This window comes from Mustelus asterias, chromosome 21 (genome assembly GCF_964213995.1).
Source record: "Mustelus asterias chromosome 21, sMusAst1.hap1.1, whole genome shotgun sequence".
NCBI lineage: Eukaryota > Metazoa > Chordata > Chondrichthyes > Carcharhiniformes > Triakidae > Mustelus > Mustelus asterias.
Genome location: NC_135821.1, coordinates 40,283,562 through 40,571,919, shown reverse-complemented (window position 1 = coordinate 40,571,919; position 288,358 = coordinate 40,283,562). Strand labels below are relative to the sequence as shown.

Here is a 288,358-nt window from a genome sequence, read left to right as displayed (position 1 = left end):
ATCTGTGCAGAGAGAAACAGAGTTAATGTGTCGAGTCCAATATGATTCTTCTTCGAAACTCAGAAAACAACGCTCCCATTTTTTTAAAGCCTTAACTGCGTTTGTATATTTTCATACCAGGAACTATTCCAGTGAATCCCTGGAGCATGCTTTCTATTTCCTTAGAGTCCAGGAGTGGAATTTTCTTGTTCTGTCCGCCACAGGAATCGTAACAGGTGGGACACGGACCATTGTGGGACCTCAGGTGGGATTTTCCGGTCTTCGGGTGAGCACGGCTGGAAAATCCCATCCCATGTCTCAAGCCCAAAATGACTTACAAACCTCCAGTTGTATTCTTATTGAAGTTTGTCATCCCTCGCCCTTCCATCCCCAAATTTGATCTTCTAAAGGTATGCCATAAAAGCCAGTATTCTGTAACTGTTGGCTTTTCCATTTCAGGGACTGCATTTACAGTTTCCTAAATCCAAACTTACTAATCCCATTTATCTTGCACATCACCCACTGTTCCCCACCACCACCATGCCATCCCACTTAAAATACTGTAACCTCGCCAGTCTGGATCGCTTGTGAACAAGTCAGGTGGGGTTCTACCAAAAAAATTCTAAGTGTCAAATTCAAAAATTGGGAGGAAATCCTGCTGTTTTTTTTCAGCGGGATTTTCAAAATGAATCTCCCACACTCTGCTCACTACAGAGTGCACGGGTGTGAATTTCATTAAAAATCAGGGGGCGTGACCTATTCCCGCTGGAGAGGCCGGCAGCATAGTGCTGTGCAGGCCACTGCACATGCGCCAATCTGTCAGTGCAGGGATCAGCGCATGCTCAGAAGCCCCCCGCACTGCCAGCCTCCCGATCGCTGGCCAGCTCAATTACTAGCCAGCCCCGCAACTTCCCGCCGCTGGCTGTGCGACCCTCACAAGCCCCGTTCGCTGTCCTCCCTCCCTCTGTCACCACTGAGTGCAGAGTGGCAGTGGGACACTCCCACCCCCACTGATCTCCCTACAGAGGCCCCGCCCCCATAGGTCCCACCCTGTTGTGGCCACACCCTCTTGCCCGAAGCCTGGTGAGCAGTGCCAAGGTGACCCCGGGGCAGTGCCAGGGGGCCAGGCTGGCACTTCCAAGCTGGCAATGCCCAGGGGGCAACCCCCCTTACCCCAACCTCCTGGGGGGCTTCGATGGCTGCCTGCTTCACTCCAACGGGATCTGGCCACCAGCTTCCCGCTCATGGAGAGTTATTGTAAACCCTGCTGGAGTAAAACACGCTTGGAGGAGGGGGAGACACTGGCGAGATTTCAGTTCCAGGCCCATTAATTATATTTAAATCAACATTTAAATAACTTATGCAGCTCTGCGCCAATTTCTGGTGCCCAATGGGAAGCCTGCTACAGGGCCTCCACTTGAGTCTCCCGACTGACACTAGTATGCCTCAAACACAAGTGCATGAACCCAGAAAACACCCCCATAGATATAAACATTTATTTGAAACACGAAAGAGTGATAAAACGTAATTAAGCAGTAATAAAAATAACTTTACTTATCAAAATATTGTATCTTCCATGTTTACGCTCCCAAAGTACTCAACTAAAATGAATGTTTGGGTAGGCACAAAATACTTCTGGACGATTAGTGTTTTCGAACAATTGGCTTCTGGATTGGAAAGGTTGCAAAGTATTCATTATTCTCCTCACCTAAGTATAATACCTCACATTCCAGCCGGGATTTTCCGGCCCCACCAGTGCCAGTCTTGGGCAGAATTTTGGCTGATCTCCAAATTTTCCTCCCCATGACCATGTCCACCATTGGTGCAGTGGGAAAATCCTGACTTCCATAAATGGATGCCTGTAGATATTAAAAAGAAGAAAAGGTTGTCATTAACCTGTCGACACAGGTTCATGGGCAATGTGAGATGGATAGAGAAAGTATGAATCTGGAAATATTACCAGGAAATATTAGAGTCAACAAAGAGCATTGCAATGAGGCTACCCTAAACCTTGGTTCATCTATAGATGGAGTGCCATGTCTAGCTTTTACCTCAGCTGTAAGAATGAATCAGGAGGGCAGTTTTCACAAAGAGTTTAATCGAAAAGTGGACCTCCCTTCACCGAAAGGAAGCAAATGTTGGGTCAATTGAAATCTTCATGATTGCAATTGATACATTTTTGTCAGGGACACTAAGAAAAGTTTAGTAAAATGAAATTCCCCCATAGAAAGCATTCTTTCTGGTTGCATCACAGCTTGGTATGGCTCCTGCTCTGTCCAAGACTGCAAAAAACTACAAAAGGACATGAATATAGCCCAATCCATCACGCAAACCAGCCTCCCATCCATTGACTTTGTCAACACTTCCCGCTGCATTGGCAAAGCAGCCGGCATAATTAAGGACCCACGCACCCCGGACATTCTTTCTTCCGCTTTCTTTCATCGGGAAAAAAATACAATAGTCTGAGGTCACGTACCAACCAATTCAAGAACAACTTCTTCTCTGCTGCTGTCAGACTTTTGAATGGACCTACCTTGCATTAAATTGATCTTTCGTTACACCCTAGCAATGACTGTAACACTACGGGCCCAATTTTACCATTGCGCCGTGTCCGTTTTCGGGCGCGAAAACATGGTAAAGTTGGGCGTGAGGCCATTAACGCGATCTGCGCCCACGTCCACGCAGATGCCCACTTTGCATGCATTTAAATTGAATTAATGAACTGCCTGCCCAACTTTACCAGCATTTCCCCCTTTACCATCGTGTTCACGTGTCCAGATTCGGCGCGAAGCAGACATGCTCGGCAAAGGTCTGTTTTGGTCGTTCCAGCTGCTGAAGAGGTGAGTTCAGAGTTTCCAAAGGCCCTCTGACTCAGATCAGTGGTGGAAGTTGGGGGGGGGGGGGGGGGGCGGGGGTGCGTGGGGTGGGGAGGAGAGGGGGAGGGAAGCAGGCCAGATCATTCTCTGGTGGTGGGGGGGTGGGAGAAGGGAGGCCCGATCATTTTTGAGCAGGGGGGTAGGAGGAGGCGGGTCAGATGTATCTCTGGTGGATGGGGGGAAAGGAGGAGGGAGGGCAGACGGATCCCTGCTGGGGGGGGGGAGGGGGGGGGGGTTGTGGCAGGGGAGGCAGGCCCGATCATTCTCTAGTGGGGTGTGGAGGGAGGCCAGATGGATCTCTGGTGGGGGGGAGGGGGGGGGGGGAGGCGGGGAAGCGGGGAGGCCAGATGGATCTCTGGTGGAGAGGGGGAGGGAGGCCAGATGGATCTCTGGTGGGGGGGTGGTTGCTAAGCGCATATGGGGGCGCCTGAAAGCAGATTTCCAAGTCGGATCTGAATTGCGCCCCGATTCAGCACTTAGAATAAAAATGGTAAAATCAGGCCCTACATTCTACACTCTCTCCTTTCCTTCTCTATGAACGGTATGCTTTGTCTGTATAGCGCGCAAAAAACAATACTTTTCACTGTATACTAATACATGTGACAATAATAAATCAAATCAAATCAAACTGAGGAGCAGGCTAGCCAATGACAAAAACCTGGGAACATCACCACCTGGGGGTTCGCCTTCAAGTCACTCACCGCCCTGACTTGGAAATATATCCTGTTCTTTCACTTTTACTGGGTCAAAATCCTGGAATTCCCTCCCTAAGAGCACTGTGGGTGTATCTCCACCTCAGGGACTGCAGCAGTTCAAGAAGTCAGCTCACCACCACCATCTGAAGGGCAACAAATATAATGGATTACTCTCCCCCTGCCTGGATGAATGCAGCTCCAGCAACACTCAAGAAGCTCAACACCATTCAGGACAAAGTAGCCCACTTGATTGCTTCCCTTCCCACAAACATTCATTCCCTCCGCAACCGATGAGTGGCAGCCTTGTACACCATCTCCAAGATGAACTGCAGGAACTCACCAAGGTTTGTTCGGCAGCACTGTCCAAACCTCCAACCATTACCATCTAGGAGGACAAAAGCAAATGCCTGGGAGCACCGCCACCTGGAAATTCCCCTCCAAGTCACTCACCACTTGACTTGGAAACATATCGCTATTCTTTCACTGGGTCAAAATCCTGGAATTCTCTCCTTAATAGCACTGTGGGTGGTTGTAATAAGTCCTCGGAGGCAGAAGTCCCTTCACCAAAATCCCTTTATTTACAAGTCTGACACCAGCATACAGAGTGCTTTCAGTTTGCCGTCTCCACTCGGAGTCCCAGAGGAACCGACACTCCTGGTTAAACACAAAGCAAGAGGCTCCCTGATTGGCCCATCAATTTGGCCCTCAATCAGGGATTTCTTTTGTTTATGACAAATACGTTATTACAAAACAATTGCAAATATTCAAAGAACAAATATGAAAGATACATTAACAATGGCTAACACCATCCATTTATTTGGCCCTTAATCAGGGAGTTCATACTCTAACAGGCCCAGCTCAATTGCCTGATTAAAGTCATTACCGTGCGCCCGTGACGCATGGACTTAAGGGTTCAAGAAGGCAGCTCACCACCACCACCTTCCCAAGGGCAGCTAAGGATGGGCAATAAATGCTGGCCTAGCCAGTGACATCCCACAAATGGTTGAGGGACTAAATGGCCTACTCCCATTCTTTGGTCCCTGTAGGAAGACGTTTATGGATACAAGCATAGACAAATGATACCAAATTAAACCATTCGAGTTAACAGTTACATTGAGAATGGCAAAAAGCCTTCAAGCTACACAAATAAATCGTCACAGGAACTAACAGCGTAATTCTAACATGCAGAAATTTTACTTTCCTAAATCATCTCAGATGGTGAAGGTAATTGTCCTGCTTAATGAAATCTCTGCTTGTACAGCTTTCCACATGAGCTAGTGTATTTAATATTAAGCTCATGAGATGGGCTTTATAACTGAATTGTTTGCATTTAATACCCAACTGAAGGAACAATGAGAATGCAATATCTGTCTAAATATCTGTCTGTCTAAATATCGTGTTCTTGCCATCAAATGAATTTTGTATGAATAGGAATTAATGAATTTTCAAAACGATATACTCTGGATCGATTCAATTCAAACATATATACATATCTTAGTTCCAGAAAATTGCAGCAAAACAACACTTAAATCTAAGGTTTATGAAGTTGGAAAATTGTGCATCTAATGAGGTAAGCGTTATCTTCTCAAGGCTTTATTTAGTCTTATTTTAAATTTTGCTGTGCTAGTTTTCTAAATTAGTGACTTTTTTTCTTTATAAATTAATCTGCGACTTAATGGATTGAATAATATTTATTCAAATACAGTTTGCCGAGTTCCCCTGCCTCTTCCAAACTGAATCATCCATCATTTTAAATTTAAATATCATTACATGCTGAACACCATGTACCCTTCCAGCAAGGGAAGAGATCTTGTCAGTAAATAAAAATACAGGGAATCTCAGCAAAAAAAATAAAATCAATGTTTCCTCCTTTGCCTTCAATATAATCCCATCAGTGGCCCAATGTCTCTCCTCATCCAGCTCGATCTCTGGATTCTCCGTCAGTGACTCTCCTCTGTAGACCATCTCCGTGGCAACGTGGCCTCCTTTTTGCAGTCAGACCCATTTCATTGCTGTGGATGTAAATGAGGTAAATTATCTTCTTTGGGTAACCCAGGAAATTCTCAGATTGCAGGAACAGCAAAGAGGATATGGAAGTGTGGACCTGATCTGTCAGGTCTCTACCACACAGATGTGCAAGGTGGTACAATGGCTAACACTGCTGCCTCACAGCGCCAGGGACCTGGGTTTGATTCCAGCCTCAGGTGAATGTCTGTCTGGAGCTTGCACATTCTCCCCGTGTTTGCGTGGGTTTCCTCGGTTGTGCAGATAGATGGATTGGCCATGCTAGATTGCCCCTTGGTGTCCCAAGGTATATAGCAGTTAGGGGGGATTTGTGGGGTAAAATATGTGGGGTTACAGGGATAGGGCCTGGATAAGAGTCAGTGCAGTCTTGATGGGTCGAATGGACTCCTTCTGCACTGTAGCGATTCTATGGTTCGAATATGATGGGAGAACGTTCGGAACCTCCTATTTCACTTTCCCTTACCTGAAGGAGGACTTAAAAAAAGCTGAAACAGGAGCTGCTACTCAAACCATCTTCAGCTCAGCAGGACTGTGGGAATATGAGGTTTGGAAGATGCAAGTTAGTTGGATCTTCTCTCCCCATCCTGGGATTGATATTCAAGCCTCATGCTGTCTGGTCCCCACAAATGGCCAGAAACCTTCTGATGCCAGCAGCCAGGAGCACAGATTCAGGAACCTTTATCCCAGCACAAGGTGGCAGGAGTTCACCTGCAAAATGCACATTCTCTTGGTTCGGAAAAATCAAGCATACTCTTCTCCCACAGGTACACATTCTATGTTGAGCTTGTTGAGCCCTAAAGAGCCCTTACATGTCCTCCAGGAGCATCACCTCCTGACTAGAATGTGCTTAAAATTGAGTTTCTTTCACAAGTCCTTTACCAAAGCTGCTTTCTTTCTAGCCCTATATGTTTGCTCAAGTGATCTATTTGTCTCTTCCCCAGCGCTGTAGAAACTCAAATTAATGCCTCAATCACAGCAAAGCTTCATTTCCTCTGAAGCTCCTTGTCAGCTTTCATTCTTCACAAGGCACTCAGATCATCTCCAATTACCTCACTCGCATCAGTCCCATATTTGCCATGCTCCCTGAGCCCTAGAGAAATGGTTTCCGCCAAAGACCCTTCAGGACTTCAGATCACCCGAACAAAGTGAGCTTTGCACAAACCCAATCATTGTTTCGTTACAGCTTATTCTTTGTTCCTTTGATCATCAATAGCAGCCCCTCCGACCGATACAAACCACCTGCCAAAACATCTCCACCTCACCAGTTCCCTTCCTCTTTTCATGTCTTCAGAGCATTCCAAATGAAGAAATATGGTCGTTGTTGCAACGTAGGCAAATGTATCAATCAATCTAGTCATGCCAAGGTCCCACAAACATAGAATCCCTACAGTATAGAAGGAGGCCATTCAGCCCATTGAGTCTGCACCGACTCTCCGACAGAGTATCTTACCCATGACTGCCACCTACCCCACTCCCGTAATCCCATGTATTTACCACGCTAATCTCCCTAACCTACACATCTCGGGACACTAAGGGGCAATTTAGCATGACCAATCCACCTAACCTGCACATCTTTGGACTGTGGGAAGAACAGGGGGAGATGATGGCTTTGTGGTATAATTGCTAGACTATTAAATAAGAAACTCAGCTAATGTTCTGGGGAGCTGGATTCGAATCCTGCCATGGCAGATGGTGAAATTTGAATTCAATAAAAAAGAATCTGGAATTAAGAATCTACTGATGACCATGAAACCATTGTTGATTTTCAGAAAAACCCATCTGGCTCACTAATGCCCTTTAGGGCAGGAAATCTGCCGTCCTTACCTGGTCTGGCCGACATGTAACTCAAGGGCCACAGCAATGTGGTTGACTCTCAACTGCCCTCAGGCAACTAGGGATGGGCAATAAATGCTGGCCAGCCAGCGATGCCCATGTCCCAGGAATGAATAAAAAAAAATGGAGCACCCAGAGGAATCCATGCAGACATGGGGAGAATGTGCAAACTCCACACAGACAGTGGCCCAAGGCCGGAATCACACCCGGTTCCTAGCACTGTGAGATGGCAATGTGAACCAGTGTGCCTCTGTGACGCCCAAATGAGACTTAATTTGTGATCCAGTTGTGTCGCCTGGTTATACGTGTACCCCTTCTGTGCCACATGTACCACGAAAGGACACTACTGCCTTCAACATTCAAAGTAAGAAGTTTAACAACACCAGGTTAAAGTCCAACAGGTTTATTTGGTAGCAAAAGCCACACAAGCTTTCGAAGCTCTAAGCCCCTTCTTCAGGTGAGTGGGAATTCTGTTCACAAACAGAGTTTATAAAGACACAGACTCAATTTACATGAATAATGGTTGGAATGCGAATACTTACAACTAATCAAGTCTTTAAGAAACAAAACAGTGGGAGTGGAGAGAGCATCAAGACAGGCTAAAAAGATGTGTATTGTCTCCAGACAAGACAGCCAGTGAAACTCTGCAGGTCCACGCAACTGTGGGCGTTACAAATAGTGTGACATGAACCCAATATCCCGGTTGAGGCCGTCCGCGTGTGTGCGGAACTTGGCTATCAGTTTCTGCTCAGCGACTCTGCGCTGTCGTGTGTCGCGAAGGCCGCCTTGGAGAATGCTTACCCGAATATCAGAGGCCGAATGTCCGTGACCGCTGAAGTGCTCCCCAACAGGAAGAGAACAGTCTTGCCTGGTGATTGTCGAGCGGTGTTCATTCATCCGTTGTCGCAGCGTCTGCATAGTTTCCCCAATGTACCATGCCTCGGGACATCCTTTCTTGCAGCGTATCAGGTAGACAACGTTGGCCGAGTTGCAAGAGTATGTACCGTGTACCTGGTGGATGGTGTTCTCACGTGACATGATGGCATCTGTGTCGATGATCCGGCACGTCTTGCAGAGGTTGCTGTGGCAGGGTTGTGTGGTGTCTTGGTCACTGTTCTCCTGAAGGCTGGGTAGTTTGCTGCGGACAATGGTCTGTTTGAGGTTGTGCGGTTGTTTGAAGGCAAGAAGTGGGGGTGTGGGGATGGCCTTGGCGAGATGTTCGTCTTCATCAATGACATGTTGAAGGCTCCGGAGGAGATGCCGTAGCTTCTCCGCTCCGGGGAAGTACTGGACAACGAAGGGTACTCTGTCCACTGTGTCCCGTGTTTGTCTTCTGAGGAGGTCGGTGCGGTTTTTCGCTGTGACGCGTTGGAACTGTTGATCAATGAGTCTAGCGCCATATCCTATTCTTATGAGGGCATCTTTCAGCGTCTGGAGGTGTCTGTTGCGATCCTCCTCATCCGAGCAGATCCTGTGTATACGGAGGGCTTGTCCGTAGGGGATGGCTTCTTTAACGTGTTTAGGGTGGAAGCTGGAGAAGTGGAGCATCGTGAGGTTATCCGTGGGCTTGCGGTACAGTGAGGTCCAAGAATGCAACCGATTCCGGAGAGTAGTCTATGGTGAGCCTGATGGTGGGATGGAACTTGTTGATGTCATCATAGAGTTGTTTCAGTGATTGTTCACCATGAGTCCAAAGGAAGAAAATGTCATCGATGTATCTAGTGTATAGCATCGGTTGAAGGTCCCGTGCGGTGAAGAAGTCTTGTTCGAACCTGTGCATGAAGATGTTGGCATATTGAGGTGCAAATTTGGTCCCCATGGCTGTTCCGTGTGTCTGGATGAAGAACTGGTTGTTGAAGGTGAAGATATTGTGGTCCAGGATGAAGCGGATGAGATGTAAAGTTGCATCTGGAAACTGGCAGTTGTTGGCGCTGAGCACTGAGGGGCAGAGACCCAGACGCTCATGTGGAGCACCCTCAGACAGACTTCTATTCTACCCACAAGCTGGATTAATGTCTCTGCCCCGTGGGGTGGCACGGTAGCACATTGGTTAGCACTGCTGCTTCACAGCTCCAGGGACCTGGGTTCGATTCCCGGCTTGGGTCACTGTCTGTGTGGAGTTTGCACATTCTCCTCGTGTCTGCGTGGGTTTCCTCCGGGTGCTCCGGTTCCCTCCCACAGTCCAAAGATGTGTGGGTTAGGTTGATTGGCCATGCTAAAAATTGCCCCTTAGAATCCTGAGATGCGTAGATTAAAGGGATTCGCGGGTAAGTATGTAGGGATATGGGGGTAGGGCTTGGGTGGGATTGTGATCAGTGCAGACTTGATGGGCCAAATGGCCTCTTTCTGCACTGTAGGGTTTCCATGATTCTATGATTCACTGCTGCCTCACAGCGCCAGGACCTGGGTTCAATTCTGGCCTCGGATCACTGTCTGTGTGGAGTTTGCAAATTGTCCCTGTGTCTGCATGGATTTCCTCTGGGTGCTCCCGGTTTCCTCCCACACTCCAAAGATGTGCAGGTTAGGGTAACTGGCCATGCTAAATTGACCCTAGTGTCAGGGGGATTAGCAGGGTAAATGTGTGGAGTTATGGGAATAGGGCTTGGGTGGTCGGTGCAGACTCGATGGGCCGAATGGCCTCCTTCTGCACTGTAGGGATTCTATGATCTATGAAAGCCAAAAAGGGACATGTTGGTTACTTTTCCAAGATGCAGTTACACCTTACACCATAACAGCCATCATGTAATGATGCAAATCGGGTGAAAATAAATGTCCACAGCACTGTAATGGGGCAGCATTTTGACAAAGTGTCTTGTGGATCCGCTTTCCCTAAACAACAGGGTAGAAAGTTTGTCATACATAGTTTTCAGGGATCCTTTAATAACCCAACTCAAACAGGGAAAAGGGCTACAGGACATTTTTGAATTCCTATTTGCTTAAAACGGCAGATGCTTTCTATCAGTTATCGCTGTAAATGGTCAGTGAGCATTAGTCATGCTGAAAATTGGAAAGGCTAAATGGAATCGTGCCACCTTTGGCTGTGAAATCAAATGGATTAGGTATTGCAGGAAATTGAATTTCTTCTACTCTGCTCCTCCGTAATGTGTGGCGTGAGGCAGTGGGAAAGCTGTGAGATGAGTGGGGCAAGAGTTCTCACATTCCAATTGCCTTAAAGGAGCATTACTTCCAGAAAAGGTTACTTACAAAACTTTTTGTAGAACAGCGATAAAGAACCACGCAAAATCTTCAATCCCAACTAATGGTTATGATGTTGTGAAACAATAACTGGTTTTGATTGGCTGGAGAGTATACATTGCGATGTGTACAGTTACCATAAATGATTTTTCTTCATTCATTCATGGGACGTGGGTATCGCTGGCTGGGGCAATATTTGTTGCCCATCCTTAATTACCTTGAACTGAATAGCTCGCTAGGCCATCCCATAGGGCATTTAAGAGTCAACCACCTTTTTGTGGATCTGGAGTCAGAGGTAGGCCAGACCAGATAAGGACAGCAGATTTCCTTTCCTAAAGGACATTAGTGAACCAGATGGGTTTTGGCAACAATCAAGAAAAGTTTCATTGTCGTCATTAAACTTCTTTAATTCCAGGTTCGTATTGATTTCAAATTTCACCATCTTCTGTCGTGGGATTTGAACCCGGATCCCCAGAACATAACACTGAGGTCTATAAGTTTACCAATCCAGTGAGAATATCAGTATGCCACTGTCCCCGCCCCCCCCCCCCCCCCCCCCCCCAGAAGGGGAGACAAGTTGGGTGGACCAGAGTCTTTTCCTGTCAGTCATTTTTGTTGCTGAAAGACCACGGTGGCACAGTGGTTAGCACTGCTGCCTCACAGCTCCAGGGACCTGGGTTCGATTCCCAGCTTGGGTTCCTGTCTGCGCGGAGTTTGTACGTTCTCCCCGTGTCTGGGTTGGTTTCCTCCGGGTGCTCTGGTTTTCTCCCACAGTCAAAGGTGTGCAGGTTAGGTGGATTGGCCATGCTAAATTGCCCCTAGTGTCCCGAGATGTTTAAGTTAGAGGGATTAGCGGAGTAAATGCGTGGAGTTGTGAGGATAGGGCTTGGGGTGGGATTGTTGTTGGTGCAGACTCGATGGGCCGAATGGCCTCCTTCTGCATTGTAGGGCTTCTATGATTCTCTGACCAAAGTTTCACCAGTATTAGAGAGGTGTCTTTAAAGTGGACTTCATACAGAACAAAATCTCAAGGTAATGAAAAGAATGGCTATCAAAACAGAATAGCAAAACAAGCCAGTAGGTATAATTCACACAGATTTAATATTATCCACTGTTAAATTTCAAAACACTAAATTTAAAGACATATCACTGCGGGAAGGCAGCCTGAAGGCTAGCCTCTCCTCTAGCTGATCCAGCAATAGCCCAGGACCAAGCCAGCCAGTAGACAATTCATTGTGACTATCTTGCCTATTCTGCGAGTTCTGGAAAGCATGACTGGATATGAATCATGGAATCCCTACAGTGCAGAGGGAAGCCATTCGGACCATTGAGCCTGCACCGACAATGCCAACCAGGCCCTATCCCTGTAGACCCATGTATTTACCCTGCTAATCCAAATACTAAGGGGCAATTTACCATGGCCAATCCACCTAACCTGCACATCCTTGGGCTGTGGGAGCACCCGAGGAAAACCACACAGACATGAGGAGAACATGAATGCTCCACACAGATAGTCACCCAAGTTCGGAATTGAACCCGGAACCCTGGCACTGTAAAGCAGCAGTGCTAACCACTCTGCTATCCTCTGGTCAGAGTTAGGAGAGAAAATATTTCAAATTGTTCAAGATGCTGGAAATCTGAAGAAGTGCCATACGGACTCGAAATGTTAACTCTCTCCATAGATGCTGCCAGACCTGCTGAGTTTTTCCCAGCATTTTCTGTTTTTATTCCACACATCAGCCATTTTGGACATCTAGACCATGTCAGTGTTTATGTTCCGCTTGAGCCTTCTCCCCTGTCTTTTCTCATCTAAATCGACCATTGTAAACCTCTATTTTCTTCTCCCTCATGTTTATCTGACTCCCATTGAATACTTCTATTCACTAACACAGTGCTCTATTCAATTCAAACACTTGCTGTGCTATGAGTGCCTCAATCTTACGACTCTTTGGGTAAAGTTGTTTCTTCTGAATTTTCTATTGGATTTCTTGGTGACTATTTTATATTGATGGCCTCTAGTTATGCTCCTCCTCACAAGAGGAAACATTCTCTCTCTATTCACTCACCAAATCTTTCATGATCTTAAAGATCTCTGTCAGGTCACCCCCTCAGCATTGTGGCAGTATGGTAGCACAGTGGTTAGCGCTGCTGCCTCATAGCGCTAGGGACCTGTGTTCAATTCCAGCCTCGGGTCACTGGCTGCATGCAGTTTGCACGTTCTCCTCGTGCCTGCGTGGGTTGCCTCCAGTTTCCTCCCACAGTCAAAAGATGTGCGGGTTAGGTTTATTGGCCATGCGAAATTGACCCTAGAGTCAGGGGAGTTAGTGGGGTAAATATGCGGGGTTATGGGAATAGGGGATTGTGGTCAGTACAGACTGGATGGGCCAAATGGCCTCAGTCTCCACTGTAAGGATTCTATGATTAAGAAATGCAGTTAATCAATCCTTTCCTGATATGTACAGCCACGCATTTCTGGTTTCATCCTTAAAAATCTTCCCTGCACCCCATCCAGTGTCCCAGGATCATTGTTATAATATGGTGACCAGAACTGCCGACAATACTCGATGTGTGGTCGAACCAACATTTGACACAGTTTTAGCAAAACCTTCCTACTTTTCAATTCTATCCCTCTGGAATTTAAACCTATTGCTTGGCTTTCTATTCATATGGCCTTGCCAATGTGTGGCCCTAATTTTAATGAATGATGTAGTTATATCTGAGATTCCTTTGTTCCTCTGATTGGACCTGCGGCATGAGGAACTTGACTCTGTCTTTCCAGGATGGTGAATTTGAAGTTGGCCAATTAGGAGGCAGTATCCCGTGGGGTTGCTGAGTCATTTTGGCTGCAACAGACTTGGGATCCCCATTGGTCCCAAAACTATGGTTTTAATTTTGATTTATTATTGTCACATGTATTAGTATACAGTGTAAAGTATTGTTTCTTGCGTGCTATACAAACAAAGCACACCGTTCATAGAGAAGGAAAGGAGAGAGTGCAGAACGTAGTGTTACAGTCATAGCTAGGATGTAGAGAAAGATCAACTAAATGCAAGGTAAGTCTATTCAAAAGTCTGACGGCAGCAGGGAAGAAACCATTCTTGAGTCGGTTGGTACGTGATCTCAGACTTTTGTATCTTCTTCCCAACGGAAGAAGGTGGAAGAGAGAATGTCCGGGGTGCGTGGGGTCCTTAATTATGCTGGCTGCTTTGCCGAGGCAGCGGGAAGTGTAGACAGAGTCAATGGATGGGAGGCTGGTTTGTGTCATGGATTGGGCTACATTCATGACCTTTTGTAGTTCCTTGCGGTCTTGGGCAGAGCAGGAGCCATACCAAACTGTGATACAACCAGAAAGAATGCTTTCTATAGTGCATCTGTAAAAGATGGTGAGAGTCATAGCTGACATGCCAAATTTCCTTAGTCTTTCGCGGAAATAGAGGCGTTGGTGGGCTTTCTTAACTATATGACGGACCAGGACAGGTTGCTGGTGATCTGAACACCTAAAAACATGAAGCTTTCGACCCTTTCTACTTCAGAAGTCCATTGACAAATCCACTGCAAGATTACAATTGTGATGGAAGGAATTGTGCATATATAAGGGGCTGGATTTAGTGGGGGTGGTGGGGGTCTCGCCTGCCATATGGAAGGCTGGAGAAAGCCTTGCTGTCCTCTTTTACGGAAAGCCCACTGAATTAAGTGCCACTCAGGCACTTAACTGGACAATCAAGGACCTCAGGGGTGGGAGTCGCCCCTTGACAAGACCTGCTGGTCAAACAGAGGCTGGCGGTCTACTGAATATCAACACTATCAGGGTGGCAGTGGCTGCTGCCAGCATGCCGCCCACTTGAGGCCTCAGGTAATTGCTGGATCACTGGCCACAGGTGAGAGATGGCAGTGGGGGAGTGGGGGGAGGGTCACCGGATCAGGGGCCTCTCAAGGAAGTGGAAGGGAGGCTGGCTCTTGTCAGACTCTCCTCCCCGATGCCTAACTCATCAATCGGTTAATGAATGCATATGAAGAAGGGATTCCCAAGGGATCCAGCAAGCAACACTGACAGAGTTTGCTTGATGTGTTTCCCACATGACATGTCTTACCACCCACTGCTTGGTTCATGCCAATGGTGGCACGGTAAGGCCCTTAAGTGGGCATTAATTACATATTGAAGGTCCTCAATTTGCAGCAAGGTGGGAAGGCTGTCCCTGAGTCTTGCTGCCATGGATTTAGTTGGAGCAGAGGAGGAAGGTGATGAGGTCCCCACGTGCTACACTCCCGTCATTAAACTCACTATGGAGAAGGACATTAAATGCTGCCCAAGAGACGAGCAGCACTATATCCCTGTTGATGCTGTCATGTACTTAAATTGGATACTGAAGATACAGAGTGGTTATTTTTGAGGAAAAGATTAAAACAATCTCAAATTGCATTTTGTGCTAATAAAACAAAGCTGTTTAAAAGTCTGGATTTAGCCACAATTCTGGGCTAATTGCTATTTATCATGATTTAAATATACCTGACATTGCTAAAATGGAGACTTGCATGTTAAGCACTTAGGCACTGATTAGGAGCAATTTTTGTGGAGACTCTGCAGACACATTTTTACTGAGTGAAATGTTCTGGCTGGTGCCCAGTGGCACTTGTCAGTTTAACTCAGGAACTGAGAAGGAGAGTGCATACATTCCCAGAGATGGCACTGGAGATCCTGGTGAAGGAGCAGGGATGCCCTGCACCAACAGGAGGGAGGGGCCACAGCGACAGCTACCACTGTGGATATGGGTGAAGACTGCCAAGGAGGTCATAGTCAGAACCATTGCTCCTAAAACATGGCTCCATTGCCACATAAATTGCAATGACTTGACACAACTGGTGAAGGTAAGGTCCAATCTCACAGCACACTTCTTGATAATAGCACAGCCATCTGCATCACAACCTTAACACATTTCATTCACCATCTAACCAACCTTCCCACTTCCCCATCCATACACAGATGTGTGGTAAAATTCAGCCCCATCTTGATCAAACAGATTGTAATGTTCTGAAGGAAAGATCTTGCAACTACGTAGTGCCTTTCACAACACCAGGACATCCCAAATCACTATGTAGCCAATGAAGTATTTTTCATGTGTAGTCACTGCTTTAATGTGGGAAATGTGGCAACAAATTTGCACACACAGCAAGATCCCACAAACCACAATGGTAATGATCAGATTGTCTGTTTTTAGCAGTTGGTTGAGGGACAGGCATTGGACGGGGATCAGAGGGCTCTCCCCTTCTCTTCAAAATAGTGGCCCAGGATCTTTTACATTAACCCAGGAGGAAGCTAGGGCCTCAGTTTAATATCTCATTCAAAAAACCTTTATTGGTGTACACTTACTCAGTGCTGCACTGGGAGTAGACTATGTGCTTATATTGCTGGAGTGGGACTCGAACCCACAATATTCTGACTCAGAGGTGAAAGTGTTACCAACTGAGCCTCAACAAAGAGGGCTTTTTTTTCAAGCAGCAAAGTTATCCCAGAAGAATGAATCTCTGAAACCCAATAGTTCTTGGTCTGGCAAACCAGCAACGCTATTGGAGTTGGCCATCAGCTTTCTCCTTTTCAATCTATTTCCACATATTGTTTATTGCACACCATCCCAACAGACACATGTGCACGCATACACACACAAATATACATGTGCATACACACACACACATGTGTGCATATGCACAAAAACATACATACTCAGTTTGATTTGATTTATTGTCATATGCATTGGGATACAGTGAAAAGTATTGTTTCTTGCGCACTATATAGACAAAGCGCACCCCACATAAAGAAGGAAAGGAGGTGGTTCAGAATATAGTGTTAAAGTCATAGCTAGGGTGTAGAGAAAGATCAACTTAATATGAGATAGTTTGTTTCAAAAGTTTGATGGCAACAGGGAAGAAGTTGCTCTTGAGGCAGTTGGTACGTAACCTCAGACTCTTGTATCTTTTTTCTGACAGTAGAAGTTGGAAGAGAGAATGTCCGGGGTGCATGAAGTCCTTGATTATGCTGGCTGCTTTTCTGAGGCAGGAGGAAGTTTAGACAGAGTCAATGGATGGGAGGTTGGTTTGAGTGATGGACTGTGCTTCGTCCATGACCCTTTGTAGTTTCTTGCTGTCTTGGGCAGAGCAGGAGCCATACCAAGCTGTGATACAATCAGATAGAATGCTTTCTATGGCACATCAGTAAAAAATGACGAGAGTCATAGCGGACATGCCGAATTTCCTTAGTTTCCTCAGGAAGTAGTCATTGGTGGGCTTTCTTAACTATAGCGTTGGAGTGGAGGGACCAGGACAGTTAGTTGGTAATCTGGACACGAAACTTGGAGCTCTTGACCATTTCCACTTCATCTCCATTGACATAGACAGGGGCATGTCCTCCACTACCCTTCCTGAAGTCGATAACTATCAGTGCTCAATATCCTGCCTATTAATGAATAAAAGATATACACTGGGAGCCTGTTGGATGATAATTAATTGTTGGGCTTGATTGAACAACCCATGAATGACATGCTTAATTCTGGTGCTACTCACAACAAGGCCTGAGAAACATTTTCAACCTTCCTGCCTTTCATTCACAGCCCACATTCGATTTATATCTCCACATGTCTCCATGTCCATCATTGGCCCAACTGATTGTCATTGCTGTTTGATCAGCCAGGTCACCAATTCAGCTGTAAAACTCCTGACCACGTGTGAGCATTTTCACATCGAGCGACGGAGCTGTTTGAGAAAAGTAGAAACTCTCCTCATCAGTACACGATCGATTTAGTCTAATTCACACATACGTATAGGGATACTGTTTGAGTTTAGTCACCTAAAAGCAAACATCTTATGAAAACATTGTTAAACATCCTTCTGCTGAGCTACCTAGGACTAGCAGTGGCTTGTGATAATATTTGAGGTGGAATAAAAAGAATCAAAGTCGCCAATGACAGCTCCAACCGTAGTTGTGTAGGAGGTGTGTACTTAACTGCCTCTTTCAACAAAACTAATACTGTTAAGAGGCGAGGTTATCTTAGCTTCTACACAATGATTAAAAGATGTCTACTAAAATGCAGTTATTCAATGGATTCCCATCTACTGTTTTTTTAATCCTCTTCCTGTGAAGGTGTCTCCAGTTGGTAACTATACTCTGGGATATTTGAGATCAGAAGCTCTCTGTGAGAAGAATTACCAGCACAGTCTCTGTGCTGATGTTTTATGGTGAAGTGCGTTGCAGTATTCCTGAGTGGGCCCCCGAAATAATCCATTTATTAGTACTGTGACTAAAAGCTAGAGATGCTGCACTATTTGGTTGTGTGCCTTAGCAGATAAGAACGCTCTCCAAAAGGCTGACTTTTTACTGTGGCAAGTACAAATAGAGATAAAAACCGTTTTTTTTTCGTATTCATCCTTGAGTTGTGGGTATTGCTGGCAAGGCCAGCATTTAATGCCCAGCTATGGTACTGTTCAGAAGAGAGTTCCAAGCTATTGAAATTCTATGAACCAATATTAAAAAAATATATATATCTATATTGCATAAATCTTGCGACCAGTATCATTTCCTTGAACAAAAGTTACCATTTCAAAATATTTCAAAAATAGTTTGTGGAGTTTTTACTGTCTGCACTCTTCTGCAGTGCTTGGAAAAGGTGGGCAACTTATTTTCTGGGTCACCATATCCCACTGTACTTATATAAGCAATGGTTCCTAGGCTCCTGCCAATTCACTAGAATTGCAGGCAAGCCCACAAATCCCTTTGATATCTGATATGGTTCCTTTGAATCTCCTGTGTGGCTGCACCATACAGAATATTAATCAATCCCAGTCACGTTATGAATCTAAGCTCATTTATGTCTATAGCTAAGTATTTCTCTTATGGAAGGAAAGGGTTAACACCCACTTCAAATGGGCCTCAAATACATATACTGAGCATAAGAAATATAACCGTTTTTCAGGTGGCTATTTAGTCTATCTTTTAATAATTTAATAATGGGTGGCACGGCGGCATGATGGCACAGTGAGGCAGCATGATGGCACAGTGGGGCAGCATGATGGCACAGTGGTTAGCACTGCTGCCTCTCAGCGCCAGGGACCCGGGTTCAGTTCTGGTCTTGGGTCACTGCTTATGTGGAGTTTGCACATTCTCCCCGTGTCTGCGTGGGTTTCCTCTGGGTGCTCCGGTTTCCTCCCACAGTCCAAAGATGTGTGGGTTAGATTGATTGGCTGTGCTAAATTGACCCTAGTGTCAGGGGGATTAGCTGGATAAATATGTGGGATTATGGGAATAGGGCCTGGGTGGGATTGTGGTCCATACAGACTTGATGGGCCAAATGGCCTCCTTCTGCACTGTGGGGATTCTATGGTTCTATGATTCAATGAATTGAGCACTTACTGCCTGTACATGAAGGCTATGTTGTATTACCAGTGTTGAAAGTAATGGGTGCGATGACACAAGGAGCCTAGTCAAATAAGATGGTTTTATTTCCCACTGTTGTTTGGCAATTTAATCTTAAGACCTTTCCAGAAACATACGCAACCAAAAGGGGTCATCTGACTCACTGAGCTGTTATGTCCCTTTTAAGGACCATTAATTATGAGAGAGAAATCTGAATAACCAGTAATCAAATGACAGAACTACACCACATGAGTTCACACCTTTGAACAAAAACATTTGTACATAAGAACAATTAAACACAGCAAGCACTATTAACTTAACACTGTAGTTTAGAAACATTTATGCTATGGGCTTGCTTCTAATTTTTACTCTCCCCCAACTCTTTCTACAACACATGCACCTCAAACTATTCTATTCCACAGCTTCTTCCCTGCTGCTTTTGAATGGACCTATCATATATTAAGCTGATCTTTTTCTTCACCCTATCTGTAACTGCAGCATTATATTCTGCACCCTCTCCTTTCCTTCTCCCCTGTATACTCTATGAACTGTATGTTTTGGCTGTATAGTGCACATGAAACAGTACTTTTCATTGTAAGACAATAATAAATCAAATCAAATCAACATTCGTTCACTTATTTAGGGACCAACCCATAAGGTATGCCACAGCCCTCCGGAATTCACTTTGTTTCTTGTCAGTGATTCAGCTTTTTTCAGAGGTAATATTTCATGTTGAACCATCCATGAGCATATTGGTTAGGTAACTCTACAATTTTGATTTAATACCCTGCGATAGAGGATGCCTCAGCTCCTTGTTCATGTTACCAGGAGATACCCAACTTCCTTTTCAAAGCTAACTCTACTGACTGTTTTATGCCACAAGCCTCTGTGAAAAGCACTTTACATTCCTTCCTCTACCTGCAAATTAGGCAATTCTTCCAGCTGCTTTTTCGCTCACAACATCCAAATTGAATTTGAGCCCCAACCATATTCCTCATGGTAAACAATACATTTTATATTTTCTATGCCTTGAAGTGCAGGCCTGACTAACAATCTTCTTATTTTGGCTCTCTCAACCCAGTCAGGTATAGTCTGCATCAAAGCAAAACTACAACTGCCTGCCTTCTGTTCGTATAGCCAGATAACTTAAACAAAAGAACCTTTTAGTCCCACAGTGTGGCATATCTTAGGAGATCCTTGAACACAAATGTAAATTGATTATTTTACCTTCAAGACAACATTTTGCTTCTTCAATCCATGTGAATAGTTTATATTTCTAGTGGATGTAATTGCCCTCACTCTCCAGCCTCCCTGGTTGCACTAAAATGTTCATTGACCACTTTTTTTGTTTCCAAAGATGGCGCCGGAGTGAGGCAGCATTTTGCGAGCTGTCCCCAGCATACCCTCTAATTTCATCTTTTACTCCCACCCTGCACATTTAAAACTGAACTCTATCTCTTCTAAACTCACTCTATCCTTTCCTTCTCCCTATGTACTTTGTTAATGGTATATTTTTCCTGTATATCACGCAAGAAACAATACTTTTCACTGTATCCCAGTACATGTCAAGGATAGTAGTGGGAACTTGTGCATGGAGTCAGAAGAGATAGGAGAGGCGATGAATGAATACTTTTCTTCAGTGTTCACCAAGGAGAGGGGCCATGTTTTTGAGAATGAGAGTGTGATACAGACTGATAGGTTGGAGGAGGTAGATATTCTGAGGGAAGATGTGTTAGCAATTTTGAAAAACCTGAGGGTCGACAAGTCCCCTGGGCCAGATGAGATATATCCTAGGATTCTTTGGGAGGCAAGGGATGAGATTGTAGAGCCTTCGGCTTTGATCTTTGGGTCTCACTGTCCACGGGGATAGTGCCAGAGGACTGGAGAGTGGCGAATGTTGTTCCTCTGTTCAAAAAAGGAAATAGGAATGACCCTGGTAATTATAGGCCGGTTAGTCTTACTTCGGTGGTCGGTAAGTTAATGGAAAAGGTCCTGAGGGATAGGATTTATGACCATTTGGAAAGATGCAGCTTAATCCGGGATAGTCAACACGGGTTCATGAAGGATAAGTCTTGCCTCACAAATTTGATTGTATTCTTTGAGGAGGTAACTAAATGTGTAGATTAAGGTTGAGCAGTTGATGTCGCATACATGGATTTTAGTAAGGCGTTTGATAAGGTTCCCCATGGTCGGCTCATGAAGAAAGTAAGGAGGTGTGGGATAGAGGAAAATTTGGCCAATTGGATAAGTAACTGGCTATCTCATAGAAGACAGAGGGTGGTGGTGGATGGAAAATTTTCAGACTGGAGACCAGTTACCCGCAGTGTAACACAGGGATCAGTGCTGGGTCCTCTGCTATTTGTGATTTTTATCAATGACTTGGAGGAGGGGGCTGAAGGGTGGGTCAGTAAATTTGCTGATGACACCAAGATTGGTGGAGTAGTGGATGAGGTGGAGGGCTGTTGTAGGCTGCAAAGAGACATTGATAGGATGCAGAGCTGGGCCGAAAAATGGCAGATGGAGTTTAACCCTGATAAGTGCGAGGTGATTCATTTTGGTAGGACAAATTTGAATGCGGATTACAGGGTCAATGGCAGGGTTCTGAGAAATGTGGAGGAACAGAGAGATCTTGGGGTTCATATCCACAGATCTCTGAAAGTTGCCACTCAGGTGGATAGAGCCGTGAAGCAGGCCTATGGTGTGTTAGCGTTTATTAACATGGGGTTTGAGTTTAAGAGCCGTGGGGTTATGCTGCAACTGTACAGGACCTTGGTGAGACCACATTTGGAATATTGTGTGCAGTTCTGGTCACCTCACTATAAGAAGGATGTGGAAGCATTGGAGAGAGTCCAGAGGAGATTTACCAGGATGCTGCCTGGTTTGGAGGGTAGGTCTTATGAAGAAAGGTTGAGGGAGCTAGGGATTTTCTCTTTAGAGCGGAGGAGGATGAGAGGCGACTTAATAGAGGTTTATAAGATGATGAGGGGGATAGATAGAGTGGACCTTCAGAGACTATTTCCTCGGATGGATGCAGCTGTTACTACGGGGCATAACTACAAGGTTCATGGTGGGAGATATAGGAGGGATGTCTGAGGTAGGTTCTTTACTCAGAGAGGTTGGGGCGTGGAATGGACTGCCTGCAGTGATAGTGGAGTCGGACACTTTAGGAACTTTCAAGCGGTTATTGGATCGGCACATGGAGCACACCAGGATGATAGGAAGTGGGATAGCTTGATCTTGGTTTCGGACAAAGCTCGGCTCAACATCGAGGACCGAAGGGCCTGTACTGTGCTGTACTGTTCTATGTTCTCTGTGACAATAATAAATCAACTCAAATAAATCAAATCAAATAACATCATTTAAGTTTTTTATTTCAAAATCAACTCTGACCGTAAACATAAACATATGCTAGCTTTTAACTGTCATTAACTCCAAGTGTGTTTGAATTGCATTTACTTTAAGGTTGTTTATCAGATTTCCAATAAGATTTCCCATTTATCTATAGTCAAAACATTAAATGACAAAGCTAAAAGTGATATTCTAAAGTGGGGTTACGGGGATAGCACAGTACCTGGGTGGGACTGTTGTCGGTGACAGCTTGACGGGCCAAATGGCCTCCTTCTGTACTGTAGATTCTATGATTCTAAGATAAGAATTATGATCTAGATATCTGCAACAGAGTCATAACTCATGGAAAGTGCCATCCAATTAGTTGTACTCCCCGACAGTTCCTCACCCTGTAATTTTGTATCTTTTTAGAGTATTTATCCAAATCCTTTTTAAACTTATTAGTGAATCTGTTTCCATAGGCCTTTCAGCAGCATATTCTAAAATGAAACAAGGCACTGGGTGAAAAATTATTTTCCTTTTGCTTCTGGTTCTTTATTGATGGGGATGGCGATGGCCTTGTGGTATTATCGCTCGACTGTTAATCCAGAAACTCAGCTAATGTTCTGGAGACCCAGGTTCGAATCCCACCACAGCAGTTGATGGAATTTGAATTCAATAAGAAATATCTGGAATTAAGCATCTACTGATGACCATATAATCATTGTCAATTGTTGGAAAAACCCATCTGGTTCACTAATGTCCTTTAGGGAAGGAAATCTGCCATCCTTACCTGGTCTGGCCTACGTGTGACATCAGAGCCACAGCAATGTGGTTGACTCTCAGCTGCCCTCTGAACAAGGGCAACTAGGAACTATGTATGGGTAATAAATGCTGGCCAGCCAGCAATGCTCATGTCTCATGAATGAATAAAAAAATATCTTCAATTTGTGCCATTTGAGGATAAGCTATCTCGCCAGTGGAAACAATTTCCCCCTATCTACTCTATCTAAACTTTCCCAATTTTGAACACTGCTCTTAAATTTTCCCTTAACCCTATCTGTTCTTTGGTCCCACCTTTCAGCTTCTCTTCTCCTTTTAACGGCATTTCAAAAAAATATGTAGAAATGGCATTCTTATGTTTGTTTCGTAATTTCAGACAGTAAGCATACATTTTAAGATATAGAGGAAAGCTTGGTGTTAAAGAGTTCAAAATGTCATATCGCAGCCTGCTGTCTAAGGCAGGGGTATTTCTTAACTCTGCAGATCTTTGACGTTACACAAAAGACATCTTTCCTCTATCAAACCTGCGAGAGGAAATGTCCAGTAATAGCAATGCACCTCCTTCCAAATCATTTGAGATGGGTGAAACTGATGAAGAAAAACTCAGTCTGGGATCAATGATTAGAGATTTGCAGTTGATCATTCATTCAAACACTCTAATTTCACTTGGATATTACACAGAAACATCCACTATTGTTAAGCAAAAACAAAGTCTCTCATCGATACAATAAGCAGTATTGTCCCTTATGCATAGGTGAGGCTGCTGCATCAGTCACCCTCAATAGGGATTGTTACGGACAGGAGAGAAACAGGCAAATGATATCTATGTTATCTTACCACCTGTCCGTAAGCAGAAGGTGTTTGAATTACATTTTAGTTATGCAGTGCATGGCTTCTCAATCCCTCAATTTGCACAATCCAATTCACTAAACTCACAACTAAACAGCAAACTCACTTATGATGAACTCAGAAGGTTAATTTAATTTATGTTCAGAACCTGGAGGAACAATAACAATTTCTCATACCACACACACACACAGACACACTCACACACAGACACACACACACTCTCCCTCAGACACACACACACATACACACAGCCACACTCACACACACACACAGACATACACACACATTCACCCACACACACACACACATATACATACACACACTCACACACACACACACAGTATAGAAGGGATAGAGAAAATGAGTTTTTACAGTACAAGAGCCACAGAAATGGATGCTAGTTCACATAATTTCTAGACTGCAAAATCAGAGTCCAATGAGGAATTCTTTCATGTGGACATTCAAATTCAACGAAGACAGGAGTTATAGTGCAAGGGAATTTGCACGGTAACTTCATTGCAGTGTTAATATAAGCCTACTTATGACACTAATAAATAAACTTAAACTTATTTTATTCCTTTTCATAGAATAATCTAACACTGTTTATAAAGCCATGATTGAATCTGTCTCATACAGTGCATTCCAGATCCTAATCTGTCACTGCATCAAAAAGTTCATCCATGGTATCTGTAATCCATTGAACAACTCGAATACATCTCATCTGTACCTTCTCCAAAACCTTCAGAGTGAAGCTTGTGAAGGAGCAGAACACTCAGACAGGAGCCGGAATTCTCCCCCAAACAATCTGTCAAATTTGCGTGAAAATGGGAGTAAATCGCGCTGATTTTTTCAGTGTGTTTGCCGAAATGAATCTCCTACACTCTGTGATTATCATTAAAAAGCAGGGGGCAGGGTCTATTCCTGCTGAAGAGGCTGAAATCAGCGGGATGAGCGGGACCCCCTGCTAATCCACACATCTCTAAAAAGACCTTCCAGCATTAAGATCGCTGGCCTCAACCCCCCACAGACATTGCTGGCCTCATCACTGGCCTATCAACCCCCTACACCACCCCCACCCCGTGGACATCATTGGCCTCTCACCTTCCCCCCCCCCCCCCCCCCCCCACCCACCCCTGCCCACATACATCTCTGGACTCTCACCCCACCTCCCCACCTCCGCCCCGCCCCCACAGATATCGCTGGGCCCTCCATCCCCCAATGAGCTGGACATCGCTGGGCTCCCCATCCCTCCCCCCCAATTCACACATACAGGCCTCATCGTTGCCTTGCACACAAATAGCACTGTGCTGCCTTGCACACAAAAATTGCTGTGCTGCCCTGCACACCCCCTGCCTGCGAGCATTCCCTCTTGTTGAATATGAGCCTTGAGCATTGCAACCCCTGGATACAGTACCATGTTGAACGAGAGCCAATCAGCAGCTTGGGTGATGGCTCACCCTCTATTGAAACCAGGCTCCCTTTACATTTCTCACAAGGGACTTTTACTAACGGGCCCATGACTGACCCAACTGACTGCACCTGCACTCCCCTAACAACAGTAAGAAGTCTCACAACACCAGGTTAAAGTCCAACAGGTTTATTTGGCAGCACGAGCTTTCGGAGTCTCAGGACCCGTTTTTACCATTGCGTCGCGCCCGTTTTTGGGTGAGAAAACATGGTAAAGTCGGGTGTGAAACCATTAACGTGATCTGCGCCCGCGTCCGCGCAGATGGCCACTTTACCGAGGCCCAGGAATGGCTGCGATCCGATTCGTGCCCGAAACGGGCGCAACGGCGATTTAAGTGCATTTGCATGCAGTTAAATTGAATAAATGAACTGCCCGCCCAACTTTATCAGCATTTCCCCCTTTACCATCACGTTCACCAATCCTGAATCGCGCCAAAATGGACATGCTAAATAAAAGTCTGTTTCGGGCGCTCCAGCTGCTGAAGAGGTGAGTTCAGCACTTCCAATGGCTGAGATGCATGCAGATCGCATTAATGGTCTCACAGCCGACTTTACCATCTTTTCCCACCCGAAAACGGGCGCGACGCAATGGTAAAAATCAGGTCCTGAGACTCCGAAAGCTCGTGCTGCCAAATAAACCTGTTGGACTTTAACCTGGTGTTGTGAGACTTCTTACTGTGCTTATCCCAGTCCAACGCGGGCATCTTCACATCATGGCTCCCCTAACAAGCCAGAGCTGTATTTGAGCTGCAATAATGGACACACAGCCAGTCACACCAGGATGATGGTTGGAAAGAAATCTGCCCCGAGCTTCTGCCAGGCTGAGCAGGCCCACTTGATGGACGCAGTGGAGGAAGGGCGCCAGCTGCTGTTCCCCACTCAGGATCATCACCAAAGGGGTCACGCCGCAAAGGCATTGTGGGGGGAGGTGGCAGCTGCAGTTAATGGCAGGACCCTTTCACCTCGGTCCAGGGAACAGTATCAGAAGAAACTGCGCAGCAGGGTGGGTGAATCGCCCCAGGGGATTTCTTGATTTCCACATTTATCTGTGAAGTGCAGTCGATGGAAGTTGATGTCTGATCTACTCTTTAATAACAGTGAACACTGATAGGTGCACCACCACAATATTGGAGCCAACACATTTAAATAGTTGGTGATTTGAAATCAGGCAGTGAAAATTTACTGAGTGCTTTCCTCTATACATTATACTGGAACCAAGTCCCCTCACCAGTCTCTGATTCAAATCTCTTCAGATCAAACTCTTCCGTGGGCACCCGTGTCTTTAAATGATCAAAAAACTCAGGGCAGAAGAGTTAAAGCCCATTGTGTAGTGCACTATTAAAGTTAAGTGAATGCACGCCAAATGGGAGAAGAGGTGGTGCAGCGATAATTTTACTGAGACAAGTAATCCAAAGACACAGGGCAATGATCTGGATGGTTCAGGTTTCAATCCCACCTTGGCAGATAGTGAAAAGAAAATTTAAAATTAATGATGACCGTGAAATTTCACTTTGGGGAGGAAATCTGCCATCCTTACCTTGTCTGGACTGCACGTGGCTCCAAAGAAAATGTGGTTGACTCTTAACTGCCCTCTGAAATAGCCCAGAAAACCATTTAATTCAAGGACAATAGTTAGCGCTGATCACATGAATGATTTTTTAAAGAAATGGTGCATTTGGAGCTTAGAAGGAATACGAGGGGAGACAATGGTGTCAATAATGCAGAATATTCAAGATAGGTGCAAAAGAGGGAGGGAGGTAAGGAGGCTGGAAGGGAGGAATGATCATTATATATTCTGTTTATGGGAATTGCTCCAAGAGCATTCCTAGTTGGCATTAGCTCTTGAATCTTCGGTTTCGTCAAACATTAGGAGCTGCCGAAGGGAACTAATTATGGGAACGAGAAAGGAAACTGAAACCAGGATCCTCCAATCTCGTTCGCCATGCCACCGCTGCCAGCGAGGACAGCCAAACTCCATTCTCTCCGGCGGGACCGGAGAATCCCAGCCGCAGGCAAGGTCGGAGAATTCTAGCCTCTGAGTTCAGCAATGAGACTGGTGCAGATGTTCTGTTCGAGAGGGCAGAGTGTTGACAGAGATAAAAGAGAAAGATTATGGGTGGAGTCAGAAAAAGGTGAGAGGGTAGAATGGCTGCTGGATGTTTCAGAGCTCAGAGTTAGAGCGTTTCAGCAGCTTCACGTTTGGTTTGCAAACAGCTGCCAAAACCCACAGTTCAGCAGCGTCCTTGGCATTTACAAGATAAAAACAGTTTCAGTTTCAATTATGCTCCGACATTGTTTTACACGGCAATGATATGATAGAATTTTGATAAAATATTAGGAGCAGAGGGGGCACAGAGATAATGGGAGGAGAGAGAAAATGCAAAGGTTCAAGTGAGCAATCTTGCTGACTGAATAACAACACACATTAATTGTTAACAGTCTTCTATGGTTTAATTTCATAGCCATTTCATTGTGTCTTCAAGGTCTGATGATTATCAGGAATACAAAGAACAAAGAACAGTACAGCACAGGAACAAGGCCCTTCGGCCCACAAGCCTGCGCCGATCACATTGTCCTATCTAGCCCAACCGCCTGTTTCCCTCTATAGCCCGCCTGTTCATGTGTCTATCCGGATAAGTCTTAAATGTCGCTAACATGTCCGCCTCAACCACTTCACTTGGCAGTGCATTCCAGGCCCCCACCACCCTCCTGTGTACAAAACTTTCTCCGCACATCTCTGCTGAACTTTTCCCCCCTTACCTTGAACTTATGCTCCCTTGTAATTGTCATTTCTGCCCTGGGAAAAAGCTTCCAACTGTTCACCCTACCTATACGTCTCATAATTTTATAAACTTCTATCAAGTCACCCCCCTCAGCCTCCATCTTTCCAGGGAGAACAATCCCAATTTATTCAATCTCTCTTCAAAGCTAATACCCTCCATACCAGGCAAAAGAGTCTAAAATGTGCAGAAAGTAATATCCAGGATCCAACGTCACAAATTGTCACTAAATACAGATGAAATAGCAAAATGAAACCCTGAGGATGGAATTCTCTGACCCTTCGCCACCGGCAGGATCTTCCAGTCACATCAAAGTTCACCCCCCACCCCCCATCGCGGATTCCCCAGTGGCAGCACAGGTGAAGAGCTGAAATCGCTATTGACATTGGTGGGATTGGAAAATCCCATGGGGGCCAATGGCCCTCTGCCTCCACCATGTGGAAACCCGCCGCAGGGGACCTGGAAAATTCTGCCCTCAACTCTGACCCCGGAATTCTGCGCCGCTCCCTTGAATCCCTCATTACAAAACCTCATTGAACGAGAAACAAAACTTCTGGTTGAAGAGCCATTTATGCCACCCTTCTATGGGCCCTGCTCACACCCGGCTGGAGATACAGTGGAGCTCATGTAGGATTTAAGGCCATGTTGGATGTAAGATGAAAGGCAGGAATGTGGAGCTGAGGTTACAATCAGATCAGCCATGATCCTATTGAATGGCAGAGCAGGCTCGAGGGGCTGACTGACCTACTCCTGCTTCTGTTTCCTAATTTGTATGCTGTATTTTTCTGAATTATACATCTCGCATGAATCAACATGTTGCACTTATACTGCAGCTTTAAGATAGTCAAATGTCTCAAGGAGCTTTATAGGAATATTATCAAACAAATTTGACACTGAATCACATATGCAGATGTTAAAACATAAGCCCAAACCAAATCTTACTCCAAGTCAAAGTGGTCAGTTTAAAGGTTAAAGTGAGAGAGAAATGGAGTGGTTTTGGGGTGAGGTAGTGGCAGGGTGCTAGGGGCAGGGGGGGTGGCGGTGGTCAGGGGTGGGAGGGTGCGAGGTGATTTGGATCTAAGGAGCAACTAAGTAGCAACTATGGTTGCTAATGGTGCAGCAAAGAAAATTGGCAATGTTTAAGAGGCCAGAATTGGCGGAGCGCAGTGATCCCGGAGGGTTGTGGAGCCAAATTAAAAGTACCAAAATGAGTCAACAGCATATTTAAATTATGAATGTAGCTCTTTGGCCTAAGTCTTTGGGTCCCACGCTACAGGAATTGTTGTGGTCGGGATGGATGATTTGACAGACAAACAAAAGATCTGTTCACCATGGGTGAGATTTTCCAGTCTCACCCTGGAAAGGGAAAATCCCACCCTTTGAGATTTTGATACTTTGAGTGGACAAATGGTCAGGAAATATTCCTGATTTAAATGTTTATTATCATGGAAACATAGAAGCAGGAGTAGGCCATTCAGCCCTTCAAGCCTGCTCAGTCATTCATTTTGATCATGGCTGATCATCGAATTCAATATCCTGATTTCCCCTTCCCCCCTTATCCCTTGATCGCTTTAGCCCCAAAGGCTATATCTAATTTCTTCTTGAAATCAGACAATGTTTTGGCCTCAACTATATTTTGTGGTAGTGAACTCCACACAGTCACCACTCTCTGAGTGGAGAAATTTCTCCTCACCTCAATTCTAAAAGGTTTATCCCTTATCCTCAAACTATGACCCCCTGGTTCTGGACTCCCCCACCATTGGAACATTCTATCTGAATCTACCCTGTCTAACCCTGTTAGAATTAGTCTCTCCTCATACAACAGACCTGCCATCCCAGGAATCAGCCCAGTAAACCTTTGCTGTACTTCCTCTATAGCAGGACATCGTTCCTCAGATAAGGACATCAAAACTGCACACAATACTTCAGGTGTGGCCTTATCAACACCCCATACAATTGCAGCAAAACACCCCTATCCCTACACTCAAATCCTCTCGTTATGAAGGCCAACATACCATTTGCCTTCTTTATTACCTGCATGCTTACTTTCAGCGACTGATGCACGAGAACTCCAAGATCTCATTGAGTATTCACCTCTCTCAATTTATACCCATTTAAATAATAATCTTTCTTCCTATTATTGTTACCAATGTGGATAACCTCACATTTATCCACACTATACTGCATCTGCCATGCATATGCCCACACACTCAGCCTGTCCAAATCACGCTAAAGCATCCCTACATCCTCCTCACAGCTCACCCTCCCACCCAACTTTGTATCATCTGCAAATTTGAAGATAATACATCAGCTAACTCAAATGCATTTATGTGCCAGCAAAGCACATTGGGTCAGTGAATGTATCTGCTGATAACAAAGGATCGTATAGTTGATGAGCTCTGTCTAATACAATTAATGATATTTGAGTAGAGGTTTTTGGGTCTATAAAAGAATTGTCCAAGGCTAATCCAAAATTAGACCATGGGCCTGGAAAACACCTTTGACATGGGCATCCATTGCTTGTTCCATTTCCACCAGTGCTAGGAAAATGAATTTCAGGTAAGATCCATGAGGGAGACAGGAGTTGGTGTGGATAATGGGCGGGGGGCTCACGATTAGCAGGATGTTGGGGGTGGGGTGGGGTGGGGAGGGGAGGAATTGGTTTCTTCCAGCTCCACTGGGAATGTAATTCTTAAAAACAAACTTTAAATAATACATTTGATTGGCAACTGCAAGGCCTGTTAAATAATCTTTGACATGGCAAATGTTATCAAGAACATATTTTACATAGGGGTCCTTTAACAGGTGTTCAGCCTCTAATTTACATGTTCCATGGGTTGAACCTCTGTATTAGGTGCCCATCTTGGTTGCCTGATTCTCCACAAATATCAATGTGGTCAATGCCTGCACAGATTGGGGATAGATCTTCCCAAGGCTATGTAGACCTTGTACTTATGGATAGAATGTGTACCAATTTCCACATAATTATTATTAGATATGTATGATGCACTGACCTTTCATAAACCAATCACTACCTGACTGCAGCTACAATACTACCTGTTTGGTACTTGATCTACAGCAGGGTTTAAAATATATTTTAGACAAGTCTACAAAAGTGTTAAAATAATATTTTAAATATCATGAGATTAATGCCAAAAGCTTTTTATAAAGTTTATTTATTACTGTCACAAGTAGGCTGACATTAACACTGCAATGAAGTTACTGTGAAAATCTTCTAGTTGCCACACTCCAGCACCTATTCAGATGCTCTGAGGGAGAATTTAGCATGGCCAATTGACAAGGCTAAAAGGCACAGAAAGTGGGCATTGCAAACGTCAGCTCTTTTCTCTCCTTACAGCTACTGCCAGACCTGCTGAGATTTTCCAGCATTTTGTCTTTTGAATAAAGGAAGGTGATTATGGTTGTAGGTCCATCATCTGAAATCCAGGACATCACTTCAAGACATGGACAACTCAGTCTCGGACTGATTTGTGCCTTCCAGATGCCAGGCGATGGTCATCTCCAACAAGTGAGAAACCAACCATATCCACTTGACATTCATAACACCGACATCCAATTCCCCACATTGCTCAGAAACCTCAGTGGGCCAGCTACCTAAATACCGGGCTGTGAGAGTCACAGGTCGCTTCAGAAATTGGGTATCCTGCAGCAAGTGAGTCAACTCCTGATTCCATAAAGTTTTTCCACAATCCACATGGCACAAGTCATGAGTGCGAAGAAATACTTTCCCAATGTGAGGGCAGATCTAACAACAGTCCAGATGTTTGAAACATCCGGGGCAAAGCAACCTGTATGATCAGCAAGCCATCCACACCACATCAAGCATTCACGCTCTCCACCATCAGTCCACAACGGTTGCAGTGCTGACCATCTGCAGCAAGTTGCTTCCTCCATAACCCCTCTCAAAACCTCTATCATTAGGAGGACAAGGACAGCAGATGTATGGGAACACTTGAAAGCTCCCCTCCGAGTCACAAACCATCCTGACTCGGAAGCACGAGGGAATCTTACTGCAAAATGGCAGAGTGTTGGTTCCAGTGAGAAAAATGGTGGTGCTGGAATTCTACAGCCCTGCCCGCCATGGAATCGGAGCGGGTGAGGGGCGGACAATGGAAATGTCTGTTGACCTCGGGCAGAATTTTCCGGTCTCAGATCAATTGAGGCTGTGAAATCCCGCAGTGTATTTCTCTCTATACCTTACCATATGTTGCCACAAAAATAACAGGGCGTGGTTCATGCCGTCATATCGGGGGGAGCGGGTCATCAATGTACCAACAAAGCCCAGCTGCACTGAAACCGGGGCACATGTTTAAAGGAAACCCCGATCAAAGGAAAAAGTAAACTCTCCTCCACCCCACCACAGAGCTCTCAGGGTCTCCCCACATCTGATCAAGGTTGGCAGGTGCTGAATACTGGCTGATTGGGGTGGGGGGGGGGTGAATACTGGCTCCGATCGGGTGGGGGGGGGGGTGAATACTGGCTCCGAACCTGATCATTGCCAACATTCACCCCACCAACACCCTCCCCAATCCCACGCCACCCACCCACCCCTGTCATTTGAGCCAGTATTTATACCCCCCTCCCATTTGGAACCAGTAATTACTCCCCCGCCCTCCCCACCCCGATCAGAGCCATCTCGATCAGAGCCAGCATTCACCACCTCCCCACCCCACCCCCTTGAACTGAGTCTGCGTTCACCCCCTCCCCGATCCCGTTCAGTGCTCGCATTTCTCCCCCCACCATCCCCCAGCAGTCAGTGCTGGCACCTGGCTCTTTCCCCTGAACATCGGACCATTCCCCCCAACAGTCAGTGCCGGCTGTCCATTCTTCCCCCCTGAACATCAGAATCCTTCCCTTCCACCCACATAGTCAATGCCTGCATCCACAGCCCTCCGCTCCCCTGACCCCGTACGCCCATCATTGCATCCCCAGCCCCCATGCTCCCCCTCTCCCCCCGCCCCACCCCCCACCACAAATTAATGGATACACCTTCCTCATGAGGCTCCTGCTGGGGTGCGCCCCCACACTGCCCACTGGCACAGGTTGACACTGCCAGGTTGGCAGTGCCAGGGGGGCATTGCCAAGCCACTGCCTGACTATGTCTCTCTGCCCTGGGGGGCTACACTCACCTTTATGCCTCTGGAAGGATCCCCATGACACGTTCATGTCGAGGTGAACCTGTTGTAAACTGTGCCAAAGTGATGTCATGTTGGTGCAGTTTGGGTACACCCATTGTGGGCATGAACTAGTTATGTCACGAGGGTATTGAAAATTGGAATTCGTGGTCTCACCAGTGAGATCCGCGAACTCCGGGGCTTCACTGGATCTTGAGCCTTCTAGCCGCTATTCCCATGGACAGCGAGAGTGGGCTCAAAAATGCCCCTGTATCAGTGATCCTTCACTGGTGCTGGGTCAAAATCCTGGAACTCCTACTAACTATCATCATGGATGCGCCTACACCACATGGACCTCAGTGGTTGAAGAAGATGGCTTATTATCATCCCCTCATGGCAATAAATGCTGACCTTACAATGATACCCACATCCCATGGGTGAATTTAAAAAAAATACAGACAGCTTTAAGCCATAAGATTGTCAGGATTAGGTTAACATAAGAACATAAAAACTGGGAACAGGAGTAGGTCACCTGACCCCTCGAGCCTGCTCCGCCATTCAATAAGATCATGGCTGATCTTTTCGTGGACTCAGCTCCACTTACCCGCCCGCTCACCATAACCCTTAATTCCTTTACTGTTCAAAAATCTATCTATCCTTGCCTTAAAAACATTCAATGAGGTAGCCTCAGCTGCTTCACTGGGTAGGGAATTGCACAGATTCACAACCCTTTGTGTAAAGAAGTTCTTCCCCAACTCAGTCCTTAATCTGCTCCCCCTTATTTTGAGATCATGCCCTCAAGTTCTAGTTTCACTCACCAGTGGGGACAACCTCCCTGTTTCTATCTTATCTATTCCCTTCATAATTTTATATATTTCTATAAGACCTCCCCTTTGCAGCTACCAGGAAGACCTCTTTCCAGTCAATCTTCAATCAGCTGGCAGCTTTATGTTTTGGTCGCAAACAGCTGCCAAGAGCAATGCCTCAGACAGCCCTCTCAGCATGAGCTGAAATTTAAATTTCAAATTAAGAGTACCTTGAGTTTCAGTGATGAGATGAAGAGCTCCTCCGTAGCTGGTAGAATGGCAGAGACAAAGGGACAAAGAAAAAAGCACGAGGTAGAGTTCAAGCGAGCAAGCTTTTTGACTGAATAACAATACACATTTATTGTTAACAGCTTGTTATGATTTAATTTCAGAGTAACATCTGTGTGTTCAAGGTCTAGTGGCCTCCACTGATCATAAAGAACACGAGAGTCCAAAATGAATATTCATTATACCATTGCGTTAATTGTCATAAAATACAGGCACAATGGCTGAATGGAAATTCAGTGCTGACACAAACTAATCATTAATCATGTAGTCACGGAAATTCAGATAATAATCTTCAGAGGCTTTTAAAGAAAACAGATCTTCATTTTCATGTCAATGATATTTATTTATTAGTGTCACAAGTAGGCTTACATTAACACTGCAATGAAGTTACTGTGAAAATCCCCTAGTCGCCACACTCCGGCGCCTGTTTGGGTACACTGAGGGAGAATTTAGTTTCTCAATGCACCTAACCAGCATGTCTTTCGGGCTGTGGGAGGAAACCAGAGATGAGTGGCGCGGTGGCACAATGGGCGGAACGGTGGCACAGTGGTTAGCACTGCTGCCTCACAGTGCCAGGAACCCATGTTTGAATCCTCGCTTGGGTCACTGTCTGTGTGGAGTTTGCATGTTCTTCCCATGTCTGCTTGGGTTTCCTCCAGGCACTCCGGTTTCCTCCCATAGTCCAAAGATGTGTGGGTTAGGTGGATTGGCCATGCTAAATTGCCCCTTAGTGTCAGGGGAACTAGCTAAGGTAAATGCATTGGGTTATGGGGATAGGCCTGGGTAGGATTGTGGTCGGTGCAGACTTGATGGGCCGAATGGCCTCGTTTTGACTCTATGATTTAATGAGATTCTATGATTCTATGAGATACGACAGAAGGGAGCCCATGCAGACACGGGGAGGACGTGCAGACTCCACACAGACAGTGACCCAGGCCGGGAATCGAAACCGGATCCCTGGGCTGTGAGGCAGCAGTGCTAACCACTGTGATTCGATTCTACGGTTGGTTTATTTATCCCATATGACACTGTGGGAGCTTGGTGGGAGTGGGCTGGGGGACAGGGTTATTTTCTGGGAGCAGGTTTGAGGGCAGAATGATTGTTAGAGCCAGGTACTAGACACACCAGCAGTCATAGCCCAACATCGTGGGAAACCAGTACATGAAATGCATTAAAAATTGACACCATGAGTGATCCAACTTCAATGCTGAACCCCAAGGAAATAAGATGGTGCAGTCATTAGGTCAACTGTACAAGGCAAAACAAGTGCTGAGTACAGGAGCAGTGAAGTCTTGCTTCAATTGTGTGGGAGATTGGTTAGACCACACCTGGAGTACTGTGTGCAGTTTTGGTCCCCTTAACTCAGGAAGGATATAGACAGAGTGCAACGAAGGTTCACCAGACTTGTTCCACTGCAGCACAGTCTTTTGAAGAGAAATTGGGCAAACTGGACCTATATTCTCCAGAGTTTTGAAGAATGAAAGGTGACCTCATTGAAATCTGCAAAATATTTAAAGGAATGGACAGGGTAGATGCAGGTAGACTCCCTTGGTCGGGGAGTCTAGAACCAGGGGGCACAATTTCAAATGAAAGGCATGCCACTTAAGACCGAGATGAGGAGAAAATGTTTTACATGGAGAGTAGCAAATCTCTGGAATTCTCTACCTCAGAGAGCTGAGGAAACTCAGTCACTGAGTATGTTTAAAGCAGAGATTGATAGATTTCTGATTAACAAGAATGTTAATGGTGACCGGGATAGTGGGTGTAAAAGGCATTGAAATGTCCAATCAGCCATGATTGTATTAAATGGCGGAGCAGCCTAAATGGGCTGAATGGCCTACTCCTGGTCCTATATTCTTTATATATTCTTAATATCTGGTGGGCCTACATTCCACCATGCGGTAGATTAACAATTTGGAAGTAACTGAACCTGATGAGAGGTAGCAGCAGCACTGAGAGAGCCTTTGAAACAGCAGCAATGGATACTCAAATTACTCCCACCATCACAATTCAAAAGCTTCACCCTCAAGCTTAATTCCCTCCATACAGCCCAACCTCCAAGTTTCTCCCTAACGTCCCCGCACCCTCCAACCATCTTTGTCTTGGCATCCATTTTTCTTTATCGAATTGTGTTTCTGTGAGGCATCTCAGTCCATAAGTATGTTATATACATTCAAGTTGTTAAATAGACAGACACTGACATGTACCCCTAAGTAATTGCTACTTAATAATGCAGTGCAGAATAAGGCTGGTGAGTTGTCATTGCAGTGCTGGCTCGTTGTAGAGTTATCCAATTAATCCCTGTCCTTCCCCACATCACTGTAAGTTCCTTCAACTTAAAGTACTTATTGAATTCTCTTTTGAAAGCTATTATTGAATCAGCTTTCTGACAGTGCGCCCCAGATAGCAATAACTTATTATATTAAAATATTTTTCATCATGTTGCCTCTGGTTTTATTTTGTCAATCTCCTTCAGTCTGCACATTGGAAGTAGTGGGGGGAGATTCTCCCAGCTCGCTGCGCTGCTTTTGTAGTGCAACGGGCCAGGAGACTCTAGCAGAGGCCATTTTGCGGGCTCCCCGTTGGGCGCCACGGCCTCCGTGCATCTCCAGCAACCCGATTTCCAGCACTGTCAGCTGCATAACGTATGCACGGAACTGCATAATGTATGCAAATCCTAATTTACATTCAGTTTAAATAGTATTAGCAGGCCCGGGACTGAAATCTCTGGGCCCGCTAGCCTCTCCCCCACCGCCACCCAACACCCACCCACCACCCTCCCACCCGCCGGGAGTGGTTCACTCTAATGGGCTTTACTACAGCTTGGAGCAGGGAGCTAGCGGCCCGACCTCACTGGGGTGAAGGAAGGGGGGGCAATTGCGGCCCCCAAAGGGTCGGTTGCTGGGGGTACCCCCTGAGCATTGTCACCTTTGCAGGGCCAGCCTGGTCCCCCTGGCACTGTCCAAGGGGCAGAGTGCCAGTGCCCAGGGGGCATCTTGGCACTGTCCATCGGGCATCGGGCAGTGCCAAGGAGGCAGGGCTGAAAAGGAGTGGGGCCTGATGGAACAAGGCCATTGGGGCGGGGGGGGGGGGGGCGATCTGTGGGGGTGGGGAGGTTCCTGCTGTCACTCTGCACTTTGAGCTGAGGCCAGCAATCGGGGCTGGCCATTGGTGTGGGGGTGGGGAGGCGGGGGAGACGGGGTTCAGCCTGCTAGGGGTGGAGCAGGGTTGGGGGGGAGTCGAGGCTATGGCGGGGTGGTCGGGACAGCCATTAGGGTGGGGGGAGGGATTGGGAGGGATCAGGAGATCGGGGCTGCAGGGGGCGGGGGCAGCGAGGCTGTCCCAGGCATGTTGGGGAGGCCAGCGATGCGGGCTGGCCATCAGTGTGGAGGGGGGGCGGGGGTTCAGCCTGCTTGTGTTGGTGGAGGCAAGGGGGCGGGCATCAGGGCTACGGTGGGGGGGAGGGGGGCCAAGACAGCCAGTAGGATCGGGGGGAGGGATCGGAGGGGAATCAGGAGATCGGGGCTGCGTGGGGCAGGGGCGTCAAGGCCGTCCCGGGCATTTTGGGGGGCTAGCGATCGGGCCGTGTGGGGGTTGCGGGGCTGGCCAGCAATTGGGAGGCCGGCAGACAGGGGCCACTGAGAATGCGCTGATCTCAGCGCTGAGAGATTGGCACATGCGCAGTGGCCCACTCAGCGCTATGCTGCCAGCCTCTCCAACAGGAATAGGCCCCATCCCAGCTTTTTGGGCTGATTCATGCTGGTGCACTCAGCAGTGCACAGAGTGTGGGAGATTCATTTTGAAACTCCCACTGAAAAAACCAATAGGATTCACTCCAGTTTTTATGCAAATTCGACACTTCAGATTTTTTTCGGAGAATTCATCATGATTTTGAACACCTCCATTAAATCTCCTTTTAAGAAAGACAAGCCATCTCTTAACATAAGAGAAGTTCCTCATAGCTGGTTCCATTCCAGTAAGTCACCCTCATGAAAGTCTTGACATACTTCCTTAAGTATGGTGCACAGAATTGGAGAAAACCAAAGCACCGAATCATTAGAATCCCTACAGTGCAGAAGGAGGCCATTCAGCCCATCACGCCTGCACCGACAACAATCCCACCCAGGCCCCATCCCTGTAACCCCACATATTTATCCTGCCAGTCCCCCTGACAGTCAGGGGCAATTTAGCATGGCCAATCCACATAACCCACACATTTTTGGAGTGTAGGAGCAAACCCCGGCACCTGGAGGAAATCCATGCAGGCACAGGGAGGTGATGGCCTAGTGCTATTATCACTAGTCTATTAATCCAGAAACCCAGCTAACGCTCCCAGGTTTGAATCCTGCCACGGTGGATGGTGGAACTTAGGGGGCGATTCTCCCAAAAGTGCTGAATTGGTGGGAAAACGTTCTAGATCACGACTTTTTTCAGTGCAACTTCAGACCCGAATCTCCGCATTCTGTGCATTGCAGAGGTCACAATCGTGAATATCATTAAAACCCGGGGGGTCCTATGCACGCCAAAGAGCCTCAAATCAACGGGATGAGCAGGAACCCGCGCATGCGCACATCGCTGGGAGATTTCTGAAAAGACCTCCCAGCATCCAGATCACTGCCATCCAACCCCACACACATCGCTGGCCTCATCGCTGGCCCCCAAAACTCCCCCAACATACATTGCTGGCCTCATCGCTGGCCCCCCTCCCCCATACAGACATCGCTGGCCTCCCTCCCCCATACAGACATCGCTGGCCCCCCTCCCCCATACAGACATCACTGGCCCCCCCTCCCCCATACAGACATCGCTGGCCTCCCTCGTCTCCTCCCACACTCAGACATGGCTGCCCGCTCACCCCATGCCCCCATGGTTCTGAATAATGTGGGTATCCAATCTCTCCAACAATTGCGTTGTGCTGACATGCACAACCCCAGCTTGTGATCATTCCCTCTTGAATGGGAGCCTTGAGTATTGCCACTAGCTTTCGGAGCACTGCTCCTTCATCAGGTGAGTGGGATTTCAGTTCACAAACAGGGTATATAAAGACACAAACTCAATTTACAAAATAATGGTTGGAATGCGAGTCTTTACAGGGAATCAAGTCTTAAAAGTACAGACAATGTGAGTGGAGAGAGGGTTAATTACAGGTTAAAGAGATGTGTATTGTCTCCAGCCAGGACAGTTATTGAGATTTTGCAAGACCAGGCAAGTCGTGGGGGTTACAGATAATGTGACATGAACCCAAGATCCCAGTTGAGGCCGTCCTCATGTGTGCGAAACTTGGCTGTCAGTCTCTGCTCAGCGACTCTGCGCTGTCATGTGTCGTGAAGGCCGCCTTGGATAACGCTTGCCGAAGATCAGAGGCCGAATGCCCGTGACCGCTGAAGTGGTCACTGTTCTCCTTCAGGAGAACAGTGCCCACGACACCACACAACCCTGCCACAGCAACTTCTGCAAGACGAGCCGGATCATCGACACAGATGCCATCATCTCACGTGAGAACAGCATCTACCAGGTACACGGTACATTCACTTGCAACTCGGCCAATGTTGTCTACCTGATACGCTGCAGGAAAGAATGTCCCGAGGCATGGTACATTGGAGACCATGCATACGCTACGACAATGGATGAATGAACACCGCTCGACAATCACCAGGCAAGAATGTTCTCTTCCTGTTGGAGAACACTTCAGCGATCATGGGCATTCGGCCTCTGATCTTCGGGTAAGCGTTCTCCAAGGCGGCCTTCACAACACACGACGGCGCAGAGTCGCTGAGCAGAGACTGATAGCCAAGGTCCGCACACATGAGGACGGCCTCAACCGGGATCTTGGGTTCATATCACACTATCTGTACCCCCCACGACTTGCCTGCGCTTGCAAAATCTCACTAACTATCCTGGCTGGAGACAATACACATCTCTTTAACCTGTAATTAACCATCTCTCCACTCACATTGTCTGTACCTTTAAGACTTGATGACCTGTAAAGACTCGCATTCCAACCATTATTTTGTAAATTGAGTTTGTGTCTTTATATGCCCTGTTTGTGAACTGAAAACCCACTCAACTGATGAAGGAGCAGCAAGCGCTCCGAAAGCTAGTGGATTTTGCTACCAAATAAACCCTGTTGGACTTTAACCTGGTGTTGTGAGATTACTTACTCCCCTAATAAGCCAGGACTGTATATAAGCTGCAGGAATGGACACACAAGCCAGTCACTCCACAAAGATGTCTGCGCGCAAACATGCACCCAAATTTACAGAGGCCGACCAGGAGCACCTGTTTGATGCCGTGGAGAAGTGTGAGTGGATCTTCCCCGGCCAGGGCCCGCACCCAAGGTGTGCATCTGCCACGACATTGTGGGAGGAGGTGGCAGAAGCAGTGAATGCCAGGAGCCTGACACCGCACTCTGGCAGGCAGTGTCGCAAAAAAATATACGACCTTCTGCGAGCAGCAAGAGTGGGTGAACATCCCACTTGGAACCCCACACATGCTTGGCACGGATCTCCAACCCTGCTTCGACACCTGAAGGGCATGCAACAAGTTACCCTTCCCCCAGGGACAGAATCTAACCCCTTCCCCTCACCCCTCAACGAGCACCCTTCAGTGCTGACCGCTTTCCCTGAAACTGCCAGCACAACGTCCGAGACACAGACATGCATTGCGCACCATGCACTGCAATGTGTTAATGCTTGCTATCCGCCTTATGTTCCCACAGGAAAAGAACATTTACAATGTACATGAAACGACACAGACTGGTGACAGTGTGCCTGACCTGCGGCAGCTGACCAGCATTGAGGAGCATGGCACGGAGCTTTCAGGGGGTGATGGGGCATCCAGAATGGTCATCGACGGCCAGGTCGGCGTCCAGCCTGCAAGTGAGCAGAAGCGCACCCTCAACCTAGGTCCTCTTCGAAGTAAGTGCGATGTTGCATAGAATGTTTTGCCTCCCTTCCCCTAATGTGTGTTTTTTTTTACAACTCTGGACCCAGAGGAACCTGGCCCTTCCGGTGTTGGCGCCACCCCTGCAGCTCTGGAACAAACTGCCCACTACCCCCTGGATGACACCTCGGAGGGAAGCACTGGGGAATCCTCTGAGGGCAGCACCACTGAAGCGGCACCAGCATTTACCACACAACCCACCAACACAGAGACGAGCACCACGGTGGGTATCTTTAGTGTTGAGACTTCTGGGTCATAAACTGGTGAGCACATCACAGACACTAATGCACATCGGGTGGAGGCAGGCACATCCGAGGGCTCGGGCACACGGAGGTCTGCCGGAGGCCAGGATTCAGCTGTCCCCAAGCCAGCTGCTGGGCCTCTGGGTGTGTTCCTCCCAAGACTGGTGCAGATGCATCAGGAAACCTGGGGAGCTGTGGAAGGGTTGTCAGCAACCAAGCTGCGACTGCAAGGCTGTTTATGGGAGTCCAACAGAGTGCTGTTGCAGGAGGTGGTGCCGACATTGCGTGCGAACCAGGCCAACACTGCAAGGGTGGCGACCGCAGTGGAAAGTCTGGCTCAGGAGCCTGTCCTCATGGGTGACAGGGTCCAGGCCATCCTGGAGACACTATGGGCCACGGGTGAGTGTGTTTCCGGCATCCAGGAGGCACAGCGTTCGATGGCCATGGGTGTCGGGGGCATGTGGGACTCTCGCTGGCATTCTGGAGACACAGTAAGAAGTTTAACAGCACCAGGTTAAAGTCCAACAGGTTTATTTTACAGGTTTAACAGGTTGTTAAACTTCTTACTGTGTTTACCCCAGTCCAACACCGGCATCTCCACATCATTCTGGAGACACAGCAGGCCGTGGCTGTGAGCCTCGACAACTTAGCCCAGCCTCAGAGGGCTACAGTTGAGGGGCTCCAGAGCCTGGCTCGCTCACAGAGGGCCAGGGCTGAGGGATCACAGATCAAGGGGCAGGCGCATCTAGGCCTCCAGGACTGGCAGAGCCAGGTGACACCAGAGCATCTGGAGCTCAGTCCAGCTACCCTGGCATCCCTTGGAGTGTCCCCAGGGCCTCTGGGCCCCCCAGAGGAGGAGGAAGGACTTGAGCCCATGTGGGGCCTTCCACCCAGGAAATCTCGGACGTCTCAAGACTTTCTGATTCCCCCCTTCCTCACACGTCAGGGCCAGCGAGATGAACTGGGTGGCACCGAAACAGTGCCTTCCGCAAGTCAGCGGGAGCCCTCCAGGTCCTGGCCACCCAGAGAACGTCCACCAAGGGCATCACAGGCAACACGGCGTGCATTACAGCTGGACATCTCCACCTCCGATGTGCATCCTGGGGGAGAAGAAGCAGTAGAACGGACAAAGTTAGAAAGTTGCAGTTCACTAAGAGGGCACGGGTGAAGGTCACCAGTAATCAGGATTTATTGATCAATAATGTTAAGAACACAACAAACTGTTAATTGCACTTCACAGCTGTGACTAATGTGTCTCTGATCTCTCCGCCCCCCCCCCCCCCCAACCCCCACCACCCCCGAGCTGAGTGGTCCGCATTCCCATGCATAGAGGTGCTGTCTGTTGTCCTTGTGAGACTCAACCACATGTTACAGAGTGCCTGCCCTACCTTCCCCAACATCCACCAGACCCTTGGTGCAAGTGCCCCCATCCGCCGCCCCCCCCCCCCACCCATTGGCCAAAAAACATGTGTCCCCAGCCCTTACAGCTACGTGGGCCAGGGTGGCAGCGTGCATTTGGAGTGCAGGTAGGAGTCAGACTTGAGTGGCACCAGGGGCAGGATCCCAGTGCGCACAACAGCGAGTTGTCATCATCCTCCAGCCTTCAACCAAGACTCGCAACCATTGCCAGCCCAGGCACATTAACAGGTTTGGATGTTTCTGGGGGATAGGGTGGTGGGATGACAGGAGCAGGGGAAGGGTGATGTGATGGTTTGAGGGCCCAGGTCCGTTTGGAGGGGGAATAGCGGCTGCACTTTCTCCTGGGGTGTGGTGGATGTGTGTTGGTTGCACCACCGCCCCCCCCCCCCCCCCCCCCCCCCCCCCCCGCCTCACTGTACAGCACCAGCTGGGTGAAGCGAGCTGCAATCAAGGCGTCCCTCGCTGCCCTTCCCTGCCGGACACCTGCCATCGCCGCCCATCCGCTTTCCTCCGGCTCTTCATATAGCGGGACGTCCACCTCGCCCCCTCGCCACTCCTCATCCTCCTCCTGCTCCAGCTGGTCTCCTCGCTGCTGGACGATGTTGTGCAGAGTGCAGCAAACGATGACGATGATGTGTGAAGCACGCAGAGGGTCAGACTGGAGGGCCCCCCAGTGCGGTCCAAGCAGCAGAACCGCATCTTCAGCAGGCCGATGCACCGCTCTACGACGGACCGGGTGGCTGCATGGGCCTCGTTGTAGCGGGTCTCCGCCTCGGTCTCGAGCCTCCGCACAGGAGTCATCAGCCATGACCTTAGCGGGTAACTCTTGTCACCCAGTAGCCATCCCGGGAGCCTGGGCTGGTCTTCAAAGAGCCCAGGGATGTCCGACTCCTGAGCACAAAGCTGTCATGGACACTCCCTGGGTGGCGTGCATTGACCTGCATGATCTTCAGCCGATGGTCGCAGACAATTTGGACGTTCAAGGAGTTCACAAATTGCTGCGGTCCTACATGTGGGGCCCGCAAGGCGCTGGGTGTCTCGTCCACTGCTCCCTGGACATTGGGAATCACAGCAATGGAAGCAAAGCCGAGAGCCCCGGCCTCCTGCTGTGCACGGCCCACATCAAAATTTATGTAGTGTCCTGCCCGGGCATATGGGGCATCTGTAACCTGCTGCACACATCTGTGCACGGAGGCCCGGGAGATCCCAACTAGGTCGCCACTGGGTGCTTGAAATGAACTGGAGACATAAAAATTCAGGGCAGCCGGCTCCTTCATGTCCACAGGGAGCGGGTGGCTGCCCCTCCACTGAGGTGCCAGGTATACGAGTGCCTTACAAAAGTGTCACACCGTGTTCTTGGAGAGCCCCAGCCGACGATGGCACATCTCCTCCGAGAGGGCCTTGAATGAGTGGGGGGCCTGTATCCCCTTGCCCTCGGCACCCTCTGCCTTTTGTTCACCCTCTCGGGAGCCTCCTGGCCCTCAGCAGCAGCCCCCTGCCCTCCTCCCTGAGGGTCTGGTGGTGGCTGCTCCTGCGGTGGTCTCTCCATGCCCGCCACCTCCTGAGCTGCCGCCTCCTCCTCCTCCTCCGCCCCAGCTGCCACAAACATGGCCAGCTCCAGATCGAGCAAACCGAGATCCATTTGCACAGTGGGGTTTGGAAAGAGCATAGAATGATGGATTATTCTCGCTGGCTGCATAGACCCAGAACCACTCCAATCCCTCACTTGGGTCAGTACCCCCACTTGTGGGAGCTGGCAGCACCACACAATCCATGGTGCCATGCATGACCCAATTAGGGTTGTGTGAGATTCCCATCATGACAAATGCTGGCACAGATTATGCAGGTCGGTGTGCAGCTGTGGGCAATGCGCACCCTTGGGCCATTGCTATGTGTGCAACTGTAGCATCCGTTACAGGCATGTGTTGCTGGTCCGTGTCACAGGGCAGGGACAGACTGCAAAGCAGCACCAGATGTGTACCCAGTGACAGCAGATTCCATGCAGTCCATGTCTGAACCTCTGCACTCCGGCCTGGAGCAGCAGCGGCTTCATCTGGTTCAGCCTCAGTCAGCACATGGTGCACTCCTCCCCCACCCCGGAACACCAGCACTCAGTCGAGTCCCTGACTGCACCCCACGGCAAGATAATGCTACTACAAAGTGCCCTGGAGGGGAAGGCTGAGCAAAACTCCTTGATGGGGCCTCCCACACTGAGCTACAGTGCTGCCTTGGAGGGGAAGGGTGAGCGGGACTCTTTGATGGGGCCTCCCACACTGAGCGCTGTGAAAATAGAAGCCCCCCTAGCCTCCCACCCCAGATATCACTGGTCCAATGGGCCAGCACCTGAGGACAGCAGGAAGAAGCCCACCAAGCATCTCCAGGGCCTGCCTGTAACATCCCCCGTACTCCGCTAACAGCACTTACCTCCTCACGCCAGTTCAAGGGTGCCACGCCAGGTTGAGACTTTTATATACCTACTCTGATTCGCACCAAAGTTACATCACGCCAAAGAGGTGGGGAAGCAAACATGGGCGGAGATTGCCATGTCGATCCTGATAATGGCATGCTAAGGTATGGAAAATAATGCAAATCAGCGGCACGCCGGTTTTCTGCACAGTTCCAGTGGCACCAATTTTTTCCAGTTGGGAGATGCGCACGGATCATAAATGTTCACGGGAAACCCACAAAATGGCCGAAATGCGCATCTCCTGACCCGACCCGGCAGAGAATTTGCAGGTTGTGATGGGAGAATCACCCCCTACAATTCAATAAAAAATATCTGGAATTAAGAATCTATTGATGACCATGAAACCATTGGCATTTGTCGGAAAAACCCATCTGGTTCACTAATGTCCTTTCGGGAAGGAAATCTGTTGTCCTTAACTGGTGTGGCCTACATGTGACTCCAGAGCCACAGCCATGTGGTTGACTGTCAACTGCTCTCTGAGTAAGGGCAACTAGGGATAGTCAAGCCGGCGACATACATGTCCCATGAATGAATAAAAAAACAGGGAGAACATGCAACCACCTGAGGCCGGAATCGAACCCGGGTCCCTGGTGCTGTGAGGCAAAAGTGCTAACCACTGTGCCATTGTGCTGCCCAGCTGAAATATCCCAGCTGAAGTCCAACCAGCATTTTATAAAAGTTTAGTGCAACATTTCCCCATAGTCTGTTGGCCAATCATCACACCTTAAAATTACTTCATTGGCTGTAAAGCAATTGGAGCCAGCCATCCGTCATGAATAACATTATAAAATGCAAATCCTTCCCTTTGCAGCATCTTAAATTAGTTAACATTCTGAGCAATGGGCATTTCTGAAATTCTATTGCATAAACATTATTATGAATTCACAAAGTAGAATTAACATCTTCAATGAACAATATAATGGTTATTTTGAAATGTAGGTATTCAGAGCTCCCACTTTACCTTGACTTAATTCTAATTAACACATCACGCTTTTATTCTGTTGGTTAGCAATTATCATGAATTGAAATCTGAGTTTACATTCATTTCCCCCAAAAAATGATAGAAATTTTCATGAGAAACTCTGGAAACTCAAAAATTAGAGCTGGCACTGATGTCCTCTGAATGTTCAATCACCTATCCGGGCTCGTTTCCCAGAACCAGGTCGAAGGTAGCCCCTTCCCGAGTTGGACTATCGACATATTGCCTCAAGAAGCACCCTTGGACACACTGAACAACACTGCCCTGTCAAAGCCCCTGGCACGAAAGGAATCCCAGTCTATATTGGGGAAATTAATATCACCCAGCACAAGAACCTTGTTGTTTTTACATCTTCCCATAGTCTGCTGACACATCACTTCCTCCACTTCATGCTGACTGTTGGGAGGTCTGAAGTACAACCCCAGCAGTGTGATTGCACTGCTCCTGTTCCTTAGTTCTACCCATATGGCATCACTGCATGATCCCACCTCTTCTCAGCTCAGACAAGTAGCCCCTAAGGTCTCAGGTTCAAGGGCATGAAGAAAAAACATGCTGTATTCCCCTCCCTGATTACAAAAAAAAAATTAAAGCATATATATAGCATCTTTCATATCCTCAGGATAAGCCAAGTCCTTAACATCCAAAAAAAATCACTTTTGAAAAGCAAATGCAGAAGACATGACCTGCGTTTGATGGCTAGCTTTCCACTGGATGCACACTCACAGACTTTGACACAAAGGGTATTTATTAACAATGAAAAACTGGTAATTTTTAAACAGTTTTTTAACAGGGGCTTCCACCCCTGCCAGTTGCTCTGGGGCTGCCCACCCCAGTCCCTACATGTTTTCTACATGCCTTCTAGATGCCTTCTGCCTCAGAGTGGATTCCACCCTCTGGGGTGATTACCCACTCTCAGTCCCAATTGGTCGCTCAAGCTAGATGGGCCTCTTCTGCTGTGTTTCCCTTAAAGGGACAATCACCACATCCCTCCCCTTTTAGCCCCTTTATACAATCTTCAATAATCAAGCTAGTAAGTCCTAAATTCTAGCTAAACAATATAATTGCAAATAGGGCAATTATAAATTGAGTCTTCACAGCCAGCAGAACTAACTTGGAGAGTTGCACTCTGGAGTAAAGTTTAAGTTTATTTATTAGTGTCACAAGTAGGCTTACATTAACACGGCAATGAAGTTACTGTGAAAATCCCCAAGTTGCCACACTCCAGCGTCTGTTCGGGTACACTGAGGGAGAATTTAACATGGCCAATGCACATAACCAGACTGTGGGAGAAAACCAGAGCATTCAGAGGGGACCCATGTAGACACGGGGAGAACGTGCAGACTTACACAAACAGTGACCCAAGCTGGGAATTGAACCCGGTCCTTAGCGCTAAGAGGCAGCAGTGCTAACCATTGTGCCATTTCCCAGACAGCGGAACTAACTTGGAAAATTGTGCTCTGGAGTAGAAGTTCAAAAAGGGTCATACTGGCTTCATAAAATATTTGTGATACCGCACTTGGAGGACTGCGCACAGTTTTATTCCTCATACTGAAATATGAAGTGCTGGGGAAAGGCACTCCAGAATGAATGAGGCCCAGGCTGTAATTAATAAACATAGATCCACATGAATTTATAACCAAGGGTCAGGAAAAGCAATAGTTCAAGACTCAGTCGGTGAATGTGTTCATTTTTGCTCATCGAGGGAAACATAGCCGAGAGAAACCAGAGAAGGCACCAAGCCTGACACAAATTACGGAGCAGATACTTCAGAGGGAGATGATTATTTATGGAGTAAGGTGCCACCTGGCATACAAAATACTGCACTCTTTATAACATTCAGGACAGACATATGGGACTGGATTTTAAAGGCTCCCAGCCTCCTGTGTTTCCAGTGGGGGCTGGCATGTAGATTATATTGAGTGGCCAGCCCTGTTCATTCTGCCCACTTCTGATCCAGAATTCCCCATGATCAGGGGTAGGTAGGGGCACTGACTAGACCAATTATGGCCCACTAAAGGCCTTAGATCCCCCACCAATGTCAGAGGAGGTTGGGCAATGGCTGGTGAGCAGGGTTTTTTATTTACTCGGTTGAAAAGGTGGATAGGAAAATATCACCGCTGGCGATACTTCCTGCATGCATGCTGGTCCCAGGCACTAGAAATGTTCCCGGCTTCCAACATAGAGCAAGAAGAGCACACCACTAAAGGCCTTTGAATTACAAGGGCACCACCCGAAATGTTACCTACTTATACATACCAGTGATCCAAATATACCTCCACAAATACCATCCAGCTCCTCCACAAATACCAGCAACAATGCTGGCATCTAACCATAGTAGATGATCTCCTGGACTTCAACCACTTCCTGGTCATTCCTAAGCCAATGTGGGAAGAGATCGTTCATAAGCTCAATGGAGGACATCAGGGTATTGCAGGTATTGCAAAGTGTCAAATGCGCACACTGCAATCTGTGTAGTGGCCAGGCATCACACAAGCTCTCCAAGACTGTGCTTTCTACTGCCACACCTGCAAGACTAATAGCCAATCCCCCAAAGAGACGTTAGGAACACCCCTCTTCCCAGATAGATCTTAGCAGAAACTGGGGCTCAACCACTGTGATTTTCGAGGCAAAGCATTTCTTCTGGCTTTTCAGGTGATTGGAGGGTGCCAGGCTCCACACCAGACTCCCTCTTCACTCCATTAGTGAGCTTTGTGCACGAGCAGTGGGAGAGACCTCATCCTGAATGAGACACAAGCAGAGTGAGTGTGGATATCGAGAATCTAGAAAACGGGGAATTCGCTGCAAAAGGGAACAAGGTGCCTTGTGCTTTTTTTCTTTCTAACTTCTTAAATCTTCAGAGTGGCCAGTTGAGGCAACAAGGGAGAGAGCTGACTATAAGTAATGGATAAAGTCAGGTAAGTATTTACTACTTTTATCGCTTATAATTTGTAAGATCTTTTTGTGGGTAAGGGTATTCTGTAATAATGAGGACCAGGGAAGAAGAGCCCGAGAGTAATTGATATTATTTGATATTAAGCATCTTCCAAAGACATAAATTAAATGGGTAAGTCATGGAAGGAGAGCTCAAAGCTGTGGTGTGCTCTTCTTGCTCTATGTGGGAAGCCAGGAACATTTCCAGTGCCCGGGACCAGCATGTGCGCAGGAAGTATCACCAGTGTCAGCTCCTGGAAGCCTGGATTTCAGAGTTGGGATTGCGGGTGGGGACACTGTTGAGAATCCACAAGGCAAAGAGTATTGTGGATAGCACGTATAAAGAGGTGGCCACACCACAGACGAAGACTTCCCAGGCAGGAAGGGAATGGGTTGTCACCAGACAGAGTAAGCGGTCTAGGGAGGCAGTGCAGGAATCTCCAGGGGCCATTCCTTTGCAAAACAGATATACCACTTTGGATACTGTTGGGGAGAAGGGCCTCTCAGGGGAAAGCGGCAACAGTCACATTCATTGCACCACAGTTGGCTCTACTGCACAGGGGAGGAGTAAGAAGTGTGGGATGCAATGGTTATAGGGGATTCAATTGTAAGATGGATCGATAAGTGTTTCTGTGGCCACAAACAAAACTCCAGGATGGTAGGTTGCCTCCCTGGTGCTAAGGCCTGGAATGTCTTGGAGCAGGTGCAGGACATTCTGGTGGGGAGGGTGGGGTTATGGTAACATTGATACAAAAGACATAAGTTTAAAAAAAAGATGAGGTCCTAAAAGCAGAACATAAGGAGTTTAGAAGTAAGTTGAAAAGTTGGACCTGAAAGGTAGTGATCTCAGGAATGCTACCAGTGCCAAATGCTAGTGAAAGTAGAAATAGCAGGATAAATCAGATGAATAAGTGGTTGAAGAGATGGTGTAAGGGGGAAGGATTCCTGGGACATTGGGACCAGTTTTGGGGGAGGTGGGACCAGAGCAAATATCACCCCATCTCCATTGAAAGTTCTTAATGATTAGCGGGAAAATTTAGAATAGGTAGACAGCACCTTAAGATATCATTGCTGCAACAATAAATAAGCAAATAGAAAACCATCCAGGTTGTTGAGGTGATAAATAGGGTGGAAATAAATGAAGGTACATATTTGACACCCACATTCTCCTCTTCATGGTTGGATAATGGTGGGTTGGGTCAGCCAATTGGAGAAGGTGCCGGAAGGTCAACATGTATCTGGGGAAAGATCCGCTTCCATGAATGTGATTCCTGGCCTCGAGTCACTGTTTGTGTGGAGTTTGCACGTTCCCCCCATGTCTGTGTGGGTTTCCTCCGGGTGCTCCGGGTCCTCCCACAGTCTGAAAGATGTGCTGGTTAGGTGCATTGGTCTTGCTAAATTCTCCCACAGTGTTCCTGAATAGGCGTCGGAGTGCGGCGACTAGGGGTTTGATGCGCGATATAACTCACAAGGCTAGAGATGCTCAAGGAAATAAAGGCTTTTATTTACTATTACAATGAAGCTACCATATATAGTACACGATCCCAGACTGAGGGGTCCCAGACAGAGCAGTGACCTTTATACCTCTCCCAGGAGGCGGAGCCCAACTGGGATGGACCATAACAACTATAATACAGGTAGAACAGCCCAACCCTAACCTCCACAGTAACAAGTAGAACAACCCAACCCTAACCCCAACAGCAACATATATACAGACTCATAGTACTGGCCAGACCCTGGCTCAGTACTACCTGGTGGGAACCAGCGATGGTTCACCACATTCACCCCTCCTTTGAAGACAAAGGCCGGCGGGGTACAAAAGAAAACACAGAATAATTTGTCATCAGTCTATAAGTTCAGACGGTCAGGGGGACCGCACCGTCGTTGTGACCTCCTCAACACCGGTGATGACACTGGAGTAGGCACTCGCGGTGGCGTTCTCCCCAAGGCGATGTCCAACGGTTCCTCCACTGTCTCACGGGCCGGTTGACCCCGAGGTGATGACAATCCATTGAGTTCAGAAACGCCTTGAAGTGGCAACCATCTCCTGGACTGAGGCAAGCTGTACACGGGAGTAAAAGGGTTAAGTGATGGTCCCGATGCTGCCCGCACCGTGTCAGGGGGGGAAACAATAGTTGGGGGATCTCTAACAGGAGGTATGGGAGCGACAGGGGTTTCTAAGTCCCCTGCTGGCGCCAGGTCTCGAATCGAGACCGTGTCCTCTCGCCCGTCAGGGTATGCCACATAGGCATACTGAGGGTTGGCGTGGAGGAGATGGACCTGTTCAACCAAAGGGTCGGACTTGCGGGCCCTAACATGTCGCCGCAGGAGGACAGGTCCTGAGTACGTCAACCAAGACGGTAATGAGGTCCCAGAGGAAGACTTCCGAGGGAATGAAAACAGCCTCTCATGGGGAGTAGCGTTGGTTGCCGTACACAGGAGTGAGCGTATGGAGTGGAGCGCATCAGGGAGCACCTCTTGCCAACGGGAGACTGGAAGGCTTTTTGACTTCAACGCCAGTAAGACAGCCTTCCAGACTGTAGCATTCTCACCTGTCCGTTACCCCTAGGGTTGTAGCTCGTGGTTCTACTGGAGGCAATCCCGTATGAGAGCAGGTATTGCCTCAAGTCATCGCTCATGAATGACGAGCCCCTATCGCTGTGGATGTAGCAGGGGTACCTGGACAGGGTGAAAAGATCACGAAATGCCTTGATAACCGTGGCAGCGGTTGTATCAGAGCAGGGAATGACAAAAGGGAATCTCGAGTACTCATCAATGATGTTGAGGAAGTACACATTCCGATCTGTCGAGGGAAGGGGGCCCTTAAAGTCCACACTCAGTCTTTCGAAGGGACGAGTGGCCTTAACGAGTTGTGCCCGGTCAGGTCGGTAAAAGTGCGGTTTGCATTCCGCGCATACCCGACAGCTTCTAGTTATGGACCTGACATCCTCCACCAAGTAGGGTAGATTGCGGGCTTTTACAAAGTGGTAGAGCCGAGTGACCCCTGGATGGCAGAGGTCATTGTGGAGAGCCTGCAAACGGTCCTCCTGCATACTGGCGCATGTTCCACGCGACAGGGCATCCGAGGGCTCGTTGAGTTTCCCTGGACGATACATGATGTCGTAATTATAGGTGGAGAGTTCGATTCTCCACCTCAAGATCTTGTTGTTCTTGATCTTGCCCCGTAACGTGTTATTGAACATGAACGCCACGGACCGCTGGTCCGTGATCAGGGTGAACCGTTTTCCCGCCAAGTAATGGCGCCAATGCCGGACGGCCTCCACAATGGCCTGGGCCTCCTTTTCCACCGCTGAATGTCGAATTTCGGGGCCTTGGAGGGTGCGGGAAAAAAAGGCGACGGGCCTGCCCGCCTGGTTAAGTGTGGCGGCCAGTGCGAAATCAGATGCATCACTCTCCACCTGAAAGGGGATGGACTCATCGACAGCGTGCATCGTGGCTTTCGCGATGTCGGCTTTTAGTTTATCAAAGGCCAAACGAGCCTCTGGTGCTAGGGGAAAAGAGGTAGACTTGATGAGCGGACGGGCTTTGTCCGCGTAATTGGGAACCCACTGTGCATAGTAAGAGAAGAAGCCTAAGCATCTTCTCAGTGCTTTTACGCTAGTGGGCAGGGGAAGTTCAAGGAGGGGACGCATACGGTCTGGATCAGGGCCAATGACCCCGTTTTCCACCACGTATCCGAGGATGGCTAGGCGGCGCGTACGAAATACACACTTCTCCCTGTTGTAGGTCAGATTCAGGCGAGATGCAGTGCGTAGGAACTTAAGGAGATTGGTATCGTGGTCCTGCTTGTCATGGCCGCAGATGGTGACGTTATCCAGGTACGGGAAGGTAGCCCGCAGTCCGTTACGGTCCACCATTCGGTCCATAGCACGCTGGAAGACCGAGACCCTATTGGTGACACCAAAAGGAACCCTCAGAAAGTGGTACAAGCGACCATCCACCTCAAAAGCCATGTATTGCCGGTCCTCTGGGCGAATGGGGAGCTGGTGGTAGGCAGACTTTAGGTCGATGGTGGAGAACACCGGGTACTGCGCAATCTGATCGACCATGTCAGATATGTGCGGGAGGGGATACGCATCCAGCTGCGTGTATCTATTAATGGTCTGACTGTAGTCAATGACCATCCGGGGTTTGTTCCCACTCTTGACCACCACGACCTGCGCTCTCCAAGGACTAGTGCTAGATTGTATGATCCCTTCCTTGAGGAGCCGCTGAACCTCAGATCGAATGAAAATCCGATCCTCAGCGCTGTAACGCCTACTCTTAGTTGCGATGGGCTTGCAGCCTGGCACAAGATTCTGGAATAGGGAGGGTGTGGTAATCTTCAGCGTCGAGAGGCTACAGGCGGGGCGCGTTGGGCAAGTTGGAGACTGCTGTTCTCCCACTGAAAGTGGAGGGAGTGGCCCACCGTACTGTAGGGTTACACTCTTCAAGTGGACCATGAAATTTAGTCCGAGGAGTATTGGCGCGCAAAGGTGCGGTAACACCAGGAGCTTGAAGCTCTCGTAAACCATGCCCTTCACCGTTAAATTTACCACGCAACTCCCTAGCACGGTGGCAGACCGGGACCTTGATGCCATCGAAATCGTCTGCTTGACAGGTTGGATCTGGAGGCCACACCGCTTCACAGCGTCTGGGTGAATAAAACTCTCCTTGCTCCCGCTGTCAAACAGACAATAAATCAAGTGTTTGTTTACCTGTATGTCCATCATGGACTTGTCGAGTCTGTGAGGCTTTGCCTGGTCCAGGATGATCGATGCCACCGTTGGTTCGTGAGCGCCACTGCAGGCAGCTGAGATGGATGGAGATGACCCCTGCTGGTCGTTCGCGGTCGGTGCCAACCAAAATGGCTACTCCCATAGGTTGCATGTGGGCGATGGCGCCAAAATCAGCGACCCCTGGTGGTCGCGTGTCTCTTGTGACTCCGTCGTCTGTAATGGCGACGTCCTGGCCTCGCACGTGGAAGAAACCCTCGACGATGCCGACGACGAGGAACCCGGCTCCAGGGAGTCGCAGGCCGCACTGCTGTTCCTGGAAGTAAGTTTGGATCGACATACCTTCGAATAATGCCCCTTCTTGCCGCAGGCGGAGCACAACACCGCTTTAGCGGGGCATCGCTGCCGAGTGTGCTTCACTCCCCCACAGAAGTAACACCGTGGGCCGCCTGGAGCTGCTGCCGTCGTCAGGCCCGAGTGTGGGCATGCCATCACGCAGCTTTTCGGACCCGAGGGACGAGGTGGGATCTGCGACTGCTCCTGCCATGCTGTCTCCACGTGGTCTTCGGGATACAACGCTAGGCTTTTGGAGGCCGTCTCCAACGTATCCGCTAGTTCTATCGACTTAGTGAGATCAAGATTACCTTGCTCCAACAGTCTGAGTCGGATATAAGATGATCCGATTCCCGCCACAAAAGCATCTCGAGCGAGGTCATTCATGTTCTGGTCTGCCGACACTGCTTTGCAGTTACAGTCCCTGGCTAGCTGTAGAAGCTCGCACGTGTACTGTTCCGTTGTTTCGCCGGGCTGCCGTCGTCGAGTGGCTAAGAGATATCGAGCATGCAACTCGTTTGGCGGTTTAATGTAGCGCTTCTTAAGAAGCTCGAGGGCCCCTTTGTAGTCGGTGGCCGCACGGATTGCTAAATATACAGCGTCGCTTACCCTCGCGTGGAGGACCCGGAGTCTGTCGTCGTCCGTGGTGACCGCTGCGGAGGCTGCGAGGTAGTCCTGAAAGCATTTCAACCAGTGGTCGAAGGTGTTGGAGGTGCCCGCCGCACGTGGGTCCAGCGTAAGACGTTCGGGTTTTAACATTTGCTCCATACTCTCTATATCGTTTTCCTTTTTTTTGTTAACGACGAGAGTTCAATTAATAGTAAATAAAATTGATGCGCGATATAACTCACGAGGCTAGAGATGCTCAAGGAAATAAAGGCTTTTATTTACTATTACAATGAAGCTACCATATATAGTACACGATCCCAGACTGAGGGGTCCCAGACAGAGCAGTGACCTTTATACCTCTCCCAGGAGGCGGAGCCCGACTGGGATGTACCATAATAACTATAATACAGGTAGAACAGCCCAACCCTAACCCCCACAGTAACAAGAAGAACAACCCAACCCTAACCCCAACAGCAACATATATACAGACTCATAGTACTGGCCAGACCCTGGCTCAGTACTACCTGGTGGGAACCAGCGATGGTTCACCACAGGGTTTTCATAGTAACTTCATTGCGGTGTTAATGTAAGCCTACTTATGACACTGATAAAAATAAACTTTAAAAATGTGCTTCCGAGAAAGGAGATGAGAAAATGGGAAAGACGCAAATGTGGTTTGTTCAAACAAGATGCTTTTTAAAAATTCATTCATGGGATATGGGCATTGCTGGCTGGGTCAGCATTTATTGCCCATCCTTAATTACCCTTCAACTGAATGACTTGCTAGACCATTTCCGAGGACATTTCAGAGTCAACCACTTCACTGTGGATCTGGAGTCATGAGTAGGCCAGACCGCGTTAAGATGGAAGATTCCCTTCCCTAAGAGATATTAGCAGGCAGCACGGTGGCACAGTGGTTAGCACAGCTGCCTCACAGCACCAGGGGCCCAGGTTCAATTCCAGCCTTGGGTGACTATCTGTGCAGGGTTTGCACCTTCTCCCCGTGTCTGCGTGGGTTTCTTCCGGGTGCTCCGGTTTCCTCCCACACTCCAAAGCTGTGCGGGTTAGGTGGATTGGCCATCCTAAATCGCCCTTTAGTGTCAGGGGGATTTGCAAGGTTAAATGTGTGGGATTACGGGAATATGGCCTTGCTGCAGTTGTTGTCGGTGCAGGCTCAATGAGCCTCCTTCTGCACTGTAAGGATTCTACGATTCTAGTGAACCAGATGGGTTTTTACAACAATTGACACTGATCTCGTCATCACCATTAAACTCTTGAATTCAACTTTCACCACCTGCCATGGTGGGATTCGAACCCGGGTCCCCTGGGCATTAATAGATTACTCATCCAGTGACAATACGCCACCACCTCCCCACCCGCCGCCACCTCCTCCTTTATCCTAGGTAAGTGTTAACTCGCATAGTGGAGTTTATTGGCTTGATGTATTCTTTGTCTTGGCTCTTCTTTATAATTTGTGGTGTTGATTGGTAACTGGGCACAGCCCACTGCTTCCGATGAACACAGCTTCTCAAAAACCCTGCCTGCCATTCAGTTAATTTCTCCACAGACATTGGGCTCTGTGGAAACTGAATAATATAGGGAGTTCTATTTGTTTTGTGAATTTGACCATTTCCTTTCATTAACTTTCTATGCATAGCTGAGTGGCGCTGCTTTAACAAATCTCTCATAAAAATTGCAGTAAATAGTGTGAAAGGTAAACAGTTTATTTTATGAACACCGTACCCTTATTTCAAACAAAACATGCCTTTGGCACTGGCTTTTAATCTTTCTCCTCCAATGACTCAGTGCATTTTGTGACTGAACCTCTCCGGCATGGATCCCAATCCACATTGGCTCAGCTGGTTTCAACTGTGTTGGAGCTCCAGTTGGCTTCAGGAGGACACGGGAGAATGCTGGAGGAGACAGAAGTGAGCAAGAAGAAAGAAATGTGTCTACGCCTGATGTTACAAACAGTCCTATAATTCCTGATTAAAACCAGGAGGGTTGAATTTGGTTTTGTCCAACAATCCTCAGTTCAATTCAATTAATTGCAAATGTTTCACTTTTCAGCGAGGATAGAATTTTTGGCCATGAGAAAGGAAGGAAGAAGAGGCCATCAAAGAATCCCTACTATGCAGAAGGAGGTCACTCAGCCCATCTAGTCTGCACCAACAACAATCCCACTCAGGTCCCAATCTCCATAATCCCAGGCTCCCCTGAGCTCCCCTGACACTTAGGAGCAATTTTTCATGGCCAAACAACCTAACCCACATATCTTTGGAGCGTGGGAGAAAACTGGAACAGTGGTTAGCACAGCTGCCTCACAGCACCCGGGCCCTGGTTCAATTCCAGCCTTGGGTGACTGTCTGTGTGGAGTTTGCACATTCTCCCTGTGTCTGTGTTGGTTTCCCCCAGGTGCTCCGGTTTCCTCCCACGCTCCAAAGCTGTGCGGGTTAGGTGAATTGGCCATCCTATATTGCCCCTTAGTGTCAGGGGAATTTGCAAGGTAAATGCGTGGAACCCCACGCAGACACAGGGAAAACTTGCAATCTCCACCCGAAATTGGAGACCCGGGGCCGGAATTGAACCCTCATCCCAGGCACTGTGAGGCAGCAGTGCTAACTATCGTGCCACTGTGCCATCCATACTCAAGTCCAATCCTTATTCCGCCACTCATTCACTTACCAGGACGAGTCACTAGATTGTAGATCTGCTGAAAATGTGTGTAAGGAGCTATGTAACAATGATGTCACAAAGAAGGAAAAGAGGAAAATTTGAGACAAGCTGTGACTTTGCACTTGTGCTTTCCAATCCTGTACATTGTTAAGTATGTAAATGAAGGTTACTTTGAAAAAGTATCTTTGCCTCCAGCCTGATCTCTTGTTAAGAGAAGGAACACAACAACTTCCAAGATGACATAACAGTAACAGCTGGTACAAAGCTGAGAAGTGGCATAACTGGTATAATTGGTTACCAAGTCCATTTTGGGACCAGAAGAGAAGCCTAGCAAGGAACAGGTCAGTACCCTTCACTATGCAATAGGCTGTAATGCAGATGATATAACAATGCATAAATGAAGAAACAATGACATACAAGGATGATACATACTTCAGCCTTAGAAAGAAAACATTTTAAGGAAGGGTAAAGTTCAATCAACATACCCAAAGACCAGGAAAGAGCATGGGTTCCTTTATTAATGATTTGTATCAACTAGCTGAGAATTGCAAATGTGGAGCCCCGAAAAATGAATAATTTGGGATTGCATTGTCGTAGGAGTCTCAGAGGAGACTTTATCAGATATTTTATAGTTGAAGGAGGGTTTAAATCTATTGATGCGTCTGTGCAGTTAACAAAGCAGGCAGAAGTGAGAAAGAAAAAATTGTGTGTTTATTCAAAGCAACAGGGGATTTCATCGAGAAAACTGACTGACGCAGTGTAGTTTGTAAGAGACAGAAGTAGCAGTTCAACTATGAAAAACAGAGAAAGAGTAAAGAAGGTGAGGTAGCCACCATTAAACAGGTTCTTGCTGTGGTGGGGAAATGCTGCATTGGTGCAAGGAGTGTCTCACCAAAAATGAAGAGTGCTGTTACTGTAAGACAAGAGGATATTTTAAATCTGTATGCTACAGCAAATGCTCCCAACTCAGAAATAGAAACAAAATATCAATTAAGACATGTAGCATTCAAGTGGTTGAAGATGCAAAAGGCAAGGAAGTGATATTCTTGGGAGAAACTACAGGATCCAGTGGGAACCAGTGGAGCACAGATAAAATGGTCAACAGACATAAAGCAAAATTCAAAGTAGACACTGGAGCAGGAGTTTCAGTGCTTTCAGACACAGAATAGCAGTTAATGCAAAATCTCCTCCAGCTATCGACCATACAATCCCACGGTCTAGGAGGCAGTCAATTCAAGGTCAAGTGACGATTGATTACTATGCTTCAGTACAAAGAAAGAGAGATCACAGATACTTTGTATGCGATTCAAAATCAAGGGTTTTCGCTGTTAAGTTAAAAGATTGTGATGGTACTGTGCCTTAAAAAATGTATTTCAATCACACTTCTCTGCAGGATATTTTGTCGGCACCATGTTGTCTGCAGCCGGTGCCCTTTATTGTTCCTGAAGCAGTATAATTGATATCATGTTGATTTTGATCTGAACCAATACAGTGTTCTGTTTCAGTGTTCCTTTGGGATGGCAGAGTAGAGCTTGATTGGGGGTGTTTGACAGGCCATGCCATGTGACTGAGGACAGCTATTTTTTTGGAAGCAGCTTGAAGCTGAGAGAAACAATAATGTTTTCCCCTCTCTGGAGTCTGAAGACTGGAGATGAAGTTTACCTCTCTTAAGTTTGTCTGTTTTGAGGATATATTCTTCTCTGAAATTGCTGGCTTGGATTTCTGTCTGAAGTGGGGATTTTTCAAATGATGGCCTGATACCTTAGAAAAACTAAGTATTTTAAAAATTAAATCCCGCAAAATCCTTCAGTTTTAAAGCATGCCAAGATTTGTTAAAAATATATAGAACTTGCATAGACAGACAAGAGCATAAAACGATGGGTCGAAGGGAGATCCTCAGATTGGCAAGCAGCACCGAGTGCTACAAAGCCTTCCAAGGGTCTCAACTTTGTGCCAAAATTCAATACAATTACACCTTTTTCTTATCTAAGCCTTTCTCACTAATTAGCTTAATTTGATTCTATTGCATATTAAATTGTCAGACTATATCACGTCAAACGTCTCAGTCAATTGCAATACGCCACCTGAAATAGTGACAATTTTATTGGTCACCTCAATATCTGAAGATGCCATTCCTTTCTTGTATTATCTTTGGCAATTTACCAAAGCACATAAATGCATAAAACCTCAGGCCCACAGGTTTGACACTTTCTTATGCTTTGTCAACTAATTCTATTGTATTCTGTGTATAATGTTACATCATTTGTTCTTTACTTGAAACATTTGTGTTACTGCTGATCAAGTCAGGAACCTTTGGATCCATATTTTCAGCGTTTGCATTTCTGACTGAAATACAAATTCATTTAAAAATGTTTAAAACACATTACCACATTCTTTTTAACGTAAACATAAAACCTTCCACATTTAAAATCATGATTCATTAAAAAATATTAAGATAGAATCATAGAAACCCTACAATGCAGAATGAGGCCATTCAGCCCATCGAGTCTGCACTGACAATAATCCCACCTAGGTCCGTAACCCCATATATTTACCCACTAATCCTCTAACCTACGCATCCCAGGACATTAAGGGGCAATTTAGCATGGCCTGTGCACCTAACCTGCACCTCTCTGGACTGGGGGAGGAAACCCAAACAGACATGGGGAGAACGTGCAAACTTCACACAGTTACCCAAGCCGGGAATCGAACCCAGGCCCCTGGAGCTGTGAGGCAGCTGTGCTAACCACTGTGCCACCGTCCTGCCTATACATTATTACATTCCATAAATATTTTCATGAACAGTTAATAGCATCCATACATGATCAAACTGTTCAACATCTCTATAGTGAATAAAAATCATCTTAATCCTTTACTTACCATTCTAATTTCAAATCCCCCTCCACACTGTCCATAGATGTTACAAAGCTGAAAATACAGCATCACGTGAGCATACTTGCTTTTGTGCTAAGTCTGAGGAAGGGTATATGTCTGTGTGGGATATTTCTTTACCTTGAACAACAGAGATAGCTAGCTGTTGGGGGTTATACTGTGTCACATTTAAGTCTTGGGAGCCTTTATTGGTCCTAATTGAAGACAACTTAAGTGAAGACCCACAACAATGCAGATGTAGCGATGTTTTAAATTCCTTAGCCTGAGGAACTGAGGAGACCTATAGCGGCCCAAATGAAATCAAATAGTTCAGAACCAGTTGGGGATTGAAGCTAAAATCTTACCGGTTTGGACAGTGCGTTTAAGCACTTGACCACCATTGGCCCAAGTCTCTCATACAGGCTCGACAATACAAGGCATTCAACTTTTGATGACATTTATGTATCCAACTTCACCTCTGCTCTTAACTTCTGCAAATATATGGGTAAGATGGGTATAGAGGGATATGGGCCAAATGTGGGCAATTGAGATTAGCTTAGGGGTTTAAACAAAAAGGGTGGCATGGACAAGTTGGGCCAAAGGGTCTGTTTCCATGCTGTAAACCTCTATGACTCTATGACTAAGGCCATTTTTACAGCAGCTCGATGCTACATTCTTGAAATATCCTGTATGTAACTATTCAGTGCAGTCATTTGGTAAAGCTCTTGTATAAATTCCCCTCTTCCATCTTGATGATCTATGTCTCTTGAAGGAAAGCGAGCATTTTTGGCTCTCTTTCTCCTCCTATTGTAAATCCACTTGATAAAGATACCCCTGACTTTGTTCGATACTTTTTTATGGCTGGGATTAAACAATTTCACTGGAAGTTATATCAGATCCCCCATTCATCAGATCCCAGTGAGACATCTGATCCGATTTGTACGTTTAATTTGTCCTCAATGCTTTGCTATCACATCAATCTCTCTTGCTCCCATTTCAGATTCCCTTTACCGATATTTGATACTTTCTGTGTAAATCAGCTAAAGTTAATCCCTATAAGCAATCAGACTGCCATTCCTTTTTCCCCTTTCATCACAATATTGTTTACTTGGGGCAGCGCTGTGGCACAGTGGTTAGCACTGCTGCCTCACCTATAGCGCCAGGGACCCGGGTTCAACTCTGGCCTCGGGTCACTGTCTGTGTGGAGTTTGCACATTCTCCCCGTGTCTACGTGGGTTTCCTCCGGATGCTCCGGTTTCCTCCCACACTCCAAAGATGTGTGGGTTAGGTGCATTGGCCATGCTAAATTGCCCCTTCGTGTCAGGGGGATTAACAGGGTAAATATGTGGGGTTATGGAGGTAGGGCCTGGGTGGGATTGTTGTCATTGCAGACTTGATGGGCCGAATGACCTCTTTCTGTACTGTAGTGATTCTATTCTATGCAAAATTGCTGTTCCATTCTGCTTCCTTCACTCCCTCCTTGACTCAACTCCTGATCATTTGAGCTACTTGTTACAGTGCTCACTAACATTGTAAGCTACTGTCTAATAATTTTCTTCCTCTTTTCAAAGCTCCCCTAATGATGCTGTTTATTTAAAAAAAACTCTGTCCTTAATCCCTCTGTTCTTTTCAACACATTTCCAATGCTCCCTTTCCATTCAAACAGCTGGAAAGTAATTCCACTGGCTATCTCAACTCCTACTTAGTGGATAGTTTCTGTCTCACCCATAGCACTGGAACAATTAACAATGTCATTCAGTTTAATGGTGACTCCCTTCTCCTACGAAACCACCTTCACTTGACATTAAGTATGTTTAAGTCCCCCGCTATCAACATCTTGGGGGTTACCATTGCCTAGGAACCTGGCCTAACCACATAAATGCTGTAGCTACAAGAACAGGCTGGGAGTTCTGTGATGAGTGACTCATTTCATATCCTCCCCAAAGCCTGTCCTCCATCTGCAAGTCACTAATCAAAGAGAGTGAAGAAATTAGGTGGATTGGCTATGCTAAATTGCCCCTTAGTGTCCCAAGGTATGTAGGTTAGGGAGTTAGTGGGGTAAATGTGTGCAGTTACCAGGGATAGTGCGGGGGTGGGTCTGGGAGGGATGCTCTGTCAGAAGTTTGGTGCCTCCATCTGTCATGTAGGGATTCTATGGTTTTATAATACGATGAATATTCACCACTTACCCTGGATGAGTGCAGCTCCAATAACACTTAAGAAACTTGACACCATCCAGAGCAAAGTAGCTTACATTTATTTGCACTCCAGCTACACCTTCGAAATTCAACCCTTCTACCACCTGTGGGTTCATCTTCAATAACACCTTCCAAACTTACCAGCTCTACCACTTACAAGGGCAAGGGTTTGCCACCACATCCAAATTGCCTTCCAGTTGACACACCATTGTGACTTAGAAATATATTGCCAATCCTTCACTGTTGCTCGGTCAAAATCTTGGAGCACCCTTCCAAACAACACTGGGGGTCTACCTACATCACACAGACTCAAGGGTTGTGGCAGTTCATGAAGGCAGCCCATCAACACCTTTTCAAAGGTAATTATGGATGGGTAAAAATCCATGGGGGTGATTCTCCCAGCCCGCCACGCTGCTTTAGACTCAAGTGGAGGCCATTCAACAGGCTCCTCACTCGGCGCCACGGCCTCTGCGAGTCTCAGGCCGCCGGATTTCCGGCGCCGTCAGCTCCGCACCAGAAAGTGGCTCGGCGCTGTATAGTTTATGCTAATGAGAATTTCAATCTAATTAGAGGGCCCCGGACTGAAGTCTCTGGGCCTGTTCGCCTCTCCCCCACTGCCACGAGTGCTTTACTCTAGTGGGGTTTACAATAGCTCTCCACTTGCAGGGAGCTGGCGGCCTGACCCCACTGGAGTGAATGTGGGCCTTGGAGGCCCACCAAGGAGGTCATGGGTGAGAGGGGATTGCCCCTGTGCATTGGCAGCTTGGCAGTGCCAAGGGGCCAGGCTGGGCCCAAAGGACAAAGTGGGCATCATGCAGTGCCAAAGGGGTGGGGCTTAATGGGGGCAGGGCCCTATAAGGGCAGGGCTTTGGGGGGGGTGCGGTCGGTGGGGATGGGGACCCTGCTGCCACTCTGCACTGGGATCAGTGACAGAGGGAGATCGGGACTTCCAGAGATGGGGTGGAGGGGTGGGGGGAATGAGATCGAGGCGGGCCAAGGCAGGGGGGGGTGGGGTCGAGGCTGGCCCGGACACGTCTTGGGGACAGCGATTGGGGAGGTGGGGGGGGATTTGTGTCCCAGCGATGCGGGATCATGGGGCTGGCCAGTGATTGAACTGGCCAGTGATCGGGACACTGGCAGTGCGGGGCTACTGTGCTGATGTCCACTCTAACAGATCGGCGCATGTGCAGTGACCTGCTCAGTGCTATGCTGCCGGCCTCTCCAGCGGGAATAGGCCCCTCCCGTATATTTTAGCGTGATTCATGCTCGTGCTCTCTGCAGTGCACAGAGTGTGGGAGATTCATTTTGAAAGTCCCGCTTGAAAAACCAACAGGATTTACACGAATTCGACACTTTGAATTTTTTGGGAGAATCCCACCCCATAGCTTTTCCAGTAATGCTCACAGTCCCTGAATGAATAAAAAAAATTGCTAACCATCCTTATCCTCCTAAACATCTCTGCTCAGTCACACCATCCTCCACATCCACCTTTCAATGGCAATACATCACTACAGCACTGTCCTTTGATTTGGTTCTAACTTTCCTTGTCCTACTGTAGCCAGTGCATCTCCCACAATGACCTCTCCACCCATGTCTGTATTGTTATTTTGGCTGTTCCAATGTTACAGTTTTGTCTTCCTCCTGTTCCTCAGCCATGTGTCACTTCTTTCTGACACTGACCATAAGCGTGTGATCAGTTTTAGCTGGCATGCATTGCTCCTCACCATTACCTCCTTCCTACTGTCTTTGATTACATAGCTGTCAAGTGTGCACTTCAGCTTTGATGAAGGGTCATCCAGACTCGAAACGTTGGCTCTATTCTCTCTCCACAGATGCTGTCAGACCTGCTGAGGTTTTCCAGCATTTTCTGTTTTTGGTGCACTTGGACTAACTGTCCAGCAGAAAGTTGTGGACTATCCAGAGATTTACATAGCTTGTTGGAGTGCTTTCTTGTTTTGTTTGATCTTGTTACTTTAAACATCAGAGTAGAGACACACGAGGCTGTAAGAATGAAAGATCAGGTCTTGAATAAATAAGACATTGCGCTATCCAATCCCATATGTGCTCCCAGGTACATCACATTCCACAGTCCGATACGTGTACAGAATACAATGGCTCACCTCTATACTAATTCTGCCTTTGATCTCTATATTCCACGAGGATACCCAAGGGTGGCATCAGGATAACAACATGGAGATGGTTTAAACGCACTTAACTTTTGTCAATCTATAATCATTCTGTTACCATGTTTATATGGGCTTCTTAAGCTCTCCTGATCAATTGAATAACATAAACACACGTGACCTAGTATGCTTCATATCTGAAACACAAGTCAGCCTTCTGATCGGCGGAGAAATCCTTACACGATACACCCCATGAACTGTAGAAAGTTAATTTAACTCACTATGTGCTGATCCAACAAGCAAACCAGGCCTTCGAGATGCACAGAAAATATCGATATCTTTGCATTCGCTGAGCTAAACACTGGTGAGATTGAAGCTATCATGAGCAGCGTCCACTAGAAATTCTGTGTCATTGTCACAATTCAATTCCCCTTCCCAGATAATCACTTAGATTGTCCATGTCCACCTCATCTCTAAACCATTGCCCAGCCCTGATACTATCTTCTTCCAAATGGCACATACATCTTCATCTTTACATATGCTACCTTAAGTCCTTCTTCCTTAGCATCTGAACCACCTTAAATTGACCCCAATTCAAGCCAAGAAACAAACCTCCCCATTCCCTTACCAGCACCAACAACTCAAATTTCACTTTTAACCTTGCCAACTTATTATGGTTTCCTGTGTCTCGAATGTTCGTCTTCATCTTTAAATTGACCAGGACTTTCTAATTCCTGCGTTTCAATCTCTTCTACTCTTACCTTTTCCTCGCACTCTCCACTCTTCCAGTTCTTGTTACTGACTGGTGGCAGAGACTGCCTCCGCAGTCAGGAATTCCCCCAAACATGCCTCACTACGTTCCTGAAATTCCACATCTTTGTTAGCAACCCTTGGCCTTTTACCCCAGATTTCCTGAACATTGTCAGGCATAGAAGTTATGGGTGCGATTCTCCACTTTTTCTTTCCTGTGATCACATGGGGGCGATTTTACCATTTTGATTCTAAGTGCTGAATCTGGGTGTAATTCAGATCTGACTTGGAAATCTGTTCTCAGCCCCCATACGCACTCAGCCTGAAGAAACATCATGAGTCTGAATCGCGCTGTGGGTGGGGCTTATCGCGCCCGAATCGCTACAGTTCCGATTGGAGCTTTGAACTGCGCACGCGCAGTGAAAACAAATTTGAAAAACGCTCCCCTATCACATCGCTCCCGGGTCGCAAAAAGTGGATAAAGTGGCCCGGGAGCGACGGCCCCCACAGACATCGCCCCGTGCCCACAACATAGCTGTCCCCCTTATCCACCCAGCCCCTCACTATCCAGACCGATCACGATCCCCTGCCCCCTTCCTCCCCCACCGATCGCACGCAGAATGGCAGCAGACCCCCCTTCCCCCCCCCCACTGATCGCCCGCAGAGTGGCAGTGGACTCCCCCTTCTCCCCCACCGATCACCCGCAGATTGGCAGCGATCCAGCCTGCCCTTGCCCCTCTCCCACCAGAGAGCGACCTGGCCCTCCTCCTCCCTCCCCCAACCAGAGAATGATCGGGCCTCCCCCGCCCCCCTCCCCCCACCAGAGATACATCTGGCCCACCTCCCCCTCCCCCCACCAGAGAATGATCAGGCCTCCTTACTCCCCCCCCCACCAGAGAACCATCTGGCCTCTCCCCCCCGCCCCCCCCCACCAGAGAATGATCAGGCCTCCCCCTTCCCTCTCCCACCAGAGAACCATCTGGCCTGCCTCCTCCTCCTCCCCCCTGCCCCCACCAGAGAACCATCTGACCTCCCTCTCTTCCCCCCCCCAGCAGAGAGCGATCTGGCCCTCCTCCTCCCCTACCCCCCCCCTACCAGAGAGCCATCTGGACTCCATTCCCCCCCATCACTGGAGAGTGATCTGGCCTCCCCCCCCCCACCAGAGATACATCTGGCCCTTCTCTCCTCCCCCCCCCCACCAGAGAATGATCGGGCCTCCTTCCTCGCTGCCCCCCCCCCCCGCCACCAGAGAACCATCTGGCCTCCATTCCCCCCACCCCACCAGTGATACATCTGACCTGCCTCCTCCTCCCTCTCTCCACCAGAGAATGATCGGGCCTCCTTCCTCCCCCACCCCCCCACCACCGATCTGAGTCAGAGAGCCGTTGGAAGCTCTGAACTTACCTCTTCAGAAGCTAGAGCGCCCGAAACAGACCTTTGCCGAGCATATCTGTTTCGCGCCGAATCTGGACGCGCGAACACGATGCTAAGGGGATATGCCGGTAAGATTGGGTGTCCAGATCATTAAGTCAATTTAAATGCATGCAAATGCATTTAAATTGTTGTCGCACCATTTCAGGCGCTGTTCCGATCGCGGCCATTTTTGGGCCTTGGTAAAGTGGGAATCTATGAGTGCGGATCGCGCTATTCGCCTCACGCCCGACTTTCTCACATTTTCGCGCCCAAAAACGGGTGCAATGCAATGGTAAAATCGGGCCCGTAGGCTGGGATTCTCTGGCCGTACTCGCCCCAGGACCGGAAAATCCTGACCAAGGTCAACGGACATTTGCATGGTCCATGTCCTGCCCGCTACAATTCTCATGGCGCTTGGGATGGGAAAATTCCGGCCATAGCATAAGGGATTGATGTAAGGTATGTAAATAGACAGCCCACTTCATCAGTGATGTAAAGATCACGTGCCGACAGAGAATGCTGAGACATAGTTGTATGCGAAGCGCTATGCTAAACCTTATCCTGTTCATAGTGTTGTACTTCAGGTCAGAAACTCCAAAGTGTTTTATGGAGCACGCCTGGATCATCAGTTTCTTGAATTTGGCTAGGATAAGCATGATAGGTTTCACTTCAGGCATGATTCAAATGACCCACTAGGGAGCTTTTGCAAACAAAGTTTATTTAAGAATTTAGTTAACATGTATAGTGAGAAAATTAGCAAGAACTTTTATTAATTACAAACAGAAACAGAACAACCACTATAATTTATAACCCTTAACAAATATACCTAATGTGTTCCAATCAAAACAATCCCGTAAACGAAAGACCCTTTTCACAGGTTTAACACAGCAAAGACTAATGCTCATATGGATACTGGACCTGAGGCCTTTGGGTGAAGTCTGCAGTTCTCTGGATAGACTCAGAACAGTTTGAAGTCAGAACAGCTTCCCAAAACACCAGGGACTCTAGGCAAGCCACCCTTGAGAAAGGCAAGACCTTGCTTTCAGATGACCAGCAGAATTTCTAAAGCCAGGGAGAGAGAGACTTCTTTTCATCTTGATGTCCCTTCGAAAACTTAAATTTAAACTGCAACTCCAAACTGAAAATGAAAAAACTCCTATCACCTGACCTGCCAATCAGCTTTTATCCTAACAATGCAGAGCCACAAACATCCCAGTAAAAATAAACAAACCCCCATTTAAGCAGCAATAAAAGGACATCTCCAGTCAAACTGGTGCCTTAATGCCATAGCTAAGGCCATGGGCTGAGAAGCACTGACTGTGAGAGCTGCAGAGATTACGATTTAAAAAAAAATCTCTTAAAGGGGGTACACTAATGTCACAATAGTTAATAGAATGTTCAATAAAAGGTCATGTTTACCAATAGCATTGCCTCCAACAGTATCTATAAATCCTGACCATGGACAACCTCACCTGAGACCCACAATGATGATAACAGAAAAATGGCAATAATATTATCTCAAATTTCTTACAACAAATCACAGGATTTTATTAAAGTCAGGCTATTTATTTTGAGCTTGAGGTTTGACCAATGCTGGCACAGGTGTATTGATTGCACAAAAATGGTGGCACTGAAACAACTATTTTTACATTGGTTGGCTTTACCTAAGGCGGTAAGAGCCGAGTGTGAGACAAATCACAAACAGACTGAGTAAGAGTGGTAGGCTACTTCCCCTGAAGCACAAAATGACCGTAGCAGCTGATGTTGCTATATTTTCTGGCATTAGCCCACAAAATACCAAATATATTGATTAAATTTTCACAATTTACCTTGGCTAGGATTTTGAATTGTGATCTCTGGATTGCTATTCCAATATTGTACCCATGCAGTAACAGCAAAATGAACGCTGGTGCTATGATTTCTTTTGCAATCGTAGAGAAATTCCTTGTCTCTAGTCAACGGTAACTGACAGAGTGTGATTGAAACTGAGGGCTCACTGTTATAGGCACAGATTCACATTACACCCTGAATACACCAGTGTAGTTATTATGCTATTTGACAAATTACCCAGTTGGGCCTAAATAAATAATCCAGTAAGTGTGAGTCCAGATCACAGTAAGGGTTTTAACAACACCAGGTTAAAGTCCAACAGGTTTATTTGGTAGCAAATACCATTAAACCAAATTAAACTGTTGGACTTTAACCTGGTGTTGTTAAAACTCTTACTGTGTTTACCCCAGTCCAGATCACACCAGGGCACCTTGATCATTTGAATTCCACTTTTATTTTCAACCCATAGGAATGCCGGTTGGTTGTAAAAAAACAAATTGGTTCGATAGAAAGGAAAGCTGCCAGCCTTACATGGTCAGGCTTTAACTAACTCTAGTCCCATGCCATTGCGGTAGACTCTTAAACTCCCACTAAAGTGGCCTAGCAGGCAATACATGTTGGCTAATCACGCCCACATCCTATAAATTAAAAATAATTGCCTGCAGTGTAATTGCTAAGAGTGTCCCCAAGAACGATAATTGTCCTGATGGTGTCCCTTGGCATAACGTTGGTGAGTAATGCTTCTGTTTTGGCTTTTCAGTCAAATAATGACAAAGGATGGCATTTGCATTTTGAAATGTTACATAATCAACCCCTGCGCCTTTCACCTGGTAATACACACTGCAAATCCAGAACAATGCAAAAGCAATCACCAATTACAAACTCTTCATAAAAACTTTAATTAAGTTAATCACATCACGACAAAAAAGAATCAGTTCAAAGATAGGGCCGCCTGTCGGAGCATGGTTGGACAATCTCCAGAGCGATTCCACATTGTTTACAGGGAACACAATCGAGAGGGAGGGGGGGGGGGGGTTGTCCATTTAGCTTGTGTGTCAATTTTCTTAATTCAAACTCCTACAATGAGGAATGCTGGTAATTATTGTCTCACTGTGCCAGCCACAGGGCAAAATAATAACTCAAATTTAATTGCAAAAAAGTGTCAGAGGCCTTGCACCTGTTTAGCCTCACAGACCAATTGCAATCAATCAATGCAAAGTTAGGTCTGACCTGCTTCTGGATTAGTGGGTGTTATTCATGAAGGCCGATCATCCCAGGTACTTACATTTAGTTATGTTTTGTCAAATGGGCATCTCCAGTAGAGTTGCGAGCACTTCCCCTCCTGTTTTCCTTTAACAATGGCATCATTATTAGTGTTGTATCACACTGCAAATCTTATATGCAGGGGCGGCATGGTGGCACAGTGGTTAGCACTGCTGCCTCACAGCGCTAGGGAACTGGGTTTGATTCCCAGTTTGGGTCACTGTCTGTGCGGAGTTTGCACATTCTCCCCGTGTCTGCGTGGGTTTCCTCCCACATTCTGAAAGACGTGCTGGTTAGGTGCATTGACACGAACAGGCACCGGAGTGTGTCGACTCGGGGAATTTCACAGTAACTTCGTTGCAGCGTTAATGTAAGCCTTACTTATAAATAAGCTTTAACTTTACTTTGCTTTTATTTTTATCTTCAGACAGATTTGTTGCATCTATAACAAAAAATGAAGAACCTGGAAAATCCCAGCAGGTCTGGCAGCATTGGTAGAGAGAGAATAGAGCTAACATTTCGAGTCTGGAAGACCCTTTGTCAGATCTGAAGACAAAGAAAATAGGGCAAGATTCATATTACCCTTTGCTGGATCTATTTTCAGTCAATGCAAAACACCATCTGTGGTGTTGCAGTTGGGTTCCAATGAAATTAAAACATTAACTCTGATTCTCTCTCTGCAGATGTTGTGCTCTATTGTGTGATTCCACCATTTTCTGATATTATTTCAGAATTCTAGCGTGTTTTATTTTATTCATTCGTGGGACATGGGCATCGCTGCCTGGCCAGCATTTATTGCCCATCCCTAGTTGTCCACGGGCAGTTGAGAGTCATAGATCACCATAGAATCCTACAATGCAGAAGGAGGCCATTTGGCCCATCAAGTCTGCACCGATCACAATCCCATCCAAACCCTATTCCCATAACCCCATGCATTTATCCTAGCTAGCCCTCCTGACACTAAGGGGCAATTTAGCAGAGCCAATCCACCTAACCTGCACATCTTTGGACTGTGGGAGGAAACCGGAGCACCCGGATGAAACCCACAGAGACATGGGGAGAATGTGCAGACTCCACACAGACAGTGACCCAAGCCGGGAATCGAACCCGGGTCCCTGGCACTGTGAGGCAGCAGTGCTAACCACTGTGCCACCGTGCCACCTGTTAACCATATTGCTGTGGCTCTGGAGTCACATGTAGGCCAGACCAGATAAGGATGGCAAATTTCCCTCCCTAAAGGACGTTAGTGAAGCAGTTGGGCTTTTCCGACAATTGACAATGGTTTCATCGTCATCAGTAGATTCTTAATTCTAGATTTTTTTTATTGAATTCCAATTCCACCATCTGCTGTGGCGAGATTCGAACATGGATCCCCAGAACATTAGCTAAGTTTTTGGATTAATAGACGAGCAATAATACCACAAGGTCATCGTCTCCCCCATGCAGAACCATATGACAAGAACACGTCATTAGTGTGCAAGTTGGAAGATGTCAAGTTAGAACCACACAAAACTCAGATTGCACTGAAATCTATGCAGTGTTTCCACTTTTATTCACTGAGACAATGGGTGACTTTGATATCTGGAAGATATTGCAGTAAGAAAAAAATAACATCAAGATTCAGGGAATCTCACTCTGAATTGAAGGAGAATGACAGGAGACAGAGGCAAATAGCAAGAGAGAGAGAATGCACCATTGGCTTTCCTGATCCAACGGAACTAAATTAAAAATTTCTTCAGATCACTCCTTGCTCCTATTTTGCAATTGCCCCTGGCCCTCTTTCCCTGCTTAAAACTCTGAAGGCCACAGATGCCATATTTTTCATCACTTTAATCCTTTTGCTGAATGTTAATATGAGCAAAACAATGGAACAGTAAGGAAACGGAAAGATCTATGAATGAAAAACACCAAGATGTAGCAGTAATATATTGAACTATGCGAGTAAATTCATGATGTCAAGTGTATACCCCTGGAAGTGCATCAAGAAAATGTTGAACAGTTATACCGATATATAACACAGTATCATATTCTGAGGCAAAAGAAATAGAACAGAAATTGAGACTAGGAACCAGGAGGTTTTTTTTGTCTGTCTTCTCAGTTTGCAGAGGACATCTGGTAGCCATTGTAAAATTAGCAAAAATGTTTTAAACAAAATTAAGATGGTAGCACAGTGGTTAGCACTGCTGCTTCACAGCCCCAGGGACCTGGGTTCGATTCCCGGCTTGGGTCACTGTGTGGAGTTTGCACATTCTCCTCGTGTCTGCGTGGGTTTCCTCCGGGTGCTCCAGTTTCCTCCCACAGTCCAAAGATGTGCGGGTTAGGTTGATTGGCCATGCTAAAAATTGCCCCTTAGTGTCCTGAGATGCGTAAGTTAGAGGGATTTGCGGGTAAATATGTAGGGATATGGGGGTAGGGCCTGGGTGGGATTGTGGTCGGTGCAGACTCGATGGGCCGAATGGCCTCTTTCTGCACTGTAGGATTTCTATGAATCTATGATTCTATTACCTACACTACTGAGCGCACCATCTTTTCGCTTTCCCACCTGGACCTCATCCAGGGTGGCACGGTGGCGCATTGGTTAACACTGCTGCCTCATGGCACCAGGAACCCGGTTTCCATTCCAGCTTGGTGTCACTGTCTGTGTGGAGTTTGCACATTCTCCCCGTGTCTACATGGGTTTCCTCCAGGTGCTCCGGTTCCCACCTGCACTTGAAAGATGTGCAGATTAGGTTGATTGGCCATGCTAAATTGCCCCTTTGTGTCAATTGATTAGTAGGGTAAATATGTGGAGTTATGGGGATAGAGCTGGGGTGGAATAGTTGTCAGTGCAAGCTTAATGGGCTGAATGGCCTCCTTCTGCACTGTAGGGATTCTATGTTACTCTGCAGTTCACAGAATAGAATCATAGAATCCCTACAGTGCAGAAGGAGGCCATTCGGCCCATCAAGTCTGCACCGACCACAATCCCACCCAGGCCCTATCCCCACGACCACACATATTTACCCTAGCTAGTCCTCCTGACACTAAGGGGCAATTTAGCATGGCCAATCAACCTAACCCGCACATCTTTCAACTGTGGGAGGAAACCGCCACACCCAGAGGAAACCCACGCAGACACGGGAAGAAGACTCTGCACAGATAGAGACCCAAGCCGGGAATCAAACCGGGATCCATGGCACCTATGAAGCAGCAGTGCTAACCACTGTGCCACTGTGTTGCCCCAAGCAGGGGCGTTCTCTCCATCAATATCTCCAACTTGTCAGTTATTGAGTAATTTCCCATTACTTCCCTCGTGGGCAATTACCTTGCCTGATCTGATCCTTTCTCTCCTTTTCCCCCCTATTGCTCGAAACCTATTTGTTACCTATTGCCTTCTGAGACTACTTTCTGTATTAACAAGTCCAGCAGTGTTTGGTGAGGTAATCCTGGATTACTGCAGGTTCTTCAAGGACAAGAATAGTCTGACAGGCTGATGGTGACAAGGTGGCACAGTGGTTAGCACTGTTGCCTCACAGCTCCAGGAACCTGTTAGGTTTGTTAGAGAATATAAAGACTGACAAATCCCCAGGGCCTGATGGAATCTATCCAAGGCTGCTCAGGGAGACGAGAGGTGAAATCGTTGGGCCTCTGACGCAAATCTTTGTCTCGTCACTGGACGCAGGTGAGGTCCCAGAGGATTGGAGGATAGCCAATGTGGTCCCGTTATTTAAGAAGGGTAGGAAGGATAACCCGGGTAATTATAGGCCGGTGAGCTTGACGTCCGTGGTGGGGAAGTTGTTGGAGAAGATTCTTAGAGATAGGATGTATGCGCATTTAGAAAGGAATAAACTCATTAACGAAAGTCAGCATGGTTTTGTGAGAGGGAGGTCATGCCTCACTAACCTGGTGGTGTTTTTTGAAGAAGTGACCAGAATGGTTGACGAAGGAAGGGCCGTGGATGTTGTCTATATGGACTTTAGTAAAGCGTTTGACAAAGTCCCTCATGGTAGGCTAGTGAAAAAGGTTGGATCTCATGGGATAAAGGGGGAGGTGGCTAGATGGGTGGAGAACTGGCTTGGTCATAGAAGACAGAGGGTGGTAGTGGAAGGGTCTTTTTCCGGCTGGAGGCCTGTGACTAGTGGTGTACCGCAGGGCTCTGTATTGGGACCTCTGCTTTTTGTGATTTATATAAATGATCTGGAAGAAGGAGTAACTGGGGTGATCAGTAAGTTTGCGGACGACACAAAACTGGCAGGACTTGCAGATAGTGAGGAACATTGTCAGAGGCTACAGAAGGATATAGATAGGCTGGAAATTTGGGCAAAGAAATGGCAGATGGAGTTCAATCCTGATAAATGCGAAGTGATGCATTTTGGTGGGAATAATGTAGGGAGGAGCTACACGACAAATGGAAGAACCATAAAGGGTGTAGAGATGCAGAGGGACCTGGGGGTGCAAGTCCACAGATCTTTGAAGGTGACGTCACAGGTGGAGAAGGTGGTGAAGAAGGCATATGGCATGCTTGCCTTTATAGGACGGGACATAGAGTATAAAAGTTGGGGTCTGATGTTGCAGATGTATAGAACGTTGGTTCGGCCGCATTTGGAATACTGCGTCCAGTTCTGGTCGCCACACTACCAGAAGGACGTGGAGGCTTTGGAGAGAGTACAGAGGAGGTTTACCAGGATGTTGCCTGGTATGGAGGGGCTTGGTTATGAGGAGAGATTGGGGAAACTGGGGTTGTTCTCCTTGGAAAGACGGAGGATGAGGGGAGACTTAATAGAGGTGTATAAAATTATGAAAGGCATAGATAGGGTGAACGGTGGGAAGCTTTTCCCCGGGTCGGTGGTGACGTTCACGAGGGGTCATAGGTTCAAGGTGAAGGGGGGGAGGTTTAACACAGATATCAGAAGGACATATTTTACACAGAGGGTCGTGGGGGCCTGGAATGGGTTGCCGGGCAAGGTGGTGGAGGCAGACACACTGGGAACGTTTAAGACTTATCTAGACAGCTATATGAACGGAGTGGGAATGGAGGGATACAAAAGAGTGGTCTAGTTTGGACCAGGGAGCGGCGCGGGCTAATTGTTCTTTGTTTCTCGTTTCAAGGCTTCATTCTATGATCATCTTGCTGGTGCCAGTACAGAGCGAGACTGCGGATAGTTGGGAACCTGTCTCGGGGGCAGGGAATTCAGATGGTGTTCGTAAAGCAGAAGTGGAAATGAATAGGGTTGGGAAGCATTTTCTGATCAGGGCCAGTGTGATCTCCTGGACTCATTTCGATCGCCTCAGGGGGTCGGAGAGGAATTTCCCAGATTTTTTTTTCCCCATATTGGCCCTGGGGTTTTTTCACTCTGGGTTTTCGCCTCTCCCTGGAAATCACATGGTCTGGAATGGGGGGGTAGGGGTGAGTTAATAGGTTGTGATGAACAAAGCATCATAGCTGTGAGGGACAGCTCGGGGATAGGATATTAGTATGTAGATAGGCTGGAAAATTGGGCGGGGATCCTGGATTCAGGATTCAATCCTGGACCGGGGAGCGGCGCGGGCTTGGAGGGCCGAAGGGCCTGTTCCTGTGCTGTATTGTTCTTTGTTCTTTGTTCTTTGAACCTGGGTTCAATTCCCGGCTTGGGTCACTGACTGTGTCGAGTTTGCACATTGTCTGCGTGGGTTTCCTCCGGGTGCTCCGGGTTCTCTCCCATAGTCCAAAGATGTGCGGGTTAGGTTGATTGGCCATGCTAAATTGCCCCTTAGTGTCCCAGGTTGCATAGATTAGAGGGATTAGCGGGGTAAATGTGTGGGATTGCGGGGATAGTGCCTGGGTGGGATTGTTGTCGGTGCAGACCCGATGGGCCGAATGGCCTCTTTCTGCACTGTAGGGATTCTATGATTGAATTCTATGAAAGCAAAATCAGAATCATTCTCCACAACTCCCACAGTGCTGAAGTACCTCTGACTTGGACTCCTTCCATTTTCCTCCTCCTCTGCCCCAAGGTAAGCAGATAGAGCTCGGGTGTATTTCCTGGTTCCACGCTGAGTTCTTTCTGCTTCATTCTGGCTCAGTCAGCATTTCAACAACACTGTCCAACGCAGTCCCACACTCACCAACACATTATATCATGCATTTATCACCTCGAAGCTTCATTTTTCGGATGCTTTGAAATCCAGCCTCAAAACTCCACAAAGCACAACTCATTCAAAATGCTTCTGACCAACAATCCTCATCTGAAGTTTAAAGTTTATTTATTGGTGTCACAAGCAGGCTTACATTAACACTGCGATGAAGTAACTGTGAAAATCCTCTAGCCACCACACTTAGTTATTATCATGGCAGGCAAGCTGCCGATTTTGGTGCCTGCACGTCTACCGTCTGACTGTTAGCGGTGGGTGGGAAGGTGGTGGGCTAAGCACCCACCTGTTTTTGCATGTCCCCCCCCCCCCAACCGCCTCACCAAAAGCCCCCCCCCTCCCCCCCCTACCCCCACCCCCAACCGCCTCGCCAAAAGCCCCCCCCACCCCCACTCTCAACCGCCTCGCCAAAAGCATGCTCAGCAGCGGTACGTAAAATCCAGTTGCCTTCATCCTGGGACTTATTTGCAGCTCCAGCACTGATTACTAGTGCTTCTAGGGCAGGTGGCCAATCTGATTAGGCTGCTCTTGAGGGTAGGATGTCCACCTCCTGAGGGGACGGACGTCCACCCTCACCTCATTACGGCAGCCCGGAGCAGGCTATATTTGAGGGGTGGCATTCTTTAATGTCGGTTGTGTTGCACTGATATTTTTGGGGGGGAGGGGGGGCAAACAGTGTACCGCACTCCTTCCGTCAAATTTAGCCCAAAATCTTTAACTTGTATCATCTCCCTCTGGTAAGGTATCATTCAGTGCTCACCATCTACCATCCCTTGTGCATTACTTCTCTGATAAAGCCTCTTTTTGTTATCATTGCAGTCTTTCAACACAAGACCAGCTGAAGATAAACTACTTAAACTCTCCAAATAGCATTTGCTAAAGAGATTGGTGTCTCAAATCAAAAGCTTTGTAGATTAGTGATGAGGAGCTTGCTTGCATCAGGGATTTCCTGGTTTTACATGTCACCATTGCCATTACTGAAGCCTATTTAAGCAAAGGTTAGTTTATTTATGGGTTTCCAGGATTTTGCTGTTATAGAATCATAAAGCAAAGAAATGAGACCATTCAGCCCAATGAAACTGTACTGGCTCTTTGAAAAAAGAATCCAATTATTCCCACTCCTCCATTCTTCCCCAAAAGCCTTGCAATTTTTACCCCTTTAAGTATATATCCAATTTTCTCTGGAAAGCTCCTATTGGCTTCCACCACCACCTCAGGGTATGCCTTCCAGATCATGACAACAGGGTTCAGGATTTTCCTCAGATACGCACTGCTGCAGCTCCACCAGACATTCAGCAAAATTTTGGGAGAGCTTGCAAGAGAATTCCAGTTTTAATTACATAACTTTGTGAGCAACTGATAGCAAAACATTAAAAGTCCAAACTTGGGGTGGCACGGTGGCTAGCATTGCTGCCTTACAGCACCAGGGACCTGGGTTCAATTCCAGCCTTGTGTGAGTGTGTGGAGCTTGCATGTTCTCCCGATGTCTGCATGACTTTCCTCTGGGTGCTCCGATTTCTTCACATTCCAAAGATGTGCAGGTTAGGTAGATTGGCCATGCTAAATTTCCACTTTGTGTCCAAAGATGTGTAGGTTAAATGGATTATCCATGGGAAACGTATGGGTTTATGGGGATAATGCAGGAAGAGGGCCTGGTTAACTTACACTGTCAGAGAGTCAGTGCAGACCCGATGGGCCGAAATGGCTCTTCTGCAGTGTAGTGATTCTCTGATAATCTTGCAAATGCACAGTCCTGTCACAAACACTGTTGGAAGCATGTATCAAACAATTAAGGCGCACGCTCCATGATAAACATCTACCTAATGGATAGAAAAGACTCAAATCTTTAACACCATCCCTGTGGAAGGAGATTTCTAATCGGCTAATAAATTTATAGGCAGAATGCAGTCTTTCAGAGGACAAGAAATCAGTAAAGAGATAAATGATTATTGGGCAAGCTAACACAAACATCTTACATATATGTGGATGCAGCACGTGAATCAAAACACGTAATTATGATTTAAAAACATATATGCTGATATTTTAAATGTATTTCAATGTAAATATGTGCTTTAGTCAAAGATACCGAAAGGCATGGCGGTCAGAGTCAATAGTTTAAAGCCAAAAGGTCTAGGAACAGACTAGTCAGCAAATCTTATCGGGTGGCATTCCTAAGCATTATGCAACATTAAAAACAGTTCTATTCATTGCCCAGACATAGAATAGATATGAAACCTGGACGCAGGAATACATGTCTATTCAACTTGGCAGTGAGCTGGTGGAAACTTCCACTGTGGTAGTGTTGCCATTACCAAGCGACAGAATGTTAGTTAGTGCCCAAGGGGAAGCTACGTCTGGAATCAGTTGGACGAATAGCATTTCACTATGCTATTAAGTATCTTAGGATTGGCTGAGGTATCTGACAGAAATTTGTATTGATATGTAACTGTTAAACAGAATCGATTTTAAGCTAATGAAGGGTAGAATTATTGATTATGAAAAAGTATAATTGATCTTATTTGATTCTATAATTTAGTTCTTTCAGAGAGATTCTGTCGCTCTGTCCTTAGAGCTATCTAACCCTTCGTCAGACTCTGGTTGGCTGTACATTTGTATTGTATTGTCTTATATTCTATGTTTAATAAATTTGTTGCATCTTTAATACCAAGATATTTCCCTTAGTCTTAGTTTAAGGCACAATTGGCCACCTCTTGAAATTTCCCCACAACAATCGCTGATCTAAGAGTTAATAAAATGGGATAGAATCTAAACCTGTGTGGTGAACCATCGTTGGTTACCACTGTGGGGTTATTCCAATGTTACTGTTGGGTTAGGGTGTTGCCACTGTGGGGGTTGTTATAATGTTGTTGGGTTAGGGTGTTTACACTGTGGGATTAATATACCTGTGGTGGATGCTGTTATGGCACATCCCGGTCGGGCCCCGCCTCCTGGGGAGAGGTATAAGACCCTCTGCTCAGGCGGGACCCCTCCAGTCTGGATTGGTGTACTCGTGTTAGATAGTTCCATTGTTTGTCAATAAAAGCCTTCAATCGCTGAAGCCTTGTACCTCGTGCTTGATTGTCACGCATCAATTTTATTAGCAAACACAAAACTCTCGTCAGTAAAGAGAGTATGGAGCAAATGCTGAAACCAGAGCGTCTGACGCTGGACCCACGTGCGGTCGGTGCCTCTAACACCTTCGACCACTGGTTGAAGTGTTTCGAGGACTACCTGGCAGCCTCTGCAGCAGTTACTACGGACGACGACAAACTCCAGGTCCTCCACGCGAGGGTAAGCGACACGGTCTATCTTGCGATTCGTGCGGCCACCACTTACCCGAGGGCCATCGAGCTCTTGAAGAAATGATACACGAGACCACCCAACGAGATTCACGCTCGTTACCTCCTCGCTACACGACGTCGGCAGTCGGGCGAAACCATGGAGGACTACGCCAATGAGCTCTTGCAGCTTGCCAGGGGCTGCGACTGCAAAGATGTGTCGGCTGAGCAATATGTGTACGACCTCGCCCGAGATGCGTTCGTAGCAGAGGTAGGGTCCTCGTACATCCGGCTTAAGCTATTGGAGAAAGGGAACCTCAACTTGACCCAAGCGATGGAGATGGCTGAGATGCTGGAGGCAGCGTCGAAAAGCTTGGCTCTGTACCCCGAAGACCACGCGGAGACAACGTGGCAGGAGCAAGCACAAATCCCTCCTCGCCCCACGGGCTCACGCTCCCATATCGACCCGACGATGGCGGCAGCTCCAGGCGGCCAGCGATGCTATTTTTGCGGGGGAGCCAAGCATCCACGGCAACAGTGACCAGCAAAAACGGCGATCTGCAGTCAGTGCGGTAAAAAGGGGCACTATGCTAAAGTTTGCAGGTCGAAGCCCAAGAACGGCACTGCAGCCTGTGACCCTCCAGAGCGGAGACAATCTCCTTCGGCGTCGCAGTACCCGCGAGGCCCGACCACGTGCGAATCCAGGACGGCGCCATCGTGGCTGACGGAGGAGGAGGATGACCACCAGGAGTCGCTAAGCTTGGCGCCCTCACCCACGTGCGATTCATGGGGGCGGCCATCATGGTCGACGACGACCAAGAGCGACCAGCAGGGGTCCTCAGCATCAACCTCGGCTGCATGCAGTGACACCCGGGGGCCAACGGTGGCGTTGATCTCTCTGGACCAGACAAAGCATCACAGGCTTGACAGTTCGATGATGAACATCAAGGTAAATGGTCGTACTGTGTATTGTCTGTTTGACAGTGGGAGCACCGAGAGTTTTATTCACCCTGACACTGCAAAAAGGTGTGGACTCCGGGTTCTACCTGCCAAACAGACAATTTCTATGGCATCACGGTCCCGATCTGTACCGATCCAAGGACGTTGTATGGTAACCCTAGAGGTGCAGGGCACAATTTACGAGCGATACAGGCTCCTTGTGTTGCCGCACCTTTGCGCGCCAATTCTCCTCGGACTAAACTTTATGGTCCACATGAAGAGTGTGATCCTACAGTACGGTGGGCCACTCCCTTCACTGGCAGTAGGGAATCAGCCGCAGCCTCCAAATTGCCCAAAGCGCCCCGCATGCAATCTTTCCACACTGAAGATCACCACACCTTCTTTATTTAAGAATCTGGTACCAGGCTGCAAGCCCATCGCTACTAAAAGTAGGCGTTACAGCGCTGAAGACCGGATCTTTATCAGATCTGAGGTTCAGCGGCTCCTCAAAGAAGGGATCATACAGCCAAGTGCTAGTCCGTGGAGAGCGCAGGTCATGGTGGTTAAAAGCGGGAACAAACCCCGGATGGTCATCGACTACAGTCAGACCATTAACCGTTATACGCAGCTGGATGCGTATCCTCTCCCGCGCATATCTGATATGGTCAATCAGATTGCGCAGTACCGGGTGTTCTCCACCATAGACCTTAAGTCCGCCTACCATCAACTCCCCATCCGCCCAGAGGACCGACAATACACGGCTTTTGAGGCGGATGGTCGTCTATATCAGTTTCCTAGGGTTCCATTTGGTGCCACCAATGGGGTCTCGGTCTTCCAGCGTGCTATGGACCGAATGGTGGACCAGAACGGGTTGCGGGCTACCTTCCCGTACCTGGATAACGTCACCATCTGCGGCCATGACCAGCAGGACCATGACACGAATCTCCAAAACTTTCTGCGCACTGCATCTCGCCTGAATCTGACCTATAACAGGGAGAAGTGCGTATTCCGTACGCGCAGGTTAGCTATCCTTGGATACGTGGTGGAAAACGGGGTCATCGGCCCTGATCCAGACCGTATGCGCCCCCTTACTGAACTTCCCTTGCCCGCTAGCACAAAAGCACTGAGGAGATGCCTCGGCTTCTTTTCTTATTATGCGCAGTGGGTCCCCAACTACACGGACAAAGCCCGTCCGCTCATCAAGTCCACGACCTTCCCACTCACGCCGGAGGCCCAATTTGCCTTCAAGGCTTTGAAAAGCGACATTGCGAAAGCCACGATGCACGCGGTGGATGAATCCATCCCTTTTCAGATGGAAAGTGATGCATCGGATTTCGCCCTGGCCGCCACACTAAACCAGGCAGGCAGGCCCGTCGCGTTTTTTTCCCGCACCCTTCAAGGTCCTGAAATTCGGCATTCAGCAGTGGAGAAGGAGGCTCAGGCCATTGTGGAGGCCATCAGACACTGGCGCCATTACCTGGCGGGGAAGCGGTTCACCCTGATCACGGATCAACGATCCGTGGCGTTTATGTTCAGTAATACGCAGAGGGGCAAGATCAAGAATGATAAGATCTTGCGGTGGAGAATTGAGCTCTCCACCTATAATTACGATATTATGTATCGTCCAGGGAAGCTCAATGAGCCCTCGGATGCCCTCTCGCGCGGAACATGCGCTATCATGCAGGAGGACCGCTTGAAGGCCCTCCACAATGACCTGTGCCATCCTGGAGTCACTCGACTCTACCACTTCATAAAAGCCCGCAACCTGCCCTACTCAGTGGAGGATGTCAGGTCAGTAACGAGAAGCTGTCGGATTTGCGCGGAATGCAAACCGCACTTTTATCGACCGGACCGGGCACAATTGGTCAAGGCTACTCGCCCCTTCGAGAGGCTGAGTGTGGATTTTAAGGGCCCCCTTCCCTCAACGGACCGGAATGTCTATTTTCTCAATATCATAGATGAATACTCCTGGTTCCCGTTTGTTGTCCCCTGTGCGGACACATCGACTGCCACAGTGATTAAGGCATTCAGTGATCTTTTTACCCTGTTCGGGTACCCCTGCTACATACATAGCGACAGGGGCTCGTCGTTCATGAGTAACGACTTGAGGCAATTCCTGCTCTCATCCGGGATTGCCTCTAGTAGAACCACGAGCTACAACCCTAGGGGTAACGGACTGGTGGAGAGGGAGAATGCTACAGTCTGGAAGGCTGTCCTATTGGCGCTGAAGTCCAGGGGCCTTCCAGTCTCCCGTTGGCAGGAGGTCCTTCCAAATGCGCTTCATTCTATTCGCTCCCTCCTGTGTACGGCAACCAATGCTACTCCCCACGAGAGGATGTTCTCATTCCCTCGGAAGTCGTCCTCGGGGATCTCCTTACCAGCCTGGTTGACGTACCCAGGACCTGTCCTTCTGCGGCGACATGTGAGGGCCCGCAAGTCCGACCCCTTGGTCGAACCGGTCCAACTCCTCCACGCCAACCCTCAGTATGCCTATGTGGCATATCCTGACGGGCGAGAGGACACGGTCTCGATTCGAGACCTGGCGCCCGCAGGGGACGTAGCAACTCCTGTTGCTCCTATACCCCCTGTCACGAACCCCCTTTCACTTCTTTCTTCCCCAGACGTGGCGCGGTCAGCACCGGGACCAGTGCATAACAGTTATACTCCCATGTACAGCTTGCCTGAGACTCGGAGATCGGCGCCACCACAGAAGGTTCCAGGATCCCCTGCACCATCGCCTCACCAGGGTCAACCGGCCCGGGAGTCCTCGAGGGGACAGCCGGACGCTGTTTTGGAGAGAACGCCACTGCAAGCACCTGCTCCGGTGTCGCAACCGGTGTTGAGGAGATCACAGCGACGGTGCGGTCCTCCAGACCGTCTGGACTTGTGAATTTTGTATATATGTGACCTGTTTTCGCACCCCGCCGGCCTTTGTTTTTAAAGGAGGGGTGAATGTGGTGAACCATCATTGGTTACCACTGTGGGGTTATTCCAATGTTACTGTTGGGTTAGGGTGTTGCCACTGTGGGGGTTGTTATAATGTTGTTGGGTTAGGGTGTTTACACTGTGGGATTAATATACCTGTGGTGGATGTTGTTATGGCACATCCCGGTCGGGCCCCGCCTCCTGGGGAGAGGTATAAGACCCTCTGCTCAGGCGGGACCCCTCCAGTCTGGATTGGTGTACTTGTGTTAGATAGTTCCATTGTTTGTCAATAAAAGCCTTCAATCGCTGAAGCCTTGTACCTTGTGCTTGATTGTCGCGCATCAACCTGACAGTTTGATAGAAAGTGTGTTTGAATCAATCTGAAATTAGGGATTGGCAAGGGGGGTCTGATGCCCATTGTCCAAAATGTTGCTCACTGGATTTGATACAACAAAACATTTGCTTCTCTTATCTGCAATAATCCACAAATTTATCATAATTATGTTTCTTGTTACTTTCTTCTATGCGCACTGAAGAATTGATGCACAACTCTTTTCAGTTTTCCCTACTTTTACCAAACTATTACAATCTTATACAAGCCAAACAGATGGACAGAACAGTGACAAATGGAATTTAAACCCGAAAAGTGTGAGGTGATGCATTTTGAGGAGGTTTGCAAGGAGTATATGATGAACAGTAGAACGCTAGGAAGTGCTGTGGACTGGAGGGATATTTTGCTCAATGTCCATAGGTCCCTGAAGGCAGCAGGACAGGGAGATAAGGTGGTTAAAAAGACATATTGGGATATTTGCCTTTATTAGCCAAGACATAGAATATAAAAGCAGGGAAGTTATGATGGAGCTATATAAAACACTCGTTAGGCCACAGCGAGAGTACTATGTGCGGTTATGGTCATCACCCTATGGGAAGGATGTGATTGTGCTAGAGAGGGTGCAAAGGGGATTCACTGGGATGTTGCCTGGGCTGGAGCATTTTACCTTTGATGAGAGACTGGTTCGGCTGGGGGTTGGTATCTTTAGAGCAGAGTAGGCTGAGAAGACCTGAACAAAGTGTACAAAATTTTCAGGGATATAGATAGGGTAGATAGGAAAAAACTATTTCCCTTAGTGGAAGGGTCAATAACCAGATTAAATAGATTTAAGGTAAGGGGGCAGGTGATTTAGAGGGGATTTGAGGAAAAACCTTTCCACCCAGAGGTGATGGGAATCTGGAACTCGCTGCCTGAAAGGGTGGTGGAGGCTGGAACCCTCGCAACTTATAAGAAGCATTTAGACAAGCACTTGAAATCTCGTAGCAAGGCTACGGACCAATTGCTGGAAAGTGGAATTAGAATAATCGGTGTTTGACGGCCGGTACAAACACAATGGGCAAAACGGCTTATTTCTGTGTTTTAAAGCTTTAAGCCCATTATCTTCAAATATCTGATTGAGCAAATTAAATATGGGTGGGTGGTATTGAGACTGAAAGTGAGGACTCAAAACATCATCATTTCCAGTTTTCTGATCCTTCAATTTGATTTTATTCTCTCTGAGCAAATGTCCAAGTGCTTTCTGTGTGCGTGTGAGCGTGTGTATGTATATGAGAGTGTGTGTGTATGTGTGTGTGTGCGTGTATATGTGTGTGCGTACATGTCTGTGTGCATGTGCATGTGTGTATATATGTATGTTTGTGTGCATGCTTGTGTGTGTGTGTGTGTATATATATGTTTCTGTGTGTGTATATGTGCATGTGTGTATATATGTGTGTGTATGTATATGTGTGTGTGCACATGTGTGCGTGTGTGTGTAGATATATATATGTGTGTGAGTGTGTGTGTGTATATATATGTATGTGTGTGTATATATATATGTTTCTGTGTGTGTGTGTATGTGCATGTGTGTATATATGTGTGTGTCTGTATATGTGTATGTATATGTGTCTGTGCACATGTGTGTGTGTATATATATGTGTGTGTGAGTGTGTGTGTATATATATATGTATGTGTGTGTGTGTGTACGCTTGCGTGTGTGCTTATTTTTGTGCTCATTAAATGAAGGGCTATTAGATATTAAATGGAGGAAGTCATTTTGAGCTACCAAAGTCAGCATTCCCAGATTCAGTGTAGTATTGTTATAAGTAAAGCTCCCTGGAATCTGCCTCAGAAATATACCTAAGTTCTTTCTCAAAAGAAAGAATTGCTCCGGGCAGCACTTGCTGCACTCAAAAGAGAAGTCCTGAGGGGCGAGGCTTTGGAGAGAAGGGAAGTCCCCAGCCTGCTTAAAAGAAAAAGAAGTTTATAAGTTTTTAAAATAATATCTCCGAACGGCCAGTGCTGAATCTGTTAGTGAAGTTAACAAAGGAAGGAATGGACACATCAAAAGCAAAAGAAAATAACTGACTCTTCAGATAGCTAAGAGGAGAAAGGTTGCAGAGATCGCTGAGAGAGTTTTCTAGCTGTGAAATGGAGAGGTTATGGAGGTCTGGAAGAGAAGTTTAAAAGTTTTAAATAAGGTCCAAAGGAGGACCTGCCAGTTTTGGGCCAAAACTTCAAAAATGTGGGAAAAGCACAAAGGGAAAGCCGGCAGCTGCAGACAATTTTTAAAAAGTTGACAGTCTTAAAGACGTGATGCATTTAAAGAGATAATACATTTAATGCAGCAACTACAAGAGGGAACAGAGGAAAATGGACAGAAAAATTGGAGATGGCCCCCAAATAGAGGGCAACTCTCAAAAAAGTCCCATAAGCAATACAAGACCTCAGAGGAGAAAATTAAAACGTCAGGGAAGAGACAATGGAAGATGCCGGAAGGAAGGCACAGAAATACTCCAGGAGGGCAATAAAAGACCCCAAAAGGAGGACAAAGATGAAAGACTCCAGAAGGAGGGGAATGGAAGACAATAAATGAACAAATGAAGAGCAAGAGAGAAATGCAGAATGGAAACAAGTTGACACCTTCGTCAGAGACAGACCCAACCAACAGTGAAGCCTAAAGGATTTGACTGAAGTTAAGACAAGTAGAAGTGAAGTTTCCACTTAAGAAATGCATATGTCCAGCAAGAATGTGATGGATTTCCCTTGGAAAAAAATGCAGAAATTAAAGACTTCAAAAGAACCCAGGAACTAGTGAACATAACGAGGAATCAGCAAAAAGAATTAAAGCGCTAGAGAAGACATTAAAACAAGATGATAAGACTGAGAGCAAACTTGAAAAAAAATTTATGAAACGAAGTTAAGTGGAAGGAAAATTTAATGAGATAATGTAAAATAAACTGAAATCCATAAAAAGCAACTAGAAAATAAGAATAAGTCCAAGGAAGAATTGAATCAGCGGAATAAGAGTTTAAAGAAAGGAAGCTTGACAATGAGAAATTAACTGAAGAGATAAAAATGGTGAACTTGACAGCAGAAGCAACGATTTGGACAGGGAAAGAAACAGATCCAGAACAAGATTGCTGAAATGGCCACGAGTGGAAAAGCACAAGAACCAATATGATATAATGTTCGATGAAAAAGATGCTGAATTGAAATGCTGGAAAGAGAAGAAACATTGTCACATGGCCTAAATACTAGATGTGGAGATGCCGGCGTTGGACTGGGGTGAACACAGTAAGAAGTCTCACAACACCAGGTTAAAGTCCAACAGGTTTATTTATGTCTCATGTCTACCAAATAAACCTGTTGGACTTTAACCTGGTGTTGTGAGACTTCTTACTAAATACTAGAAACAGAGAACCATGACCATTCCTTCATACGTGACAGACCAAGATTGTGAAAGAAGTGCCAAAACATAAAAGTGTGCTGCATTGTGATGAAATGTGCCTTCATGCATTATAATGTGAGGTACTGGACAGAAAAAGAGTCAATGCATGGCTGGAGAGTGGCACCATCCACAGAGTGAAGTACATAGTCACATGGTTAGAGAACAGCCTAGGACGGAAGTCGAGAAGCAGCAAGCCAGTATGGAAGAGTTCCATCCAAGACCATTTTGTGGAACTGCACATAGTTAAAGCTTATCAATAAAAGTGTTTATGTTTGAACACACAAGCCTCAAGATCTCATCCATGAACAATCAAGAAATGTTTCGAACCTGTAAGCACCAAAATATCTGATCAAGCTCTTTTAGACGTAACTGATGTTTCCATGGAAGCAATTTGTAATGAATTGCCAGAAGGGGTACCCGTTATTGGAATTACTGTTAAGGTTGATCCTGTGGAAACATCCCAGAATAAACCCTCAAAGACTCCATTCATTATTGTTCAACTTGTATGTATAATGTTCAGTTCGAATTTGGGCTTGAGTAACTTAGTTTTGAAGATTGTATCAAAGAGTTAAAGAGGGAGAGATGTGGTGACTATGGGGATTGGTCCTTTAAGGGAAACATAGCAGAAGAGGGTCACCTGGCTTGAGGGATCAATTGGGACGGAGAGTGAGTAATCACCCCAGGGGATGGAGCCCTACCTTAGGCAGAAGACAGCTTGAAGACATGGAGAAGACATGTAGGGACTGGGGCAGCCAGTGGGTTGCTCCAGGGTGGCCAGTGTGGCTGTTGGCCTCTGTACAGGTTTTCCTTGTTAATAAAGGCTTTGTTTTCCTGACAAAGTCTGTAGTATATTTCATTACAGTCCTCTATAATCCCGGCAAGAATACTTTCTATCTCCCATATCAATCTTGCTGTGGCTCTCAGATAAAGTCAGTTATTGCTATTTTAGGACACGTCTATGCTCTGGGCATATGCTTTACCACAAATTGCTTTCATGTAACATTATTGCAGCCAGAATATCAAATTTTTAAACAATTACTGGCTTGAGTATTTCTTGTGGTAATCCAGCATCTGCTGCCTCTTTATCCTGGGGCCATTATGCTGTATACATTTTAAACAAATGTTATTCTTGACCTAACTCTTTAGAATAACTTGCATTCTCTTTTACACTCAAGCACCCTATCTCTCTCAAACAGACACAAATGCACACACTGTGGGCAGAATTTTGCTGGCATGTCCACCCGAGGTTCGTACAATCCCGCCCGAGGCCGACGGAAAATGCTGTTCTCTGAGCTTCACCCGCCCCTGGAATCGGGATAGGCGTGCCGGCAAAATCCCGGCCATTGTGTAAAAATGCACAGACTTCATTAATGACCACAATTCTCACGAAGGATCAGCAGCTACATGGCTGTAACTAGCCCCCTACATGTCTCCTGACAAAGAGGGCTCCACTCCTTGGGGTGATTACCCACTCTGATTCCCAATTGGTCCCCCAGGCCAGTTGACCCTTAATCTGCCGCGTTGCCCATCAAGGGACAATCACCACACATTGTCGGCATCAAATTGACTGAAAAAGCAGAAAAATAATTGAGACAAATGTTGGAATTTTGAAGCAAAGACAGAAAATGCAGCAAATACAGAGAATGTCAGTCAGGGCTTGAGATGGTGTCCTTTTATAGAACCTGCACTGATATACACACATATACCTGGGAAAACGTAAAACACTGCAGATGCTGGAATCTGAAACAAAAACAGAAAATGCTGGAATATCTCGACAGGTCTGACACAGTAAGAAGTCTCACAACACCAGTGTTCCTGGAACACTCCTTGTCACAATGGATGCCTTGGCACTGCACACCAGCATCCCCCACAATGACGGCATTGCTGCAATTACCTCAGTACTCAATGCCGACAACTGCCAATCTCCAGACGCAATTCTACAACTCATCCGCTTCATCCTGGACCACAACGTCTTCACCTTCAACAACCTGTTCTTCATCCAGACACACGGAACAGCCATGGGAACCAAATTCGCACGTCAATATGCCAACACCTTCATGCAAGGTTTGAACAAGACCTCTTCACCACACAAGACCTTCAACTGATGCTATACACTAGATACATCGATGACATTTTCTTCCTTTGGACTCATGGTGAACAATCACTGAAACAACTATATGATGACATCAACAAGTTCCATCCCACCATTAGATTCACCATGGACTACTCTCCAGAATCAGTTGCATTTTTGGGCACACGCATCTCCATCAAGGATGGTCACCTCAGCACCTCACTGTACCGCAAGCCCATGGATAACCTCACGATGCTCCATTTCTCCAGCTTCCACCCTAAACACGTTAAGAAGCCATCCCCTACGGCCAAGCCCTCCGTATACACAGGATCTGCTCAGATGAGAAGGATCGCTACAGACGCTGAAAGACGCCCTCATAAGAACAGGATATGGCGCTTGACTCATCGATCAACAGTTCCGACGCGCCACAGCGAAAAACCGCACTGACCTCCTCAAAAGACAAACACAGGACACGGCGGACAGAATACCCTTCATTGTCCAGTACTTCCCTGGAGTGGAGAAGCTACGACATCTTCTCCGGAGCCTTCAACATGTCATCGATGAAGACGAACATCTCGCTACTTGCCTTCAAACAACTGCGCAACCTCAAATAGATCATTGTCCGTAGCAAACTACCCAACATTCAGGAGAACAGTGATCACAACAACACACAACCCTGCCACAACAACCTCTGCAAGATGTGCCAGATCATCGACACAGATGCCATCATCTCACGTGAGAACACCATCCACCAGGTACACAGTACATATTCTTGGCCAACATTGCCTATCTGATACTTTGCAGGAAAGGATGTCCCAAGGCATGATACATTGGGGAGACCATGCAGACGCTATGACAACAGATGAATGAACACCATTCGACAATCACCAGGCAGGAGTGTTCCCTTCCCGTCAGGGAGCACTTCAGCAGTCATGGGCATTCAGCCTCTGATCTTCGGTAAGCATTCTCCAAGGTGGCCTTCAAGACACATGAATCGCCAAGCAGAAAGTGATAACCAAGTTCCGCACACGAGGATGGCCTCAACCAGGATCTTGGGTTCATGTCACACTATCTGTAACCCCCACGACTTGATTGGACTTGCAAAATCTCACTAACTGTCCTGGCTTGAAACAATTCACACCTCTTTAACCTGTACTTAACCCACTCTCCACTCGCATTGTCTGCATCTGTAAAAGACTAGATTAACTGTTAAGACTCACATTCCAACCATTATCTTGTAAATTAAGTCTGTGTGTATATATGCCCTGTTTGTGAACTCAATCCTGCACTCACCTGATGAAGGGGCAGCGCTCTGAAAGTTTGTGCTACCAAATAAACCTGTTGGACTTTAACCTGGTGTTGTGAGACTTCTTACTGTGCCTACCCTAGCCCAATGCCGGCATCTCCACATCAGGTCTGACAGCCTCTGTGGTGAGAGAATAGAACCAATGTTTTGTGTCAGGGTGACCCTTCATCATATCTATATACATGGATATGTAGATGAGTGGCTGGGTGGATTGGTATTTGGATGGATGGATGTCTTGATACTTGGATAGTCGGATATTTAGTTGGGTGAATATTTAATGGATGGATAGATATTTGGATGGATAGAGAGTTATTTGGACGCATTCACGATGGATAATTTGACGGCTATTTATATGTGTAGATATTTGGATGGATATTTGAATGGCGGATAGATTATTGAATGAATGTTTAGTTGGATGGATATTTGGATGAATGGCTTTTTGGATATATATATATGAATGGACTTTTAGATGGATGTTAAGGTCGATGAATATTGAAATGGATGGGTATTAACACATGAATAATTGAATAGATGGATTGATATTTGGAGGAATTAATATTTAGACGGACATTTAGATAGTTGAATATTCTGATTGATTGATATTTAAACAGACACATTCATGGGTGAATAAGTAGGTCAGTAGATACATTGAGAGATTCCTATATAATGGTGGAAAAGGTAATACAATTATTCAACAAATATGGCTACTCAACCATGCCTAAATATCTATCAGTAGAGAGAAACATCATGAAAATTAATCTAAAAGCAAATGCACATATATACTTCAACTTAAACTCCTTTTATGTTGCATTATTGCAGCCAGAGTAACCAGTCTCTTAAATAAATGCTGACTTCAGTATTTTTCTGACTTTCCAAAGCCTCAACATTTTGAATTCTTGTGCAGCTTTTGCCAGATTACAGTAAATCATGCGTATGAACATATGTAACAATTAAGAGCAGCAGTAGGCTATTTGTCCCCTCAGTTTGCTCTGGCATTTGATAAGATCATGGCGGATCTGTTTGTGGCCTTGTGATAAAGTGGCTCCTTTAAGGGGCAATCCTCTGAGGGCCACGTTATTGGGCCGGACCCTATGGAGTGCCCACACAGGAAGCCAGACCAATCGATAGGGAGAGCATGAATCTTGGAACGGGTAGCACCTCAGTTGGAGCCAGGGAAGCGAAGAGAGTAGACACGTGTATATGTTCTGTTAGACTCTTATCGTACATATGCTCATGTAATAAACCTTTTCTTGCTGGAAACATAATGAGTTCGCTCCAAATTTACTAAAGGCCTGAATTCCACCTTCCTGTCCACACCCTATATCCTTGTAAATTAAGAATGCACCTCACTCAGCCTTCTAAATATTCAGTGACCCACTCTCCATTGTTCTCTGGGAAGTGAATTCCACAGATTGACAACCCTCTGGAAGAAAATTTTGAGGGGATACAGCCTACAAAGACAAAAACAGAAAATGCTGGAGAATCTCAGCAGGTCTGACAGCATCTGTGGAGAGAGAATAGAGCCAACGTTTCAAGTTTGAATGACCCTTCGTCAGAGCATAGTCTACAATGAGATGGGTATGGTGAGTTGGCAAAATATTGTCAGATGGAGTGTAATGTGGAAAAATGTGAACTTGTCCACTTTGGCAGGGAGAATAGAAAAACAGCAGATTATTTAAATGGGGAAAGATTGCCAAACCCTGCGCTACAGAGGGAACTGGGTAGCCTGGTGCCTGAATTGCAATAAGTTAGTATGCAGGTTCAGCAAGCGATTCGGAAGGCAAATGGAATGTTGGTGTTGTTGAGGGATTTTCTTCTGCCTCAACCACCAAAGCCAGAGACTCCCTTAGTCCACCCTGGGCATCAAAATGTCAAGTTCAGAAACCTCAAAACCTCTTTCACAAGTGGCGACATGCTTCTTCATTCAGCGACCCTGTGCCTCCACCACAACTCTCCCTGACACCCGGGCAGGTCCATCACCTGCCAAGATTCCTTGCCAAAATAAAGTTGTCAACATTAAATGATCTGTCCTCTCTCTGAGATTCTTGGTTTTCCTTCTGAGAGGCCTGCCCAGCCTCCTCCCTCCCCGTCAAATTTGGGAACACTCAGTCTAAATGGATACGCAGGCGGTGTCCCACCATCAATTCTACAGTCATGACCCCAGTGGTGGTGTGAGGAATAATGTTGTAGGACAGCAAAAACGTGCCTATTGCATTGGCAACGACCTATGAGTCTGCTTCTTTATGGAGACCTTGAATGTCTGCATGTCTCCTTCTGCGAACCCATTTGAGGTAGAATAGTCATGGGCCATCCTGACATGATGAATGCCATTAGACTTGATAAAAGTCTGAAATTCGTCTGCCATAAACGTCGTTCCGCTGTCTGACACTGACACTTCAGGAAAACCATGGATCACAAAGATCTGCCTCAGTTTATCAGTAGTAGATGTAACGGTGGTGAATCACATGAGCTGAACATTCAGCCACTTGGAATGGACATCCACTAGGATTGGGAACATGTGCCCCAAAAAAGCCCAGCAAAAACTGCGAGCACAGATGGCCTGGCCTCTCCCAGGGATGCAGGTTCATTACTGCGGTAATGATGCTGAGTCTGGCAACTTTCACACTGCCCAACCATTTGTTCAATTTCTCTGTCAATGCCAGGCCACCTGATATATCTGCTGCCAGCACTTTCATTTTGCTCTGTAGAAGATGCAACTCTTGGAGCAGTGGTCGTTGCTGCGGGGGAGGAACAATTGCAAGGGCCCCCCACAATAGCACCATATCTTGGCAGGTTATCTCGTCCCTGTGTTACAAATACAACTTCATTTGCTCTACCTTGTTGAAGTTCCAACATATCAGCACCATTTTCTTGACACTTGGGTCCCCATCTGTCCGTGACATAATGTATGCGGCTGAGACAGGCAGGGTATTTAAAATATTATCTCCTGCAGAACCGGCAATGATGGTATGGTCTGTGACAGTGGGAAACGACTAAGGGCATCTGCATTCGAGATCTATGTTCCCAGCCTATGCTGGAAAGTTTAGCAATATACTGCCAGCAGCAAGGCCCATCTCCGCACCCTGGCGGAGGCAATCGGCGACACTGGCTTATCCTCCCGGAAAAGCCCCAGCAATGGCTTATTGTCAGGCACGGTGGTGAATGGCGTCCATCGATGTACTGGTGAAATTTCTTCACCGCGTAGGTGACTGTTAGGCTTTCTTTGTCGATTTGTGAGTATTTTTTCCCAGCATCTGACAAAGTCCTCGAAGCAAACGCAATTGGACATCTCCTCCCACCCCATCTGCCATTCTATGGGATAGAACTGCTCCAATTCTGTGTGGCAAGGTGTCACAAGTGACTACTAATGGCTTGCTCAGGTCTAATTGAATGAGCAATGTCAACAACTGTAAAGCTTGTTTCACATGGGCAAAAACCTCTCTTTACATATCCCCCCACTGCCCAAATGCTATCTTCCCAGCTCGCCAGGCCTATTGACCATGGAAGATTCCCAGTCTTTGGAAGTATCTGAGAGATAGCCACACTCATGTCCTAACAAGGACACAATGTAATATTGTCCATGGTCTTAATTTAACATAATTATTTTCAAAACTTACACACAAACTTTTTGATGTGCGTGTTTTAAAATTAGTCTCCTACTCATCCCAGCCCATAATTTCCCGTTCCACCTGCCATGGGAACTGTAGCCGATGAGGGGTGGACCATGGAAAGGTTCATTAACCTCGGGCAGGATTTTTCGGATTTGGGGTGATCCTGCCCTAAGAGTGGTATAACAGTTGGAATAACTTTCTTTTGAGTTCAGTTTTATAGACAATGCACTTTCTAAAGGTTAATAGATTATATTCACATCTTAGGAATTGCGAAATCATTCATTGTTTATTTAAAGCAAGCACATCAGCAAACATTGAGGTATCAAGTTAACCACCCTTCAACTTATATAAAGCGGGAGAAAGGACCTGGGGATTAAATTTTTGTTCAAACTACTCCATAATTTTAAACAACTAAATAATTAACGTCTGGAGAATTTTGAGATTTGTTTTAGACAAACAGGTTGTCAATCACTGTTTCCTTCTGACTCAAGAATTCCTGTGACAATATCAGCAGGGGACGTATCTGTGTCTAGTCAAGAATGAGTTCGCTGGAAGGAATTTGAGATGTTTAACACTGTGAATCGATACAAAGTGAAAAAAATAAGTGCGGAATGCCGAAAGCAAAGCAGGAAATTCTGGAAATACGTGGTGGATCAATCAACATTTCTAAACAGAAGCGTGGGTGCAAGGAAGATTTACTGGAAGGGTTGCGGCTGTGATGTGGACCTTGTGACCCGAAGGGGCTAGAGAAGAGGGGGTTGTTATTCTTAGAGCAGAGAAGATTAGGAAGAGAGTTTTTTAGAGGTGTTCAGAATCATCAATGGTTTTTATGGAATATGTACAAAGAAACTGAGCAGGATCTTGTGCAACTCACAGCATCCTTTCTGGATCTATCCTTGGTATGGCTCCTGCTCTGGCCAAGACCGCAACAAACTACAAAGGGTTGTGAATGTCGCCCAGTCCATTATGCAAACCAGCTTCCCATCCATTGACTCTGTCTACACTCCCCGCCACCTCAGAAAACCAACCAACATAATCAAAGGCCCCATGCACCCTGGACATACTCTCTTCCACCTTCTTCTGTTGGGAAAAAAATACAAAAGTCTGAGGACACGCACCAACCGACTCAAGAATAGCTTCTTCCCTGCTACCATCAGACTTTTGAATGGACCTGCCTATGCTAAGAGCTATGTTAAGCTGATCTTTCTCTACACCCTAGCTTTAAAGTAATACTATATTCTGCACTCTCTGCATTCCTTCTCCTCTATGTATCCTATGAACGGTATGCTTTGTCTGTATAGTGCGCAAGGAACAATACTTTTCCCAGTATACCAATACACATGACAATAATAAATTAAATCAAATCAACAAAAAGAATCAGGAGCATGAAGCAGAGGGGCTGATGGAACTTAATTGAGCAGGAGACTGAAAACCATCCTTCCCGGAGGTGAGGAATGAAATTATAGTTCAGGGAGGTTTGACCATAGCAAGCTTTGGAAAGTTTTTATACATGCATCTACCTGTCTTGCACGCACTTAAAAGGTAGTCCTGCCAGAATTAAATGCACCTTTCAAATTAAGTTATCAGAAGTACATGCCTTTAGATTCACAACTGCATATCAGTGGCACGTAGCAAGTGAGGTAATCAACTTGCTGGGATTGGCATGGATAGCAGCTGCTTTTTCCACTTTGGGAAGCGTTGATCCATGACAGGTGAGGATTAAGATCAGATGGCAGCAAACAAAAGACAACGGCTCGGCTGTCCGAGGCAGGCAGGCAGGGAGGGAGGGTGAGAAGAAGACTACCCAACGAAGGCAGAAAGGGAGATTGGGAGAGAATAAAGGAGAGGCGGCAGTATAAGGGGCTGGCTTGTCTGAGGAAAGGAGGGAAGCAGGCAGGAAGCGAGCCTTCAGGGATGTGCGGAGAAGGGAAGGACCTAGAATGATGAGTGTGATCATGTGGTAGCAGTGGGGTGGTGGTAGGGGGGTGGTGGTGGGTTGTGCTTTCTGAGCAGAGCTGGCCAAGGGCAGATGATCCTAGTGTTGCAACTCTGTAGCTCAGGAGAGCCACTGTTGTTCCATCAAGTACAGTATTGACAGTATCCCTCTGAACCATTCCCAGAAATGGACTATTTACCTCATAACCTGTAGAGTATCTTTACTGCTCCAAAATTTAGTAAGGTAGTGGTGTGACCTGGAGGTGGTTGTTGTATTTTTATAATGATATGAAAGCACCAAATACTCATAAGGGATTGAGTAAACATATTGTCGGTTTATTTATTAAGACTAGACGCATGAGAACAGCTATACAAAAGTATAAAGCTTGAGGACACCAGCAATAGAGTTAAATGTGTGTCTGCTCTGTTTTAGGCAAAAGTGAAACTAAAACTGGATTGCATGACACACTTACTTTCTGCTGATGTCAGACTGCTATCCCTTAAAGGTATATTACAAGAATGGTAACAATTAAAACCCCATGTTGTGTGAAATGGATGTGAGGCATTTTCCTTACCTACGGAAAGTTGACTGATAAGTGCTCTAGTTGAGACAAGGTCAATTATAGGCTGAGAGGTTTAGGATTATTTTAGATGGAATACATGATTGGGGAGAGCTCCAGCATCCAATTTTATCTATTTCCTGTTGCTCTTCGCAACATCAAAAATAATGAATTGTACAAAACGTTGCCTTTGATAAGGATTTATCCCACTTTACTGGTCAATATTGCTGATTGAGTAACACAAGTCAAAAGAGAGAAATCTTTGCCTCTCAAACTCAAGTATACAGTGATTGAGAAGGGATAAGTCAAAACCTGATTTTTTTTGTCCCAACCCTACCATACTTCTCAGTGTCAAAAGATTGACTCGTCAAGCTGACAAGACATTATAGGGTGGCATGGTGGCATAGTGGGTAGCACTGCTGCCTCATAACACCAGGGACCCAGGTTTCCTTGGGTGACTCTCTGTGTGGAATCTGCATGTTCTCCCCGTGTCTGCATGGGTTTCCTCTGGGTGCTCCAGTTTCCTTCCACAGTGCAAAGGTGTTGCAGGTGAGGTGGACTGGCCATGCTAAATTTCCCCTTAGTGTCCCAGGGTAGGGCATTAATGGAGTAAGTATGTGTGGGTATGGGGGTAAGGTAGAGGACGGTCCTGGGTAAGATGCTCTGTCAGAGGGCTGTTGCAGGCCCAATGGCCAGAATTTTACCGTCCCGTCTGCCACAGGAATTGGAGCGGGCAAGGGTTGGACCATGGAAAGGTCTGCTGACCTCGGGCGGGATTTTATGGTTTCAGGGTGAGAAAGGCTGTAAAATCCCACCCGATTGGTTGAATGGCCTCCTCCTGCACTGCAGGGATTCTATGATTACAAAATTACACAGAAACAGGACCCTTGGCCCAATAACTCATGCCTGTGCTTCTGGCCACATGAGCCTCCCTCAACACTGACAGATAGAACCCCTTGGTTCTGGTATTACCCAATAAAAAAAAGATTATACTTTCTTCAGTGTCTCTACATCATTTCTATAATATGGAATTAAGAAAGACTCACCAAGTGTCATTCAGCCAAGACATGGCTTCACTGTTTCTCAATTTTATCCCTGTGGAAATGGACCCCGGTACTTCATTTGCTTTTTATTAGTGGCCTCATTAAGCTGCGTCGCTACTTTTAGTGACTTTTGTCTCTGTGATGTCATGAAGTTGCATATATAAGGTTAAAAATGTGGTGTCGGACAAATGCAAATAATGAAAAGAAATGCTGAAATCAAAAGAAGAAATCATATAGCATTGTCTCTTTAAAAAGCTTGTGGCTTTCTGTGGATTTTAAACTGCAGCAGCAGGTTTGTAACATTTGTATCCAAAGCAGCAGTCAGTGTTCCAACATAGCCAAACAGGCTTTTGAATTGAACCAATGCGTTTAAAGCAAGGACACAGAGGCACAGGACCAATGGAATTCAAATGTGAGGTTTGTTGACAGCCTCAAGCCACTCAGATTGCAGGAATACTGTGAGGTAATTCCAGGTATTTAAACCCAGAGAAGAGGAAATAACTGTCAGCGTAAGCTTGCCATCTCTTTTTCGGAAGGAGGGAGAGGCAAGGCTGTCATATTGAATCCTGCAGTTATATATATTTATATATATATATATCTTCAGAAAATCACCGTCGAAGGAGAAAGAGATACCAACTCAAAAAGTGTTCCAGACGGAAGCATCAGAAGAAAGTTCATACTTCCAACAGATGCCTGGTATTATATTATTTGAGAGTGACTATATTCTAGAAGGATTTATTTCATTATTCCCGAATGAGTCTTGTAATATTCAAACAGCATTGTATTGGGGAGTTTATTCAGTTTGTTAATTGTTTTAATAAGGTTGTCACCAGTTTCTCCAGACCCTCACCAACTTTTACAGATACACCCTAGAAAGCATTCTTTCTAATTCTATCATAGAATCCCTACAGTGCAGAAGAAAGCCATTCAGCCCATCGAGTCTGCACCAACCACAATCCCACCCAAGCCCTATCTCCATAACCCCATGCATTTACCCTCGCTAGTCGCCCTGACACTAAGGAGCAATTTAGCATGGCCAATCCACCTAACCCGCACATCTTTGGACTGTGGGAGGAAACCGGAGCACCTGGAGGATACCCACGCAGACACGGGGAGAACATGCAAACGCCACACAGACAGTGATCAAACCCGGGTGTGTGGCACTGTGAGGCAGCTGTGCTGCCCCAAGTATCACAGCACGGTATGGCTCCTTCTCTGCCCAAGACCGCAAGAAACTACAAAAGATCGTGAAAATAGCCCAATCCATCACGCAAACCAGCCTCCCATCCATTGACTCTGTCTACACTTCCTGCTGCCTCGGAAAAGCAGCCAGCATAATCAAGGACCCCACGCACTCCGGATATTCTCTCTTCCACCTTCTTCTGTCGGCAAAAAGACACAAAGTTCTGAGGACATATACCAATCGATTCAAGAATAGCTTCTTCCCTGCTGCCATCAGACTTTTGAATGGACCTGCCTCGCATTAAGTTGATCTTTCTCTACACCCTAGCTATGACTATAACACTACATTCTGCACTCTCTCCTTCCTTCTCTATGTACGGTATGCTTTGTCTGTATAACATGCAAGAAACAATACCTTTCACTGTATTCTCATACATGTGACAATCGAAATCAAATCAAATCAAAAACAGTTTTAAAATAAAGACCTTTTAATTGTTCATGATAGAGAGTGTCAGATCCTGCTTTAATTTACCAAAACCGGTAGTGTCCGACTGCCTCAGACACATTCGTATAAGATTACAAGGCAAGGTACCCCTTTGGATGGTTCCAAAATCACGCAGAGGGAAAAACCACTTCCGCGTCATAACAGTAACTTGATCCTTTTGTTCCTCCACCCCATTTACATTATTTCCAAGGAGTATGTGGCCTTCTAAAATCCTGTTGCAAAAGCCTACAGCCTCATACTTACCAATATTGAAGTTCAATTGTCAATTATGTATCCATCTCCGTCACAAGAAAATAAATGGAGGAAAGTTTAAAGCCATTTGCATGTCATAACTGCTATTTTCACTTTTCCACAAGAGACCAGGTAAAGGAACGTCCAGCAAGTGGGAGGCCTTCAAATTACAACTGTAAAAGATATTGGTGAGCCCACATTTGGAGTACTGTGTACAATTCTGACCGCCCTGCTGTAGGAAGGGTGTTGTTAAACTGGAAAGAGTGCAAACAAGATTTATAAGGTTCTTACCGGAACTGGAAGATTTGAATTATAAGGAGAAGCTGGATAGGCTGGGATCTTTTTCCTTGGAGCGTCAGAGGATGAGGGGTGACCTTATGGAGGTCTATAAAATCATGAGGGGCAGAGATAAAGTGAATAACCAAGGTCTTTTCCACAGGATAGGGGAGTCCTAAACTAGAGGGTATAGGTTTAAGGCGAGAGGGGAAAGATTTGAAAAGGACAGATTTTCCGCACAGAAGATGGTGCGTATTTGGAATGAGCTGCCAGAGGAGGTGGTAGAGGCGGGTACAATTACAACATTTAAAATACATTTGGACAGGTACATGGATAGGGAAAGGTTTAGAGGGATATGGGCCAAACATCGGCAAATGGGACTAGTTCAGCTTAGGAAACCTGGTCGGCATGGACAAGTTGGGCCGAAGGGCCTGTTTTCGTGCTGTATATCTCTATGACTCTATATCAGGAGTAATAATTATGTGTGTCAAGTGGTAAACAATTCATGGAAAACCAGTAACAAGATCAGGATGACCAGTATCCAGAATCAGGACCTCGAGACACACACACAACCTCCCATGTTGTGTTGAGGCCTGTATAAATAGTAAAACAGGAGACAAGCAATGATTCTCTCATGAGATTCTCTAATCTCTTTCCTGTCAGCCAGTGTATCCCATGTCCCAACAGGTCACCCATAAAAACAATCTCATCTCCCCTCAGCTCTGTTACTGATTATCTTCAATCCCTATCCTCTGGGTTGCTGACCTTTCTGCCAATGGGCACTGTTTCTCCTGACTCACTAAATCAAAAATCAATACAAATAAAATGCTGTTCTATCCATAGCATCTACTTGATTTATTTTTGTGTGTGTTTTTTACAATAGAGAGCAGGCAATAATAAAACGCCAACTCAGTAACAATAATTAATGACCACTGATGCCGCATGATGCATTGGAGGATAACCCATTTTACCCTCTGTAACATACAATAGCACATCTATTGATTTGTGATGATTGAGTCCATCCCTGCTTACATTCCAGATTAGCCTGGTATCTGCGTGAATTTTCTGTTTAGAGTTTGTGTGCGTTCCTGTATATTTCCAGAAGTGCTCTAAATCTGTGATGTTAGTGCAATTAAATCTTTAACTATGCTGTTCATTTTGCCTGTTACTATTTTAAAGCCCATTCTAACTCAGAACAAGATGGCAGGAAAGGTTAGAGAGGTTATAGGTTACTGAGTGAAGCCTCCTGTGCAGTTAGCTAGTGTTGGGAAATCAGCTATTGCAGGAGGAGCACTAGGGAAGTGAGATCATAAAATTGAGGAACATGTGGCTTATTGAAACATTGGCCTGATGACAGAAGACAGAGGGTGGTTGTCGAGGGTTGTTTTTCAAACTGTAGATCTGTGACCAGCGGTGTGCCTCAGGATCGGTGCTGGGTCCACTGTTATTTGTCATTCATATTAATAATTTGGATGAGAATATAGGAGGCATGGTTAGTAAGTTTGCAGATGACACCAAGATTGGTGGCATAGTGGAAATGAAGAAGGTTATCTTGGATTGCAACGGGATCTTGATCAATTGGACCAGTGGAATGACGAATGGCAGATGGAGTTTAATTTTGATAAATGCGAGGTTATGCATTTTGGTAGACTGAACTAGGGCAGGACTTACTCAGTTAATGATTGGGCATTGGAGAGAGTTACAGAACAAAGAGATCTAGAGGTACAGGCTCCTAGCTCCTTGGAAATGGAGTCACAGGTGGACAGAGTGGTGAAGAAGGCATTCAGCATGCTTGGTTTCATTGGTCAGAACATTGAATACAGGAGTTGGGATGTCTTGTTGAAGTTGTATAAGATATTGGTAAGGCCGCACTTGGACTACTGTGTACAGTTCTGGTCACCCTATTATAGAAAGGATATTATTAAACTAGAAAGAGTGCAAAAAAGATTTACTGGGATGCTACTGGGACTTGATGGTTTGAGTTATAAGAGAGGCTGGATAGACTGGGACTTTTTTCTCTGGAGCGTAGAAGGCTGAGGGGTGATCTTATAGAGGTCTGTAAAATAATGAGGGGCATAGATCAGCTAGATAGTCAATATCTTTTCCCAAAGGTAGGGGAGTCTAAAACTAGAGGGCATAGGTTTAAGGTGAGAGGGAGAGATACAAAAGGGTCCAGAGGAGCAATTTTTTTACACAGAGGTGGTGAGTGTCTGGAACAAGCAGTAGAGGCGGGTACAATTTTGTCTTTTGAAAAGCATTTAGACAGTTACATGGGTAAAATGGGTATAGAGGGATATGGGCCAAATGTGGGCAATTGGGACTAGCTTAGGGGTTTAAAAAAAAGGGCGGCATGGACAAGTTGGACTGAAGGGCCTGTTTCCATGCTGTAAACGTCTATGACTCTATGGGCCTGATTTTACCACTTTGAGTCGAAGTGCCGAATCTGGGCGTCAAATAGATCTGAGCCTGGAATACTCTTTCCAGCGCGCCCATACACGTTTTGTCGGCTCCACTCCGAACCACGCAGTGGGCGGGGCTTAGCGCTGCCTGACCGATTGGAGCCCTGAACTGCGCATGCGCAGTTCGAAAAAAAATCTGAAACAGCGCGTCCGGGCGGGGAGGAAAAAGCAGAGAAAGCGGCTCTCTGACCCAGATATCTGGGAGGGTGGGGGGGGGGGTGGCGGTGGGGGGGTGGGAGGAGGAGAGGGGGGGTGATGGATCATCCTCTGGGGGGGCGGTGGGAGGATGGGGGGATGTATGGCAGTGTGTGACGAGAGACAGTGTTATTTTTCTTGATGAAGAGCTTCAATGAATACTTCTAACTTCTCTTGAATCTCACGAACCCTGTTGAGGTCCTCTGCCAGTTGAACTCGCCTTCCTGTCAACAGTTGAATTTTTTTAGCATTGTCATCAGCAAAACCCTCCAACACTTCTTTCACATTCTTTTCGAGGCGCCTCACTTCAGTATTTGTTAGCTGTTGTCAGATTGTGTTTGCTGTAATAGCTAGCATTCGCTGAATGCGCCAGAACAGGATAACGTTATTGCATTCAAGCTCAGAATCTACAAAATGCCGTTGGTAATAGTGGAAACCTCTTCTGCAAAGATTACAATGGTTCAACGATTCCATTAGAAAGTGTTTTCAGTAAACTTGGTGCCAAGTCTCTTTAATCAGAATGATGCCCACATCTACATCTTTGGCCTCCAGGTTTTTACGAACTGTTGTAACTTCATCGTTAGCAATCGTTACCCCCCCCCCCCCCCCGGCCCCCCCCCCCCCACAAAGGATAATGGCATTAGGGTTCTGCATGTAAGCCTTGCTTATGTTAAAAATTATATCCTTGGTGTCGGCAGCCATTCCTGATGTTACAGTACTGATAACACTAGGAAGATCGACCAGTACCATTTATTATCCTTTGTATCCAAGATGGTTCAGTAGATGCTTTACGCAGTATTGTAACTGACTTGGTGAGCCAGATGGACCTACAAGGCAGAAGGACCATCTTTGTGTTGACCAAAGTGGATCTAGCTGAGAAAAACCTGGCCAGTCCAAGTCGGATTCAACAGATTGTGGAAGGCAAGTTGTTTCCAATGAAGGCTTCGGGTTACTTGCCAGTTGTTACCGGTAGAGGCAACACCAATGAAGGTATTGATTCCATAAAAGATTATGAAGGAGAGTTCTTTCAGAATTCAAAATTGTTGAAGACAGGGATGCTGAAAGCACATCAAGTGACAACTAAGAACTTGAGCCTAGCAGTTTCAGACTGTTTCTGGAAGATGGTGCGCGAGTCTGTGGAACAACAGGCTGATGCATTTAAAGCTACTCGCTTCAACCTTGAAACTGAATGGAAGAACAACTATCCTCGGCTGAGGGAAGTCGACAGGAATGAACTATACGAGAAGGCAAAGAATGGAATTCTGGATGAAGTGATCAGCTTAGGTCAGGTTACTCCAAAACACTGGGAAGAGATTCTACAAAGGAAACTGTGGGAAAGAGTCTCTACACATGTGATAGAGAATATTGACCTTCCTGCTGCCCAGTCTGTGAATTCAGGCACATTCAATACCACAGTGGGCATCAAGCTCAAGCAGTGGACTGACAAACAATTGCCTCACAAAGCAGTCGAGGTTGCTTGGGGAACCTTGGAGGATGAATTTGCTCGATTTCTGTCAGAGCACAAAGGGAAGGACCATTTTGATATCTTTGACAAACTAAAACATGCTGTTAAAGATGAAAGTATAAAACGTCACAGATGGGATGAGCAGGCTGAAGACAGTCTGCAAGTCATCCAGCACAATGCTTTAGAAGATCGTTCCATATCTGAGAAACAGCAGTGGGATGCAGCTATCCATTTCCTGGAAGAAACCTTGCAAACCCGTCTTCAAGATACCGAATCTGTAATTCATGATATGGTGGGGACGGATTGGCAAGAAAGGTGGTTCTAATGGAAATCACGGTCTCCAGAACAGCATGTTCGAAGTGAAACCAAAACCGAACTGGAACGGCTGCTAAACATCACTGAGGAACATACAGCTTATCTCGCTAACAGAAGGATGGTGGAGGGAGACCAGCGATCGAGGTAGGTTGGGGGTGTGCTCTGGCGAGGGGGGCCTGCCTTGCAGAGGTGTCCGATCCCGGGGAGGGGGGCAGGGGGGTCTGCCGGGGGGGCCTGCCTCCCAGGGGAGTCTGATCCGGGGGGCGGGGCGGGGCGGGGGGGGGGGGGGAGGTCTGCTGGGGTGGTTAGTGGGGGGGTCTGCGAAGGATGGTCGAGGAGGATGGGCTTTGGAGGTTCCCCTGCAGAATACAAATCCGCTTCGGACTTTTATTCTGCAGGTCGCTAAAAGCGCGGATCCGGAACGGGCCAGAAGACGGTAAAGTGGGATTTGGCGGCAGGGTTGGGCGCGCGGTTTATTAAGTCAATTTAAATGCATGCTAATGCATTTAAATCGTCGGGCCGCCCAATTCGGGCACGGGCTGGACCCGCACCCAAATCGGGTGTCGGTAAAGCCGCGATCTGCTCGGAATCGGGTGCAGATCGCGGTATAGGCTCGACGCCCAACTTTACCGCGATTTCTCGCCCGAAAACGGGCACAAAGTTTTGGTAAAATCAAGCCCTATGTGTAGAGTGCAGGGATGCAGAATGGGGTGAGGGCAGCACAGTGGTTAGCATTGCTGCCTCACAACGCCAGGGAACCAACTACAGGAAGGATGTAAATAAGGTTGAAAGAGTGCAGAGAAGGTTCACAAGGATGTTGCCGGGACTTGCGAAGATGAGTTACAGACAGAAATTGAATAGGTTGGGACTTTATTCCCTGGAGCGTAGAAGAATGAAGGGAGATTTGATAGAGGTGTATAAGATTTTGATGGGTATAGATAGAGTGAATGCAAGCAGACTTTTTCCGCTGAGGCTAGGGGAGAAAAAAACCAGAGGGCATGGGTTAAGGGTGAAAGGAGAAAAGTTTAAAGGGAATATTAGGGGGGGCTTCTTCATGCAGAGAGTGGTGGGAGTGTGGAATGAGCTGCCGGCTAAAGTGGTAAATGCGGGGTCACTTTTAACATTTAAGAAAAACTTGGATGAGAGGGGTGTGGAGGATATGGTCCAAGTGCAGGTCAGTGGGACTAGGCAAAAAATGGTTCAGCACTGACAAGAAGGGCCAAATGGCCTGTTTCTGAGCTGTAATTTTCTATGGTTCTACGGAGTTTGCACGTTCTCCCCGTGTCTGCGTGGGTTTTCTCCGGGTGTTCCTGTTTCCTCCCATAGTCTGGAAGATATGCAGATTAGGTGGATTGGCCATGCTCAATTACTCCTTGGTGTCCATAGATGTGCAGGTGGATTAGCCATGGTAAGTTCATGGGTTACGGAGTTAGGGCAGAAAGATGTTTCGCAGAGTCGGTGCAAACTCGATCGGCCAAATGGCCTCTTTCTGCACTGTAGGCATACTATGAGATTTTATGGATTCTATGGGATGCCAGAATGTTGGATCATTCTTGGGGTGCTGACCTGGCTCCTGGTCTGGCTATATTTCCTTCTACACTGTAGGGTCCTATGGTTCAATGGTTCTGAAGTCAAGAGGAGGTTTGATAGCGGTGTTCAAAATCATGAGCTATCTTGGCAGAGTAGAAAGAGAAACATTATTCCCATCAGCAGAAAGATGAGGACCAGAGGTCACAGATTCAAGGTGATTGCCAAAAAGAACCAAAGGTGACATGTGGAAAAACCTTCTACACAGAGTGTCAGAATGGTTAGGACCTGGAATGCACTGCCTGAGAGTGTGGGAGCAGCAGATTTAGTTGTGGTGTTCTAAAGAGGGAGATTAGTGTAACAGCCTGTGACTGCTTGAGTAAAATAGAATCATTGAAAGGAAACCAAATGAAGATGAGCATCAGGCACAGCAAAATGACATAGAGACTAACATAGAAATTGGACTAAAAGCAACATATGCTGGGATTACCCCAGTCCAAAATAGTCTGCCTGGAGACAGGCCCTTTGCAGAATTCGTGTTCAGACAATTGAAAACCAAAGATGCACCAGGACACATTAGCAGGTGTAAAAGGACAGTTATACATTTCCTGAGAAACAAATCACCACTGTGATGCACCATCAATCGAGCAAAGACTAGTTTGTACGCAAGAACAAATAGGCTTTTATTAGCAAAAGACTTGGAGCACACCCATGCCGATGAACTGGTCCAGACTGAGGCAGGGGGGTGGGGAGAAGTCGCCTTTATACCTGGACCGGGTGGGGGAGGAGTCTCGGGTAGGGCCAGCAGGGATGTGTCCAGGCATGTCACATATACAGGTAATAAGCTAACAGTGGTTTACCACACACTGTATACATGGGACAGACACGCATCAGTGAAACAAGAGTTGATGCATATTAGAAGCTGAGAGTAGACATCTAGCACACAAACACAAAGGATCCACCCTTGAAACTCATTAACACCCCATTGAAACCTATCAACAATTATGTGAAACTAATCAGATCTAAGCACTGACAGGCCAAATCCTCGGAAGATTCCAGAAGGTAGCCAGACAGGTATAAGAAAGCTATGCTAGCAGTGTTTGAGAGAACCCACCTCTCCAGCTTCCCACAAAAGCACATCAGGACACGGCAGTGACAAGAGCAGCTCCCTTCCAGACCAGAGAGAGAGAGAGAGAGGCAGACTTGAGTGTTCAACGTACTGACAGAATCACAAAGATCCGGGATAGTATACAAATTTCAAAATGATCAATTAGTTAGAGAGAGAGAGAGAACGTTGTGAAACTTAAGTCTTTTACTGTTTGGAATAAAGTTGCAACTTGGTTATTGGTTCATCTGCTTGATATATGCAGAGGTGTTTGAGTAAAATCCATTATACACAGTGCTGGCTGAGTAAGTCCGCAGGATATTAGAAATACCCCGGTCAACATTAGATAAGCACCTGAAGAGAAAGGATTTGTGGGGCTACAGGCAAAGGGCAGGGGACTATTTTTATTCACTTATGGGATGTGGACGTTGCTGGCTCGACTAGAATTTACCGCCCATTCCTTGTTGCCCTTCAGAATATGGTGGTGAACTGCCTTCTTGAACTGCTGCAGTCCCTCTGGTGCGGATGCATCCACAGTGCTGTTAGGGAGGTAATCCCAGGATATTGACCCAGTGATGAAACGACAGTATATTTCCAAGTCAGGATAGTGAGTGGCTTGGTGGAGAATCTCCAGGTGGTGGTGTTCCCATGTGCCTGCTTCCCTTCTCCTTCTAGATGGTATTGGTGATGTGTTTGGAATGTGCTGCCAAAAGAACCTTGCTGAGTTCCTGCAGTGCATCTTGTGGATGGTAAGCACGGTTTCCATTGTTCATCAGTAGTGGAGAAGTTGAATGTTTGTGGAAGGGATAGCAATCACGTAGGCTGTTTTGTCTGGGTGGTGTTGAGCTTCTTGAGTGCTGTTGGAGCTGCACTCACCCAGGCAAGTGGAAAGTATTCCATCACACTCTTGACTTGTGCCTTGTAGATGGTGGACAGGGTTTGTCGGGTGACGGGTTGGCGGGGCGGGGGGGGGGGGGGGGGGGGGGTGCGGTCAGAAGGTGAGTTACTCGCCACAGGACTCCTAGCCTTTGACCTGCTCTGGTAGCCATAGTGTTGATACGACAGCTTTGACAAAGGGTCATCTGGACTCGAAACGTCAGTTCTTTTCTTTCCTTACAGATGCTACCAGACCAGCTGAGATTTTCCAGCATTTTCTCGTTTAGTTTCAGATTCCAGCATCGCAGTAATTTGCTTTTATTGATATGGCTGGTCTAGTTCAGTTTTTGGGTCAATGGTAACCCTGGGATGTTGATAGGATGAGCTAAACTGCTAAGAGCTGGCTGGTTTGATGGGCTGAATGGCCTCCTTCTGCACTGTAACCATTCTACAATTCTATGATTTTATGCTCTTTCTATAATGAGCCTGGTGCCCAGGCAATATTTGCATCCACACTGGGGCATGCTGGGAACCTTGGGCAACGTTTGGCCTTCGGCATCTATGCTCAGCACAACAGGAAGCAGGAGCCTGCTGATGAATTATTGGCACAGTAGGATCAAGAGAAGAAATGAATTTTTTTTATGTAGTATCTTTTCTGACCTTAGATCATCCTGAGGTGCAGCACAATCTTCAAAGAGGAATTGGATCTCCACTTAAAGAAAAAATTGCAGGAAAGGATGGAGAGTGGGAAGTTGTGTCCAATTGGTATCTCTTTCAATGAGCTAACACTAGCACCATGGGCTGGATGACCTCGTACAGTGCTGCGTGATTTTTTTTACGGTTTTAAGTACTTTTAAAATTGATTTATAGCCACAATGGATATCTTCCACTTTGAATCACTGAAGCAGCAGATAAGATTCCTCACAAACGGGTTATGTTCTCGGCGAAGGCGTATGGAATCAGCGGTGAAGTAAGTTAGACACAAAGCAGCCGCAAGGATTAGGGAAGAGAGAGTAGCCATGAAAGGGAACAGTTCCACCTGAGCAGAGTTGGAATCTCACAGGAGATTCTTCCTCACAGCTTTACTCAAGTATTGGAACCATCACACTTCCGACTGATGACAGTAGCAATATGAGTGGCCAATGAAGGGTAAAACCATGAAGGCAATAGATGTTAGAAGGAATGAGTGCCATGTTTGACCGATTGTCACATTAGTGCGGCACTGGAACTGGTGATAGTTCATTACAAAAAAGAACCCATCTTCATAGCCAAACTCACAAAAGGCATAAGATAATTGCCTAAAGATCCACAGGGGAGATAAGATTTTTTTTAATGCAGTGAGCTGTTACGATCAGGAATGTACTGTCTGACAGGTTGATGGAAATACATTCAATAGTAACTTGCAAATTGGAATTGAATATATCGTAGAAAAGTTTTTTTTAAATGCAGGGCCTTAGGGAAAGAGTGGTTGTTCACATATCTTCACACCCAGACTGCTTTTTAACCCTTTGGAGAATAGTGGGGGAAGGATTACCAAGCTCATTATCAGCCAGTTGAACCCTGTTATGAATGTTCCTGGTTAAAGTCCAACAGGTTTATTTGGTAGCAAAAGCCACACAAGCTTTCAGAGCTCCAAGCCCCTTCTTCAGGTGAGCTCCAAAAGCTTGTGTGGCTTTTGCTACCAAATAAACCTGTTGGACTTTAACCTGGTGTTGTTAAACTTCTTACTGTGTTTACCCCAGTCCAAGCCGGCTTCTCCACATCAAGAATGTTCCTTCCATGGCCAACAAGTTCTGGCGTTGGACTTGAACCTGGATCTTCTGGTCCAGCGGTGGGGCACTACCACTGCATCACAAGACTGCCTTATCTGAGGAAAAAGTAGGAAAGTGGAACTAGGTTTTTTTTATTCATGGAACGTGGGCATTGCTAGCGGGCCAGCATTTATTGCCCATCCCTAGTTGCCCTTTAACTGAGTGACTTGCTAGGCCATTTCAGAGGGCAGTTGAGAGTCAACCACATTGCTGTGGCTCTGGCATCACATGTAGGCCAGACCAGGTAAGGATGGCAGATTTCTTTCCCTAAAGGACATTAGTGAACCAGATGGGATGTTTCTGACAATCGACAATGGTTTCATGGTCATTAGTAGAGTCTTAATTCCAGATATTTTTTATTGAATTCTAATTCCACCACCTGCCATGGCAAGATTCGAACCCAGGTCCCCAGAACATCAGCTGAGTTTCTGGATTAATAGTCCAGTGATAATACCACGGGGCCACCACCTCCCCAGCTGTTTCAAATATATGGCACTGGCAAGATGGACTGATTGGCCTCCTTCTGTGTTGAATGATCCTGTGAGCTATGGAATAGCCCTGAACAGAGTCAGGTTAGCCATGTGATCTCCTCAGGATGGTGATGGTGGTTGTAGAAGTGTTGGGTTCCAATGAACAGTAACCAAGGATTTAGAGCTACTTTCTTCAGTATTCTGAGCAGCTCTTACATCCTTCACTTTGTCCGTGCTCCGGAGAGAATTCCCGCACATCTGTCACGTGAGCCTTCAAGTAGCCACTATCTTGTCATCACGTGACCACTGAGTCGACTGTGGTTGTGGCCATTTTGCATATATTTCCCAAAAATTGAACAGAGAAGCTCGATGAGCTGAACACTCATTTTTTTCAATCATGTTTTACTGCAAGCAATGCCTGAATTGTCTTCATGTACAGCACAATGGCCAAAAATTCTAAAAGATAATTCCTTGGCTCAAGCACTCAAATCGACATATAGATTGACAGCTTCACCACCAAACTTGGATTGGGAATATTTAATAGAAAGATTAACCAGCGATTTCAGCATCCTACAGTGCAGAAGAGGCCATTCGACCCATCGGGCCTGCACTGAAAATAATCCTACTCAGGCCTACCTCAGTAACCCCACACATTTATCCTACTAACCTCCTTGACACTAAGGGGCAATTCAGCATGGCCAATCCAGCTAACCCACACATCTTTGGAGGAAACTGGAGCTCCCAGAGGAAGCCCATGCAGACACAAGGAGAATGAGCAAACTCCACACAGACAGTCACACAAGACTGGAATTGAATGCGGGTCCCTGGTGCTATGAGACAGCGGTGCTAACCACTGTGCCACCGTGAATTCATTGGGCTTCATGTGAATGGACATGGTGTTCTCAATCAATTGCAATATGTTTGCAATATTTTGGGACTGATTTACAGCATCCTAAATCTCCAGAGCTATAATCTTGCAAAAATAGCACATTTTAATCATATCTCATAATGCAAGTCTAAATATCTGACCTTGTGATTGTGAGATCCTCAGAATAATAATGGGAAGCATTGCGTCTATCCATGTTGGTAGTTAGGCAGGATGTTTCTCACACTCTTGTTAACATTTATTGAACCAAGATATCCAGGTTCATAAACTGAAGTTAAACAAAACATTAAATCAGTTTGGTGATGAATTCTTAAAATACAGAATTGCCAGGTGGTATCAACTCATTACTTCAATATTAATTACATCATAAAGAGAAAAATATAAGAAAAAATTCTGGCCCTTTTAGGTGCAGAAATGTCACAGTGTAGGGAGGGGAGGAAATTTAGGCCAAATTCCTGCGTCCTCATTCGCGGCTGGGATTCTCCAGTGCCACTAAAAGTGAGTGGAGTTTTGGCTGGAATGCCCTACTTTCCATTCCCGCTCACAACAGGTCCCACCATGGACTAACCGGAGAATCCCGCCCTTAGAATGGGACATATTTCTGTCTCTTTCTGATACATGCCAGAATTCAAGCAGCAATGTGTGGGCACTTCTTCAGCCTGTTCCATCAACCTGCTCCCTCCCCCCCGCTCATGACCTTACTTCAAAAGATGGTTCTGGAAGCTTGGCAATTTTCATATAATCGTAGAATTCCTACTGTACAGAAGGAGGCCATTTGGCCCATCGAGTCTGCACCGATGCTCCGACAGAGCATCCCACCCAGGCCCTATCCCCATAACCCCACATATACACCCTGCTAATCTCCCTGACCTACACATCTTGGGACACTAAGGGACAATTTAGCATAACCAATCCACCTAAATCTCAGTTGGAATATTGCCCATTCAGCCCAATCTAAAGCCAACTGGAAACATTCTGGTAAATAAACAGATAGTCTGTTTACCTGATACCTGAGTGAGACCTGGCTAAAGGATGTGCTTACATTTTAACGCCCCGTTGTCCATGCATCATGTAGAATGATTCGGACCTGTCAGGCCTGACCTTTTTCCAGTGGCAAGTCTTGTTTCTTTCGGGGGAATAAAGAACAACACATAAACCTCTTTGTGTCTCGCTGTAAGAAGAGCAAGAGCTTTAATCGTTTCAGTGGGTTTTTTGCCATCAATGTCATTCTTTTTTTTCTGAAAGGAGTCTCAGCTTGCAATGGTCTGACCTTGGCAAGTGCATCAATCTGTGTTCCTAAAGGTTTTGCTTATAGTCTCTGTTTAAGAAAAGAAAGGATTGATTTTCCTGACCTGCTGCATGCCAGCATTGTCTGTTTGCCATTTTGCAATTGGGATCGCAAGCACACAAACATTCGCCTATTCTTTATTTTTAAAAAAGGCAACAATATATTATCTCAAAGTGTATAACGCAATAGTTTCAAAGTGTTGTGAATGTTCTAAAAAAGACTTGTCGTTATATGGCATCTCTTATGACCTCAAAATGTCCCAAAGCAATTCACAGCCAACTAAGTATTCCTGAAGTGTAATTTGTAGTGTAAGGAATGCAGTAGCCAATTTGGACATAGCTAAGCCCCCAAAACAACAATGTAATAATCATCGTGGTATTTGAAGTCAATTAAGTAAAATTGGGTTACTCACAAGTGGTGGACTAGACATTCTGATCAAAATGCTTTTTTTGTGATATACATGCACAAATAAGCTACACCAAGTTATAAAGACCCACCCACCTGATGAAGGAACAGCCAGTTCCGAAAGCTAGTGGCGTTTGCTACAAATAAACCTGTTGGACTTTAACCTGGTGTTGTGAGATTTCTTACCAAGTTATAAAGAACAGGCCCTTCAGCACCCAGGCTGTGCTGACACAGATGCCTCTCTAATCTAATATTTTCTTGCCTCTATGTGATCCATATCTCTCTATCCCTTCATGTATCTATCCAGATGCCTCTTGAATGTTGTTATAGAATCTGCATCCACCACCTCCTCCAGCAGCGCATTCCAGGCATTCACCACCCTCTGTGTGAAAAACTTGCCCCTTGCAGCTCTTTTAAATTTCCCCCCTCGCACATTCAACCCATGCCCCTGAATAATTGACCCTTCATGTGAGAAGGTTCTGAAAAGACTCTGACTATCCACTTGATCCAGGATTGTCATAATCTTGTAAACCTCTATCAGGTCTCCCCTCATTCTCCGACATTCCAATGAAAACAATCCAAGTTTGTTCAACCTTTCTTCATAGTCCATATCCTCCAAACCAGGCAACATCCTGGTAAATCTCTTCTATACCCTTTCCAATGCATCAACATCCTTCCGGTAGTGTGGCGACCAGGATTGGACACAATACTCCAAATGCAGCCTAACCAAAGTCTTATACAGCTGCAAAGTGATTTTCCAATTCCTAAACTCAATGCCATGACCGATGAAGGCCAGATTGCCATTGCCTTCTTGACCACCTTGTCCACCTGAGTTGTCACCTTCAGGGAATTGTGGATCTATACGCCAGATCCCTCTGCATGCCAATATATCTAAGGGCTCTATCATTGACTATGAACTTTCCTTCTGCAGTCGACCTTCCAAATCGCATCACCTCATATTTGTCAGGGTTAAATTTCATCTGCCATCTTTCGGCCCAGGTCTCCAGCCGATTTATATCCTGCTGTATCCTCTGACAATCCTCCTCACTATCCACTACTTCCCCCAATTTTTGTATCATCTGCAAATTTACTACTAACATTTTCCTCCAAATCATTTATATATGTATTACAAACAACAGAGGCCCCAGCACTGATCCTTATGGAACACCACTTGTCACAGACCTCCAGTGAAAAAAGTTCCCTTCCACTCCTACTCTCTGCTTTCAATGCCCAAGCCAGTTTTGTATCCATTTTACCAGCTCACTTCGGATCCCATATGACTTCACCTTCTATATCAGCCTGCCATGAGGAACCTTATCGAAGGCTTTACTAAAGTCCATGTGTACAACATCCACTGCCCTGTCCAGGTCAATTTTTCTTGTCACTTCCTCAAAGAACTCAATCACGTTTGTGAGACACGACCTCCTCTTCACAAAACCATGCTGCCTATCACTAATAAGCCTATTCTCTTACAGATGTGAGTACATCCTGTCCCTAAGAATCTTCGCCAATAATTTCCTCACCATTGATGTGAGGCTCACATGCCTATAATTTCCTGGATTGTCTCTTCTGCCCTTCTTAAACAGAGGAACAATGTTAGCCATTCTCCAATCCTCTGATACCTCGCCCGTGGCTAAAGAGGATATAAAGATTTTGGCCAAGGCCTCATCAATTTCTTCCCTCGCCCTCGCTGAGTATTCTGGGATAGAACCCATCTGGCCCTGGGGACTTGTTAACCTTAATGTTTTTCAAAACCTCCAATACCTCCTCCCTTTTTATCTCAACATGTCCTAGAATGTCAATATCCTCCTTTCTACACTCACCATCCACCACATCCTTCTCCTTTGTGAATATTGATGCAAAGTACTTGTTAAGGACCTCACCCACCTAATCTGACTCCACACTTAAATTCCCTCCACTGTCCTTGAGTGCACTCACCCTTTCCCTAGCTGACTTCTTCCTCCTTATATATGCATAAAAGTCCTTGGGATTCTCCTTAATCCTGCCTGCCAAGGACATTTCATGGCCCCTTTTAACCCTCCTAAGTCCTTGTTTAAGCTCTTTCCTGCTATCTTTGTATTCCTCAAGACCCTTATCCATTTTCAATTTCCTGAAATTTATGTATGCCTCCTTCTTCTTTTTCAGTAAGCTGACAATCTCTCTTGTCATCCAGGGTTCCCAAATCTGCCATCTTTATCCTTCATTTTTACAGGGACATACTAGAACATAGAACATAGAACAGTACAGCACAGAACAGGCCCTTCGGCCCACGATGTTGTGCCGAGCTTTATCTGAAACCAAGATCAAGCTATCCCACTCCCTATCATCCTGGTGTGCTCCATGTGCCTATCCAATAACCGCTTAAATGTTTCTAAAGTGTCTGACTCCACTATCACTGCAGGCAGTCCATTCCACACCCCAACCACTCTCTGCGTAAAGAACCTACCTCTGATATCCGTCCTGTATCTCCCACCACGAACCCTATAGTTATGCCCCCTTGTAATAGCTCCATCCACCCGAGGAAATAGTCTTTGAACGTTCACTCTATCTATCCCCTTCATCATTTTATACACCTCTATTAAGTCTCCCCTCAGCCTCCTCCGCTCCAGAGAGAACAGCCCTAGCTCCCTCAACCTTTCCTCATATGACCTACCCTCCAAACCAGGCAGCATCCTGGTAAATCTCCTCTGCACTCTTTCCAGCGCTTCCACATCCTTCTTATAGTGAGGTGACCAGAACTGCACACAATATTCCAAATGTGGTCTCACCAAGGTCCTGTACAGTTGCAGCATAACCCCACGGCTCTTAAACTCCAACCCCCTGTTAATAAAAGCTAACACACTATAGGCCTTCTTCACAGCTCTATCCACTTGACTGGCAACCTTTAGAGATCTGTGGATATGGACCCCAAGATCTCTCTGTTCCTCCACAGTCTTCAGAACCCTACCTTTGACCCTGTAATCCACATTTAAATTTGTCCTACCAAAATGAATCACCTCACATTTATCAGGGTTAAACTCCATTTGCCATTTTTCAGCCCAGCTTTGCATCCTATCTATGTCTCTTTGCAGCCTACAACAGCCCTCCACCTCATCCACTACTCCACCAATCTTGGTGTCATCAGCAAATTTACTGATCCACCCTTCAGCCCCCTCCTCTAAGTCATTAATAAAAATCACAAAGAGCAGAGGACCAAGCACTGATCCCTGCGGCACACCGCTAGCAACCTGCCTCCAATCCGAAAATTTTCCATCCACCACCACCCTCTGTCTTCGGTCAGACAGCCAGTTACCTATCCAATCGGCCAACTTTCCCTCTATCCCACACCTCCTCACTTTCATCATAAGCCGACCATGGGGGACCTTATCAAACGCCTTACTAAAATCCATGTATATGACATCAACTGCCCTACCTTCATCAACACACTTAGTTACCTCCTCAAAAAATTCTATCAAATTTGTGAGGCACGACTTGCCCTTCACGAATCCGTGCTGACTATCTCGGATTAATCCACATCTTTCTAAATGGTCGTAAATCCCATCCCTAAGGACCCTTTCCATCAATTTACCAACCACCGAAGTAAGACTAACCGGTCTATAATTACCAGGGTCATTTCTATTCCCTTTCTTAAACAGAGGAACAACATTCGCCATTCTCCAGTCCTCTGGCACCATCCCCGTGGACAGCGAGGACCCAAAGATCAGCGCCAAAGGCTCTGCAATCTCATCCCTTGCCTCCCACAGAATCCTAGGATACATTTCATCAGGCCCAGGGGACTTATCGACCTTCAGTTTATTCAAAACTGCCAAGACATCCTCCCTCCGAACATCTATTTCCTCCAGCCTATTAGCCTGTAACACCTTCTCTTCCTCAAAAACATGGCCCCTCTCCTTGGTGAACACTGAAGAAAAGTATTCATTCATCACCTCGCCTATCTCTACTGACTCCATACACAAGTTCCCACTACTGTCCTTGACCGGCCCTAACCTCACCCTGGTCATTCTTTTATTCCTCACATAAGAGTAAAAAGCCTTGGGGTTTTCCTTGATCCGACCCGCCAAGGACTTCTCATGTCCCCTCCTAGCTCTCCTAAGCCCCTTTTTCAGCTCATTCCTTGCTAACTTGTAACCCTCAATCGAGCCATCTGAACCTTGTTTCCTCATCCCTACATAAGCTTCCCTCTTCCTTTTCACAAGACATTCCACCTCTTTTGTGAACCATGGTTCCCTCACTCGGCCATTTCCTCCCTGCCTGACAGGAACATACCTATCAAGGACATCCAGTATTTGTTCCTTGAAAAAGTTCCACTTTTCATTAGTTCCTTTCTCTGACAGTTTCTGTTCCCAACTTATGCCCCCTAATTCTTGCCTAATCGCATCATAATTACCCCTCCCCCAATTGTAAACCTTGCCCTGCCGTACGGCCCTATCCCTCTCCATTGCAATAACAAAAGACACCGAATTGTGGTCACTATCTCCAAATTGCTCTCCCACAACCAAATCTAACACTTGGCCCGGTTCATTTCCCAGTACCAAATCCAATGTGGCCTCACCTCTAGTCGGCCCATCCACATATTGTGTCAGGAAACCCTCCCGCACACACTGCACAAAAACTGCCCCATCCAAACTATTTGACCTACAAAGGTTCCAATCAATATTTGGAAAGTTAAAGTCCCCCATGACAACTACCCTGTGACCCCCACACATATCCATAATCTGCTTAGCAATTTCTTCCTCCACATCTCTATTACTATTTGGGGGCCTATAGTAAACTCCTAGCAACGTGACCGCTCCTTTCCTATTTCTAACTTCAGCCCATATTACCTCAGTGTGCAGATCCCCCACGAAGTGCCTTTCTGCAGCCGTTAAACTATCCTTGATTAACAATGCCACTCCTCCACCTCTTTTACCAGCTTCCCTACACTTAGTGAAACATCTATACCCCGGAACGTCCAACAACCATTCCTGTCCTTGTTCTACCCACGTCTCCATAATGGCCACAACATCGTAGTCCCAAGTACCAATCCACGCCCCAAGTTCATCTACCTTGTTCCGGATGCTCCTTGCATTGAAGTAGACACACTTCAACCCACCTTCCTGTCTACCAGTACCCACCCTTGACCCTGATACCTTCCCCAATACCTCACCACCCTCTCTGACTTCTGGACTACAACTCCCTTTCCCACTCCCCTGACAAATTAGTTTAAACCCCCCTGAAGAGCCGTAACAAATTGTCCTGAATTGTTAACAACTGACTTTTAAAAGACTCCCACATATCGGATGTGGATTTACCCACAAACAGCCGCCTCCAGTCTACATTCCCTCGCTCCTGCCTAATACTGTCGTAGTTAACCTTCACTCTGGGAGTACTTCTATCCTTTTCTACAAGTGTCTTGAAACTTATAGAATTGTGATCACTGTTCCCAAAATGGTCCCCCAGTAAGACATCAATCACCTGTCCGGGCTCGTTTCCCAGAACCAGGTCTAAGATAGCCTCTTCCTCAGTTGTACGATCTACATATTGCCTCAAGAAGGACTCTTGGTCACGCTGAACAAACTCTGCCCCGTCCAAGCCCCGGCACTAAAGGAATCTGAGTCTATATTGGAGAAGTTAAAATCGCCCATCATAAAAACCCTGCTGTTTTTACATCTTCCCATAATCCGTTGACATATCAGTTCCTCCACTTCACACTGGCTGTTGGAAGATCTGTAGTACAACCCCAACATGTGATTGCACCATTCTTATTACTTGGTTCTACCTTTATGGCCTCATTGCATGATCCCACCAAGGTGTCCTCCCTCTGTTTGGCTGTGACATTCTCCCTAATCAGTAAAGCAACACCCTCACCTCTTTTGTTACCCTCTCTATCATGCCTGAAGCATTTAAATCCTGGAATGCTTAACTGCCAATCCTGTCCTTCTTTCATCCAAGTCTCCATAATTGCCTCAACATCATAATTCCAGGTAGTAATCCAAGCTTTAAATTCATCTGCATTACCTGTCATATACCTTACGTTAAAGCAAACACACCTCAGGCCATCTGTCCTGTCATGTTTTGTACACTCTCCCTGTGTTTTCTTTCTCTTAGCCTTACTGGACCCATTTTACTGAGTTGTCCACAGTCTGTTCTCCCTGACCCACTGCTGTGGATCCCACCACCCCCCACCTTATTAGTTTAAATCCATCCGAACTGGACGATCAGGTCTCCCCGCTAGGATGTTCGTGCCCTTCCAGTTAAGATGCAACCCGTCCCTTTTGTAAAGCTCCCATCTGCCATGGGAGAGATCCCAGTGGTCTAAAAATTTGAAGCCCTCTCTCCTGCACCAACTCTCAAGCCATTTATTAAGCTGCTCTATCTTCCTATTACTTGCCTCACTACCACGTGGCACAGGGAACATTCCTGAGAATACAACCCCGGAGATCCTGCATTTCAGCTGCCTTCCCAACTCCCTGAACTCATTTTGCAGGACAGCATTTTCCTTCCTACCTATGTTGTTAGTTCCAATGTGGACCACGACTACTGGCCTCCTGCTTCCTTGTGCCCTTGCAGTGCACAATGCAGTGCAGTGGGCCCTTGTGCCCGCTGAGAGATGTTCTTGACCCTGGCACCAGGGAGGCAACAGGCCATCCTGGAGTCTTGTTTGCAGTCACAGAAGTGCCTGACTGTACTCCTTACTATTGAATTCCCAACTACCACTGCACAGAATTGGAGCAGGTCAGGGGCAGACAACGCAACAGTGGCACCAACTTGACCCTCGCTGCTGTACAGCAGAGTCAGCAGTGGTGCCTGGCTACTGCTGTCATCATCCTCTGATACGCTGTCCTCCCCAACAGCATCTAAAACGATGTATTTGTTTGACAGAGGGAGGGGGACAGCCTCAGGGGTCTCCTGCTGTTTGTGACTGTCACCCATCTATCTTCCTCAACCTTTGGTGTGGTCACCTCCCTGGAACTCTGTCTATGATGCTCTCTGCCATATGCATGCTCCTAAGTGTGTCCACCTGACGCTCCAGTCGGTCTAAGCGATCTATTGGGAGCCTCATTTGTACGCACTTCCTGCAAATGTCACCCTTGTAACTCATAACTATGTCAAGGAACTATTTTTAAAGCAAATTTTTTTTTAAAACTAACCTCCTGAAAGGTTTCTTGAGTGCATTACTTCATGCCCGATTCTTGACAATTATACGCAAGAACAAGAAAGAGAAAGGTTCAAAAACAACACCATTTTGGGTGCAGTTTGAACCCAGATCACGAATGGTGCCCAAAGCAGAAATGCTTCTCCCCTTCACTTACATTGTATGAGAGGAAGAGGAAGTTCTTACAAGAATATGACTGACTCAATGGGCCAGATTTTTCGGCCTTGCTCAAACCGAAGCCAGAAATTCCCGCCCGACGACCACGGACATTTGTGTTGTCTGCTCCTCGCCCGCTCTTATTCCGTGGTGGGCAGGGCAGTAGAATTCCAGCGAATATTTCAAATGTCTCATAATAAGATGCAATATTATATTAGTGCAGAATAATTGTCTTGGTGAGGTAGATGAATACCATATCTCTGGCTGGAATTTTACTGTTCCGCCTGCCACGGAAATCAGAGCGGGCAAGGGGCAAACCATGGTAAAGTCTATTGACTTTGGGCGGGATATTATGGTTTCGGGACGAATGAGGCCATTAAATCTCACCCTCTCTCTCTCTCACACTCACTCTCTTCCTTACAAGCAACGCTCGAACAGTTGGTTGTTTCAGAAGAAGGCAGGTCCAATGATATCTGAACAACAGCAGTTTCTAAAAGTCATTTTTGATATGGGGAAATAGATACATCGCTTTAACTGGAACAGAATTGGCCGTGGGACCCCTTGCCTCACACGGAATGATTTGCCGACTTGTGATGAGTTTTGAATTGCACAACAGTTTCACCCAGGGATATTCTGGCTCATGTCCATCCAATGAAGACATGAAGAATAGTAATAATGTCATGCAGCCCCTCTGAGTGACTGACAGCAATTGCGACAGTAGGTGACAGTGATGTATAGCAATGGAATTACTGCAGATTCTCTGTCAAGCAAGAGGTATAAATCCGATGGTGCTGTGAAATAGTCTCCCGGGAATCGGCGCGGTTTGAATGACTCTTCCCATTTCTTCAAGACGTGCATGGCTGTGACTGTGTAACTAGTGAGTTACCCGAGCAATCCTGCTGTTTGTCTCTTGTGAAAATCTGCAACATTTCATCCTAGGAGAGTATGTTTGGCGCAGTTAAATGACTTTGAGTAAAGCACAGGCCGTAATTTAATCACAGCTGTCCTGGTTAGTCCTTTGTCATGTCATCAGAATCTACGAATTAGCCAATTGTATTCCCTCCTCCCTGCCTGAAGAGCTGTTGCGAGGTTATGATTTTTCTGATAGCCTTATTCAAGAAGGTATTCTGCTTATATCAGCCTGGATTGGGTTCCTGAGCTATTTCATTATCACTGAGAATCCCAAACCTATAAACATCTGCACTGGTGCATTGTCTAGGATAAAGGAGGAAGTTTATTCACTCATTGCTGGTGAGGTGCAGGTTAAACAATTACAGTAACCAACATTTTCGAATTGTCTGCTCCACCATTAGGTTAACTAGAAAAGGAGGTCCTCGTTCTAAGGGAAGAGGGCAGGCCACCCTCTCACCTGACTATGCCTGCCTGGGAGAAGGCTGCCTGTGAAGCCAGTATTCAACAGTGCAAGAAGCGATTGAATAATCTGATGTGCTCCACCAGAGTAAGTGAATCTTCTTCTCACTTCAACCTCGCACTCTGCTGAGGACTAAGGGTTAGAGTCTGCGGCGATGTCACATACTACCAGCAGAAGGCACATGTGCACTGACTGTCTGCCACAACCTCATGTAAAATCCTGCACAAACGATGTCTTAATCCCTTACTGGGACGGCTCAGAGCACACAGCAGGCGTGTGTACTTCTGAAATGCTCTTTTATCCATGGTGTTCACAGTCAATCCTTCTGTCTTTATGCAGGACAAGATCACCCAGAATCAATGGGAGAGAGACAAAACCAGACAGTGTACCCAGGGGGTGAAGAAAATTTCCTCCCATGAGAATCAGGCCACAGAGCTGGCTGGCAAGGACAGAGATCACTCCTGAGTAGAAGTGAGAGAATTCTCCCCAAAACAAGCCCGTGAATCTCCCTCCAGTAAATATCGGCCACTTGTGGATAGTTACAGTGCATGAGCCATAATTTAGGAGCCTGCCTCGTCAATCACTAATCATCTCTTTTCTCTATTTCAGCCAGCAGCAAGTAAAGGCAGAGGAAAAGTTTGAGCCTGAGTCCCCAGATGACCACACCAACTGCCGGATGAAGATCTGTACCTGTGTTCACCAACACTAATACTCAATGGTTCTTAGTCCTAGAATAGGCTTGGTGTCACTATCTGGTGATCACCTCATGGATACATGTCCAGAGCAGGCAGAGGCAGTGACAGTCTCTGACACTCAGCGGACTCCTAGATACCAGGCCCCCCCTGCTAAGCTCGAGTCCAATTGTGAACCTCTCGAAGCTGAGAAAAATGTTGGAGATGCAGAGACACAACAGGTGATCAAGAAGGCAAATGGGATGTTGGCCTATAACGCAAGGGGGATAGAATATAAAAGCAGAGATGTCTTGCTGCATCTGTACAGGGCATTGGTGAGGCCGCAGCTGGAATACTGTGTGCAGTATTGGTCCCCTTATTTGCGGAAGGATATATTGGCCTTGGAGGGAGTGCAGAGAAGGTTCACCAGGTTGATACCAGAGATGAGGGGTGTTGATTATGAGGAGAGACTGAGCAGATTGGGTTTGTACTCGTTGGAATTTAGAAGGCTGAGGGGGGATCTTATAGAGACCTATAAGATAATGAAGGGGCTGGATAGGGTAGAGAGGGAGAGATTCTTTCCACTTAGAAAGGAAGCTAGAACTAGAGGGCACAGCCTCAAAATAAAGGGGGGTCAGTTTAGGACAGAGTTGAGGAGGAACTTTTTCTCTCAGAGGGTGGTGAATCTCTGGAATTCTCTGCCCACTGAAGTGGTGGAGGCTACCTCGTTGAATATGTTTAAATCACGGATAGATGGATTCCTGATCGGTAAGGGAAGTAGGGGTTATGGGGATCAGGCGGGTAAGTGGAACTGATCTACTTCAGATCAGCCATGATCTTATTGAATGGCGGGGCAGGCTTGAGGGGCTAGATGGCCTACTCCTGCTCCTATTTCTTATGTTCTTATGTTCTTACATCAGGCAGAGTTGTCAGAGGCCATCCTTAAACTGGGACAAAGGATGCAGGAGTCCAGTCAGGTTCTGTCTGATGTCTTGACCCTGGTATGCGAGTGTATCAAAGTCTCCATGGTGGCAGTTGCCTTAAAGACCCAGGTTTTGATTTGATTTGATTTATTGACACATGCATTGGGGATACAGTGAAAAGTATTGTTTCTTGCGTGCTATACAGACAAAACATACCGCTCATAGAGTAAATAGGAGAGAAGGAAAGGAGAGGGTGCAGAACATAGTGTTGCAGTCATAGCTGGTATAGAGAAAGATCAGCTTAATATATGGTAGGTCCATTCAAAAATCTAATGGCAGCAGGGAAGAAGCTGTTCTTGAGTCGCTTGGTGCATGTCCTCAGACTTTTGTATCTTTTTCCCAACGGAAAGAAGGAAGAAGGTGGAAGAGAGTATGTCCGGGGTGCATGGGGTCCTTGATTATGTTGGCTGCATTTACGAGGCAGCGGGAAGTGTAGACGGAGTTAATGGATAGGAGGCTGGTTTGCGTGATGGACTGGGCTTCGTTTGCAACCCTTTGTAGTTTCTTGCAGTCTTGGGCAGAGCAAGAGCCATACCAAGCTGTGATACAACCAGAAAGAATGCTTTCTATGGTGCATCTGTAAAAATTGGTGAGAGTCTTAGCGGACATGCCAAATTTCCTTCGCCTCCTGAGAAAGTAGAGGTGTTGGTGGGCAGTAGCTGCAGTAGTTTCTGCCGGATTTGTGTTCAGACCTACACATCATTGCTCGAGCCATAGGTACATTCCAGCAGCGGCTAGACGAGTGGGAGGCAGCACACCTCGACCTGTCTCCAGATGTTCCTTATCCTCAGGGAGGCACTCTCGGGCACACAGAGTGAGAAGGAGTCTCAGCCAGAAGCTTTATGGGCATCCATCCAGACACACCAAGGGTATCCTTCGGCTCCAATCCATCACGCAAACCATCATCCCATCCATTGACTCTGTCGGCGTTTCCTGCTGCCTCGGCAAAGCAGCCAGCATAATTAAGGACCCCACGCACCCCGGACATTCTCTCTTCCACCTTCTTCCGTCAGGAAAAAGATACAAAAGTCTGAGGTCACATACCAACCGACTCAAGAACAGCTTCTTCCCGGCTGCCATCAGACTTTTGAATGGACCTACCTCGCATTAAGTTGATCTTTCTCTGCACCCTAGCTATGACTGTACCACTACATTTTGCACTCTCTCCTTTCCTTCTCTATGAACGGTATGCTTTGTCTGTATACAACACTTTTCACTATATACTAATACATGTGGCAGTAATAAATCAAATCAAATCGAAAACTTGATGGCTAAGGAAGGTGGATTCATAACACAGTCAAACAGGTTGAATGTGTCAATCTGCAAATCCTTCCAAACATGCTAATGGCTGGCAGTAAGAGAGGGAGATAGCCCAGGTCAGCTATGCTTGATATGGAGTGGTACCCCACCAGCTACAAGCCCCTGGTGACAGACCAGTGACCTGTTCCAGGAATATCTAGCTGTGGAAGCAGATGAAAGTTTGTCTTACATAAGAACATAAGAACTAGGAGCAGGAGTCGGCCACTTGGCCCCTCGAGCCTGCTCCGCCATTCAATAAGATTATGACTGATCTTTTTGTGGACTCAGCTCCACTTACCTGCCCGCTCACCGTAACCCTTAATTCCTTTACTGTTCAAAAATTTATCTATCCTTGCCTTAAAAATATTCAATGAGGTAGCCTTAGCTGCTTCACTGGGCAGGGAATTCCACAGATTCACAACCCTTTGTGTGAAGAAGTTCCTCCTCAACTCAGTCCTAAATCTGCTTCCCCTTATTTTGAGGCTAGTTGTAGTTTCACCCGCCAGTGGAAACAACTTCCCTGCTTCTATCTTATCTATTCCCTTCATAATCTTAAATGTATCTATAAGATTTCCCCTCATTCTTCTGAATTCCAATGAGTGTAGCCCCAGTCTACTCAGTCTCTCCTCATAAGTCATAGAAATCATAGAAACCCTACAGTGCAGAAGGAGGCCATTCGGCCCATCGAGTCTGCACCGACCACAATCCCACCCAGGCCCTACCCCCACATATTTACCTGCTAATCCCTCTAACCTACGCATCTCAGGACTCTAAGGGGCAATTTTTTTTTAACCTGGCCAATCAACCTAACCCGCACATCTTTGGACTGTGGGAGGAAACCGGAGCACCCGGAGGAAACCCACGCAGACACGAGGAGAATGTGCAAACTCCACACAGACAGTGACCCGAGCCGGGAATCGAACCCAGGTCCCTGGAGCTGTGAAGCAGCAGTGCTAACCACTGTGCTACCGTGCCGCCCCTCTCAACCCTCTCAACCCTCTCAACTCCGGAATCAACCTCGTGAATCTCCTCTGCACCCCCTCCAGTGCCAGTATATCCTTTCTCAAGTAAGGAGACCAAAACTGTACACAGTACTCCAGGTGTGGCCTCACCAGCACCTTATACAGCTGCAACATAATCTCGCTGTTTTTAAACTCCATCCCTCTAGCAATGAAGGACAAAATTCCATTTGCCTTCTTAATTACCTCCTGCACCTGCAAACCAACTCCTTGAGATTCCTGCACAAGGACACCCACGTCCCTCTGCACAGCAGCATGCTGCAATTTTTTACCATTTAAATAATCGTCCATTTTGCTGTTATTCCTACCAAAATGGATGACCTCACATTTACCAACATTGTACTCCACCTGCCAGACCATCGCCCACTCATTTAGATTATCTATATCCCTTTGCAGACTTTCAGCGTCCTCTGCACACTTTGCTCTTCCACCCATCTTAGTGTCATCTGCGAATTTTGACACATGACACATGGTCCCCAACTCCAAATCATCTATGTAAATCGTAAATAATTGCGGCCCCAACACTGATCCCTGAGGCACACCACTAGTCACTGATCGCCAACCAGAAAAACACCCATTTACCCCCACTCTTTGCTTTCTGTTAGTTAACCAATCCTCTATCCATGCTAATACATTACCCGTAACACTGTGCACCTTTATCTTATGTCGCAGTCTTTGGTGCGGCACCTTGTCAAATGCCTTCTGGAAATCCAGATACACCACAACCACAGGTTCCCCATTGTCCACTGCACATGCAGTGTTCTCAAAGAATTCCACCAAATTAGTCAAACATGACCTGCCCTTCATGAACGCATGTTGCGTCTTACCAATGGGACAATTTATATCCAGATGTCTCGCTATATCTCGATGTCTTAGCGCACCACTAGGTACAGGAAGAGAATTGAAATGAAGAGTTGGGAAACAAACCATTCTAATTTGGAGAGGGAACTTGATTCCAATGAGTGAGCCTTTAAATGAGCATTCATGAGATGTAAATGAATGTAAATGTGGACGAGCAGGGAACCCGACTCTGCCTTTAACCCCCCATCAAAATCCAGACAACAAAACTCCAACCCCATTTCTTATCTGACTTTTTCCATCCTCTCCAAAATTAGCCCCCCCACCCCCCGCCTGAATTCCTGCTGCTGGCGCGAGTGGAAAATTCCACCCCAAATCTTTTTTGCCTCCCAAACTCATAGTGGTAGCCATTCCTGCTGGGGTGAATTAACTTGGAACAAATTAGCAATAAAGTCTTCAGTCTGTGTGGTTTAGTATGAGCAGCAGCTACAGTACTGGAGCAGCTCGAAACCATGTTTTTATTCAGCGTATATAATTTGGTGATTCTTGCCCTTTGATTTTGGCTTCATTGGTAGAATAAAATTTGAGGAAAAAATGGTTTTAAATGTGAGGGGAGAGTGCATGCTGTGGTTAGGGTTACCAATTCCCTTTGGAGGTAGTGTGGCATGATCTCCCACCCCCCCATAACCAAACCCACCTAGTCTTTACTGCCCGTGTCCAATATTTTTATAACAAATAAACTTCTTTGATTTGATTTATTTTTGTCATGTATTCGTATTGGTAGACAGTGAAAAGTATTGTTTCTTGCGTGCTATACAGCCAAAGATACCATTCATAGGGAAGGAAAGGAGAGGTTGCAGAATGTAGTGTTACAGTCATAGCTGGAGTGTAGATAAAGATCAACTTAACGCGAGGTAGGCCCATTTAAAAGTCTAATGGCAGCAGGGAAGAAGCTGTTCTTGAGTCGGTTGGTACGTGTCCTCAGACTTTTGTATCTTTTTTCCACCAGAAAAGGTGAAAGAGAGAATATCCGGGATGCGTAGGGTCTTGAGTTATGCTGGCTGCTTTTTCGAGGCAGCAGGAAGTATAGACAGTATCAATGGGTGGGAGGCTGGTTTGAGTGATGGACTGGGCTTCATTCACGACCCTTTGTAGTTTCTTGTGGTCTTGGGCAGAGCAGGAGCCATACTAAGCTGTGATCCAAGCAGAAAGAATGCTTTCTATGGTGCACCTGTAAAAGTGGGTGAGAGTCATAGTGGACATGCCAAATTTTCTTTGTCTCCTGAGAAAGTCGAGGCATTGGTGAGTTTTCTTAACTATAGTGTCAAAGAAAAGGAAAGGGAAATTGCTCCAACGATCTTTCTCTTGGGTCTCAGCACTGTCCAGCAGGAATCTTTACTCTCTGAAGAATCCAGGATAATCCTGGAGGATTTTGACACCCCTGAGGTGGATGATTTTTCTTGCCTGGAAAGGATGTTAAGGGCCATGAAGCCAAGGCGGGTAACTGGAGTTAAGATCAAGGCCAGACATCTTTTAATTGAATGATGGATCAGATTTGAGGAAATAAATGGCCGACTCCAGTTCCTCTGCCCTAATGCTAGACCTGGCGTACTCTGAGCCCTCTAGACAAAAAAGCAACTGTCAGTCTTTTGGGAGGTAGCTTGTGCCACTGTGGTAAAGAAAGTGTTTAATATCACTTCAGTGTGCCTGAAGGAGGAAGAATCAAACTGATCAAGATTTTATTCCCTGTTCCTTCCATGCTTATTATCCCTTTTGTTAAGTATCTGTCAGTGTGGGACTGCATGGGGCTCAGCAGCAATACTCCCATGGTCAGATTGCAAACCGTCACCAACAAACTGGGTTTGCATATGATGAATGGACACTTGGGCGAGATACTAGAATCATAGAATCCCTACAGTGCAGAAGGAAGCCGTCTGACCCATCGAGCCTGCACTGATCACAATCCCAACAAGGCCCTATCCCCATAACCTCACGTATTTACCCTGCTAATCCCCCTGATACTAAGGGGCAATTTAACATGGCCAATCACCCTAATCCCCGCATCTTTGGAATGTGGGAGGAAACCGGAACATCCAGAGGAAACCCACGCAGAATAGGGGAGAACGTGAAAACTCCACACAGACAGAGGCTAGAATTGAACCTGGATCCCTGGCACCGTGAGGCAGCAGTGCTAACCACTGTGCCACCGTGCCACCAGGTACTGCAGGAATGCCAGTGTCTAGGGACCCAGTAAGAGTTGCACCTTCAGGAGAAGGGTGTGGGGGCAGATCTGCAGGGCCGATGCAGAATAGCAAGTGACTGCTGGGATGCAGGGTTGTGAGAACGGTGGTAAAGCAGGTGGTTCGAGTGGGTAGGATATGAAAGAATATAGCTGGTATGATTGCCTGCAGAGGGATCACAATGTATGCACAGGTCAAGAATAGATAGAGAAATTGGACATGAAAAGGCAGTCTACAATATTACTAACAGTTTCACTATAGAGCGTGAAAAGAGTTACACTGGAGTTTGTCAGTGTGAATCTGTCTGGACAATACCAGAGTTCAGGTGGTTTCATTTTGGAGCCATGCAATTCAGTATTTGATGGGAATTAAATTTGCTTCATATTTCTAATAGCCCTGCAGGAACCACGCCTCTCTTGTACTGAGAAGCTGCAGATTTTGTTGAACATTTCTTTTAATTTATAACTGTTGTCAGATTAAAAATGACATGGAACTCATTGCCCCCTGCCTACCTCTCTGTTTACAATATTTTGAGAGTTGAAAATTTTAAAAACATGTAGGCAGCACGGTGGCACAGTGGTTAGCACTGCTGCCTCACAGCGCCAGGAACCCAGGTTCAATTCCGGCCTCGGGTCACTGTCTGTGTGGAGTTTGCACATTTTCCCTCAGTGTACCTGAACAGGCGCTGGAATGTGGCAACTAGGGGAGTTCCACAGTAACTTCATTGAAAGCCTATGAGTGTCCTAGCACTGACAAGGAGAAACATTCTTTTATTTTCCTGACATGCAGGCATCGCTGGCTAGGCCAGTATTTATTGCTAATCTCTAACTGACCTTGAGAAGGTGGTCATGAGCTTCATTCTTGAACTGCTGCAAGCCCATGTGGTGTAGGTACACCCACAGTGCTGTTAGACAGGGAGTTCCAGGACTTTGACCCAGCAACAGTGAAGGAATGCCGATATAATTCTTAAATCAGGGTGGTGAGCGACTTGGAGGGCAACATGCAAGTGGTGGTGCATCTGCTGCCTTTGTCCTTCGAGATGGTGGAGGTTGCTGTTTGGAAGGTGCTATCGAAGGAGCCTTGGTGAGATGCCGCAGTGGTGAAGGGAGTGAATGCGTCAATTGATGGATGAGTTGCCAGTCAAGTGGGCTGCTTTGTCCTGGAAAGTGTCGAGCTTCTTGAGTGTTGTTGGAGTTGCACTCATCCAGGCAAGTGGAGAGCATTCCATCACACTCCTGACTTGTGCCTTGTAGAGGGTGGACAGGCTTTGGGGAGTCAGGAGATGAGTTAGTCATTGCAGAATTCCCAGCATCTGCCCTGCTCATGTTGCCACAGTATATACATGGATGGTCCTGATCAGAATGTGGATTTGCACAAGCAACAGCAAGTATCAGGCTACGGAGAAATGGAATGATCAAAAATCCCAAATAAGAAATGATCAATTTTGAAAATAAAGGTGAAAAATATGGTATAAATTGTTGCAACGACAAGTAAAATTTGTCGGGAAATTAATCCAAGTTACTTAAACGTTGTCCATGTAAAGGGAGCAAAGGTAAAATAGGTTTAACTCAAAATGGTTCCACAGTAATCCATCCAAACATTGGTATAAATCAACAACAGCTACAAATACAGGCCCCAGAGAGACTATTAAATCCTTATCCGTTATCTGTAAAGCAATATTACATGCCACTGGGGAACATCTTTTCAATTTCAGATATCTGATAGCTCATCCCATCAGAACCAATTGAAAATGTGAAATTCATTCAGACCAGCTGTCTGCAGACGAACCAATCCTGATGCAAAAATAGCAGCTTTACCGCAACAGCTGCAAATGATAAATTTATAAAGTGAACAGGAAGCCATTGTGCGCGATATTTCGGTTAATATATATACGCCTCATTATATAGATCATTTGCATTAATGACTGGAATTGTCCATTCTCACACGCTCCGCTAACACTGCCAGCGAGGACGGAGAATTTGACGCTCAGCCAAATCTCTTCGCTGCAGCGGGACCGGAGAATCCCAGCCATGGGCGAAGTCGGAGAATCGGGCCCAATAATACTGCAGGATTTGGACTGACAGGTATTTCATCCAAACTTTTATCATTAAAGGATGAAACAACTAAACCAATCCCTTTGTAGGGCAGCACTGAAGACAATTAACCATCTGAGTGGGATTAAATTAACAGATCATTTAAGGAAATAAGTTTCATAGTTAGGACATAAGAACTAGACTATTCAAAGCCCCCGAAATAGCAGACAAAAAGTGTAACCACATTTTGGCCAACTGTTCACCATCTGCCATATTAAAACAAGAGGCATCCTTTACCTATGTCTGAAGCCAAGGGGAAAGAAGGCTGCAGGCACGGTGGCACAGTGGTTAATGCTGCTACCTTACAGTGCTAGAGACCTGGGTTCAATTCCAGCCTTGGGTGACTGCCTGTATGGAGTTTGTACATTCCCCCTGTGTATGCGTGGGTTTCCTCCAAAAGACATGCGGGTTAAATGGATTTGATTATCACCATTTTACATTGTGACCATTCTTCAAGTGTCACTTTTATCAGTAAGCCCCTTACCCTCTCACAGTAACAGGCCTTTACAAACAGGGCTTATCCTGAATTGTATTGTGCACAGTTCTGATCCCCTTATTTGAGAAAAGATGTAGTGGCATTGGAGGCAGTTCAAACGAGGTTCACGCGATTGATTCCAGAGATGAGGGGTTTTTCGTACGAAGAGAGATTGAACAGTTTAGGCCTACGGGGATGAAGTAGAAAGGGACGAGAGCTTCAAGTTTTCAGGCGTCCAGATCACCAACAACCTGTCCTGGTCCCCCCATGCCGACACTATAGTTAAGAATGCCCACCAATACGTCTACTTTCTCAGAAGACTAAGGAAATTTGGCATGTCAGTTACGACTTTCACCAATCTTTACAGATGCACTGTGGAAAGCATTCTTTCTGGTTGTATCACAGCTTGGGTATGGCTCCTGCTCTGCCCAAGACCGCAAGGAACTACAAAAGTTTGTGGATGTAGCCCAATCCATCACGCAAACAAGCCTCCCATCCATTGACTCTGTCTACACTTCCCGCTGCCTCGGCAAAGCAGCCAGCATAATTAAGGACCCCATATACCCCGGACATTCTCTCTTCCACCTTCTTCCTTCGGGAAAAAGATACAAAAGTCTGAGGTCATGTACCAACCAACTCAAGAACAGCTTCTTCCCTGCTGCTGTGAGACTTTTGAATGAACTTACCTTGCATTAAGTTGATCTTTCTCTACACCCTAGCTATGACTGTAACACGACATTCTGCACGCTCTCGTTTCCTTCTCTATGAACGGTATGTTTTGCCTGTATGGCGCGCAGAAACAATATTTTTCACTGTATGCTAATACATGTGACCATAATAAATCAAATCAAATCAAATCAAATACACTCTCTGGAATTTAGAAGAATGAGGGTGATGCGCGTTATCACACACGAGGCTTGAGATGCTCAAGGAAATAAAGGCTTTTATTTACTATTACAACGAAGCTACCATATATAGTACACGATCCCAGACTGAGGGGTCCCAGACAGAGCAGTGACCTTTATACCTCTCCCAGGAGGCGGAGCCCGACTGGGATGCACCATAATAACTATAATACAGGTGTAACAGCCCAACCCTAACCCCAACAGCAACATATATACATACTCGTAGTACTGGCCAGACCCTGGCTCAGTACTACCTAGTGGGAACCAACGATGGTTCACCACATTCACCCCTCCTTTGAAGACAAAGGCCGGCGGGGTACAAAAAAAAACAGAATAATTTGTCATCAGTCTATAAGTTCAGACGGTCAGGGGGACCGCACCGTCGTTGTGACCTCCTCAACACCGGTGATGACGCCGGAGTAGGCACTCGCGGTGGCGTTCTCCCCAAGGCGATGTCCAACGGTTCCTCCACAGTCTCACGGGCCGGCTGACCCCGAGGTGATGATAATCCGTTGAGTTCCGACACGCCCTGAAGTGGTGACCATCTCCTGGACTCAGGCAAGCTGTACACGGGAGTAAAAGGGTTAAGTAATGGTCCCGATGCTGCCCGCGCCGTGTCAGGAGGGGAAACAATAGTTGGGGGGTCTCTAACAGGAGGTATGGGAGCGACAGGGGTTTCTTCATCCCCTGCTGGCGCCAGGTCTCGAATCGAGACCGTGTCCTCTCGCCCGTCAGGGTATGCCACATAGGCATACTGAGGGTTGGCGTGGAGGAGATGGACCTGTTCGACCAACGGGTCAGACTTGCGGACCCTTACATGTCGCCGCAGGAGGACAGGTCCTGAGTACGTCAACCAAGACGGTAATGAGGTCCCAGAGGAAGACTTCCGAGGGAATGAAAACAGCCTCTCATGGGGAGTAGCGTTGGTTGCCGTACACAGGAGTGAGCGTATGGAGTGGAGCGCATCAGGGAGCACCTCTTGCCAACGGGAGACTGGAAGGGCTTTTTGACTTCAACGCCAGTAAGACAGCCTTCCAGACTGTAGCATTCTCACGTTCCACCTGTCCGTTACCCCTCGGGTTGTAGCTCGTGGTTCTACTAGAGGCAATCCCGTATGAGAGCAGGTATTGCCTCAAGTCATCGCTCATGAACGACGAGCCCCTATCGCTGTGAATGTAGCAGGGGTACCCGAACAGAGTAAAAAGATCACGGAATGCCTTGATAACCGTGGCAGCGGATGTATCAGAGCAGGGAATGACAAAAGGGAATCTCGAGTACTCATCAATGATGTTGAGGAAGTACACATTCCGATGTGTCGAGGGAAGGGGGCCTTTAAAATCGACACTCAGTCTTTCGAAGGGACGAGTGGCCTTGACTCGTTGTGCCCGGTCAGGTCGGTAAAAGTGCGGTTTGCATTCCGCGCATACCCGACAACTTCTCGTTATGGACCTGACATCCTCCACCGAGTAGGGCAGATTGCAGGCTTTTACGAAGTGGTAGAGCCGAGTGACCCCAGGATGGCATAGGTCATTATGGAGAGCCTGCAAACGGTCCTCCTGTATACTGGTGCATGTTCCACGCGACAGGGCATCCGAGGGCTCGTTGAGTTTCCCTGGACGATACATGATGTCGTAATTATAGGTGGAGAGTTCGATTCTCCACCTCAAGATCTTGTCGTTCTTGATCGTGCCCCGCAGCGTGTTATTGAACATGAACGCCACGGACCGCTGGTCCGTGATCAGGGTGAACCGTTTTCCCGCCAAGTAATGGCGCCAATGCCTGACGGCCTCCACAATGGCCTGGGCCTCCTTTTCCACCGCTGAATGTCGAATTTCGGGGCCTTGGAGGTTGCGGGAAAAAAAGGCGACGGGCCTGCCCGACTGGTTAAGTGTGGCGGCCAGGGCGAAATCAGATGCATCGCTCTCCACCTGAAAGGGGATGGACTCATCAACAGCGTGCATCGTTGCTTTCGCGATGTCGGCTTTATGTATCAAAGGCCAATCGAGCCTCTGGTGTTAGGGGAAAAGAGGTGGACTTGATGAGCGGACGGGCTTTGTCCGCGTAATTGGGAACCCACTGTGCGTAGTAAGAGAAGAAGCCTAAGCATCTTCTCAGTGCTTTTGCGCTAGTGGGCAGGGGAAGTTCAAGGAGGGGACGCATACGGTCTGGATCAGGGCCAATGACCCCGTTTTCCACCATGTATCCGAGGATGGCTAAACGGTACGTACGAAATACACACTTCTCCCTGTTGTAGGTCAGATTCAGGCGAGATGCAGTGCGCAGGAACTTAAGGAGATTTGTGTCGTGGTCCTGCTTGTCATGGCCGCAGATGGTGACGTTATCCAGGTACAGGAAGGTAGCCCGCAGTCCGTTACGGTCCACCATTCGGTCCATAGCACGCTGGAAGACCGAGACCCCATTGGTGACACCAAAAGGAACCCTGAGAAAGTGATACAAGCGACCATCCGCCTCAAAAGCCGTGTATTGTCGGTCCTCTGGGCGAATGGTGAGTTGGTGATAGGCAGACCTGATGTCTATGGTGGAGAACACCCGGTACTGCGCAATCTGGTTGACCATGTCAAATATGCGCGGGAGGGGATACGCATCCAGCTGCGTGTATCTATTAATGGTCTGACTATAGTCAATGACCATCCGGGGTTTGTTCCCACTCTTGGCGCGTTGGGCAATTTGGAGGCTGCTGTTCTCCCACTGAAAGCGGAGGGAGTGGCCCACCGTAGTGTAGGGTTACACTCCTTCAAGTGGACCATGAAATTTAGTCCGAGGAGTATTGGCGCGCAAAGGTGCGGTAACACCAGGAGCTTGAAACGTTCGTAAACCGTGCCCTGCACCGTTAAATTTACCACGCAATTCCCTAGCACGGTGACAGACCAGGACCTTGATGCCTTCAAAATCGTCTGTTTGACAGGTTGGATCTGGAGGCCACACCGCTTCACAGCGTCTGGGTGAATACAACTCTCAGTGCTCCCGCTGTCAAACAGACAATAAATCACGTGTTTGTTTACCTGAATGTCCATCATAGACTTGTCGAGTCTGTGAGGCTTGGCCTGGTCCAGGATGATCGACGCCACCGTTGGTTCGTGAGCGCCACTGCAGGCAGCTGAGATAGATGAAGGTGACCCCTGCTGGTCGTTCGCGGTCGGTACTGATCAACATGGCTGCTCCCATAGGTCGCACGTGGGCGATGGCGCCAAAATCAGTGACCCCTGGTGGTCGCGCATCTCTTGCGACTCCGTCGACTGTAATGGAGGCGTCCTGGCCTCACACGTGGACGAAACCCTCGACGATGCCGACGATGAAGAACCAGGCTCCGGGGAGTCGCAGGCCGCACTGCTGTTCCTGGAAGTAAGTTTGGATCGATATACCTTCGAATCGTGCCCCTTCTTACCGCAGGCGGAGCACAACACAGCTTTAGCGGGACATCGCTGCCGAGTGTGCTTCACTCCCCCACAGAAGTAACTTCGCGGGTCGCCTGGAGCTGCTGCCGTCGTCAGGCCCGAGTGTGGGCACGCCATCACGCAGCTTTTCGAACCCAAGGGACGAGGAGGGATCAGCGACTGCTCCTGCCACGTTGTCTCCACGTGGTCTTCGGGATACAATACTAGGCGTTTGGAGGCCGTCTCCAACGTATCCGCTAGTTCTATCGACTTAGTGAGATCAAGATTACCTTGCTCCAACAGTCTGAGTCGGATATAAGATGATCCGATTCCCGCCACAAACGCATCTCGAGCGAGGTCGTTCATGTTCTGGTCTGCCGACACTGCTTTGCAGTTACAGCCCCTGGCTAGCTGTAGGAGCTCGTTCGCGTACTCTTCTGTTGTTTCGCCGGGCTGCTGTCGTCGAGTGGCTAAGAGGTATCGAGCATGCATCTCGTTTGGCGGTTTAATTTAACGCTTCTTAAGAAGCTCGAGGGCCCTTGTGTAGTCGGTGGCCGCACGAATCGCGAGATATACGGTGTCACTTACCCTCGCGTGGAGGACCCGGAGTCTGTCGTCGTCTGTGGTGACCGCTGCGGAGGCTGCAAGGTAGTCCTCAAAACATTTCAACCAGTGGTCGAAGGTGTTAGAGGCGCCTGCCGCACGTGGATCCAGTGTAAGACGTTCAGGTTTTAACATTTGCTCCACACTCTCTGTATCGTTTTCTTTTTTTTTAACGACGAGAGTTTAATTAATAGTAAATAAAATTGATGCGCGTTATCACACACGAGGCTTGAGATGCTCAAGGAAATAAAGACTTTTATTTACTATTACAATGAAGCTATCATGTATATTACACGATCCCAGACTGAGGGGTCCTAGACAGAGCAGTGACCTTTATACCTCTCCCAGGAGGCGGAGCCCGACTGGGATGTACCATAATAACTATAATACAGGTGTAACAGCCCAACCCTAACCCCAACAGCAACATATATACATACTCGTAGTACTGGCCAGACCCTGGCTCAGTACTACCTAGTGGGAACCAACGATGGTTCACCACAGAGGGGAGATCAAATTGAGGTATACAAGATGATAAAAGGCATGGATAAAGTAGACGTGGAGCGGATGCTTCCTCTTGTGGGCCATTTAGCACGAGAGGTCCTGGATAAGGGGTAGCAAATTTAAAACAGAGTTGAGGAGAAACTATTTCTCCCAAAGGGTTGTGACCTAACCTGCAGTCCTAAATGATCACCATCAAAGAGCCAAGATTTTAAAAGGCTACTTACCTTAATGTGTAGCCAGAAGAAGCAAGAGTGTTGAGTGGGAGTGTTCCTCTAGGCTCCACTCTGTCTCCCATCAGATTACTTCCCCCCACATCGAAAGATGTGCGGGTTAGGTTGATTGGCCATGATAAATTGTCCCTCAGTGTCAGGGGGGGTATTAGGGTAAATATGCGGGGTTACGGAGATAGGACCTGGGTGGGATTGTTGTCGGTGCAGACTCAATGAGCCAAATGTCCTCATTCGGCATTGTAGATTCTATGATTCTATGATCTGCCCAACCTCCCCCTCTACCAGTACCCACCAAGGGCTGCTACCTGTGTCATGATACTGTGCCTTTAAGAAGTATATTTGAGCCATGTTCTTGTACAGCATGTTTCTAGCACTCTCTTCCATTTTATCGGTGCTGTTTGGTCTACAACCATATCCTGTACTGTTGTTGCAGCAGCACAAATGTTTCTAATGGCTAGAATCTGAACTAATGCTGTTCTGCTGTTTTCCCCTGGGATTTTGCAGAGTGGGGCTTCATTGGGATGATTGGCAGGTATGGTCATGTGATGGGGAAAGCTGGGTTTTTCACAGAATATATTCAAATCTAGATGCTGCTTTTGAATAAAGAGAGAGCAGGGTCTCTCTTTTCCCCTCTCTGAAGTTGGACTCAGGAATCTGCCAGGAGGTAAGTTCCTTTTTTGGAGATTCTGCTGTATGGGAGTGGATCTTTCTCTGAGAGTTGCCCTATTGGAAGCTGCAGAGGGAGAGATATCCTTTTCTGTCCCTAGGCTATGGAGACTGGGAGCTGCGGGAGGCTGTGTTTGCTTCTCTGAAGTTTTGCTGCTTTGAGGATATATCCTTTTCTGAAAATTGCTGCCTGGACTTCTGTCAGGAATGTGCTAGTTCTGAAGCAGGGTGTAAAGTTAAAGTAACGTTTATTTATTAGTCACAAGTAAGGCTTATATTAGCACTGCAATGAAGTTACTGTGAAATTCCCCGAGTCGCCACAGTCCGGCGCCTGTTCGGGTCAATGCACCGAACCAGCACGCCTTTCAGAATGTGGGAGGAAACCGGAGCACCCGGAGGAAACCCACACAGACACGGGGAGAATGTGCAAACTCAACATAGACAGTGACCCAAGTCGGGAATCAAACCTGGGTCCCTAGCGCTGTGAGGCAGCAGTGCTAACCACTGTGCCACAGTGCTATGGGGCATTGCCTTACATTGGAACTCATGATGTGGAGATGCAACCTGGTGTTGTGAGACTTCTTACTGTGTTTACCTTGGAACAACAGAGGTAGTTAGCTGTGTCATGTTGAAGTTTTGTAATTGCTAAAAGTTATACTAATTCTTTTTGTTATATTCTGTGTTCTTTACTAAACTTTGTTTGATAAAAGCTTCCTCGTGGGTCACTTGAGTCAAACCTGGAGTGGAACACCTTATGCTCACCCATGCCAAAATTAAATGTAAACTTAGGGTCCAGGCTAACTTCACAAAACACCTTAGAGGCCTTGGCCTGGGTCTTAGCATCTGGAAGTGAAATCCTCTTCTCTGGGGATGCTGAACAGTGTCTGCAGCTCAGAGCACTCATGTGAATGAGGCCTGAGGCCTAATATTAGGTAAAGGCTGTGAGGCTATCAATTCCAGCATGTTGTATGTACGCTGCATCTAGTTAATGCAAGCACAAGCCAAATCCTAAGTCCCATACCTTGGCCATTTCTGTATCTATGGATGATTTAATATTGGGAGCTCTTGTACCTTCCTGGTATCTGAGAAAGAGGTGAGGGGAATAATTCAACCATTCAGCCATCACGGGCATTAATACAGTAAAACATTGCATCCTCACATTCAGCATAATCAGCTCAGGGAAGAGATCAGATACATTTAGATTTAGATGCTTGTGTACATACTCGCTCTCTCTTTCTCTTTCTCTCTCTCTCTCTCTGCAAGCATTTAGAATCCAACTCTGGCATCAGTTAACCTCCATTTGTCACATCTTTTATACCTACCTACTTATAAAAGATGTTGGATACTATGGTCTCCACATGTTCTATTGGCCATCATGCTGCCCTGAACTCTTGGACCCCAACACTGGGATGTTTCAGCAGTACTCATTTATATCAGGATGTAGTTTTTAGCTAAATTCTGTGATTCCTGCAGTGACATTCACACATAGACCATCTGGGGAAACTGGCAAAATTTGATCAACAAATTTTAAAAGCACTGGCAAAGCCCACAAAAGCTGACAGCATGAAAAACAAATTCTAGCCTTCTGACAAGTGAAGATAAGGGATTAAATTGAAGGTGTACTGGGACATGGTGCAGGTATAACAGAAGCTCCTATCTTATGTCTAACACCGGAGGGAATCGAACGCTTTAGAATCATGTAATGCTTAGACAGTAAAAGCATCCAGTGGCATTCCAGTGACTCCATGCTGCACACGCTCAGGGCAGGCTATGGCCTAGTGGTATTATCACTAGACTATTAATCCAGAAACTTAGTTAATGTTCTGATTACCTGGGTTCGAATCCTGCCACGGCAGATAGTGGAATTTGAATTCAATAAAAAGTATCTGGAATTAAGAATCTGCTGATGACCATGAAACCATTGTCGATTGTCAGAAAAAACCCATCTGTTTCAATCTTTTCCTTTAGGGAAGGAAATCAGCCGTCCTTACCTGCTCTGGCCTACATGTGACTCAAAGCCACAGCAGGGGGTTGACTCTTAACTGCCCTCTGAAATGGTCCAGCAAGCCACTCAGTTCAAGGGTGACTAGGGATGGGTAATAAATGCTAGCCAGCGAGCAATGTCCATGTCCCACGAATGGATAAAAAAACTCCAAAGCCAAATTAACATTTGATTTGCTTGATTATTCTCACATGTATTAGTATACAGTGGAAAGTATTATTCTTGCACACTGTACAGACAAAGCATGTTGTACATAGAGAAGGAAAGGAGAGAGTGAAGAATATAATGTTACAGTCATAGCTAGGGTGTAGGGAAAGATCAACTTAATGTGAGGTAGGTCCATTCAAAAGTCCGATGGCAGCAGGGAAGAAACTGTTCTTGAGTCGGTTGGTACGGTGATCTCAGACTTGTGAGACACGGTGCCTAAAATTGAACACAAAATTCCAAAAGTACTGAGATCGAGGCTCAAAATAACAGATGCATAACTTCCTACCCTTGAGATAAAGGCCAACATTACATCAGCCTTTTTGGTTACTTTTTGCACAGGGGGCGCAGTTTCTAAATAAGGATCCCCCCATTTAAGACGGAGGTGAGCCGGAACTCCTTCTCTCAGAGGGTGGTTAGTGTTTGGAATTCTCTCCCTAAGTGAGCAACAGAGGCTGGATCATCTCCATGGCTGATTTTCAAAGAACGAAGGTGTGGTGAACCATAGATGGTTACCACTATGGGTACTTGTACATATGTTACTCTTGTTACTGTTGGGGTTAGGGTTGGGGTGTTCCACCTGTTGGTATTGTTCTATGGTACACTCTGGTTGGCTCCGCCTACCTATAGGAGTATAAAGGTCACTGCACTGCCTCGTGACCCTTTAGTCTGGGATTGTATTGTTAAGCAGTATGCTCCATTCTTGTTGCTAATAAAAGCCTTTATTTCCCGGGTATGATCCAGCCTCCCGAGTGAATTAATCGCGCATCAATTTTATTAGCAACAAATTTTGGTTGAAGAGAAAAAAAAACCATGGAGCAAATGTTAAAACCCGATCGGCTTACCTTAGATCCGCGTGCAGCTGGAGCGTCGAACACTTTCGACCATTGGTTGAAGTGTTTACAGGATTATATCGACGCCTCAACAGCAATCCAAAACGACGCTGATAGATTGCGGGTCCTCCACGCAAGGGTAAGCAACACTGTGTATGCAACAATCCGTGATGCCCAAGACTACAAAGGGGCCATCGAACTACTTAAGAAGCTGTACAACAAACCGCCAAACGAGATTCATGCTCGGCACCTACTAGCAACTCGACGGCGGCAGCCCGGCGAAACGACGGGACAGTACCTGCGCGAACTTCAGCAGCTAGCCAGAGCCTGCAATTGCAAGCCAGTGTTGGCGACTCAATACACTAACGATCTGATCCGAGATGCGTTCGTGGCGGGAATCGGCTCATCCTATATTCGCCTGCGGCTGCTAGAGCAAGGTAACTTGGACCTAGCTAAGACGGTGGAATTGGCTGATGCGATGGAAACGGCCTCCAGAAGTCTTGAAACTTACCCCACTGACCACATGGGAACATCGTGGCACGTACAGCCACCGACTCAAATCTACCCAGCGGCTCCTAGGAACTGCGCGATCGTGCTTTCAACCTCGGACCTGACATCGGCGGCAGCTCCAGATGGCCCACGGTGTTATTTCTGTGGATTGGCAAAGCACCCTCATCAGCGATGTCCGGCCAGAACGGTATTTTGCTCCGTGTGTGGGAAGAAAGGGCACTATGCTAAAGTGTGCCGAGCGAAACCACCTTCGAAGCCAAGCAGTGCTGCGTGTGACTCTCCAGGATCTGTCTCCTCGTCTCCGGCTTCGTCGTGGTTTTCAACCATGTGCGATTCACGAGCGCCGCCATTCCTGAGGACGACGACGCAAGACACGTGCGACCTGCGAGTGCCGCCACTTTCAACGCCATCGGCCACGTGCGATCCATGGGCGCAGCCATTTTGGTCGACACCGACCGCAGACGACCAGCAGGGGTCATCATCATCGACCATCTCAGCTGCCTGCAGTTGCACTCGGGATTCAACAGTGGCGTCAATCATCCTGGACCAGGCCAAGCCTCACAGACTCGACAAGTCCATGATGGACATAGAGGTAAACGGACGCCTGATACATTGTCTGTTTGACAGCGGGAGCACGGAGAGTTTCATTCATCCAGACACCGTGAAATGGTGCGGTCTCCGAGTACAGACTGACAGACAGACAATTTCTATGGCGTCGAGGTCCTGATCTATTACCGTTCTTGGGAGCTGCGTGGTAACTCTAACGGTGCGGGGCACAGTTTATGACAACTTCAGACTCCTCGTGTTACCGCACCTTTGCACTCTGATACTCCTGGGACTAGACTTTGGTCCATCTGAGGAGTGTGACCCTGCAGTACGATGGGCCACTCCCTCCACTTTCAGTGGGAGACCAGCAGCCTCCAAATTGCCCAGCGTGCTCCACGTGCAGTCTCTCGACACTCAAAATCACCCCGCCGTCTTTATTTGAAAATCTCGTGCCAGGCTGCAAGCCCATCGCAACTAAGAGCAGGCGTTACAGCGCTGAGGATCGCATTGTTATTTGATCTGAGGTTCAGCGGCTCCTCAGGGAAGGGATCATTCAACCTAGCACTAGCCCATGGAGAGAACAAGTCGTGGTGGTTAAGACTGGAGACAAGCCCCGGATGCTCATAGACTATAATCAGACCATTAATAGGTACACGTAGCTGGACGCGTACACTCTCCCGCGCATATCTGACATGGTCAACCAGATTGCGCAGTACCGGGTGTTCTCCACCATTGACTTGAAGTCAGCCTATCACCAGCTCCCCATTCGCCCAGAGGACCGAAAATATACGGCCTTTGAGGCGGATGGTCGTCTCTACCACTTCTTAAGGGTCCCCTTTGGCGTCACTAATGGGGTCTCGGTCTTCCAGCGTGCAATGGACCAAATGGTGGACCAAAACGGGCTACGGGCTACCTTCCCGTACCTGGACAACATCACTATCTGCGGCCATGACCAGCAGGACCACGATGCCAACCTCCTAAGGTTTTTACGCACTGCGTCTCGCCTGAATCTGACCTATAACAGGGAGAAGTGTGTATTCAGCAAGCGCCGCCTAGCAATTCTCGGATACGTAGTGGAAAACGGGGTCCTCGGCCCTGATCCAGACCGTATGCGTCCCCTCCTTGAACTTCCCCTACCCACTAGCGTCAAAGCACTGAGAAGATGCTTAGGCTTCTTTTCGTATTACGCACAGTGGGTTCACAATTATGCGGACAAAGCCCGTCCACTCATAAAGTCCACCTCTTTTCCCCTGGCAGCAGAGGCTCGCTTAGCCTTTGAAGGGATAAAAGCTGACATCGCGAAAGCCATGATGCACGCTGTCGATGAGTCCATCCCCTTCCAGGTGTAGAGCGATGCATCTGATTTCGCCCTGGCCGCCACACTTAACCAGGCGGGCAGGCCCGTCGCCTTTTTCTCTCGCACCCTCCAAGGCCCTGAAATTCGGCTGTGGAAAAAGCGGCTCAGGCCATTGTGGAGGCCGTCCGGCATTGGCGCCATTACTTGGCTGGAAAACGATTTACCCTGCTCACGGACCAGCGGTCCGTGGCATTCATGTTCAACAACACGTTAAGGGGTAAGATCAAAAATGATAAAATCTTGAGGTGGAGAATCGAACTCTCCACCTACAACTATGATATCATGTACCGTCTGGGGAAGCTCAATGAGCCCTCAGATGCCCTGTCACGTGGAACATGTGCCAGTGTGCAGGAGGATAGGCTACAGGCCCTCCACAATGATCTCTGCCATCCGGGGATCACTCGGATCTTCCATTTTGTAAAGGCCCGGAATCTACCCTACTCCGTAGAGGATGTCAGGTCGATAACTCGAAGCTGCCAGGTATGTGCTGAATGCAAGCCGCACTTCTACCAACCTGACAGGGCACACCTCATTAAGGCCACTCGCCCTTTTGAACGACTGAGTGTTGATTTCAAGGGCCCCCTTCCTTCGACAGACCGGAATGTGTACTTCCTCAACGTGGTTGACGAGTACTCCCGATTCCCTTTTGCCATTCCCTGTTCAGACATGACCGCTGCCACGGTTATCAAAGCCTTGCGGGATCTTTTCACCCTGTTTGGTTACCCCAGTTATATCCACAGCGATAGGGGTTCATCGTTTATGAGTGACGACTTGAGGCAATACCTGCTCTCTAAAGGGATTGCCTCAAGTAGGACTACGAGTTACAACCCCAGGGGTAACGGGCAGGTCGAAAGAGAAAACGCTACAGTCTGGAAGGCTGTCTTACTGGCGTTGAGGTCTAAGGGTCTTCCAGTCTCCTGTTGGCAAGAGGTACTTTCTGATGCGCTCCATTCAATCTGGTCCCTCCTGTGTACGGCAACCAACGCTACCCCACATGAGCGGATGTTTACCTTCCCTAGGAAGTCTTCCTCTGGGACCTCACTACCGTCTTGGTTGACGTACTCAGGACCTGTCCTCCTGCGGCGGCATATTAGGACCCGCAAGTCCGACCCTTTGGTTGAACAGGTCCATCTCCTCCACGCCAACCCTCAATATGCCTATGTAGCATATCCTGACGGGTGAGAGGACACGGTCTCTATTCGAGATCTGGCGCCTGCAGGGGACCTGGAAAGCCCCGTCGCTCCCGCACCCCTGGTTAGGGACCCCTTGCCCTTTATCTCCCCTCCTGACATGGCGCGGGCAGTATCGGGACCACCACTTAATCCTCTTACTCCCGTGTACAGCTTGCCTGAGTCCAGGAGATTGTCGCCACCTCGGGGCTTGCCTGAGTCCAGGAGATTGTCGCCACCTCGTGGTCCCCCCATCCGTGGGGAACTGGAGGAGTCACTGGACACCGCCTTGGAGAGAGGGTCATCACGGTCACCAGAACCGGCGCTACCGCCAGTGTTGAGGAGGTCGCAGAGAAGGTGCGGCCCTCCGATACGACTGAACTTGTGAATATATGGACAGTTCGTACTTTTTTTTTGCCCCACCGGCCTTTGTTTTTAAAGGAGGGGTGAATGTGGTGAACCATAGATGGTTACCACTATGGGCACTGAACCATAGATGGTTATCACTATGGGTACTTGTACATATGTTACTCTTGTTACTGTTCGGGTTAGGGTTGGGGTGTTCCACCTGTTGGTATTGTTCTGAGGTACACTCCGGTTGGCTCCGCCTACCTATAGGAGTATAAAGGTCACTGCACTGCCTAGTGACCCTTTAGTCTGGGATTGTATTGTTAAGCAGTGTGCTCCATTCTTGTTGCTAATAAAAGCCTTTATTTCCCGGGTACAATCCAGCCTCCCGAGTGAATTAATCGCGCATCAGAAGGGTAACAGGGGAGTGGCAGGAAAATGGGATTAAGACCACAACAGACCGCCCAAGATCTTATTGACTAGCAGAGCAGGCTCAAGGTGACAAATGGCCAACTCCTGCTCCTATTTTTTCTGATCTTATGTGCTTGAGAATTTGTCCGCTATCCTTTAATCTTGAAGGCTAGTAAGAGGAGAAAGAGCAAAACAAGTTAGGGTGATGCTCGCGGCCTCAGTTAAAATGAACATTGTGAAATATCAAAGCTTGGTCCGAAAACTCACTGGTAATTTGGCAGCGGTGGGGGAACTCTATAGTGATGGACTAGAGTCACTGGAGCTTAAAACATTCCTGCGGTCATGCCAAGAACACCAGCTGCTGCAACCGCATCTCAACATTCTGCGTGGGCTTGGAAAATTGGTACGGAACACCAGTGGTGAAACAGTGGGATTTATTAAAGGTTGTCTGTGAATCTTCATTCAAATAATCATTTCCTTAAGGAGGAAATGCAGTTTAAAAGGGGGGAATGTCTAAAAAATTGGCTTTTCAATCTGTGAAAAAAGTCTGCTTGATGTCAATTCAAGAAGTAGACATTTTGGCCGGAAATCTCCGGCTATTCACGCCTTGCCGCTGCCGCAAATCAGGACAGAGAATTTGGCACTCAGCCATTTTTCCATTCACTGTAGCAGGACAGGAGCATCCCAGCTGCGAGCGAGGTCGAAGAATCTGGCCAGTTACACCAGTTAAAGACAAACAGAAGCAGAATTCTGCTCACGTCATGAACTGGAATGATCTTTTATATTTAGAATAGATTAAAGGTCTTGCAGGTAGCATACACTCCCTGTGAAGTCTAACTATGGTGTTCACTTGTTAATTGGTCAGTATTTGTTTATGTGTATTGACTGTTCTCTGTGCTGTGTGCTGCTAATCAGATCTGTAGTTATGGTTGCGGTAAAGGAGGAACTGAAAGTAAGCTAGAAGCTTGTGAAGTAAACATTTTTTTAAAAGCTTCAGTAATAAAATTCTGTTCACACATCGGCCTGGCAAGAGTCATCTCTACATCTCTCCAAAGCACAAACTTCCGAGGCGATGACCTAGTGGTATTATTGCTAGACTATTAATCAAGGAACTCAGCGAATGTTCTGGGGACCCGGGTTTGAATCCTGCCATGGCAGATGGTGGAATTTGAATTCAATAAAAATACTTGGAATTAAAAATCTAATGATGTCAGAAAAATCCATCTGGTTCACTAATGTCCTTTAGGGAAGGAAATCTGCCATCCTTATCGGTCTGGCCTACATGTGACTCCAGACCCAAACTAGTTGACTCTTGACTGCCCTTTGCAATGGCCGAGCCCATCACTCAGTTCAAGGACAATTAGGGATGGGCAATAAATGCTGGCCAGCCCATCTCCCACCAAGGAATAAAAAAAAACTCAATGATCATATTTACATTCCTGCCACACAAAGTACCCATCACATTATTTTCTTAGAACACTGTCTCATCACAGTGACACACACACACACAGCAACTTCCTACTTCTAAAGCTTCAATTGGATCCAATGCAAGTATGGAGATCCAGAAATTCAGGGAGATCAGAAGTATTGACAGCCTGAAGGTACAAGTTGGCTCCAGCAGTGAGGCACGACCAGAGGTAGAAAGATGCAAACTCCAACGCAAAGAGGCTATTAAAAGGAGTCACAGTTTTGGTAATCCTAATATTTTCTTCTTTGGTTTAAACAATGGAATCCATTTTTCTTTTGACCAGGCGTCTATGAAGTACTTTGGAATGTTTTGCGACATTAACTATTTAAGTACAAGTTGTTACTCCTTCCTTCAATCTTGTCTTTATCTCACTTCCAGGCCTTTGCTTATCGAACTTCTAGGTTCCAGGTTGTCCCATTGCCCATGTCTCATGATCCATTGCCCTGCACCCTGCTTACCCCTCTCTGTCTATAAAAGCTAATACCTGAAACCTGGCTTTAAGATCTTTGTGATTCTACTGACGCACATTTACACTGCAAGTACAAAGAAGGTTCTAGTTCGCACCAACATCAAACCTATGTCATTGAAATTAAGGCCCATCCTTTTGCAAAGGATACCTCGCTCAGTGTAGCATCCTCTGAACTTTTCTAAAGAAGAAACACTCTTGCAGCAAATTGAACGAACAGCTAAATGGGCATCTAGAAACAACCAAGAGCATTGTTTTACAATTTCCTCAAAGGTGTCGACATAAGTACAGAACCTGAGCCCAGAAATAGCACTGCAATAAAACTTAATTGAACTTTTCCAACCATTGTACTTCAATGATCCAGTAATACAGTGTTCATTTCATTTCATAAAATAATGCAACCTTCAAATCAATGTGAGCCACACCGTGTGGAATCCGCTTATAAAATTTTAATATGGGTGTATCAGGAGTAACATTGGAATTCGGAGTGAAAAATGGGCACTGGGAACTAACTGATGGGAAACTTGGGTAGTTGGCAGAGGTGAGTGGAACTAGTAGTGAATTCGAATGGGGCGATAACTAATCATATACTTCATAGAATCCTGCAGTGCAGAAGGAGGCCATTTGGCCCATCGAGTCTGCATCGACCACAATCCCACCCAGGCCCTATCCCCATAGCCCCGTGCATTTACCCTAGCTAGTCTCCCAGACGCCAGGGTCAATTTACCATGCCCAGAGTTTGCCTTTATTGTCCATTTATAACAAAATCCTTGTGCGAGAATTCATCATCTTACAACTTCATCTGAAAGCTAATCCTTCAAGGGACTTATAAACTGGCAGCAGGCACCATGCATTATTCACTAGTTGCCATTAAGCTACATATTAAATAATGAGATGAAGACTTTTTTATTTAAAAGTCATTAGTAATCTCATTTACATGATAAAGATAGGGGTCATTTTGCAAGTCTCTGGAGCCTCAGTAACGGAAAGCAAGAATCAGACCACTGGGACTATCGTATTACATACATGTATGCCCGGGATTCTCCCAGCCTGCTGCACGTTTTTGAGAATTTCAATGTGATTAGCGGGCCTGGGATGGTGTTCTCCAGGCCCGCTAACATCTCTCCACCCCCCCCTCGTTGGGACTGGTTCCATCCAGCGGGGTTTACTACTGCTCCCCACTAATGGGGAACAGGTGCACTGACCCCACTGAAGGGAACAGAGGCCATTGAGCCCTCCCCCAGGCGGGCTAGCACACTGGCACTGCCCAAGGGGCAAACTTGCACTGCCCACTGGGCACCAATCAGTGCCAAGGGGATGGGGCCAGATGGAGTGGGGTCTGCTCGGGAAAGGGTCTATTGGACGAGGGGGAGCAATTGGTGGGCGGGGGGATCCCTCTGCCACTCTGCAATCGGGATCGGTGAGAGAGGGAGTGAGGAGGCAATCGGGGCTGGCCAACGGGTGGGGGGGGGGGGGGGGGGGCAGGGCTGCCGGGGTTGGGGGGGGGGGCGGTCAGGGCTGGCCATCGGGGTAGGAGGGGGTCAGGGCAGCCGGGAGGGGTAGGGGGCTGGCTGGGAAGGGGGCGGGGGGTTTGGGGCTGACCAAGGCAGAGGGAGGCTTAGGGACTGGCCCAGGGAAGTCCGGTAGGCCAGCACTCAGGGGGCGTGGGGGGTCGGAAGGCCAGCGATCAGGGGGTTGGAATTGGGGGGCCACTGTACATGCCCCAATCCCCCACCCTCCCCTACCCCTGTGGGCAGCACTGACCCCCTCCTACCCTGATGGCCAGACAGATCGGAGCTTGCACAATGGCCCACTCAGCACTATGCTGCCAGCCTCTCGGGTGGGTATCGGCTCCACCCACCACATACCAGAGGGAATCACTGCAATGCTCTCTGCAATGCTCAGGGTGTCGGAGATTCGTTCTGGTAAATAGGTCTAAAAAATCGGGCGGGAAATACTCCCGTTTTCCTGCACGTTGAATGTTTTTGGGAGAATTCCAGCCACATCTCCTCCAACTGCACTGAAACAGAAAGTCGATGCCCCTGATGTCATCCGTGTGCAGTAGGAGTAGGAATTCATAGAATCATAGAATCCCTACAGTGCAGAAGGAGGCCATTCAGCCCATCGAGTCTGCACTGACAACAATCCCACCCCAGGCCCTATCCCCACAACCCCACACATTTACCCCGCTAATCCCTCCAAACTACACTAAGGGGCAACTGAGCATGGCCAATCCACCTAATCCGCACATCTTTGGAGTGTGGGAGGAAACCGGAGCACCTGGAGGAAACCCATGCAGACACAGGGAGAATGTGCAGACTCCACACAGACAGTGACCCAAGCCAAGCTGAGAATCGAACCTGGGTCCCTGGAGCTGTGAGGCAGCAGTGCTAACCACCGCGCCACCATGCCGCCCCAAGGTAAAGTCACCATAGTCTCAAATGACCATAGGCTGGTGGTGATTTAACGTGAGGATCACCACACCTCAGGCGAGGGGCAAGGTTGAGAAGGGGTCTTCATTAATAACCTCAGCCAATACAGGAATGGAACCCATGCTGTTGGCATCGCTCTGCATCATGAACCAGCTGTCCAGTCAACTGAGCCCAAAAACTAAGCACTGACTCCACTCCTGGGATTTTTTATTCATTAGTGGGACATGGGCGTCACTGGCTGGCCATGCCCATCCCTAGTTGTTCCTGTTCAGAGGGCAGTTGAAAGTTAACCACATTGCTGTGGCTCTGGAGTCACATGCAGGCCAGACCAGGTAAGGACGGCAGATTTCCTTCCCTAAAGGACGTTAGTGAACCAGATGGGTTCTTCCGACAATCGACAATGGTTTCATGATCATCAGTAGATTCTTAATTCCAGATTTTTTTATTGAATTCAAATTCCACCATCTGCCGTGGTGGGATTCGAACCCAGGTCCCAAAAACAGTCGCTGAAATTCTGGATTAATAGTCGAGTGATTATACCACTAGGCCATCACCTCCCTTTGGTGCTGCTGGTATTATTATTCTGCACAGACTGAATGATTGCCACTCAGTTGATCATCTCACTCGTCACCTCACTCACTGCTTTCCTCACTGACCCGTTCCCAACACTTGGCCTCTTTGCTCACTGCCTGGTTCGTTGCCTATGAACAGTGAGGGTACAGGGCTGTGTGAGAGGCAGTGAGGGTACAGGGCTGTGAGTGAGTGAGTGAGAGCCAGTCAGGGTACAGGGCTTTGAGTGAGTGAGAGGGAGTGAGGGGACAGGGCTGTGAGTGAGTGAGAGGCAGTGGGGGTACAGGGCTGTGAGTGAGTGAGAGGGAGTGAGGGGACAGGGCTGTGAGTGAGTGAGAGGCAGTGAGGGTACAGGGCTGTGAGTGAGTGAGAGGCAGTGAGGGTACAGGGCTGTGAGTGAGTGAGAGGCAGTGAGGGTACAGGGCTGTGAGTGAGAGGCAGTGAGGGTACAGGGCTGTGAGTGAGTGAGAGGCAGTGAGGGGACAGGGCTGTGAGTGAGTGAGAGGCAGTGAGGGGACAGGGCTGTGAGTGAGTGTGAGGCAGTGAGGGTACAGGGCTGTGAGTGAGTGAGAGGCAGTGAGGGTACAGGGCTGTGAGTGAGAGGCAGTGAGGAGACAGGGCTGTGAGTGAGTGAGAGGGAGTGAGGGGACAGGGCTGTGAGTGAGAGGGAGTATGGGGACAGGGCTGTGAGTGAGTGAGAGGCAGTGAGGGGACAGGGCTGTGAGTGAGTGAGAGGCAGTGAGGGGACAGGGCTGTGAGTGAGTGAGAGGCAGTGAGGGGTTGGGAGCGAGACCCTCAGTGAGGCAGCGACTGCAAATATGTACTCACAATCCCAGGATTTTTAACTGATGTTTTCGGTTTCAATATTCTGTGAAGGTTGCAACCCTTAACCATGGTGAAAAGAAAAACACATTTTACTTGTTTCAATATTTGTTACGTTGATCAATATTGTGGATGCTCCTAGTCTCTGATTCTGTATCTGGCAGTGACGTCGCAGGCATTGCAGATACGTGCCTGGTGAATGCACCTTCTGCAGTTGAGGTGACAGCAAACGCAGCTTGTTCCATGCTGTGACTGGCTGTCCCTCCACACAGAGCTGTGGGAGAGGACACCTGTGTGACTATTTGTTTAAATGTCAGTGCCAGATTTCATTTTGCTCAACCTAATGATAAAGTTCCCCTTTGCCTTCACTTTCTGTGATGTGAGAAAGAAGTATTTTTCGCACAGCGAGTGGTTCAGGTCTGGAATGCACTGCCTGGGAGTGTGGTGGAGGTGCATTCAGTCAAGGCATTCAACAAGGCATTAGGTAATTGTTTGAATAGAAAGAATGTGCAGGGGTCCAGGGAAAAGGCAGGGGAGTGACACTAAAGTCATGATGCTCGTGTGAAGATCTGGTGCAGACACAATGGGCCAAATGACCTCTTTCTGTGCAGTAACAATTCTGTGATCTTTATCCTGTCAGACTGACTTTAATATCCTTTGACACCCTCTCCAAGCAGATTTGACTACCAAATGCATTTTCCCCTCCCCTCTCCGATGGGATTGTTTTAACCCAGGATTTCCTGATTCCCTCTTCCACCATCCATACCACCTGCATTCCTTCCCCCGCAACCAGCAAGTGCAAAACTTTCCCATTTATCACATCGCTGTCTAAGTCCCCTAGAGCCCATTGAACATGAGGCTGTGATTTATGTATTCCCTCCAGTCGAGTATATCATATTCAGTGCTCACAGTGAGATCTGCATTGAGGAGACCAAATGCACATGGCCACTTGGTCAAATGTCTCCATTTTGTCTGCGACTGGAATCCTGAGCACACTGTCACGTATCACTTCAATTCCGCATCTCTCTCCTACTCTGAACTCTCTTTTCTACACAGTTGTAATGAATCTCAACACAAGTTCATGGAAGTAGAACTGATTTTTCACTGGACCTCAAGCCAACAAACTGTAGAACCGCAGAATCCCTACAGCACTGAAGGAGGCCACTCGGCCCATTGAGTCTGCACCGACTCTCCAAAAGAACATCTTACCGAGGCTCACTCCCATGCCCCATCCCCGTAACCCCATGCATTTACCATGGCTAACTCACCTAACCCACACATCTTTGGACACTAAGGGTCAATTTAGCATGGCCAGTCCACCTAACTGCACATTTTTGGACTGCGGAAGGAAACCAGGGCACCCAGAGGAAACCCATGCAGTCAAAGGGAGAGCATGCAAACTCCAGATAGACATTCAGCCAAGGCAAGAATCAAACCCAGGACCCTGGAGCTGTGAGGCAGCAGTGCTAACCACTGTGCCACCAAGCTATCCTTTAACACCAACTTTAATAACTTCATACCTGATCTATAGTTTTCACTTTCTCTTCTGCAGAAGGCATTGGTGAAGCAGGAAATTTATACCACCATTCTGGGAGGTGGGGTGAGGGGGAAAGAAGCCATTCACAGTGCTTTGTGTCTCAAAAATATAGTTGATTCCACTCTTGATTTGAGGTATACAGGACAAAAACAAGGAGTATACGCCAAACCTATGTAAATAACTGTTTAAGGTTCAGCCAGAGTACTGTGTCTTATTCTATTCTTCATCCTTCAATTTGGATGTCAAGGCCTTGGAGAGGGTGGAATGGAGATTCACTCGACTGGTATCTGGGATGGGAGACTTCAGTTACTTGAAGAAACTGGAGAGTTTGGGATTGTGTTGCTTCGATAATATTAGCCAATAGTAGCCTGGCCAACATGAATCCCGCAATCAACATCGCCAAGAGAACAGATCACTTGGTCACTATCATACTCCTGTTTGTGGGTGAGAGTGCTGGAGTATGGCATTGAGATTCAGGATCAGCTATGATCTTGTTGAATGATGGAGCTGCTTCCAGAGGCCTAATGGCCTACTCCTGCTACCATTTTCTATGTGAGGCCTTGCTATGTGTAAGTTGGCTGTCATTTTTCCTATATCATGATGTGGAGATGCCTGCATTGGACTGGGGTGGGTACAGTAAGAAATCTCACAACACCAGGTTAAAGTCCAGCAGGTGATTCCCAAATAAGCCTGTTGGACTTTAGCCTGGTGTTGTGAGACTTCTTACTGTTCCTATATCATAACAGTGACTTTGCTTCAACAAGTGCTTCATTGGCTGTAAACTGACTCATCAGTTCAGCATGCTGTTTCTTTAGTTTTTCAGATTCTGGGATCATTCACCAGCTTCTCTGGGTTCTGGGTGCCACCAGGTTGTAAGGTTGTAAGTGTCTCTCACTAAGAGGTCTGGAAGCTTCTGTATTTGAACGTCCTGACTTGGAAATATTTCGCCATTCCTTCACAGTCGCTGGGTCAAAAATCCTGGAATTCCCTCCCTAATGGCATCAACCCACAGCAGGTGGATGCAGCGTTTCAAGAAGGCGGCTCACCACCACCTTCTCAAGGGCAACTAGGGATGGGCCAAAAATGCTGGCCAGCCAGAGATGCACACGTCCCAGAATTAAAAAGATATAAACAGTTACATTCAACTATACTCATAACTCCAATTAGAGCGCTATCTCCATGCCCACTTCTCTCTGACTTTCTCTACACAGTCTACCATCAAGTGACTCTCTACCATCCCATGTGGGCAGTACCATTCTCTAGGCCCAAATTAACCCTTGCTCTGCCAGACGATACTATACTCCAGAAATTAGAGTGCGTAACAAATTCTTATGATCTGAAATGCACAGCTTGGATGAAAAGTGGACGATATCTATAATGAAAAAAAGTAGGTGTGTGCAGAAAGTGTAGAGTGGGGCTAATTAGATGGCATGTTCAGAGCGCTAGTACAGTTGTGACAGATAAGTAGCTTCCTCCTGTGCTTTAACGAGTGACTTTCCCTCTGCGTTTAATCATTCCCTGCTTTGCACTTCAGCACGTTACAGACTATACTATTTCTCCTGGTTGTGTGTAGCTCTGGGTGGAATTTTCCCGTGCCGCCCACCATGGGAATTGTAGTGGGTGGGACACGGACCATGCAAAGGTTCGTTGACCTCGGGCGGGATTTTCTGGTCTTGGGGCGAGCGTGGCCGGAAAAATCCCACCTTCTGTATGGAATACTCTCCTTCCCTTAATTCTATTCATTTTTAAACATTGTCCACCTGTAAAAATCTTCCCTTTTTGGCAAAGGACCCATCTGGAATATCAATTCATCTGCTCTCCGCCAGCTGGAGTGTTTCAGAATTTTTGTTTAATATTTTTGTTCCAGGTATCACTGTTATCTTTAAAGTGGGGAGATATGAGGGAAATCAGAGCTTGCCAAAAGGAGAACATTGTGAGTCGTGAATTCATTTCTCAAAGGCCCTTCAATCCACCCACACGTTCTACATTACTCCCCAAGTAATGGCTTCTTGAAAAAATTGCCCTGCAGGCAATGGTGAAACTGGCCGTGGGCTAAGTCATTGAAAGTGTACATAGCATTCCATCCTGTTTGATGTCATTTCCAGCCCTTTCATATTTGTAAAAATGGTTGCAAAATTGGGTCACCTAGGAGTAGATTTGTCATGTCACCAGAAGACATGGTGGCATGATGGTTAACACTGCTGCCTCACAGTGCCAGGGACCCGGGTTCAATTCTGACCTTGGGTGACTGTCTGTGTGGAGTTTGCACGTTCGCCCTGTGTCTGCGTGGGTTTCCTCCGGGTGCTCTGGTTTCCTCCCGCAGTCCAAAGATGTGCAGGTTAGGAAGATTGGCTAAATTGACCCTCGGTGTCAGGGCAATTAACAGGGTAAATACGTGGTGTTACAGGGATAGGGCAAGGGTGGGATTGTTCTTGGTGCAGGCTCAATGGGCCAAATGGTCTCCTTCTGCATTGTATGATTCCATGATAGGGCCTGGATGGGATGCTCTGTCAGTAAGTTGCGTGCAGACTCGATGGGCCAAATGGCTTCTGACTATATTGTAAGGATTCTATGATTCTAAGGAATAACAGGAGGTTTTTATGATTTGCTTTGTAGTCAGCTACCGCAGGGGACAGGCGGCTGAGATCGCCAGTTAAGAAGCTGATACCTCACCTCAAAAAGAAAACTTGTCACTTTTCTGAAGTGCATCGCTGTATTAAATAGAAAGCTATTTAATGGCGCAGAGACAAGAATGTCCTCAAATGCAAAGGGTTCGCAGGTTACAAACTGCCTGCCCAATTTAGCTGGAAAGCTGAAAGCGAGGAGGAGAAAACTTCTCACTCCAATTGTATAACAGATCAGAAAATTGTGAGCTTCGGCTTGTGAGTGACAACCAGCCAAAAGTCAAGATGAGAACTGCAGCTCAAGGCAGGAGTCTCCTCTCTCAATTTCTGGAAAGGCAGCTTATCAGAACTAATTCTGATCCCTTATCGTCTCTACTTAGAGAGTTGGAGCAGTGTGAATGAGGTAGATAATCGTTACGGCTTCTATAGAAACTTCTAAAACAGTTTTTCCTAAGTTGTTCTATTAAACCCAAAGCCACTGAATTTAAGCCCTGCTTCACAAATCATTGGTATCTAGATGCAGAAAGGAAAATAGGGTAAAATGGTTGCTTGTAGATAAAAGAGAGGTTGGTGCCCCATTTGTAGTGCGCATACAGGTGACAACAATTTTAAAGTGAAATTGTTTGAGTATAATTGAGAGGAAAAATGTCTATCAATAAGACAGTGTCCAAAATTGCACACAATACTTTAACCATGGTCTAACCATTGCCTTGAACTTTGTCTGACTCTTCAAAACCCCGGGTGGCACGGTGGCACAGTGGTTAGCACTGCTGCCTCACAGCGCCAGGGACCCGAGTTCAATTCTGACCTTGGGTCACTGTCTGTGTGGAGTTTGCACATTCTCCCTGTGTCTGTGTGGGTTTCCTCCGGGTGCTCCGGTTTCCCCCCACAGACCAAAGGTGTGCAGGTTAGGTAGATTGGCCATGCTAAATTGACCCGCATAGTGTCCCAGGATGTGTAGCTTAGGGGGATTAGCGGGGTAAATGTGTGAGGTTACAGCGTCAGGATCTGGGTGTGATGTTCTGCTGAAGAGTCGGTGGAGACCCGATGGGTCAAATGGCCACCTTCTGCACTTGTAGGGACTCTATGATTCAAATGTCACTGCCCTTCTTTAGAGTTTACCCACTGGCAGCCACATATTGAAGAAATAGTAAAGTGAGAAGAGGTTGGATAAACTCGGTTTGGTCTCACTGGAGCAACAGAGTCAGATGCCCTTTCCTAGGGTAGAAGAGTCAAGACATAGGTTTAAGGTGCATGGGGAAAAGTTTAGAGGAGATGTGCGAGGCAAGTTTTTTACACAGAAGGTGGTGAATGTCTGGAACGCGTTGCCCAGGGAGGTGATGGGAGCAGGTACGATAGCATCATTTAAGGGGCATCTAGATGAAAACGAATAGGATGGGAATGGAAGGATACGAACTCTGTAAGTGTATACGGTTTTAGTTTAGGCAGGCATCATGATTGGCGCAGGCTTGGAGGGCCTTTACCTGTGCTGTACCGTTCGTTGTTCTAATAATAGGTGAGAAATTTGTTGCTCCATGAACCAGCAGGCTCAAGATTGACCTGAAAGTGAGCTTCAGGCTTAAACTAAATAACCACAGCTAGCTACTCACTCCTGCTCTGTCTCCACAGATAGCTCACCCAACTGGCAATTCAAATTTCAGGCTGCTTGACTTGCCGACTGTAACCATTAGATAATTGTCAGAGTGGAGGGAAGGTGAGCTGAGAGTGCGGGGTTGGCTGTCGGACTATCACTGGCAGCGGCTGGCAGTTCTGTGGAGCAGAAAAATAAAAACAAAATGTAGCTCTTCCATCATGGCAGACTCCCAGGTCACGCACAGAGCGGGGAAATCTACATGAGGCAGGCCCAGCAATTGCACAGATCCCCTCAGGACAACCCAGCTTCTCTGAGAGTTCCTCAGCAACAATCTGTATTTGCATAGCACCTTTAAGGTAGCAAATTGTCCGAAAACACTTCAAAGAAAATTTGCCAAGCGGAGTGAATGGGCAAATGCATGGCAGATGCAGTATAATGTGGATAAATGTGGGGTTATTCACTTTGGTAGCAAAAACAGACGGCCAGATTATTACGTAAATGGCTATAAATTAGAAACGGGGGAGTGGAATGTACAACGAGACCTGGGTGTCCTTGTTTACCAGTTGCTGGAGGTAAGCATGCAGGTACAGCAGGCGGTAAAGAAGGCAAATGGTATGTTGGCCTTCATAGCAATAGGATTGAAGTACAGCAGCACGGATGACTTGCTGCAATTGTACAGGGCCTTGGTGAGGCCACACCTGGAATATTGGGAGCAGTTTTGCGCTCCTTATCTAAGGTAGGAAGTTCTTGCTAGTGCAGAATAAAAGCAAATTACTGCGGATGCTGGAATCTGAAACCAAAAGAGAAAACGCTGGAAAATCTCAGCAGTTCTGGCAGCATCTGTAAGGAGAGAAAAGAGCTGACGTTTCGAGCCCAGATGACCCTTTGTCAAAGCTAAAAGGTATAGAAAGTGGGAGACATTTTTACTGCAGGGTGAGGGAATGAAAGATGAGTCATAGCCACAGAAACCAGGAGAATGAGTGACGGGAGAGGTGTTGAGTATGGTGGAGGGGACTGCCGTTTGGCCATTCACACCCTTTATTCTCTCTGTGGACAGCAATTAGCAGTCTTTTCCCCTGGTTTCTATGGCTATGACTCATCTTTCATTCCCTCAGCCTGCAGTATAAGTACCTCCCACTTTCTGTGCCTTTTAGCTTTGACAGAGGGTCATCTGAACTCGAAACTTCAGCTCTTTTCCCTCCTTACAGATGCTGCCAGACCTGCTGAGATTTTCCAGTATTTTCTCTTTGGGTTCTTGCTAGTGCAGCAAAGGTTTACCAGGCTGATTCTTGGCATGGCGGGACTGATGTATGAAGAAAGATTGAGCCGGTTAGGATTGTATTCGTTGGAGAACAATGGGAAAGGTTCTCACAGAAACTTGCAAAATTCTAACAGGATGAGACAGGGTGGATGCAAGTAGGATGTTCCCGATTCTGGGAGAATCCAGACCAGGGGTCATAGTCTAAGGGTAAGGGATAAACCATTTAGGGCAGAGATGAGGAGAAATTTCTTCATCCAGAGAGTGAGGCTATGGAATTTGCTACCACAGAAAGCAGTTGAGGACAAAACATTGTGGCCAGAATTTTCCAGCCAGTCACGACCCGCCGCCTCTGCAAGAGAGGAGTGAGAATTTGGCACTCAGCCACAACTCTGTTCATTGCAGCGGGATCAGAAAATCCTGCTGGCACGAATGGCCAGAAAATTCCACCCAGTATGTTTTCAAGGAAGAGTAAGATATAGCTCTTGGGGCTAAAGGGATCAAAGGATATGGGGGGAAGGCAGGATGAGACTATTGAATTGGATGATCAGCTATGATCATAGTGAATGGTGGCACAAGCTCGAAGGGCCAGATGGCTTACCTCTGTCCTTATTTTCTTTGTTTCTCTCCACAGAAAAAAACATGAGGACAGGTGACCAAAAGCTTGGTCAAAGAGGTAGATTTTACGGAGCATCTAAAAGGAGGAGAGGGGAAGTGGAAGCAGGGAAGTTTGGGAGGGAAGTCTAAAGCTGAAGGCACAGCTGCCATTGTGGGGCAAGTCAAACCAGGGATGCTGAAGAGGCCAGACTTGGAGGACTCCGCAGAGTTGTCAGAGGGTCGCTGAGCTGGAGACTGTTACTGAGGTAAGGAGGGATCAGGCCATGGAAGAATTTGAAAACAAGGATGAGAATTTTAAATTTGGGGCACTGCTGGTTTGGGCACCGATGCATGGACAGTGAAAACAATGCTGATTGGTGAATGGGACTCAGCGTGGGCTTGGAGTAGGAGAGCAAAGTTTTGGATGAGCTCAAGTTTACGGAGCATGCAATCAGTCAGAAGACGACTGCAAGTCCTCTCGTTAGTATACAGCAATTGGTGCCTGGTCTAGAGACCGTCTCTACTGCTGGAAATTGTCTGAAGTCAATACGCTATTGGATGTCTTAGAGACATCTTCAAGGTGCGGGACACAGCTTTGTGATATCAGTTTTTTCTACTACAAACTATTGGCTCACATAGTATAATGATGCACGTTTAGAGGCTTCATTGGTAAACGAAAAAGGATTTATTTACAGTGATACTGAAGAGTTGCACGTTTGCAAAGTAACTCTGCCCTAAGAGAACTCCTCCCCTTGGGGTGATTCCCCATTCTGAGTCCCGATTGGTCACCTAGGCCAGGTGACCTTTTGTGGTGATCGTCCCTTTAAGGATCAATCGGCAGAGTAGTGGGTCACATGACTGGGGAACCAATCGGGTAGCAGAGGGGAAATACCCTGCTAAGTGCAGACTCTTGTACTCAGAGTCATCTCGGGAGCTGATTGCCGCTACGGGGCTGCAAGCCTCTGCATAGTTTTAACCTGTAAATAAACAAGTTGTGTTTTCCCTAAACTGGTGAGCAAGGATCTTTACACCATGTTGCCCTTAAAGGGGACAATCACCACACCCAGCTTTCTTCCTGCAATCTCAAGATCTGTGATGTTTTTCTTTGCGTTTCTGCTCCAATGTCCTGTTTTATTAAGATGGATGAGGACTTTATCACTTAAAAAACAATTCAAGCAATACCGATCCTTGGTTTATGTAGCTCCTCCCCCTCCATCCGTGCCCATCCCCCCACCAATCTGATTCTACTCTGTACGCGTGAAACTTCCTTTCTTCACTCCCCCTCCCGATAAGTCATAGAACCGTCTGACACACAAGGCATACCTCTTCATTGGATGCTGCATCCCAACATACTCACTGTGGTAAAAGATTATACAGACAGTTTGACCTCATCTTTCAAAATCAGTTCCATGCTTAGAATCATAGAATCCCTATAGTGCAGAAGGAGGCCATTCGGCCCATCGAGTCTGCACTGACCACAATCCCACCCAGGCCCTATCCCTGTAACCCCACACATTTACCCTGCTAATGCCCCTGACACTCGAGTCAATTTAGCATGGCCAATCAACTTAACCTGCACATCTTTGAACTGTGGGAGGAAACTGGAACGCCCGGAGGAACCCCATGCAGACACGGGAAGAACGTGCAAACTCCACACAGAGAGTGACCCAAGGTCAGAATTGAATCTGGATCCCTGGCGCTATGAGACAGCAGTGCTAACCACTGTGCCACCTGTGCCACCTGTGCACACCGTGCTTAGGTGCACACAATGCAGCAGGGGGGCACTGTTATCTATCTCCCCACACTGCGGCCAAAAACAGGTTACCAATGGTGCAGGAGGCAAGAAACAACTGTTTTTTTTATGCCAATGTATAATATTTTGGAATGAGCACACTCCACTGTGCTACTCCTTAAAGCTTTTTGCACAGTCGACCTGACCCAGCACTATCCAGTTCCTCCAGGCAATGAGGTGAGGGTGAATGGTGCCCAGCACCCGATTAGACAGAAGTTCACACGGCTGCAATGCTTCACTTTCCCCTTCACCCTCCCCCATATTGGCAAAACTAACTCTAAAATCTCCTCACTGTATTCTTCGAGTTAATGCTTTTTTTTTGGAGGGCGCAGTTATGGTGGCCATGCGAGAGTGCAGCTTTAATTTGTCTCCTTTGACTTTGCTCTACACAACATCAGTTGCTTAATTAGACCTTGAGGCAATGTACCCAATCGTTGAGCTTTGTAAACACTCTGGCTCCGCTGAAGAAATGAGGAATTGATTGGAAAAAACCCTATTCAGTGCTTCAGTGACAGATTAGTTTTCATTGCCAAAATAACTGTTTATTTGGTGTCATAATCCTTCCTTTATTTTCTATCAGCAGAGACATTATTAGATGCACTTGGCCGGGTCTATACTTTGAATGGCTCTAATCCACACATCTGCATTGTTCTCCTTTGTGTCTCAGGCTAAACCTCATTCCGCTCTTTCTCCGATTCTTTAATAGCATCACTTCTGTCGATATTTCATAATCAGCAGCCTCGATTGTCAAAGGCTGAGTTCCGCTTTGAAACATACTCCAAGTGACAGATATCAGCAGGTGTCACATTGCAGCATGTGTTTCTGTAGTTCGGTCCTAGCTAACTTGCATTTGTGACCGTGACATTGCTCTTACCCCTAAATTTAAGCTCTTATTAGTCCCAAGCCTTACTCTACGTTTTTTGAAGTGATGACTGCCACAGGTAAAGAATGCATCTATACGGCAGTTTTCATAATCACAGGATGTCACAAAGCACCTTTAAAGTATAATCACTGTCACCGTACAGGAGAGACTAAAGCCAATTTGCACACAGCAAGTGCCCACTATCAGCAAAACAATACTATATACATTTCTACTTTCATTATCCATAAAAATCTAACCTACACTTTGGTAAGAAATGGAAAATTGTGCAGGGCTGTGTGGACCGGAGAATGGAACAAATTGGGTCCAACTTTTTTAAGAGCCTGTATCGCTGCAATGGGCTGAATGGTCTCCCTATTTTGTTACAATAAGATTGTCATAAGTCTGCCCGACAGAAAGCCTGGGTGGTTTGATTTTTGGAGCTTAAAGGGGGTCCATTCAGTTTTACTGGAAGAAGGTGCACTTGGAGACTGTTATGTATGTTTTGGGGCGTAGCCCCTTTAAGGGAGCAGGTCATGTGACCCGGGTGTGGGTAAGCTGGCCGGGAACCACCCTGGGAGGGCAGTCGTCATTTGGAGTGTGGAGTGGGTAGACTGAATAAAGATCAGTGTTCCCTGAAGCCTGGCTGTGGAGGGGCTCTGTTGGTACAAAGGAATTTAACAGAGACAATGGCAGAAGTCTAAGTGCAAACAGTGGATAGAATGTGAGCCTCCAACACTCCAAAAGAGTGTTGAGATGCTGGGTCTTTACATTCCAGCACTTTTCATCTTTTGTAACAGGAGACATCTTAAAACATGAAATTTTGTGGTGTTATCCTTTCAAATATTAACTAAAAGTTCAAATTTATTTTTGTTTAAATATCTCTCTCTCCGAGAGGTTGTAACATTTTGCTGCAGCATTTATGTAATGACCATCTGATCTATTTTTTAAGTGTTGGTTGAGGGATAAATGTTGGTCAGGACACTCAGATAGCCATCTTGTTCTCCTTCGAAAGAGTGTCATGGAATCTTTTTCCTGAGAGAGCAGACATGGTCTCGGCTCAATATCTCATCCAAATAGTGAGTCGGGCGGCAAGGGGGTACAGTGGTTAGCACTGCTGCCTCACGACGTCAGGGACCCGCGTTCGATTCCCGGCTTGGGTCACCGTCTGTGCGGAGTTTGCACATTTTCCGCGTGTCGGCGCGGGTTTCCTCCCAAATGACGTGCTGGTTAGGTGCACTGGCCATGCTAAATTCTCCCTCAGTGTACCTGAACAGCAGCTGGAGTGTGGCGACTAGGGGATTTTCACAGTAACTTCATTGCAGTGTTAATGTAAGCCGACTTATGACACTAATAAACAAACTTTAACATTTATTTTCAGTCTTGAAATCAATCCATGTATATGATAGTATTTAGAATGTTAGGATTGGCATTGTATCTTTAAAACAAATATGGAGATAGTAAATCTTTGCCGTTGTTACTGAGAAATTGCCTATTACTTGACAGAGATATGAGAGGGGTAATATCTGCAATAATTGACTACAAGACTACTCTGAGCACTGATTCCATGTTGCGCAGGGAATGGACAGAAAAAGAATCCAGTTCATCAGTTTCAAGAAATAGGTATCTAAACACCCCCCACAGACAAAACCTTGAGAAATAAAGTTAATTAGAAAATAATAAAGTTTGGAAATGTGATACACTTGGCAGGAACACTGTGAATACCTAACAGCTATGGAGCTGATCTCGAAGCTTTAGCTCCCCTTGAGGTATTGTAGCCTGTCACCAAATCACAGTGTGAAAATGTAAATCAATATGTTTAAAAAATGATTCCACAATCTCAGGCTCCCTGCAGAGTGTGGCCCTCCTAGAGAATGCACAAACTGTAAGCCTGGGATTTTCTATCCATTAGTATTAATGGATGGAAAATCATAGACTGCACACTTATGCGTTCCTGCAATTTTCTCTAATGTATTCTATGGGAGCATTGTCTTCTCCTTGGGAGTGCTGGATCCATAATCACCCCATTCGTGTTTTAAGGGAGCTTCCTGTAAAAAGGCTCAGTAATGGTTTATAGTCGAGTGTGTTCACTACTCGACCTGGAGGGCAGATTTGAGAGCAACAGTCTTGTACGTGCTCAGCTCACAGGCAAGTCACAGTGCCACTTTTGTTTCCCAGTGCAGGGTGAAGGCTATACAGGTCAGCAGTGCCAGAGAAACAGCAACCATGGCCATTATTGGCCCATTATGTTGCCTCACCAAACATGATTTGCCATTGACAACCAGAGAGCCACCCAACTTGTTACCTAAACATGATGTAAGCTCATTACAGAAGTTTAACTACTCCTGCTACTACACAGTGGCAAGGATAAGACTAAAGATTCAGCGTTAATCTGTTGGGGTAGGATCAGTGATTCTTTTTATTATTGTTACTTAGTTAGCTACAGCCCCCATGATTACACTCATGAGGCCAGTAGCTAAGGTCTTATCCTATCTTTGTTTTTTTTCTATTTGTTCCTGGGACACGGGCATTTCTGGCCAGCATTTATTGGCCATCGCTGATTGTCCTTTAGGGTGCAGTTCAGAGTGAAGCTCTGACGACGTGTCATCCAGACTCAAAACGTTGGCTCTATTCTCTCTCCACAGATGCTGTCAGACCTGCTGAGATTTTCCAACATTTTCTGTTTTTGTTTCAGATTCCAGCATCCGCAGTATTTTGCTTTTATTGTAATAAGACTTGTGGTAGGCACTGACGCAGCTGCCAATAAACTGTTTTCCTTTATCTTCACCTTAAAATGATGCACTAAATATTAAAAAAGATTTATTTATTACTCACAAGTAGGCTTACATGAACACATTAATGAAGTTACAGTGAGATTTTCCAGCATTTTCTGTTTTTCTTCAGATTCCAGCATCCACTATATTTTGCCTTTATCACATTGATGTGGATCTGGAGTCACACATCATAGAAATCATAGAAACCCTACAGTACAGAAAGAGGCCATTCGGCCCATCGAGTCTGCACCGACCACAATCCCACCCAGGCCCTACCCCCATATCCCTACAGATTTACCCACTAATCCCTCTAACCTACGCATCTCAGGACACTAAGGGCAATTTTTAGCATGGCCAATCAACCTAACCCGCACATCTTTGGACTGTGGGAGGAAACTGGAGCACCCGGAGGAAACCCACGCAGACACGAGGAGAATGTGCAAACTCCACACAGACAGTGACCCAAGCCAGGAATCGAACCCAGGTCCCTGGAGCTGTGAAGCAATAGTGCTAACCACTGTGTAGGCCAGACCAACTAAAGGTAGCAGACTTCCTTCCCTAAAGGGGTATTAGTGAACCAGATGGGTTTTTACAACAATTGATGGTTTCATAGTCATCATTAGACTTCCAGTTCCAGTTTTTAAAAATATAAATTTCACCATCTGCAGTGGTGGGATTTGAACCCAGGTCCCCAGAACGTTACTCTGCATCTCTAGATTACTAATCCAGTGACAATACCAGTATGCCACCATTATATATTACTGTAAAGAAATGACTTGCATTTACACAGCACCTTTCATGGCCGCCAGGCTTCCCAAAGAACCTTACAGCTGGTGAAGTATTTTTGAAGTACAATCGCTGTTGTAATGGAGAAAAGATGGATGTCAATTTGCACAGAACAAGCTCCCACAACAGCAATGTGATAATGAGCAGGTCAGTTTTTTCCATGGTTCATTCAGGGATCATAGAATCCCTACAGTGCAAGCTCCAATACAGCATTCCTCCCAAGCTATGTATTTATCCCGCCAATCCCCCTAACCTACAAATCCTGGGACACCAAGGGACAATGTAACTTGGCCAATCCATCTAATATGCACATCCATGGACTGTGGGAGAAAACCGAAGCACTCGGAAGAAACCCATGGAGACACGGGGAGAACATGCAAACTCCACTTAGACACCCAAGGCTGGAATCGAACCTGAGTCCCTGACGTTGTGAAGCAGCAGTGCTAACCACTGTGCCACCATGCCGCCTCAAGCAGCACCTGGACAGGGACCTGAACCCTGGACTCTACCGACTGAGCTACCCAGGCTGATCCCAGAACAATGCTGACCAGGCTACCAGGATAACTTTGTTGTTCTTCTTCATTATCCTGCCATTAAATTTTTACATCCATCCGAGATGGCCTCTGTTTAATATTTCAAATGAAAGGCAGCACCACCAAACGTACAACACTCCATCAGTACTGCACTGGGGAATCGGCCATGATTTATGTACTTGAGGCCTGGAGAGGGATTTGAACCAACAACCTTGCAACTCAGAGGTAAGGATGCGTTAACTGACGCGCAGCTCACACAAGTACTGAGTCCTTTAAAGCCACAGACCTCAACTGAGTATTAATGCACAAATCAGAAAAAGAAATTGGTGCTTCTTTTCAAGAAATAGATTGACCAAGTCCGTATGATTACAGACGTTTGTTAATTAATAATCATCACTTTTTAATCATTTTTCCCTCTTTGTTTCCACTACTTTTCCCCCCCTCTTCCAATCCCCTTCGCCTCTCCTGAGGATTATGGGCACTAACTATCCCGCTGGTGACCTATCCAAGTGACTGTTCGTCACAGATGAGCTGGGATGTCATTATTTGACCATATTATCGGCCCAGCCTGACCCTATCGTCAGCTGATGTGCACATCTAGCACTGGAGTGTAACGAGAAGCCGGAAGCTAGGATAAGAACATAAGAAATAGCAGCAGGAGTCGGCCATCTGGGACCTCAAGACCACTCCACCATACTAACCATCATAGAATCATAGAATCCTACAGTGCAGAAGGAGGCCATTTGGCCCTTAGAGTCTGCACTGACCACAATTCCACCCAGGCCCTACCCCCCCTAAACCCATGTATTTACCCTTGCTCATCCCTCTGACACTAAGGAGCAATTTAGCATGGCCAATCCACCTAAACCGCACATCTTTGGGCTGAGGGAGGAAATCGGAGCACCGGCGGAAACCCATGCAGACACGGGGAGAATGTGCAAATTCTGCACAAAGAGTGACCCAAGCCGGGAATCAAACGCGGGTCCCTGGCGCTGTGGGGCAGCAGTGCTAACCATTGTGCTGCCCATCACTGCTATTTAACCTCATCTCCACTTTCCTGCCTGATCCCCTCATCCTTGCTGTCTTTAGGGCTCCAAAATCCATCAATCACTGTCTTGAATATATTGAACGACAAAGTGTCCACAGTCCTCTGAGGCAGTGGATCCCAAAGATGATTTTCTCTTCCCTGGGATAGAGTCAATTAAGTTAATCATACTTTTCCTCCCAAAGCCATAGGGTTCAGTGCAAAATTGGGATTGGGGCTGAGATCTTTGCATTGACAACTTACTGTCTCAACCAGAGCAGCCAATGATGGAGGTGATAGGATTTCATCTCTTTTGTTTTAAAAAAATGACTTCTTGTATAGTTGAAGTCACACCAGTGGTTTTGCTTTATTCATTTCATGGGACATGGGTATCGCTGGCTGGCCAGCATTTATTGCCCATCCCTAGTTGCACTTGAGAAGGTGGTGGTGAGCTGCCTCCTTGAAACTCTGCAGTCCATGTGCTGTGGGTTGACCCACAATGCCATTAGAGAGGGAATTCCAAGATTTTGACCCAGCAACTGCGAAGGAACGGTGATACATTTCCAAGTCAGCAAGGTGAGTAGCTTGGAGGGGAACTTGCAGGTAGTGGTGTTCCCATGTATCTGCTGCCCTTGTCCTTCTAGATGGAAGTGGTGGTGGTTTTGGAAAGTGCAGTCTCAGGATCTTTGGTGAATTGCTGCAGTGCACCTTGTAGATAGTACACACTATCTATGCAGCTGAGCGTCGGTGGTCGAGGGAGTGGATGTTTGTGGATGTGGTGCCAATCAAGCAGGCTGCTTTGTCCTGGATGGTGTCAAGCTTCTTGAGTGTTGTTGGAGCTGCACCCATCCAGGCAAGTGAGGAGTATTCTGTCACACACCTGACTTGTGCCTTGTAGATGGTGGACGTGCTTTGGGGAGTCAGGAAGTGAGTTACTTGCTGCAGTATTCCTAACCTCTGACCTGCTCTTGTAGCCACTGTGTTTATGTGGTGAGTCCAGTTGAGTTTCTGGTCAATGGATGTTGGCAGTGGGGGATTCAGTGATGGTAACACCATTGAATGTCAAGGGGCAGTCGTTACAGTGTCTTTTATTGGTGATGGTCATTGCCTGGCATTTGTGTGGTGCGAATGTTACTTGTCAGCCCAAGCCTGGATATTGTCCAGATCTTGTTGCATTTGAACATGGACTGCTTCAGTATCTGAGGAGTCACGGATGGTGCTGAACATTGTGCAATCATCGGCAAACATCCCCACTTCTGACCTTATGACGGAGGGAAGGTCATTGATGAAGCAGCTGAAGATTGTTGGGCCTAGGACACTACCCTGAGGGACTCCTGCAGAGATGTCCTGGAGCTGAAATGACTGATCCTCCACAACCACAACCATCTTCCCATGTGCCAGGTACGACTCCAACCAGCGGAGAGTTTGCCCTGTCAAAGCCCTGGCAAGGGTAGAGCTAATGAGGTTTAACTGAGGTGTTGCCTGATCCAATTTCTCAAAGCCATCGCGGCCTCTTGGCTAAGATGAAGTGTCAGATCAAGCCCAAGATGGGATGCAATGCTTCATTTTGTCAGCTCGAATGTTGTTTGTCTCCCTCATGAAGACAATGAATAGGATTCAATTTGGATGGAATAAATAAAAAAGTTGAAAAAAAGTCATTTAAAGATTTAAAAAATGATCACCCATTATTGCAATTGCTCAACTATAACAACAGATCAATTTGTGATCGATATACCCAAGATAATTCTCACAAATGACGTTCATTTGGGCCTAGTGCATCCAATTCTGGTCACCATACTACCCAAAGGATGTGGAGACTTTGGAGAGAGTGCAGAAAAGGTTTACCAGGATGTTGCCTGGTACGGAGGGTATTAGCTATGAGGAGAGATTGAATAAACTGAGATTGTTCTCCCTGGAAGGGCGGAGGCTGAGGGGCGACCTGATAGAAGTTTATAAAATTATGAGAGGTATAGATAGCTGAACAGTTGTAACCTTTTTTCCCAGGGCAGAAATGACAATTACAAGGGAGCCACAAGTTCAAGATAAGGGGGGAAAGGTTCAGTGGAGATGTGCAGGGGAAGTTTTTTTAGACAGAGGGTGGTGGGGGCCTGGAATGCACTGCCAAGTGAGGTGGTTGAGGCAGTTATGTTAGCAACATTTAAGACTTATCTTGATAGGCATATGAACAAACGGGGAATAGAGGGATATAAGCGATTGGTTTAGATGGGCAAATGTGATCGGCACAGACTTGGAGGGCCGAAGGGCCTGTTCCTGTGCTGTACTGTTCTTTGTACTTTGTTCTTTATTTCCACTGTCCCTTTATTCTATAGCACATTTATTTGTTTTCCTTCTTTCCCCAGAGACAGGTTTCCGAGCTGGGTTTGAAATGTCAGTATTGAGAGTAACCACATTAAAATGCCTCACCAATCTCCTTCAATAAAATGAGATCTAAATACATAAATAAAGATCTTCTGCTCTCCCCTGAAGAGAGGGTCAATCTGCATAGAGTAAATCCATTTTCAGGAGACAGCTATTTTGAATCTATCTGTCACTCAATTTTGAATAAATGTGATGGGGGCACTGAGGGCAGCCAGGAAATAATAAGCTGGAAAATGAACCAATTCAAAAATCAAGAGCCTAAGTGACCTGACAAGTGACAACAAGATACCATCTAACGGATAATGTCCTTTCTCGTAGCCTTCAGATCGTATCAATAATACAATATTTAATACATCGTGTCTATTCACTGTGCAATCTCTGAAATGCTGCATCCAACTTGAGGTGAAGCTGGCTGGCCGACCACAACAGTTCAAGCTGGTGTTCCAATGCTTGATGTGTACAAGATCACCAGCAGAAACATACTCAGTAAATGTGCCTGACCTGGTGGAAGGACTCGTTATTTTGAAAAGTGTTGGTTGGTTTGAGACATCTGTCTTAACTTGGTGAGTCCTTATAGTTTTAAGTTTATTTATTAGAGTCACAAGTAGGCTTACATTAACACTGCAATGAAGTTAGTGTGAAAATCCCCTCGTCGTCGCACTCCGCCACCTATTTAGGGTACACTGAGGGAGAATTTAGCACGGCCAATGATGCACCTAACCAGCACATCTTTCAGACTGTGGAAGGAAACTGGAGCACCCGGAGGAAACCCACGCAAACACGGGGAGAACGTGCAAACTCCGCACAGACAGTGACCCAAGCCGGGAATTGAACCAGGGTCCCTGGTGATGTGAGGGAGCAGTGCTAACCACTGTGCCACCTTGCCGTCCTTATAATTGAATATGTTAGCGCTGGGGATTAGAAGTTTCCATTCTGGGTGCCCATCAAACAATTCCTTCTCAAGTCTAGCACAGACTGCAAGAAACTACAAAGGGTTGTGAATGGAGCCCAATCCATCACGCAAACCAGCCTCCCATCCATTGACTCTGTCTAAACTTCCTGCTGCTTCGGAAAAGCAGCCAGCATAATTAAGGACCCCATGCACCCTGGACATTCTCTCTTCCACCTTCTTCCATCAGGAAAAAGATACAAAATTCTGAGGTCACATACCAACCGACTCAAGAAAAGCTTCTTCCCCACTGCCATCAAACTTTTGAATGTACCTACCTCGCACTAAGTTGATCTTTCTCTACACCCTAGCTATGACTGTAACACTACACTCTGCACTCTCTCCTTTCCTACTCTATGAACAGTATGCTTTGTCTGTATGGCGTGCAAGAAACAATACTTTCACTGTATACTAATGTGGCAATAATAAATTAAATCAAGTCAAATTAAAACAAATCATATTAAATCAGGAGAGATGAGAGAAGCTATGATTACTCTCTCCAGGACAGAGAAAGTTACAGGGAGACAGAGCAGATAGGTGTTCAATATTATGAAGGGTTTAGACAGTGACTGAGGAGAAGCCTTTTTCCACTGGCTGCAGTGTCAGTAACTAGAGAACGCAGGTTCAAGGCAAATGGCCAAAGAAGCAGAGGGAATTTATTTTTTTGAACACTATTTGTTGTTCTGATTGGAAGTGCACTGTCATGGAAGAATAAAAGAAGGTTTGTTAGAAATGCTTTAAAAGGAATTGGATCAATACTCAAAGGAGAAATATTTGTAGGACAAATTGAAGAAACCAGGACAGAGATGATGGGCCAAATGGCCTCCCGATGATTCTATATGTTTAGATGAGAGTCCCTGAGACAGTAGTGCGTCCCATCCACTACTGCAGAAAAGCATCACCAACTGCACCAAGGCAACACAACATAGTGCAACAATGTTCTCCAATCAACCATCTATGTAGGCCTACTAAGTATGATTTCTGATGTGATGCCTAGACCATCTAGGAACTAGGTTGAAAGTATACTAACTCACATCACAGTCCTTAGAGGCAGAGGATGCCCCACCACCACTCCCGGCCCACCCCAGTGTTTTATTTCACTTTCCTCGTAACCTTGAATCACAGTTTGAGTGGCTGGGTGGCCAATGGCCTCAGTAGGTTATTTCTTGGGCCATTAATAGTCAAGCTCATACAGGTCAGATCAAGTAGACAAAATAGCTTCACAGTAACATGGAAAACCATTCAAAAAATGCAATTTGGTCTCTAGGAGATGGCATAGCTATAAGGCAGCTTCCTTTGTGAGGTAAAATCTTTCATTTGATTTACTATAGTCACGTGTATTGGAATACAATGAAAAGTATTGTTTCTTGCGCGTTATACAGTGTACATAGGGGAGTAGGAAAGGAGAGGGTGTAGAATATCGTGATACAGCCACAGAAAGGGTGTAGAAAAAAGATTAGCTTAATACATGGTAGGTCCATTCAAGAGTCTGATGGCAGCAGGGAAGAAACTGTTGAGTCTGTTGGTGCGTGACCGCAGACTTTTGTATCTTTTTCCCGATGGAAGAAGGTGGAAGAGAGAATGTCCGGGGTATGTGGTCCTCTGTAATGTAGCCAGTAGCAATCGCCCTAGTAAATATGAGCCCTGTAGTAAGCAAACTGTGCCTCCACCTCCAAAACTCGGAGCACCATTGGAACTTCTATTTGACTCTTGGGGAGGAAGTGCAACAGCAGCGGGAAGGAAGGTAGTTTGAAGATACGGGCTTGGAATGAAAAGTTTTGCAATGCAGAGCTGAGCAATGCCAAAAGCAAATGCATCAGTGAAAATGCAAATAATGGAATTTAGTGAACAAAAATAAAAGCTATCTTTCCAACCAGAAATTATGAACTGTTACTTAGCTGTCAAAAGCTTACTCTGACTAACTAGACTAGCCACACCCAGCTGCAACTATTTCAGACAGGCAGCATGATTAACTGCAAGGCAAGAAGCATTGAAAATGGCAGGAGGGCGATTTAACTATTCTTTCAAGATTTAATAAAACTTGAGCTCTGACGAAGGGTCATCTAGACTCGAAACATTGGCTCTATTCTCTCTCCACAGATGCTGTCAGACCGGCTGAGAGTTTCCAGGATTATCTATTTTTGTTTCAGATTCCAGCATCCGCAGTATTTTGCTTTTATTGTCATAAGACTTGTGATAGGCACCAACGCAGTTGCTAATAAACTGTTTTCCTTTATCTTCACCATAAAATGATGCACTAAATATTTTTTAAAGTTTATTTATTAGTCACAACTAGGCCTATATTAACACTGTAATGAAGTTACTGTGAAGATCCCCTAACACACTCCGGTGCCTGTTTGGGTACACTGAGGGAGAATTTAGCATGGTCAATGTGCCTAACCAGCACATCTTTTGGATTGTGGGAGGAAACCGGAGCACCCGGAGGAAACCCACGCAGACACGAGGAGAATGTGCAAACTCCACACAGACAGTGACCCAAGCCAGGAATCGAACCTGGGTCCCTGGTGTTGTGAGACAGCAATGCCTCTATGCTGCCCCTACCAATCTACCGACAGAGTGCACATGAGAAAAACCTCTATATAGCAGGCTTGGCAACTGCTCCACTCAGGAGAATCCCATTTTTCAGAGGGATCCTTAAATAACAACTTTTATTTAAATGCCACATATTAAAATTCCCCTGAGGTTCTTCACAGGAGCATTATCAGACAAACTGCATGCAGTCAAGTAAAGACATAGTGACATGGAGGCCAAAAGCTTGGATGAATAAGTAGGCTTCAGGGAGTATCTTAAATGAGGCAACAGGTGGGGAGATTTAGGGATTGAGTTGCTGAACGTAGAGCCTAGAAATATTAGGGGCAAAGTAGAAATACCAAATATCACTGAACTAGCTACATTGCAAGCTTAGCCTAAATCCTTCATCAGGTAGAATTGTCCCCTTATCACACAAGACTATCTAAAGCTGGGAGGGAGGCAAGCCTTCCATACTGAGCCAACAATACCTAAGCGTAACTGTAAAGATATCATAGCTTTTTTTGCTTACCAAGGCATAGTGTTTTTAAAATTGCGTTATGCATTTTGTCCACTTGAGGCTACTGTATGCGCAAGTACCAGCAGAAGGAGTCTACTAAGAAGGGCTAATGAAAGGTCCATGCTGAACAGCTTTTCCCATTTTAATTCTAAATGTCTTTAGTTGAATATGTAACTGTTTTTGTCCCAGGCACTTTACACTAGGACAAGGAGGAGACTGGCAGCTGGATAATTCACCACAGGACTCAAGGTATTACTTTCCAAACCATGTATATAGATTCTACCTGGGTGCTTTTATCACCTTTTCATTGCATGAAGAAGTTACTACCAATGTGCATGTGAGTTGGAGTGGCTTCCTGACTATGTAGCAAAATACATTACAGCTGTCAAACCATGTGGCTGAATCTTGGAGGATGATACTGCTAGGTGACTGGGTCAGACCCCTACCCAGTCTGGGTCTTACCGATGTGTGTCTCTAGCTAGGTGGAGCATTTGTCTGCACAGCAGCAGTAGAATAGTGCATGGTGAGCTAATCAGAGTTAAGTGCTAGCAGCTCTAATCACTGCCTAACCACAGCCTAGGGAGCAAACGTATATGCCAATAGGATTAATATCCCGATAGGACCTTGCTGATGTATAATGTATCTAATAACGTGGATTGAGATTTCTGACACGTAGGCGAGTTAATGTAGAAAGACTGTATGAATCTCTCGGGAGTTTGCTCTTTCTCTGCTGGATAAGAAACATAATATGTCTTTTTATGCCTGCTGCAAGATAGTTGCATGATTATTTCAAAATTTGTTCATTCAGTCACTAAATTAAACTCTGGCACTTTCATTTTTGATTTCTTTTAAGCTAGTATACCTCATACAGAAAATGTAATCGAATCTAAAAGTGCAATAAAGATGAGACTATTAACCTAAAAGCCAACGGTGAGGCAGATAGATTTCCACATCAGAATAATTGACTATTAGTCAATGATAAAACTACAATTTAATAATGGTCCAACTGCGATAGGTGTGTTTATATATTGAATCATTAAAAGCGTCAATGGAAGGGTTTTACCAATGCTAATCATTTTTACAAACAATTTCATTCTACTGGTCAATAGCAAATAGTTTGACAGTTAATTTTAGGAAAACTCTGCTACTTACAATGCAAATAAATGGAAAAGAAAATGGAATATTTTTTCTTCCCATTTCATGAAGCTGGTATCATCAACCCCTTACATGAGCACAGGAATACAAAGATGGGATAATACTGATCCATCCCATAACATTCTGATTGTCTTATTGTTTTTAGAAAAGGGAGATTTTCATTTATATTGCACTGTTCAGAACCACATGACATCCCAAAGCACTATAGAGTCAGCGAGGCTCTTAAGATTAGAAGTGGCCAGAGAAGGGCTGGAATTAAAGATGCATGATCAACATGGTTCTTTATTAAAACAGCTTCTTCACACTGTCTTTCTATTGGCAGACTCCCTCTGCTGGTACAACTTTGTATGGCAACATCAATTGAACAATTTATACAACATTGCATTTTTCAAAACACTGCAATGCTCCACAGGAGGTCTTGTGGCTCCTTCTTGGTAGCAACCCTGCCTCTGAGCCAGAAGCTCTGGATTCGAGTCCCACCCCAGGACTTGATGGTTCAAGGAAGGTGCGTTCATACCTGGCCAAACAGGTAGAGTGTGTCAACCAGCAAATCCTTCCAAACACACAAAATGGCTAGCAGTAAGAGCAGGGGACACTCCTGGTCAGCCATGCTTGATGTGGAGTGATGCACCTCAAGGTATAATCCCCTGGTGACTGGATAGCGACCTGTTCCAGGAATTACTAGCTATAGAAACAGACAAAAGTCTATCTTAGTGCACCACTAAGTGTGGCAAGAGAATTGCATTGGGGCAATTCTCCATCCCTCCTCTTCCAGGAAAAATGAGAGACATAGGCTGGAACTTTACTGTCCCGCCCTCCACGGGAATCGGAGCGGGCGAGGGGCGGACCATGGAAAGGTCCACTGACCTTGGGTTGGATTTTATGGTCTCAGGAGGAGTGGAGCCGTAAAATTCCACCCATAGCATGTTTCAATAATTGTTATCAAAGTGTAAACAATAAACAAATTGTAAACAAGTGTAAACATAACTAAAACATTCAGCTTATTGCATATTCTAACTTATGTATTAATGAAACAGTGCATGCAGTTCAGTACAATAAGATGAAAGATTTGTTCATCAACTGAAAATAACATAATCCATGACAAAATCACTTAAGTGTGTTGAACATCTCTCATGAGTAGGATACTGTCGAGCATCAGAGTATAGTCTCAACTGAGGTCTGAGATGTTGACGTCAGAATTGGATTCAATGTTTGTAAATGGTGCTTTCAATGCTTTGAAGAATTACATGTTTTGTGTGATAACCTGTGAACTATACTTAGCAGAGATCATTGATCCTTTTGTGTAGATGGACGGATGTCATAAGGGTTAGATTGTTCTCCAACATGACCATCCCATTTCAGAAATGCTGGTGGTTTCAGTGGTGTGGCCTGGAATTTCTGCATTTACTTTCACTTGTTGCTTCTGTTCTTGATCACATTCACGTATATGATGGTAAGTAGCTCACAAAGACCTGTTCACATAGACTGTGCAGAGATGAATGTAACTGAAGGATTTCCAGTAATCTAGTGAGGGGCTGCTTTGTAATTATGAAGAAAGTGGTGCAACACTTGCTTCCATTATTTGCTCTCAGTGCAGCTTTACTCATCACTTCCTTCAAGGTAAACATAAATCTTTCAACTTTCCCATTAGCTCTTAGTCAATGGGATGTGATTCTTCGATGATTGAAATCTAGATAGTAACTAGATAGTTATTGAACTCATTGTTATTGAATGGGAGTCCATTGCCACTTCTCATTAATCGAAGGTTTCCAAACAAGGTGAAAATCTGCTCACGTTTTAGAATGACTGCTTTCTTTTACCTAAATGTAGTTATTTCCACATCTGGAATCTGCTGTAGTCCTCAGTGACAATAAGCAGATGTTCACCAGTGTCCAAGTCTGTGTAATCAACACTAACTTCAATCCATTCTAACTTCCTACTAATTCCTATTAACTTCCCTGGTGGTCTAGTGGTTAGGATTTGGCACTCTCACCGCTACGGCCCGGGTTCGATTCCCAGTCAGGGAAAGCAAATTTATGGGGCGGCATGTTGGCGCAGTGGTTAGCACTGCTGCCTCACAGCACCATGGACCTGGGTTCGATTCCCAGCTTGGGGTCCCTGTCTGTGCGGAGCCTGCACTTTCTCCCCACGTCTGCGTGGGTTTCCTCCGGGTGCTTCGGTTTCCTCTCACAGTCCAAAGTTGTGCGGGTTAGGTGGATTGGCCACGCTAAACTGCCCCTTAGTGTCAGAGGGATTAGCTAAGGTAAATATATGGGGTTATGTGGATAGAGTCTGGGTGGGATTGTGGTCGGTGCAGACTCGATGGGCCGAATGGTCTACTTCTGCACTGTAGGATTCTGATTGTCCTGGAGGTAGTTCAGATCTCTTGAGGGATCACAAAGATTTGACATTGTGGTTACTTTATGTGGTAAACACTGATTGATTTTGTGTTCTACCATGTAGTGAATTCCTGGAACCATATCTTTTCCCTAAGGAGTTATTTGGTTTTGACAATTCCCTGGCGACATTCCTGTGCTATATCGACAACACATTTCCTTCATGATTGGGGAATGAAAATGCAGTTGTTGCGTAACGGAAAATCAGATGTACTTGTAACAATGATCTCATTTCAAACATTGTGAAGATCTTGTAGAGTGTGAGTGATTTTCTTTTTGTAGACACTCTTTTGATCACACCTTCACAATTTTGTGCTTCCAAATCCATCATGCATATTTGTTACACCTCATAGTGTTTCACTGCTGTTTTGATGTCAGCTACATTTAGAGACTTTGGCACCACAATTTAGCATACATGGTTAAGGTGTTGTTCAACAATTTTTATCTCATGGCGAATTGGATTGATTGTCGGGAAGAGATGTCGTGAAAGATAGTCCACTGGGTAGAACTTGCCCGGCTGATACTCAACATACTTGTTCAGTTTGAGTATCCGATGCCCTATTCATGTAGGTGGTTTGCTATGTAGATTGTTGAACAAGCTTACTAGAAGTCTATGATCAGTTATGACTTCAAACTTATTTCCACATAGAGATGGAAGTGTAGTATATCCCATGTGATTGAAAGCACTTCTCTCTCTATTTGGTTTAGTGATCTTCTCAACATTACAAAAATTGATGGGTTCCCAGCATTGTCTTTTGAACTGTATCTAAGCTAACCGGGCTTGAATCTACGACTGGCTGGGTGATTTTCTCAGGGTCAAAAATGCGTTTACGCAACTTGTTGACAACCATTGTTCTGGTGTACAGCCTGTTTGGGCAACGTAGTCCACTTCCACTTCAAATGTGTCTTCTAATTCTTCACTAAGGCCTTTTTCCTTTCATCCACTCTGGTGAGAAAATCTGCCATTGAAATGTTGCAGTCACTTTTGTCAATGTGGGAAGACAGAGGGTGGCTCTAAGCATTGTTGAGGATTAACCAGACGATGCACAGTGAGTACTCAATCTCCTAAACTTTTATTACTTGCTAGCAAGGAGAGCAGACACAGTGAATTTCACTCTGATGTTCTGTTGATTCATACAGATAATTAGCAGTTATAGTTAATTACAGCAAATGAGAAACCAGCAACTTTCTAATCCTTCATTTGCATACATAGCCCACCAATCATAGCCCTTTCTTATCCAATAGAAACCATCTCCTCCATTAGCATAACATGTCAACTTATCTTGTTATTTGGTATTTGTCATAGTAACTTGTCTTTGCTTCATCCTGTGGCCAAGACCGGGAATGCAGTGTTTATGAAACTGACACAAGGTTAGATTAGTCTCTTTCCTGAATAAGCAACTGCTGACCTCAATGAGGCCTTGTTTCCATTTTTGCTGACAGAGTTGCCCGCCATTGTTGTTGTAACTTAATTTCCACACCAGCATCTGTAGTTTTTAACTACTTTCAACTCTAGTTTCACAAATCCCAGCAACCCCATGGTGCTTTATTTGAAGTAAGCATCCTTAATCTTGCAGAACAAAATGAATTAAATATTTGCCCGTAGCTGGAATTTCCACCACATATTGCAAAGAGTGATAGATTGGGCTTCGACAATGCCATTTTCATCAGCAATGGTGATGAGACTTGTCTATAAAGCTTCCCTGCATGTTTGATCTGTGTTTGTGTGCCTTTGACACAGTCCGAATGTTGCCCTGAATTGACAACTTAAAATGCTGCCTACAACTTCCTGCAACTGAAAATATTCTTTTCTCTGTAGTGAGGAGGAAAACCCCCATAAAACATTCATTCCTTCTGATTCTTATTGTCAATAACGCTAGCCGGGAATCGAACCCAGGTCCCTGGTGCTGTGAGGCAGCAGTGCTAACCACTGTGTCACCGTGCCACCCTGGTTTAGTTTACGGCCACCTGTCCTAACATTTCTTTCTGTGGCTTGGTGTGAAATTTCATTTTATAATGCTTCTGTGAAGAGCCATGGGATGTTTTATTATGTTAAAGTCTCCATATCAATTCAATTTGCTGTTGTTGTTGAGAAACACTCCCAAAGCGACAGAAGTTCTTCCATTTATCCAGAGTAGTCAACTGAGTATAGTTAACAGAAAACAAACAAACAAATAAATCACAATTTAGCAGAAAGAAAGAGAGAAAGATTGCATCTTGATGTATATTAATGGGTTGTACTGATCGAAAGTTGGATCATTAAAGAGTGTATGAAGTAGAACAGGTAGGGTAGATGCATCTCCTGGGGCTTATCGTAGATGTGGGATTGCAGGCTTAATGAGGTGCAGTTGTCACAGCCAACTATCCCATTTATTTGCTATTTAGCAAAATTTTGGAGCAATTCTTTATGTGTTTTGTATGAAAAATGTGTGGTGAAACTACCAGGCGAGAAAAATAAACAGCGTGTGGTGTACATTAGATTGATTATCATCTGTGATGACTAAGAAGGACCCTTTGACAGACATTTTGTTTCTTGCACTCCAGTATTCCTCTCCGACGTTTCCGGGGAATGGACAGTTTCTGGACAAGAATGCAGGCACAAGCTAGTGCAGCTATGTGGGAGGAAGGGGAGGGGGTGGTGGGGGGTGGCAGTGGGGGGGGGGGGGGAGAGGGCAGTGCTTTCTCCAGTCCCGGCAGACAACCGGTGGGATTCCCGATGCCCCGCTGAATGGGGCATCGGCCAAACATTGGGATTCCCACTGGGGGTGAGGGCTATCGGGATTCACCCAACCCACCCTGCGGGCCCCGATCATGTTCCCGCCCATAGCAGGCAGCAACCCTATCATTATACTAACCCACTAATTGCAATACAATTAGCCGGTTTGACAGCTCGTTCGCCACCCACCCCTGCCATTCACTCATCGCTCCAATGGGTAATGCACAGGGTGGGCTTTGGCACTGGTAATGACCAGTGTGGGTCTGGCATCCACGAGAGCACCAACAAACCCTCAGCAAGAGAGGTGTCATTCCCACCTCCAACAATCAAATAAAGGGTCACCCTCCACACCACGCAGGCATGAGGATGATGTGACCCAACCCTCCCCCCTCAGACCCCTCCCCACTGAGATCCCTACTCAGCCCCTACCCCCTCAGACCCCCACTCAGGTCCCCTCCCTCCTCCGATCCCCACTATGCCCTCCTGCAGGCCACGTGCCTTGGCTGAGCCGAAGGTGCAGTGCCTCCTGGCACCCCGGCATTGATACCCTGGCCTAGTGCCTTGGGCCCTGAGGGGACTCAATGAAGTAAGTCTAATGGCTATTTGCTCTCTGCCACTGCCAGGCTGCAGAGAGAGTGTCCCACAAGTGTCCAGGGAGTATGGTGCACTCGAGCTGGATGCATGGCTTTGACCAGATGATGCTATCCTGGGATGGGGGTCTCATGGATGAACTGCCCCTTCTAGCCCTAGCAGCCTTGAAGATCACCCCTGGCATGGTGATTTCAGGCAGCCCTGTGATCAACATCTGCATTCCTGCCTATCAGCTGTGAAAAATTGAAGTCCCCAGGCCACCATAATCTCCATGCCCCTTGCACAGCTGGCCAACTTTCAAATCACAGCAACACTCCATTCTGCAGCAGGGATTTTCCTTTCTCTCTGTCGGGAGCTGCGGGTCAGAGCAGACCCCTATGAAGTCCTCTGAAAGAAAGGATATTTCAATTTCACTGCAGAGGCAGAGGGCGGTGTGAGGGGTGGGGGTGGGGAGGGAGAATCCCCTCCACAGCTAATCACCTAGCCCCAATATAGAAACATATAAACATAGAATATAGGTGCAGGAGTAGGCCATTCGGCCCTTTGAGTCTGCACCACCATTAAATATGATCATGGCTGATCATGCACTCTCAGCGCCCCACTCCCACTTTTTCTCCATACCCCTTGATCCCTTTAGCCACAAGGACCACGTCCAGCTCCCTCTTGAACATATCTAATGAATTGGCCCCAACAGCTTTCTGTGGTAGAGAATTCCACAGGTTCACAACTCTCTAAATGAAGAAGTTCTTCCTCATCTCAGTCCTGAATGGCTTACCCCTTATTCTTAAACTGTGATCCCAAGTTCTTGACTTCCCCAATATCGGGAACATTCTTCCTGCAACTAGTCTGTCCAGTCCCATCAGAATTTTATATTTTTCCATGAGATCCCCTCTCATTCTTCTCAATGCCAGTGAGTACACGCCCAGTCAATCCAGTCTCTCTTCATACGTCAGTCCTGCCATTCCGGGAATCAGTCTAGTGAACCTTTGCTGGACTTCCTCAATTGCAAGAATGTCCTTCCTCAGACTAAGAGACCAAAGTTGCACACAATACTCAAGGTGTGGCTTCATCAAGGCCCTGTATAACTGCAGCAAGACATCCCAACTCCGACACTGAAATCCTCTTGCTATGAAGGCCAGCATGCCATTAGCTTGCCTCACCGCCTGCTGTATCTGCATGCCAACCTTTAGTAACTGTTCCACCATGACACTCATGTCACGTTGCACTTCCCCTTTTCCTAAAGTATCACCATTCAGATAATGGTACATTCACACAGCTTTTATTTGAAATCTTTGAGTCTTCCTAGAAAACTGAACCTTTGAAACCCTCTCTATTTCATTAAAAACCTTTGATCTCTTTCAATTCAATTTCATAGTACTGTGCTTTGAAATAAACTACCATTGACAGCTTAATGGATTTCTACTCATGCTCCAGTCAGCTGTGTTTACTTATCTTTCCCTTCATGCTTGAATGCATCTCCAATATCCCCATTGTTCCTAACCACAATGTTTGCAAAGACTCTAAGCCTGATTGACAGCTATGGTTTTGAAGAGTGGGAGAGAAGATTGAGAGGGGGCTCTCAGGAGGTAAAGGGACTGAGGGGTGGGTCCTAAGAGGTGTGCTTGAGGGGGGGTCGGGTTGTGTCACCCTCATGTGTATATGGTAAGCGGTGAGGGTGATCTGTTACTTGAGTGGTGAAAGGGAGGTTGCCCCTCTTTGTTGGTGGTTGGTGGTGCTCCCCTGGTCAGCAGTGGGGGAAATCACCATTTAATTTTTTGAGGGGAGAGGGGTTTGTTTCTGACCACAGAGATCATCATTAAGGGCTTCAGTTGGGCAAGGACAGACTTTTCCTTCAAAGCCCTACGCACCCCAATGTAAAATCGCTATCAGGTCGAATTGGGAAGGAACGCAGAGGGAATCCCATCCATGCAATTTCCCATTCCCCCACCACCGCAGAACCCACTCGGGGGGAGTCTAAGATTCAGCCTGCGTTCTTCTGCTAATGCAAGATGGCCACACAAGGTGGCCAACAATATCTGTCTGCACATGCTCAGGAAACTCAATGATGTTATTTGCAGGAGACACAGGGCCAGTTGGATCTTATTAGGATCCTGAAGCCATTCACCAAGTATCTGAAACCCACCGTAGCGAGCAGTCTGGGTTAAGAGGAAGAGGATCTAGAGTGGGGGATTCAGAAACTGCAGGGAGGACTCATCCTACTGCCCGCCTATTGTGGGGCTCAGCTACTGTTCATGATCCGAACATAATCCAACTGGAAGAAGCCCAGGAACTACAAACACAGGATGTGGAGGTTGTGGTCCAGAACTGCCACCATCCCCGGGTGGATCAGAAGCCTCCCCTCCCTCCCCAACCCGACCCCTGGCTCCATTCTTCCCCTCCATCCCACCGACTCAGAGAAGGCGAGGCTCTTTAGATGACTATCTTTGATAACTGATAAGCATCTCTGCTGCTGGCCCCTGCCCATTCTGTCGCTAGCAATGAGGTCACGGAATAAAACAGCACAACTGTGCAAGCCAGGCATTGGCAGCAAATACGGCCTTCACAATATCCGAAAGCACTTCCTAGCTAATGAAACACTTTGATGTGTAATCACTGTTGTAATGTAGGCAAATGTTTGCAGCCAATAAGTGAGCAATAGGGCAATTTTAAGAACCATATTGTAAATGACCAAATAATTTACATTCAATTGGTGTTAATTGAGAGATAACTGTTGGCCAGGAGAGCTCGCCCACTCTCCTTCACATTAAGCAATCTGCTGTATCCACCTGTGCAGCAGATGGCTTAATATCTCAGTGCATCTCGGTATTAGCTACAGCTCAGTTGGTAGCATTCTCACCTCCAACTGCAAGTTGGTGGATTTAAGTCTCATTCCAGGACTTTTCTTTAGTTATATCCAATCAAAAACCAAGTTGGTCCAATCAAAGTACCTTCAAGAGAGACATTACAGATCCAAACTGACAAGACAGGCTCCCCTTTTCCTGTCCTGGGCTCGATCAACAAGATCCAAGCTGATAGGAGCAGGCATTGCACCCCCTCTCGTGCTTGATCTGAGCTTCATCTTAGCCAAAAGGCCAAAGTGGTGTTTCAAAGAATTGCTTCAAATGAAGCCTCAGTCTAACCTCATTGACTTCTATAAAATGTAGGATCAAAAACTAAACTTGATCTTAGCCAAAAGGCCCATTCCAGGACTTGAGGTCTAGAAATCTGAGCCAATGCACCAGTGCATTACTAAGGGAGTATTTACACTATCCAATGGGTTGCCTTTTGGTTTGGACCTTAAGCCAAAGTCCCAGCTGTGTTTCCCAGTAATTGTAAAAGTTTCTGTGCACTATTGTGAAGACAGAGAGGAAACTATCCCAGTTTTCAGGCCTGATACACTCCTTCAGTAAACTTTTGAAATCTAACAATTAGCACTGCTACCTCACAGCACCAGGGACCCGGGTTTGATTCCCAGCTTGGGGTCACTGTCTGTGTGGAGTTTGCACGTTCTCTCTGTGTCTGAGGGGTTTCCTCCGGGTGCTCCGGTTTCCTCCCACAGACCAAAGATGTGCAGGTTAAGTTGATTGGCCACGATAAATTGCCCCTTAGTGTCAAGGGATTGGTAGGGTAAATAGGTGGGGTTATGGGGATGGGGCCTGGGTGGGACTGCGGTTGGTGCAGACTCGATGGGCCGAATGGCCTCCTTCTGCACTGTAGGAATTCTATGATTCTATGAATAGATTATTTATGACAGAAGTTGCAGAAATCAGATGTGAGTTAGGTCTTTTTCTCAGTAGGGTATTGGTGGTATTAGTGGCACTGATGAACCCAGTCAGTGCATGCTATCAGTCCTAGCTCACCAGTGACATTCCCACCTGAATCAGAAGGCGATGCAAATGTACAAAATAAGAGGAGAAGCAGGGCATTCACTCCCTCCTCAAGCCTTGCCCACTATTCAGTAAGGTCATGGATAAGGTCATGGCTGACTTGTTTGTGTTTTGAATTCCACATTCCCATCTATTCCCAGTAACCTTTGATTCCCCAGCCTAACACAAATCTGCCAAACTCCACCTTAAAACTATTCACTGACCCTGCCTTCACCGCCTTCTGAGGCAGAGAGTTCCAAAGTCACACACCCTTTGAGAGAACAAAATTCTCTTCATCTCTGTCCATAAGGGCGACCCCTAATTTGAAAACAGTGCCCCCTGGGTGTGAACTCACCCACAAGAGAAAAAATCCTTTCCACATCCACCTCGTCAAGACCATTCAGGATCTTATATATATATTTCAATCAAGTCACCCCTCAATCTTCTAAGCCCCAGTGGAAGTAACCCAGTCTGTCTAACCTTTCCTCATGACAAACTGATTTCACAGAATCATAGACTCCCTACAGTGCAGAAGGAGGCCATTCGGCCCATCGGGTCTGCCTCGATAACAACCCCACCCAGGCCCTATCCCCGTAATCCCACATATTTACCTCACTAACCCCTCTAACTTACGCATCTAGGAACACTAAGGGGCAATTTAGCATGGCAAATGCACCTAACCTGCACATCTTTGGATTGTGGGAGGAAACTGGAACACCGAAGGAAACCCACGCAGACACGGGGGAGAATGTGCAGACTCCACACAGACGGTGATCCAAGCCGGGAATTGAACCCAGGCCCCTGGAGCTGTGAGGCAGCAGTGCTAACCACTGTGCCACCGTGCTGCATGTTTTCATTCCAGCCATCGATCTAGTAATTGGGTTCCAGGATCACTCTTGAGGCTGTGACACACATAATCTCAGCTCGCACTGCAGTGCAGCATTGATGAAGCACTGGCTCTGTTTAGATTAGGCTGGTGGGGTGGCAATTGAGTCAGATTGTTGCTCCACTCATAGTTCCTTGCCTGGACATCCAGCACTTCCTATCTCTGCCTTCTGACTGAGACCAAGCAACATCCAAGTAGCATAGTAGGTTCCAATGGCCGAGTCTCCAGGGCTACAATGTTGGAAATAAGGAGGAAATGTCCCCTTTTTCATGGAACTAGCTGCCATAAAGCAGGTATATTTGAAGGTCCAGCTACTGAGAAGCCAGGAAAGGTAATAATATAAGGTAAGTGGGATGGAAGACCTGTGGGAATGGGGTTGTGGCCAATGTTGGGGCGGGGAGGGGCGGTTGGGCAGATAGTGGTGGGGGTCGGGTGGTCAGTGGGGGGGATTGGTTAGATGGGAGGAGATTTTGGTTATGGGGCGGGCAGTTGGTGGTGGGGGGGGATAGACAGGGATAGCAGAGACGGCATTCGGAGAGGTGGGGAGAGCAGTTAGGGGCTGAGGGGAAGTTAGGGGCTCCAGTTGGCAATTGAAAGATGGAAAGGGCAGTTGGGGGGATGGGGGTGTAGTCAGGGGATGTTCCATGGGCTTTCCGGGGGGCTGGTCAGTTAATGGGGAGAGCAGTCGAGTGGTGGTGGTGTAGTCGGGAGGGGTTTGGGTCCCATGGAGGGTTGGGGGGGCCTTATGGGTGTTCAGGATGCAATGGCGTACTCTGGAAGGGGTTAGGCGGATAGTCAGGGGATCTCGTGGGAGGGTCAGGTTGGAGGGTGGAGACGTGGATGGTAGTGGGGGGGAAATCCCATGGTCCATCGGGTATTGTGGGGTCAGCGTGTCTTGTGTGGGTGTCAGCATGACTCAGTGTTATGGTTACCCAGAAGCTAAAAGTGGTTTTAATCCTTTTGACTTTTTTCTGGGTAACAATGGCTGGAATCTTATCACGGTTCACGCCGGCGGGATTTTCCCATCCTGCCGCAGTGAACAGAGATTTGGCTGGCTGCCAAATTCTCCAACCTCGCTGCAGCGGGAGTGTGGCGTGAATGGCCGGTAAAATCATGCCCTATGATTGTAGCACAATCAGAACAATCCAAAGTTTGTGAATTAAACCAAACGTTGAACTTCCCAGGCGATACTGTGAAATCCTGACTCTCTGGTTGGGGGGTGGGGGGGGGGCGGTGAGGGTTGGTTCCCCAATGCTTTTTGGGGTACCCACCCCCCCCTCTCCCCCCGGCCCCCCTAGGTGCACTGCACTGGGACTCAGAAGTTACAGGCCGAAATCTTTCAGATGAGGTGCTAAACCGAAGCCCTGTCCGCCTTCTGAGGTGAATAAAGCAGGTTCCATTTTAATTCTTCCTAATGTCCTGGTTAATATGCTAATACTTGGCCCTCGACACAAACCACTAAAAGGAATTCACTTATGGACCGTTGTCTCCGGGACACCCTGGTCCACTCCTTCATCACATCCAACACCTCACCCCTTGCCCACGGCACCTTCCCATGCAATCGTAGAAGATGCAACATCCTCCCTGCTCACCGTCCCAGGTCCTAAACACCTCTTTCAGGTGAAGCAGCGCTTCACGTGCACCTCCTTCAATCTGGTCTATTGCATTCGCTGCTCCCAATGCGGTCTACTCTACATTGGAGAGACCAAAAGCCGACTGGGTGATCGCTTGGCTGAACATCTTCGGTCCGTCCACAAGCAGGACCCAGACCTTCCTGTCACTTGCCACTTCAACACACCGCCCTGCTCTCCTGTCCACATGTCCGTCCTTGGCCTTTTGTAATGTTCGAGCGAACCCCAACGCAAACTGGACGAACAGCACCTCATCTTCCGATTGGGCACTTTACAGCCTTCCAGAGTAAACATTGAGTTCAACAACTTCAGAGCATGAACCCTCCCCCTTCACCCCATTTCCATTTATTTTATTTCATTTTGTTTCATCCTATTCATACATTTTTATCATCCTTCTTTCTCACCTCCATTTTTCCATTTTCCATTCCAGCTCCCCTTCTCGCACCTCCCCCTCCCCCCACCCCTTTCAGGGCAACTACCACATTGCTCAGGCAGTCCTTTAACAATCTGTACTTCCATTCTGCCATTCACGTGTTCTGATCACTTAATGGACACTCTTAGCATCTTCTCAGCCTTCAGTATCCTCATTCACATTCCCTTTGTCCCAATCCACCCCCCATCCACCCTCATAGTATAAGTTTCCACTGATTCTCTTTGCTCTCAGCCCTGACAAAGGGTCACCTAGACTCGAAACATTGGCTCTATTCTCTTCCCACTGATGCTGTCAGACCTGCTGAGATTTTCCAGCATTTTCTGTTTTTGTTTCAGGTTCCAGCATCCGCAGTATTTTGCTTTTATCACATCATTGTTTTTTGCAAATTGATAGCTGTTCTTCCTACATCACAACAGTGACTCCACATCAAACGTATGTCATTGTTTGTAAAGCGCCTGAGGATGTGTTAAGTTTTAATTTTTTATTTATTAGTGTCACAAGTCGGCTTACATTAACACTGCAATGAAGTTACTGTGAAAATCCCCGAGTCGCCACACTCCAGCACCTGTTCGGGTACACTGAGGGAGAATTTAGCATGAACAATGCACCTAACCAGCACGTCTTTCAGATTGTGGGAGGAAACTGGAGCACCCAAAGGAAACACACACAGACATGGGGAGAACATGCAGCCTCTGCACAGACCGTGGCCCAAGTTGGGAATCGAACCCAGGTCCCTGGCACTGTAAGGCAGCAGTGCTAACTACCGTGCCACTGTGCCGTGCCACCACCACCCCCTGAAGTTGTGAAAAGTGTTATATCAATACAGGTTTGTCTTTTTGATGGCCAATCTCATTGTATCAGGCTATACAGTAGGAGTCACCCACTGGGGTTATTGTAAGTGAACCAATCTTGCCCTTACCTGACACCTACATGCATTCTTCATAGCAATGGACAACAATTGGAAGCCATGGGGATCAGCAAATAGTATTCAGGATGGGGAACCCAGAGTAATGTTTCCAGTCCTTGGGCCAGATGGCCCATTTACCATCCTACAACATTCTGCTGTGTGCCATTGTGAGTACTCCACAGCTTCAGTGGGACCCACATATGTTGCCCTACAAAACTGTGTCTAATCGACACTTGCATAATTAACGTGAGTTATCTGGTCTGGCATCTCCAGGCACATTCGAATTATGCTAACCAGTGTTTAGGACCAGTATTGTATGCTACATCCAGACTTTCTCGAGAACTGCACTCATTTAGTGATGTTTTCGTCCTTTGGCCAAAATGACCAAATAATCTATTGGATACACCCGTCTTTGTGTTGACACTTTTCCTGTACATGCAGTGGGGTCTTTCACAATGAAACACACACCCTGGAATGTTGTGCAGATGAAGGCTGACATAAACCAGGAATGGAAGTCATGGAGGATGCTGAGGGCAATGGTCCTTCAGCTGAAAGTTAGGAATGACTCCGGCAACCTAACTTGGAAATCTCCCATGGTCTTCTGAGGACTGTGCACTTTGTCTATGCGCATCACTCCCTCTCACTTCCTCTAATCAGTCTCACAACACCAGGTTAAAGTCCAACAGGTTGATTTGTGCTTTCGGAGCGCTGCTCCTTCACTCTGACAGGTGAGTGACTCACCTGAGGAAGGAGCAGTGCTCCGAAAGCACAGATCAACCTGTTGGATTTTAACCTGGTATTGTGAGACTTCTTACTGTGCCCACCCCAATCCAATGCTGGCATCTCCACATCATTCCTCTAATCAGATCTGTAAACAAGTGACATTCAACCAGACTTTGAGGCACTTTCTGTTTTGAGATTGGGAAACTTCAAGTTTCTTAAATGGCTCACATTTTTAACTGCAGGACTCTTTCAAGATTCTTTCAATTGATGCAGGCAAATGGGGAAGCAATGGCCTCATGGTATTATCGCTAGACTATTAATCCAGAAATTCAGCTAATGTTCTGGGGATCTGGGTTTGAATCCCACCATGGCAGCTGGTGGAATTTGAATTCAATAAAAAATATCTGGAATTAAGAATCTGGTGACCTTATAATCATTGTCAATTGTTGGAAAAACCCATCTGGTTCACTAATGTCCTTAAGGGAAGGAAATCTGCTGTCCTTACCTGATCTGGCCTACATGTGACTCCAGAGCCACAGCAATGTGGTTGATTCTCAACTGCCCTCTGAAACGGCCTAGCAAGCTGCTCACTTGTCAAGAAGGCAGCTCACTACCACCTTCTCATGGGGAACTGGAGATGGGCAATAAATGCTGGCCAGCCAGTGATACCCATGTCCCATCAATAAAAAAAAGGCAGATCACACTGAGGATGAGATGGAAGTGGGCGGGATTTACAGGGCAACCTGTTGGGGGCCTGGAGAGAACACTCCTGTTCCTTATGATCCTCAAGGAATACTGTAAATACAGTTACTCCTCGGGTTCCGCCCTTCACACCTCCTTTAACTGCTTGGTTTCCTGAGTCCTGGGAAACCCAACCAACACAAATTAAACACGTAAGGATGGTTAAAATGAATGTAGGCAGTCTGATTATAATGCTTAAATGTCCAACCCACCTGGTATGAGTGGATTTGCTGCCTATCCCTTGTCCTACTTCAGTTGAAACTGGAGGTGAGGGGCTTTGAGGACGGATGAGCTGCTGTTTCAGATTTTTAACACGTTAACCTCCTATAACCCACCCATTTTGGGTGGGGGGAGGGGTTAAAATTCTCTTCCTCCACACTTGAAACATCTATCTCTGACACAGAGAGACAAGGGGCGGAATTTTCCCGTCCCGCCTGCCACAGGAATCGCAGCGGACGGGACATGGATCATGCAAAGGTCTGTTGTCCTCGGGCGGGATTTTCCGACCTTGGGGCAAGCTTGGCCGGAAAATCCCACCCAGCACCTTCAAGCTGTTCTTGCTCGCAATGCTAACCTATACCCTGCTAAATCGGCAAGTGAGACAGAAACTTGCAAGGATTGTTGCTATGGAAACACCAGCGTCTCTATGCTCCTTCCTTTTCTGTGATAATATCTGAATCAAGAGCCGTACAAATGAATCCTGGTTTTCAATTTTCAATTTGCTTTGCAGCTCTTAACTACGTGGTTCTTCTCTGTTCTGAAAAGCCAGTAGTGTGCGGTGTGAGATCCCAGTGACGCTGCACATTGCGGGGATCGCAAACTTCAACTGTCGCCCAAATTTAGACAGAAACAGGCATTGGTCTGGTTGGCCCTAGATTTCCTTCATAATTTCAGGGTAATTTCAGAGCGTAATGTGCGTGGGTAAATATTTTGGCAGCAACATTCGGTGGAAATTATTAATATTAGCTTTCTCCTCCCTCCAAAATCATCAAAATCTATGGCACAGAAGGAGACTACTTATCCCACCATGCCTAACTCATTCACTCTGTTATGATCCCCATAGAGTCATAGAGGTTTACAGCATGGAAACAGGCCCTTCGGCCCAACTTGTCCATGCCGCCCTTTTTTTTAAAAAAAACCCTAAGCTAATCCCAATTGCCTGCATTTGGCCCATATCCCTCTATACCCATCGTATCCATGTAACTATCTAAATGCTTTTTAAAAGACAAAATTGTACCTGCCTCTACTACTACCTCGAGCAGCTTGTTCCAGACACTCACCACTCTCTGTGTGAAAAAATTGCCCCTCTGGACACTTTTGTATCTCTCCCCTCTCACCTTAAACCTATGCCCTCTAGTATTAGACTCCCCTACCTTTGGGAAAGATATTGACTATCTAGCTATCTATCTGTGCCCCCTCATTATTTTATAGACCTCCAGTTTGAAAATCAGACCCCATATTAAAAATAATTAATTATCAATCGCCTCTTTAAACTTACAATCATACTGTGAACTCAGAACTCCCTGCTGAGATAATTATGGCTTTTGACACTCAGCCAAGCATTCAAAATGACATAATGATTGCCTTTTGAGAAATGTCAACAAAGAGCTTGATTGAAATTGTACAACCGGATACTCATTTATTTTTCAATAATATCTCTTAATCAAGGTTGTCCAGCAGAATGTTTTTTTCACTATCACTGAGAGTTGCAGCGTGTTTGTTCTTTGTTTAAATAGCGATGGTTTCAAATACCTTCAGGTCACATCTCATAAACAAACCTTATTCTCCCTTAATGAGTCTTTGGATGGGATTTGACGGCCTCTCTCGTCCCAAAACCATAAAATCCTGCCCGAGATAAATGGACCTACACTGCACCGCCCCTCAACCCCTCAGATTCCCGTGGCGGGTGGGCCGGTAAAATTCCGGTCTTTAGGTTTACTGAATCAACTCGTGGTTCCCACACCATGGGCCAAGGCCCTTGCAAAAGCTAAAATGAGCATGTTTGAACTCAGCATTAAATTCAAATGGCCCTGCTAGGTTCAGGTTTCCCTCTAGTTTGATTCACTCCCCATTCCTTCCCCATGGCAAAAAATTGTAAATGGGCGTGGGTCCTCCACATCCAGGTCCAGCCCACCATTTATACAAGTTGGCAAAGTATTTCCAACTCTGCAAAATTCCATTCCAAACAGTCTATTCACCATCAGCACAGCTGCTCTGGTCATTGTTTGCCAGTGTGAATGGCCCAATACTTCCATCCTGAATCCCGGGATTTTCTGCCATACATGCACATCATGACAATACGGAAGTCCTAACGCATGCTGAAAGCATGCGCCAGGTTCGATTCCCGGCTTGGGTCACTGTCTGTGTGGAGTCTGCACGTTCTCCCTGTGGCTGCGTAGGTTTCCTACTGGTTACCAGAAAGTGGTTAGCACTGCTTCCTCACAGCACCAGGGACCTGGGTTCAATTCCAGCCTTGGGTGACTGTGTGGAGTTTGCACATTCTCCCCGTGTCTGTTTGTTTTTGGCGGAAGGTTCTCTTTCACACAGTCCAAAGATGTGTGGGTTAGGTGGATTGGCCATGCAAAATTGCCCCTTAGTGTCGGGGGGACTAGCTAGGGTAAATGCATGGGGTTACAGAAAAAGGACTTGGGTGGGATTGTAGTCGGTGCAGACTCGATGGGCCGAATGGCCTCCTTCTGCACTGTAGGGATTCTATGAATGCTTATCCCGATGATAGGTGAGTATTTATGAGGCTTATTTATTTGCACATTGCTTTCTGGTCCAGCAACAACAGCAAGTAGAGGCAGCAGACATCTTTTGGATGGGTTTTTTTTGTAAATGTATTTAAAAGATGTTTAAAATATATATAATGCACAGGAAGTGAAAAAAATGGAATGACATATGTTAATTCCATTAATAAGTACCTACATGAATAACACAATGGATTTGAAGTGTTTGTAATATGTTTCAGCTGAAGTTGAGTTGGATTTTGCTTAATATTTTAAGCCGTGTTGTTTATCTCAATTTTAAGAGTCTCCCTGATGCAATATTGATCCTTACAAGCCTCTTAAGATATCGGGTGAAATGAGTTCTACATTTACAATGGGAAGTATGCAACTTGGCTACTTCAAATGCTTGAGGAAAGTACATTCCTTAAGATGACATATGCAAGTCTCCTGTAAGCTGATGTGAACTATCTCCCTGATAGGTATTGTAGAATCCAGTGCAGATTGAAAATCTGGAGTCACGCTGATACATCACACTTTTAGTTTGACTTCTTAAAATCACTGAAGTTACTTTGAGGCTTCAAAGTAGGTGCAGAGATCATGAGAGAAGACTCAGGCTACATGTAAAATGTACAATGAATATGTCCAAACCCTCCCCTCCCTCTCCCCTGACAGTCCACTTCCATCTATTCCGTGCCCTTCCACTCTCCTCCCCTCTCTTCCTTTCCCCTCCTCAGATAGAATCATAGAATGTACGGCACAGAGACAGACCTTTCAGCCCAAACTGGTCCATGCAACCAAAAAACCCATCTATGCTAACCCCATTTGCCTGCATTTGGCCCATATCCCTCTAAATAAAGAACAAAGAAAATTACAGCACAGGAACAGGCCCTCTAAGCCTGACTGAACTAAAACCCCCTATCCTTCCGGGGACCATATCCCTCTATTCCCATCCTATTCATGTGTTTGTCAAGACGCTCCTTAAAAGTCACTACCTTATCTGCTTCCACTACCTCCCCCGGCAGCGAGTTCCAGGCACCCACCACCCTCTGTGTAAAAAAAACTTGTACGTTTCCTATCTCTGTATCTGTCCAAATGCCTTTTAAATGTTCTCAATGTCATCCCACCATAACTCCCTCCCTTACCTTCTTGCTTACAGGGACAACAGAACTGTTGTATTAAAGTAAAAAAACTATTTCATTGATCGTTGTGTTGAAGGAAAAAATAACGGGGGCAATTCTCCCCAAATAATTCTAAGTGTCAAATTTGTGTAAAGACTGGAGTAAATCACATTGGTATTTTCAGCAGGAGTTTCAAAATGAATCTCCTAAACTCTGCACTGCAGATTCTGTTAGCATGAATCAGTCCAAAAATCAGTGGGCAGGGCCTATTCCCGCTGGAGAGGCCGGCAGTATTGCGCCGAGCGGGCCACTGTGCATGCACCGATCTGTCAGAGCGGAGATCGGCGCTTGCACAGTAGCCCCGCACTGCCGGCCTCCCAATTGCTGGCCAGCTCAGTCTCTGGCCAACCCTGAAACCCCCACATCGCCAGCCGTGCAACCCCCTCGCCCCCATGGCTCAATCTCTGGCCCACCAAACATACCCAAGCCAGCCTCGCCTCCCCTCCCCCTACCGGCAATCCCGACCACTGCGTCCCCCCAACCCCCATAGCCAGAACTTCCCAGCAGGCTGACCCCACCCCCACCCCAATGGCCAGCCCCAATTGCTGGCCTCCCTCTCTCTGCCAACCAGTCCAAATGCAGAGCGGCAATGGAACTCCCCACTGATCGCAACCCCAGAGGCCCCCCATCAGGCCCCTCCCCTTGCCACTGCCCAGTGGGCAGTGCCAGGATGCCCCTCCCGGACATTGGCACTTTGCCCTTTGGGCAGTTCCAGCCCCCACCCCCCCCCCCACCCTCCCCACGCCCGATCCTCTGGGGGGCCTCGATTGCCCCCCCTTCACTCCAGCGGAGTTGGGCCACATGTGGGGAGCTATAGCGAATCCCGTTGGAGTGAAACACTCCTGGCAGGTGGGGAGAGGCTAGTGGGCCTGGAGACATCGGTCCTGGGCCCACAAATGATATGTAAAATGTGTTACAATTCTCATTTAAATAAATTAGGCAGCTTTGTGCCGATTTTGAGCTGATGGCACCAGAGACCCGTGTAGGCCATGGCACCCAGTGGGGTGTAACTGGGCCTCCGCTAGAATCTCCCAGCCCGTTGAGCTACCAAAGCTGTGCTAGGAGAAATGCCCCCATATTTTGTTGCAAGAAAAAATGAGGCAATTAAATGAAATGTCGTACTGCAGCTGCTAAAGTTAAATGTTTAGTTAAATGTTAACATGGGGCGGGATTCTCCCGCCGTTCACGCCAGCGAGATTCCTCGGTCCTGCTGCGGTGAACAGAGATTTGGCACGGCGCCTCATCACTGGCAGTAGAACAACCAGAGAATTGGGCCCATGGTATCAAAGGTTTCTATTTATAACAATGGCCGGAATTCTCCCAAAAGATTCAGAGTGCCGAATTCGCATGAAGACTGGAGTAATTCCTGCTGGGTTTTTTTAGTGGAAGTTCAGAAAAGGGTTTCCCACACTCTGTGCACTGCAGAGGCCACCAGCGTGAATATCATTAAATTTCAGGAGCCGGGACCCATTCCCGCCGGAGAGGCAGAAATCAGCACGCTGAGCGGGTCACTGCGCCTGTGCTGATCTGTCCGTTCCGAGACCGGCGCATGTGCAGTGATTGCCACCTGATCGCTAGCCAGCCCAGCGACCCTTGCTTCGCTGGCTCTCCGCGCCCTCCACGGCCAATCGCTGGCCCCCTGACCATTGCCAGCCATGACACCCCCTCCCGGCCCGCCGCGATCTCCAGCCCCCCCAACTCCGATCACACCCCTCGACAATAACCCCCCCGCCCCTGCAGCCCCAACTCCCGTCCCACAGTGCAGACCCCCAGCAGGCTGACCGCATCCCCAGCTCACCCCACTCCCCTAGCCTGCCCCAATTGCTGGCCTCCCTCCCTCCCCCACTGATCCCCACCGATTGCCCCCTAAACCTTGTCCCCTAGGCCCCACCCCTATCAGTCCCCACACCCATAGTCCCCACCCTCTTGCATGCCCCATGCCCAATGAGCACTACCAAGGTGCCCCCTGAGCATTGGCACTTTGGATAGTGCCAGGGGACCCAGGCTGGCAATGCCCAGAGGCACCCCCTCCCATGCCCAATCCTCTGGGGGGGCCTCGATTGCCCCCCCCTTCAGTCCAGTGATCAGGCCGCTCGTTCCCTGTTAGTGGGAAGCCGCTCTAAACCCCGCTAGAGTAAACCACTCGCGGGGGGGTAGGAGATGCTGGTGAGCCCAGAGGCTTCAGTCTCGGGCCCGCTAATAGCATTTAGATTGTATTTAATATAATATTTGAATTACCTTGGCATCTCTCTGCTGATTTCCAGCACGGAGCAGATGCTGCCGGAAATCCGGCGCTGAGACATGCTATTGGGTCAGGAACGCATGCACGAATCCCGTGTATCGCCTGCTGCGAGATTCTCCCGGCCCGCTCCACTAAAAAATTGGCATAGTGAGATGGGAGAATCGCGGTCAGTAGTTTTGTTAGTAAATGTTTTCCATTAAACTTTACAAAATTCTACAAATGCTTTGCTGAAACATCAAACCATGACATTATAAATTAGGCGGCACGGTTGCACAGTGGTTAGCACTGCTGCTAAATTTAACAAAAGCTTACATTGAAACAATATATTTGGAAAAAGGAATCACACTTGGTGCTTACGTTGGAATTGAATGGTTTGATCCCTCTCTTGGACATCGGGGACAGTCAGGAAGGGAGAACAATGGACCAAGTGAAATTGGAACATGAGTTGTGTTTGTTATGTACCTTCACAGAGTCAAAGGAGTCAATGTGAAATTCAATTGGGTGGCACGGTAGCACAGTGGTTAGCACTGCTGCTTCACAGCTCCAGGGACCTGGGTTCGATTCCCGGCTTGGGTCACTGTCTGTGTGGAGTTTGCACATTCTCCTTGTGTCTGCATGGGTTTCCTCCGGGTGCTCCAGCTTCCTCCCACAGTCCAAAGATGTGTGAGTTAGGTTGATTGGCCATGTTAAAATTGCCCCTTAGTGTCGAGAGATTAGCGGGTAAAATATGTAGGAATATGGGGGTAGGGCTTGGGTGGGATTGTGGTCAGTGCAGACTCGATGGGCCGAATGGCCTCTTTCTGCACTGTAGGGTTTCTATGATTCTATGAATCAGAGACAAAAATGGTTCATTTTGTCAAATTGGCATGGGTGAGTGCATTTGAACTTTAGAATAGAAATGACCGATCTGACAGATTTTTACAAAGTGGAATTTTAATAATAAAATTAATTAATGATAGCAGCACACATTCGGAATTATATTGGCATTCCTGATTCCAGCCAGTTATTAGACAGGCCATTAAAGACAGGCCAATTTCTCCCCCAAAAAAAGTTCTAGATTCCCAATGTGCGGAAAAATGGGAGCAAACCCCTTTGGTTTTTTTGGCGCAATTTCGAGTTGTATCTCCGACACTCAGTGTATCACAGAGTGCCCTAGCGGGATTCACTCTGAAAGTTTGTGGGCAGGGCCTATTCACACCCTAGAGCAGTGGTTCCCAAAGGGTGCGGCGCGCCACACTGGTGCGGCGAGAGAGGATGGCAAGTGTGGCGGGAAGATTCAAGGACAATCAAAGAAACATTTAAACATGGATAGATATTTTTCCAAAGTAAGAGCAAGAGCATCAAGTGATGCATTGTTTTATACTTTCTGGATGTCCCATGATCATATTATAAAGTAGTTGTGTTCTATGTTATGAATCAAGCACTGCTAGGAGTTGTTTTTTTTTGTTTTTGAATGTATTTCTTATCAATAAAAAATTCGGTGTGGCGCGAGCAAATTTTTATTCCGAAAGTGTGGCCCAGTGAAAAAAGTTTGGGAACCACTGCCCTGGAGGCTGCAGCATTGCAGAGCCATTCTTCATGCACCAATCTGAGAGAGGACTGCAAAAGACAGAACTCAAAGAAAAGGGCACACTCCACAATCTGAAAGTGGTTTCCCTGATGAAAATAAAACGCACACACCATTTATCTCTTCGTTAGTGTTGCTGTGGTTAAAATGCATAATAAGAAGAAAGCTTTCACTTGCTTTGTTTATTCAAGCCTTGTCTGCGGTCTCAACCCAAACCAACCTTTTATGAACAGAAGCTGTTGATGAATGTTGATTCTGAACAAATATATATTTGATCCATGATAGCTAATGGACCGAAGTCTTCACTGATCCCTTTTATTTGCTGTGTGCTAAATCATTTCTGCATTATAAACCGAGGTTGTTGAATCTGTAAGAATGGAGTAGGATTCTGCATTGGCAATTGAGAAAGAAAGAGGCAAGTTATTTGTTTTCACAAAGAATATTCATACATAAAATTCCTCAGTACTCTTTCCAATTGAGTTAGAGACTGAATTTAAATAGGTGGTAGAGTCAGTATTTGAAATGGAAGTATATGAAATAAGATATAAAACATTTGGAATATTGCGTACAGTTCTGGTAGCCATGTGACCAGAAGGATGCAGAGGCTTTGGAGAGGGTACAGAGAAGAGTGTTGCCTGGTTTCCAGGGTAAGAACCATGAAGAGAGATTGGACAAATTTGGTTTGTTTTCATTTGAACGTTGGAGGTTGAGGGGTGACCTGATAGAAGCCTACAAAATTATGAGAGGCTTGGATAGAATGGATAATCAGAGTCTTTTTCCCAGGGCATGTGGGTAACACGGTGGCACAGTGATTAGCACTGCTGCCTCACAGCCCCAGTCCCGGGCTCGATTCCAAGCTTGGGTCACTGTGTGTGCGGAGTCTGCACGTTCTCCCCGTGTCTACGTGGGTTTCCTCTGGGTGCTCTGGTTTCTTCCCACAGTCCAACAAAAATGCTGGTTAGGTGCATTAGCCATGCTAAATTCTCCCTCAGTGTACCCAAACAGGTGCTGGAGTGTGCCGACTAGGGAATTTTCACAGTAACTTCATTGCAGTGTTAAGGTAAGCCTACTTGTGACAGTAATAAATAAACTAACTTTAGAAATGTCAACTAATCTGTTAAACTGGTTAAACTTTCTGCTCCGCAATGTCTTTGATGCATCATTTTGTGCAGAAACACTGGATAAAATCCTTTCCATTGCACTGGCGTGTAGAATTCCAATTGAATCTGTGGAATGCGCTACCCCAAAGTGTGGTGGCTGCTGGGACAGTGAGTAAATTTAAGGAGGTGTTAGACAGGTTTTTAATTGGTAATGGGTTGAAGGGTTATGGGGAGAGGGCAGGAAAATGGGAATGAGGAGCATATCAGCCATGATTGAATGGCAGAGCAGACTCGATGGGCTGAATGGCCTAATTCTGTTCCTATATCTTATGAACTTATGAACCGCCTCCAGTTGATTCCCATAATACAAGTTTCTAGTTAATAGGCCATTTCCTGCAATGCAGGCTCCACTGCACACAATAATTTCCCATTCAATCTCATTTTCAGAACCTTATAACTCATTATACCACGCCTGACCAATTGGGAATCCTATTGCAGGTGTTATTAATATTATGATTGCATGTAGAATACAGAGGATGTTCTCCCACAGTCTGGCACCAGAGCCTGGCCACCAATTTACCCCTTGTACCAAAATGTTGAGTTTAAAGATAACCCATTTTTTGTTGTAAAATCTGCAACATTGTGTGTCTTATTATGTGAATGTAAAATCTTTGGGATATAATTTTCGCAAGTGACCTATCAAAAATAATCCAATGTACTATTTACTGCAAGTTTTTATGTGTTATGCACAAGCATAAAATATACTTAAAAGTCAGGATTACTGCTTCCTATCCTGTTACTCTTATTTTTTGATTATTTGTAATTATTTCTCTGCCTTAAATTACGGTGTTTAGGTCATCCTTTCACTTGTTATACAGCCTGTCGACACTTTACACATACTGATTATATTTAACTACTTGCACTTATCTATTAGCACTCATAATTACCTGTAAAGACTTGTTATTCAGCCAGCCTACACTGTGCTACACTGTCTGTACTTATCCATTGACACTCTTGATTACCTGTGAGTATCGGGCTATTGTCACTTCTACAGATGCACCATAGAAACATTCTTTCTGGTTATATCACAGTTTGGTATGGCTCCTGCTCTGTCCAAGACCGCAAGAAACTACAAAGGGTTGTGAATGTAGCCCAATCCATCACGCAAATCAGTCTCCCATCCCTTGACTCTGTCTACACTTCCCGCTGCCTTGGAAAAGCAGCCAGCAGAATCAAGGACCCCACGCACCCCGGACATTCTCTCTTCCACCTTCTTCCATTGGGAAAAAGATACAAAAATCTGAGAACACATACCAACCGACTCAAGAACAGCGTCTTCCCTGCTGCCATCAGACTTTTAAATGGACCTACCTCGCATTAAGTTGATCTTCCTCTACACCCTGGCTGTGACTGTGGGGAGAGTTACAGAACAAAGAGATCTAGGGGTACATGTTCATAGCTCCTTGAAAGTGGAGTTACAGGTGGACAGAGTGGTGAAGAAGGCATTCGGCATGCTTGGTTTCATCGGTCAGAACATTGAATACAGAAGTTGGGACATCTTGTTGAAGTTGTACAAGACATTGGTAAGGCCACACTTGGAATACTGTGTGCAATTCTGGTCACCCTATTATAGAAAGGATATTATTAAACTAGAAAGAGTGCAGAAAAGATTTACTAGGATGCTACCGGGACTTGATGGATTGAGTTATAAGGAGAAGCTGAATAGACTGGGATTTTTTTCTCTGGAGCGTAGGAGGCTGAGGGGTGACCTTATAGAGGTCCAGAAAATAATGAGGGGCATAGACAAGGTAGATAGTCAATATCTTTTCCCAAAGATAGGGGAGTCTAAAACTAGAGGGCATAGGTTTAAGGTGAGAGAGGAGAGATACAAAAGTGTCCAGAGAGGCAATTTTTTCACACAGAGGGTGGTGAGTGTCTGGAACAAACTGCCAGAGGTAGTGGTAGAGGTGGGTACAATTTTATCTTTTAAAAAGCATTTAGATAGTTACATGGGTACGGTGGGTATAGAGGGATATGGGCCAAATGCGGGCAATTGGGATTAGCTTAGGGGTTTAAAAATAAATAAGGGTGGCATGGACAAGTTGGGCCAAAGGACCTGTTTCCATGCTGTAAACCTCTATGACTGTATGACTGTAACACTACATTCTGCACTCTTTCCTTTCCTTCTCTATGTACGGTATGCTTTTGCCTGTATAGCGTACAAGAAACAATGCGTTTCACTGCATACTAATACAAGTGACAACAATAAATCAAATCAAATCAAAACAAATCCACCTGTATATTCTGTGACTGCGTGCCTCTCTCCACTTCACCTGACGAAGGAGCAGCGCTCCCAAAGCTTGTGATTTCAAATAAACCTGTGGGACTATAACTTGGTGTTGTGTGACATCTTATCTTGTCTACCCTTTTGGACAAATACTCCATTACAAAGCACTTGTCAACATTCTTATGTCACTGTCATTTGTGGTCAGATTGCTTCATTTCCAATATTGGAGTGGCGAACACAGAGGTCATTACAGCCAACTTCATTGGCTGTAATGACCTCTGGGATATCCTGTGGTCATAAACAGAGCTATATACCTGAAAGTCCTTTCCTACAAAAGCATAAAAGTCCAGCACCCTGGAAGTGATTTACACGATAGCGTAGGTTTGTATATCTCCTTTCCTCTGCTTGTCACCAGTGCAGCTATGTCACGCTAATCATCAAAGGTCAAGTGGGTAATTTCTGTTTGCTGAACTGTTTCAATTGCAGCAGTAAATTACGATCTGAACAAGCAGTCAATGTTACTTTAATGACCGGGTAGTAACTGGGCATGTAATTACCATGTGCAAGAAACATAAGATTTTTTTTAGAAATGGGAAAAAGGCTTTTGGCACCAAAAAGCTCATCTGTATAAATTACACCAATAACCTTCTCATTATATCCCTCAACTCTTTCTCTACTCTCTCCTGAAATGTATGTAATTGCCCCTTGAGTCGATTTGTGTTATCTCTTTCACTGATTTCCCTGGTAACTGGATTCACATTTTTATCCATCTTTGGGTGAAAGTGCTCCTTCATACTCCCCAATGCCTAATACTTAAACAATTTGCATTATATAACACCTTCCACAACCTCAGGACATTCCAAAACATTTTAAGCAAATTAGAATTTTTGAAGGGCAGTCGCTGTTGCGATGTGTTAGCCAATTTATTCACAAGGTTCCACAAACAGCAATGAGATAATGACCCAGATAATCAGCTTTAGTCATGTTGGTTGAGGGATAAATATCGGTGAAGGGCCCGAGGGCAAACTCCCCTTCTTTACTTCAAAATAATGCCAAGGTGTCTTTCACATTCCACCAAAAGGGAAGATGGGAATGCGATATAGCATTAAATCTGAAAGGCAGAGCCCATGACAGTGCAGCACTCCCTCAGTACTGTCATTAACGTGTTAGCCTAGATTTTGGTGCTCAAGTCTCTGGAGTAAACCTTTATGCTTACAAGCTGCTGACTCCATGACAAGGCTGCCACCACTAAGCCATGACTTCCCGTTCCCTAGTATGGGTATCCTTCATCATAATGAACAATTTGCCTGAGTTTCATTTGTAAACTCCCTTCACAACGTTTAGATCTTCACCTGGAGTAATATTATGCGTGGGATATTCCAACCACGCTCGCCCCAAAACCGGAAAATCCCACCCGAGGTCAACAGACCTTTGCATGGTCCTGTCCCATCTACCACAATTCCCATGGCGGGTGGGATGGGAAAATTCCCACCTCGGTCCCCACTTATCTAAGTCTGATTTCCTTGCCTTAAACTCACAATTAAATTCTCATGCCTAGGATCATTCTGCTTTACACTCTATCCTCTTAAAGAATAAGTCATTCAATAGCCTTGACATCCCACAGACAGAACAATTTCAGGGAACTATAGAATGTACAGAAACAGACCATTTTGCCCAAGTGTTTTGGTGTTTCTTGCAAATTTTCTCTCCCTTCTTCATGTAACCCTACCAGGATAAACTGTTGCTGGAATTCTCTGGCGTTGCCCGTGTCTGGGATTCTCCAGTCCCGTTGCAGTGAATGGAGTTTTGGCTGAGCACCAAATCCTCTATTCTCACCTGCTGCAGGGGCAGGGCGAGTGAGATCTGCGTATCCCAGTCTCATACGTTTATCAAGCTTCTCCTAAAAGTCACTTAGACAATTCTTAACTACTCCATGAGGTCGCAGCTGCACGATCTAACAATCCTGAGGTAAAGAGGTTTCTCCTGAACTACTGATTAAGATGCATTATCATTATCATGTACTTCAGGGGCAGTTTAGCTCAGTTGGCCAGTGTGTGGCACAGAATAATGCCAACAGCACAGGTTCAATTCCCAAACCAGTTGAGGACGACCGTCTCCTTGCCCTTCCCATGAGAGTGGGATCCGTCACTGCTGAAGCAGCAGCAGACAGCATACTGAATTCGATGATCAGCCATGATCAAAATAAATGGCAGAGCAGGCTCAATGGGCTGAATGGCCTACTCCTGCTTCTAGTTTCTATGATTCTATCTAACACCAGCCAAAATACAACTTGGTGCTTTTTTGAAAGTTCTGGTGATGAGATATTCTGCCAAATAGTTTTGACACAAAAACAGAAAATGCTGAAAAATCTCAGCAGGTCTGACAGCATCTGTGGAGAGAGAATAGAGCCAACATTTCAAGTCTGGATGACCCTTCGTCAGAACTGACGAAGGGTCATCTAGACTCTGATGAAAGGTCATCTAGAGTCGAAACATTGGCTCTATTCTCTCCCCACAGATGCTGTCTGACCTGCTGAGATTTTCCAACATTTTCTGTTTTTGATTCTGTTTTTGTTTCAGATTCGAGCTTCTTCTTTAATGGCTTTGATAGCTTGCTCGGGGACCCATCCGAGGACATCAGAGATGTTATGGGTGGACCAGTGCCGGATGGACTTGTGGTCAAATGCAGATTCCTGGATAAAGTTTTCCATGAAGGACAGGGTATGGCACAGTCCAACTATTTGGAGTGTTCTGCGGCAACACGACCAGACACATCTTTTGCAACACAGGTAGAACCTCCATCTGTTCATGTGTCTATCCAGATACGTCTTAAATGTGGCTAACGTATCTGCCTCAACTACCTCACTTGGCAGTGCATTCCAAGCCACCACCACCCTCTGTGTAAAAAACTTTCCCCGCACATCTCCACTGAACCTTTCTCTGCTTATCTTGAACTTGTGCCCCCTTGTAATTGTCATTTCTGCCCTGGGAAAAAGCTTCCAACTGTTCACCCTAACCATACCCCTCATAATTTTATAAACTTCTATCAGGTCGCTCCTCAGCCTCCGTCTTTCCAGGGAGAACAATCCCAGTTTATTCACGCTCTCCTCGTAGCTAATACTCTCCATACCAGGAACATCCTGGTAAACCTTTTCTGTGCTCCCTCCAAAGCTTCCACATCCTTCTGGTAGTGTGGCGACCAGAATTAGACACAGTATTCCAAATGTAGCCTAACCAAAATTATACGGCAGGTTTTCTATGGGAAAACCTTCAGACTTTACTGATCTGCTTGGCTAAATCCAGAACAACTCCCCAACGATTATTCAGAAACTTCAGTACCTGGAGAAGTCAGCACTCCAACTAACTGCAACCGTAAAAGAAATCCAACAACACCTCACCTGAAAGCTCCATGTTGATCATGATAAATAGCATCAGTTGTTGTTGGGGAGGGGGTGAAGCTGGACCCATGTTCAATAGAGAGAGTGTTTAGGAGGAGGGATTTATTAGGACAGGCAAGGCCCGAAATGGTTGATCAGATACCAAACCAGTCTTATACATAGATCATAGAATCATAGAACAGTGCAGAAGGAGGCCATTCGGCCTATTGAGTCTGCACCAACTCTCTGACAGAGCATCTTACCAGCCCCATCCCCGTAATCCCACACATCTATCCCACTGTGGCCAAATGGGCCATCAAAGATGGCGATTGCAAAGCATGATGGGATAGGATGGCCAAGTGTGTGTAAAGACTGAGACAAGCAGACCGCAGCGTTAGAGATCGGGAATACACAGGAAATAGGCCATGCCGAAGACAACGGACACTCTCTGGTCAAACATACTTGTTTACCAGTCAAAGGTGAGCCTTAACCCGTTATTTGGGAGGGAGGTATGTGACCTACGTGCCTCCAGCACCCACAGGCATGGCTGCTGGTATACACCCTGGAATCGGTGTGGCCGCACCCGATTGGACTCCATCGATTAGGGTGAGCGAACCCTGATTGATTGATTGGTAGTGATCGAGGGCCCGTCCTAAAGTTCCTAAAGGATAAAGGTGCTGCACAGACACTACCAGCAGCGGCAACTCTACAGACCAACCACCATGAAGGATGACCCTGGACCATCCAGAGGAGAAGAAGAAGAACAGACCAAACCCAGAAGAAGAGGATCAGACCAGACCAAAGACCAGACTGCAGAGACCAACACCTGGATACAGGCCAATACCTGCTTGGGTATTTGTCAGTCACTCAAAGTTAAGTCAAAGTCCGGCGCTAAGTTTGAAATTTCTGATTATTCTGTAAAAGTAACTACCGTAACTAATATTAATTGTGTGCATGAATAAATGTTATTGCATTAATGAGAAGTCATCTCGCAGTTCTTTGTCCATCGTATAAGGAATAAAAACACATTGTGCGGCAAGGCACAACACCATTAATCTCCCTAACCTACACATCTTGGGATATTAAGGGGCAACTTAGCATGGCCAATCTACCTAACCTGCAACATCTTTGGACTGTGGGAGCACCCGAAGGAAATCCACGCAGACACAGGGAGAATGTGCAGACTCCACACAGATAGTCACCTGAGGCTGGAATTGACCTGGGTCCCTGGCACTGTGAGACAGCAGTGCTAACCATTGTGCCACCGTGCCATCCTGATCTGCAGAACTATGCACAGTGCACCTGCACTATCACCCTCACAAGCCAGTGCAGGTCATGCAAGAAATGGTGAGGAGTGGACAGGTCACCATCTGTAGGACAGGTCTTCAAAGTTCCGGTAGGGGAACATGTGGCAAATAGTGACCACAATTCTGTTAGCTTTAGGATAGTGATGGGAAAGGATGAGTGGTGTCCCAAGGGTAAGGTGTTGGATTGGGGGAAGGCTAACCTTAGTGGGATTAGGCAGAAATTGGCAGTGTTGATTGGGAGAGGCTGTTTGAGGGTAAATCCACACCTGGCATGTGGGAATCTTTTAAGGAACAGTTGTTAGGGCTGCAGGATAGGCATGTGCCTGTAAAAAAGAAGGATAGGAAGGATAGGATTAGAGAACCGTGGATAACCAGGGAAATTGAGGGATTGGTCAAAAAGTAAAGAGAGGCGTACGTTAGGTCCAGGCAGCTAAAAATGGAGGGAGCTCTGGAGGAATACAAAGAAAGTAGGAAATAACTCAAACGAGGAATTAGAAGGGCAAAAAGGGGTCACGAAATGTCCTTGGCAGACAGGATTAAGGAGAATCCCAAGGCATTTTATTCATACGTTAGGAACAAAAGGGTTGTCAGGGAAAAAATCGGACTTCTCAGGGACAAAAGTGGGGAATTGTGCTTAGAGCCCAAAGAAGTAGGGGAGATCCTAAATGAATACTTTGCGTCGGTAATCACAAAGGAGAGGGATGTGTTGACTGGGAGTGTCTCGGAGGGGAGTGTTGACCCGTTAGAGAAAATCTCCATTACAAGGGAGGAAGTGTTAGGTTTTAAAGGGCATACAAAGACTGACAAATCCCCAGGGCCTGATGGAATCTATCCAAGGCTGCTCAGGGAGACAAGAGATGAAATCGCTGGGCCTCTGACGCAAATCTTTGTCTCGTCACTGGACACAGGTGAGGTCCCAGAGGATTGGCGGATAGCTAATGTGGTCCCGTTATTTAAGAAGGGTAGGAAGGATAACCCGGGAAATTATAGGTCGGTGAGCTTGACGTCCGTGGTAGGGAAGTTGTTGGAGAGGATTCTTAGAGATAGGATGTATGCGCATTTAGAAAGGAATAAACTCATTAACGATAGCATGGTTTTGTGAGAGGGAGGTCATGCCTCACTAACCTGGTGGAGCTTTTTGAAGAAGTGACGTGAATGGTTGATGAGGGAAGGGCCGTGGATGTCGTCTATATGGACTTTAGTAAAGCGTTTGACAAAGTCCCTCATGGTAGATTGGTGCAAAAGGTTGGATCTCATGGGATAAAGGGGGAGGTGGCTAGATGGGTGGAGAACCGGCTTCGTCACAGAAGACAGAGGGTGGTAGTGGAAGGGTGTTTTTCCGGCTGGATGCTTGTGACTAGTGGTGTTCCGCAGGGCTCTGTATTGGGACCTCTGCTGTTTGTGATTTATATAAACGATCTGGAAGAAGGTGCAACTGGGGTGATCAGTAAGTTCGCAGACAACACGAAAATGGCTGGACTTGTCAGAGGCTACAGAAGGATATAGATAGGCTGGAAATTTGGGCAAAGAAATGGCAGATGGAGTTCAATCCAGATAAATGCGAAGTGATGCATTTTGGTAGAACTAACGTAGGGGGGAGCTATACAATAAATGGCAGAACCATAAAGGGTGTAGATATGCAGAGGGACCTGGGTGTGCAAGTCCACAGATCCTTGAAGGTGACGTCACAGGTGGAGAAGGTAGTGAATAAGGCATATGGCATGCTTGCCTTTATAGGATGGGGCATAGAGTATAAAAGTTGGGTCTGATGTTGCAGTTGTATAGAACATTGGTTCGGCCGCATTTGGAATACTGCGCCCAGTTCTGGTCACCACACTACCAGAGGGACGTGGAGGCTTTAGAGAGAGTGCAGAGGAGGTTTACCAGGATGTTGCCTGGTATGGAAGGGCTTAGTTATGAGGAGAGATTGGGTAAACTGGGGTTGTTCTCACTGGAAAGACGGAGGATGAGGGGTGACCTAATAGAGGTGTATAAAATTATGAAAGGCATAGATAGGGTGAATGGTGGGAAGTTTTTTCCCAGGTTGGTGGTGACGTTCACGTGGGGTCATAGGTTCAAGGTGACGGGGGGGAGGTTTAACATGGATATCAGAAGGACGTATTTTACACAGAGGGTGGTGGAGGCGGGCACACTGGGAACGTTTAAGACTTATCTAGATAGCCACATGAACGGAGTGGGAATGGAGGGAGACAAAAGAATGGTCTAGTTTGGACCAGGGAGCGGCGCGGGCTTGGAGGGCCGAAGGGCCTGTTCCTATGCTGTATTGTTCTTTGTTCTTTTGTTGACCCAGGGCTCCCATCGAACCTACACCGGTGGCACAGAGCTGGAATTTATGGCCGGGATTCTGGTTGGAGTACTTGTCCAATTCTTTGTACTCATATCAACACAATCTCACACACAAGCAAACCATACAAGATCGTATCTTGTAAAATGAGGTTTCCCTTTATCCTTGGTGATTATGAATGTGATCCACAAGTATTAGAAACTTTTTACTGTTCTATTTAAAGATCAGCAACTGGATAAAGGTATCTTTGGGAATTATTGATTCACACTCCCACTGGAGTCCAGTGGTAGAAAAATAACACCAGTTGCAGCTTCTGCCGAACAAAAAAACAATAGAAGAAGTAAAAACTTGCCTTAAGACAGGAGGGTAAACAAATAAGATGCTCTATAATCATTTTTTGAATTTGCAGTTGGAAATGGTCCAATGTTAACAGTTTTGTGGGTAAATAAATGCCAAACCTGACTCATCGAAGGTTAACGATTACCACAGAGATTGCTTCAGTGCCGATAGCTCCAGCTACATTGGTCAACAAAGCAAATATCTCGGTATTAACTTGGGAGATCATAGTTATTTTCCCTTCACTGCTCGACAGAATCACGTGCACTGGCAAAATATTTGGCACGGTGGCACAGTGATTAGCACTGCTGCCTTACAGCGCCAGGGACCTGGGTACGATTCCCGGCTTGGGTCACTGTGCGGAATCTGCATGCTCTCTCCGTGTCTACGTGGGTTTCCTCTGGCTACTCCAGTTTCCTCCACAGTCGGAAGATGTGTGAGTTTGGTGGATTGGCCATGATAAATTGTCCATTAATGTCAGAGGGATTAGTGGGGTAAATATATAAGGTTATAGGGATGGGGCCTGGGTGGAATTGTTTTCGGTGCAGGCTCAATGGGCCGAATGACCTCCTTCTGCACTGTAGGGATTCTATGATTCTATGATATCCAACTTAACATTTTATTATGACTAATTCTTGTTTATTCATTTTTTAATTCTTTTTTTTATTCATTCATGGGATGAGGGTGTCGCTGGCTAGCTCAGCATTTATTGTCCATTCCTAATTGTCCTTGGGAAGATAAACGGTGAGTTGCCTTCTTGAACCACCTTTTTGAAGCTACAGTGTTATGAGGGAGAGAGTTCCAGGATTTTGACCTCACAATAGTGAAAGACTGGCGATATATTGCCAAGTCAGGATGTTACGTGCCTTAGAGAGGAACTTCAAGGGGGTGATGTCCCATTACATCTGATGCCCTTGTCATTCTAGACGGTAGTGGTCGTGGGCTTGGAAGGTGCTATCTAATGAGCCTTGATGAGTTCCTGCAGCAAATTTTGTAGATGGTGCACATTGCTGCTTCTGTGCATCAGTGATGGAGGGAATGAATGTTTGTGGAATGGGTGCCAATCAAGCAGGCTGCTTTGTCCTGCATGGAGATGATTGTCTTGAGTGTTGTTGGAGCTGCACTCATCCAGGTAATTAGAGAGTAATCCATCAAACTCATGACTTGTACCTTGTATTTGGCTAGTCCAGTTCAGTTTCTAGCCAATCGTAACCCTCAGAATGTTGATACTAGGGGACTCGACAATGGTAATGCCATTGAATGTCAAGGGGTGATGGTTCGGTCCTTTCTTGTTGGAGATGGTCATTGCCTGGTACTTGTGTGGTGCAAATGTTACTTGTCACTTTTCACCACAAGCCTGGATATTGTCCAAGCCTTGGTGCATTTGGACATGGACTGCTTCATGATCTGAGGAGTCGTGAATGGTGCTGAATGTTGTGCAGTCATCAGCGAACAATCCGCTTCTGACCTTAGGACAGAAGGAAGGTCATTGATGAAACAGCTGAATGCTCCAGAATTCCTGAAATACCCAAAAGCACCAAAACCTATGGATGAGGAGATAGGTTTTAACATTTTCATGTTCAAGTTTCTCCATCGCCCTGTTCTCCCCATCCCTGTAATCATAGAATCATACAATCCTACAGTGCAGGAGGAGGCCACTTGGCCCACTGAGTCTGCACTGACCACAATTCCACCCAGGCCCTATCCCCATAACCCTATGCATTTACCCTAGCTAGTCCCCCTGACATTAAGGGGCAATTTAGCATGGCCAATCCACCTAACCATCTTTGGAAACCGCAGCACCCGGAGGAAACCCACACAGACACGGGGAGAATGTGCAAACTCCACACAGACAGTTACCCAAGCCGGGAATCAAACCCAGGTCTCTGACATTGTGAGGCAGCAGTGCTAACCACTGTGCCATGGCTAGCAATATCATATGTTCATATTTTAGACCATAAGACTATAAGACATAGGAGCAGAATTAGGCCACTCGGCCTATCGAGTCTGCTCCGCCATTCAATCATGGCTGATATTTTCTCATCCCCATTCTCCCGCCTTTCCCCATAACCCCTGGTCTCCTTATTAATCAAGAACCTATCTATCCCTGTCTTAAAGCCACTCAGTGACCTGGCCTCCACAGCCTTCTGTGGCAAAGAGTTCCACAGATTCACCATTCTTTGGCTGTAGAAATTCCTCCTCATCTTAAAGGATCATCCCTTTAGCCTGAGGTTGTGCCCTCTGGTTCTAGTTTTTCCTACTAGTGGAAATATTCTCTCCACATCCACTGTATCCAGGCCTTGCAGTATCCTGTAAGTTTCAATAAGATCCCCCCTCATCCTTCCAAACGCCAACATTTTAAATTTGCTTAGATCATACTTAGCTGAATTGATCCCTCTACCAAGGGGAAAAGTTTCTTCCTGTCTACTTTATCTGTGCCCTTCAAAATTTTATACATCTCAATCATGTCCCCCCTCAGTCTCCGCTGCTCCAAAGGAAACAACCCCAGTCTATCCAATCTCTCTTCATAACTAAAACTCTCCAGCCCAAGTAACATGATGGTAAATCTCCTCTACACCCTTCCCAGTGCCATCACATCCCTCCTCTAATGTGGATTCCAGAACTGCACACAGTACTCTAACTGTGGCCTAACCAATGTTTTATATAGTTTCAGCATAACCTCCCTGCGCTTAAACTCTATGCCTCGGCTAATAAAGGCAAGTATACCATATGCCACCTTAACCACATTATCCACCCGTCCTGCTATCTTAAGGGACCGGTGTACAGGCACATACACCTGGTCATGCCACCACCTCCTCATCCTCACCTTTGACATCTTGTTCCAGAACCTATCAGCTGCCTGTTGCTCTGCTCCAAGTGTGGCAGAGTAGAACTCCCATCTACCAAACTATTCCCCGCTAACTGTGTCACAAATCCTAGGAATAGGATTAATTAACATAAACAGGCTCCATTCATATGTTTCCTCCCCAATTCCAAACTGCATGGATCTCATTCCCAATACCTGGAGGAATTTCAGAAATTCATGCTTCCACTCATCTCCTACACATAGGAAGATAGGGATACACCTCAGCACTCGGTCAAAAAAGGGACACGCGAGTGCAGTCCCTGCAGTGGACTGACAAAAGCCAAAAATATCTTCTCCATTTTCTATCTGGACTGAGATTCTAGGGCCAGATTTCTAGTCCCGAGGTGTAGTGCAAGTCAAGAACTTTCCCGGCTCACCACACTGCCCCCACCTTGGGAGAATGTGCCTCATTAGACTCAATTTTTGCTCTGGAGTGGGGGGAAGGTGGAGGAGGGGTGATGGTTGCAGGATGGAGTAGGGCCCCATTTCCCCAGACAGGGATCAGAGGTGGCCACAGGGGCTGCTGAATGCCTTGGTTTCCCAAGGAACTTATTCCAGTTGTTTCCTTAATTTTTGGGCCCACAAACCCTCACTCACCTTCGTAGCCCATCGTAGTCCTCATGATAACTTAATTCCATCTCATGCCAACCCATACCTCCCAACCACCATCCTTTGTCCTTTCACCCTCCATGCCAACTCAGCAAGTGCCCACCAGACCTCAGGAGCCATGTTGAGATTAAATAAAATAAAGACATAAATAAATTTCCCAGACTTCACCAACTTAATCAAAGCAATCCCATCCATGAAAGCCTGTTCAAAAATTTGAATTCTATCAAGTACTTAACCCTCTAATAAAGCAAACACATATTCATTACACCACGACAAAGACAGCTAATTATTTAATAATCTATTTGAGCTGTGAATCGAACCATAAACTTTGGAGTCGCTGCTGAGATAGGTTGTGGAAAACAGCAAAGCAGTAATAATGACATAATGGTAGCCCTGCAAAAATATCAACAAACAGTTAATGCAACTGCATTTTGTTTCAACTCTCACTGATGTAGGCAGTCTTCTTTTTAAATTTTAGAAGACTGGAGATTTAAATAACGTCATGGCTTGAGATTTTTTTTTACCTCTCATTGGTTTAGGTTGCCTCATTTCGTTATAAATATTTAAAGAACCAGGGACTTCAATAATTTCACAGCCTGACTGTTGCACAAACCTAAACAACCCTCCACGAATATTTGTATCTAGTCCAAAGAATGATGACACCCACACTGCTGAGAAGGCCCTTGCAACGGTCAAAATGAACTCAGCACTGAATTCAATGGACCTGCTGAGGTTGATTTCCTTCCTATGTGAATATTAACCGTCCCTTTTCCCCTACCGGTGAAAATGGAATCTGTCAGAAATGGGGGAAGACTTCTGATTCAGAGTTCCCCCTGTTATTTTTAAAGGTCCATAGACAGTGTGGGTTTCCTCCGGGTGCTCCAGTTTCCTCCCACAGTCCAAAGATGTGCGGGTTAGGTTGATTGGCCATGCTAAAATTGCCCCTTAGTGTCCTGAGATGTGTAGGTTAGAGGGACTAGCGGGTAAAATATGTAGGGATATGGGGGTAGGGCCTGGGTGGGATTGTGGTCGGTGCAGACTCGATGGGCCGAATGGCCTCTTCCTGCACTGTCGGGTTTCTATGATTTCTATGAGTGTTTGTGATTCTGTGAAAATCCATCCTACAGTGATTAAACCATAGTGATTGCAGGAAACCTGTGACAGAACTAATTGGTTTAAGTTTAAGTTCATTTATTAATGTCACAAATAGGCTTACATTAACACTGCAATGAAGTTTCTGTGAAAATCCCCTAGTCACCACACTCCGGCACCTGTTCGGGTATAGTGAGGGAGAATTTAGCATGGCCAATCCACCTAACCAGCACGTCTTTCGAACTGTGGAAGGAAACCGGAGCCCCCGGAGGAAACCCACACAGACACGGGGAGAATGTGCAGACTCCACACAGACAGTGACCCAAGCTGGAATCAAACCCAGGCCCCTGGCGCTGTAAGGCAGCAGTGCTAACCAATGTGCCACCATGCCACCCTAAGGAAAGGAACATATGCATTCTGGTTTTGCAGCGTGTTGTAGACGAAAGGTATGCCAAACTGGATCAACTCTCCTTGTGTTCAAATGGAGTCAGAGTGGACTACAGTGCTACACATGCATCATTTGCCATTTTTTAATGCCATTTGCCATTATTTAGTCTGATCAGGCTGAGTGGGAGCCAAGTCCAGTCAGACAAACATACATAAATGAACAGATAAATGACAACAGGATTTCAAAGATTAGTTCCGGGATTCACTGACCTCAGCCGTAGCTGGGATTCTCCAGTCCCGCTGCTGGGAATGGAGGTTTGGCTGAGCGCCGAATTCTCCATTCTCGCTGGCAGCAGGGTGAACGACATGGGAGAAATTCTGATCTGGATCCATCTGTGAGTGGGGAGACGCTTGGCATTTGAACACTTATTGCTATTTGTGCATTATCCCTTCCACAGGACTGTGAAAAATACCGTTGAAGTTAATGTTTTGTGGAAGGAAATGGAGGACAGATCTTTGTGAATGTGACCTTCGTCATGACATTGGTGTAAAATTATATCCAACCTATTTTCAGTCAGCACTATTAATTGCCACTGTTCTGGGAAAAAGCGATTATTCTAAGCATAAATTCCACAAAATACTAGAGGGGCCAATGAAGAAACGAAAGGCATAAGTCGAGTTCCTCTTCTGAAATCTGTATCTTTTTGTAATATACGAAAAGCCCTGAAGGAGATGCTGCTTTGGAATCACATTATCCCCCAATTAAAATTCCACTCATGGAAGAGTCATCACTGTACGACCATCTGCTAATGATTCAATCACTACATATTGAGAAGATGGAACAAGAATGACACAAGCAGATGCAAATGGTCATTGCAAGCATGCCAATAAAAGTGTTTTATTACCTCTGTTGAAAATAGTAAAATGTAATTTGATTTTGCATCACCAGCCCACAATAATGCTGTAGAAATTCCAGTTGAAAATAGTGGTGCTTGGAGACATTTGGATTTTACTAAGTTTAGTGAACTATTTGGTGGTGGGAGAATAAGTTGTGGAACCCACAATATGGGCAGCATGGTGGCACAGTGGTTAGTCTTTCATGACCAGGGATCCGGGTTCAATTCCCGACTTGGGTTGCTGTCCGTGCAGAGTCCGCACGTTCTCCCCGTGTCTGCGTGGGTTTCCTTCAGGTGCTCCGGTTTCCTCCCGCAGTCTGAAAGATGTGCTAGTTAGGTTCATTAGCTATGCGAAATTCTCCCTCAGTGTATCCGAACAGGCGCCGGAGTGTGGCAACTAGGGGATTTTCACAGTAGCTTTGCCGCAGTGTTAATGTAAGCCTACTTGTGACACTAATAAATAAACTAATAAAACATCTGAAAGGGGAGGTTAGTTGACACTCAGGCATTCGGGGAAGGCTGTCCTTTCTATAGAGGGATTGCAGCGAAGGTTTGTCAGGCTGATTCCTGGGGTGGCAGCAACTAAGTCGGTTAGGATTATACTCATTGGTGTTTCGAAGAGTGAGAGGGGATCTCATAGAAACATATAAAATTCTAACAGGGTTAGACAGGGTAGATTCAGAAAGCATGTTTCAGATGGTGGGGGAGTCCAGAACTAGGGGGTCACAGTTTGAGGATAAAGGGTAAACCTTTTAGAACTGAGGTGAGGAGAAATTTCTTCACCCAGAGAGTGGTGAATGTGTGGAATTCACTACCAAAGAAAGTAGTTGAGGCCAGAATGTTGTCTGATTTCAAGAAGTTATATATTACTCTTTGTATTTATAGGTACATCTTGGCCCTTGATGCGCGATATAACACACGAGAGGCTGGATGTACTCGGGAAATAAAGGCTTTTATTGCCAACAATAACAGAGCTACTATATACAGTATACGATCCCAGACTAAAGGGTCACCAGGCAGAGCAGTGACCTTTATACCTCTCCCAGGAGGCGGAGCCAACTGGGGTGTACCATAGGACTATATTAACAGGTAGAACAGCCCAACCCTAACCCCAACAGTAACATATCTACAGACTCATAGTACTGGCCAGACCCTGGCTCAGCACTACCTGGTGGGAACCAACAATGGTTCACCACAGCCCTTAAATACAAATCAAAAAAGCCAATTCAAATGAAGCCCAATCATGGTCCCCACACAAGGAACAAATCTGATCCAAGCTGATAAGACAAGACTTTGCATCCCACCTTGGGCTCGATCAAACATTATCCAAGCTGACAGGATTGCACCCCCTCCCGGGCTTGATCTGACCTTCATCTTAGCCAAAAGGCCAAGGTGGCTTTTTTAAATTGCATCAGATAAAGCCTTGGTTTAACCTCATTGGCTACCCTGATCCTTTACTCTACCCTAGCTAAGGCAAACCATGATCGCAGGCATCAGCACACACCTCCCAGTGCAATGGGCTAGCCTTATTCCCTGGCTGATCATTGATTCTCCCCTTTGAGGTAAGTATAGATATGGGTCTAGGGGCTAAAGGGATTATGGGAGGGAAGGGGGGGAATCAGGATATTGAATTTGATGATCAGCCGTGGTCAAAATGAATGGTAGAGCAGGCTCGATGGGTCGAATGGCTAACTCCTGCTTCCTTTTTTCTGTGCCTCTATATTTCAGAGAAGGAGATAGGTGCTCAAAAAGATGAGATGCCCCAGGCTACCGATTATTTAATTTATTTGCTAATAAATGAAGGAAGAGACATGATGAATTGAATAATTCAAAATATCAAGATTGTCTAAATTTGGAAGCAAAAAAAGAGGTTAGGCTTGTGAGGTTGATTTTGTTCCAGCCATGCACTGACATGATAGATAACCGTTGCATTTTCTATAACATTTCTGGGAACTAAGGCAAAGGCCGAGGTTGTATGTTTCTTGAATCTGGGCACAAGGGAGACGTAGGAATGTTCACATTAAATAATTGCAGTTTCACCTATCTGCACTGGCTTTCCAATAAGCCCTGGCCTCTATGTGCTTGTAAATTTAAGTTCCAAGTGTATTCAGGCCCAAGTTTACTTTTTTGAACAGTGCTAAGGGTGTAAAATTTACCTCACCAATATTCATTCTTACTGAATAGGCGTTACTGCAAACAATCAGTTACTATAAGAACTGGAGACAAAGTGATTGGTTACAAAGTGACCGATTAGCAAGGGAACCTTTGCATTATCGGTAAGACAAGCAGGAGATAAACTAATTACAATACAAAAAAAATATGGAGACTGCACACATTTACCAGTGCAAAAAGAAGAGAATTGACCTTGTGGGCACAGCACATGGTCATAACCATTATTATATCAATTAGATAATTCTATGGAACTTTCAGTGCTTGTGCTTATGAAGGTGAAGGGTTAAATTGCTGGCACTTACATCACATTTACAATACAAAGTCAGGTGCATTTTTTCCAAACACAGATTAATAATTCTGCCCTTCTCCAATCATGTGTCTTAACACCTGACCCACTATTACCAGCGTACATCACTTCTCATGAGTCTCTGAAAGACTTACAGACGAGAGAGAGAGTTAAAGAGAGGAGAAGGACAAAGATAGAGAGAAGAGAGAGAAAGAGAGAAACGAAAGCAGGAATGAAGAAAATGAAGCAATCAGGAACTTGCATTTAAATAATACATTTCACCACCTGAATGTCCTAAGTTGCTTTAAAGACAATTAAATCCTTCGAAAGTCCAGTTATTGTTGGAATGTGGGAAACATGGAAGCCTATTCGTGCACAGAAAGATAAACTGTAACATAATCATTCCCCGGCCCTCGGTTTGGTTGAGGGATAAATATTGATCAGGATAATCAGAGAACACCTGTTCTTCAAGTGTCCCAAAGCAATATTTGGAAGTACAGCCTGGCAGATCATCTGGGTGTCCTGGTCAATATTTAGCTCTCACCTAATATGATTAAAACAGGTTTTACTTGTTCATAACCACTTTGACTGGAATTTTCCAGCCCCCCTCCCCCCAACTCCCTTCCCCTCGCAGCGGATTTTCAGAAGTGGAGAAGGCTCGCAATTAGCCACCGGCAACATCCTCTGGTCCCGCTGATGTCAATGGCCATTTGCTTTGCTTGCCATTCATGCTGCCAGGGAATCCATCGCCAGGGGTCACCTTCGGTGGGACCGGAAGATCCTGCCAGTGGGAAGGGCCATAAAAAACGTCCATTGGTGAGAGTTTGCTGCTGTGTGTAAATTGGGTGCCATTTTCCTATATTACACCAGCGATTATCCTTCCAAAGTACTGAATTGGGGCTGTAAAATGCCTTGGTGTTTCTTCAGAAAGAACTCTGACACACATAAACATGTAACAAAACTTACTCCAACTTATAAATCAAAGAAAGGGTTTAATAAAGAAACTTCATAACTCCAAACTTGGGGCCTCACCCTGGGCTCCCCACAATTCCCAACAGGTTCTTATTTATAGTGAGTCAGCTGGTCAGCTGACCATCACATCATTTTGTAATTGGTTCCATGGTTTACTGGGTCAGCTGACCTTTACAGCTTAGAACATAGAACATAGAACATTACAGTGCAGTACAGGCCCTTCGGCCCTCGATGTTGCGCCGACCAGTGAAACCAATCTAAAGCCCATCTAACCTACACTATTCCAATATCATCTATATGTTTATCCAATGACCATTTAAATGCCCTTAATGTTGGCGAGTCTACTACTGCTGGAGGCAGGGCATTCCACGCCCTTACTAGTTACCATTGGTCACATTACATCCAATACAAAGTTGTCACTGGTTACATTCCAACACTTGGCAATTCCTGGATTGTGTTAAATAAAGATAAAGATAAATGGTTATATTTCTTTCTTTATTAAGTCTGAAGTTGACACTCCTTTGTAGACTCCATCACCTTTTGAGGCGTGGGCTGTCCAATTGCATATCCAAAAGCCAATGCTTACTGTTTTTTATCCTTCCAGTTTGTTTCTGTTAAGTTATATTCTGCTCTGGACATTACAACTCATCCCCTTTAACTCTCCAATCTATTCTCAGTGCTAAAATGCCAGTGTGCTATATTGCACATGTGATCCCTCAGATCCCTGAGCAAGCTAGTAACATTGGCAATGAAACAAGGAAGGAATATACGGCATTTTCTATCTACGTTTGGTTAAATTGAAGGAAGAGCTTTTTATATTTTGAAAAGGGAGAAAGTTGAGCAGAGAGTGATATTTAACATGAATCAATTTGACGTTGACCTGAATGGATGTGGGAAGATTGCATCATAATGTTCTTTTTACAACATTTGCTTCAGACTAAAGATAGATTATTATGGTTTCTGAATACAAATGATGCCCATGAATTTGCCTTCCCCTGTAGCTCCTCATAGGATTACATCACAATGACCTATCTTATTGATGATTGACGGACATACTATACTTGAAGTCATAGCCACTTTCCTCTTTTCTGATTGTATACTATTGTAGCAAAGTAGGGCTCTAAATGTGGAACCTTCAAATTCAATTATGCAGGCTGTTTTCATACTCTCTATAATCAAGGTACCATAAAGACAGGGAGAACAACGCTCCACTCAGTAGTGCTCCCGGTGTCAGGGCTATAGAGTCCCAGAGTTCTCAAAATGGCAGCTGACTGACTTCCAATCAGCTCAGGTACCCGCATTGTGTGCCAGGTTGGTAAGGTCACTAGCATGGACATGCTATGCCATGTCTGTGCTGAAGCATGCAGAGTGGGCAGATACTAATGTCGCAGCCTTCAACACTGATTCAGTGTCTGACCTGCCCATTGGAGCCTCATATGTCCTGTAAACACTTGCAGCTGCACATGTTGCACAAGGGATGGAAGGGTCAGGAGTGCTAATTAAAAGGAGGCGATGGCCCAGTGCTATTATCGCTAGACTATTAATCCAGAAACTCAGCTAATGTTCTGGGGACCTGGGTTCGAATCCCGCCAAAACAGATGGTGGAATTTAAATTCGATAAAAAATATCTGGAATTAAGAATCTACCATGAAACCATTGTCGATAGTTGGAAAAACCCATCCGGTTCACTCATGTCCTTTAGGGAAGGATATCTGCCGCCCTTACCCAGTCTGACCTACATGTGACTCCAAAGCCACAGCAATGTGGTTGACTCTCAATTGCCCTCCAAGGGCAACTCGGGATGGGCAATAAATGCCTGTGATGCCCATGTCCCATGAATGAATTAAAAAATGAATCAGCATGAGACTATTAGATGAGGTGCTTTTGAGTTTCTTTTGCTGCTGTGGAGTTGGTAGAAGCACTATTTACTGTGCTGTTGGAGGCATTCTGAAAAGTAGGAAGGGACTGGTGTTTAACATTCCCACAAAGTTCAGTGCAGTTTGAAAGCATGTCAGCAGAAAGCTTGCTATCAATCCTGGAGGCTATAGTTGCAGCATAGCAGGGTGATGAGCACAGGCAGCGTAGAGGGGAAACTGTGCGTGGTGACTGTACCTATAACGATCAATCTAGAGAATAAGGATTACATGACCCAGTGGAACCACTCGGGTAGCAGAGTGGGAGGTCACCCTTCTAAAGCGTGGGCTCCTGGACTCAGAGTCATCTCGGGAGCTGATTGCAGCCACGAGACTGGAAGCCTCTGAATAGTTTCAACCTGTAAAAAAATGAGTTGTGTTTTCCCTAAACTGGTGAACGAGCATCTTTACACCGTTCACTGTCTTGTTGGAGATGGTCACTTCCTGGCACTTGTGTGGTGTGAATATTACTTTCCACATGTCAGCCCGAGTCTGGATATTGTCCAGAGCTTGTTGCATTTGGACATGGAGTGCTTCATCATCTGAGAAGTCACGAATGGTGCTGAACATTGTGCAATCATCAGCGAACATCCTCATGTCTGGTATATGTACTACTGGTCCATGCACTGTCTTTTGACCCTGACCTAGCTGCTGCCCACATCTGCCAGTTGACTTACCAAGTGCAGATTCCATCTCGAAGCTACCTGAACCTTCTTTGAGAAACTTGAAACCAGGATTGACTATCCATTGGTTGATGATAAGTTACGAATTCAGCCTCTAACTCAGACAATGCAAAAGACACTGATTGCGGAATGGGGCCTACAGAAAACAAACATCAAGAAAGCCAAAGAGTCTTTGAAGCTGGGTTAGTTGAACATTTTAATACTGCTTTTCCAGAGAAAAAAATCTTCAATTTATTCATCATTCCAAGAAATAGTGCCAGTATAAATTTCCTTAAATTACATCCATTTACTGGAAATGCGCCTTCACATTGAATGTAATGTTTATTCAACACCTTATTTTAAGATGTCACATTCCTTCCTAGCATCCATTGAAATGTATTCAGTATCGAGGACCTAAATCCAGGATAGCTTCTGCCTCTGAATTAAGATAGACAATTTAGCCAGAAGTACAAAGTTTGTCACAATGATGCACACCCCCCTCGCTGTTGAGCAGTAGAAAAGAGAAGCAGTGCTGAAATCTGTCACTGACCAATGACTAGGACTTATCTCTTCCCCTCTCTCTCTCCTTTAGCTCTAAAATAGAGTTAAGTTCCTTTTCTCCTCGGGTGGGTGGAATGTTGCATCCATTTGGTTACTTCCCAGATATCGTATCCGAGATGTGCACCTTGCCATTTATTTAAGGGCACTAGTTTGCATCCTACCACTCTGAGTCACATGCACATTGGCACATCTGTGCGCAATGCCAACCCATCATTGTAAATATTAGTTACCATTTCTTATATCCCAACTCCCAGTTCTTCCAATCCCAAATTCTCTGCAGTATAATTGGAATGCACATCCAGGGTTCATGGTGCAGGCAGATACAATAGAGGCGTTTAAGGGGCTTTTAGATAAACACATGAATATGCGACGAACAGAGGGATATGAACCAAGGGCAGGCACAATGGATTAGTTTAATTTAGAATCCATAGAATCATAGAATATAATCCCTACAATGCAGAAGGAAGCCTTTCGGCCCATCGAGACTGCACCGACCAGAATCCCACCCAGATCCCTATTCCTGTAACCCCATACATTTATCCTGCTAATCCCCCTGACACTAGGTTCAATTTAGCATGGTCAATCAACTTAACCCTCACATCTTTGGACTGTGGGAGGAAACCGGAGCACCCGGAGGAAACCCACGCAGCAATGGGGAGAATGTGCAAACTCCACACAGACAGTGACCCGAGGCTGGAATTGAATCCGGTTCCCTGGTGCTATGAAGCAGCAGTGCTAACCACTGTGCTACCGTGGTCATGATCGGCACAGCACCGTGGGCGAAGGGTCTGTTCCTGTGCTGTACTGTTCTATGTTCTACGTAATTGTTCTTCTAAACCCAGAAAATTGAAACAAAGCTAACCCTGTTGAAACAAAACAGTGTCAATTTTAGTTGGTAAAAGTACACTGCTGCCATGGTCCAAACTTAATTGTAACGTGAGACTGGTTTGGTGCTAGCTCGCAGAGGTGGCTGCACTGCAATGTAGGCCGGATTCTCCAGCCGTTCACACCCTGTCCGCTCCTGCAAGCGAGCACAGAGAACTTGGTGCTCAGTCAAATCTCTGTTCACTGAAGCAAGACAGGAAAATCCCGTCGGCATGAACGACTGGAAAATTCCACCCGTAATCTTTCATCTGTGAGATGAAGGGCAGCACGGTGGCACAGTGATTAGCACTGCTGCCTTACAGTGCCAGGGACCCGGGTTCGATTCCCGGCTTGGGCCACTGTCTGAGTGGATCTTGCACGTTCTCCCCATGTCTGCATGGGTTTCCTCCAATGGTAGTCATGATGTGGAGATGCCGGCGTTGGACTGGGGTAAACACAGCAAATACCATGCCATTTGGTCAGCCATTTGGTATTTGCTACCAAATAAACCTGTTGGACTTTAACCTGGTGTTGTTAAAACTCTTACTGGGTTTCCTCCCACAGTCTGAAAGGCATGCTAGTTAGATGGATTGGCCATGCTAAATTCTCCCATTTTATACCTGAACAGGCGCTGGACCGTGGTGACTAGGGAATTTTCACAGTAACTTCATTGCAGTGTTAATGTAAGCCTACTTGCGACTAATAAATAAGCTTGTTTACTTACTTACTGAAGATTGTATCCACCTGCAAACTGACATCTGTGAAAGTCTTCCGACGGTATCTTCTACTTAAATAACCGTGATAAGTCCCTGAGTTTTGTGCTGGATTTTACGACACCCTCAAGTGGTATGTTGGCACTTGGTGGGAAGATGAAGGCCATAAAATTCGGTGCTATGTCATGGGTGGCCTTTCCAGTACCAACGGCACATGTTTTGCCAGTGGTTGCAGAGTGGTGTGGCCCAAATGAAGGTCTTAAGTGACCTCCTCCCATTGGTCTCTGGGGTTTAACCTAGGGTGAGAGAGAGCCATGCCAAATGTGCATGGCCTGGCAGCTTTCAGCACTCACGGTGGGGGAGACCTGATCAGCCCATCAGAGATACCCCGCCACCACAAGGTTTGCCCATGCCCCTGCTCTATCCAGCCTGGCCACACATGCCCCTCACCCCCTGGCTATAGCCCACCAGTGTGGCCACTACAAGACCCTCAACTCAAAGTTCAGTCTCCATCACAGCGCGCCTTCTTTTAGACTCGCTGCAGTACCAGCGGCGGACACCACTCTTGGTGGGGCATCTGGGACCATAGAGCTGTCAGCCATTTGATTGGTTGAGAACTCTCAAGAGGTAGAACTTCCTCCACAGGTGGGAGTGGAAATCTTGCCCTCAGCCAACCAAGAGGCAAATCAGCCAAGCAGGACTGAGCTCTACCCGAGTTATATGCCGGGGGAAGGGGAAGGGGCAGGGTCACTCCTGCTCACTCCTATCCTGTAAAATCCAGCCTGTTGTTCAATATGTCTGTGATTCAGGAAGTTTGCCTGTATTTTGTGTTTGGGTTCCAGATCAGAATCCTCAAGGTAGATTATGAAGCCAAACTAAACCCCAACAATTTTCTATTTTGGCATTAATGTGAGGATAAGGTGGTTCACTCCAGGTGCGATTCTACTGACAAACTGGGAAGCCTTTATCAAAACAAACTTTATTTATCAGTACAGTTTAACTATAACAAATGAATTAGCTTAACTTTTAACAATTGAACAATACTTAAACATGAAAAGATACAGTTCTTAACTACTGACCTATCACTATAAGTTCCAATCAAGCAATTTTTCCCTTATGGACTTAAATTAGTTAGCAAAACAAAGGCATACTTGCCTTGACATAGGTTACCAGGCTTGAAGCTATCAGCAAGTCTTTGGAGAGAAAGAGACAGAGAGACACTGGGGGTGATCTTACCAAAAAGAATTCGAAATGCCGAACGGAAGAGTATCAGATCCATTTTTTGGGCGAGTTTAAAAATCCAATCCAACTCCATCCCGGGCTCACTAATAATATTTAAATCACTATTTAAGTTGATTTAAATATTGAAATCAGCTTACGTCCTTTTCGGGCGCAAGGCTGCTCTGACTGGATATTGGATCCGGTAAAATCGTGAAAGGCTAAAAATCGGGCGTGAACCCAATTTTTCACCTCTTGCATGAATTTACCGGCTCCCCACCCTGCCCATCAACCAACAGGACAAGATATAAGATCACCTCCACTGCTTTCTTCAGGCAGCCCCAGGCAGCAACTGCTTGTATTTTAAAATGAAAATGAAAGTGGGCTTTCTGCAAGCTTAGCTCCTCCCAATAATCACCTGACACTGCCCCTGTCAATTGAACTAATCAAATCTCACATGACTCTGCATACATAGTCTAAAATCTCAAGAGAACATAAATAAACAAAAGTCCATTAATTCTTTTTAGTAACACATTCTGAGATAAAATCAGCCATTATCCTGCATTCTAAACATTGGAGCTGCATGTTTTCCCAGAAAAATCAACTTTTGTAACAAAACAGCCCCACCTTAAATACAAAATATAGCAAAATAGCACAGTGTGTCCTCTATGTCAGGTAGTGCTGTTTGCTCTGCCTTATTGTGTAAATGTTGAAATTAATGCTGTGGTCTATATAATGCTATAATCATTGATGCCTGTGTTGATATGCAGAGTGCTGTTTGCCGTATCAGGTGGTGCTTATTACATGTAGTTTTTTTAGGCTCAGGTGCACTTTAAAATTTGGAACAGATTTTAACTCAGACCTGATCCCCTCTGGGAGGTGTTCACATTTACCTCTGATGGACAGGTTCAGATGAGTTTGGATCTCTGACCCAGTTTGACCTCTAGCAGCAAGAGATGGGAGTTTGGGGGAAACAATATTTTGCAGTCAGCTCTTTCAGAAATTGCCTAGTAATTGAAGGACACATTTTCCAATTATTCAGGTAATGTGGTTGAATTCACTGCCCGTGTTCAGTCGTCTGTTAGCTATTGATTACACATGGAGACATCCCAGCCATTAGAGGGAAAATCACACAAAGTGGAGGGACTCTGATTCCTGACAGGATGGGATTTCAGTAGGAACTGGGTGCCTGTGTCTCGCAGGCGGGTGTGATTGAAAGCACCAAAATTTCACGTACATCCTTTGTTATAAGCTGTAATGTACACTATATGCTGGAGGCTGAAACAGACTATCTAATTAAGAGTAGAATGTTTCCATGATATAGCAGGATAAGTGGAGGGGGAATACTGTAAAATTATATGCTTTATAGACAGTTTAAAATGCAGACATAAAATATTTTCCTTTGTTCCATCTCCGTCACAGTATCTTACATCCTCTTTGCTAGAGAATGTCTTGAAACTTCAGACTGGAACAAAGATCTCTTATCGCTGCAAGTTCTCCTCAGGATGGTACCATGCTGCCACCTATAGTATCAAAGATTCAATTTCCCCATTGATCTTAGATTGGGTCGTGCACCTCTGGTGCTAGGAAAAGGGAACTTTGGGCGTACGTCAGTGCTATACCCCTTCTGTAATACCAACTAACTTGCAGGACTGGCAATGATATACGCAGGTCTTAAAGTGTTGCAAGTATGCGAATGATTTATATTCATGATTTAGATCAGGGAACTGTAATAAATGTAATATCTCCAAATTTGCAGGTGACACAAAGCTGGGTGGGAGATCGAGCTGTGAGGAGGATGCAGAGATGCTTCAGTGTGATTTGGACAAGCTGAGAGAATGGGTAAACGCATGGCATAATGTGGCTACAGAGCCCAGTTTGCCCACTCCAGGATGTTGCCAGATGGTACTTATTCCTGAATTTGTTTGGAATAGTCATAGACTGTAGCAGGTGATGCCATGGTGCTAGCTTGTGGTGATCAAGCTTTTAAACAAGAGCTACGCAGGGAACTGAGCTCATTGTATTTCACATTCTGCCTTCCATTTTAATTAACTCGGCCAGCTTTATTCTAAATGGAGTCTTATCCCACTGGTCACAAAGCGCAGAGTTCACTTTTCAACACTGAATATCGAGTCATGTTCTTCCTCGTGATAATTAATGGTAAAAGTAATCAAGCATTCCTAGTTCACGTGCAATTTGCACCTTCAGTGGCCAAGAGACTGTCATGTGGGTGGAGTTTATCAGTTTGTGGGAATCTAATGTTGCATTATTGACCAGTAACTAACTGACCTCCAGTGGTGGTATTCATGGGAAATCTGGTGTTCACCACAGTTAGCTGATAATTAGCTCGTTGCTGTAGTGAGATCTTGCTCTGCACAAATTGTGTGTAAAGTTTGTTTACATGACAAAAGTGGCTATTCTTCAGAAGTATTTCATTGGTTGTCAAACAATTTGGAACGTTCCAAAGGATGTGAAAGTTGCAATAGATATGCAAGTGTTTCAGTGCTACAAAAAAATGAGTATGATAGTGTAATGGTTCTGGTAGTGTAATGGATATGATAGTGTAATGGTTATGGTAGTGTAATGGGTATGGTAGTGTAATGGTTATGATAACCAGTGTAATGAGTACGGCAGTGTAATAGTAATGGTTACATAATGGTGTTGGTAGTATAATGGTTATGATAGTGTAATGAGTATAGTGGTGTAATGAGTATGGTAATGTAATAGTTTTAGTAGATCAATTGTCACATTAGTGTAATGAGTAAGGTGGTGTAATAGTTATGACAGCTACTGTAATGGTAATGGTAGTGTAATTAGGACAAGAATGTCATAGTTATAAAAGCAAATTACTGCGGATCCTGGAATCTGAAACCAAAAGAGAAAATGCTGGAAAATCTCAGCAGGTCTGGCAGCATCTGTAAGGAGAGAAAAGAGCTGACATTTCGAGTCCAGATGACCCTTTGTCAAAGCTTTGACAAAGGAATGATCTCTTCTATATGCCTTTTTCCTTTAAAGGCAGTAATATCAGATGTGATACCCCTGGATGTCTTACAGTAGAGACAGATAAAAACTTTAATTTTGTAGCTGAATTCTTAAGAGAAACATGAGATCACACTGAACAGACCCTCGAAGTAAATGAGCACAGGATATTCTGGAATGACTACAAAAGCCATTTTAATCATAGAATCCCACCGTGCGGAAGGAGGCCGTTTGCCCCATCAAGTCTGCACCGTCCACAATCCCACCCAGGCACTATCCCTATAACCCCATGTATTTACCCTGCTAGTCCCCCTGACACTAAAGGGCAATTTAGCATGGCCAATCCACCTAAATGTTCACTGTAACTAAACTGATAAGGGAAATATTGACCAAGAAGAAAGATGCCGTGCTGGTGGGGAGCATAGCTAAATGGTTAGTGAATACAGCTTTGTCAAGTGGAGATATAAGCCCTGGGATTGGGGTTCTCCAATTCTGGCAATGGAAGACCAGCAAAGTTCCAGAGAAAAGGCTGTTTTCAGTTGTTTCTTTAAAGTCACTGGTAATCTCTCATTGAATTTCTAGTTGAAAATCAGAAGAACCTTAGTGAAAGTAACTGTGTGAAGGCAGGGCAGCCAGTTCTCATATTAGGCCATTAATTCCTCCCTATCTCCCCTCGGGAGACCGGGCTCATGGATACTCCTTCCCTGTCCCTGTCTCCCCAAATCCACTAGGATGTTCGACATACTGTGCAGCAGGATTTCCAAGGGAGCCCCCACCGAGGAAACTACCCTCTCGAATGACAGGATTCTCTTCTCCGCTTCATCCATTCTCTTCAGCTCCAATAGTCTGTGCCGGGGAGCCAAGACCAATGTCCACAACATGACTCACAATGACGACGGCACTGTGAAGCATGGGCCCACTCGCCAGCGGAACTGCCACTGCCAACTGGGGCCCACCACGGCCGTCTCTGACCACCTTAATCAAATATGGATTTTCTTAACTTAACTCAACTCCCCTTCACCAAAATCTAGCCGGGATCGGGAACGTAGCACAGATTATACACACCAGGATCAAATAATTGTGGGCTGTGCCATAGGCATTCTATATCACAAATACCAGATTCTCTTCATCAACAACACGTGTTTTGTGTAGGTAAATGAGATCAATGGTCCACAAGAAATGAGCTTCAGGTAAACTCTTCGAATTCCAAATATAATTTGCAACACAGCAGGACAAGCGCACAGCTCAACAGATGCTGCTTTGTTTTGTCTATTTTTTATTAGTTTTTCATGAGTTTCTATGCAAACACATTTAGTGAAGCCAATCATTGGCTTTGTTCTTTTAGCTGTGCGTTTGCTGGGAGGAATGTTTAAGAGGCAAAATCTCTTATTCAGTTACAGGCCATTTGTCTCGGTTGGTTAAGAAGCAGAGGGGTTTGCTCCCCTTGCCTTCCATCAAACAAAGCGCAGCTAATGGTTTCTCCATCCCCTTCTGTGATGTTTGGTGAAAGTAATTGAAGTATTCGCTAGCCGGAGGGTTCCTCTTCACCTGCAGCACAATTATACAATGTACAACAGGCACACTGTTAACTTTAGACACCTTACCAGGGTTATTAAGCTGCGAAGGAATATATGAATAAATGGGTAGAATTCACCTGTGTATGGGATATTATACTTGGGTTAACACTGCTGTCTCACAGTGCCAGGGACCCAGGTTCAATTCCAGCCTTGGGTCACTGTCTTGTGCGGATTGATTGGATTTGATTTATTATTGTCATATGTATTAGTATACAGTGAAAAGTATTGTTTCTTGTGCGCTATACAGACAAAGCACACCGTTCATAGGGAAAGAAAGGAGAGAGCACAGAATCTAGTGTTACAGTTATAGGAAAGGTGTAGAGAAAGATCAACTTAATGCGAGTTAGGTCCATTCAAAAGTCTGATGGCAGCAGGGAAGAAGCTGTTCTTGAGTCGGTTGGTAGGTGAGCTCAAACTTTTGTATCTTTTTCCCGATGGAAGAAGGTGGAAGAGACAATGTCCGGGATGCGTGGGGTCCTTAGTTATGCTGGCTGTTTCTCTGAGGCAGCAGGAAGTGTAGACAGAGTCAATGGATGGGAGGCTGGTTTGCGTGATGGACTGGGCTTCATTGGGGTGACGTGGTTCACTTTCTCAGACATGAAATAAATGTGCGTGAATTTACTGCCTTGAACTCAGGTGAGGGGATTGTTGAGAGAGTGCTCCTTGTCTAGGGCTGTCTATACTTGGAGATAGAGTTATCATCCACTTCAAAGCAATAGTCCAGCTGATATGTTGACACGGTGGGATGCTTTAGCATAACAGTTTCTTGCTTTACAATTGTGACTACACTTCAAAAGTACTTCATTGGCTGTAAAGTGCTTTGTGTGTCCTAAGATCAAGAAAGGTAAAGTAAAGTTTAAAGTTTATTAGCGACAAGTCGGCTTACATTCACACTGCAATGAAGTTACTGTGAAAATCCCCTAGTCGCCACACTCCAGCGCCTGTTCAGGTACACTGAGGGAGAATTTAGCATGGCCAATGCATCTAACCAGCACATCTTTTGGACTGTGGGAGGAAACCGGAGCACCCGGAGGAAACACATGCAGATATGTGCAAATTCCACTCAGACAGTGACCCAAGCCGGGAATCGAATCCGGGTCCCTGGTGCTGTGAGACAGCAGGTGCTATATAAATGCAAGTTTTTTTAGCCCATCATAAACAAATAGATGTTTGGTGCTCATCTCATTACTTGTTGGCCTCTTTAAAGCAGCTTATCTCTCATATAGATAGCCAGGACTTGTCCCCTGGCAAGTTACCTACTCCTTGAAATGTTGCTGGCACAGTGAGGTGAAAAATGAACATTTGTAGTTCTTACAGGAAAATTGTACATTCATCCACATTACTCGAGATAATGATGACATGGATTTGTGGTTCAGTGGCTTAATGGGGGGTGCCCTACAGCTGCCAACAGCTATTTTACACTGGTTTTACACTGATACAGCACCAACTCATAAACCCAGGCAAATCTAGTGCCAGAATTCTCTGACCATTCACACTGGCGGGATTCTCTTGTCCCGCTGCACTGAACAGAGATTTGGCTGAGCGCCAAGTTCTCCTTCCTTGCTTGCAGCGGAGCTGGGGCATGAACAGCCAGAGAATTCCAGACTGGAGTAACATGTTTCTAAAAAGGACAGGAATAGGGGAACTAATTTTGAGGAAATTCTGTTGACTTCAAAGACTCCAAAGTTGTGCGGGTTAGGCTGATTGGCCATGCTAAATTGATCCTTCGTGTCAGGGGGGATTGGCAGGGTAAATACGTGGGGTTACGGGGATAGGGGCTGGGTAGGATTGTTGTTGGTGCAGGTTCGATGGGCCGAATGGCCTCCTTCCATACTGAAGGGATTTTATGATTCTGATCGAAAAGCATATTTTTCACCTTTTGAGCAGTTGGACAATCAGGCTTTCAACCCTGCTATTGTAGCAACGTGGCAGCAAAGGTCAAGGAGGCTACCGCATGCAGATGTTTGAGGCAGTAAAGTCAAAAAAAAGTAATAACAATTTGCAACAGGGAATATATAAAGTAATGTTTGACTTCTGCCACCCATCTACTTTCATGGTAGCAATGTGACATTAATTCAGACTGGATTTTATCATAGATTTCCACACAAACCCCATCAATCGCCGGTGTGTGTAACTCAGATTAAAGGCACTGTGCCAATGGTGGAACTATATTAAGTTGTGTTTTCACTTGTCAAATCTAACAGCATTAATTTCGGTGAATTATTAAATTCCTTCTGCAACTGCGGAATGAACGTTATGTAAGTGTTAATCCATGCCCAGCCTCCTCCTGACCTGTCACAATCAATTGTAACTCTTTGATGACCTCCCACGCATATTAAAAATGTAAAACTGCATTTTGATCCTTAATCTATGTTCGGCTGACAAAATTGCCGGGATCCTAATTGAAAACCAGGCACGCGGATTGAAAATGTGCCATTCCTGAGAACATAACATAGTTCAGGGGGGAAAACATCCCAACTCAGAGAAAAGCCTCTCAAACACTGAATATGACATTTAACAAGTATAGCGATCAACATTTCAGTTACTGAGGCTGTGGAGTGACTCAAAACTGTCGTATGGACGAAATGCGAACCAAGGCTTTTCTTCCCCATCTGGTTCACTAATGTCCTTTAGGGAAGGAAATCTGCCGTCCTTACCTGTTCTGACCTACATATGACATCCAGAGCCACAGCAATGTGGTTGACTCTCAATTGCCCTCAGGCATCTGGGATGGGCAATGAATGCTGACCAGTCAGTGATGCCCATGTCCCATGAGTGAATAAAAAAAGGTGGATGAGAAAGATTCCTCTGCTATCATCATCGTGGGTCTTAGCAGACATTGTCCTCGGTTAAGATGGATATACACTGCTGGAGGCAAGGCTATTGGTAAACTTTAAGTTTTATTGAACGTTCTACGTACAGGGTAGGGTTTAGCATGAGACTTCACATAGAACTATCGCATGCTCAGTTGTCATGTGACCTTACATCACTGATGATGTAAGCTGTCTATATACATTAACCTTTGACACTACAATTTCCTGGCACTATTTTGAGGAAGAGAAGAGGTGTTTTCTCCAGTGTCCTGACCAATATCGCTTTGATTTGATTTGATTTATTGTCATGTGTACTGGGATGTAATGAAAAGTATTGTTTCTTGTGTGCTATGCAGGCAAAACATACCATTTATGAAGTACATTGGGGAAAAGGAAAAGGATAGGGTGCAGAATATAGTGTTATAGGTCGGGTGAAAAGAAAGATCCAGGGGTAGTACTGCTGCCTCACAGCGCCAGGGACACGGGTTCGATTCCCGACTTGGATCACTGTCTGTGCGGAGTCTGCACATTCTCCCCGTGTCTGTGTGGGTTTCCTCCAGATGCTCCGGTTTCCCCCCACAGCCTGAAAAATGTGCTGGATAGGTGCATTGGCCATTCTAAATTCCCCTTCAGTGTACCTAAACAGGTGCAGGAGTGTGGCGACTAAGGGATTTTCACAGTAACTTCATTAAAATGTTAACGCAAACCTACTTGACTAATAGGCAAAAGAAGAAGTCCAGTCTTATATATATCACCTGGACACTGTCTCACTACTCTTTACTGGGCTTAATTTGGCTGTAGTATTTCTTACAACAGTGACTGCAGGTTCAAAAATCCTTCACTTGCCAGAAAGAACACTGGGACATCCTGAGGTCAGGAAAAGGATTATATAAATTCTTCTCAAACCAGTGGTGCTGAAATCCAAAATCCCTGGGAATAGAACAGCAAATGGAGTCTTTCCATTTTGAATGCTCGCTCACTCGGTTCTCCTCCAGTGAGATGAGTAAAAATCTCCCTCCCCCAACATCAATTGCTACTTTACCTTCAACCAAGCATTTTATTAATGGCATCTGGTTTCTGGGCATCCCTTTTGACCTGGTCCACTGGGTTTGTGTGTGAGTATCTTTTGACTCAAATTGTTTTTAAACAGTCACTGAGAATATCTTTAGCTAAAGGAAAACTGGGATGCATTAGCCTTTTCATATTGACTGCATCATTATCCCAAACTAAACAACCCTTCCTAAATGGTAAATAAACAGCAGGGACCTAGTTCATATAATAGAATTGTGCATTGAATTCAATCATCACCGGCACAGCCACACACAACAAATACCAACCTGTTTATGTGTAGGAATAGAACAGAGAGATTCAGTCAGAGCTGCTTTGAAATGGCTAAGTAAATCCAGCCTTCTAAATTAATTCATCTAATAGCCGCAGCGAATGATGACACTTCACGCTTCAATGTGGAATGGTTACCAGACTTGGCACCAGAAAGGGCCATTGATATTCATAAAATAATCCCAGCAGAGTCCAAGGTGGGTACTGGGAGCAACAACAAAGAGCGCCCGGCGTTACTTTTCTTCATAGATCAGCTGTTTTATTGTGTTTTTAGATTGGATTAGCCTGAGACAGCATCTGGTTTAGTGCAACTCTCAGCTCATGCTACTTGTTCTGGCCTTGTTCCCGTTACTAATGAAATGACAATGAGGAGCTTTTTTAACATCAGCTATTTTTGCTCCATTAAAACATTACTAGCAAATGGTCCAGAGGTTTCAATCAATATGCAATAGCCGTAGTTGAAACACCAATAGTGAGCACTCTTTATGTGTACTCTTTTAAAGAGACTTTGAAAGGGTATCATATGCCCCCCTGGTGGTAATGAATGTGGAGATTACTTTTCCTAACAATGGGGTGGCACGGTGGCACAGTGGCTAGCACTGCTGCCTCACAGCGCCAGGGGCCCGGGTTCAATTCCGACCTTGGCTTACTGTCTGTGTGGAATTTGCATGTCCTCCCTGTGTCTGCGTGGGTTTCCTCCGGTTTCTTCCGACATTCCAAAGATGGTGGATTGGCCATGCTAAATTGCCCCTTAGTGTCAGGGTGACTAGCAGGATAAATATGTGGGGTTACAGGGATCGGGCCTGGGTGGGATTGTTGTCAGTGCAGGCTCGATGGGTCGAATGGACTGCTTCTGCACTCTAGGGATTTTATGATTCTATGAATGCAGCCGACATTTGTTAATACAGTGCCAGATCTGAGTTTTGACATAATCCAGTTTTGAAGGCCAGCCTCCCTGCCAGAACATGGATAAATTCTCTCTTACTTCACCTCCCATTCATACATGTTTCAATTGATTCTGATTTGATCAAGATACCCAGGCAAAATTGGAGCTTGGATGTCCTTCATTAAGCCAATAAGAACTGGCTTTCTCTGCCTCTCTAGATTTCCAAAGAAACCGCTAAAACAATTGATGGATTCAGTAAGAAGTCTCACAACACCAGGTTAAAGTCCAACAGATTTATTTGGAATCATGAGCTTTCGGAACACTGCTCCTTCGCCAGGTGAGTCAATTGATGGATCGACGTGGACTTCTCTCATGATATGTGGCCAATGGCACAGAAACATAATGATTATGTGACTGGACTATTAATCCAGAGGTTTGGGGTTAAGGAACTGGAGATACTCCCCAATAATGGCAGGAGAGCTTGAATAAAATTAATTAAATAAAATCTGGAATAAAAAGCTAGTATCAGTAAGAATGACCACAGAACTACAGGATTGTTGTCAAACCATTTATTATTTTATTCATTCAAGAGATGTGGGTTTCACTGGCTGGGACAGCATTCATTGCCCATCCTTAAGTGCCCTTGAGAAGGTGGTGTTGAGCTGTCTTCTCGAACCGCTGCAGTCCCTGTAGTGTAGATACACTCACAGTGCTGTTAGAGAGGGAGTTCCAGGATTTTGACACAGTGACAGTGAAGGAACGGTGATATATTTCCAAGTCAGGATGGTGAGTGGCTTGGAGGGGAACTTCCAGGTGGTGGTGTTCCCATGTATCAATTGCCTTTGTCCTTCTAGATGGAAGTTATTGTGGGTTTGAAAGATGCTGCCTAAGGAGTCTTGGTGAGTTCCTGTAGATGGTACACACTGTGCATCGATGGCAGGGGGAGTGAATGTTTGTGGAAGGGGCGCCAATCAAGCTTGTTGCTTTGTCCCAGATGGTGCAAGTTTCTTGAGTGTTGTTGCAGCTGCACCCATCCAGGCAAATGGAGAGTTTCCATTACACTCCTGACTTGTGTCTTATAGATTGTGGACAGGCTTTGGGGAGTTGGGAGGTGAGTTACACACCACAAGATTCCTAGCCTAATACCTGCTCTGGTAGACACTGGCTGGGATTCTTCCAGAACAAAACTAAGTGCTCAATGGGTGGAAAACGGGAGGAATTCCCATCTGTTTTTTGGGCTTACTTCCCTGAATAAATCTCCGACACTCTGGCCGGAATTTTATGAGATTGATTCTAAGGACCTTATTTTATCATTTTGATTCTAAGTGCTGGGCGGACTTGAAACTGGGAGTGTTTCAGATCCAACTTTTAGACCTGTTCTGAGGCGCCCCCATACACACTCTGCCTGAAAAAATAGCAGCGATTCTGAATCGCGCTGCAGAAGCCTGTGGGCGGGGCTTAATGCACCCGAAATGTTGCAGCTCGAATTGGAGCCTTCGACTGCACATGCGCAGAAATAAATATAGAAAAACGCTCCCCTGCCACATCCCTCCCGGGCCAGATAATGCCTCCCCCTGGCCCCCACAGACATTGTCCCACCCCCTCAATATAACTGACCCCCTTATCCCCCCAGCCCCCCACCACCCAGACGGATCGCGGGCTCCTCCCCCCTTCCCCCCCCCCCCCACCGATCACACGCATAATGGCAGTGGACCCCCCTTCCCCCTCACCAATCAAGCGCAGAGTGGCAGCGGGTCCCCCCTTCCCTCCCACTGATCACACGCAGAATGGCAGCGGATTCCCCTTTCCCCCCACCAACCACACACTGAGTGGCAGCAGTGCCCACTCTGCCCCTGCCCCCCAGTCCCCCCTCCACCGCCCCCCCCCCCCCACCAGAGAGGCATCAAACCCGTCTCCCTACCCCCGCCTCTGCCCCCCACCACTGATCTGAGTCAGAGAGCCTGCAGAAGGTCTTTTCTCCTTGGAGAGACGTAGGATGAGAGGAGACCTAATAGTGGTATATAGGATGTTGAGAGGCATAGATCGGGTGGACTTTCAGAGGCTTTTTCCCAGGGTGGAAATGGCTGCAATGAGAGGACACAGGTTTAAGGTGCTGGGGGGTAGGTACAGGGGAAATGTTAGGGGGAAGTTTTTCACACAGAGGGTGGTGGGCGAGTGGAATCGGCTGCCGTCAGTGGTGGTGGAGGCAAACTCAATAGGGTCTTTTAAGAGACTCCTGGATGAGTACATGGGACTTAATAGGATGGAGGGTTATAGTTACGCCTAAAAGGTAGGGATATGTTCGGCACAACTTGTGGGGCCGAAGGGCCTGTTTTGTGCTGTAGTTTTTCTATGTTTCTATGTTTCTATGTTACCCCCTCAGAAGCTGGAGCACCTGAATCGGACCACGTCTGTTTCGCGCCGAATCTGGAAGGGTGGACGTGGTGTTGAAGGGGGAAGTGCCAGTAAATTGGGTGTGCAGTCCATTAAGTCAATGCATTTAAATTGGTGTCATGCCCATTGCGGGTGCGGTCCCAACGGTGGCCATTTTCGGCCCTTGGTAAAGGGGGAACCGGCGCGGGCTGGGCCTAATTCACTATCCAGCCTGCAGAGGGAGCGACTGTGCATGTGCAGACCTCTGATTCTGCCCATGCTCAATAGCAGCAGCAGGATTTGACAGACAGAGATCGAGCTGTCAGGCTCCTGCTACTGCAGGCAGCCTTAACCACCTCCCCACACCGCAATGGCAGGGGCCTCATGGCTGGTCACGAGCCCCACAACACATGGGCATCTAGCCCCTGCCCCCCCCCCCCCCCCCCCCCCCCCGCCCCCCCGCCCCCGCCACCCAGAGCGATTGGGTTCCCCCACCCCTTCCCCCTAACTGATTGCAATTGCAGAGTGGCAGGAGGCCCCGATCCAATCCCAAGACTGTTGTCTCCCGGCCTGCTGCACTGCTCAAGCAGCACAGCAGGCTGGGAGAATCCAAGCCATAGTATTTATCTAGCTAGTCCAGATCAGTTTCTGGTCAATGGTAACCCCCAGGTGGGGGATCCAGTGATGGCAATGCCATTGAATCATAGAAATCATAGAAACCCTACAGTGCAGAAGGAGGCCATTCGGCCCATCGAGTCTGCACCGACCATAATCCCACCCAGGCCCTACCCCCTACCCCCACATATTTTACCCGCTAATCCCACTAACCTACGCATCACAGGACTCTAAGGGGCAATTTTTAACCTGGCTAATCAACCTAACCCGCACATCTTTTGGACTGTGGGAGGAAACCGGAGCACCCGGAGGAAACCCACGCAGACACGAGGAGAATGTGCAAACTCCACACAGACAGTGACCCGAGCCGGGAATCGAACCCGGGACCCTGGAGCTGTGAAGCAGCAGTGCTAACCACTGTGCTACCGTGCCGCCCCAATGTCAAGGGATCATGGTTAGATTCTATCTTGTTGGGGATGGTCATTGCCTGGCACTTGTGTGGCGTAATGTTACTTGTTAGCCCAAACCTGGATATTATCCAGGTCTTGCTACATTTGGACATGAACTGCTTCAGTATCTGAAGAGGCACAAATGGTGCTGAACATTGTGTAATCATCAGCAGAAATCCCCACTTCTGACCTTATGATGGAAGCAAGGTCGTTGATGAAGATTATTGGTCTGGGTCGCTTCCCTAAGGAACTGCTGAAGTGATGTCCTGGATCTGGGATGATTTATCTCCAACAAACTCTACCATCTTCTTTTGTATCAGATATGAGTCCAACCAATAGAGAGTTTGCCCCCTGATTCCCATTGTCTCAAGTTTTGTTTGGGCTGCTTGATGCTGCACTTGATCAAATGCTGCCTTGATGTCAAGGGCAGTCACCCTTACCTCACCTCTGGAGTTCAAGTCTTTCATCCATTTTTAAATCAAGGCTGTAGTGAGGTCAGGAGTTGAGTGGCTCTGGCAGAACCCAAGTTGAGCATCAGTGAGCAGGCTATTGCTAAGCAAGTGCTGTTTGATTGCACTGTTGATGACCCCTTTCTATTACGTTATGATGATCAAGAGTAGATTCAAGGGACAGTAATTGGCCAGGTTCGATTTGTCCTGCATTATGTGCAGGACATACCTGAACAATTTTCCACATTGTTGGGTAGATGCCAGTATCTACACTGGAACAGCTTGGCTAGGGGCACAAAATGTTCTGGAGCACAAGTCTTCAGGCGTATTGCCGGAGTATTGTGAGGGGCCATTGCCTTTGCAGTATCCAAAGCCTTCAGCTGTTTCTTGATATCACATGGAGAGAATCGAATTGGCTGAAGACTGACATCTGTGATGCTGGGGACCTCTGGGGGAAGGCCGAGATGGATCATTCATTCGACACTTCTGGCTGAAGATTATGGCAAATGCCTCAGTCGTATGTTTTGCACTGGTGTGCTGGGCTCCTCCATCATTGAGGTTGGGCATACCTATGGAGCCTCCAGTCAGTTGTTCAGTTGGCCATCACCATTCACAGCTGTATGTGGCATTAACGCAGAGTTTAGAGCTGATCCATTGGTTATGGGATTGTTTAGCTTTGTCAATGACTTGTTGCTTATGTTGTTTGGCATACACTTAGTCTGGTGTTATATCCACAACAAGTTGGATTATTTAGGCATGCCTGGTGTTGCTCCTGGTATCCCCTCCTGCACTCTTCATTGAACCAGGGTTGATTCACTGGCTTGGTGGGAATGGTAGAGTGGAGGGTAGGCCGGGCCTTGAGGTGATCAGCTGCTGATCGCCCAAAGAGTCTCATCTGGTTCATGAAAATGAGTCTAGACACACAGCAAAGTGGATGATGTTTATATGCCATCCAAAATGGTCTAGACAACCTCCGAGTTGAATTCAGGAAAGTTGTTCACCATCACCTTCTCAAGGAAAATTAGGGGTAAGTAATAAACTCCTCCCTGTGAATAAATAAGGCAAAACTCTCAGCATTCTAAGCATTTCCCCGACTGGTCAGTATTTAAAAACTCTGCAACCAGCCTGAACGAGTACGCCACTGCAGTAACTGACTTCATTAGTAAGTGTGTAGAAGACTGTGTGCCAAAGTAGCAAATCCGTGTGTTCCCCAACTGGAAACCATGATAAACAGGGATATCCACTGCTTGCTGAAGTCCAGGTCTGAGGCGTTCAAGTCAGATGACACTGGCCTATACAAGAAAGCCAGATACGATCTAAGGAGATCCATCAAAGATGCCAAAAGACAATATCGGACCAAGCTAGAGTCCCAGGCTACCCCCACCAACTCCCGCTGACTATGTTAAGGTCGGCAAGATATAACAGGCTACAAGATGAAGGCATGTAAAATCGCCGGCTCCAATGCACCACTCCCTGATGAGCTCAATGCATTCTACTCCCATTTTGAGCAAGAGGTCAGTGAGAACATGCCCCCCACCCTGGGAGCCCTGGATGAACCTGTATCTGAGGTCACCATTGCAGATGTCAGAGCAACTTTCTTGAAGGTCAACCCACGGAAAGCAAGTGGCCCGGATGGGGTACCCGGATGTGTACTCAGATCCTGTGCGGATCAGCTGGTGGGGATATTCACAGACATCTTAAACCTCTCTTTACAACAACCTGACGTCCCTTTCTGCTTCAAGAAGATGACTATCATCCCGGTATGTAAGAAAAACCAAGCGGCATGCCTTAATGACCACCGGCCGGTGGCTCTGACATCCATCATTATGAAGTGCTTCGAAAGGTTAGTTGTGGCACAAATCAATTCCAGCCTCCCAGACTGGATCAGCTGCTGATCACCTGGATCCACTACAGTTTGCCTACCGCCGCAACAGGTCCACAGCAGACGCCATTTCCCTGGCTCTGCACTCAACCCTGGAACACCTAGATAATAAGGACACCTATGTCAGACTCCTATTTATTGACTACAGCTCAGCCTTCAACCCTATTATTCCCATGAAACTCATCTCCAAACTCCATGGCCTGTGCCTAGGCACCCCCCTTTGCAACTGGATCCTGAACTTCCTAATGCAGAGACCACAATCAGTAAGGATAGGCAACAACACCTTCTCCACGATCATCCTCAACACCGGTGCCCCACAAGGCTGTGTTCTCAGCCCCCTACTATGCTCCTTATACACCTATGACTTTGCGGCCAAATTCCCCTCCAATTTGATTTTCAAGTTTGCTGACAACACCACCGTAGTGGGTCGGATCTCAAACAAAGGTGAGACAGAGTACAAGAATGAGATAGAGAATCTGGTGAACTGCTGTGGCAACAATAATCTCTCCTGCAATGTCAACAAAACGAAGGAGATTGTCATCGACTTCGGAAGCGTAAAGGAGAACATGCCCCTGTCTACATCAATGGGGATGAAGTAGAAAGGGTCGAAAGCTTTTAGGTGTCCAGATCACCAACAACCTGTCCTGGACCCCCATGCCGACACTATAGGTACGAAAGCCCACCAAAGCCTCTACTTTCTCAGAAGACTAAGGAAACTTGGCATGTCAGCTACGACTCTCACCAACTTTTACAGATACACCATAGAAAGCATTCTTTCTGGTTGTATCAGTTTGGTATGGCTCCTGCCCTGCCCAAGACCGCAAGGAACTACAAAAGGTCGTGAATGTAGCCCAATCCATCACACAAACCAGCCTCCCATCCATTGACCTTGTCTACACTTCCCGCTGCCTCAGCAAAGCAGCCAGCATAATTAGGGACCCCACGCACCCCGGACATTCCGTCTTCCACCTTCTTCCTTCGGGAAAAGGATACAAAAGTTTGAGGTCACATATTAACCAACTCAAGAACAGCTTCTTCCCTGCTGCCATCAGACTTTTGAATGGACTTACCTTGCATTAAGTTGATCTTTATCTACACCCTAGCTATGACTGTAACACTACATTTTGCACTCTCTCGTTTCCTTCTCTATGAACAGTATGTTTTATCTGTATAGCGTGCAAGAAACAATACTTTCCACTGTATGTTAATACATGTTACAATAATAAATCAAATCAAATCAAATCATTGGATAGGATCTCAAAGTGGAAGTGGTCACTGCAACTGCTCGCAATCGCTGTTAAACAATGGCATTAGCACAGTTTGTATATTTTCACTTTCAACCACAAGCACTGCATGCTGTAAGGGACCAAGAAAGAATGGGAAAGAATAATATTTGTAATTAGGCACTAGATATGGACAATGGGTTGCTTGCCTTGCACGCCGGACACACATTCAGTACTATTTATTTCATTAGACCAAATCTCAACAGGGAAAGGATGTTGCAGTTGTATAGAACGTTGGTTCGGCCGCATTTGGAATACTGCGCTCAGTTCTGGTCGCCACACTACCAGAAGGACGTGGAGGCTTTAGAGAGAGTGCAGAGGAGGTTTACCAGGATGTTGCCTGGTATGGAAGGGCTTAGTTATGAGGAGAGATTGGGTAAACTGGGGTTGTTCTCACTGGAAAGACGGAGGATGAGGGGTGACCTAATAGAGGTGTATAAAATTATGAAAGGCATAGATAGAGTGAATGGTGGGAAGCTTTTTCCCAGATGGGTGGTGACGTTCACGAGGGGTCATAGGTTCAAGGTGAGGGGGGGGGGGAGGTTTAACACGGATATCAGAAGGACGTATTTTACACAGAGGGTGGTGGGGGCCTGGAATGCGCTGCCGGACAAGGTGGTGGAGGCGGACACACTGGGAACATTTAAGACTTATCTAGATAGCCAGATGAACAGAGTGGGAATGGAGGGATACAAAAGAATGTTTGGACCAGGGAGCGGCATGGGCTTGGAGGGCTGAAGGGCTTGTTCCTGTGCTGTATTGTACTTTGTTCTTTGTTTTTTTGTTTCACTGTGAACTGCAAGTTACATGATGGTGAGTAACAATGGAATAATCAGGTACAATAGTTCATTACTTTCATTATTATGAAAATGCAATTGTTTGACATCAACTAATTGGTTTTAATCCAAAATATCCATTTGTCCTCTCATCATCAGGTAACACCATGCCCACGAGTATACCAATCTTACAATAAATAATCTTGCTTCTCATCTTGCTTCTAATCTTTTTGCAATTCTGTCTACACCATTCCGTTATCTGTGGGTTCAGGGGAATGAGTCATTGTTCTATTGGACTGGTTCTTCTTTGTGCCTTCCCTCAAGAAGTAGCATTTATTCAATGACATTCTGAATCATTGAAACACTGACCTGGTTGATAAACTATGTTACAACTCCCTGCTTTTTTATTGTGTTTGAATCCAGCCAAAACTGATAGCCTATGAAATATTCAATGAAGTAAGTTGTGTCAGTTTCAGGCAAGCTCTCAATGGGTAGGAATGAGGCCTGCCAATTCTGTCCATTATTCAGGGGAGTGTGGGGAGAGGGGTGGTTTGTGATGGGAACTGGGAGAAACTGGGGGAAAAGTGGTAAAATCATATCCGCATGATCAGAGTTTGACTTCTGAGATTAGTGTTAAGGCACATTGTTTTGGTCAATTAGAGACAGTGTTTATCAGCGACTGACCTGGGACTTCTTGTCTTTCCCTCCCTCCCTTCCTTATTCACCTCAGTCATCCAAACCGCCCCCGCCCCCCCCCCCCTCCCGCCCCCCTCTCCCCCACTCCCTCAGCCTCTTCACCAAGGTCTGCTGGCTTGCTGCAGCTGATTTTTGATTTGATTTGAATTGATTTATGATTGTCATATGTATTGGGATATAGTGAAAAGTATTGTTTCTTATGTGCTATACAGACAAAGCGTACTGTTCATAGAGTAGATAGGGGAGAAGGAAAGGAGATGGTGTAGAATTTAATGTTGCAGTTACAGATAGGGAGTAGAAGAAGATCAGCTTAATATATAGTACCATAGAATCCCTACAGTACAGAATGAGGTCATTTGGCTCAGCAAGCCTGCACCAACAATCCCACTCAGGCCTAATCCCCGTAACCCCACATATTTACTCTGCTAATCCCTTTAACCTATGCATCCTGGGACACTAAGGGGTAATTTAGCATGGCCAATCAACCTAACCCGCACATCTTTGGACTGTGGATGGAAACTGGAGCACCCAGAGGAAGCCCACGCAGATATGAGGAGAATGTGCAAACTCCACGCAGACAGTCTCCCAAGCTGGGAATCAAATCCAGATCCCTGGAGCTGTGAGGCAGCAGTGCTACCACTGTACCACCGTTGTAGCGGGAACTTTCTCTTTACTCCACTTACAGGCCGGTATTTGGGGGTCTGCCGATAGCTGCGAGTGTCTCTCTCTCTTACAGGCCTTGAAATTTCAAAAGCCGGGGAATGCTGCACTGGGGCAACTCCGCAGGAGAGAGCGCTGAACCAGGCTCACCGTTTATACCTGACCGGTAACCTGATACTTATATCACACAGCCATCCCAAAACCGCCACCAAGGCCTGAGTGATTCTCTCCCTTGTCGGTGAGACAACGGCCACCCTGCACCCACTCCACTCGAGGAGGTCTCCAAGAGAGAGAACAGAGAGGCTCTGTCCTTTTTATCTCCTGACCAGCAGTCTCCCGTGAGTGAGCGGGTTCGAATCGCTCAGATCACCCTCGGTTCAAGACTCCGGATTTATGGTAAGGGATATTGAAACTGTGACCTCGTCAAAGTGCGCTGACGAGAGAACAAGAGGCAAGACAAACTCCAAACGAGTTTCAAAACTTACAGTGATTTATTTAACAATAAAACCAACCTCTCCAATACCCCACCACACATGAATAAAACTTATACTTTATACTATCACTATGGGAGAAATGCTAACAGGTACAACGTAAAACCTTACTTTACACAGTTCAAAACAAGATTACTGAACTTTAAAATTACAATACATCACCCCTCCCCTTGCCTCAACCTCTATCCTATCCTCGGGAGCTTCACAAGGTTGGCTGGGATACTCACAATTCTAAAAGGGGTTCCTTTGTTGTGGGCTCGAATGTCTTAGTGCAGGGTCGAAACTGGGCTGCTGTTGGTCTTCACCTCTGCACATCAGCTTGCGATTCTGGAAGAGAGCTCTGCCTTGCTTGTCTGCCTCCTTGATCTTAACTTCAGCCCAATTTAACAACCAACTTCCCTGCCCCCGTAGGTGATTCTCAAGGACAATGGGCTTCCGATCACCGGCAGTCTCGGTTTAATTGAGTCAAATCCAAACACAAAAGGCTGGAACTGCCTTGACCCCCTGTGGGTCGTTATCTTAATGTCTTCTTAATGCTCATCCAGAACTTCCTGAACGGTGTCCCGTTAGTGGGATGGGTCTTCTTGTCTTCTGTGGATGGGCCGATTTCCGTGGCCATTGTGTCCCTGTTGGTCTGTTTACTGTTTGTCTGCTGGTCTCCATCTCCCTTTGTCCTTCTGATGATTAGATCACTGGTGTGTCTGCCTTTCTGGCCACTTGCATTTTCAGGGGGCTCACACCTTTTCCTTAGCACAGTCCACAGGCAGGTTATGTTTGTCCTGCCGAGCCTTCTGGGAGGTTTTTATCAGCCAGCAGCCAGAGTTGGCCACTTTTAAACTGCCAGGTTTCTCCTGAGTCCTTTTAAAATATGGAGGATTGCCCTGAAACTTACACCGTGCTGCCCATATGATAAGTCCATTCAAAAGTCTGATGACAGCAGCGAAGAAGCTGTTCTTGAGTTGGTTCATGAAACAACCCCCACTCATTCCTTCATCCAGCTCTGCAATGATCACCTTTTGGGGAATCTGATGTTCTGAGCAAGAAAAAAGAATCCTGCAGATTTTATTGTGAGTTAATGATAAAGCTTCTGCTGGACTTCTTTGATTGATAAATGTTTGTTAGTAAAATACAGGAGCATGGTCTTGTAATTTATGTAGAGTTCTTTTCTGACGTTTCATTAAAGACTATTATTATGTCAATATGAGTGTTTAGCTGAGTTTCAAAAGTTACAATTATCTCACCAAGAAGTCCTGAGTTCACAGTTTGATTGTAAGTTTAAAGAGCTTCTGAAAGGATTGTTTGTCTTTAATGGGGATCTTAATGGAAATGTATTTATTTTCATAAAGGGTTAACACCAGAGGAAATTTAAATACTTTGAATGGCCTTTATGAAGCGGAGGTTTTTTTTTCATTATTAAGTGTGCAAGAGTAAGAGTTGTATTAGATGGTCAGAAGTTTTTTAAATCTCCACATGGTACCTAAAGTATCCCATGGCGGATACTGAGTGAGTGGTATGGAATGTTTGAGAGGCCATGGGAATGGGTGGGGGGCACAGGTTGGCATTTAGTTGGCATGGGGGATCTTTGGATGGGTGAGGGGCATGACTTGGCATTGAGTTAGCATTGAGAGTATGAAGGGCCACCTGGAAGTTCCCCTCCAAGTTACTCATCAACATGACTTGGAAATACATCACCATTGCTTCAATGTCACTGGTCAATTCCTGAAACATGCTCACAAACAACACTGTGGGTCTACCTACACCACAGGGACTATATAGTTCAAGAACGCAGCTCACCACCATCATCTTCTCAAGTGCAATTAGGAATGGGCACTAAATGCTGGACTAGCCAGTGATGCTCACATCTCGTAAATAAATAAAAGGTGGTTGGATGAGCAAATGAGCTGGCATGGAAAGTATGAGGGGCCATGGAGAGTGAGGGGTATGGGGAATAAGGGTAGAGACCTAACAATGTCTGAAACAACTGGGATGAAGTCCCAAAGAAGTGAGGGAGGCCTTCTAACCAGCCTGCCTCCCATTTCATGGTTGCCTATGCTGTGCTTCTGAGGCAGGTCCAATAAGTCAGAAAATTTTTCTACTTTTGCCACCTGCATCAGTAGCCCTCTGAGCTCCCTGAATTCTGCCAGTGTTAACATGCTGTTGCTCTTTTTTCCTATTGAGATAATAACAACCTTTGTCATTTGTTCTTTAACCAGGGGAATATAAGTCAATGCAGATGCAGTGGCCATCCATCTTTTCTTTTATTTAGTCCTGGAATGTGGTATCACTGGCTGGGCAAGCATTTATAGCCCATTCCTAATTGCCATTGAGAAGGTGGTGGTAAGTTGCGTTCTTGAGCTGCTGCAGTCCATGTGGTGTAAGTACACCCACAATGCTTTTGCAAGCGAGTTCCAGGATTTGACCCAGTGACAGTGAAGGAACAACATTGCCAGAATTTTACCCCCTCACTCGCCCAAGGCTCGTAAGATCCCACCCGAGGCCAACGGAAAATGCTGTTCTGCGAGCCTCGCCCGCCCTAATTCTGGGGCGGGCAAGGCGGTAAAATTCCAGCCCATATTTCCAAGTCAGGTTGGTGAGTGACTTGAAGGGGAACTTCCAGGTGGCCCCTCATATCCTCAATGCCAACTAAAGTCATGCCAAGTCATGCTTCTTACCCACCCAAAGACCCCTCATACTATTGGAGTAAGATTGGCCTAAAGATAATGGCCAACTTGGTCACTTCAGTAAACCCGAGATAGAGACATGTGACATTTATTTCAGAGAACTTTTAAAAGTTAATTCTACAGAAGGAAATATTTAAGACCACGTCATCCTTTTTATAGATAGGAGATTTTTGTGGAATGGTGCATAAAGACTGATAATTACCAGAAAGCAATCACTTCTCCCTCTTGAAAGTGCATTCACCAGACGAGTGTCATGATTTTCAATTGAATTCATTTAACTGGAGATATAACTTCCTCTTTGCGATAAATGTGGAAGGCACATATTTGGTTAATAATCTTGCGTTAACACAAAAGATTTTATATGAGGCTTTGTATATCTGCGCTTTAATTATGATGTCAACATGCATTCTCAGTCGCTCTGGCACTGATTTTAATTATACAGGCAAAAAGATAAAAAGCAAATTAAAAACAGTTTTGAATTTAGCTGTGCTTTGTATTTTCAAAATTATATGGCTTGCTTGTTGCAGAAAAAAAAGCTAAATTGCTTACATTTTTGTATTATAACTCAAACAAAATGGACAAAACATCCATGACGGTTGCAAAATTATTTATAGAATAATGGAATGATACAGTTTAGAAGGAGGCCAGTTGACCTTTCATGCCTTTGTCAGTTCTTCATCACAATCCCCAATTCTTTCCCCATAACCCTATAATTTTTTCTTGCTACGTATTTTTCTTTTAAAATTCATTGCTGAATTAGTTTACAGAATCCTTGCAGGCAATGCATTCCAGATCACACCTCACTCTAAACAAAATTCTTAAATTCTTATCCCCCCACCTCCTCAACCCTTATCATTCTACTAATTATCTTAAAACTGTATACTCTGTTTACTGACCCTCAATCACTGAAAACAGCTTCTCCTTATTCTCTCGATCAAAACCCTTCATGATTTTTGATACCACTGTTAAATCTCCCCTTATCATAAGAACTAGGAGCAGGAGTAGGCAATTCAGCCCTTTGACCTGCACCGCCATTTAATACAGCCATGGCTGATCTCATCTCTGTCTCAACTCCACTTACCTGCTCGTTCACCATTGCTCTTCAAACTCCCATTAATTAATAATCTGTCCACCTCTTCCTTAAATTTACTCAAAGTCCCAGCATCCACCATGCTCTGGGGTAGTGAGTTCCACAGACTCACGACCCTTTCAGAGAAGTAGTTTCTCCTCATCTCAATTTTAAATCTGTTATCCCTTCTCTTAAAACTATGACCGCTTGTTCTAGATTACCCTACAGGAGGAAACATCTTCTCCACATCTACTTTGTCAATCCCCTTTACCATCTTGTACACCTCAGTTAGATCTCCTCTCATTCTTCTAAACTCCAGGGAGTATAGGCCTAAACTGCTCAATCTCTCTCAAATTGAACACCTCATCTCTGGAATCAATCCAGTGAACCACCTCTGAACGTTCCTCCAATGCAACTAAATCCCTCCTCAAGTAAGGGGACAAAATTGTGCACAATATTCTAAGTGCGGTCTCATTATTGCTTTGTACAGTAGCAGTAACACTTCACTAATTTTATACTCTATTCCTTTAGCAATAAATGCCAAGATTTCTTTTGCCTTCCTTATTACCTGTTGTATCTGCATGTTAGTTTTCTGCGATTCATGCACATGAGTACCCAGATCCCTCTGTACCAAAGCACTAAGAAATTTCTCTCCATTTAGATAATAGTCTGCCTTTGTATTTTTCCTTCCAAAATGGATAACCTCACACTTATCCATGTTAAACTCCATCTGCCAAAATTTTTCCCCATTCACTGAACCTATCCATATCCATTGTAAATATCTTATTTTATTATTGCAACTTACTATCTGACCTATTTTAGCGTCATCTGCAAATTTGTCTATGGTACCTACTATCCCTGCATTAAAGTCATTAATATAGATTGTAAGTAGTTGGGGCCCAAGGACTGAACCCTGTGGCACCTCACTAGTTACATCTTGCCAACCCGAGAAAGGCCCATCTATCATGACTCTCTGCTGTCTGTTGATTAGTAATCCTCCATCCAAGCTAATGAATTACCCCTAATACCATGTGAACTAATCTTGTGTATTAACCTATTGTGCATCATCTTATCAAATACTTCCTGGAAGTCCAGATATACCACATTTACAGGATGCCCATTATCCACCTTGCTTGTCACATCTTCAAAGAATGCAAGCAAATTAGTCGAACAGATAAGGTCCCCCATGCAAGGCTTCTAGAAAAAGTGAGAGGGCATGGGATCCAAGGGGCTGCTGCCCTGTGGATCCAGAACTGGCTGGCCCAAAGGAAGCAGAGAGTGGGTATAGATGGGTCTTTTTCTAAATGGAGGTCAGTCAATAGTGGTGTGCCCCAGGGATCTGTTCTGGGACCCTTGCTGTTTGTCATTTTCATAAATGACCTGGATGAGGAAGTGGAGGGATGGGTTGGTAAGTTTGCCAATGACACGAAGGTTAGTGGGGTTGTGGATAGTCTAGAGGGATGTCAGAAGTTACAGAGGGACATAGATAGGATGCAAGACTGGGCGGAGAAGTGGCAGATGGACTTCAACCCAGATAAATGCGCAGTGGTCCATTTTGGCAGGTCAAATGGGATGAAGGAGTACAATATAAAGGGAAAGACTCTTAGTACTGTAGAGGATCAGAAGGACCTTGGGGTCCGGGTCCATAGGTCTCTAAAATCGGCCCCGCAGATGGAGGTGGTGGTTAAGAAGGCGTATGGTGTGCTGGCCTTTATCAATCGAGGGATTGAGTTTAGGAGTCCGGGGATAATGATGCAGCTATATAAGACCCTCGTCAGACCCCACTTGGAGTACTGTGCTCAGTTCTGGTCACCTCATTACAGGAAGGATGTAGAAAAGATTGAAAGGGTGCAGAGGAGATTTACAAGGATGTTGCCTGGATTGAGTGGCATGCCTTATGAGGATAGGCTGAGGGAGCTCGGTCTTTTCTCCTTGGAGAGATGTAGGATGAGAGGAGACCTAATAGAGGTATGTAAGATGTTGAGAGGCATAGATCGGGTGGACTCTCAGAGGCTTTTTCCCAGGGTGGAAATGGCTGCTACGAGAGGACACAGCTTTAAGGTGCTGGGGGGTAGGTACAGGGGAAATGTTAGGGGGAAGATTTTCACACAGAGGGTGATGGGTGAGTGGAATTGGCTGCCGTCAGTGGTGGTGGAGGCAAACTCAATAGGGTCTTTTAAGAGACTCCTGGAGGAGTACATGGGACTTAATAGGATGGAGGGTTATAGGTAGGCCTAAAAGGTAGGGATATTTTCGGCACAACTTGTGGGGCCGAAGGGCCTGTTTTGTGCTGTAGTTTTCTATGTTTCTATGTTTCTATGATTTACACTTCATAAAACCATGCTGACTCAGACGGATTGCATGTTGACTTTGAAAATGTCCTGTTTTACTCCCTTTATAATGAATTCTAACAATTTCCCAACAACAGATTTTAAATTAATTGGCCTTTAGTTTCCTACATTTTGCCTCCCTTTTTGATTAAGGGCGTTATATTAGCATTTTTCCAAGCCACCAGAACCATTCCTGCTTTCAGGGAGTTTTGGAATATTGTAACCAATAGATCCACTATCTCCAACACCATTTCCTTTAAAGAGTCTAAAGATATAGGCCATCAGGCCCCGGGGACTTGCCTTCAATCTCAATAGTTTGCTCAGTACTTTTTCCCTAGTGAAGATGATAGTTCTAAGTTCCTCCATTTCTATAAACTGTGAATTTTCTGTTACCAATGGGATAATACTCATGTCTCCGCCATGAAAACTGAGGCAAAATATTGATTTAGTGTCTTAACCCCCTCTGCTCTTAAAAAAAAAGCTTCTCCACTCTCTGCACAACTGAAGTTCTTCGTTCCTATTGCAAATTCCAGTAATTCCCCTCTGCACATTCTCTAATACCTTGATATCCTTCCGAAGGTCCGGTGCCAGAATTTGAAGCCAACTCAGGCCTCATCACTAATTTATCAAGGTTGCGCATGTCATCCTATTCTGTAACTCTATTTAAAAGTCAACAATCCCATTTTCTTTCAAATTAGCCTCACCAACTAACCTCACCATTGTCATAGATTTTTACATGAGAAGACCCTAGGTCCCTCTGTTCCTCAACCTCTTTAAAATAGTACAATTTGCATCTCTGCGGAACAGAAGTGAAGCCGTGTGGTGAGATTTCCCTCCTTCAGGCACTCTCTACATGGACCATTTACTCAGAACATTTTTATTTTGTTTAATTCAGAGTCCATCGACACTTTCATTTGTTTGTTCTTTTTAAATTTGCTTACACCCTCTAATTGAATGTGTAATGTTGGGGAGGGGAAGTTGGGGGGGGGGGGTGGGGGGAAAGTCTCTCCTCGTTTGTTGCCCTATGTAACCATTAGGAATGTTGCCGGTGACAGATGTTGGATATCAGAGGTGCTTCAATAGTAAATATTGCTCCTCTCTAACCAGTAATTGGGCATCATTTTCCTATTAACTAGGTCATTTGGTTTAAGTCCTATCTTATAACTATTAAAACACCATAATCAGATTGAAAATGATTCTCCTGCACCATTAACTAGTCAATTGACAGGCTGTGAATAAGACACTGATGAGAGAGATAAGAATAGGAAAGTCCAATTGGACTTCTCTGCATACAAAAATTCAGTCTGTAATTGGTATTCAGGTTCCATATTGTCTGTTACATTGTTTTAAAGAGGTATTTTTAAGTTAGAACTATTATTATATGCTAGAACTATAGTTTCGAGGCATACGCTCTTTAGAGATGGAAAGGGTAGAGATGTCCTAGTGCATTTTTTTTATTCGTTTATAGGATGTGGGCAATATTGGCTAGGTCAGCATTTATTGCCCTTTCCTAATTGCCTTTGAAAAGGTGATGGTGAACCACTGCAGTCTATATGGGCCCAATTTTACCATTTTCATTCTAAGTGCTGAATCTGGGCACAATTCAGATCTGACTTGGAAACCTGTTCTCAGGCGCTCCCATACGCACTTAGCCTGAAAAAAAAGTCGCGAATCTGAATCACGCCGTGGGTGAGGCTTATCACACCCGAAATGCTGCTGCTCTGATCAGAGCTTTGAACTGCACATGTGCAGTTAAAAAAAAATTTGAAAAAGCGTGCCCGTGTCAGGTTGCTCCCGGGCTGCAAAAAGTGGATAAAGTGGCCCGGGAGTGAAAAGCGGGAGCGATGGCCCCCACAGACATTGCCCCACCCCCACAGTAGAACTGTCCCCCTTATTCATCCACCCCCTCCGTTACCCAGGCCGATCGTGACCCTCTGCCCTACTTCGCCCCCCCGATCACCCCGCAGAATGGCAGCGGAGCCCCCTGCGCTTGCTCCCCCGCCCCCCCGCGCCAGAGATCCATCTGGCCTCCCTCCTCCTCCACTCCCACCAGAGAGTGATCGGGCTTCCCTCCTCCCCCTCCTCCTACCCTCCCCCCCACCAGAGAACCATCTGACCTCCCTCCGTTAATTCAATTTAAATACATGCAAATGCATTTAAATTGCCATTGCATCCATTTCGGGCGCGGTTTGGATCGCAGCCATTTTTGGGCCTCGGTAAAGTGGGCATCTGCACGGACGCAGGCGCTGATCGTGCTAATAGCCTCACGCCCGACTTTACTAAGTTTTTGCGCCCGAAAACGGGCGCGACGCAATGGTAAAATCGGGCCCTATGTGTTTTATGAACACCCACATGTTGTGAGGGATGAAGTTCCAGGATCTTGACTCCAACGACAGTGAACACTGCTTGATGTAGCGGGGTTAATTAGGCTAACAAAAACACATAGCCGTAGGTTTAGGAACACTAACACAAACTGACTTAAGAGTGAATGATCTTGGACTGTGGGAACGCTGACAAGGGCTGCTGCTATAGAAGTCAGTTCTATATGAATAGCGAGTATTTCTCATTTAAAAGATGTGTTCTGAATTTATAAAATGGATGCGGTTTGCTTTAGTGACATTTTGTAAAGCTTCAGCCAAGATCAAAACACAGCAGGGCTTGATGGATGAGGCAGGAGATAGGGCCTGCTTTCCAGAGGACAATAGTTCTACTGAAAGCAGGCTACGTTATCAGCAGTTTTCGGGAACAAGATGGCTACTAATGCCAATTTGATGAATAGAGCTATACAGCTCTGAGCTGATAATGCAGGTGGTAGGCAGATATAAGGGACTTCTCAGGGACGGACGAGTGTCATGTGGGTTCAATTCGGTGGGAATCATTCTTACTGTCCCGCTTTCTGTGTTGCGAGGCAACAGGAGGAGGGTACGTCCGTCATTTAGAACAAATGAAATCCCATGAGGTCAAGATCTGCATTTCTATTGGCTGGAGCTAATGACAGGATGATTATTGACTGATTTGTGTTAATGTTTATTGGATAATGCACACCGGAAAGGTGGGCAATATGATTTGGTAATTGTATTGTTGCCTTCATGGTGGCATTGTTCTTCGGAGTGATATTGGGCTGCCTGCATTCTATACCTTGAGTGCTAGAGCTACCTTATATCATCCTCCCATTCGATTGTTTGGTTAAATAGAGTCACGTCTTAAATCAGTACACTGCACTTCAATGGTCTATGTATTAGCTTAAGTTTAGTAACACGTGGCCTCGAGAGGAAAACCCCCGTCTACATTGTTACACCATCTTTTTCACATGCTACGCAGGATTACCTCATGAGCAAACCACGGATTTTCATTAAACAAAAGCGTGAGGCTGGAAAAAGCGAAACGCTGGAAATCTTTCGTCAGCGTCTTCATCAGAACCGACAGGTGTTGGAGATTAACAAAAGTAAAATAATGTGGATGCTGGAAATCTGAAACAAAGGCAGAATACATTGGGAACACTCAACCAGTGAGGCAGCAACATGGAAGAAAACTAGGAAATACAAGGAGGTAAGAAATAGAACAAAAGGGAGGGTTCTGTGATGCGTCACCAAAAACAGCCAATCAGCATCACCATTCTTCTGGTTTTTCCACTTAATTTGAGACTCCTTCTATCTTTTCTCATGTAAACCTTCTATTCCCTTCTCCCTCAAATACTTGTCTAGCTGCCCCTTAAATGCATCTATAGTCTTTATTTCAACCATTCCCGGTGATAATGAATGTCACAATCTTGTTGTGAGGGTGTTGGTTACAGAATTGTGTCTCTTGAAGAAGTCTTTTGTCACCTTCAGTAGGTTAACAGTAAGTCTTTATTAACTACCTGCTATGATATACATATATCATATATTGTGGGCGGCACGGTAGCACAGTGGTTAGCACTGCTGCTTCACAGCTCCAGGGACCTGGGTTCGATTCCCGGCTTGGGTCACTGTCTGTGTGGAGTTTGCACATTCTCCTCGTGTCTGCGTGGGTTTCCTCCGGGTGCTCCGGTTTCCTCCCACAGTCCAAAGATGTGCGGGTTAGGTTGATTGGCCATGCTAAAATTGCCCCTTAGTGCCCTGGGATGCGTAGATTAGAGGGATTAGTGGGTAAAATATGCAGGGATATGGGGGTGGGGCCTGGGTGGGATTGTGGTTGGTGCAGGCTCGATGGGCCGAATGGCCTCTTTCTGTACTGTAGGGTTTCTATGATTTCTATGATTTCTATGATATGCCGTAGAGGATACAGGCAAGGAGTTATCTCCTGTCTTTGCACATCTCTGCACAGTACCACACTGACTCCAGCTCTGGTCATGTGTCTTCTTGCAACACTGTTGGAGTGTTACCATACTCTGTCCAACATTAACTCTGTATGTGGCAGATCCTTATACTACAATTCTCGCTACTCTTTGCCTAAACATGTTTTTCTCTGAATTCCCTCCCAGATTTCTCAGTGAACGTCTCATATTGATGTCACCAAAAAGAGAGAAAAGAGCTGACTTTTCGAGACCAGGTGGCCCTTTGGGTCTTTTCTCTCCTTACAGATGCTGCCAGACCTGCTGAGATTTTCCAGCATTTTCTGCTTTGGTTTCAGATTCCAGCATCTGCAGTAATTTGCTTTTATATTGATGGCATCTAGTTACGCTCGTTCTCACAGGAGGGAACATTCTTTCTTTATCCACTCAATCAAAAACTTTAATAATTTAAAAAATCTCTCTTAGGTCACCACTCAGCCTGCTTTTATCGACAGAGAAAAAACCCAGCACATTTATCATTTCTTGATATCTGTACTCACCCATTTCCAGTATAATCCATGCAAGTCTTCTCTTCATCCTCTTCGGTGCCTCAATATACTTGTTAATATTATCGCATGTAATGATCCCCTGTAAAGGGTGATAACTTCGAGTTTCCCAATGAGTAGAAAAACCAAAGGACAAAATTTCATGTGTTAAGACTCTTACTAAAACAAACATTCTAAAATCAAGATGGATCAAACATTAATGCCAGGCAACGAATTCATCAAACTAATGAATAAGTACTTCTGCACTGACTAACTAATGCAAACAAAATATGCCTTACATTACCCTTTTACTGTACACCACAGTTCTGGCAGGTATGTAGCACTAAGGGAGCATTCCCAAAGTAATTCCCAACTCCCTAGTGGAGGTTCACTTCTCCCTGCTGTCAACAATTCCAATGTCCTTCGACAATTATTCCACTCTGCCTGAGTTTCCATGGAAATGATTATCACCAACAAGGCACAACTTGATGACTCACCATTCCTTAAAACTTTTATTCTCTTCTGAACAGAAAGCAAACTATAAAAAGCATCCTTTAACACATGTCATTAACATTAACACAGTTCTCCCTGTTTTTACACAGCAATAGGTTCTTTGTTCCTGTGTCTCAAACAGCAGCAGTCTTTTGTTCCATGAGATATTGTGAATGGTGTCAAAGCTGCCGCTCCACCTCAATGCATTTCTATTTAAGTTTCTCTCCCCATGGCAACCGATCACACGGGCATTTCTCCAAACTGAGTTATTGATCAGGAATTTGCTTTCTGCCTTTTTACAATGTTCTGTTTCACATTGAGTTAAAGGAGGCATGTTAAAACATAATCGTCTTGCAAAGTTCAGCATTCAGGACACTCTGAAAATAAATAAAACAATACCATAGTAATGATTTTATTTCCAAAACATATCAAACTACAACAGTGTAAATATTTTAACAACTAACTTATTATACGCAGTACAAGCAAAATACTTCCCCCTTTTGTCACATTTCACTATTAAACATGTTGTCTTGGCAACAGTTTAAAGTATAACTCATAATAAATCCAACCAATTAAGATTTAAAGTCCAGCTTATCTATTTTCTCAGGGTTCCAATTCTGTTTCAAATTATTATTTTTTTAACTATTGGCCCATTAATTCTTGTCAAGCCCTGCAAAAGATCTCCTTTTTCCATTTTCTGTAGTCTGTAAGGCTTTTCCATATGTCATATCTGAAAATATTGTACCTTGGTTTTGCATTCTCCATGTTACTTTTTAAAATTTTAATTGGATTGTGTACTCTCTAGACACTGGAGTAGTATTTTTCATGGGTTCATTCTCCTGAAACAAAACTAAGTGCCCAACGGGCGGGAAAATGGGAGAATTTCCCACCCTGTTTTTTGGGTGGACTTACCAGAACAAATCTCTGACATTCTGAGCAATGCAGAGTGTCTCAGACTGATTCACACTGAAAAGTAGGGGGCTGACCCAAGAGGCCAGCAGCATAGCACTGAGCGAGCTACTGTGCATGTGCCGACCTGTCACTGTGGAGATCGACGCATGCGCTCTGGGCCTCCCATCACCGGCCTCCCAATCGCTGGCTTCCGATCACTGGCCTTCCTCGGAACACCCCCGCTCGCTGGCTTTCCTGACCCCACCCCTGATCGTTGGCCTACCAGACCCCCTCCCAGCCAGCCCCGATCTCTCCCCTCCAGGCCAGCCCCAATGGCCAGTCCTGACCACCCCCCCCCCTTCCCCGATGACCAGCCCCAGTCGCCTTTTTCCTTCCTCCCCTACAAGTCCAAATTGCACAGTGACAGTGGATCCCCTCCCACCACTGATCACTCCCCAATAGGCCGTGTCCCCCTCCAGTATGCCCTCTTCCCTTCTGGCCCAGCCTCCTTGGTACTGACTAGTGCCCAGTGGGAAGTGCCAAGGTGCTCAGTGGGCAGTGCCAGTTTGTCCCTTGGGCAGTGCCAGGGTGCCAGGCTGACACTGCCAGACTAGCACTGCCCAAGGGACACCCCCCCCCCCCCCTTGCCCCTGACCTCCTGGGAGGGTCTCAATGGCATCTGTCTCCACCAGTGGGGTGGGGACACCTGTTCTCCATTAGTGGGGAGCAGTTGTAAACTCCGCTAGTGGGGACCACTCCTGATGGCGGAAATCTCCATCCCGGGGCTGCTAATCATATGGAAATGACAATAATCAGCTCCACGTCAATTTCTAATGTGGAGCCGATTACGCCACAAAAATGTGCCTGGGAGATTTGCAACCGGCCGGGCCCATTGCACTGCTGGAGCAGCGTGTAGCAGGGGATGTAATCCCAGCCATTCTGTCTGGGTAACTTTGTCAAAAACAAAATTGTTGATTGCTGGCAAATCATTTGCCTCCTGGTACTGGCAGTATTTGTCGGAATCCAGGGAAATGTCCCTTATTATATCACTTCTTATCATCAGGAATCAGCAATTTTGTTTGTACATAGGAACATAGGAATTAGGAGCAAGGGTAGGCAAGTCAGCCCTCCAAGCTCGCTCCACAAATCTTTATAATCATGGCTGATCTCCATCTCATCTTAACTCCACTTCCCCGCCTTTTCCCCATCGCCCTTTATCCCACTTTTGATCAAATATTTATCTATCTCTTTCTTGAATCCATTGATTGATTCTGCATCCATTGCACTCTGGGGCAGTGAGTTCCATAGATTCACATCCCTCTGTGAAAAGTAGCTGCTCCTTATCCTGTACTGAACCTCCCCCTCTTACTCTACAACTGTGATCTCTTGTCCCAGACTGATCTAGAAGAGGGAACATTTGGTTAACATTTACTTTATCAATCCCGTTGAGTATTTTATATACTTCAATCAAATCCCCGTCATTCTTCTGTATTCCAACGAGTACAAGTCCAAGCTACTTAACCACTCCTCATACGACGGCCCTTTAAATCTGGAATCAATCTAATGAACCTCTCCTGAACCGCCTCCAGTGCCACCACATCCTTCCTCAAAGAAGGTGACCAAAACTGAACACAATACTCCAAGTGTGGTCTCACCAATGTCTCATACAATTGGAACATCACTTTTCTACTTTTATACTCTATACACCTTGCAATAAATGCCAAGATTCAATTTGCTTTTCTTATAACATTCTGTGCCTGCTTACCCACTTTCTGAGACTCATGCACAAGGACACCCAGATCCCCCTGCGCCAACGCCTTTTGATTCTGTTTCCCATTTAAATATTAATTTGCCCTTTTACTTTTCTGGCCAAAATGGATAACCTCGCATTTATCCATATTAAGCTCCATCTGCCAGACTCTAGCCCATTCCCCTAGTCTGTCAATGTCTATTTGTAATTTTTTTATCTCCTCAACACAGCCTGCGTTCCCACCTATTTTCATGTCATCAGCAAATTTTGCTATGTTACACTCTGTCCCTGCTTGTAGATCATTGATATAGATAGAGGTGGAGATGCCAGCGGTGGACTAGGGTAAACACAGTAAGAAGTCTCACAACACCAGGTTAAAGTCCAACAGGTTTATTTGGTAGCGCCAGCTTTCGGAGCGCTGCTCTTTCATTAGGTGAGTGGAGAGTTGGGTTCACAAACAGGGCATATATGACACAGACTCAATTGCAAGATAATGATTGGAATGCGAGTCTTAACAGGTAATCAAGTCTTTACAGGTACAGACAATGTGAGTGGAGAGAGGGAAATGACAGGTTAAAGAGATGTGAATTGTCTCAAGCCAGGACAATTAGTAGGATTTTGCAAGCCCAGGCCAAATAGTGGGGGTTGCACATAGTGTGACATGAACCCAAGATCCTGGTTGAGGCCGTCCTCATGTGTGCGGAACTTGGCTATCAGTTTCTGCTCGGTGATTCTGCGTTGTCGTGTGTCTTGAAGGTGGCCTTGGAGAACGTTTACCCGAAGATCGGAGGCTGAATTGCCCTTCTTGTGTTCCCCGACAGGAAGGGAACACTCCTGCCTGGTGATTGTCAAGCGGTGTCCATTCATCCATTGTCGTAGCGTCTGCATATTTTCGCTGATATACCACGCCACGGGACATCTTTTCCTGCACCGTATCAGGTAGACAACATTGGCCGAGTTGCAAGAGTATGTACCGTGTACTTGGTGGATGGTGTTCTCATGTGAGATGATGGCATTGGTGTTGATGACCCGGCACGTCTTGCAGAGGTTGCTGTGGCAGGATGGCGCAGTGTCGTGGTCGCTGTTTGCCTTCAGGAGCAGCACTCAGATGAAGGAGCTCTGAAAGCTCGTGCTACCAAATAAACCTGTTGGACTTTAACCTTGTGTTGTGAGACTTCTTATTGATATAGATCGTAAATAGTTGTGGCCTGAGAACTGAACCCTGCGGGACCCCACGAGTTACAGATCGCCAATTGGAGAAGGATCCATTTATCCCAACCCTCAGCTTTCTATCAGTCAGTCAAACATCAATCCAAGCTACTACTCTACCCCCAACTTTCTGGATCAGTCTCCTGTGCCTTCTGTAAGTCCATAGGATCCCCATTATCTACCTTGCTGATTAAATCCTCAAAGAACTAAAGCAGGTTTGTCAAACAAGGTTTGTCCTTCACAAAACCATGCGAACACTGGTGAATTGAGCTTTGCTTTCCCAGGCCTCCTCCTTAATGATTGACTCCCGCAACTTGCCCACCACAGAGGTCAGGCTAACTGATCTATAGTTTCCCATTTTTTGCCTCTCTCCTTTCTTGAATAAGCATTAGCATCTTTCCAGTCCACCGGTACCTTTCCGGAATCCAAGGAATTTTGGAATATCATAACTAATGCATCCACTATCTCTGCTATCACCTCTTTGAACACCCTAGGGTGTAGACAATCAGGTCCCTGGGACTTATCTACTTTTAAATCCTTCAGTTTACTAAGTACCTTCTCCCTAGTTATAATAATTTCACCAAGTTCCACTGTATTATCTGCAGTGTTTGGGACAGAACTATTATCTTCGACTGTGAAGATAGAGACAAAGTGTTGGTTCAGTGCCCCTGCCATCTCCGAGTTTCCCATTATTACCTCACCATTTCCATCCTCTAAAGAGCCAACAGCTACTTTCACTATTCTCTTCCTCTTTATATACTTATAGAAACTTTTGGTGTCAGTGTTTATGTTTTCAGCTAGTTTCTTTTCATAGTCCATTTTAGCATTTTTGATATTGTATTCAGTCACCTTTTGTTGGCTTTTGAAGTTCTCCCAATCCTACACATTGTCACTAACTTTTGCAATATTATATGCCCTTGTTTTTGCGCTTATGTTATCCTCAATGTCCTTATTAAGCCATGGATTATTTTTCACCTTTTTGCAATTCCTTTTAAAGTCGTTTTACTTTTATGTAGATAGTCTCTGCGTCATTTCTGGGCAAGAAGCAGGTCTCACCGACCTGGGATCGGAGGCCATTGAAGCCCCAGGGTCATTGGGGGCATGGCTGGGCAGTAGCCATCAGGCCGAGAATGCTTTATTAACTGCTCTTTCATCATGTCCTGCCATCCTAGGTGGCATGGTGGCACAGTGGTTGGCACTGCTGCCTCACAGCGCCAAGGACCCGGGTTCGATTCCTGGCTTGGGACACTGTCTGTGTGGAGTTTGTATGTTCTCCCCGTGTCTGCGTGGGTTTCCTCCGGGTGCTCTGATTTCCTCCCACAGTCCAAAGATGTGTGAGTTAGGCTGATTGGCCATGGTAAATTTCCCCTTAGTGTCAGGGGGTTAGTAGGGTAAATAAGTAGGGTTATGGAGATAGAGCCTGGGTGGGATTGTGGTTGATGCAGACCTGATGGGCCGAATGGCCTACTTCTGCACTGTAGGGATTCTATGAAATCCTAAACAGGGCCGGGAGGATAGCAAACAGGCATGAACAAGATTTTGATCTTCACCGCGATCTTCCCGGTAGAATTGCGCTTCTCTCTAATGTGTCAGAATGTTTCCTACTTGTACTCCACCTCAATGACTCTAAGCCAAAGAGATTTGAGATAGACCATTGAGTTTGCTCAAGATGGCCTTAATATTCACAACCACCTACATTCTGCAGTCCAGGAACATAACCAGTTATATTTATTTAATTAACCGATTATATTTTGTAGTTTTATCATGTACTTGGTGGCATGGTGACACAGTGGTTAGCACTGCTGCCTCAGAACAGCAGTGACCCCTGTATGTGTGTGTGTGTGTGTGTGTGCGTGATGTCCCTCAAGCTGTAAGCCCCTGGCAACAGACAAGCGACCTGTTCCAAGAATAATTAGCTACAGAAACACACAAAAGTCTGGCCTATGCACCGTCAGGTGCAGAAGGGTTGAGAGTGAGAGATTTCATGCAGTATAATTAGTTATTCTGTAAATTTAATGCAAGTGCATGCATTTTCTGGTCCTATATTAAACTGCTGCCTTAGTTTTTGGATGTGGAGATGCCGGCATTGGACTGGGGTGGGCACAATAAGAATTCTCACAACACCAGGTTAAAGTCCAACAGATTTATTTGGAATCACAAGTTTTCGGAATGCTGCTCCTTCATCAGGTGGGTGAACCTGATGAAGGAGCAGCACTCCGAAAGCTCGGGATTCCAAATAAACCTGTTGGGCTTTAACCTGGTTAAACCTGGTGTCTCACAACACCAGGTTAAAGATCGATGTGCGCGAACTCCAAGAAGATCGCGCATATCGAACTTTAACCTGGTGTTGTGAGACTTCTTACTGTGCTTACCCCAGTCCAACGCCAGCATCTCCACATCATGGTTACCCTGTATCCTCAGACTGTGACCCCTGGTTCTCGACACCCCCACCATCAGAAACATCTACCCTGTCTAGTCCTGTTAGAATTTTATAAGTCTCTATGAGCTTCCCCCTCATTTGTGTGAACTCCAGCAAAAACAATCCTAACTTAGTCAATCCCTCCTCATACATCAGTCCCACCAGCTCCAGATCACTAAAGTATTTCCTGATGTAATCTGTTGCAGCCGTATTCTATTGAACTGAACCTCGTGCTGCTTATTTTTCTACTTATTTGTAAACAGAAGTTTAACATTTGCGTACATGATATTATTTTTTAAATCTCAGATATGAAACCTTTCACAAATATAAAATAGCAATTTGTTATTTGCTACTTTTTCACACAAGTTGTTCTACTTGGGTTCAGTGTCTCTGAAGGTCCCAATGACCTTGTGCAATGCTGTTGGCTGCCCCATATTTAGGTAAATGGTCATAACACCCACACATTGATCAGAGAACTCTTGTCACTGGGCTTACTGGAATGTACTGGCAATCAGGCATCACCTACCATCTTTAATGAATGGATTGAACATTCACTATCGGACTGAGATTCTGCAATAAGCCAGAGGACAATTTATTTAACTAGAATACGGAGTTGAACAGCATTCCAAACAAAACCTAAAATAGCTCTGCCCTTTCTGGCACACTCCTACTGCAATTACTGGGCCTGACATTTAGTCAGAATCTGAAAAGGATAGAAGGTAGCCTAAACCGCAGAGCCTTGTAAAGGGTGATTCACCATGGTGATGCCAAGGGTGGTAAACTATGAAGGCTGAAGAAATTCTAGAATGTTCCCACTGGAGCAAAAAAAGCTAAGGAAATAAATAATTCTCATTTATATTGCCTTTCACAACCTCAGGATGTCCAGAAGCACTTTACAACCATTGAAGTACAGTTATTGCTGTAATGTTGTAAAGTACAGCTTTCAATTTATGTGCAGCAAGGTCTCACAAACAGCAATACCATAATGACCAGGTAATTCATTCTTAGGTGTTGGTTGAGGGGTAAATGTTGCCCAGGCCACTGGGAGAACCCTTCTACTCTTCTTTGAATAGTTTCATGTGATCTTTGGAATCCACCTGAGAATATAGACAGGATTTTCATTCAATGGTTCATCTGAGTCAATGACGAGATGGAGTACAGGAAAGAGATAGAGACTCTGGTGAACTGATGCAATGATGATAATCTCTCCCTCAATGTCAACAAAATGAAGGAGATAGTCATCGACTTCAGGAAGTGTAGAGGAGAACATGCCCCTACCTACATCAATGAAGACAAAGTAGAAATGGTCAAGAGCTTCATGTTTTTAGGGTCCAGATTACCAACAACAAGTCCTGGTCTGCCCAGGCCGACACTATAGTTAAGAAAACCCACCAATGCCTCTAGTTTCTCAGAAGACAAAGGAAATTTGACATGTCCGCTATGACTCTCACCAACTTTTACAAATGCACCATAGAAAGCATTCTTTCTGGTTGTATCACAGTTTGGTATGGTTCCTGCTCTGTCCAAGACCGCAAGAAACTACAAAGAGTTGTGAACGAAGCCTAGTCCATCACTCAAACCAGCCTCCCATCCATTGACTCTGTCCACACTTCCCCCTGCCTTGGAAAAGCAGCCGGCATAATTAAGCACCCCACGCACCCCGGACATACTCTCTTCCACCTTCTGGTGAAAGATACAAAAGTCTGGGGACACATACCAACTGACTTAAGAGCAGCTTCTTCCCTGCTGCCATCAGACTTTTGAATGGACCTACTTTGCATGAAGTTGTTTTTCTCTACACCCTAGTAATGACTGTAACACTACATTCTGCACTCTTTCCATTCCTGTGAACAGTATGCTTTGACTGTATAGCGCGCAAACAACAATATTTCTCACTGTATTCCAATACAAGTGACACTAATAAATCAAATCAAATCAAGAAAGAATACACCACTGATACTGGAACATTCCTACAGTACTGCTTTCAGGTTTTCATAGAATCATAGAATCCCTACAGTACAGAAGGAGACCATTTGGCCCATCGAGTTTGCACTGACCACAATCCCACCCATGCCCGATCCCCATAACTCCACTTATTTACTCTGCTAGTCGCCCTGACACTAAGGGGCAATTTAGCATGGCCAATCAACGTAACCCGCACATCTTCGGACTGGCCTAGATTTTTAGTCTAGATAATGTCAGTCTCTGGAGTAAGGCATTAACCCATGACCTTCTGACTCAAAGGCAACAGGACTATCCACTGAACCAAGGTTAACATATGACAGGAGATGTAATAAAAAAAATTTCTAAAATTATTCAGTGTTTTATAGAGTGAGTAAGAAATAACTCCAGTGAGAATATCAGCAATGAGCCTAAATCAACACACAACCAAAAATGAAAAAGGATGGTAAGGTGATTATTTTTGTGATTTTACATTGTGGTTACTCCTACGCCAAACTTCCTCACCCCCTCCACTCCAGATAGTGACATGATAAAAATAGAGTGCGAAATTTTCCCGTCCCACCCTCCACGGGAATTGTAGTGGGCAGGACACGGACCATGCAAATGTCCGTTAACCTCAGGCAGGATTTTCTGGTCTTGGGGCGAGCACGGCCAGAAAATCCCGTCCTCTAATGTTTGTCCGGAAAGACAATGAGCGAAGGATGGAAATGGTGTGGAACTGTATACCCACTTCTATCTTTATTTAAAGAGTTATGATTACAAACATGCATCTTCTAACTAACAACAACAGTTCCAGTCTGAGACTAATTACAGGAATCCAAGCGAATTGTTAGTTACCTGCATAAAATTAAAAACAGTTAATGTAAAAGTAACACAAAGATCAGCTCAATTCTGTTTATTAGCTGAAAGCAGCTTCAAAATGAGGTGCAGTCCCCATGATTTAATGTAATCAGAAAATAGGAGTGAAGAAACATTTGTATAGTTCATCATTCAATAGGCAGTGGCATTATTGCTAGACTCGTAACCTAGAGACCCAAGATAATGTTCTTGGGACCTGGGTTTGAATCCCACCCAGGCAGATGGTGAAATTTGACTTAAATAAAAATCTAGAATTAAAAGTCTAATGATGATCATTATTGTAAAAACCCAGCTGGTTCACCTAATGTTCTTTAGGATAGGAAATCTGCTGTCCTCACCTGGTGTGGCCTACTTGTGGCTCTATACTATGGCTGGTATTTTATGACCTCGCTCGGGCGAGCTTGTAAAATCCCGCCTGAGGCCAACAGAGAATCCCATTCTGCGAGCCACACCCCACCCTAAAGAACATTAGGTGAACCTAGATTTTTATTTAAGTCAGCTTAGATAATGAGTTTAAATCCATTGCTCACAGGAACTTCTTATTCTGTAAGTTCCAATTCTGGGGCGGGTGTGGCAGTAAAATTCCAGAGTTTGACTCCAGATCCACAACAATGAGGTTGACTCTTAACTGCCCTGTCAAGGGCAATTGGGGATAGGCAATAGATTCTGACCCAGCCAGCAATGTCCACATCCCATAAGTATACTTTTTTAAAAAACGTACAGAAAACATCCCTCTTGGTATGTCGGTCCACATAGAAACTTACAGAATAAGACGTTCCTGTAAGCAATGGATTTGAACTCATTATCTGAGCTGTCATATTGGTACACTATTGAGAGATGCCAGAGTTCATGGGAAAAGATAAGCCCAAATCTCCCTCTCCCTGTTCCCGATGTTCAGATGGATGTTAAAGAATAGCAAGTTCTCTCAGTGTCCTGGCCAAACACTAACAGACAGCAAGATAGCTGGTCATTCTGAGGAGGCACGGTGACACAGTGGTTAGCACTGCTGCCTCACAACACCAGGGACCCGGGTTCGGTCACTGCCAGTGCGGCGTCTGCACGTTCTCCCTGTGTCTGCATGGGTTCCCTCCGGATACTCCTGTTTCCTCCCACAGTACAAAAGACGTGCTGGTTAGGTGCATTACCCACGCTAAATTCTCCCTCAGTGTACCCGAACAGGTGCCGGAGTATTGCAACTAGGGGATTTTCACAGCAACTTCATTGCAGTGTTGATGTAAGCCTACTTGTCACACTAATAAATAAACTTTATAAACTTTAAATTCATCTCGTGTTTATTTGCTGGCCAGTGTTGTGTTAAAGTCTCTGCTGAATCACTGCATCTCAAACTCATTCTCTGTCTGATGGATTTCAACATGCTAACTCCATAGAAAAGATGTAAATTTAATCAAAAATTCCAAATAAGATCATTAAAAGCACAGAATTTTCTTGTAACAACAAACAGAAGGATGTCTGGTTTCTTGGTTATTTCTGACTTAATATGATCAGATTCCTGGAAAGCAGCAAGCACCTGCAATTTCACAAATTGGTTTTCATGAGGAGTCATTGACCTGGAATATTAACTGCTTCCATCTCCAGAGACGCAACCAGACCTGCTGAATATTTCTAGCATTTTCTGTTTCTATTTTACAAGGTGTTTTTTTTTAGAAAAAGGGATTTCAGACTCTAGGGGCGAGATTCTCCGGCCGCCCAGCCACGTGTTTCCCACCAGCAGGGGGCGGCGTGTCATTTGCTAGCAGCATGATTCTCGGGTCCCGCCGCTGTCAGTGGGAATTTTCTTTGATGTCACCCCATGCCGGCGGGAAACCCGTGGGTCGGGGTGCGCTGCCGGCGGGACTGGAGAATCTCGCTGGCGTGAACGGCTGGAGAATTCCGGCCCAGGTTCCTTCCTGATGTAATTCATATTACTGGATTGTGGGGTTTTGTAATACATGAGAGATTGCCTACAATTTCCTGCTGCTGATAAGATACCATTGTCTTTCAACGTGAGTGTTCTTTTATTACAGTTATTTGCAGGTTTGAAAGCTGCTGTCCATTAAATAATAAACTCCAACAAATACTTTAAAAAAAAGAAAATTGTGGGGTTAAAACAACTCATATTTTCTCAGCGGAGAAAACATATTGGGTTGAATATTGTTCCTTTACTCTTCCTTCCCTTTTTGTGGATTTTGCGTTGTCAATTCTAACAGCACATTTTTTTCTGCTTTGACTACATTCTCTATTATGAGTCGACACCATTTAATAACGTCACATTTGGACAGCCATATTGTCAAGGTCGAGTCGGCCATTGTGAGGTCAGTCAGGAACAGTGTGATTAATTGAGGTCAGCCTAAGGCAGATCTTTTCAATTTGAAACCCACTCCTTGCTAAATTAGAGCGCCACCATTTTCCTGTTATAATAAGAATGGAAAATCGCTCACCCTCAAAAGCCAGCTTTGCACATCACCTCAATTCTCTCTTTCTTATTACTTGCGAGGTTTTTAAAAATATTACTCAAATGTGGTAAAGGCAGATCGGTTCAAGAATAACGTCTGTATGTTGGCTAAACGAAATTTATAATATGATTGCAGCATTTTGTAGCAATGGTTTTAAACTGTAACTTCCTACTGAGAACCTTCCATCCCCAAAATAGGAAATTTCCTTTTATTTTATTCAAAAAATATTTCAGATCGATTTCGGCACAGGGAAGTGTTATAGTGGCAGAGTACTGATGGACAGCTAACATTACAGATTTATTTAAGAAGGGAGATGGGTTATCTCCTGGGAAGCATATACCAGTCAGCACAATATCATTGGTAGGAAAAGTAACAAATTCCTAATAAGGAGAAAATAGTAAATGTTTAGAAAACAAAAATATAATAATGAAATGGTCAACGTGGATTTCAAAAGGGAACGTCTTGCGTGACCAACCTCATTGAATGTTTTGAATATAGTGTAGACAAAGGCAATGCAGCAGACGTAATATATTTAGACTTTCAAAAGGTCTTCGCTGAGATCAGATAATGTCAGAATTAGGGGACAGATAGCTGTTCAGATAGCTGGCTGGCAGAAACCAGAGTAGGGATAACAAGTGTTAGGGTCAATTTACATCAATAGCTTAAGGTTTGGAATCAAAACCACAATTTTTACATCTGTGTATGCCACAAAGTTGTAGATAATAATTAACTCTGAGGAAAGCCACAGCAAACCATAAGAAAATACTAATAAGCACTACCAAACTTGCAGAATGGGCATATAATTGGCAATGTCAACAAAGATCTGTATGTACTCATTGGAGTTTAGAAGGATGATGGGGGATCGTCTTGAAAGTTACAGGATACTGCGAGGCCTCGATAGAGTGGACGTGGAGAGGATGTTTCTACTAGTAGGAAAAACGAAAGCCAGAGGGCACAACCTCAGGCTAAAGGGGCGATCCTTTAAAACAGAGATGAGGAGGAATTTCTTCAGCCAAAGAGTGGTGAATCTGTGGAACTCTTTGCTACAGAAGGCTGTGGAGGCCAGGTCATTAAGTGTCTTTAAGACAGAGATAGATAGGTTCTTGATTAATAAGGGGATCAGGGGTTATGGGGAAAAGGCAGGAGAATGGGGATGAGAAAAATATCAGCCATGATTGAATGGCAGAGCAGACTTGATGGGCCGAGTGGCCTAATTCTGCTCCTATGTCTTATGATAAATGTGGGTATTACTTTTTGTAGCGAAAAATAAGGAGTTCACATATTAATTTGAAAGTAAGAATCTAAATAAAAGGATCTGGGCTTACAAAAATGCAAATCACTAAAAACTGTTATGCAAATCAATAGCATCCTGACAAAAGAAAAGCAACACTGTGGTTTATTTCTAGAGGGTAAAGTACAGTTATGCAAAACGTCTACCAATCTTAGTTCGACGACACTTGGGCTATATATTCAGTTCTCGTTGCCATCTTTAAAAAATCAGACAGAGGCACTGGAGAAGATACAGCAAAGATTTACAAAGATGATGGGGGGAGTTTTCCCGTCCCACCCACCACGGGAATTGTGGCAGGTGGGGGGGGGGGGGGGGGGGGGGGAGGGGAGTGAGGACCAGGGAGTTTTTGATGGAGCAGATAGAGAGGGAAAGATAGTATATCCATTTGTAGGGAAAAGCAACATCAGAGACCATCAATATAAGATAGTTAACAAGAAATGCAATAGGGAATTCGGAAGGATCACGTTTACCCAATGAGTGTTGGAGAATTTGGAACTCACTATCTCAGAAAGTCATTAAGGCAAATAGTATGGAATATGTTTAAGGAGAAACTTGATAAAGATATGAGGGAGAAGGGAATAGAGAGTCGTGCTGATCGAGGTTAACGGGGAGGAATTGATGGGGGCTTGAATAGAAAATAAACATCAGGATGCACTGCTTGGCCTAAATAATCTGTTTCGATCATGTATATTCTCTGTAGTCCTGTGCAATGCAGATGAATTATTAACTATGTACAAGAACCTGCTCAGCAGAAAAAAACTCCTTTAAAGCAAGGCCCATGAAGTCTGCACCCTGTGGTTAATCTGTCAAAGGATGACATGAGTTTTTCATGCATTCAGCAGGCTCCTGCCCTCCTGTTCTCTCCTGCTCAGGTTTGGGGGTTACCCAGGGCACCATGTCGATAATTGTTTCCAGGGTGGATACATCTGAGCCGTTGTTTTGAGTGATGGGTAACTAACTCGGGCTCCTGTGATGAACATGGCAGGGCCAGGCTGAGATTGTTCCAGCCATTCACCTGGAGGAAGGAAGCATGAAGATTATGGGCGGAAGTTTACGGCCTCGCTCGGGCGAGACCGGAAATTCCCGCCCGAGGTCAACTGAGATTTTTGTTGACGGAACCTCGCCTGCGCCGATTCCGTGGCGGGTGAGGTGGTAGTGCTCCAGCCTATATTACCACAGAGAATCATAGACTCCCTGCAGTGCAGAAGAGGCCGTTCAGCCCCTTGGATCTGCACTGACCCTCCGAAAGAGCACCTAAGCCCAATTCCCTAACCCCGTAACCCTGTACATTGATCATGGCCAATCCACCTAACCTGCACATGTTGGCAACTGAGGGGCAATTTAGCATGGCTGAACAATATTCAAAATGTGACAAAGTAATAAATGGAGGTGAGGGGATTCGTTTCCAAGGGGTGAGTATGAAATGGGAGGGAGAAACTGGAAAAAAAAATACTGATAAACAAAGAAAACGTACAGCAGTGAGAATCATTTAAAATGATGATCAATAAATTCCAGGAGAAATGTATCCACCTAAAAAGCAAGTAAAAAAATTGACCTGTGAAAATACACCATGGATGAATAAAGAAATAAGGGCAAATATAAAACCAGAAAAAATGCAAACACTAAGTACACACGCAAGAAAGGAGAGGATGGTGGAAGTGAATATATAAAGTTGAGGAAAGAATCAGAAACAACTTGAAAGACAAAGAGAAACTTTGGTTGGGATGTTGTCAGCAACAATCAAGTCCCAACGGCAGAATAGAAGGTGGTGGCATGGCCGCACTGGCAAGAGGGTGGGAATGAGTGTGTGATATTCTTTGGGTCATCAACTTTGGAGCTGGCAGACATGGGACCTGGCAAGTTAGGAGGCAAGAGTGGCAGGAAGTAACTGCCCAGGCAAGTATGCCACCATTATTAAAAGGTAGCCAGCAGCACATTTAAAGACAGCAGTCCAGACTGAGCAGAGAGAAAGCCCTGGTAATGGCTAAGATAGTGATAGAAGGGAAAATAAAGGTTCTCTGAGGCCTGCTTAAAGATGCTCCTCCAGGCTATTCAGGCTCAGCGGGCAGCCCTGTTCCTTGGGACAACATGAGGAGACTGGCCCATCTAACCAAGCTGGCATGGATGGATGCAGCAGGTGAGGTGAGCAGCCATGGGGTTGTCCCACATTCCTTGCTGCAATGCCATAAGGTGACGAATGCCTTGGTGTCAAAGCAAAACACAGCGGATGCTGGAAATCTGAAACAAGAATAAAAAATGTTGGAAATACATAGCAGGTCAGGTGACATCTGCGGAGAGCGAAACAGAGTTAATGGTTCAGGTCAATGAGGTTTCTGGGAAAAGTTAATAGTCAGTTACGAGCAAGGGGGGAGTGAGTCAAGGATAAAGGTGGTAGGGTGAACAACAGGACAGATTGAATGACAGAAAGGATAGTCTCACAGGGCCAAAGGGAATGGTGATGGGGCAAGAAAAGAAGTGAAAGATCAGCCTCTAGTAAGTACGCTGCTGTCTGAGAGCAAAAATTAGAGGAAGATGGAAACATGCAAAGAAAAGGAAACAAGGTGAGGATATTGCAGTAAAAGGTTGAAATCACTTGAGTCCGTTAGTTGCAGTAGCTGTGGGCGGGGTTTTTCTCCCTCTCCCTCTCCCTTCCGCAGCAGTGGGAAACAGCGCGCCACTCACTGGTGCCAGAATCTTTTGGTCCCGACATTGTCAACGGGGGTTCTGTTGAATGTACTCTTGCCATCATGAACCCATGGCAGGGATGCACCGTCAGCTGGACCGTAAGATCCTACTGGAGTAAATGGCAGCAAGATTTCAACGAAAGATTTTTCATAGAATCCCTATGATATAGAAAGAGGCCATTCAGCCCATCGAGTCTGTACCAACCACAATCCCACCCAGGCCTTATCCCCGTAACCACACACATTTACCCTGCTAATCCCCCTGACACAAGGGTCAATTTAGCACAGCCAATCCACCTAATCCGCACATTTTTGGGCTGTGGGAAGAAACCGGAGCACCCGGAGGAAACCCAATGGTCCTATCAGACATCAAGCTGATATTTCTCTACGCCTTATCTGTAACTGCAACATGATATTCTGCACCCTATCCTTTTCCTTCTCCCCTATGTACTCTATGAACAGAACATTTTTAAAAGGCTATTTTATCAGAAGTAGGCTTTCATTAACAATGCAATGAAGTTACTGTGAAAATCCCCTAGTTTCCACACTCCGGCATCTATTTGGATACACTGAGGGAGAATTTAACATGGCCAGTGTACCTAACCAGCATGTCTTTTGGACTAAGGGAGGAAATCGGAGCGTCCAGGGGAAACCCATGAAGACACAAGGAGGACATGCAGACTCCCCACAGACAGTGAACCAAGCCGGGAATCGAACCCGGGCAGTGCTAACCACTGTGCCACCATGTTTTGCCTGAAGATTGTAGAGGAAACAATATATTTCACTGCATCCCAATACATGTGACAAAGGTAAATCAACTCAAATAAAATCAAATATCCAAGCATGCTGGGGAGACACCATCTGATACAAATGCTGCGTAAAATTTTTATATTTTTTGCTTATTACATTTCCTATGTCCTGATGAGCAGAATTATACAGGCTTCAGATGCTCGCTGTTATCTCCCCAGGAGGCTGAGAATACCTGTGATCTGTGCTTACGATTTGTGGCTCTAACAACCTAACATTTGTTTATCTATCCTGTGAAGGTCAGTAAGTGTTGAGATTTTTAGTTTCCCACACCGCCATGCCTATGTGTTGGCTGCATTTCCTATCATGCTGAGACGGAGCTCTGAGAACTAACCTTGTCTACTTGTAAAGCTGTGAATGCTCATAACTACATGTGCATACTTCAAAGCTCATCTGAGCACCAGACTCAACGTCAAATTATTTCAATGACCCCACTTCGGGGGGACAGTTGGAAATTGTTGACTTTAATGTTGAGTGTGGAAGGCTGTTTATAATGTTGCTTCTTTTTTTTTATGTAAGGGGTAACTTTCCAGCCTCACCAAGATTGGCACAGATCGTGCCGATCCCACAAAATAGCGCATGGGCCTAAAAATCGGTTTCACGCCCGGTGCCAAATGGTTTGCAATTGCCTGCTGGCACAAACCGGATTAGCCACAAGGCCAATTAGCATATTTAAAGTCACATTTAGATATGTTTAGCTCATTTGACACCAGTTTCTCCCAGTTCCCAGGATCTTCCAACCTTAGGGTGTGGCACAAGCCTGGCCCCACTAGCAGAGACCAGATGCAATGGCCAGGCTGAAGGGGCTCCAAGGCCATTGAAGCCCCTAGTTGGTTGGGGGACATGGCTGGGCAGGGGTAATGCCAAGGTGACAGGGCCTGAGTGGGGTGGACCCTGGGCGGGGGCTATGACCGGAAGGGAAGGGGGGGCTGTGCAGGGGAGGCTATGTTGGGAGGGGTTTCCAGAGGAGGCTATGGCGAGGGGGAGGGGGGGAGGCGGGGGAGAAGGGGGATATGACGTGGGGGCTTTGATGGATGGACTATGCAGTGGGGGGTCGTGCGGGGTTGGTTGTGAGTGGGGAGGAGACATGCAGAGAAGGTTATACAGGGATGGTTGGGGGGGGGATTGTGCAGGGGACAGTTGTGCAGAGAATGGCTGTGCGGAGGGGGTGGTCGGTCGTGTGGGGGGGATTGTTCAGTGGGGTCATGCAGAGGGATGGTGCAAGGATGGAGCATGTTCGAGGTCATTATGTGCTGACATGTTAAGGCTCATGGGCCCCGATACCAGCGATCCGTGTCGGGGTGGGGGTGGTTTAACATGCAGCTGATGAAAGGGGGGGGTCTTGATATCCATGGGGGAGGGGGTTCCCCAGTGCACAGTGAGATCAGGGCACCTGATCACTTTGCAGCTGGACCCACCTGCACTTTGAAGCCCTGTCTTTCCCGGACTGTCACGTACTCAACACCCTCCCAAAAAATGACTAACATAGAACAAAGAATAAAGAAAAGTACAGCATATGAACAGGCCCTTTGGCCCTCCAAGCCAGGCCCTAATTAAAACTAAAAACAAAACCTTCTGCCCTTACTCGGCCCGTATCCCTCTATTCCCTCCCTATTCATGTACCCATCCAGATGCCTCTTAAATGTTGCTCAAGTGTCTGCTTCCACCACTTCCTCGGGCAGCATGTTCCAGGCACCCACAACTCTCTGTGTAAAAAAACTTCCCCCGCACATCTCACTTAAACTTTTCCCCTCTCACCTTGAACCTGCGCCTCCTTGTAACTGGCACTTCCACCCTTGGAAAAAACTTCTGACTATCCACCCTGCCTATGCCTCTCATAATTTTGTAGACCTCTATCGGGTCTCCCCTCAGCCTCCAGTGAAAACAATCCTAGTATATTCAAGCTCTCCTCATAGCCAACACCCTCGAAACCAGGCAACATCCTGGTGAACCTTCTTTAAACCCTCTCCAAAGCTTCCACATCCTTCTGGTAGTGTGGTGACCAGAACTGCACACAATACACCAAATGCAGCCTAACCAATGTTTTATATAGCTTCACCATGATTTCCCATGTGCCAAGAAATACGAGTCTTTAATAGCCGCCTAAAGTTTCAGCCATTTCCATTTGTATTACAGCTGGTTCACTGGTGTCAAAAATTCATGTAATTTTCCTGGCACGATTTGGAAGAAGCAAGGAGGAGTTATTCCCCAGTGTCCTGCCCAATGTTTATCCCTCATTCAACATCAGAAAAACAGATTCTCTGTAGATTAGAAAATGTGTGGATGTATCCTCTGTCTTACCATGATAACATCCACTCCTCTCTTTCCTACACTAGGTTTTCTAATCACACTTTCAGCCATGATAATTAGCAATGATTACTCTTTTATGAAGTCAGGAAAATTCAATGTACCGCACCTGTGGTTAGTTTTATTGTGATGTGCGGTAATTGAATTATTGATCCAGTTTTAAACAGGATTCATCTCTGCATTCAGCTATCAAAGGCTAAATAATTAATACATATTTTACCCTGCGAGGGTATAAATTAGGCAGTGTTTCAAGGGCAGGATTTGTGATGCATGACTCAAAGACAGAAAACACTGGAAATTGAATTTAGACAAGTTCTAAAATGAGACTTGCAAGTATAAATGATAAAACAAATTCCCTCCTAAATCTTTATAATTAGCTGGTTGGGTCTCAGCTGGACTATTGACAGCAGCACGGTGGCACAGTGGTTAGCACTGCTGCCTCACAGCACCAGGGACCTGGGTTCAATTCCCCACTTGGGTCACTGCATGTCTGGAGTTTGCACGCTCTACCCGTGTCTGCATGGGTTTCCTCCGGGTGCTCTGGTTTCCTCCCACAGTCCAAAGATGTGCGGGTTAGGTGGATTGGCCATGCTAAATTGCCCCTTAATGTCAGGGGGACTAGCTAGGGTAAATGCATGGGGTTATGGGATAGGGCCTGGGTGGGATTGTGGTCGGTGCAGACTCGATAGGCCAAAGGCCTCCTTCTGCGCTGTGGGATTCTATGATTCTATGATATTTGCAGGGAGGGAGGGGAGGAACCCTGGATGAGAAGTCCTGGAAATGCAGGTTTCCCCAACATGGTGGAGATATTAATTTCAGGAAGTCTTTACATTTTTATAGCAGGTTTCTTCCAGTCCAATAGCTAGCATTATGGACAGGCTGCCTGATGTTTTAATATTGTTGCCATGCATTAGTGATGTTTTACTCATATCTTGCTCTCCAGTCATTCTGAACTTTGAATAGTCTTTTGTTCCTTATGACAGACATGAGATAGTTGGCATAAATAGCCATTTGGTGGTACAGAACTTGGGTATTACTGAAAAAAGCAACATGCTGTCGAATCTTTTCATCTTGCACTCATCAGGACAGTTCACAGGCATACCAATAATAAAAGGAACAACAATTTCTACTGCATGAGAAGAGAGTGCTGCTTGAATTTGAATAAAAGTTTAGCTGTTCACTGTTCTCCCATGGCAAGGCCTCTACCAATCAGAATCCACTTGCAGGCCAATCAGCACTCTCTTCCTATGCAGTATAGATTGTTGTTCCTTTTTTCCTGGTTGCTATATTTTAACTTCAAACAATCTACTGAGAACTATTTACAAAGACTTCGGGGTAAAGACCTGTATTCAGGACACAGACATCTACATCTAACTCTCTTGAAGCCTTTTGGTTATCTGAACACTGATGTCACAGCTACATCTTTAATATCATCATGATCTCATTAATATACCCATGAACCTATTGCTCCACACTTTGCAGTTAAGTCAGAAAGCCCATAATACAATGTGGAAGTCAAACTGCAGAAAGCATGTAGGGAGGGTGGGTGAGATCACTGTCAGGGGTACATCCTGGTCAACAGGAGGAAGATGGGGTTGTCAGCAATATTGGACTTAGAAGTAGGTAAGACTGTTGCACCAAGGGAGAGCGCCCCTGTTCTACCTGACAGTGCTGTAAAGGTGCTTAGCTTATGGATTTGGTTCTTAGAACCATAGAATCTCTACAGTGCAGAGGAGGCTATTCAAACCATCAAGCATGAACCGACAGCAATCCCACCCAGTCCCTATCCCCATAACCCCATGTATTTACCCTGTTGGTCCCACTTACACTAAGGGCAATTTAGCATGGCCAATCAACCTAACTCACCCATCTTTGGACTGTGGGAGGAAATCGGAGCATCCGGAGGAAACACACGCAGACACAGGGAGAATGTGCAGCCTCCACACAGACAGTCATAAAAACATAGAAACCCTGCAGTGCAGAAAGAGGCCATTTGGCCCATCGAGTCTGCACCAACCACAATCCCACCCAGGCCCTACCCCATATCCCTACATATTTACCCACTAATCCCCCTAACCTACGCATCTCAGGACACTAAGGGGCAATTTTTAGCCAATCAACCTAACCCACACATCTTTGGACTGTGGGAGTAAACCGGAGCACCCGGAGGAAACCCATGCAAACACGAGGAGAATGTGCAAACTCCACACAGACAGTGACCCAAGCCGGGAATCGAACCCAGGTCCCTGGAGCTGTGAAGCAGCAATGCTAACCACTGTGCTACCGTGCCACCCACTGTGCTACCGTGCCACCCACCAGTCATCCAAGACTGGAATTAAACCGCTGCTCTCTGGCACTTTGAGGCAGCAGTGTTAACCACTGTGCCGCTGTGCTGCCCTTGTCACCCCATTTTACCAGCTGGATTTCCTGAGTGCCAAGATATCCAAACAAAATGACAAGAGAAGATGACTTACATTTAATAGCACTTTTCACAACTACAGGAGTCCCAAAGCATTTTACTGTTAAGAAAATACTTTTTGAAGTGTGGCCATTGTTTTAATCAAGGAATCACCAAAGACCGAGTTGACCTCAAATTCAATGACAAGTTGATAGTCTACAGGGACACAGTGCTATCTGCCCTCCTGAATGTGTCAGAGTCATGGACAACATAGAGCAGGTACCTTAAACCCCTGAAGACCACTGATGCCTTTGCAAAGTCCTGCAAATTCAGTAGCAGAATAGATACTCCAATATCAGTGCCCTCGAAGCCACAAACCAGTATTGAGAAACTTGATGTAGCTAATCAGCTTTCTTGGGCTGGCCACATTGTCCACATACCTGACACAAGACTCCCAAAACAAGCTCTCTGCTCTGAGCTTCATCACGACAAGCGGTTACCAGGAGGGCAGAGGAACCATTTCAGAAATGTCCTCAAAGCCTCCCTGAAAAAAATGTAACATCCCCACTGATATGTGGGAATCCTGTCCGAGACCATCCAAACTGGAGAAGAAGCATTTGCAAAGGTGCCAACCATTTCAAACATCTCTGGAGGCCAAGTGCAACAGCTGAAGGAGTGTACCAAAATCCGAGCATCCCACCCATCCATCCCATCAAACACCACCTGCCCCACCTGTGGCAGAGTATGCAAATCCACAATTGGACTTTTTAATCACCTCAGGTCCACAGCCCCAGAGTGGAAGAAAGTCATTCTCGGTCCCAGGGAGCTGCCAAAGTGGAAGGACGAATCATTACAGCCAAATTGTAGCCAACAAGCTCTCCCGGACAGCAATGTGTTCATGATTACACAATGGGGGGAATTTTACCATTTTGAGTCTAAGTGCCGGATCCGGGCATCAAATAGATCCGCGCCTGGAATCCTCTTTCCAGCGCGCCCATACGCATTTTGCCGGCTCCAGTCTGATCCGCGCTGTGGGCGGGGCTTGCTGGTGGACCGATCGGAGCTCTGAACTGTGCACGTGCAGTTCGAAAAAAATCTGACAGAGTGTCCGGGCGCGAAAAAAAAGCAGAAAGCTTTCAAAAGGAAGTCAAGGATTTTGAGAGGGTGCAGAGGATATGGGCTGAAGGATTTCAGTTAAGTGGAGGGAAAAGAGAATATGGAGAGAGTTGTTCAACAATGTGAAGGATTTTGATGGAGTAAAGAAGAAGAAATTGGCAGGCAAGTCTGTAACCAGAGGGGTACAGATTTAAACTCATCAACAAAAGAATCGGAGGGAGCAGGTAATTGAGAATATTTTTATGCTGTGAGTTACTGTGACCTGGGATGCATTCCCTGCCCTGAATGTTCACACACTTAACAACAGTTGGGAAGGTCAAGCATTAACCCATCTAGCTGACTGCACCTAAATGATGTCAGGAAAATGGTCCCAACAGGTAGATTGATTTGCCTACCAGAGGGGATTTGAAGAAAATCTTTTTCACCCATGGTGCATTGGGAATCTGGAATTCAGTGCCTGAAAGGATGGTAGAGGCGGGAACTCTCACAACATTTCTCACAAATCTCCCCAGATGCTTATCACACTGTGAGCCAACTGGTCTCAATGGAACTCTGACACGCACGAGCATTCCTAAATTCCACTCTTAAAAACTCACCTTGGACTCCTTTCCTAAACAGCACTTTCTCTCAGATGTCTTCACCAAGATTCCACTTCTAGGACTTTAATCTCTCCTTTCAATTCCTCTGCTTTGAATTGCCACGTGCATTCAGATTTTCATACAATCTCCCAGGTATCCAGCCATGCTAAAAGAATGCTCCTGCTTCACAGGCTGTACTAACACCTCTACTTTCTCAGAAGACTAAGGAAATTTGCATGTCAGCTACGCCTCTCACCAACTTTTACAGATGCACCTTAGAAAGCATTCTTTTTGGTTGTATCACAGCTTGGTATGGCTCCTGCTCTGCCCAAGACCGCAAGGAACTACAAAAGGTCGTGAATGTAGCCCAATCCATCACGCAAATCAGCCTCCCATCCATTGACTCTGTCTACACTTCCCGCTGCCTCGACAAAGCAGCCATCATAATTAAGGACCCCACGCACCCCGGACATTCTCTCTTCCACCTTCTTCCGTTGGGAAAAAGATACAAAAATCTGAGGTCACGTACCAGCCGACTCAAGAATAGCTTCTTCCCTGCTGCTGTCAGACTTTTGAATGGACTTACCTTGCATTAAGTTGATCTTTCTCTACGCCCTAGCTATGACTACATTCTTGGGGCAATAAAAAAATGAGACCTTTGGTTACTTGTTAAAATATTGGCAGAGCCAATGGCCGAATGGCCTAATTCTGCTCTTATAACTTTGGACATGTGGCAAAGAAAGGCTATTTGATGAAGGGTCTGATGAAGGATCATCCTGACTTGAAACATTGGCTCTATTCTCTCTCCACAGGTGCCATCAGAGCTGCTGAGATTTTCCAGCATTTTCTGTTTTTTGTTTCAGATTCCAGCATCTGCAATATTTTGCTTTTATACATATGGGAAGAAAGACTATTTGACAATAGTCAAAATCACCGAATCGGCCATTGGCTCCGCCAATATTTTAACAAGTAACCAAAGGTCTCATTTTTTTATTGCCCCAAGGATTTTTTACCTCAACTGCTCACAACTGTGCTTACAGAATTTTTTAACTCGTGGAATCTCCAGGGTCCCCCTGGAGTAGCAACAACACTATACCAAATTCCTATTTCCCCTTCTTCTTCAATGCCGAAACTGTTCTGGATAGAAGCAACAAATACTGTACCTTGAGTTTTGCAGCAGATGATTTGACGATCGTAACAACCAAGAAGCGACTTATATCTGTGACTGGAATAAGTAGGTAACTTTCAGCTTCATCTGTATCCACTTTAATGGCAGGAGGAATTTGAACCTCAGCAGAATCTTGGTATCGCCAAATCTTCACGTTTATGACTTAGTTCACTTTCTCATTCTATTTCCAGTCTTGCTGATTTTCCACTTCAACTCAACAAAAGTTCTGTAGGAGCTTTTTTCAGGGACCATGCTTCACAGCTCCAGGGACCTGGGTTCGATTCCCAGCTCAGGTCACTGTCTGTGAGGAGTTTGCGCATTCTCCTCGTGTCTGCGTGGGTTTCCTCCGGGTGCTCCGGTTTCCTCCCACAGTCCAAAGATGTGCGGGTAAGGTTGATTGGCCATGCTAAAAAATAAATTGCCCCTTAGTGTCCTGAGATGCGTAGGTTAGAGGGATTAGCGGGTAAAATATGTGGGGGTAGAGCCTGGGTGGGATTATGGTCGGTGCAGACTCGATGGGCCGAATGGCCTCTTTCTGCACTGTAGGATTCTATGACTCTATGATGTATTATGCCGGCTTTCACTAATTTATAGCTCAACTAATACAATGATTCACAGAGACAGCATTATGGCTGAAGATGTTTTTTATTGCCCAAGCTTGGTCCATGCACATGGGAGAGCAATTTGAGGTGGCCCAAATTACTCTACATTGCATTGCTTTCAGTATTACAATTATACAGTTTTCAAAAATAATTTGCCCGCCCACATTGCTCACCCCAGCCGGACGTGAGCCAATCATTATTAGTATGGATCATTTACCTTGGCCAATAACATTTCACTCTCTGATAGCATGGGAAAACATAGATCTGTGGATTTCGAAAGTTCTTTCTCACTGTTTCCGAGCAACCCCTTATCGGGAAATTGTATGCTCTATTCATTCAGCTGTCTGGGAGAATTTGGATTGTCTGGGGACCACACTGTAAAGAGGGTTTTCTTTTGCTTCACTCAGTAGCTGTATTGTTTTCAAAGAATGTGGTTCTTCTTACTTAGCTTTATCCCATCATGCCTTAGAACAATGTGTCAATAGTCAAGTGGCTATTGGCTATTCTCCAGTCCTCTGGAACCTCGCTGTGGTCAAAGAGAATGTGAAGATATCTGTTAAGGTCCCAGCTATTTCTCCCCTTGCCTCCCACAGTAATCTGGGATAGATCCCATCTGGCCCCAGGAACTTGTCAACCTTAATTAACTATTGCTAGGTAAATCAAGTTGTAGGGTTGCATATCACTCATAAATTTGCAAGGCTCTATAATAGGTATATGGATAACTCAATTAAGTTAGGTCCGATAGAATATATGCCAGAGAGAGATGAGGCCAGTCCTAGATGCCTATACTTTCTGGACAATTCCACACTTAAATATAGTGTCAGTGCAACTGGTGTCACATTTCGTGGATGCCTAAATGATGCAACTGGGGCCTTACCTAATTATCACTCATTGATCAAGTGTAACTCATCATAAAATTTGAAAGATAAATAAAAACTGAAATTGCTGGGTAAACTCCGTAGGTCTGGCAGTATCTTTTTTTATTCATTCGTGGGACGTGGGCATCACTGGCTGGCTAGCTTTTATTGCCCATCCCTAGTTGCCCGAGGGCAGTTGAGAGTCCACCACGTTGCTGTGGATCAGGATTCACATGTAGGCCGGACCAGGTAAGGACGGCAGATTTCCTTCCCTAAAGGACGTTAATGAACCAGATGGGTTTTTCTGACAATCAGCAAATGTTTCATGGTCATCAGTAGATTCTTAATTAGAGATTTGTTTTATTGAATTCCATGTCAGGATTCAAACCTGGCTCCCCAGAACATTAGTTGAGTTTTTGGATTAATAATGTAGCGATAATACCATTAAGCCATTGCCATCGACTCTGTTTCTCTCTCCACAGGTGCTGCCAGAACCTGCTATGCTTATCCAGCATTTTCTTTTCTTATTTCAGATTTCCAGCATCTGCAGTACTTTGCTTGTATTGTATCTACATCAGGGGCAGGATTTCCAGCCGTGTTTGCCCCAAGGCCGGAAATTCCTGCCTGAGGTCAACGGAACTTTGCACGGTCCATCCTCCTCCCCCCCCCCCCCCCCCCCACCGCTATGATTCCTGTGGCGGGCGGGATGGGAAAATTCTGTCCCAGGAGAAAGAAAATAGATCGGAGGGAAGAAGGTCAACAATCTCCTTAAGACATTAATTAATAACGAACACCCTAATTATCTTCAGACTACATCTGTGCAGTGCCCAGGAGTGGGGGGTGTGGACAGTGCTAATCACTGGGATCTATTACTTTCAAGCTACAAGGTCGGACAGTCGCTCCCCTCTCAGTTGATCTCAGATCCTGGCATCCTCAATCAGTTAGTGTAATTGGACTGAAGTCTTCGTGTCAAGGCTCCCTGAAAATCATATGCTCAGTGCTTTGTCTCATCTTCAAATGTGATTGAATGAAACTGCTTGGTGTGGGTATTACATTAAAGCTCTTCCTCAGCTCATAGACACAATTATCAATGCGGTGATGAGCAGTATGTAAGAGGCAGGTGACAGTTATTTGGGAATTGTGGGGTTCTGATTTATTGCTCAGTGCGCTTTGACAAAGGGTCACCTGGACTCGAAACGTCAGCTCTTTTCTCTCTTTACTGATGCTGCCAGACTTGCTGAGATTTTCCAGTGTTTTCTGATTTATTGCTATCCATTCGTTACTTTAAAAATACCCACAATTGGGGAAAATGTTAAATGTGTGCACTGAAATATATCACCACTTTGTTACTGGTGCAACCTGTCAGATGGGTTTAACACTATATGATATGGAGAGTACTCAGACGTAGTTAATAATGAACGCTCATTGCTGAAATGATTTAATTTCCTCAATTTCAAACTGAAAATAAATTAAAGCTGAGAGGAATATCAAATAAACGATCAAGTCAATTTTACCAATTGCCTTTTATATCATAACTGAAATGGTTCACTGAAATAGATTTGATAAAGCAAAATGGCTGAATTATTGGGCTGGATATGTTTTCTACTCAAAACTTTTAAAAGGAATCAGGTACTATTAGTCGTCTTAATGCCACTGGCCTAACAGCAATTTGCCAGTTTCTGATGTTCACGTGACTATGGGGGTCAGCCAGGAAATATAGAAAGTTGAGATTTCTTGAGAATGTCCAAAGATGTGAGGATTAGGTGCATTGGCCATGCTAAATTGCCCCTTAGTGTCCCGGAATGCATACATGAGCAGGATTAGTGGGGTAAATATGTGAGGTTACGGGGATAGGCCCTGGATGGGATTGTGGTCAGTGCAGACTCGATGGGTCAAATGGCCTCCTTCTGCACTGTAGGGTTTCTATATTTCTTTCTAAGAGAAAGTTGCAAAACCCGTTACGATTCCCGTGGCAGGCAGGACAGGAAAATTCCACCTAGTGTGTTAATCAAGGTCACCTGGAATATGTGACAGATGCATTTTCACCTTCCTTGTGGTCATGTGGATTCTTGGAATTATTTATGGTAGGACTTTACCTCAGTCTGGTATTTCCCTGTTGTATTGTGTGTCATTTATTAATAATGCATGTTTTTCATTATTTGGTTTCTGGGAAATTGCTAATTGTCTCTTACCATTTGGCATTACAATAAAAGTGAGATTTCAAAAATGCCTGAAATAATAACTTGAGCAAATTGATCATTACTATAATTACCAGAGTAACAAAGATATGACCAGGCTTTCAAAGCTTAGGTTTGTTATTTGATGGAGTTCAGAAGAATGAGGGACGGAGGATCGAATAGAAACATATAAAATTCTAACCGGACTGGACAAGATAGATGTAGGAAGAATGTTCCCAATGGTGGAGTTGTCCAGAACCAGAGGTCATGGTCTAAGGATAAGGGGTAAACCTTTCAGGACTGCGATGAGGAGTAATTTCTTCACCCACATAGAGGTAAGCCCGTGGAATTCACTACCACAGAAAGCAGTTGAGGCCAAAACATTGTGGGCACAATTTTCTGTCCCATCCGCCACCGGAATCATAGCGAGCGGGGACAGACCATACAAAGGTTCGTTGACCTCAGGCAGGATTTTCTAGTTTTGGGGTGAGCACGGCCAGAAAATCCCACCCTGTATGTTTTTGAGAAGGAAATAGGTATAGTTCTTGGGGTGAAGGGGATAAAAGGGCATGGCGGGGTGGGTGGGGGGGGAGGGGGAAGACAGGATCAGACTATTGAGTTGGATGATCAGCCATGATCATAATGAATGGCGGAGCAGGTTGGAAGGGCCAAATATACTATTCCTTCTCCTTGTTTCTATGTTTCTACATTTCTATCCTGATGAGTCAGGATATCAGGAAATAGCTTCTATCCGGAACAATATCACCATTCCTGCACTGTTGCTGGGACAAAATCCTGGAGGCTGCACCCTAATAGCGCTGTGGGTGTACCTACACCACATGGGTTGCAGCAGCTCACCACCATCTTCTCAAGGGCAATTAGGGATGGGCAATAAATGCTGGCCTTGCCATCAACTCTTTCTTTCCATAAACAAATATAAAAAACCTCCTACAATAAGAGATTTACCATAAAAGGGACAAGTAAAATGGAGATATTCCTCCTTCCTAGCACAATAGCAAATACACTGCAGATGCTGCAAATCCGAAATATAAATTGAAAATGCTAGAATAGCTCAGCAGATCTGGCAGCATCTGTGGAAAGAGGGACTGTGGCAGAAATGTTCTGGCCCTTCGCACTGACGGGATTATCCAGTCCCGCCATTGATGCCCCCCCCCCCCCCCCACCCCACTACCTTTCTTCAACACCCCGCAGCACATTCCTTGGCGGCAGAGGGTGCAGGGCACGCAAACTCTGTAGATATCACCATCAGCCAACCGCAGGATGCCTCCATCAGAAAACATGCCGCGAACAAAGAACAAACAAAGAACAAAGAACAAAGAACAGTACAGCACAGGAAACAGGCCCTTCGGCCCTCCAAGCCTGTGCCGCTCCTTGGTCCAACTAGACCAATCGTTTGTATCCCTCCATTCCCAGGCTGCTCATGTGACTATCCAGGTAAGTCTTAAACGATGTCAGCGTGCCTGCCTCCACCACCCTACTTGGCAGCGCATTCCAGGCCCCCACCACCCTCTGTGTAAAAAACATCCCTCTGATGTCTGAGTTATACTTCGCCCCTCTCAGCTTGAACCCGTGACCCCTCGTGATCGTCACCTCCGACCTGGGAAAAAGCTTCCCACTGTTCACCCTATCTATACCCTTCATAATCTTGTATACCTCTATTAGATCTCCCCTCATTCTCCGTCTTTCCAAGGAGAACAACCCCAGTCTACCCAATCTCTCCTCATAGCTAAGACCCTCCATACCAGGCAACATCCTGGTAAACCTTCTCTGCACTCTCTCCAATGCCTCCACGTCCTTCTGGTAGTGCGGCGACCAGAACTGGACGCAGTACTCCAAATGTGGCCTAACCAGCGTTCTATACAGCTGCATCATCAGACTCCAGCTTTTATACTCAATACCCCGTCCTATAAAGGCAAGCATACCATATGCCTTCTTCACCACCTTCTCCACCTGTGTTGCCACCTTCAAGGATTTGTGGACTTGCACACCTAGGTCCCTCTGTGTTTCTATACTCCTGATGACTCTGCCATTTATTGCATATTATATATTGTATATAAGGGACTGGAAAATTCCACCCGCTTGTAGTTGTTGAATTTACACCAGAATTTTGCCTTCAGTTTTTATGTTTCTGCGTGGAATCCTTCCACCTTAGCCACTGGTGAATATTTTTTGGTTGTTATCCCATTTAGCGAGCCTTTTGAATGTTGTAGGGAAAAATCCCTTGTACCAGTGCATTCAAGGAAGTCAAGTCGCAAGGCAAGGTTCAAAGCGTTTTTCTTTATTGTACAATTACTGGGAACCCAGGGAGACCCCTGTAGCCAGCTTAGAAACAGTGCTTGGCCACGTTGATCTCGATAGTTATACATTTGCTCTGGATATTTATAGGAATCCAAATTCGAGCGGGAACATTTGCTCATACATTTTTACAATACTTATAAAGTGGCCTGTCTGGTCAGGAAGTTCCCTGAGAGACTTGTCAATTTGCATCTGTATGGTGTGTATCCGTGTTAATGGGACTGCCTGTTCTTGCCCCGGTGTTTTAATGTGTTTCCCATTATCCTCTCGATGTGTCCCCTTATCTAAATCGACCTCTACTGTTTTGTGTCTGTATTCTATGCTTGCGAGATTAGGTGTTAATGTCATTTTGTCCTGCTGTGTGTCGGGGGATTTAATCTAATCTTTTGTTCTTTTTATCCTAGTTTATTAAGTTTCTTTGCCTGCCTTGGCCATTTTATTCCTGTAATATTTTATTGACAGTCCGATTATGCCATATAACCCACTCTAGGTCTTGACTCGCAGATGTCCCGATCTTCTAGCCAAAGGCCGGTTTAAAATGCAGCTTCGTGCTGTTGCTGGGCAGAATAAGGATCTTTTGTCGGCTTTGAAATTAAAGGTCTCTCAGCTGTGCAGGGGGGGATTTAAACGAATGTCCATTCGGGTGTTCCCCTCTGCATTGTGGGCACATTATGAATGGTGCCAATCAGTCCAATAAATGAATATGTTTAATGAGGTGAATATTGATGAGATAATAAAAATATGGCTTTTGGAAAATGGCCTACTTCATGAATAATCTCCTGATCTGGTGAAGGAGGGTAGTTGGATAGCTCTGCAATTCTGTCAGAGGAAGGACTTGTGTTTAAAGGGACCATGCTATGTTTCAGAAATAATCAGCAGCAGCCAGGATATAGGAATGGCGAAGAGACCTGGGAAGAATGTTCCTCGGTTCTCCAAGTGTCACGTTCTCCCCGTGTCTGCGTGGGTTTCCTCCGGGTGCTCCAATTTCTTTCCACAGTCCAAAGATGTGCAGGTTAGGTGGATTGATCATAACAAATGTGTGGCGTTATGGGGATAAGGCAAAGTGGAGGGGAGGGCTTAGGTGGGATACTCTTTCGGAGAGTTGGTAAAGACCCAATGGGCTGAATGGCCTCTTCCTGCACTTAGGGATTCTATGGTTCCATTAACATACAGATGTCCACAGCGGCCAAACATGAAAACCTGAAACACCTGAAGCAGTGATGCTCAGACATGTCGGGAGAGCTGATCCTCGACCTGTAGACCCTCTGTCGGGAGTCTTGCCTCCTTCTGGCTGGATCGCGTTGTTCATCCCCTCGAGGTCTTGCATGTGGCTGAGGAGAAGGAAGCTGGTGCAGCTGCTGGTATTGCCCCTGCTGCCGCTGGAAGAGTTAGCGGTGGTGAACCCTTCCCTAGACATTCGGCAGAGGTGAAAGGTGGAGCTGCATAAGTTGATCCCACGCTGCTGGAAAGCTGGCAGCAGGAGAAGTGCAGTTAAAGATGTGACAAGCGCTGGACAACTAAACACCTTCCAACAAGTTGTTGATCACCTGTCAAGCAGTGAGAGGACTTGACATGGTGCATGTTAAATAGATGTTTCCCCTTGTGGGGGAGAATAGAACTAGGGGACATCGTTTATAATAATGGGTTTCCCATTTAAGACGGAACCGAGAAGAGTTTGTTTTCTCATGGCATTGTGAATGATTGGATCTCTCCTCCCCAGAGAGTGGTGAGGAAGGGTCAATCAATATTTTTAAGATAAATAGAGTTTTGATTAACAAATTAGTCAAAGGATATTGGGGCCACATTCAAGATGGTGCCAGAAGACGGCAGCTTCTTGCAAGCTGTGCCCAGCAGATCGTTTTATTTTATCTTTTATTCTCATCCTATGCTTTTAAAACTCTACTCGAACATTTTTCAACTCTCTAACAATGTTTTAATTCAATCGCTACACCCTAGCTATGACTGTAACACTACATTCTGCGCCCTCTCCTTTCCTTCTCTATGCACAGTATGTTTTGCCTGTCTAGCGCGCGAGAAATAATACTTTTCATACATGTCACAATAATAAATCAAATCAAGGAGTAGGTGGAATGTGGAGCTGAGGCCACACGCGGATTGGTCATGACCTTATTAAATGGTGAAACAGGCTTGAGGGGCCGAATAGCCTAACCCTGCTCCTAGTTTGTATGTAAATTTATTTGAAAGCACTCTCTGAGAGGAGGAATGCATTGAACAGTGTAACTGATCAAAGCCTTCCCCGCCTGTAAGTTTCATTAAGGAAGGTCATCCCACTGTGCACAAGCAAGCCAGATATAGTAAGTTAAGATACAAATCAGCCATAATCTACCTGCATGGCAGAACAGTGTTGAGGGGCTGAATGGCCTCTTCCTGTTCCTCTGTTCCTACTTTTAGTTTACTCCAAATTGATTTGGTGACGCAATGATTAGCAATGCAGCCTCACAGCTCCAGGGACCTGGGTTTGATTCCTAACTTGGGTCACTGTCTGTGTGAAATTTGCATATTACAAAGAACAAAGAAAATTACAGCACAGGAACAGGCCCTTCGGCCCTCCAAGCCTGCACCAACCATGCTGCCCGATTGAACTAAAACCCCCTACCCTTCCGGGGACCATATCCCTCTAATCCCATTCCAGTCATGTATTTGTCCAAACGCCCCTTGAAACTCACTATCGTATTTGCTTCCACTACCTCCCCCAGCAGCGAGTTCTAGGCACCCACCACCCTCTGTGCATCTCCTTTAAACTTTGCCCCTCGCACCTTAAACCTTTGGCCCCTAGTAATTGACTCTTCCACCCTGGGAAAAAGCTTCTGACTATCCACTCTGTCCATGCCCCTCATAATCTTGTAGATTTCTATCAGGTCGCCCCTCAACCTACATTGTTCCAGTGAGAAAAAACCAAGTTTCTCCAATCTCTCCTCATAGCTAATGCCCACCATGCCAGGCAACATCCTGGTAAATTTTTTCTGAACCTTCTCCAAAGCCTCCACATCCTTCTGGCAGTTGGCGACCAGAATTGAACACTATATTCCAAGTGCGGCCTGACTAATGTTCTATAAAGCTGCAACATGACTTGCCAATTTTTAAACTCAATGCCCCAGCTGATGAAGGCAAGTATGCCTTCTTGACTACCTTCTCCACCTGTGTTGCCACTTTCAGTGACCTGTGTACCTGTACACCCAGATCCCTCTGCCTATCAATACTCTTAAGGGTTCTGCCATTTACTGTACATTTCCTATCTGTATTACACCTTCCAAAATGCCTTACATTTGTCAGGATTAAACTCCATCTGCCATCTCTTCATCCCAGTCTTCAACCGATCTATATCCTGCTGTATCCTCTGATGGTCCTCATTGCAATCCGCAAATCCACCAACCTTTGTTCGTCTGTGAACTTACTAATCAAACCAGTTACATTTTCCTCCAAATCATTTATAAATATTACAAACAGCAAAGGTCCTAGCACTGACCCCTGAGGAACGCCACTTGTCACAGCCTTCCATTCAGAAACGCATCCTTCCACTGCTACCCTCTGTTTTTTATGACAGAGCCAGTTCTGTATCCACCTTGCCAGTTCACCTCTGATCCCATACGACTTTATATTCTCCCCTTATCTGCGTGGGTTTCCTCCGGGTGCTCCGATTTCCTCCCACCGTCCAAAGCTGTGAGTTAGGTTGATTGGCTGCTAAATTGCCCCTTTGTGTCCCAAGATGCGTAGGTTAGAGGGATTTAGTGGGGTAAGTATGTGGAGTATGGGGATAGGGCCTGGGTGGGATTGTTGTCGGTGCAGTCTCGATGGGCCGAATGTCCTCCTTCTGCACTATAGGGATTCTATGATTCTATGATTTTTTTCCTATTACCCTAACGTAATTTGAAAGAACCAAGTGCATACAACCCTGTGGAGAATTGAGAATCGCCCACCAGTATCAGCATTGGCTATACCCCAAAATCAAGCAAACACCAACACTCATTATTTTCAGGGTCATCTAGACCTCACCAGAACAAAAAATAAATAAATCTTTTAATACTAAATACTTCTAAGCTTTTCAAGCAAAAGTATATTTAAAAGAAGCATAAGGGGTAAGCCATTCAGGACGAAGAAGAAGAAGAACATCTTTACTCAGAGAGTTGTGAACCTTTTGGAATTCTCTGCCACAGAAAGCTGTTAGGGCCAGATAGTTAGATATGTTGGAGAGGGAGCTGGACAAGGTCCTTGTGGCTAAAGGGATCAAGGGGTATGGAGAGAAAGCGGGAATGGGATACTGAAAGTGCATGATCAGCCATATCATACTGAAATGTGGTGCAGGCTCCGAGGGCCGAATGGGCTACTCCTGCACCTATTTTCTGTGTTTCTATAGATCAACAACCTGTGAGAAATATAGAGAAATGATGGACAGATTTTTAATCGAGAGATCTGGTCAGGAGTGTTAACCATGATAGAAATCTTTGACCTTGCCCCACACCAGATGTCGCCTTGCGGCATTAGGAAGGTTTAATAGCTGTTCATCACCCAGGTCCCCTGACACTCTCACCAGTCTCCACACCAAGCTCTCTCTGCCAGTGTGGGTGGTGACCAGAGTTTGAGTGAGACACAGATGTTCTTTTGTTTTTGCAAACTGTATTTGGTTTTAGTCCAACAGTCTTTTGTCTTCTTTTCCCATTTTCAACTGTTCAGTGGCTGACTGGATTTTGGAAATGTTGAAGCATTTCCCCGAGTGCTGAGCTTTAATTTCCCTTTCTGTGCTGACATCCAAATACATGGGTTACCCTGATCTGCAGGGCAACGGTACATTTTCACTTCAATCTTGTGTGAAATCTCTGTTGTTCCATCCTTTGAGCATGAATGCCTTTTCATGCATGTTGTCTTAATGACTGCTTCAAGTGTTAACCAGCTTGCGTCAGCTTTATTCACTCAATAAGGGTAAGATAATAAGCTCACAAGAAGAAAGTTTCACTGATTCAAAGTTTAATCTTTCAAATTGGGTGAGGTACTTACAAAGTCGAGGGAAACTCGCTTGGTGTAATGTTCAGCGTATAATCCTTGAAGTGAAACTCACTGGGTCAAATCCCAATTCCTGTTAAAATTTGCGAACTTCTATGCTTCTCAATTACAAGTTCCTTACCAAAATTTCCACATATATTCATTTACATAGATCATATGGATGGCACGGTGGCACAGTTGTTAGCACTGCTGCCTCGTCGCGCCAGGGGCCTGGGTTCGATTCCCGGCTTGGGTCACTGTCTGTGCAGAGCCTGCACGTTCTCCCTGGATTTCCTCCGGGTGCTCCGGTTTCCTCCCACATTCCGAAAGATGTGTTGGTTAGGCCATGCTAAATTCTCCCTCAGTGTACCCGAACAGATGCTGAAGTGTGGCGACTGAGGGATTTACACAGTGACTTAATTGCAGTGTTAATGTAAGCACATCTTTTGAGGTATCTCTCCTCTGCGCTGTGATCAAAGGTTCTGAATGCCTGCCTTCACTGTCAAAGCCACAAATAACTTCCCAGAAATACTTGTATATTAAGAGCTAAAAGTAACTTAAAACAATTATAATCACCCTGGAGGGGAAAGGGCACTGAGAAACCTGTTAGACAAAGGCTGATTAGTTCCCAGGTCCTGATGGACTTCATCCTAGAATCTTAAAAGAAGTGGCAGTGGAGTTGGTGGATGCATTGGTCATAATTTTTTTTTAAACCCCTAGATTCTGGACAGGTCCCATTAGATTGGAAAATAGTGAATGTGATCCAAAAAGGGAGGGAGACAGAAGGAGGAAAATACAGACTAGTTCGCATAACATCAATTGGAAAAATGCTAGTATTTATTATTAAGGAGGTTATGGGAGGACACTTGGCAAACACAGCAGGGCGTTTGAGGATATTGGCCAAACCCACAGCAGGGTTGACAAGCCATGAAGTCACCGTTCATATCAAGACCGGAAGATCCCGCCAGTTGGGAAATTCTGGTGGTGAGCTTTGTGTCTTTCTCCATGCT

The 288,358-nt window shown here is 45.9% G+C and overlaps 1 pseudogene; it reads left to right on the top strand.

Moving 5' to 3' along the window:
* The first annotated feature begins 49,559 nt into the window (after positions 1 to 49,559).
* LOC144508893 (dynamin-like GTPase OPA1, mitochondrial) lies at positions 49,560 to 212,080 on the top strand (annotated as a pseudogene).
* The last annotated feature ends 76,278 nt before the right edge of the window (positions 212,081 to 288,358 follow it).